This window comes from Drosophila tropicalis, unplaced genomic scaffold (assembly GCF_018151085.1).
Source record: "Drosophila tropicalis isolate 14030-0801.00 unplaced genomic scaffold, ASM1815108v1 contig_1002, whole genome shotgun sequence".
NCBI lineage: Eukaryota > Metazoa > Arthropoda > Insecta > Diptera > Drosophilidae > Drosophila > Drosophila tropicalis.
Genome location: NW_027172360.1, coordinates 618 through 288,975, shown reverse-complemented (window position 1 = coordinate 288,975; position 288,358 = coordinate 618). Strand labels below are relative to the sequence as shown.

The 288,358-nt window shown below is 39.1% G+C and overlaps 1 protein-coding gene and 1 long non-coding RNA gene across 3 annotated transcripts; one reads left to right on the top strand and one right to left on the bottom strand.

Annotated features, from left to right (window-relative positions):
* Window positions 1-80,909: 80,909 nt before the first annotated feature.
* On the bottom strand, window positions 80,910-244,294 carry SamDC (S-adenosylmethionine decarboxylase). The gene is made up of 7 exons (XM_068284272.1): window positions 244,134-244,294; window positions 176,492-176,578; window positions 176,258-176,426; window positions 126,527-126,805; window positions 126,382-126,474; window positions 81,159-81,314; window positions 80,910-81,099 (listed from the first exon to the last, which is right to left on the bottom strand). Exons 1-7 carry the CDS (start codon window positions 244,226-244,228, stop codon window positions 80,953-80,955), a joined length of 1,026 nt encoding a protein of 341 aa, XP_068140373.1. The 5' UTR covers window positions 244,229-244,294; the 3' UTR covers window positions 80,910-80,952.
* On the top strand, window positions 243,215-244,627 carry LOC137572594 (uncharacterized). Of its 2 annotated transcripts, none has more exons than XR_011031725.1 (2): window positions 243,215-243,666; window positions 243,900-244,627. It is a non-coding gene; the product is annotated as an uncharacterized lncRNA (long non-coding RNA). The 2 variants fall into 2 exon arrangements; XR_011031721.1 differs by having other exon boundaries at window positions 243,215-243,756.
* The last annotated feature ends 43,731 nt before the right edge of the window (window positions 244,628-288,358 follow it).

Genomic DNA, 288,358 nt, shown 5'->3' with positions numbered 1-288,358 from the left:
TCGCAGCATTGAAAACCCAAATCCAAGGAAGACATTCGCAACAGCATCTGGGACAAACAGTACCTTGTGTGCTTTCTGCGAAAGAGCAAAGCACAAACTCTTCCAATGTGAAAAGTTTAAAATCAAATCCGCAGCAGAGCGGCTTAATTGGGTGCAGAGACACAAATTGTGTGTCAATTGCTTCAAGCCGGACCATATGGCAAAAAATTGCTCTTGGGGTTGCTTTAAATTCAATAAAAAACATATCACTATGTTGCATTTAGAAACAGGCAACCAAGTTGCTACCTCTGCTTCTGCAGCTTCTGCGTATGGAATTGGCAGAAAATACACCCTGTTGGCAACGGTCAAGGTGTTGGTAAAAGGGATCAATGAAATTAGAGGAGAATTTCGAGCACTCCTGGGTAGCGGCTCACAAGAAATTATCGTTAAAAATTAACGAGACTCATGTGCACATAAATGGAGTGGGTGGTCAACCACAGATAAGCAAGGCGCGAGAAAGCTTGGTTGTAAGGTCAAGATACAACAAGTTCGCAATGCTAGTTGAGGCATTTGTATTGCCACACATAATAGGTGACCAACCCACAGAACAATTAACGCAGAAAGTCACATTACCAGACAACATTCAATTAGCGGACCCAACATTTGATAAACCCGGAAAAATTGATATGCTATTGGGAGCTGATGATCACTATGCTATACTGCTACCAGAAAGGAGACGGGGCAATCGAAACCGTCCTACATTACAAAATTCAGGATTTGGATGGATTGTTGCTGGCAGAATTTATATGGCAACGTCCGCCGCAATCACATGTATGGTAGGCATAACAAATCCAGAGGTATCTCTAGAAAGATTCTGGCAGCTAGAGAAGGAGGAAGAGTATTGTGAAAAATTCTTCCTCGATAACCTACACACTGCGGCGGACAATCGACTAATTGTAAAGCTTCCATTTGCTGAAGAGGCTTCATCTCTTGGAGAATCTCGGGAAGTAGCCATAAGAAGATTCATGTCAATAGAGCGGCGAATGAGCCCTGACATAAAAAAGGAGTATGTAAAATTTATGTCAGAATATGAACAGCTTGGACATAAGAAGCAGGTAATGGTAGAACAAATTCCTAAGAACCATTACTTTATACCGCATCACTGTGTACTAAAGCCAGAAAGTACCACAACCAAGCTAAGAGTGGTGTTTGATCCATCATGCAAAACGTCCACAGGAAAATCACTGAATGACATTTTATATCCTGGACCAGTTGTACAAAGTCAACTTTTCTCAATTCTTCTGAGGACAGACAAATATGTGTTCACTGCGGATATTGAAAAAATGTATCGACAAGTTTGGATAAACCCAGCCGATCAATTTAATCAGATGATTGTGTGGAGAGAGGATCCAAATCAAGAACTAAAGTTTTATCGTTTAAAAACGGTGACTTATGGATCCACATCAGCCCCATATTTAGCGATGAAGTGTCTGGAAAATTTGTCACTAAAAAACATGGAAAAATTATCGGCTGAAGCATTAACATTAAAAAATTACTTTTATGTTGATGATTGTCTCACAGGAGCAGACAGTTTAGCAGAAGCCCTGCAAATAAGACAAGAGCTTCTAGAAAACCTGGGGCCTAAGGGTTTCAACTTACGAAAATGGTGTTCGAATAGCAGTCAAATTCTAAAGGAAATCCCAAAGGATGACACGATTGCTGACATCAATCTCGGTGACACACTGGAATAAACAAGTTTGAAAATATGGGAATAATATGGGCACACAAAGAAGATCAATTATGTGGAAAGGCTCAAAAGCATACAAAAGGAATAACCAGACGAGTGGTGCTATCTGAAGTCGGTGAAATCTTCGATCCTCTAGGGCTGTTCTCACCGGTAGTGGTAAGAGCGAAAATGTTTCTTCAACATGTGGCTACCGAACGAATTCAGATGGATGATGACCTGCCGCCGTATTTGGAGAAGCAATGGGAAGCGTACAGAGAGGATGTACATGCATTAAACCACATATTTTTGATGGTAAGGTCCCCACTACAAAGGAACTGCATACATTTGTTGATGCATCAGAAAAGGCGTATGAAGCGGAAGTTTATGTCCGATCAACGTATAAAAATGTCCAAATTTCGGTCAGATTGTTGTGCGCCAAGTCGGGAGTGGCTCCCCTTGAAAAGCAGACACTTCCCCGGCTGGAACTATGTGCAGCTGTGCTAAAAGCTGAACTCACAGATAGAGTTCGACAGAATCTCCAATTAGGATCAGAAAGTGTTGAATCATTTCTCTGGTCAGACTCAACAGTAGTACTGTCTTAGATTAACTCATGGGCATCACATTTCCACACGTTTGTGGCTAATCGGTTGACCAAAATTCAGGCAGTATCACATCCAAGGCAATGGCGTCATGTGTCATCAGCGCTCAACGCAGCTGATGTTCTGTCTCGAGGCATATCAGCAGCACAGCTTAGCACACATACATTATCGTTGTATGGACCTCTATTTTTGCATGGACCACAACGTGCCTGGCCAGCACCATTTAAGCCTACAGAGCACCCGATGGACACCGCTGAGAAGAAAACCAAGGTATTCAGAATGGTGACTACCAAGGCAAACAACAAGAGTGAATGGATATATACGGTAAATCACAGAAATTCGTTTTACCGTCTACAGCGAATAGTGGCGTATGTGCTACGGTTTTGTCACAAGCAGAACAGGAAACCAACGGCACAGTTAGAGTTGGAAGAGTTGGACCAAGCACGGAGAGTGATCATTAAGCAAATTCAAGAAACAGGATTTGCACATGAATTACGGCACTTAAAGAAACGACCTGATCAACCGCTAGATCGCAAAAACACGGTGGCAACATTGCCACTAATACTGGATGAACATTCAATCATACGAGCAGCAACTCGGCTACAACAAGCACCAGTATCATCCGGTGGTAAAATTATACTACGGAAACTTTATGAAGAGAATCTTCATTGTGGACATGAGACACTACGAGGGATAGCTCGACAACAGTACCACATCATTAAGGTGAAACCGATGGTCCGGAATGTGATCCAGGGCTGCGTAGTATGCACCAAGTACCGGCCTCAGTTCTTTAAACAAGTCATGGGCGACTTACCTGAGCATCGGGTATCTCAGAATAGACCCTTTCTTAATGCCGGAGTAGACTATTGTGGACCATTCTGGATCCACCATAAGGTTCGAGGAAAACGTCCCGACAAAGCGTACATTGCAGTATTTGTATGCTTTGCAACCAAGGCAGTACACTTGGAAATGGTCGGAGACCTGTCCACCTCCTCATTTGTCAGAGGAAGGTGCCAGACATTATACTGCGATAATGCAACAAACTTTGTTGGAGCAAACAATCAACTAAAGAAACTGACCTATACAATACACTCAGAAAAGGCAGCAGGTACTATCAAGGAATTTTGCAACCAAAAAGGAGTGCAATTTAAGTTCATACCACCACGGTTTCCACATTTCGGAGGATTAAGGGAAGCTGCGGTAAAGTTCGCTAAGCATTTACTGTTGAAAAACGTATCGACAGCAAACTTAACGTTTGAACAACTGTCTACCATCATTGTCAATGTTGAAGCAGTGCTGAACTCTCGTCCGTTAACGCCAAACTCAGACGATCCCAACGACTTGACAGCTCTAACCCCAGGCCATCTATTGATCGGAGAACCATTAGTAGCCCGACCAGATGCAGAGCCAGTAACACAGCGATCGATTCCAGAACAGTGGGAATAAGTGCAACGACTTAAGCACACATTCTAGACACAATGGTCTCAAGACTACCTACAAGAATTGCAGGGTACATCCAAGTGGAAAAAACCATATAACAATGTCAAAGAAGGCATGATGGTAATTCTAAAGGAGGATAATGTGCCAATTTTGCAATGGCCAATTGGACGAATTGTTAAATTATATCCAGGCCTGGATGGATACGTCCGTGTGGTGGACGTTAAAACAGCCAGAGCCACCTACAAGCGGCCTATCCATAAATTGGCTCCCTTGCTTAGAGAGACGGCGACAAAACGTAAAATCGAGGCAGATGACACAGAATCGAATTCCCAAGAAGACCCTGGTATCGAGGACACCGCAGAACCAGAGACAAAAAGACGTTTGTCGATCGGTCTGCCACCGTTGGCAATGACGATCTGCCTAATGCTGTTGAGGCTTCCTAAAGCATTGGCTCAAAGAACTAATATAACTCGATTCAACCCCAAACCCCATACTGTGAAAGTATTGGCACAGGAAGGATGGCAACGTCTGACTGGACTATTGTGGCATTTTACGATCTCGAACCATATTGGGCCGACCTGAAGACATTTTCAGACGGAGTAGTAAAGGTTGGAGAAATATGCGTGCTAATGAAGGGTCCAGAGGCTTGCACCGCAATGCAGAGACATTTCGAGCATGTCAACTCAGAGCTACGGACAGGAAATGATCTCCTTCACATAGAACGCCAACGACGATCGCCTTTAGATATAATTGGGAACATTGCGAACGGCTTATTTGGTATGCTGGACTCAAAGTATGCAATTGAGATGTCAGGCACCATACGAAAAGTTAAATCAAATGAAGATTACTTATTGAACTTGCTGCAAAATCAGACATCTGTAATTGATTCAACGATAAATATCATTAAGCGAGACGAAGCCACGATTGAAAATCAGATGAAACTAATGAAACAACAAATGAACGACATGACCAAGGTCCAGGACAATGCGGTAAAGGCATTGCAATGGTATATCACGCTAACTACTCAGATGACAGTTATTGCAGGGAATTTGCAACGAATTCAAACCGAAATTTCCCGAGTATTTACAGATGCCCATCATAGCAAAATAAGCCCGTTACTACTATCACCAGGCCAGCTTCGGGAACATCTGAACTAACTGAAGAGACATCTTCCGTTTGGTTTGGATTTGCCAGTTCCAGATAATGACGTCTTGCAATTATATGGCTTAATGAAGGCACAAGGCACAATCGCAAACAATCATGTAATATTTAAGGTCACATTTCCATTAGTGGCAACGCAGGCAGTGCAACTGTATAACCTGGTACCCATACCAGCAATTGGAACTCATGGAATTGTAATCATGAACATTAAAATTCCTATCATTGCTGTCAACAAGGAACAGAATCAATATATTGGGCTCTCAAGAGCCGATTTGGATCAATGCCATCAGCTCAACAACGAGCAATATATTTGTTTTGATAAACAAACGACGTTTACGGCTAATAGCAACTGTGAGTTCCAGCTATTCAAAAATACAAAATCATCAACTTGTCAAATACAACACACAAACAGGTCATTCGTATGGTACGACATGGTACACAAAAATCAGTGGATTTTTGCCACCACTAGACCAATTGAACTCGCAGTGACCTGTGACGATAATATACAAAGTGTCACTATTAAGAAGACTGGATTGTTAACTCTAGACCCGACGTGCACAGCAAGGAGTTCTGCTATACGATCACCGTATAACTACGACAGACACAATAAAATTGTCATATGTCCGATTTGGCAACTTCAGCATTGGCCCAACAAAAGTAGCGCCAACACCAAAGTTCACAAAGACGCAGCTAAGCTACGACGAACTAAGCAACATTCAAGGAAATCTGGAAACAAAGCAAAACTGGAAATTACCAGAAGACCCCATCCAGCCGGCTCATCATGTTATCGTCTCCTACGTAGCGCTAACAATACCATTGGTTCTTGTGATGGTATATGGAATAAGAAGATGCTCACAACCTCCAAGACACAATGGTCCAGAGCAGACAACCGTGAGGATCGTCTATCCCATACCGACTCCTGCTGCGGTAAGCCCAGCCCCCATCAATTTTGCGGTCAACGTTTGATAACGTTGAACAGGTGTTCAACGGCCGGGAGTATGTTGGTGTTTAGATTATATAAAATAAGCTAACATTAAGACTATTATAATATAGAACAAATGGAAATGTATGTCAATTAAGTATGTAACCCGCTTATAGATATCGATGGCTCATCAGTCATAAGTAGAGCTGATATGGTCAGCAGTAAACAATTAAGACCTAGTTAATTAAGCTGCTATGGTTAGCTATTATCAATAAAGACGTATTTTGCTGACCTAACACTATGTCGAACTATGCACTGGTGAGCTCTCTATTTTGTACTATAAAAGAAATGCATTATTCTTAGTAAGATCAGATACCAATTGTAGCTACATCGGGTGTGCATCGCTGTGTCTTTGGCCCCCATCTCTACCTTTATAATCACACTCCGAGGTCCACCCAATTTATGTGTTGGTTGCAACAACCTTTAGTCACTGGTTTATGTGCTAGTGCATATATATATATATATAAATAAATAAACATTTAATAACTTCAAGAAATACTAACGTCTTTCATTGAACAGTTACAATTGTGTACTCAGGTTCGTCCCGTTCTGAGTTGGATTAATAGTTACAATTGTGTGCTCATGGAATTGGCAATTGTGGTTTCGTGCAGTTCTGGAAAAATCGTTAGTGGAGAAGAGGTGTAAGGAGAACAAAAAGTGGACAAAGTTGAACCCGTAGGAAACAGACAAACTACCCAATGACAGAACGCACACCACCTTACAAGTCGAAGTCTCAGAAAACGCAAAGAAAAACGCGAAACGCAGTGGCTGTGGCGCCAGCGTCAGCAGAGAAAGCACCGTTATTGCCGCCAAAAAATCAGCGTCAGAAGCCGAAAGAAGAAAGAGAGAAACAGATAGATACAGTGCCCGAAACAGTGATCGAAACAGTGACCGATACAGTGATCGAAACAGCCAGCGAAGAATTCACAGAAGCAGAAACCGAAACAGCGCTTGACCTAATGAACAAAATTGAAACAGTGGAAACGGAACAATGGCTAACGCCGTGGAAATGCTAAGTCAATTGCAACAGATGATGCAATTACTGACGCTTAAAATTCAAGCCGACGAGCAGCGAGAAAGACAAGTTCATATGGCACCGAATTGCCTTGAAAACATTGTTGGAGAACTGGCAACTGGCCCAAGGAAATGGTTTGAAGTTTTCGAGTACAATGCGGATGCATTTGAGCTTAACGAAAAGCAAATGTACGCACAGGCGAGAGGCAAGATGAAAGGTGCTGCCAAACTGTTTCTGGAATCAGTAAGTGTTAACAATTATGCCAATTTGAAAGCTGTCTAATCGAAGAATTTGAGTGCGAATTAAATAGTGCGGAAGTCCACCAACTGTTGAGAGAACGGAAAAAGCATAAACAGGAGTCGTCTCCGATGGGGATGTAGAAGAGTCAGCTGTTTTGCGATACATCGTCGACAATCTGTTTCTTAAGAACGAATTCAAAGTTGGTCTATATGCATGTAAAACCTTTAAGGAGCTAAAGGAAGCCTATGAAATCGTGGATATACTCTCAAAGAACGATCCAAGGAGTATTTTTAAAACCACAACAGATGTAGGAAAGACACAGCTTCCCAAAAGGCAGTTTTGTTTTAAATGCGGATCAGCTGAACAGAAAAAAAAGATTGCTTGGGCGAAACAAAATGTTTTAAGTGCAATGAGAATGGACATTTTGCTAGTAATTGCCTTCTTAATGGTGGAAACGATAAAAAGGATACTCGTGGAGATTTTAAAGTCCGCAGTATAGTTAATCGTCGATGAGTTAAAAAAATGTCCGTAAATGGGGTTTTGCTTGACTTGCTTGTAGACACAGGATCGGATGTGTCAATCTTCTCGGAAAGTTCTGCGAAACAGTTGTCAAACATTCAAGTGCATAGGAACGAATCTACGTTGACTGGTCTAGGCAAAAAAGAAACAAAACCGATAGGCGCAGTTGTGGCCGATGTTGTTGTTGACGATCTGCATACAACTCAGAAATTTATCATTGTGCCTGATGAGGCAGTTGAGTGCGATGCCTTAATTGGATTCGACTTCGTTGAAAAGTTCACCGTCATATACGCCGATGAGGAATACACATTTTCGAAGGGTGACGCCGTTGGAGACTCAAATAAGGAAAGCATTGCAGGCTCATACAACGTATTTGAGGTTGCCAGTGTATACGAAGCACCAACAATCTATCAAAAAGCAGTTCACGAATTAATAGAAAGCATAGAAGAGCAGCCGAAACAAACACAGATGGAATGTCCAGTTAAACTTCAAATTATTCCGGATGCAACAACAATGAAGTCGTTTCACCAGTCGCCATCACGATTGTCTGCCTGCGAGGCAGAAGCAGTCAAAAATCAAGTAGACGAATGGCTGACCCAAGGGATAGTACGAAAATCAACATCGAGTGTGGCTAGTCGGGTAATTGTTGTTCAAAAGAAAGATAGTACACCAAGGATTTGCGTCGATTATCGAAAACTCAACAGTATGACCCTGTCTGATCGTTTTCCAGTCCCATTGATAAAAGAAGTTCTGCAAAAGCTTCAAGCGACCACATTCTTTTCAGTGCTGGATTTGGAAAATGGTTTTTTCCACGTGCCCGTGGAGGAATCCAGTAAGTACCTAACAGCATTTGTAACAAAAGAGGGTCTTTTCGAATTCAATAAGACGCCGTTTGGATTTAAAAATTCACCTGCCGCATTTATAACATTTGTCAATTATGTCTTTCAAAATTTAATCAACGATAATATAATGCAGTTGTACATGGATGATATAATCGTGTATGACCATTCCGCTGATGACTGCTTAGAGAAGACACAGAAGGTTCTGCAATTGGCTGCACAGTATAAGTTGAAAATCAAATGGAAAAAATGCAGTTTCTTACAGTCACGAATTAACTTTCTTGGACACATCGTTAGCGGTGGAAAGATTTGGCCAGGCAAAGAAAAAACGGATGCCGTCAATCGATTTGGAACGCCCAAAAATGTTAGAGCAGTTCAGTCTTTTCTTGGACCTACCGGATTTTTCCGAAAATTCATTTAAGACTACTCTTAAATCGCAAGACCATTAACAAATTCACTTCGAAAGGATGTAAAATTTCATATAGGTACAGCTGAACTACAATCTATGAAGAAGCTAAAGGAGTTGCTAACAAGCGAACCACACATCGAGAGATGTTCCCACCGAGTTGCACACAGACGCTTCAAAGCATGGTTTTGGAGCGATGCTACTCCAAAGTTTTAACGATAAACTTTACCCGATGTATTTTTGGAGTAAAAAAACTACCAAAGCCGAAGCTCAACGTCACAGCTACATATTAGAAGCCAAAGCTATGTATCTGGCTCTACGAAAGTTCCGGCACTACCTGATTGGGATTCACTTTAAATTAGTGACGGACTGTTCAGCGTTCAAGCAGACGACAAAGAAGGAAGACGTACCAAGAGAGGTGACATCGTCTGTGCTGTATTTGCAAGATTTCACCTGCGATATTATTCACAAAGGAAAAAGTATGCTGCACGTGGATCATCTGAGCCGCTATCCACAATCAATTTATAATATATCAACGGAGGTATCGGCACGCATCAAAAAGGCACAAAGTATTGATAACCACATTAAGGCTGTGATAACTATTCTCAATAAACAGTCGTACGAGAATTACAAGATCAAAGGAGGTGTACTGTACAAAGCAATAGATGGAAATGATTTAATCGTGGTGTCAAAACAGATGGAGAATAAAATAATGCGAGAAGCGCACGAAATTGGCCATTTTGCTACCTGCAAGACAATGCATGCGATTCGTAAGCAGTATTATTGTCTGGACGTTGACGCGTACAATGCGAAGTACGTTCAAGTGGCCCATACGACACCAGGACATAGCCTGTTTCGCGCGAGCCCAAGCAGAGCGCTGTCCACCTCCCGCCCGACCGACCGTGGGGCGCAGCCGCATATCGGACGGCACGATCGCGTGGACAAATACAAATAAAACGGACAAACAATTAAAAATATGATTAACTACAGCTAATTACGAGCTAAATGTGCTAAAATAGAAGTTTTCACAAGGGAAAGAGAGGCTTCTGATCTAATTACGGGATACAGAAGATTGTAATCAGAACATAGGACTCGAAAAGGTTCATGCAAAGAATAGTTAGAGCTACAGTGTTTTAAGGATAGAGGAATAAAATTTCTAGTAGGTCTACGGGGTACAGATAGGTTTAACTGGTTCAATAGCTCAGGAGAGTCTATTTCACCTATTAAAAGTTTATGAATAAAGATAGCACCAAGCATTACTCTACGATTAATTAAAGAAGGAAGATTGATTAAAAGAAGCCTACTGGAGTATGATGGCAAATTGACATTGCGATCCCAATTTAGACCGCGAAGAGCAAAAAGCAGAAATTGCTTTTGAACTGATTCAATTTTACTTTGGTGCATCTCATATTGAGGTGACCATATGCAAGATCCGTACTCTAAGATAGGACGGTATCTAGGACTAGAAGTATACAGAATTTTGGTATATTTTTGGAAATTTGGTATCTTTTGACCATCGTTTCACAAACCCAAGAACATTCATAGCTTTACTAACTGTAGCAGAAATATGAGGATTAAAAGTTAATTTATGGTCCATAAGAACACCAAAGTCATTGATAATATCTAACCGCTCTAAGGCAGTGTCGTTAAAATAATAAGTTGCTAAGTATGGAGTGCATCTATAAAAAGACATAACTCTTCATTTAGAGCCGTTAAGGTTTAATAGGTTTGCTTCACACCAACTCTGAAGATCATTAAGATCCGATTGAAGTAGGCTAGAAGATGATATGTCTTTAAAACTGAGGTAAAGCTTGACATCATCCGCGTACATAAGCACCCGAGAATGTGACACTACCAATGGAAGATCATTTATAAAAAGAGTGAATAGCAATGGACCCAAATGACTACCCTGAGGTACTCCAGAGGTCACTTGGATGGTCTTAGAAAATGAAGACTTAAAGAGGACCCTTTGTGTACGCTTAGAAAGATATTGAAGAATCCAATCTAGCAAAAGGCTGGGGATGCCAAGTGCGTTTAATTTATATAGAAGCAGAGTATGATTAACGGAGTCAAAGGCCTTGCTGAAGTCAGTATAAATGACGTCAGTTTGCACGGCAGTCTTGAACCCTTTGATTGAGTGAGATGTAAATTCTAATAGGTTAGTAGTTGTCGATCTACGTTTTTTAAACCCATGTTGGGATGACGAAATGATTGAACTACAAAAATGCTGCAATTGAGATGTTATTATTTTCTCAAATGCTTTGGGTATGGCAGACAATTTAGAAATACCCCTATAATTGGAGGCTTCGGACTTCTTTCCCTTTTTATGAAGAGGAATAATATATGATTCCTTCCAGATAGGCGGGAAGGCGGAAGATGTGACGGACAGTGTAAACAACTTAAGTATTGGCTTACATAGGGCCTCCGCGCAAAACCTTAATACGCAGCCTGGTATTCCATCAGGGCCAGGTGCATATATTGGTTTGACGGAACTGAGCACGCTAAGAACCGAACTTTCATCAAACACAGGGTCTAAAATGCAATTAGACGATTGCAAGTGATGAGGACCTACCTTGCCATGGTAGACGGATTTGCGAAATTTGTGTGGCTCTTTACCACGAAGTCAACAGGCCACGATGAAGTCATAAAAAAGCCGACAGAATGGTCTCACATATGTGGTTTCCCGAAACGTATTATAAGTGACCGAGGTTCTGCCTTTTTGTCGAACGCATTTGCAGAATTTGTCGCCGAGAATAAAGTCGAACACATCCTTACAACCATTGGAGTTGCTCGAGGCAACGGGCAAATAGAACGCGTGAATCGATCCATACTGGCCGTCATATCGAAGCTGTCTGCAGAAGAGTCGAGCAAATAGTACAAATATGTCCCACAGGTTCAAAAGGCTCTTAACCCACAGATCCACGCATCTACAAAAGTTTCACCATTCGAGCTGATGTTTGGAACGAAAACGTGTGCACAAGCAGGAGATCGAGTATTATATCTAATCAACGAAGAATTCATCAATAACTTTAATGCTGAGCGAGAGAGTTTGCGTGACGAAGCCAAGAAGAATATCTTAGAAGCACAGATGACTTACAAACGCAACTTTGTCAAAGGACGCAAAAAGGATCATGGGTACTTGTTGGGTGATCTCGTCGCAATCAAGCGAAACCAATTTGTCGCAGGACGGAAGTTGGCCAGTTGTTTTCTTGGCCCTTATGAGGTAACGAAGATAAAGAGAAACGGCCGCTATGATGTACGCAAAGCAGCCCAAATGGAAGGACATAATCAGACGAGCACAAGTTCCGACAATATGAAGCTGTGGAGGTATGTTGTTGACAATGACGATCCGGAATCATCTCGGACAGATGATGATGATGATCAGGAGGGCCGAATGTGAAGAGGTGTTGTGCAGATCAGAATGGTTATGCCCGTCCCTAGTAATTGAGAGAGCGTCTACAAGAACATTGAGAGAGCGAATTGGAGCGAGAGCCGTCAGTAGTCAGTTGCAGTTGAGAGTTGAAAGTCGTCAGTTGTCAGTCGAAAGTTGTCGCGAAGCTCAATTAAGTTGTTCTCAGTTGTGATTCACAAAACCAATGTATTGTAACCTAAACACTCAAAATCGTCTATACTACTTTAGTTAATAAACATAATCAATATAATAAACTTTACATACATACATACCTTTTTTTTATCCTTCATAGTATTGGTGCGTAGAATTCTCTCTGCTGTCCACTTCGTTCTAGACGCAGTTTCACTTGTTGCAGCGAAATAAAATTGTAGAGATGCCCCACAAAGCGAAACTGATCAGCTGTGCGACCAGTGTTGGATAACGCAAAAGGCTTTGGGCTGCGCCCCCGTCTGATAGCCACACGAGTGCGACGCCGGTACTAATCCCGCAGCTTGTCGATTTGGGGAATCTCCTACGCCAACTAGAGAACACGTTCAAGAAAAAGGATGACGGCAAACCGCAGGTTCGGATCGTAAACCAGAACTCGATGCAGGATATAAGTCGCATGATAGAGCTACAAACAGCGAACTGTCATTTCGTTTTGGGAACTCTGTAGCACACTCCGACAGCCCAAAGCGCCTGAGAGAGGAATCACTCATGCAGAGGAATACTCCGCCCAAAAGAGAGATGCAACAACTGCAAGAGCACAGTTGACTGAACCAGCTGGTGCTTAAGATGTGGCCAGCCTGGACATAAAGCTGCGGCTTGCGATAACGACCCAAACTGTTACAGCTGCGCAAACCGCGTCGACAGGAAGCATTTCGCCGGCAGCAAAGACTGCCCGTTGACAAGATCTGAGGCCAACCAACAAACAAATCGGGATGAAGTTTATTCAACTAAATCTCAGCCACTGTGCAGTTGCACAGGACCTGTTCGCGCAAACAGCGCGGGAAGTCGACGAGTCGATATAAAACAGGCGATGGCACCCTGTGGGCGGTGGACAGTTTACCAAAGGTGCCATTTAAATATGCGGATAGAACGTGCCGGCTATGCAATCGATTTATTCGACTCCCGGCTGCGTTCGCGAAAAAATCGGCGATATGTGTATTATAGTTGCTACCTAATCCCTAGACTGAGACTCACGGAATTCGAGAGAACTATTGACCCTGGCTCCAAGCATACGTTTTTTTTTTACACTGGTAGCGATCAACTGGCCATTATATGCTACACCAGTAGCAGCTCCCCCAAAGGCCCACCCACCCGCGAACAGATTAATGAGACCAATTTTTCCGCGTGGATACTTTTAATCCATCAAATTTTGCGTCGGCTTTTAGCATTCCGCAATTAGACGGCGATACATCAAGCCAGGCGGACACCATTTTGCATATGAAGGCCCGTCTACTGGTGGGACGAGAACATTGCGGAGGCAAGAAAAAAGTGTCTTCGTGCTAGAAGGCTCTATCAAAGATCGCGTGGCAAACCGGAGTTCCTGTTGCTGCAAGCTGAATTTGCAGCCAGAAAAAGGGATCTTAAAGAGCGTATTTAGTCAGACAACAAAAATTTTCCTCGAGTTTTGCGATTCAGTGGAAAATCACCCCTGCGGCTTGGTCTATAAAGTAGTCATGAAAAAGCTTAGCTATGTCCACTGTTGATGCCATTAAATCTGTGGTCGACACTTCTGCCAAGGCTATAGAGGGGCAACGATGGAAAGGAGGGCAAAAGCAGTATTGCCTCATCACCACGCCGGACGTTAAAAATGCTTTCAACACACCAAGTTGGAGCAACATTCTTGCATCCTTGCGCAACTTTGGAGTTCTATACTGCAGATTACACGGTGGGAAGCATGCTTATAATGTTAAAGGAGGCGTACCTCAAGGATCCGTTCTTGGCCCTCTACTATGGAATGCTATGTATGACGGCATCCTGCGCATCCAACTCCCAAGCGGAGCGCAACTGGTAGGGTTCGTTGATGATGTTGCCATAGTAGTGGTGGCTAAATATTTTTCACAAGCTGAGGAAAAAACGGCGCAATCCATCGGAATGGCTAAAGGACTGGCTCGCTTCTTCAGGTCTCGAGCTAGCAGTATAAAAAACGGAAGCGGTGCTAACAAGCAGTCGAAAAACGGTTGAGGTTGCTACAATCAACGTGGACGCCACCACGATCCTCTACACGGGTCATCAGGTATTTCGGTATACATCTGGACTCGCGCCTATAGTTCAAGAAGCATTCGGAGCTTGTTGGAGCCAGCATAGCTGGGACGGTCACTTAGTCGCATCATGCTCAACAGCTGAGGACCTAAACAGGGTCGGCGCATGCTAGCGATGAACCTCATGAAGTCCACTCTGCTATATGGGGCACCAGCCTGGGCTAATGCTATGATGGTCAAAACATAGAGGAGCACATATCGTCTTGCTCTGCTAAGACGTATGACGCCCACCGACCTGCTAGCACATTAAGCACAACGCATCTATGTCACTGCTTAAGAATAAACATCGTGTTCATCTGAAGCGGCTTCACCAGATTAGATGCACTAATATAACGGTTCTTTTGTCAGAAACAACTAATGTAGCATGTGACTAGAATCACAATCAGCCACACACATTGTAGAAAAACACTTGTAATTTTAAACTAACCCAAAAGATCACAACGGCAGGATGTCTAGTAACCGAAGCCGTGCCCAAAATAATAATAGTTTTCAATCCCCAAAAACGTGGGTGTGAGTCTAATTAGAATAAGATATTTTAAGAACAATTGTTACCTCCTAAAGCCTAAGATTCCTATATAACTCCATACTTTTGTTAATAAAAAAAGTTTATATTTTGAATTCAACGAATGAAGATTGGGTTATTTTCCTTCTTCCTGGAATCCCTATTCATTTTGGTCCTTAGAGAAAAAGGAACTCTAAAGTTTTTCCCCACCAGCGACAAGAGTCTCAGAAATTGAACCAGCTCCTTGAAGTCTGAATTCTTATGCAAGTATAAATGCTAAGATCAGCTAGGGTAGCAAAATAAAATAACTCTTGTTTTCCCCCACCAGTGGTAAGAGACAGAGTATAATATTAAAGCAAAATATTGCTTAAGAAATAAAAAAGTGCGTGCGACCGAGTTAAATAAAGGCAGTTTGGCTTGTCGAGCAATTGCAATAATTTCGGCGGCGGCAAAAAAAGATCAATATGAAAGGAGTTGGCTTGTGGCGTATTCGAAACACAGATATCGAAAGTGAAACAGTATAAAAATATATATATTTTTTTTTTTTGTGATTTAGTGTTCTTTATTTAAGATCTATCCGGAGGACAATTATTAAATTTGTTCAAACATTAACATATGGGAAAAAATACTAAATGTGATGATACATACAATTTACAGAAACAATTAATAAATTTGATTAGACGTTGACATTTGGAATACAATTAGTACGGACTGATTAGGACAATGTCGGTGTGGGTCTTGGGGCTGCTCAGCTCGGTCGGAAAGGTGGTCCAGTGGATGGTGACGTATAAGCCTTCTGGTGTGCAAGCTGTTGTCCAGCAGGTTGATCGCTAGGTTGTTTTCATGGTTGCTCAGCCTCTCTATGTGGTTCCTCGCTCTGCTCTGAATGGTCTCGAGTACCGTCTCCACCTCCAGTTCACGGTGTAGGATTCTGTTGGTCATAGTATAAAAATATAAAAATATATATACACACAAAAATAGTAGGCAACACAAAACATCAGCAAGCAACGACACCGGACGACCAACGCGACCAGAGGCGAGACGGAGTTAAGAGGAAGTCGAATCATCACCAAGCTATCGGCAGACTCTACCCATTGACGGACAAGCAGCAGCGAACAGGATCATCAGATAAGATTTAAATTAAAATAGTCATAAGTACATACATCAACCTACATATTTTATTATTATCATTATATAGTTATTTCGATATCTAAACATACACCATATAAATTGTTCCCTACCAAAACTGAAAGTAATGGACCTACAGAAGCAATGGATTAGTTACAATAGCGAAATGCTACAGAGTGGAGTAACCGAACACCTCTATTTTACAGAGGGATAATATGAAGACGGTTTAGATAAGATGGCCAATAGCCAAAGGAGAGGCAATCAGGCAGGGCACTGTTGATTCGGAAAACATTGAAGCAGATGCAACGATGTAAGGTTCGTCAGCTGCAGGAATATTTGGACATGGTGAGCAAAGATTTACGTACAATAGACAATAGAACAGGCGAAATGTATGTTAAAAAAATTCTTGTTCAGGAAGGTACAGATATGCCAAGCTTATCACTTGAGTTTATAGGTAATGATACGTTTAAAGAGCTCACAGAAGAATTAGAGTTCGACCTTCAGAATAGCTTAGTAGCGTTAGAAGAAAAAATAAACGATCAGTAAAATTTGAAAGTTGAGAATGTAACCGCGAGAGGCGAACTACCGGTGTTGCCAAAAATTCAGGTACCCACATTTTCTGGAGAACCTAGAGAATGGGACCTGTTTGTAAAATTATTTACAAGAGGAGAAGATTTAAGCCTTGCTCTTAAGTTTAATTATTTAACATCCGCGTTAGAAGGCGAAGCAAGGAGCATGGTAGCTCATCTATTGTCAGGTTCAGCTGACAATTATAGTGCCGCTTGGGAACTGTTTACCAAACGGTATGAAAATAGGTTCGTTGATTTACCGATGATCAACTATTAATCCGCAAAAAGTATAAAGGAAGTGATTGACATAGTTAATGAGTTAGTGCACTTAATCAAAATTAAAACAAATTTGTCCGATGAAGTTGACATAATATTGGCTCAACATATACTTCGGAAATTTGACAGAGAGGCTCTGCAATTATTCAAGAGTCACATTAGAAAAACAAGGCAGATACAATCGCTATCTGATGTCATGGAATACTTGGAGCAAAGATATTGCTCGCTAAGTGCCATGAGCAAAGAGGAAAAAAAAACCTATAGAAAAAACGTCGGCTGCGAGGTTTAAAGATAGTTGTTCGATCTGCAAAGGCCCCTGGCATAACGCACTTCTGTGCTATAAGTTTAAAGCGCTAACACCTCAAGAAATGCTGGAAATAGACAAAAAAGTACAATTGTGTACACGATGCTTGAAGCATTTGTCAAGATAGAAATAATACCAATTATATATATGTATATTGTGTTCTTCCAAAGACGTCCGATCGTCACCGCTTCTCCAACAAGACTCCTGTACTCTCCCTTTACGTTCTCTCTCTATACTCTCTCTCTGTCTCTGTGTGCTCTCTATCATTCTTGACACATTCAAGCAACAAGAGATGCAATAATGAAATAATCTGGTCATTTTGCAGCAGGAGAGCGTTAATACCTGTGTAACGGCACAACAAAAATTGTTGGCCACAGCCCGAATACAAATTAAGAAAATAAATGGAGGGTTTGAAACTTTAAGAGCTTTGGTTGATAGTGGTTCTCAGAGTACTAGATTATCTGAAGAAGCCGCTCAAATATTAAAATTACGTAAAATTAAACAATATACAGAAATAAGTGGCGTGTCCTTTATTAAAGCCAAAAAATCAAAATAAAAGGTAAAAATAGATGTGAAGACAATTGTGGCAATTGTGTTGCCAAAGTTAATGAAAGCACTTCCGTTAAATATAGCAAACTTGGATATGTCAAAATGGCAATCCCACGTACTTGCTGACCCCACCTTTAATAAACCTGGTAGGGTTGACATGATAATAGGGGTAGACGTATATACCCAAATCTTAAAAGGGGGAGTTAGAATGATAAATGGCCTAAAATATCCCAGAGACAGTACAAAATGAGAATACTTAGATGGCAATGGTTAAATTAAATAATGATCATATAAAAAAGAGTGTCATTACAAAAAAAAAAAAAAAAAAAAATAGTGTATCTTTACTAAGGTACAACATTTAAACCGAATAACCACTCAAAATTCAGATACCAGCAAAAGCCACATTGGCTTAAGACGAGAGGTAGAAGTAGTAGTCAAAGTCTCCACCATATAAAAAGGCTAGAAGTCAACACAGTAACACACATCAGGAGTGGGTAGATATTCCGAAACAAAAATGGTTAAGTATTGGGCGATATTAAACTAATTTGGTAAACTATACGACAGAACAGGAAGTCAGTTATAAGAAGGATAACATTGATTTGTAAGGGTTAACTTCTCTCATGTAGCTCGTCATGCTTCTTTAACAACAGTTATCTTACTAATTTTAATATTAATAATAATTTGTATAAGACATCTAACTATTAAAATCAAAAATCTTCGCGCCGTGTTGCCATCATTGGAATTTCCAGAACCGTTCGGACTTGGTTTGTTCACATTTTGTCCCATATCTGTATAGAGCTTCTCCTCTATATGCTTTTTCCGTATGAGCATTGCGTTTTTGTCTAAAGTATTGCAGACTCGCCATTTCTGAACACCAATTCTGTATGAAATGTTCAATACGAACTCTAATAAGCGAATCCATGCGTGTAGAGGACTAACTCCGAACTGCAAAATATTTGGTTTCGGCTTAAAAAACTTCGCTGTTAATATCGGTAACATTCAAGAAATCTTTCGGACTAGCACCGCAAATAGGACACGATTTGATTTGGTTGATTTTGTTCCGGTTAATATATTCAAAACTTTGCCATCTATAAGAGTCATGTGTAAGTCGTAAGCAATTTCTACCTTAATTTGTCCTTCCTCGTATAAAAATGACTTCAAGTTTTTTATTTGCAAATTTATAAGACTTTTCGAAATAAAATATGCTCCCGACTTTCCTTAATGAATTCGATCTTTAATGGCCTGCAATACTTAATGGATTGTGGCTTAGGGTGTTTCCAGACAATTCGTCCAATTTGATCAATCATTTGAAGAGGAATTATTGTCGTGACAAACAAAGACTGGTCGAGGTTTTTAGGTTCCTGTTCATTAAATCGTTGCTTATATACACTTTGTCCGGTTGAAACATCAAAGCCATAGCTTACGAATAGCCTTATTTTAGATACATTAGTAAATTGCTCAAAGACTGGCTTCTGATGTAAAATTATTCTTGAAGCAGTATGATCTAATAAGTTCTGCAGCGGCACTTCAGCAACAGTTTCCGATACATTTACTTCAAGAGGCCTGCTCTTTTTTTGAGCTTCTTTTACCTTTTCATAGCTTGAATAAATGTTGCAATTCTTTTTCATTCCCATTGATCTAATGTTAATATTTATATTGTTGCTTAAAGAAGGAATTCTCAATAATAAAAGATAATGCCTCATCTGCTGAGAGCAATACTGGTGAAAGATCTTCAGATGTAAAACCTTTTGGTTTTAATTTTCCTCTTAACATTTTTGATGTTTCCTTATCTCCCGAGTTCTCCGCTGACATAGCGGCAGCATGCATCAGGCTTTCTTTTGAATTTTTTCTAGAAAGCTTTGAAGCTAATTTTCTTTTTAATCTAGATCCTCCTTCTTCATAAGCTGCAATAGGACGTCAAGTCTTTTTTGTGCAATTATTCTCTTTTGTGAAAAATGATATTTCAGTTGCCAGCCAGCTTGCATTTTCATTTTTAAAGCGTTCAACATGTCTGTTACTTTTGGCTAGCAGCTTTTTGACATGGGAAGCGAAATTTTGTATTTTCTTTTTAATTTCAACTTCCGAGCTTTTAGACAAACTTTGTTTATTTATTTTTCAGCACAGCCAATCAAAAGTGGCGCTAGCACTTCGTCTTTTTCCCAGCCACACTTCCAGCAAGTCGCCTCGACGGATATCGAGTTGTTTTAGATCTATTGAAATATTATGAATTTGCGCAAGTATGCGCTCAAGTTGTTAACTTAATTGAAATTAAAATACAATAGCACATACTACCACATTAACACTTTACGCAATCCGCCCTAATCTTATTAGTTCTGCTCTGCGAAACACAATTATTTTCAGGTTAGCTTCGATTATAAACATGATTTATTAAATCTGCTAAATACAACACAATACAACAACAAACACAGTTTTGGCACTTAAATCTACATTCTACATACCTTGATTAGTATTTTGCATAGTTAAAACCACAGTTATTCCAAATAATTCGTGAACGAAAATATATCAAACTTTGCACACGTGTTAAGCAATCTTTTGGCGCACACAACTTAGCAAAGCATCAGCTGACTTTACAGAGCCGCCAGAAAGCCAGGGATGAACAAAAAATATTGTCAAAAATGATTTTATAATGGTTGGACATTTCTCTAATGGAACTAACAAAAAAAAGAAGAAAATATAACAAAATAATTTTAGACTTTATGCCGGTAAATCGGCATTTGCGCCCAATGTGCAGCGAAGCAAGAATATTCTGGGATTGTTTTATCACTGTTTTTGGCGGAGATTATTATATATTTTGGGTTAGCAATGTTGTTAGATGGCAGTTCGGGAAAGTCATTTAAAGTTTTTGAAGGTGGTTTACGTTTTTTTGTTGGGGGACTGTCGGCCAGAGTGCTGAACCGAAGTTGTCCCAGGTTTGGGGGCCCCGGGCCACCCTTGTTTTTTTTTTATCTGCCATCAAGCGCTTGAAACTAATATTTTGTACAAGTAACGGTTGATAGAAAGAGTGTGAGGAGAGAAGAGGACTGATAACAGCACGATTGGTTAGCAACGGACGTCTGCTCGCGATAAGTGTAAGTCGGCGACTGTCCGTCATATATATGTATATTCGAACCCATTGTATACATCAACCCGAAATATTTCGTGTTTCGGGCTATCTGTGAATAAATATGTACATACGCATTTACATATATAAAGACATTCGTCAATATGCACTGATGTGTTTGTAACGCACAGAAGGAGGCGTTTCCGACCCCATAAAGTATATATATTCTTGATCAGCATGAGAAGCTGAGTCGATATAGCCATGTCCGTCTGTCCGTCCGTCCGTCAGTGCTTATGCGTTTTACTCAGCCATCTTAAGAGCTATCGCGATGAAATTTTTTGGGGGCTTTTTATTACCCGGGTGAGATAAAGTATGAAAATTGTCAGGATCGGACGACTATATCATGTAGCTCCAGAACAAACATTTTCATAAAATTGGAGTATCCCCATGAAATTCACAACGATGATAGTATTGGATATAATAACTCAGATTCCAATTTCAATCCGATCGGATAAATAGAACACAAGTTACAGTCAATATTAATCGGTTCAATCGCTGCCGGCAGCGCTGCTTGCTGCCTACTACGTCCTCATCAAATCAACAGAGCACATGCATACACACACAGACGCAACGCTACATGAACTGTATGTGTATGCGTGCGTTGCTATACTTAGGGTATGAGGGAAGAAGAAAAACAAATTGTAGTATGAATAGTAAAATTGTTTTGTTTGTATATTGATGAATTTTTTTTTTAACATGTAATATTATTATTGTCAAGAACTGCAAGGGTATATAAACTTCGGCATAGCCGAATTTAACTTCTTTGATATTTTTTTCTTTTGGTCACACATTCGGTTTGCTCTTTCTTTCGCGCACAACACTCGCGGTGTATGAAAAGCGTCCGTTTTTATTTTTTTGGCTTTACGCACAACCACAAAAAAGTATTCAAAAACAATTAATCAACAAAAAAAAAATATATAAACATTGGCCGGCAGCTGTTTCGGAGTAGTGGTGACACGTGAGTCGAGTCGTGATGTCGATAGGCGGCTCGAGTTCGCCAATGTCAAATTACATGTTAATATCCTTCTATATTTAAAAAAAATATACACATATATTTTTTTCCAACCATTATTGAGCCCATATATACATATATATAGACATTTCTATCAATATTTATATAAAACTTTATATTCTTCTCCCATATATATATATATATATATATATTTCCAGCAATATTTTTTTAAAAATGTATATTCTTCTCCCTTTATATCTTTATTTTTACATTTTATGCCTACTCCCATCGATACTTATAAACTCATCTAAATTTTTTGTTATTAATCCGCTTTGTCTTTGTCGTACATTATATCCTCATATACCTTCAGTAAACGGGCTCCGATTCCGAGCCACGCGCGAGAAAATCCTCCCTTTCATCGTACGGTCCACAGTGAGAAAATTCTCTCGTATTCATACAGTCCACTGCTCTTTTTTGTTGTTTTTCCGAAACAAAGGGCGCGCAGACTCGGAAGTCGTTGATAAAGTCGTGCCCTGAGTATGTCCACGGAGCCGTCTAGTACTGCGCCGAAGTCTAACAGTCTCTCGTCTCCCTCTGGGACTCCGGAGAAAGTTCAGTCCCCGAAGACTTCGGTGACCGCGAAGCGTACGAACATTCCGCGCAAGTTCCCGTCTGCTCGCAGCCTCAGGGAATCTCCAATGTTTCGTCCGTCCTCGTCCAGCCTACCTAAGGTTGGCAGACTCTCGGTTAAAGGCTCGAGTGAACACAAGGCCGTTCCAAGCTTTCAATCCAAACTCAGGTCACTCACGTTATTGTGACGGACTGTTCCAACGTTCCCGGTGTATGTGCGATGCGGAACTTTGTTCGGACAACGCATCGAACAACTCTCGGCGCAGACGGCGAGTCTTATGCGTCAGCCATCCGCTCCGTCGAGGCCTCCGGGCCATCGAATTCCTCCGTGTGAGGTGGAAACGTTTGATACAGCCTACCATGGCCCACGTTCCTCAATTTGTTCGCTGCCATTTATATCACCAATCCGTTCTTGTCACAAGTGGAGAAGCTCTACCACTTGAACGCCAAGACGCGAGGGGAAGCGAGAACCATCGTGTCTAAGTCCCCCCTGACGAATTAGGGTTTCCAAGCCGCGTGGGGGAACCTCACCGCACGGTACGAAGATAGCCGTCTGCTTGTCATCACTCAAGCCAGACAACTACTCAGATTCCCGCGGTGGCACAAGAGTCGGGCCTTGAGAGAGCTGCAGACTACGTTTCAAGTGTGTCTGACCGCTCTCGAGCGTTCGGGTGTTAGCACTGAGAATTGGGATGTCTCACTTATCGCCATATACACTAGCAAATTGCCGAAGGCCACAACCTCCTGTGGGAACAATCAGTGCCAAATAAGACTGTCGTCTCCACTTGGTACGATTTGAACCAATTCCTCACCGATCGGTATCGTGTCCTGGATGCCACCGTAGAACATACCGTAGGCCCCAAGTGTCCAAGCCATCACTATTGGCCCCCGCAAAATTCTCTCCACGATGAAGGTCCAAGCGTTTCCCGCGAAAGCTCAGCTGAAACCTGCGTCTTGCAAGCTTTGCCATAGGGAGAATCTTAATGCCCTAGTTTTTTTGACCTGCCTGTTCAGAGGCGTTTGGAAACCATTAGACAGCAGGGACTCTGTTTGAATTGTTTTGCTCGCCGTCATCAAGTGAAGGGCTGCTCCAGTGCGCATAATTGCCATACATGCAAGGAACGTCATCAACCCTGTTGCATCCTAGTGATGTGACCGTGTCCTCGCCATCCGCTGATGGGCCGATTCCACCTTCCTATCCGAACGTGTCTTCAATATGGTCCAGCGCCCCCCTTTTATCCAGTTGACGCCACCGTTACTGGCATGGACCAGAGTGATGGAGGATGTGCCGACAAGGTGTGTCTGCTAATGCTGTCTCCTTCGTGTGACAGACTGAACAAGATTGAGGTCTCAGCTCTGGTCGTGTCCAAATTGTCGGGAACCATTCCAGCGTCTTCATTTCTTAACACGGTTTCGACACAGTGTCTCGATCGCCCCCTGGCTGACCCGTACTACAACAAGCCCGCTCCTTATGATATGATTATCGGTGTAGACCTCTTTCCCCACATCCTCGGAGAGCGGATCATTAAGGATATTGGTGATTTCGTCGGTTTAGAAACTATCTTTGGATGGGTTTTGTGTGGAGCTATTATGCCTGATCCTGCGGTGTCTCGATTAGGTTTCGCTACGCATTCGCGAGTCAGTCCGGAAGCAAAACTTGATGTACTCCTCAACAAAGTTTTGGGAGGTAGAAGACCTTCCCGCAAAGCCGGAAAAGGAGGATGACGTATTCTGCGAGCGGAATTTCCAATAGACCACCCGAAGAAGGACGGCCGATATGTTGAGACGCCGCCTCCAAATGGTAAAAATTTCTATCTCCCCCATCACGCGGTGTTTAAGCTCGACAGCACCACCACCAAGGTACGCGTGGTATTTAATGCGTCGAGCCCATCCACACGAGGGGTGAGCCTTAACGATCCCTTGCACACCGGGCCTACTCTCCAGGCCGATCTCTCACTTCAAGTACTAAAATGACGGTTTTTTCAGTTTGTTTTTAATGGCGACATCACGCAGATGTATCTACAAATCCGAGTCCACTGTCACGTTTGGAGCTAACTGCGCGCTGTTCCTGGCGATCCGAGTCCTGTTACAATTGGCACGAGATGTGCAATCGATGTATCCTCAGGCGAGCGAAATCCTTCAGAACCACATGCATGTTGATGATGTCCTAGCCGGCGCTCATACTGAAGACGGCGCCCGTCTCGCCATACAAGAGCTTCAGACAGCCCTTCAATCTGCGGGCCTCCCGCTTCGCCAACAAGAAGGAAGTACTTCAGGCTATCCCAAGAGAGCACCTACTGCGAGAGGTTTATTTCGAGTAGGAAGAAGCAGAACTGCGAAAACTTTGGGAATTCGCTGGCAAGCCGCCGAGGACGTCTTCTTCTTCGCCGTAGCGGGCCCACCATTGAAGGAGTCGATCTCCAAGAGGCAGGTTCTGCATTATGGGTTTGCTTTAACTCTTCGACCCCACTGGCTGGCAAGCCCCTTTTGGTATTCGAGCGAAGATATTCATGCAACGAATCTGGTTAACCGAACTTGGCTGGGATGACGCTCTGCCACCTCTCCCGCTGCAGCAATCGCACGAATTCCTGCAGGATTACCCAGGCCTCAGTTAACTCCGCATCTCAGTTGGCTAAACACCAGCGAGACTCTCTCGTGGGAGCTTCATGGCTTCTGTGCCGCGTCCCAGAAAGCGTACGGAGCAGCCCTTTATGTGCGAGTTACTTATCACGATCAAGTAAGCGTCTATTTACTAACGGCTAAGACCCGTGTAGCCCGAGTCAAAACAGTCTCGCTGCCTCGGCTGGAGTTGTGCGGAGCTGTTTTGATAGCCGATCTCTGGGCGTCGATCGCTCCTGAACTTCCAATTGTCACCAGACAGTTTATGAATATAATGATTCAGCCCTGGGCGAGCGACGTTATGCTCTACCCCTGGTGTTATCGAAAAATGAAGAAGAAGTAGTTGGCGAAGAAATGTTGAGAAATGTTGGAAAGGTGCGAACGAATAAGCTCCTACGGTCGGTGGTAACGACCGGCCATCACGAACGAGTCCAACGGCATCGCTTTACAAACGTCTCTATATTGTTAAGTCTTAATTAGTTAATAAATTTATATTAGTTATCTACCTAAACGTACGAGTCTCGCAATTCTATTGGTTCTGAAAGTCGCACTCCCCCGCCTAAACCGTCCTGACAGCTTCTCTATCTACAATCTACTGAGTACTGAGATTAAGAATCGAAATTCTCAGAAGTGGGTTTTAGGTGTGACAATTTTCAGACGTGGGATGGTATCCAATTTTCATAATTTGGATAGTGTGAAAAAATTAACTGATATATTTCATAAGTAGAAGTGTGTATTTCAGTGTGTGAAGAAAAAGGTAACGTGCAATTTACGCGGTAGAATAGCGTGGCATGAGAAACTCGAAAAGTGTAATAGTGTGTGTTCTGTGCATGAACGAACTCGTGGAAACGAGAACGAAAGACGAATAAGCGAAACGAAAAATCAACGAACATACAAGCGTGAAAAAGACAACAATAATGCCGCATAAAAACTACGTGTCAAAGAAAGCTTTGCAGCAAAAATGTAGACAAGCTGGATTGTCAACGTCAGGAAATCGAGAACAATTACACAGAAAATTAACGACGATCTGTAGTGACGACGAATACGCCAGTGCGGAAAATCATTCGATGGTTAAAAAGATAAACGGATTAGAAAAAACGATTAGAGTATTGCAGGAGCGTTCATTTCAACCTGCAATGTTTTCGTCACCAATCGAGGTCAGTGACGTGAATGTACAAGAAGTTTGTGGAGAAAGAAACGTGCTTTTGAGAAACGAACGAACAAACGTAACGTATGTGCCAAACGAAAACACTGCTACGTCTCAGCAGTACGACAATGTTCCTACATTTCGGCAACTCGGTAACACTGCTATGTCTCAGTAGTGCGACAATGTTGCTACGTTTCGGCAACTCGGTAACACTGCTACGTCTCAGCACCACGACAATGTTGCTACGTTTCAGCAACTCGGTAACAAAGCTACGTCTCAGCACCACGACAATGTTGCTACGTTTCAGCAACTTGGTAACACTGCTACGTCTCAGCAGTGCGACAATGTTGCTACGTTTCAGCAACTCGGTAACAAAGCTACGTCTCAGCAGTGCAACAATGTTGCTACGTTTCAGCAACTCGGTAACAAAGCTACGTCTCAGCAGTACGATCATGTAGATACTTCGCAACAACTCGGTTGTGCAGCTACGTCTCAGCAGCACGCTTACTTTGCTACTACTCAGTAACCCAATTACATTGTTACATCGCAACACGGCTATATAGTTACGCCTCACCAACACGTACCCTTCGCTTCGACTCATCAAAATGGTAACATTGCTACGATCCAGCAGTGCAATAACGTTACATCAAGCAAGATAATTATGTTCCAACGTCACGGAATTACGTAAGCAAAAGTGGGTCAAACACAAGTGTAGGTCAGTATTTGGAAAATTCTCCGAATTTCGCGACCCAACGACAACAACAACACAACGTCAACTGCGAGGAAAAATATAATAATTTTGGGCATTCATTTGGAAGCATGAACGAAATTGTAGCTCTTGTTCCGGAATTTAATCCATCGTCCGTAAAATCATTGAATTCGCATCAGTTTGTTAAACGTGTGGAAACTCTGAAAAACGCATATAGCTGGGACGACAGAAAGGTAATTTTTGCATTTCAACAAAAGATGCAAGGTGCAGCTCGTTACTGGGTGGATGCAACGGATGAAATATTTCAAACATGGCCAGAATTTGTTTCGAAATTAATGTAATATGTATTTCCCATGTATCAGCAACGCAGCTGATGTTCATTTAAAAATGCTGAAAACCAAACGGGAAACAACGGAATCTCCACAAGATTATTTTTATATAATGATAGCCATTGGTAAAAAGGGTGAGTTATCTGATTCAGCAATTGTAACACATATTATAAACGGCATCAACGATTACGATCTTAAGCGCAAGATATCAAACCACTACACCTCATGTAACGAACTTTTACGAGATATACATGCCTATACGGCTCATAACGAAATCAAATATAATCCACATTGTTTTCAAAATAAACGCGAGTTTAACGGTAATACGCAGAAGTCAAGTCAATCCGTAATAAAACGAACACTTAAAGAAAAGATAGAGCCGTGTCCTGATCCACAGCGTAAGCCTCGATGTACTCATTGTAATCGTACTAATCACGACTCTACCAACTGTCCTGAAAAATTTAAAAACGTTTCGAAAGTAAATAAAATTGACTCAAACATCAACTCAGATATCTGTAAATTTATTTCAGTTAACGGAAACGAGACAAACGCATTCGTCGATCCAGGTAGTACACATACTCTGATTCGAAAATCATTTGCAGAAAACGTAGTCGTTTTGCAACGATGGGCAATAACACTGAATGGATTTGGAGGAGGAAAATTCTTCTGTAACCAAAAACTAAATGCAAAGATCGTTGTTGACAAGATAGGTCACGAAGTCGAAATCCGTTTGGAACCAGGTTAGGTACTCGCATATTTAAATTACGTAATAATAAAAAATCAAAATTGAATTTGGTATGCAACGAATTAAAAAGTTTTTATCGATCTTACAATACAGTGGCTTAACCCTACGGTACGACAAATGTAAGTTTCTGCAATCCCAAATTACCTTCTTGGGTCACATAGTCAATAAAGATGGAATAAAACCTGCCGAATGTAAAGTAAGCGCAATTAAAAACTTTAAAATACCTACAAACGTAAGAAGATTCCTTGGTCTCACAGGTTTCTTCAGAAAATGTATTGAAAATTATTCATTAATATCACGTCCTTTAACAGAACTTCTACGTAAAACGGAGGCAAATACATTTATTTGGGGAGAAGCCCAACAACATGCATTTATCGAACTAAAATTATGTAGCGAACCTGTTCTTACTCTTTACGATTTTTCGGCTAAACACGAAGTACACACGGATGCTTTGCTTTAGGCCTAGCAGGAGTTTTACTGCAGTTACATAATGACAATGATTGGCGTCCCGTTTGTTATTTTAGTCGACACTGTACTAACGCTGAGAGTAAATACCACAGTTACGCATTGGAAACGCTTGCAGTAGTAGAAACACTCCAAAGGTTCAGAGTGTACCTTTTGGGAAAATCATTTCGTCTGATGACCGATTGCTCCGCTATTGCTTAGGTTAAAACGAACAAGGAACTCATTCCACAGGTGGCGCGCTGGTGGATGAAAATAATGGATTACGACTGTGAATTTGTTCATCGAGATGGAAGCAAAATGACTCATGTAGATGCGTTAAGTCGTGCTCCAAATTTACCCCCGGAAGGATCGCTAGATGAATTTGTTCGGATCATAATTTCGGAAATCGACGACTGGTTGTTAACAATGCAACTACAGGATAAAATACTTGCCGAGATAATCGCAGTACTGAAGGGAAATCGTCACAATGATCAACTGAAGCAGCTACGTACTGATTATGTCATCGAAAATCATCGCCTTTATCGAAAAACGGAAAACACTATGGCGTTTGTTGTACCAAAGGCAGTTAGATGGCGCGTTGTTAAAGAGAATTCAAAAACGATTTTGGTTTCCAAAAATGAGGAAGTACGTGAAGGACTATATCTCTACATGCATCCAATGCTGCTACCACAAGTCTAAAGGAGGAAAGCCTGAAGGTTGCATGCATTACAACGATGTTGAACCGGTCCCTTTTCGTCGACTTTACGCGGATCATTTGGGCCCTTTTGTTCGAAGCAAAATCGGAAATACTCATATACTGGCTATATCTGATTCATTCAGTAAATTCCTAATTGTAAAAGACGTTAAAAGTAGAAAAACATTACCCGTTCTATCAACGCAAAACGAAATTTCTAGTTACTACGGCTTGCCAAATTTTATTATAACAGACCGTGGAACAGCGTTACGTCAAAAATATTTGAGGATTACTGTAAGTGGAACGCGCTAATTAAATAATTCTGAATTATATACGAACGATGAACGAAAATCCAAAGGATTGGGATCTGACTCTTCATAACCTTCAATGGACTGTCAACTCGAAGAAAAACAGCACCACTGGATTCAGTCCAATTGATCTTGTATTTAATTTCAAGGCTGCAAAACAACCTTACTACAGCGATACACGCAGACCAGGATGAACCGTATTCCAACGAAACCGTCACCGAAAATCGAAGTCAAGCCGCAGCCAATATCGCATCAGAAAGAACTAAATGAAAGAAACGTCTCGCAATTCTATTGGTTCCGAAAGTCGCACTTCCCCGCCTAAGCCTTCCTGACAGCTTCCAATCTTCGACTGGGTAATGAGATTTACAATCGACCTTCTCAGAAGTGGGTTTTAGATGTGACAATTTTCAGAAGTGGGATGGTATCCAATTTTCATAATTTGGATAGTGTGAAAAAAGGAACTGATATTTTTCACATGTAGAAGTGTGTGAAGAAAAAGGGTTACCGCGCAATTGTGTGTTCTGTGCATAAACGAACTCGTGGAAACGAAAACGAAAGACGAATAAGCGAAACAAAAAATCAACGAACATACAAGCATGAAAGAGTGTCAAAGAAGGCTTTGCAGCAAAAATGTAGACAAGCTGTCTACATTCAACCTCAGGAAATCGAGAACAATTACAAAGAAACTAACGACGATCTGTAGTGACGACGAACACGCCAGTTCGGAAAATCATTCGATGGTTAAAAAGATAAACGGATTAGAAAAAACGATTAGAGTATTGCAGGAGCGTTCATTTCAACCTGCGATGATTTCGTCACCAATCGAGGTCAGTGACGTGAATGTACAAGAAGTTTGTGGAGAAAGAAACGTGCTTTTGAGAAACGAACGAACAAACGTAACGTATGTGCCAAACGAAAACACTGCTACGTCTCAGCAGTACGACAATGTTGCTACATTTCGGCAACTCGGTAACACTACTATGTCTCAGTAGTGCGACAATGTTGCTACGTTTCGGCAACTCGGTAACACTGCTACGTCTCAGCACCACGACAATGTTGCTACGTTTCAGCAACTCGGAAACACTGCTACGTCTCAGCAGTGCGACAATGTTGCTACGTTTCGGCAACTCGGTAACACTGCTACGTCTCAGCACCACGACAATGTTGCTACGTTTCAGCAACTCGGTAACAAAGCTACGTCTCAGCACCACGACAATGTTGCTACGTTTCAGCAACTTGGAAACACTGCTACGTCTCAGCAGTGCGACAATGTTGCTACGTTTCAGCAACTCGGTAACAAAGCTACGTCTCAGCAGTGCGACAATGTTGCTACGTTTCAGCAACTCGGTAACACTGCTACGTTTCAGCAGTACGACAATGTTGCTACGTTTCGGCAACTCGGTAACACTGCTACGTCTCAGCACCACGACAATGTTGCAACGTTTCAGCAACTCGGTAACAAAGCTGCGTCTCAGCACCACGACAATGTTGCTACGTTTCAGCAACTTGGAAACACTGCTACGTCTCAGCAGTGCGACAATGTTGCTACGTTTCAGCAACTCGGTAACAAAGCTACGTCTCAGCAGTGCGACAATGTTGCTACGTTTCAGCAACTCGGTAACAAAGCTACGTCTCAGCAGCACGACAATGTTGCTACGTTTCGGCAACTCGGTAACACTGCTACGTCTCAGCAGTACGATCATGTAGATACTTCGCAACAACTCGGTTGTGCAGCTACGTCTCAGCAGCACGCTTACTTTGCTACTACTCAGTAACCCAATTACATTGTTACATCGCAACACGGCTATATAGTTACGCCTTACCAACACGTACCCTTCGCTTCGACTCATCAAAATGGTAACATTGCTACGATCCAGCAGTGCAATAACGTTACATCAAGCAAGATAATTATGTTCCAACGTCACGGAATAACGTAAGCAAAAGTGGGTCAAACACAAGTGTAGGTCAGTATTTGGAAAATTCTGCGAATTTCGCGACCCAACGACAACAACAACACAACGTCAACTGCGAGGAAAAATATAATAATTTTGGGCATTCATTTGGAAGCATGAACGAAATTATAGCTCTTGTTCCGGAATTTAATCCATCGTCCGTAAAATCATTGAATTCGCATCAGTTTGTTAAACGTGTGGAAACTCTGAAAACCGCATATAGCTGGGACGACAGAAAGGTAATTTTTGCATTTCAACAAAAGATGCAAGGTGCAGCTCGTTACTGGGTGGATGCAACGGATGAAATATTTCAAACATGGCCAGAATTTGTTTCGAAATTAATGTAATATGTATTTCTCATGTATCAGCAACGCAGCTGATGTTCATTTAAAAATGCTGAAAACCAAACGGGAAACAACGGAATCTCCACAAGATTATTTTTATAAAATGATAGCCATTGGTAAAAAGGGTGAGTTATCTGATTCAGCAATTGTAACACATATTATAAACGGCATCAACGATTACGATCTTAAGCGCAAGATATCAAACCACTACACCTCATGTAACGAACTTTTACGAGATATACATGCCTATACGGCTCATAACGAAATCAAATATACTCCACATTGTTTTCAAAATAAACGCGAGTTTAACGGTAATTCGCAGAAGTCAAGTCAATCCGTAATAAAACGAACACTCAAAGAAAAGATAGAGCCGTGTCCTGATCCACAGCGTAAGCCTCGATGTACTCATTGTAATCGTACTAATCACGACTCTACCAACTGTCCTGAAAAATTTAAAAACGTTTCGAAAGTAAATAAAATTGACTCAAACATCAACTCAGATATCTGTAAATTTATTTCAGTTAACGGAAACGAGACAAACGCATTCGTCGATCCAGGTAGTACACATACTCTGATTCGAAAATCATTTGCAGAAAACGTAGTCGTTTTGCAACGATGTGCAATAACACTGAATGGATTTGGAGGAGGAAAATTCTTCTGTAACAAAAAACTAAATGCAAAGATCGTTGTTGACAAGATAGGTCACGAAGTCGAAATCCGTTTGGAACCAGATGAGGTACTCGCATATTTAAATTACGTAATAATAAAAAATCAAAATTGAATCTGGTATGCAACGAATTAAAAAGTTTTTATCGATCTTACAAGACAGTGGCTTAACCCTACGGTACGACAAATGTAAGTTTCTGCAATCCCAAATTACCTTCTTGGGTCACATAGTCAATAAAGATGGAATAAAACCTGGCGAATGTAAAGTAAGCGCAATTAAAAACTTTAAAATACCTACAAACGTAAGAAAATTCCTTGGTCTCACAGGTTTCTTCAGAAAATGTATTGAAAATTATTCATTAATATCACGTCCTTTAACAGAACTTCTACGTAAAACGGAGGCAAATACATTTATTTGGGGAGAAGCCCAACAACATGCATTTATCGAACTAAAATTATGTAGCGAACCTGTTCTTACTCTTTACGATTTTTCGGCTAAACACGAAGTACACACGGATGCTTGTGCTTTAGGCCTAGCAGGAGTTTTACTGCAGTTACATAATGACAATGATTGGCGTCCCGTTTGTTATTTTAGTCGACACTGTACTAACGCTGAGAGTAAATACCACAGTTACGCATTGGAAACGCTTGCAGTAGTAGAAACACTCCAAAGGTTCAGAGTGTACCTTTTGGGAAAATCATTTCGTCTGATGACCGATTGCTCCGCTATTGCTTAGGTTAAAACGAACCAGGAACTCATTCCACAGGTGGCGCGCTGGTGGATGAAAATAATGGATTACGACTGTGAATTTGTTCATCGAGATGGAAGCAAAATGACTCATGTAGATTCGTTAAGTCGTGCTCCAAATTTACCCCCGGAAAGATCGCTAGATGAATTTGTTCGGATCATAATTTCGGAAATCGACGACTGGTTGTTAACAATGCAACTACAGGATAAAATACTTGCCGAGATAATCGCAGTACTGAAGGGAAATCGTCACAATGATCAACTGAAGCAGCTACGTACTGATTATGTCATCGAAAATCATCGCCTATATCGAAAAACGGAAAACACTATTGCGTTTGTTGTACCAAAGGCAGTTAGATGGCGCGTTGTTAAAAGTTGCCATGATGATGTCGGACACTTTGGTCTTGATAAAACCATGGAGAGAATTCAAAAACGATTTTGGTTTCCAAAAATGAGGAAGTACGTGAAGGACTATATCTCTACATGCATCCAATGCTGCTACCACAAGTCTAAAGGAGGAAAGCCTGAAGGTTGCATGCATTACAACGATGTTGAACCGGTCCCTTTTCGTCGACTTTACGCGGATCATTTGGGCCCTTTTGTTCGAAGCAAAATCGGAAATACTCATATACTGGCTATATCTGATTCATTCAGTAAATTCCTAATTGTAAAAGACGTTAAAAGTAGAAAAACATTACCCGTTCTATCAACGCAAAACGAAATTTCTAGTTACTACGGCTTGCCAAATTTTATTATAACAGACCGTGGAACAGCGTTTCGTCAAAAATATTTGAGGATTACTGTAAGTGGAACGCGCTAATTAAATAATTCTGAATTATATACGAACGATGAACGAAAATCCAAAGGATTGGGATCTGACTCTTCATAACCTTCAATGGACTGTCAACTCGAAGAAAAACAGCACCACTGGATTCAGTCCAATTGATCTTGTATTTAATTTCAACGCTGCAAAACAACCTTACTACAGCGATACACGCAGACCAGGATGAACCGTATTCCAACGAAACCGTCACCGAAAATCGAAGTCAAGCCGCAGCCAATATCCCATCAGAAAGAACTAAATGAAAGAAACGTCTCGCAATTCTATTGGTTCCGAAAGTCGCACTTCCCCGCCTAAGCCTTCCTGACAGCTTCCAATCTTCGACTGGGTAATGAGATTTACAATCGACCTTCTCAGAAGTGGGTTTTAGATGTGACAATTTTCAGAAGTGGAATGGTATCCAATTTTCATAATTTGGATAGTGTGAAAAAAGGAACTGATATTTTTCACATGTAGAAGTGTGTGAAGAAAAAGGGTTACCGCGCAATTGTGTGTTCTGTGCATAAACGAACTCGTGGAAACGAAAACGAAAGACGAATAAGCGAAACGAAAAATCAACGAACATACAAGCATGAAAGAGTGTCAAAGAAGGCTTTGCAGCAAAAATGTAGACAAGCTGTCTACATTCAACCTCAGGAAATCGAGAACAATTACAAAGAAACTAACGACGATCTGTAGTGACGACGAATACGCCAGTTCGGAAAATCATTCGATGGTTAAAAAGATAAACGGATTAGAAAAAACGATTAGAGTATTGCAGGAGCGTTCATTTCAACCTGCGATGATTTCGTCACCAATCGAGGTCAGTGACGTGAATGTACAAGAAGTTTCTGGAGAAAGAAACGTGCTTTTGAGAAACGAACGAACAAACGTAACGTATGTGCCAAACGAAAACACTGCTACGTCTCAGCAGTACGACAATGTTGCTACATTTCGGCAACTCGGTAACACTGCTATGTCTCAGTAGTGCGACAATGTTGCTACGTTTCGGCAACTCGGTAACACTGCTACGTCTCAGCACCACGACAATATTGCTACGTTTCAGCAACTCGGAAACACTGCTACGTCTCAGCAGTGCGACAATGTTGCTACGTTTCAGCAACTCGGTAACAAAGCTACGTCTCAGCACAACGACAATGTTGCTACGTTTCAGCAACTCGGAAACACTGCTACGTTTCAGCAGTACGACAATGTTGCTACGTTTCGGCAACTCGGTAACACTGCTACGTCTCAGCAGTACGATCATGTAGATACTTCACAACAACTCGGTTGTGCAGCTATGCAGCTATTTCGCTACCCAACGACAACAACAACACAACATCAACTGCGATGAAAAATATAATAATTTTGGTCATTCATTTGGAAGCATGAACGAAATTATAGCTCTTGTTCCGGAATTTAATCCATCGTCCGTAAAATCATTGAATTCGCATCAGTTTGTTAAACGTGTGTAAACTCTGAAAAACGCATATAACTGGGACGACAGAAAGGTAATTTTTGCAGTTCAACAAAAGATGCAAGGTGCAGCTCGTTACTGGGTGGATGCAACGGATGAAATATTTCAAACATGGCCAGAATTTGCTTCGAAATTAATGTACGACTTCCCATGTATCAGCAACGCAGCTGATGTTCATTTAAAAATGCTGAAAACCAAACGGGAAACAACGGAATCACCACAAGACTATTTTTATAAAATGCTAGCCATTGGTAAAAAGGGTGAGTTATCTGATTCAGCAATTGTAACACATATTATAAACGGCATCAACGATTACGATCTTAAGCGCAAGATATCAAACCACTACACCTCATGTAACGAACTTTTACGAGATATACATGCCTATACGGCTCATAACGAAATCAAATATAATCCACATTGTTTTCAAAATAAACGCGAGTTTAACGGTAATACGCAGAAGTCAAGTCAATCCGTAATAAAACGAACACTTAAAGAAAAGATAGAGCCGTGTCCTGATCCACAGCGTAAGCCTCGATGTACTCATTGTAATCGTATTAGTCACGACTCTACCAACTGTCCTGAAAAATTTAAAAACGTTTCGAAAGTAAATAAAATTGACTCAAACATCAACTCAGATATCTGTAAATTTATTTCAGTTAACGGAAACGAGACAAACGCATTCGTCGATCCAGGTGGTACACATACTCTGATTCGAAAATCATTTGCAGAAAACGTAGTCGTTTTGCAACGATGTGCAATAACACTGAATGGATTTGGAGGAGGAAAATTCTTCTGTAACCAAAAACTAAATGCGAAGATCGTTGTTGACAAGATAGGTCACGAAGTCGAAATCCGTTTGAAACCAGGTGAGGTACTCGCATATTTAAATTACGTAACAATAAAAAATCAAAATTGAATCTGGTATGCAACGAATTAAAAAGTTTTTATCGATCTTACAAGACAGTGGCTTAACCCTACGGTACGACAAATGTAAGTTTCTGCAATCCCAAATTAGGTTCTTGGGTCACATAGTCAATAAAGATGGAATAAAACCTGCCGAATGTAAAGTAAGCGCAATTAAAAACTTTAAAATACCTACAAACGTAAGAAGATTCCTTGGTCTCACAGGTTTCTTCAGAAAATGTATTGAAAATTATTCATTAATATTACGTCCTTTAACAGAACTTCTACGTAAAACGGAGGCGAATACATTTATTTGGGGAGAAGCCCAACAACATGCATTTATCGAACTAAAATTATGTAGCGAACCTGTTCTTACTCTTTACGATTTTTCGGCTAAACACGAAGTACACACGGATGCTTGTGCTTTAGGCCTAGCAGGAGTTTTACTGCAGTTACATAATGACAATGATTGGCGTCCCGTTTGTTATTTTAGTCGACACTGTACTAACGCTGAGAGTAATTACCACAGTTACGCATTGGAAACGCTTGCAGTAGTAGAAACACTCCAAAGGTTCAGAGTGTACCTTTTGGGAAAATCATTTCGTCTGATGACCGATTGCTCCGCTATTGCTTAGGTTAAAACGAACAAGGAACTCATTCCACAGGTGGCGCGCTGGTGGATGAAAATAATGGATTACGACTGTGAATTTGTTCATCGAGATGGAAGCAAAATGACTCATATAGATGCGTTAAGTCGTGCTCCAAATTTACCCCCGGAAGGATCGCTAGATGAATTTGTTCGGATCATAATTTCGGAAATCGACGACTGGTTGTTAACAATGCAACTACAGGATAAAATACTTGCCGAGATAATCGCAGTACTGAAGGGAAATCGTCACAATGATCAACTGAAGCAGCTACGTACTGATTATGTCATCGAAAATCATCGCCTTTATCGAAAAACGGAAAACACTATTGCGTTTGTTGTACCAAAGGCAGTTAGATGGCGCGTTGTTAAAAGTTGCCATGATGATGTCGGACACTTTGGTCTTGATAAAACCATGGAGAGAATTCAAAAACGATTTTGGTTTCCAAAAATGAGGAAGTACGTGAAGGACTATATCTCTACATGCATCCAATGCTGCTACCACAAGTCTAAAGGAGGAAAGCCTGAAGGTTGCATGCATTACAACGATGTCCCTTTTCGTCGACTTTACGCGGATCATTTGGGCCCTTTTGTTCGAAGCAAACTCGGAAATACTCATATACTGGCTATATCTGATTCATTCAGTAAATTCCTAATTGTAAAAGACGTTAAAAGTAGAAAAACATTACCCGTTCTATCAACGCAAAACGAAATTTCTAGTTACTTCGGCTTGCCAAATTTTATTATAACAGACCGTGGAACAGCGTTTCGTCAAAAATACTTGAGGATTACTGTAAACAAACCCATATTCAACACATAAAGAACGCTGTACGAACACCCCGTGCAAATGGTCAAGTGGAACGCGCTAATCAAATAATTCTGAATTATATACGAACGATGAACGAAAATCCAAAGGATTGGGATCTGACTCTTCATAACCTTCAATGGACTGTCAACTCGAAGAAAAACAGCACCACTGGATTCAGTCCAATTGATCTTGTATTTAATTTCAACGCTGCAAAACAACCTTACTACAGCGATACACGCAGACCAGGATGAACCGTATTCCAACGAAGCCGTCACCGAAAATCGAAGTCAAGCCGCAGCCAATATCGCATCAGAAAGAGCTAAATGAAGCAAACGTTTTGATGCCAAGCACGCTAACCCTTGGCCCTGGGCGAGCGACGTTATGCTCTACCCCTGGCGTTATCGATTAATGAAGAAGAAGTAGTTGGCGATTAAACGTTGAGAAGGAAAGTTGCGAACGAATAAACTGCTACGATCGGTAGTAACGAACGCCCATCACGAACGAATACAACGGCATCGCTTTACTAACGTCTCTATATTGTTAAGTCTCAATTTATTAATAAATCTCTCTGGTGGCATGGCCGGACTGGCTTCGGCGGGATCGCGAGTACTGGCCAACGCTCAGTAGTGAACTTCCAGACAACCATCTGGAGCATCGAACGGTTCTGGGACTTGTTAGGTCATTGCGAGTCACCGCCTACATCCTACGCCGCCAAAAAGAGTTCGACGTTTTCCACGGTCCACCTCACCAATGAAGAATTGCTCTCCGCTGAGCGCGCCTTGATTCGGATTTCCCAGCGGCGATAATACGTCGCGGAGATACGGGCCCTTGGCGAAGGGTAACCCCTTCCATCATCCAGCACTCTACTCAATTTGAACCCATTTCTCGACCAACATGGGACACTCCGCTGCCGTGGACGACTCCGATCAGCTAAATCCCTCCGGTATGACGAACGTCGCCCTATTCTCCACCCCTACAGAACCCATTTTACGTGCCTGCTCGTCAGATTCGTCCATCACATCACGTTGCATGGCGGCAATCAACTAATGGTGCGGTATCTGCGAACCAAATGCTGGATTCCACGGATTAAAAATCTGGTGAAGTCCCACATCAAGGGGTGTAAAGTCTGCATCGTTCATCGTCGACGACTACAGACTCAAATGATGAGTGTTCTCCCTCGAGAGCGCATCCATTGCCTATGTCGCTAATCAACCGATGGCAGCGACTGACGGCAATACTTTCTGCTGCCGTTGGAAGAGCGAATATCCTAAGGAGCTCCACAAACGGAATAAGTGGAAATCATCGGATCGCAGTTTCCAGATAGGCTACCTCGTGATCGTGTCTGAAGACATCCTCCCCTCCAACGAGTGATGCTTAGGACGAGTTGAGCGCACTCTTCCCGGGGCTGATGGTCTCGTCCGAGTGGCTGATGTCAAAACAGCGCGTTGGTCTATCCGGAGACCCGTTGCAAAGCTCATCTTGTTGCAAGACAATAGCTGTACTGAGCCTCGAAAGCCATAATGGCCCTCCGTTCCTGTCTGTTCCTTCCAAATATCCTCGTCTCCGTGCACGTTGTTCGTTCCCTTGAATCGACTAATCCGCTTTCCCATCCGTAATTTCTTTCGTTACAGTCCTTCAGATCGTCTCTGCACAGTGACATAGGCCCCACGCGTTTGCCGCACCGCAGCAGCAATCGGTCTGCTCAGCATGGGATGAACTCCTACCGATGCCGTGTCTGTCGGGGAGTTCTGACACTGACTTCGGCAGCGTTTGTTGAACCTCCGGGGTGAAACGCGGCTCCGGGCGGTGCTTATTAAAAAGTACTGTCCCAATTGCTTGGCACACGAGCACTCGTCCGACGCGTGCCGGAGTCGTCGTGGATGCCGACGGTGAGGGCAAAAACACCACACACTGCTCCATATGTCCGACCAAATACCAAGACGACGCTCCCTATGATGTACCACCTCCACAACCCCGGTCCCGATCACCTTCCGACCGCTCCGCTTCGCCAGAAGGCGCCCCCATGATCACCTTGTCCTCATTGCGACGACGATCATACCAATGGTAGTCATCCGGTTAGGGAACGGCTCGAAATCCTTCGAGACCCGCGTCCTCCTGGATCGAAGAGGACCTGCTCATCCGCACTCCCATTCGGGAAGTGTCGGCGTCGGTCTATGGAAAATTATCCACTCTGATCCTGGCCGACTCTCTAATGAGTTCATCCAACCAGCAGCAGCAAAGCACCGTGTTCGGATGGGTCGTCTTTGGCTCCTGTGGTATCTAAGCGCTCTAGGACGCTGCCGTCCCCCGTCCTCTATATGTCCAGGGTGACAATTGCAACATGTTGCAAGGGGGGTGGTATGTTCACGCCACTGGGCAAACAGCAGTGAGCCGCGAAGAGCAGTGAGGAGTGAGGAGGGTTTTTTGATCCTCGGCGGATACGGTCACACTAGGGGGGGTGACATGAATTCTGATGGAAATCGCCGTCTTCACTCTGGTACGAGACTTTCATTTAAACACCCGTTTTTTTCTCTTTGAATATATTTAAAACATATTGTGACGAGTCACATTTTCATTGAAGTTTAAACTACGCCCATGTGGGGCCCCTCTTTATTGTTACTTCTATTTTTCATACGCCCATGGAGGGCACATTAAATACCTCAACATGAAAACTAACTGTAGTTCTTTTTTCTAATAGTCAATATCTACGATCGACGCCTCACTCTCTTTCTAGCTACCGTCTTAATGCGGCTGCAGCGTCGACGCGTTGCGGAGAGAACAACCTCCCGACAGCGGGCGCTGCGCTGCATGCCGACTCCAAAGAGCCCATGAGAAAATTGAAAGTGAGAGAGAGAGACGGCGATCGTGACGCGTGCCAAAGCACAAGACGCATCGAATGTTTTCACCGTTAGGACATAAGTAGGCAGAGCAAGGGTGGGTTTGAACAGAAAGCTAGAATTAGGAGAAAATCACTTCGCCAGTAACCACGAGAGTGAAAACTCGACAAGTGCAAGCAATAGCAGCGAAAAGTAATAGACGCAGTGCCCTAAGGAAATCATCCAGGACTAGCAGATGAGCTCATGTCCTTAGATCCCCCTTATTTCTACTTGAGTGCGGTATTGACCCAACTTACTAAAAATGTGTAGTATCAGTTAATCAACAATAAAATATACATTAACATTTAATACACCCGGCATTATTACTTTATATGTGACCAAATTGTGTATACCCTTTCCCTTCCCTTTTCCTTGACCACTTAACTACTTGAGTCGAGCCAAAGGCTCAGCGGACTTCGGCAGGATGAGTCATTCTCCTGCAGTCGAAGTCAGTCGCTGGTCTCTAGGCTCACTCAAGGTGAGTGTCATTTCTACTCCTCTTGGACTCTGCTCCAACTCCTTCCCCTTCCCTTTTCCCCCCCCTTCATGTGGTTCCAGTCCCCAATCCTAATACTCGTCAAGGTCTCCAGATCAAATAAATGTTCTGTAGACTGGACTCTGGGACTGAGAATTGTACCCCAGCCAGGGCTTCCTTACAATATATTAAAAATCGAACCATTTCATGTGTGTCGGGTTCTCTGTGAGTAAACTTAATATATTAAACAAAGTCCCGCGCGTTTTAATTATTCCATCAGCTCACCATACCACGAAGTAATTGGCACCCGCCAACTATTGTACTCTCATTGGATCCCTCCGCCCCTCCACGAACAGTTATTTATACTCGCTTAGTAAATGAGCAGATTGTGGATGTAAAAAATTTTTGTAACGCCCCTTTCCGACCCGGATCGGGGTTTTTCCAAATAATTTTCCCATCTATTTGCGTAACAAGCTGCAGAGGAACGTACGATGTTACAAACAAGCTGCTGTCGTCCAACGTTTGAAAACTTTTGCTTGTATTCGCTGTGCCCGGTACTTCCATCAAATCCCCATTTGCCGATTAAAAGTAAATATTTAATGGGGTCTTCAGTTGCAACGACATCAGCTTGAAGCTCTAATATGCTCGAGACTGTGTTATCCGATAAACTTTGAAGATCGACTTTTGCGGAGAATTCGTCCACAGATAGGATATCTAGCTTTATTGGAGCTTAAAATGCATTGATAGCTCGGAAAAAAATCCAATAACACTTTGCTCTTCACAAAATTCCGTATCAGCAGATATTGATGCTTTGTCATCCCGGTCTCCATTAAAAAAGAAATTAATTAATATTAATTAAATAATATTAAAAGGTACTGATACATATTGGACACCACAAGAAACGACAAAAACAAACACACGAAACAAATACAGAGGCTCCGGTGGTCAAGTTGGACCTTGAAAAAATAAGAAAATGTGTTAGATTGTTGAATATTTCACACACATCTGCAAGTTTCTGGAGCTGACTTAAACCCTTTTCTTAAGTAGAAATTTGGATTAAAACAATGAATATAGACTTAACCGGGGAATCGCGGGGGAACACAGCTAAAACTTTAAGTAAACATATAAGTCATGCACAAAAAAGAAACAAAAACTAAGGTTTCATAAAACATATATTTTAAAAAGGACAAAAACACAAAATAGTTTTTAGTTATTTACAAAAATAAAATAAACACCTTTAACTTCGAAATCCATTGATAAATTTTTAAATATTGACCACAACAGGAATATGCGAACCACTTCAAATTGACTTTCGCATTGAATGTTTTTGCGTTTCCTTAGCTTTATTCTAAAAATGAACACGTGTTCATGGGTTTCGTTCTATTTTTAGAAAGTCCCGTTATGTTTCCAGAAAAATCCGGGTTGCCATTGTGAAGTATGAACATTTTGAAGACAATTTGCATCAATTTTTTTTTTTTCTACGTTGTTGTGACTTTTTTCCCGGACGTTTATTGGATTGGAGCCATTAATGTGGCTGATGGTCAAATACACGGGTAAAGACAAAGGAATAAGATTACAAAGATGGCTCATTAACATAAGGGCATATAACTTCAATATAGAAAACATAAAAGGGAAGAATAATAACATTACTGATTTTTTAAGTAGAATCAGAGATGACAAAATAAACCCCATGAATACCAAATCGACTGACAAAGACGACAACAAGTCCTTAGTTGTTCAAACGGTCCACTTGAGAGAAGAGGATCAAGGCTTCGACACTCCATATCTAGAGACCGTAATGAACAGATTTAAAGTACTGTAATGTTGTTCCATATGCATTTGAATTTCTCCACAATGTTTTATCAATTAATAATTCAAAACGCAGGTCTGTTCTTTTTGAGTACAGTTTATTTATATTTGTCTTGTACAGCTAAAACCACGTAGCTACGCTTCCAGTGACGCCGGACGAAGAGTAGCCGCAGGAGAGAGACGACGTATCATGTTCACTTGGTGGCAGAGCCGTAACGCGTATTAGATATGCCAACTCAGCACTGTCCAGTCCCATACATTTATGTGTGGTCATGTGCATGGTACTTTTAATGTTTAGATAATGTATGTTTGTATATAAATATTGTAACTAAGTGCTAAAATATGTTTCACTGAGTACAGGAAGTTTTCACTGAGTACAGTAAGTTTTCAATATGTGAACATACTACATCTGCCTCCTTTAGAAAAATAACGTAAATATATGAAATTATTTTAAGTAATTTAATTGTGTAAAATAAAAAATCCTTTATTTTTGTTTTGATGATGTATATAATATATTTTAAAAGTTGTTTTAAAAATTTTTTTTTATTGATACAGTAAATTCTGATATATTGATATATATTGATATATGTATATATATATATGTATATATAGTAATATATCCGCCACTCCATCCACTCACACCACTCAATTTCCCACTCCAATCACCCACATAACTTGATCCCCCTTTAGTCTAGAAAACAGCGGATGTTTACTGCAACCGAGACTAAACAAAAATCCTATAAACAAATGTCCCCAAAAAATCTTCCAAGCGTGAGAACGCTTAGTTAGCAAAAATCAATAAGCCAATCCAAACCCAGATCCCTTGTCACCAGATAAAAAGGTCCCAATACTAATATCAAAAGCTTTTTAACCGAACTTTAATCATATCATAAGACGCTTTGTTTCAATAAAGATCGTTTTTGAGTCTCACCCATCCAAATTTTTTTTAATCAATAAAAGAATTGGATTTATAACTGGCGAAGTCGGTAGGATAAAACGAAATAATTTAGTGCGTGCAAAACTTTGTGTATAAGCGACCGTTACGGATATCGAATCTAAGGTTGCGTAATAAGCAAAACTTTTTTTGTATCATTAAATAAATTGTGCGAAACTTGTGTCAAGCCACCGCTACAGATATCAAATCTAAGGTTGGCCCGTGATCAAGACTTTTTGTGCTAAAAACAAGTAAAGGAGCTGTAAGCAACTAAAGCCCAAAGCCCTGGAAAATTTTTTTTTTCGTTTTATCCGCAAAAGAACCTTTCGTGCAGTCAAAAGCGCGACATCGAATCTTGAAGTTCTAAATATTTTCTAATTAAAGATGACACTGGAACTATCAGAAACACATCTGAACCAGGCACTTACCATGCTTAGACAGTTGCCCAATTTCGATGGTAACGCTTTGACCCTGAGCACATTCATACGGAGAGTTGACTACATTCTACAACTCTACCCGACGAGGGACATCCGTCAACATAGCTTAAAGTACGGAACTATAGAGATGCAGCTCACTGGAGATGCACAGCGGACATCACAACTAGCGCACTCCAACAATTGGAACGAGTTACGGGCCGCCTCATCAGCGAATATAAGGTGCAAACGCCTTATGAAGAGTTACTACGACGGCTATACTATACTTCCTTTGGAGGAAACCTTCGTAAGTTGATTGAAGATTTAGAACATAAGTCTTTCATTATAATTAATAAGTTAGAATTAGAAGACGATGCCGCCAATACCATTTTATACACAAATGCCAGGAATAACACAGTCAAAGAAGTCATTATTAAAAGATTACCAGACAAGCTTTATATGACATTAGCGAAGTTTGATATTTCAACAGTGTCTAATTTGAAACAAGTAGCCCAGAGAGAGGGTCAATATGAAAACAGCTCCACAGAGAAACTTAAAACTAACAATCAAAGTAATTCAGGAAATTCGAATTACAAAACAAACCAAAACCATTCAGGGCAGAACTATTATAAGCAAAACCACCAATACAATAATTCAAATCATACCAATTCCCAAAATAACCAACAGCTTGGAAAAGAATTTCAACAAAATCTTAATCAGGGCAGAAAAGAAAATCCCCTTAAATATCAGATTCAGAATCAAACTCAGAATCAAAATCCAGTGGTAAATCAACCCACTAAAAGGCAAAGAGAGAGTACCAGTGGTCAGAGTAAAATGGAATGGTCCGAAAATTTTCATCAATCAGCCTCGGATCAGATAGCAGATTAGCAGACAGAACAGTTGGATCAAATATATCCACCGAATACCTCCAATCAAGTCCCTATGTCCAACTAAAAATCAATAACATTCCTTTAAAGTGCGTTCTATGAAGATACAGGCTCTTCAATAAATATTATCAACGAAAATTATCTCAATTTTCCAGAAACATCAGAAAATTTAAATGTTCAAACAATAAAAGCAATAATTGAGCTTAACAAAAGCGTTTTGCACCAAGCAAACTTTGCCCCAACCATCAAAAATTTTATTGCCATAAATTTTCATCAACATACTATTAGGTAGAAAATATCTCAAAGCATGTCAGCCCGTTATTAATTACGAAGAAAATAGAGTAACATTATCAAATCACAAATTCTATTTCAAATACACCAATAAAGAAGAAAAAGAAGAATCAATACCTTATCCTCCCCCAGAGTTCGAATATGAAGCATTCGCACATGAAATAAATAACGGTATCGAGGAAAGAAACGAATTTAGACTTGATCATTTAAATTCAGAAGAAATAGAAATGTTAAAGAAAATATTGCATGAATTTAGCGATTTAGCGAATCCAGTATAGGAAAGGTGAAAATTTGACCTTTACCAGTACAATAAAACACAACATCAGAACTAAACACGAAGACCCAATTTACAAACACCCATACAAATACCCACAAATCTTTGACGAAGAAGTCGATAAACAATTTAATGAAATGATAGAACAGGGAATCATTCGGAAATCGAAATCGCCCTATTGTTTACCAATCTGGATCGTACCTAAAAAAGAGGACGCATCCAAGGAACAAAAGTTCCGCCTAGTAATCGACTATCGTAGTCTAAATGAGATTACTGTCGATGACAAGTTCCCAATACCAGTAATGGATGAAATATTAGACAAACTTGGAAAATGTCAATATTTTACAACCATTGACCTCGCCAAGGGATTCCATCAAATCCAAATGGACCCTAAATCAATCGAAAAAACCGCATTTTTAACTAAACATGGTCATTACGAGTACACACGAATGCCATTTGGGCTAAAAAATGCACCAGCAACATTCCAAAGATGTATGAACAATTTATTAGAAGATTTAATCGTTGATTTTTTGCGACCTTTTATTGTTTAATGTATGTTTTGCCGGCTCGAGGTCAAATTTTTTTTTTTGTGAATAAAACAAAATAATAATATTTTGTGTTGTTCTTTTCCGATATATTTCGACCACTCATCGGTGGTCGTCTTCAGGGCAACTATAAAAACATTTAATTGTGATTAACTTTAACATAACATAATATAACAACAAGAAACACCTACTTATTTTTACACGTCCGCACACTGTGACGTGGAGCTACACACTGACTTGTCCCTAATAAATGCCTGTATAAATGCGCGCAGTTGTCTGTATCTACCTTATAATTAAGTCTTATATTTGTCGGTGTATTTATTATGTGCAGCATCTCCAAAGTATAACGTTTGTTGTAATGTTGTTCTTGGTCTATTATGTTTACTTCGTCAAAATTTGGGGAATGTCCACTGGCAGCACAGTGGGCCATAAGTGCTGTTTTTTGTATATTGGAGTGTTGCCGAAGTTTATAGTCAGATCTATGTTGTGATAGTCTAGTTTTTAGCCTCGATTTGGTTGTCCCTATATACATTTTATCACAGCTTTCTTCGTTTGTCCCGTTGCACGGTATTTTATATACTACGTTACTCTTGTCCATTGTATCAATCTTGCTTTTTGTCCTGTTGAAAATACTCCGTAGCGTGTTGTTGGGTTTATGTGCTATCTGTATTTGTTCTGTGTCATAGCAATCCGAGTTTGCCAATCTTTCCGACAGTTGTGGGACATATGTGACAGACATAAAGCGTTTTGTCGAAACCTCTTTATTGGTTTTCTTATTGTTGGATTTTAGTAAAGTCCTTATGCTGTAGTTTGGAAAGTCATTAGCCTTTAAAATTCGTCGTATTTCTTTCTTCGTGTCTTGAAGAAAAATTGGGTCCGATATGTTGAGCATCAGTTGTATACAACCTCTTGCTGTATTCATTATCATCGACTTCGGATGTTTGGAGTTGAAGTTGATGATTCGTCCTGATGATGTTGGCTTTTTGTACCATTTTAATTTTAGCTCGTTTCCTCGTCTGTGTATTGATGCGTCTAGATATGTCAATTTGTTGTCATTTTCTAACTCTATTGTAAACTTTATGTTTCTGTCAAATGAATTTAGGTTGTCAAGTGTGTTTTGGATCTCGTCTTCTTTAATTATGGCAAAAAGGTCATCTACATATTTCGTCATAACTCTAGGTGGTCGCTGCAGTGTTCTCATCATTAAACATAAACCCAACAACACGCTACGGAGTATTTTCAACAGGACAAAAAGCAAGATTGATACAATGGACAAGAGTAACGTAGTATATAAAATACCGTGCAACGGGACAAACGAAGAAAGCTGTGATAAAATGTATATAGGGACAACCAAATCGAGGCTAAAAACTAGACTATCACAACATAGATCTGACTATAAACTTCGGCAACACTCCAATATACAAAAAACAGCACTTATGGCCCACTGTGCTGCCAGTGGACATTCCCCAAATTTTGACGAAGTAAACATAATAGACCAAGAACAACATTACAACAAACGTTATACTTTGGAGATGCTGCACATAATAAATACACCGACAAATATAAGACTTAATTATAAGGTAGATACAGACAACTGCGCGCATTTATACAGGCATTTATTAGGGACAAGTCAGTGTGTAGCTCCACGTCACAGTGTGCGGACGTGTAAAAATAAGTAGGTGTTTCTTGTTGTTATATTATGTTATGTTAAAGTTAATCACAATTAAATGTTTTTATAGTTGCCCTGAAGACGACCACCGATGAGTGGTCGAAATATATCGGAAAAGAACAACACAAAATATTATTATTTTGTTTTATTCACAAAAGAAAAAATTAGACCTCGAGCCGGCAAAACATACATTAGAAGATTTAATCTATAAAGATTGTTTAGTCTACTTAGACAATATTATTGTTTATTCCACCTCACTAGAAGAACATTTGGCATCACTAAAAAATGTCTTTGCTAAATTACGCAATGCTAATCTAAAACTACAATTAGATAAATGCGAGTTCTTGAAAAAGGAAACAGCATTTTTAGGTCACGTCATAACTACAGAAGCAATCAAACCAAACCCAGACAAAGTCAAAGCTATTCTAAAATTTCCAATCCCGAAAACCCCGAAAGAAATAAAATCATTCTTAGGCTTATGCGGATTCTTCCGTAAATTCATTCCAAATTTTGCACATATTGCAAAGCCTTTAACCCTTGGATTAAAGAAAGGAGCTAAGATTAACCTAAACGACCCACATTATATTTCATCCTTTGAAAAATTATAATGCCTCCTTATGAACGATCCCATACTTGCTGTTTAAGAATAAACATCGTGTTCCTACCTTCACGAGGTTGGAAAGTTGTAATCACAATGGAACGAAAAATTCACACACAAACATAATCACATTGAAACGTTACAGCTGTGCACTTATTTTTATAAACTTCTCTTTATTATACAATGCATGAATTTAATGTTTTTTCAAAGAAATAACGAATCGAAAATGCATTTATAAAACAATTATCACCAAATGTGTGAATAAAATTTTTATTTCTTAAAAAAAAGAAGTACCAGTGCATTATTTTTCAAAGTAATTGAAATCATTGACAAAGGCGAAAAATATTCAGGCCTGATCTCATTTATAAATTTATTTTAAGCATACATCGGACTAATATGCAGAACGTTTGAAAATGTAAAATTAAAGTTGTAATATGTGTTGGACGAAAAACGGTAAATAAGCAAATGATTTGACGAACCAATCGTGTTCATCTGAAGCGGCTTCACCAAATCAGATGCACTAAAAAAATTATAATACAACTGTACTTTTGTCACAAACAACAAATCCAGCATATGACTAAAATTACAATCAGCCACACACGTTGTAGAAAAAACATTTGTAATTCTAAACTAACCCAAAAGATCACAACGGCAGGAAGTCAAGTGGCCGACGCCGTGCCCAAAACAATACTAATTTTCAACCCCCGAAATCTTGGGTTTGAGTCTCATTAGAATAAGATATTTTAAGAACAATTGTTACCTCCTAGAGCCCAAGATTCCCTTTATAAACTCGATACTTTGGTTCATCATATTTTGAATTCAACGAATGAAGATTGGGTTATTTTCCTTCTCCGGGAATCCCTATTCACTTGCATATCCCGATTTTAAAAAACCATTTTTTCTAACTGCTGATGCTAGCAATATAGCTTTAGGTGCTTTCCTCTCACAAGACCATAGACCTATTTCTTATGGTTGTAGAACACTAAACCAACATGAACTTAATTATTCAGCCATAGAAAAGGCTGAAACAATATCAAAGAACCTAACATGAAATTACAGAGATGGAAAATAAAATTGAACGAATTTGATTACAAAATAAAATACTTACCAGGAAAAGAAAATTATGTGGCAGACGCCCTTTCCAGAGTAAAAATAGATGAAAATCTTTTAGGTGAAGAAATAAGTAGTTCTAGAGCTACAGTACATAGTGCTCAAGAAGATAACGAAAACCTAATAGCCATTTCAGAAAAGCTCCTGAATTTCTACAATCGTCAAATAGAATTCAATAAATGCAACGAAAATAAAGTCAACGCTACTCACTATTTTCACAAAACGAAGATAGAAATATCATAAGTAGAAATGACCAATCAGTTTGCTAAAGAAATTATTAAGGAATATTTATGCTCAAAAAAAAAAACGCACTTTATATTCAAAACGACACAGATTTTCAAATACTTCAAGAAGCTTATCTTGAAATAATTAGCCCAGACAGCCAAACAAAAATATTGAGAACCACTTACAAATTAAAAGACATTCCCACTTATGCAGAATTCAAAGAAATTATTCTTAAAAACCATAAAACATTACTTCATCCAGATATCACTAAAACTCAAAACTGGTTTAAAGAAAAATACTATTATCCAGACTATCAGAAATTAATTCAAAATTTTATTAATGAATGCCATATTTGCAAATTATCAAAATCAGAAAACCGAAATACCAAATTATCTTTTGAAACCACCCCAGAGATATTTAACGCTAGAGAAAAATACGTGATGGATTTCTATTTAATCGACAATCAACAATTTTTATCTTGTATAGATATTTATTCAAAGTACGCGACTTTAGTCGAAGTCAAAAGTCGAGATTGGCTTGAAACAAAAAGGGCAATCACAAAAATCTTTAACGATATGGGTAAACCCTTAGAAATCAAAGCAGATAAGGACTCAGCTTTCATTTGCATAGCACTTCAAAATTGGCTACAATCGGAAAACGTTAATATAAGTATAACATCGAGCAAAAATGGTGTTTCAGACGTGGAAAGATTCCACAGGACTGTAAACGAAAAGCTAAGAGTTATTAATGCAGAATCTAGTATAGAAGACAAACAAACTAAATTTGAAACTATCCTTTACACATATAACCATAAAACTAAACATCTACCGACAAACAGAACACCAGCAGATATCTTTATTTACGCAGGCACACCTTTTTATAATACACAAGCTAACAAAGCGAAACAAATTTATAAATTAAACGAAAATAGGAACGATTTTGAAATAAATACAAGCCCCTTTAGTTAGACCGAAAACGACAACACCCTTTAAGAAAACAGGTGAAATTACCCAAGTTGACGACAAACATTATATTGAAACAAACCGAGGTAGACAAACAACACACTACAAATCGAAATTCAAAAAGAAAAAGAAAACTCATCAAAGTAAATATTCTAATTTCTACTCTTATCAATGGTACACTCAACGCATAATCAAAGCATTGAAATTAATCCCATAAAGGCACCTAATAAATATCTTGTATTCAAAACAGGAACCATGGATTTACCCTCAGTTTTCGAATATCATTATTTAACTGTAAACTTAACCAACATACAAACCATTTACAACAACTTGGTTGAGCAGTCAGAACCATATAAAAACATAGTCCACATTCAGTATTTAGTCGAAAAATTAAATCGCGAAATGAACGGCATAAAAATAATAAAAAGAAATAAGCGAGGACTTATTAACATAATAGGCACAGAACATAAATATCTTTTCGGCACCTTAGACCAATACGATAAAGAAGAACTTGAAGAAAAAATTGATAATCTATCAGCAAATAGCGCCCAAAACAATGAAATTAATCATATCATTGAAGGAGTCAACAAAAATACAGAACTCCTAAATAATCTTACTATTCAACAGGATGCAGACAAAAAATTAAATATACTAATGTTCAACTTAGAGCATTTTACAGAATACATAGAAGACATGGAGTTAGGAATGCAGTTGACAAGACTAGGAATATTTAATGCAAAACTTTTAAACCATCAAGAAATATTTAACATAAATACAGAAAAACTTTTAAACATAAAAACATCTACTTGGTTAAAATCAAACACAAATGAAATATTAATCATTTCTCATATACCTAGACAAATATCTAAAACATCGCTATTCAAAATTATATCCTATCCAGATGAAAATAATAACACCTTTACAGAAAGCATTCAAGAAACTTACTATATTCAAAATAATAAAATTTATGCAAAATCAACCAAAAAACAAGAAGTAAATGAGTGTATAGTTGGCATTATTACACAAAAACCAGCAGAATGCAAATACACAAAGATGTTCAAAAACAATTCAATTAGTTATGTAGAACCCAATATTATCGTAACTTGGAACTTGCCCAAAACAAATTTAAAACAAAATTGTAACCAAAATAAAATATTCATAGAAGGAAATAATATAATAAAAATATACGACTGTGCTATGCAGTTAAATGAAATATCAATAGTAAATACATTACAAGATTATACCCAAAATATTTATGTAACCAACAATGTAACAAAACTAGAACCAATCTCTTATATCCAAGCTAAACCAATCATTTCCGAAAAAACTGCGTATAACAAAATATTTAATATCATAACTACCACAACATTTATAATTACACTAATAAGTTTAACCCTATATCTTATCTTTAAATTTAAGTCAATATCAAAAAAAATAATTATTATTTTCTACGTGTTGGGGGAGTAATATATCCGCCACTCCATCCACTCACACCACTCAATTTCCCACTCCAATCACCCACATAACTTGATTCCCCTTTAGTCTAGAAAACAGCGGATGTTTACTGCAACCGAGACTAAACAAAAATCCTATAAACAAATGTCCCCAAAAAATCTTCCAAGTGTGAGAACGCTTAGTTAGCAAAAATCAATAAGCCAATCCAAATCCAGATCCCTTGTCACCAGATAAAAAGCTCCCAATACTAATATCAAAAGCTTTTTAACCGAACTTTAATCATATCTGTATGAATAATCATAAGTTAGTTCTTAAGAACTTTGTTTCAATAAAGATCGTTTTTGAGTCTCACCAATACAAATTTTTTTTTTAATCAATGAAAGAATTGGATTTATAACTATATATATATATATATTGTAAACTCTCTATTATTTAATTAATTAATCCCTTAGGATTGTCTTATTATTTTCGGATTTTGTTATCTGTTTTTATTAATTGCACATGTGATCTTATTGCCTATATTTTTGAGAGAGTGTGCCCGTACCCCGCCTTAGTGTATTATACCCTTTTAGTGTGACCAAATTCGGCTATCGGCGAAATTCACTGAGCCTCATGTCCACAATGAAGATTATCTTCATGAAGTTTCCGTAGCATCATTTTTACCACCGGATCATTATACGGCAAGAGATATGGATTCCTTGTTTCCGTTGATACTGGTGCTTGTTGTAGCCTAGTTGCTACTTGTATCATTGAATCTTCATCCAGTATTAGTGGCAATGTTGCCACCGTGCTTTTGCGATCTAGCGGTTGATCAGGTCGTTTCTTTAAGTGCCGTAATTCATATGCAAATCCTGTTTCTTTAATTTGCTTAATGATCACTCTCCGTGCTTGGTCGAACTCTTCCAACTCTAACTGAGCCGTTGGTTTCCTGTTCTGCTTGTGACAAAACCGTAGCACATACGCCACTATTTGCTGTAGCCGGTAAAACGAATTTCTGTGATTTACCGTATATTCACTCTTGTTGTTTGCCGTGGCAGTCACCATGCTGAATACCTTGGTTTTCTTCTCAGCGGTATCCATCGTGTGCTCTGTAGGCTTAAATGGTGCTGGCCAGCCACGTTGTGGTCCATGCAGAAATAATGGTCCTTACAACCATAATGTATGTGTGCTAAGCTGAACTGCTGATATGCCTCGAGACAGAACATCAGCTGCGTTGAGCGCTGATGACACATGCCGCCATTGCCTTGGATGTGATACTGCGTGTATTTTTGTCAACCGATTAGCCACAAACGTGTGGAAATGTGATGCCCGTGAATTAATCCACGAGAGTACTACTGTTGAGTCTGACCAGAGGAATGATTCCACACTTTCTGATCCGAATTGGAGATCCTGTCGAACTCTATCCGTGAGTTCAGCTCCAAGTACAGCTGCACATGGTTCCAGCCGGGGCAGTGTCTGTTTTTCCAGGGGAGCCACTCTCGACTTGGCGCACAACAATCTGACCGAAATTTGTCCATTTTTATAGGTTGATCGGACATAAACTGCCGCACCATACGCCTTTTCTGATGCATCAACAAATGTATGCAATTCCTTTGTAGTGGGGACCTTGCCATCAAAAATATGCCTTGGAATTTTCATGTGGTTTAGTGCCTGTACATCCTCTCGGTAAGCTTCCCATTATTTTAAATATTCTTAATGTTTACATTCGGCCAATCCTGACATTTGATCGACCTCGATCATACAATATAACATACAACATACAATATACATATACTAATACTGCTTATCAAATACATATTACAAACAGAACGTCGCAGTTTTATCACACGCATGCATCCACGGCATGAGTCGGGCTGATTCTAAGATACCTTTGTAGGGCAATTGAGTAAGTTGACAATCGTCAATATCAGTGACTTTGTAACGGTCATTTGGAAGAACTCGATTTATCTTATAAGGACCACGGTACTTAGGAGCGGGAGTGATATCAACATTGCGAATGGCAACAAAATCGTTGATTCTATAGAATAAAGGTGCCTTATGCCTTAAGGCGTACCGCTTTTCATTGCGCTCCTGCGATAATTGAATTTTCGCACTTGCCTCTTGCGGTTTTCTGAACTAAATTTCTCGTCAAGATACTCGGTTAATTCGTCTACTAAGGGGCCTCGCTGATCGCAACCATACAACAACATTGACGGAGTTTTACCGGTACTACACTGCACTTAGCGAACTCCACACGATTAACTAATTTATACCAATCGGGTTGGGCGAAAGGTTCTGACAGCTTTCCAAACATTGGGGTCAACACACGGTTCACACGCTCGACCTCCCCATTGGCTTGGGGGGCAGCAGTCGCTACTTTAATGTGGTCAATATTTCGGTTTTCTACAAATTCAGCAAATTCAAACGATGTAAAACACGTACCTCTGTCGGATATAACTCTTCTTGGTCGGCTATAATAATCAAAATATTTTTCTAACGCGGCGGTAACTTCTTTGGTACTAGTGGAATTTACGGGATACAATTTTACTACCAAAAGGTGCTTTCATTTTAATGTAACACTCGGTAAAGGACCTAAGTGGTCAACATGAATAGTATCAAATGGAATCGGATTCTTCGGAATACTATGCAAGGTTCTATTATGTATAGTTTTTGGAACACTATCTAGAATACACGGCAGACAATCTTTTATAAATCCGGATCTCTTATTTGTTCTGACTGCAATAATAAATCAACATTTTGCGGAGACGCACCCACTACACCAACCAGGTTTGCCGACTCATTTCGATCGAGCTGGTCACTTCTTTCACTTTGGTTACTCAATCTCGGATCAACAGAACTTTCATTTAAAGAAACGCAAGGTTTATTCTTAACCAGTTTTAACCGACTTCTTTCTAGACATAGCTTACACGGCAAGAAACAACTCTTCGCTAAATGAACACACGGGCTTTTCTCAAACGATCCTAAATAATTCTTCCCTAAAGGAGCACATGATTTTATTTTACAAGGGTTTCTCTCACACGATTTTATCTCACACGGGTCTATCTCACACGGTTTTATCTCACACGGGTCTATCTCACACGGTTTTGTCTCAAACGGTTTTTTCTCACACGGGTTTATCTCACACGGTTTTATTGATTTTTTACTCAAGGCTTGGACCAATGAATTACAATCGGTAACGATCAAAAATGGTCTGTGTTCTAAATAAACGCGAAATCGGCGCACGGCATATATTATGGCCAAAGTTTCAAGTTCAAAACTGTGATAAGGGGACTCAGCGGCTGTCGCCTTTCGGGAATAATAAGAGACTGGATGCATTTTGCCATCAGTCTGTCTTTGCATCAAAGAGGCACCAAAGCCATTTGAACTGGCGTCAGTATGCAACTCAGTTTTGTAGTTAGGGTTAAAGATAGCTAATACGGGCGGACTGGATAACGCGGATCTTAACGTAAGAAATACGTTTTTTGCGGTTTTGTTCATCGGAAATGGACCACCTTGTTTAAGCAACTCAGTTAACGGTTTGGCTATGCGGGAGAAATTCGGAACAAATTTGCGAAAATAAGAGAATAAAGCTAAGCACGAGTGTAATGCTTTGCTGGTTCTGGGTATTCTTGAATAGCCATGCCTACATGGTAAAAACCACTTTTCAAATCTATGACGGAGAAAACGGTCTTGCCCACTAGGTATTCTAGGCAATCTTCTATCAAAGGCAACGGAAAATGATCCCTCACAGTCTTCTTATTTAAACCTCGATAATCAACGCACACTTGTATATTGCCATCCTCGGTCAATGTAATGCTCATGCACAATGTCTCGGCACTCACGCATCGCGCCTTAAGACCAATTTTATTCAAGGCGTCTCTACCAAGAAGTAGTTGGCATAATATTATCGGGAATAACTAAAAATTTAATTTAATAATATCTTTTGCAAAACAAAACTAAACATTTGACTGTTCCAAAAGTCACAATAGAGCCACCGCTCAGCCCATGAAAAGAATTTTTAAGTAATTTAACTTACTGGGCTTCCAGAATCTAATAGGGCAAAAATATTATTAACATCAGTGCATCCCCCTTTACAAGATATTCTTAAACTTACTAATTGAATAAATGACTTATCATCAATGGTGTCCGGGTCTTCACTAGCGCTCATGGCGGCGGTCTGGGTTCGCATTGGACAATTCCGGTACTGATGGCCCACTTTGAAGCACCGATAGCAGCTTCCTTTTGGTGTCTCCGGGCTAGGACAGTCAAGCATTAAGTGACCAATCTGGCGGCAATTGAAATATCTCTTCTCCATTGCAGCAGGTGTAATGTACTGCGCACGGTCTGAAGTCTGACGAGCCTGAGGAACGTAGTTTTTGGCTGGTGGCTGAACTGTCTGAAAACGCATCATCTTCTCTCGCAATTCGTTCAGAGAGGTACAATAATACAACGGAGAGGACAATCCGGTTCGATCTTGTAGTCCGTCAACAATGTATTTGACCACATCAGTGTCTGTAAAATTGGCCTGCAATATTTCGCATAATGATAAAATACTGCAAGAGTGACTCTCCTTTGCCAATCGGACGCTTCCTCATCTGGTTAGCAATCTCGTAGTTTGTCATTTGTAGCCAAATACCTTCACAAAGGCATCCTTCAGCTCGTTCCAGGTTGTAGTCTTTTCATATGTCATGTATGCTTTAGCAGATCCCTCCAGCAGTCGGATGCCCAACGACCAACATTGGGCATCAGTCAGTACATAGACTCTAGCCGCTTTCTCCAGCTCACGAATCCTCACGTGAATGGACAGATCACCATCACAAGAGAATTTAGGTACGGTAGATTCGACATCCTTCAAGTTAATGCGGCAATTATATTCAGGTCTGCTTAAGTTCTCCTCCACGTGTTTTTAGCTCCATTAGGTTTTCACGTGCTGTATACAATTTGATGCTACTAAGAACCGAAGCCAATTCGTCGGTTTCGCTCGCTTGTGCGCTTTCACGAACATGCACGATCGCGTCTGGCCCTACAGAGGTCTCACGAGACATCGTCGGCAACTAGTTAGCACCCACTTGATCCGGTGTACTTGGCTGCTCAATGTATCCCAAGCCGCGCTGCTCAATAAGATGCTCCGGACCAACATCCACAAGTTGTCCGGCAAGCACATTCGCAGACAATGCTGGTCTGACTGCCTGCTCTTCGGGTACATCACTCTCTCCTGACTGATTCTGTGACATGACTGCTTTTACCAATGGTCGCAATTGGTAAGTTGATGCTTCTCTGTCGCAAGGTACTTCCTTGGCCGCTAGCAACTCAAACAATGCGGTTTTGTTTAATTTAATGATCTCGGTGTATTTCATAAAAATACTTTCTTTAGGGCAAACCCCACACCTGATTTGTAAACTCCCTATTATTTCATTAATTAATCCCTTAGGATTGTCTTATTATTTTCGGATTTTGTTATCTGTTTTTATTAATTGCACATGTGATCTTATTGCCCATATTTTTGAGAGAGTGTGCCCGTACCCCGCCTTAGTGTATTATACCCTTTTAGTGTGACCAAATTCGGTTATCGGGGAAATTCACTGAGGCGAAGAGCGGGCTTATTTTAAATATTCTTAATGTTTACAATATATATATATATTTTTTTTTATATTTTATTGTATTTAATTTTATGTATGTATGTATTAAGGTAATTATTATATATGTAGTTTTATGAGGCCCTATATATTTAAAGTCTAGCTTAATACCTGTTTATTTTTTTAATAATACCTGATCTCCTATTTGAAAGTTAAAATTTAAAATATTCTTATCATAATGGGTTTTTGTTTTATTTTGTGTTCTTCTAACAATTATCTAGCTCTCTTATATGCCTATTCTAGTCAACATTTTGATTCCTCAGCATTATCTTCTACATTATAAAGTGGTTTAATGCTATCTCTGCTATAAAATTGTTTTGGCAAAAATAAAGTTCTACCAAATACTACCACCTATGGGCAACAGTTATGTGCCATAGAGGGTGTTGTTTTGAAGCAATATACGAAGTATTGTAGCCATGCATCCCAGTCTGTTTTATCGACTGATATGTATGAACGTATGAACTCATTAAGTGTTCGGTAGCTTCGCTCCACGGCACCTACAGTCTGGTGATGATGTGCGGTTGATGTTATATTATTTATATGCAGATTTTTACATAATTCTTCAATTATGGAATTTGTATATTCTATACCCATATCTGTAATGAACGTCATTGGACGTTCATTGGACCGTATTTGGCTATTGTTTTCGCAGCCGTCAAAGTTTTACATTTGCGTTAAAATTACCGAAGTTATTGACAAGTCACTGTTTTTGACCGATCGTGCCCATGGGAACTATATGATATAGTCACCCAATCTTTATGAAATGGCACAGTTATAGGTGTAATTAACTCACCAATATTAAATTTCATGACAATAGTTTAGAAGATAAAGAAGTTATTTAAAAAAGTCGCTGTTCGTGACATTGCCGTTTGTATAGGTGCTATATGATATAGTGGTCCGCTCCGGCTGAATCCGAGATATACAGCCTACATAAATATTACTCAGTAGCTCTGACCGTCTAGGAGGAGTTTTCGTTGATCCAGAGGGACGGAGAGACGGCAACTATGCGTTGCACACTTCTGACCAAAATTAATATACCCTTTTTGCAAGGGTATAAATGTGAAAAAACGTCGCACAGTTGGGCCTCTGCTCGGATAGCGTTGCAAAAATACGTTTTTTCATGATCGCGTTTGGCAAAAATGATATATGCAATCGATAGAAAATACTTCAGAGATTATGAATCCGAAAAATTTTTGAAATCGGTTGTGATTCATGGGTGCTAGAGGCGCCCAAAGTTGAGACATTTTTAGTGAAAAGGAAAAAATTATAATTTAAAAAAAAAATCGCAACTTTAAAACTGAATATTGGGCGATTTCAACAATCGATCTTGGATGTTCTTTAATAATAGCATGTTTCATAAATTTTAATAATTACTTAAATAGTTATTGAACTAGAAGCGTTTAAAAAATGTACTAAATATTGGCATTTTTTGAACTTTGATGGAATAAAACTAGCAAGACTCAACGAGTATCAATACCGGACTACATACACTAGTTAGGTGAAATATTTACCTATCAGATGTATATAGTCCCAATATGCGGAGACCTGCGACAGCGATGCGTAAGCCATAAAACTAAGGCAACCTCGCCTAAAAAATGCGCTGCTGGTTTAAGGAAGAAGAAGAGCGCATGCGTATTGGCCTGTAGCTTCTTTGTATTTAAATGATAACATTGCGTAATGCTGTTTTGCAAATACTACCTGTTTACATATATGCCTTTCTACAATGATAAATTGTTAATTACCTGCTTTGGAAAAAATGACAAGACAGGTAAATGTTATTTAAGTTGATGAAAAGTTTGTCCTATTTGTGGGTTGGTCGTTTTTATTTCCGTTTACCTAATTGGATGTAAATATTAAGTTGTTTACCTAATTAATGCAAAAAGGGTAATACCGATTTTTCGTTCTACCTAGATAATTAAAAAAATATAACATAAAGAGCTACTTATTCCTCTCGTTTGCGACAGTTTATTTTTAACTTCATAAGTGGAAACACCTTAAATCAGGACTGAATAGTATTTGTCAATATAATTCAAGACAGTTTTATTTAATTGTGCAAAAATGTTGTTAAAGAATGAAAGGATTTTGAAAGTTTTCAAAGAGTGTGAAAACTTAAACGATTTTGAAATGGGATTGCTAAAGGAGATGAGCATGATGATAAAACATCTCGTGAGGATATTCAGAGCAGGAAGGAGATTATACAAGCTGAATTCTCTCGCAAGCTGGGACTGAAAGTTGACTGCCCAAAGTACGGATACGGAAATACGAATGATGGAAATACTTCAAGGAGATTTTTTGAAAATGATGAAGTGACATCTTTTATAACAGGTGTTAGTCAAGAGATTATTAAAAGGTTGGCTGTTATCTTGAATATTATAAATTGCAAGGAAACGGTAAATGGTGACAAATTTGCCGAATATACTTCAAAGACTGCTCATCTTTTGAGTGAATTGTATCCGCAAAAAAAACTTACCCCAACGGTACATAGGATTTTGGCTCAAGGAAAGGAGTTAATAGAATATCAGTGTTTACCACTTGGAGAGCTATCCGAAGAAGCACAGGAATGTAAAAACAAGGACTACAAAAGGTTCAGATACACTAATACATTAAAAACTTCTCGTGTTAGACAAAATGAAGACCTTTTTAACATGCTAGCAGCCTCTTCGGACCCACTTATTGCATCACTGAGACACGTGCGATCACGATAGGATTTGGAAAATAGCAACTATAGTCCCGAAATGTTGAGTTTATTAGATACTGATGTAAATATTGAAAAATATTTTGAAGAAAATCAGCCATCAATAGCAAATTTTCAAAGTTAACCTAAAAAAAAATTAAAAAAAAATTTTTTTCTTTTTTTGTAATTATGTTAAAAAATCAAATTAAAACATTAAAAAATGTTACCTAGTCATCTAAAACAATGAAAAATTCCATTTGTGATTAAAAAAAACCTGGTTTCCATCCATTTTTAAAGGAAAAACATGCTTGGAATATTTGAATATTTCAGCACCACGAACACCCAGCACTTTTGACAAACATTCATTTTGAAGCTTAAGGTATTCTTTATCATATGCTTTTTAAATTTTTGAAATCGCTTTATTGGTTTAGACGCTATGATTTTTGCAATGCTAAATGCCAGAAGGCCCCACTGTGCGTCGTTGAGATCAGTAGGATTGGGATTGCCGATAACTTTTCAATGAAGAAAAACAATAACAGCTGGCTAATTTAAACATTTTTTGAGCACAATAGGAAAATCACGATGGAAAAATGGAATGACGTGAGTCACGACTTGGCTCAAGTGTCAGCACTGATGACTTCAGTGTCAGCACAGATCGGAATTCACCTCTTCTGCCGGTAATTATGTTTTACGAATTCAATTATTTTTAAATTGTTAATGGGTTACGCCACCCCTGAAAAAAAAAAATCGATTTTGGCTCTAAAAATCCTCTATAGTTTCAAGTTTCTACATTTTTACGCGTTACATCATATCGGTATTCGAATTAGTTCCGAAGTTACAGCGCTTAGAAGTGAGCATAAACGCGTTGCAATTTGTCGACCGCGTCGATTAGAAACGCCGTACAATTGCCAATCAGAGAGCCCAGCAGGAGACAAAAGAGGCCAGAAAACTACGAAGAGTAGCTCAAAAGGAGGCAGATGACAGAAACTTACTTTTGGACGACTTAATTTATTTTATTTATTTATATAATTGTAAAAAAGAATTAATTCTAGATTACAAATAAATGTGAGAAAACCAGAGCAACAAAGGCCTTCAGGCTTATGGTTTGTTCATTCTCTTATATTGATCTTATTTGTTAATTTTATAAAGTTTACTATATTACAGTGGTTAACATCTGATATTAGGGTGTTAGGAGTAGGATAATTGAGGGAACTGCAAAGATTTATTATGTGCTGACATTGACTTGTGAAGTGCTGAACTGTTAGCCTATTTCCGGTGCAGTATGGGCAATTGGGCGGAGGTGTTTTGTGTAAAATATGTTCGTGTGTGAGTTTTGTATGCCCAAGCCGGAATCGTGTATATGTTATTGCGTGTTTTCTTTCTATTTTAATTGTTAAGTGCGTTGGTTCTCTTTTTGGGTTTATGTTTTTGTAGAAATGTGTGTACTCGCCCCAAATTGTTTTCAGCGCTGCTTTGGAGTTTAATTTAACTAATTTGTTAATGTCCTTTTTGTTATTGGTGTTATGCAGATGTAACGGGGATATTGTGGCTAATTTTGCTGCTGTGTCCGCTTGTACGTTTCCTTTTATGCCCACATGTCCAGGTGTCCATAGGAGCTTTAACTTTTTAGGCTTTGAGCTGAGCTTATCCCTGATTTTAGTTATTGTCGGTTCTATGTTGTTTGGACTACTGACGGCCAAGAGGGTAGAGAGTGAGTCAGTGCATATTACGAATTTTGCTTTCTTCGTGTTAACTGCAACTTCCGTTGCACTGAGAATTGCTTCTGCTTCTGCAGTAAAAATTGATGTGTGTTCGGGTGTAACTGCCGTTTTTAGTATTTTGTTATCCTCGGTTACAACGCAGAATGCTGTAGTGTTATTTAACGTTGATGCATCAGTGAAGAGAAAGTTCCAAAGAGTGTGTTTAAGAATAAACATCGTGTTCATCTGAAATGGCTTCACCAAATCAGATGCACTAAAGAAAACATAATACAACTGTACTTTTGTCACAAACAAGTAATCTAGCATATGACTAGAATTACAATCAGCCACACACATTGTAGAAAAACACTTGTAATTCTAAACTAACCCAAAATATCACAACGGCAGGATGTCAAGTGGCCGAAGCCGTGCCCAAAATAATAATAATTTTCAACCCCCGAAATCTTGGGTTTGAGTCTCATTAGAATAAGATATTTTAAGAACAATTGTTACCTCCTAGAGCCTAAGATTCCCTATATAAACTCCATACTTTTGTTAATAAAATCAGTTCATATTTTAAATTCAACGAATGAAGATTGGGTTATTTTCCTTCTCTCCGGAATTCCCTATTCAGAGTGTGTTCGTCTCTGATTTTGTCGTAGCTTTTATTGTATATTTCATTTGGTGTGTTGTCCTTTTTGTGTTTCGCTAGGTCTAACAAAATAGAGTTGCTTTTTATTGTCCACGGTGGGAGTTTTTCTTTGTATTTTTTATTTGGTGAGCAGATTATATTTAGTTCTGCAGCTTTGTTGGTTATCATTTCCAGGCTTGAAGGGTTCTTGGTTGGCTTCTTTCTTTTAAGTTGTTTGTTGAGTGTGTCATTTAGTGAAGATCCTTTAGTATTTATAATGTTTTTTATGAGTCTAATAATGCTCAACTGAAACCTAGACATAAGGTCAGGGAGCCCACTTTCTGCAAGCATATTGTTAATGGGAGTAGTGCGAGTCGTATAGAGGAGTGATATGGAGTGGCTAACTTTTTTAAATTCGTTTTGGTGGTTTTGCCATAAATGGAGAAGCCATAGTCAATCTTAGCAAGGATAATGGATTTTAAAATATTTATAAGGGATGAGGTATTACTTCTAAGCTTATAATTACTTAAGCATTTAATTATGTTTAGTCTATTATTTAAGGCATTAATAAAAGTTTTTACATGTTCATTCCAACTATACTTATTGTCAAATGTCAGACCTAGAATTTTGAGATGGTTGGTTTTTGGTATGTTAACATTATTAATTGTAATTTTTATGTTTGTGCATTTATGTTTTTTGCATATGTGTAGGTGGGTGGATTTTTCAGCTGATATTTTGGTGCCAGTAACATCGCACCATTTTTTTATTTTAGAAAAACTGTTGTTTATTTCAGTATTGTAACCGGCTTTGGGCTTAAAAAAGTGGCAAAGATCATCCGCGTACATAGTATGAGTGAAAAATTTGTTTTCGTTTATAAGCTGGTTTAATTTATTAAAAGCAATTAGAAAAAGTGTGACTGACAGCGGAGAACCTTGTGGGATCCCATTTTCTAGATTCATTATTTTTGAGAGACTATTATTAACTTTGACTCGTATTTTTCGGTTTTTGAGATAGCTGCGTACAAAGTTAATTATTTTTGGGCCGAGTTTCCATTCATGTAATTGTTTTAAGATGCAGTGTGCACCCACTCTGTCAAAAGCTTTTTCCATATCGATCGAAAGAACAGATATGTGATTTCTTGTGGAAAGATTATTACAAATGTAATTGTCTATTACTAGTAGAGGATCTATGGTAGATGTGTTTTGTTTGTAAGCGTATTGGTTGGGAGATAAAAGGTTTTCTTGGTTAAGCATCCACATGATGCGTTTTGAAATTATTTTTTTCATGATTTTGGAGAAACAGGACAGCAAAGATATAGGACGATAACCATTTATTAGGTGTTTGGGTTTATTGGGTTTGTTGATTGGTATTATTGTTGCTATTTTCCATTGCTGGGGGATGATGCTAGTGTCTAGTATTTTGTTAAATAGTTGTAGTAGTTTGATAGTTGCAGATGACGGAAATTTTTGTATTATTTGATAGTTAATATTATCAAACCCAGGAGTGGATCCTTTTAATGTGTTCAGACAAGATTGGAGTTCTGTATTTGTTATGGGACTTTCGATGATTTTAGCTCTATTTTTGGGATTGTACAGGATTGGTGTTTGGGCTATGTAGTTATTTTTATTTTGCTTGAATGAATTAGAGAAGTTGGAGTCTTGTGAGAAGTCGGACCAGGATTTGCAAAATGCATTGGCTATTGTTTCTGAGTCGCATGTGTTACCCATCTCTGTTTCAATGGTATGTATATAAGTGTTTCTCCTGATGCCCGTAATGAAATGAACTTTGTCCCATAGTGATTTTGTTGTTGAGCTAGGGTTAATATCCTGTGTAAATTTAACAAATGAGTTTCTTTGTGCATTTTTTGCTACATATTTAAACTTAGCGTTTGCTTTTTTATATCTTAACATATTTTCGGTGCTCAAATGTTTCCTAAGCATGTTAAGACTTTTAACCTTTTCTCTTTTTAGTTCCTTTAGTTCTGGGGTCCACCAATAAATGCTATTGTTTTTGTTTCTATTGGGATTGGAGGTGGGGATGGATTTGTTAGCAGATGATTTGACAATTTTAAGCAGCTTCGCCGCTGAATGATTTGTGTTATTTGTTATAGTCAATGCCTGGGCACCTTGATTTAAATCTTTCTGAAATAATTCCCAGTTTGCTGAGTGAAGTTTATATCTGTGCGTTTTGTATACTTTGTGCATGTTTGTTGTCGGAAAAAGTTGAATGCGTATGGGGTAGTGGTCGCTGCAATAGAGATCATCGCATGTAGACCAAGATGAGTTAAGGTTTAAGGGTGGAGAGCATAAGGCTAAGTCGACATGTGTAAAGGTGTTATGTGTAGAGTAATGAGTGTGGTCTCCATTATTAAGGAGAATAAGATTGCTGTTTTGAATGAAACGTGCAACAACGTTTCCTCTTTGGTTACTTGAGGGTGATCCCCATGTTGGATGCCAGGCGTTAAAGTCACCTACTAACATCACTGGTTTATTAAAGTTGCTTACTAGGTCATGAAGATCCTGCTCAGTAAATTTGTCGGTGGTGAGAGATATATATTTATTATGATAAAGGGGATTTTTGCTTTATTTCTGCAGCTATGGCTAAAATGTTTGAATGGCAATTAACTATTTTGTGTTCAATAGCTTTAGATATTAAAAGCGCTACTCCTCTGTTTGCTTTTGGGGCTAGAATATCAATGTCGTTTTTGTGGTATATCGAATATTGTTTGGGAGTTTGAATATTAGAATCAGAATTGGTTAGATGGGTTTCCTGTAGAGCTATTATGTGTGGTTTGAAGTTTTTTATTAAGAGAGAAAGGTTATGGAATTTGTCTTTATAGCCATTAATATTCCATTGAATAGTTTTGAGAATCATATTGATGAAAAATAAGGAACTTTTAACTTATATTGGTTTTGGCTTGGCTTTAAAATCAAATATTTCTTCCCTTTTCTGCAGTCCCTACCCTCGCTTATGCGATTTGATCTTCAATGCATTTAATCATTGACGATTATCGCCGGGAGCGGTGAGAGACGCTAAGTGGAGGTTTGTGTTTATTTTAACTCAACATCTTCTCTGATGCTGTCCGTATCAGAGAGCGTTGAATTGTTTTGTTGGCGTGGGTTGTCTATTTTTCTAATGTGTTTTACATCGGTCTCTAGTTCAGAGTCGCTTGTCGTATTCATGTCTTCGGGTGTGGTATGTTTTGATATTTTCGGTGATTGATATGTCGTTTTGCTTGTGCCATTATTAAGCTTTGGTTTTGCGTAGTCAATGTTAGTGACGGGTGGTTGGGTCGATGTATTATAGATTCTTGTTTTTTCTTTAGAGTTGTTTTCTTTTAATGAGATGTGTGGTGCTGCTTGTGTAGCGGTTGCTTCTGCATATGTTTGTTTGTTAGTGGTTGGTGTTTGCGAGAGCTGTTTGTAGAATTTAGTTTTGGCTTCGTACATTGTGCATCTATCAATTGTTTTTATTTTTATTATTGCTTGTGCTTCTTTATATTTTGGGCAGTCGCGGTTGCTAGCAGCGTGCTCTCTGGTGCAATTTACACAGTAAGTACGAGTGCAGTTTGTGGGTTGGTGTATAGGAAGACCACATGGATCGCAAATTGTTTTTCCGTTGCACCTTTTGGCTGTGTGTCCAATAACTTGGCATTTTTTTGCATCGCATGGGATTTGGAATATATTCCTTTACCCGTGCAGTGTTCCATGATATTTGTATTTTTTGTGGTAGGGTGTATAAATTGAAAGTCAGCTGAATAACGCCTGTTGGGGTTAGTTTGCCATCTATTTGTTTAGAATATTTATATACATCTACAACTCCTTGAGCCTTAAGTTCCTGTACTATTTCTTCATTAGTGACGTTGTTGAGGTAGGGTGCGTATACTGTGCCTTTGCAGAAATTGAGGTTCTTGTGATATTCAGTGCGTATTTTACAAAGACCATGGAGCTCTCTGGCAGCCAAGAATTTTTCTGCAATTGCAACGCTTTCGACAAAGATCAGAAGGTTTCCATCTCGCATTTGGTTAATTTTTAATATTTTGTTGCTGATGATTTTAATAGCTCGCTCGACTGCAAAACATGAGTACGATGAGAGTGGTTTTTCAGTGTCCGAGCTTTAGTCGACTACTGGACGACTTAATATACGGCCCATTAATCGCAGGTTGGTTATTAAAAAAAAAAAAATTTTTTTCTCAAAATATTCTTGAAAGTATCCTCAATCTGTGTATAATAAAAGTTTTTTTCTACATTGTATACTGGCCGCACAGGAAAAATTCTTGTTTTCACCTGTTTTTTGGACCTCAGGGGTGGCGTAACCCCTTAAAAGAATATTACGATTGGTATGCATTCGTAAAGTGATCAAATTTCTAAACGCCCCTCTCCGCCCCCCGCAATTTAAAAAAAGTGTTATTATCAAAGACTATTATAGCTAGAGATACCATATTTGGTATGTATACTCGCTTAGTAAATGCGCAGATTGTGTATGTAAACAATTTTTGCCACGCCCTTTTCCGCCCCTCAATTAAAAAAAAAAGGTTTATCTTAAAGACTATTCTGTCTAGAGACTCCTTATTTGGTTTGAATATTTGTTTAGTAAATGCGCACATTTTGTATGTGTAAAGATTTTTCCCACGCCCCTGAAATTTTAAAAAACTCGACTATTTCCGGTAATTTTCTACCTCGTGCACTCAAATTCGGCACACCTGAATTTGATACTAGATGCATTTTTTATTATAAATTTGAAATATTAGTTTTACTGGTGTATGGCATACCTAAGTCGGCGAGACGACTTACTTACTTCAATATTTTGTTTTAGGTTTTCAAGTAAAAATAACCATTTAAATAAAATGTTATGTACAGTTTATTGATAACTTTCTGTTGACATATAATACAACATCATAATACAACATGCATTTTACAATTTAAGAAACTATATTTAAGTATAAAGTGTTTGTTTCATTTCCATGGCATTAAGTGTACCTATTGATTCATCCACGTGTTTTATACTTTCATTCTTATCATCTGTAAATGGTTTTGTTACATTCCAGGGTTGTATTTCTGCTGTAGCAAATATTTGATATACTACGTAGGTAAAAATAGAAATAATTGCAGCTAACTCAAACACGTTACGCCACTGTTCAATAGAATCCTAAAATGAAATAAATTAAAGAAAAAATGTAATTTTATAAGTTCTTACAATTTGGTAAATTTTAGATTAATAAGGTTATTTACAACTCCAAACTAACAATGCACAGTGCAGCCGATGGTCATATATGTATATATGTATACATATATGCTTATTTAAGCTAAAATGCCCCTTGATTGTGTCACCTCTATTCTTAATGACTCTGACATTTCAACCTGTTTGCCAAGTTTAGAGTAAGTATGTATTTTAAACCTGTTTACTTTTCTTCAACGAATATGTACTTTTTTTTCGCAAATGAATTTTGTGTTTTTCTTCCATTGCGCTCTTAAAATTTGTCCCATTTCCCTGTCTGAATGTTTTTCCATGCATCTTTCAGTAATATATATTCTTGCTTTAGTTTTTCCAATGCGTCTGTATAAGTGTGCGCAATTATTACTGTCGGTTTTATATATGCAGCACTTTTTATCGTAAATCGTTTACTATTGTACCGCTCTTCTCTTATGATAATCGTGTGCTCATTATCAGAAGAAATTCCACTATTGGCACAGTGTATAGTAAATATACCCTATAAATATATAGAGCATTAACTCGCATTGTGACACTTTGTCATAATTAATATACAATTCAACCAGTCACACCTCAGCCTCCAGATAAGACGTGTCACAGTTGCGGATCTTTGTGCTGCTAAGTATGTTTTGCAAAATAGCATCACAGTGGTCATTGCAGTCATCTACATTTCACCAAATCGAAATATTTTAGATTTTCAACTATTGATTAACATAGTACTAGTAGAATATACCAAATATACTCCTCTAATTTTAGCAGGTGATTTGTATATCAAATTTGGGATAAAAAATCGGAGCCAATGAAACAGTTTCTTTTTGTAGAATTTAATTTAAAAATGAATCAATATCAACAAAATTCAATTCACTATTAATGCAGATTTTCTGAGATTCTTGGACAAAATTGAATCTGAGACATTTGTATCTTACTTTAGTTACCATAAGCCTTTTGGTCCCATTATTAAAAAAAATGATTAGATTTATATACCCACAACAAATAAAGAGCAATTTTCTTTATTTCACCACCTTCTCATTACTGACCTCTGTCTGAAATAAGCAGTACACCTGCATAAGGTGTTAACTCTTAACTCTTTGCATACACAAATTCGGCACACACACTTCGCTTAAGGCGCAACACCACCGACGCAACACTCTCCAGACTGGACCCCACAGACTGACTGACTCTTTTCTACTCATGCTTCGTATATAGCTTCGTTTCATAGCGATACTTTATCGATACCGATTCTTACGTAAAGTCACCACTACTACTGCCCATACTGCAGTCCTACATTCGGCCATACGACCTCCACATTGTCCCCGAATGATAGACACCATTTTTTTACATTACATTTGTATTTAGTACATTTTGGACCTTCTCCGTCTCTTATTTTCTCAATCGTATAGCGATTATGCATAATTTTCCGAACAACCCCAAAAGGACCTAAATAATTCCCTTAAGCTGAAGGCCAGAAGCAAACTTCGTTCGCTTGACAGCCAACAGCGGTTTTTTTCTTGCATCTTGTTAACCTTCTGATTCGCTGCCTTCCGTATCTCAGATTTATTATTTTCCAACTCGACCAGTAATTCTTCTTGCAACATATCTTTCGAGATATGAGGACTTACACGACCTTACTACTACCTGTACTTTGCTTTCACATCAGAACTCAAGGGAACTGGATATTTCCGTTTGTATGCACTTTCACTTATAGTCGAGACATCACTACCTGTATCGGAAAACGTTGATATAATATTTTTGAAAACACGATTTCCCAATTTCTGGATGAGTTGCTGGACATTTTGATTGTTATTCTTAAACTGATTTCCCTTATGACTTTTAATTACGCTCTCCTCGCAGTTTATCAATATGTGATTTTCTTCTCCGCAATTGCAAAATCTAGACTCATTTATAGCAATATCCTGCTGCGTCTTCTCCGATCTTTTAAATTTTAGACCATTTTGACTATTTCTGAGTAGTGATTTTCTCGTATTGATATTACATGTAAATGTGTGATATAACTCACTCTTGTTCTGCGTCGAATCTGGTATACCCTCTTTTATATACTCTTTAACACTTTCTTTATCTAATATGCTCTTTTTCGTCAAACTCTTCATTTTAGAAAAATATTCGATCAAAGTCTCATTCTTTTTTTTTTTTTTGTATTTTCGGGTAGCTTATGTACTTGTTTTGCAGCCAACTTCTCTGAAAATTTCTGTAAATCGTTTCATTTGACTGTCTCTGCTTAGTTCTCAAGGTCTGCAAGCCAATTGCTGACATCTTGGTTCTGGCTGCCATCCAATACAGTTAACGAATCTTGGATATCTCTTAGTGTGAACGCTATTTTATTTGTACCTCTTGTTGATCGATTACCTTCTATTCGTAGAAGGAGGCTTCTTTAACTCCTGACTCGAAATAAAGATTTAAGCCTTCTATGTATGTAACTCTGCTTTGTTTCCCTTAACACTCAAATTATTCTCTATCCACTTTGCTATAAACTCTGCTACCGTGAGTTGCAAGATTTCGTTCTGTGGCATAATTTAAATACAAACAAATCATAAAACAAGTTTTGAATATGTTCTTAAGCTACTGTTAGTGGGTTAATTTAATTAATATCAATAACTATATTGTTATATAAATGTATTCGGTTATTCCTTTTTTGTCTCATCAAATACTAAAAAAACTTTCACTCGTTGCAGAGGACGGACGTGTTTTTTTTTTTGCGCTTATCAACTTTTTTTTCTCGCGATTAAATACTTTTCCATAACTCTTAAATTCATTATCGGTTTAATTAATAATAATTTCAGCATCCGAATTTTATTTTTATTTCGCGAATTCTTGCTGTCGCTTTTGTGTTTTTATTTAAATTTAAATAAAATCAAAACTTACAACAATACTTGCATTAGCGGTGTTGTTGTTTTGCTTATCTCTTTTGCTTATCTCTTTTGCTTTTGCGTTTTTACCGTTTTAACTAACTCTCGCGCTCTTGAGTACAAATTGTTGTTGCATGTGTTCAATTTAACGCGCTATCCCGCTCTTTTCTATTCTTTTTTGATTTGCGGTCTCGTTTTTTGCCCACCCGCGACTCTGTGATACGTGTTTTTTGTTTTTGTGCATTCTTGCTATTTTAATTCTTTAGTTGTGCAGGCTTACTCTGCACATTAACCCTTGTGTCAGAACTGGTCAGTATATTCTTATACACAGATTTTATACCCTTACAATTTTTATTTTTTATTTTTTTATTCCTTTTTATACCCTTGCAGAGGGTATTATAAAATTGATCAGATGTTTGTAACGCACAGAAGGAGACGTTTCCGACCCCATAAAGTATATATATTCTTGATCAGCGTGAGAAGCTGAGTCGATATAGCCATATCCGTCTGTCCGTCCGTCTGTGCGTACGCGTTTTACTCAGCCGTTTTAAGAGCTATCGGGCTGAAATTTTTTTTCGTGGGTTTTTATTACCCGGGAAAAATAAAGTATGAAAACCATAAGGATCGGACCACTATATCATTTAGCTCTAGAAGAACTAGAAGAAACATTTTTATAAAAATCGAGTATGCTATGAAATTTACATATGTGATAATATGAGAGTAAAATTGTTTTGTTTGTATATTAATGAATTGAGTTGCAGAAAACAAATTTTGAACATGTAAAATTATTATTACCAAGGACTGCAAGAGTATACAAACTTCGGCATAGCCGATGTTAGCTACTTTGATTTTTTAAAATAAATTTAACTTTTTAATAAAATAGTGGTCTGCTCAAAAAATAATTGCATAGTTGCCACTAATGCGGTTGACTCCCATGATTATATTCTTTGTTGGTTGTGTGACAATGCGGTTCACCTTAAGTGTGCAGGTTACACAGGCAGAATCAAGGAGTCTTTTGCTAAAGGTGGTGGCTTAAAATATGGATGTGATGCTTGCCGGCAGGTCGAGAATGAGATGCGCTCTTTCATGAGGCGGACTAGAGATAGTTTTGACACTTTAAGGGCAGGTTTTAATAAACTCCAAACGGAGTTTACTGCTTGGAGACTCAGTTCAGAAGTTTATCGCTTATGAATGAGTCTCCGAAACGAATCTGCATCTGTAGATCCGCCAGCGTCTCTTATCATCCCCGACCGGTCTCATGCACCGTCCACTTCTAATGTACAGCAATTGATATCGTTTCAGAGCCCGGTTGTGAATGCTATTAGTAAGGAATTACCGGTATCACCTGGGAATTATCTCTTAAAAACGATGCCTATTGTAGTGTCCGATGTGTCCGGGCAATTACCCATTCCAATTTATATTGCCGATAGTTCTAACAATATCGAGGGCCCCGTAAACAAGTTGACGGCTGCAGTGGGTGACTTGTCCAACGTTACTGCTGCGGCTGACGCTTCGGGACCGCGGCCTCTCGTTGGCATACCACCAAAGAAACATATATTTGTTTCTAGGCTAGACCCTGTTGTCACATCTGATGATGTAATAGCCTATATTCGAAAGAAAGTTAACGTCTCGAATATTGCGGTGGAGAAGTTTAAATTTTCTTATTCTCGGGACATCTCGTCCTTTAAAATTAGTGTTTCTGCCAATATCTTCGATACTATATGTCGAGAAGATTTTTGGCCAAAACATATAATAGTTAAGGAAAATACTGTAAAAAAGAAAAATCGGCAACCGATTCGCTTGCCAACAACAACAATTAATACTATTCTTGCCACCTCAGCATCTGCTGGTGTGTAGAAAAACTAGCTTCGTCACTTAACCTGGGTTACCAGAACGTTAGAGGACTGAAATCTAAACTTAATAATCTCTATGTAGATAGTCTTTCTTTTGAGCATAACATTCTAGCTTTTACAGAGACGTGGCTAAAACCTGATATTGCTGATGCATCGGTTTTTTCCACAAACTTTTCTATATTCAGACGTGACCGGATTTCTCGTATAGGTGGTGGCGTTCTGATAGCTGTTGATGCTGCTTTATCATCTGAAATGATTCAATTTTCTAGTACCCAGGAGATTGAGTTTGTCGGTGTTAAAGTAAATTTTAAATCTTTTAATGCTTTCATTACTTGTTCCTATATTCCACCATTATCAGACATGGTGGTATATTTAAATCATTTAGAGGCAATTCAGTTTGTCTCCTCTTTAGTTTCCAGTCAAGACTTGCTCATAGTTGTAGGTGATTTTAATTTACCCGCTTTAGCATGGTCACTAACAGATGAATCTACCACGTTGCTGCCCTCTTTGTCACATGACTTTATTGATGGCCTCCTAGGCTTACCTTTATCCCAAGTCAATCCTGTCTTAAATTCTAATAGAAAATCGTTAGATCTTATTTTTGTATTGCATTCTTCTTATTGTGACGTTTTTAGGATCGAACCATTTGTTCTTCCAGAAGACAAATTTCATCCTACAATAAATTTAAAAATTGATTTGCCTTTGCTTTCACCATTACTTGGCTCAAATGAGTTACCTCTAACTAGGTGCTTTCGTAAGACTGACTTTGCCAGCCTTAATGAAAACATTACTACTACCGATTGGTCTTATCTGTACAATTGTAGAGATATGAACTCAGCTGTTAATTTTTTCTATGATACTCTGAATTCACTCTTTGATGTTTGTGTGCCTCTTGGTAGGCTGGAGCGGCTTAACAAACCTCCCTGGTTCTCTCGTGAGCTATCCAATTGGAAAAATGTGAAGACACGATATTATAAGAAGTTTCAAAAACACGTCGTTCATCAGATTATGCTCTGTATACAGTCGCTCGTTCAAAATTCATGATGCTTAATACACAATGCTATAAGAATTATCTTCAGCGGTGTAAGCGTCAGTTTTCTTCTGACCCTAGACAATTTTATAATTTTGTTAATTCTAAACGTAAGACCTCTGTGCACCCATCTTTTTTGTCTTTTCAAAATAAAAAAGCGAGCACTGATCCGGCAATTGCCGATATGTTTCCGAATTTTTTCAAAACAACCTATTCCTCAACGGAATATCGAGCAAGTCCGTATCCTTATCATTTAGAAAAGGCTAATTGCATTTTCAATCCGGTGATTGATGAAAGTTCTCTTCTTAGCGAACTTAAACTAGTTAAACCTAATTATTCTCCGGGGACAGATGGTCTACCTGGATGTGTACTCAGGTTCTGGGCAAACGCATTATGTAAACCCATTTTAAAATTGTTTCTATTGTCTGTCGAATCTTCCTCTTTTCCATCTATTTGGAAAGAGTCGTATATCATTCCTCTGCATAAAAATGGCAAAAAGTCCGAAGCCTCTAACTACAGGGGTATCTCGCCCGCTATTCCGAAAGCTTTTGAGAAAATTATAACATTTTTGCAGCTCTATTATTTCGCCATCCCAACATGGGTTTGTGAAACGTAGGTCTACAACCACTAACCTTTTAGAATTTACCTCTATAATTATCAGGGGGTTCAAAAATGCTGAACAAACTGATGTCATATACACTGACTTCAGCAAAGCCTTTGATTCCGTTAATCATACCCTATTACTTTCTAAGCTGAGCGACATTGGGTTTCCACCCCTTTTCCTTTCTTGGGTTAGAGAATATTTAACAAATAGAAAACAGAGGGTACTTTTTAAGTCTTCTTTTTCCGATTCCATTCCTGTGACTTCTGGTGTACCTCAAGGTAGTCATCTTGGCCCTCTGCTTTTCACTTTATTCATTAACGATCTTCCATCAGTCATTGTTCTTTCGCGTGTGCTTATGTATGCTGACGATGTCAAGCTTTGTCTTACTTATAATGATACAAATTCATTTAGTCGGATACAAGCTGATATTAAAAACTTTCAATCCTGGTGCCAGTTTAATCTACCAAATCTGAACACTTCCAAATGCAAGGTAATGATTTTTTTCGTAACTCTCCTCAACTGGTCACTTATTTTCTGAACAATAGCCCTTCAGAACGTCTAAATAATATGAATGATTTGGGCGTACTTATGGACCATAGGTTAAATTTTAACACCCATATTTCCACCACGGTCCTAAAGGCCATGAGTGCCCTGCGTTTCATTAAAAGATGGTCAAAAGAATTTGATGACCCCTATACAACTAAAGTTATTTTTACTTCGCTTGTCCGTCCTATTTTAGAGTATGGATCTTGCATTTGGTCACCTCAATATGAGTCGCACCAGATTAGACATGAATCCGTTCAAAAGCAGTTCTTGCTAATTGCTCTTCGTGGCTTGAGCTGTCAATTTGCCTTCGTATTCTATTAGACTTCTCTTGATTAACCTTCCGTCCCTAACTAACCGTAGAATTATTCTTGGTGTCATTTTTATGCACAAGCTCCTAATTGGTGATATCGACTCGCCTGAGTTATTAGCTCAGGTTAATCTGTCGGTACCATGTAGACGGAGTAGACATCCTTTGATACCTTTATCCCTTAGTCGTTGTTCTTCTAACTATGCCTTGCATGAACCTTTTATGGTCCTCTGCTCTGATTACACCTTCTATTCCCTGTAATCGGCTCAGAGTTTTCTATTAATATGCTTAAAACATCTATCCTATCTCATTTAGTTAATAGATAGCTATAGTATTATTTGTTTGTCTGTTTTTTCTATTGTGTATATGTCCACGCGATTCGTGCCGTGCGTTATACGGCTGCACCCCTCGGTCGGTCGGGTGGGAAATGGGCAGTTATCTGCTTGGGCTCGCGCGTAACAGGCTTTGTCCTGGTGTCGTAGGCGCCACTGGAACGTACTGCGCATAGTATCATCAACGTCCGCTAAATACTTGCTCTTATGTACTGGTTACTATCCCTCGGTAAGCCAAAATTGTTGGGTTGATGCCGCCGTCGGTGGGAATGTTGCCTTCTGGATACTCTTTGTGTCTTGCTGCCTCGTCACTGCTCTGCTCTCTACGTCACGTTAGACAGACTTTTGGGTTTAATGCCGCCGTCGGTGTGAGTGTTGCTCTCTGAAAATTCTTTGTGGTCTTGTCTTGTCGGCCTCAATACCGCACTCTGGATTCCCTCTACGTTTTACTTCACCCACTTGCGATGGTTGCTGCCGTCGTCTGTGTGAATGTTGCTCTCTTCGTGTAACGTCTGTCTGATTGCCGTTCTCGGGATACTCTGTACGTCTTGCCAATCACACTCACGCAATGGTTTTTTTTCCTTTTTTTTTCATTAATTCATTAAATATAGAAGCAAAATAGGAAATAGCTCTCTTTGGCTCTCGAAGTTTTCTTAGCGTTGCTGCAGCATATGTCTTTGTCTTTGCACACTCAGTGCCTCGTAGCCTACTTTTTAGGTCTTCGTCTTTATGCTGCCCCGCTCAGCTTCGCACGATCAAGTTGATGTCTCTCTGGTTCGTTACCATTTTGCTGTCTCTGTCGCTCTTGTGGATTTAGTTTTTTTCTAAGGACTGGCGCCAAAAATTTTCTATTCTTGCATTGGTTCTGCTTTATTTTTTGTATTGTACTGTGGTAGACTTAATAACCTTTTAACAATGGGGGTTAATTATTACCTAATTTCATAACGTTAATTTTGGTCAGAAGTCTCCGGCCATATAAAGAAAATATGTTCTTGATTAGCACGACGAGACAAGTTCAAATAGCCATGTCCGTCCGTCCGTCGATCCGTTCGTCTGCATCCACGCAAACTCCTCCTAGACCGTAAGAGCTACAGAGGTGAAATTTAGGCACGTAGGCTTGTATATACTGCAGGGGTTGTATATATATATATAAATATATATATATTTCTTGTATTATTAAACTGCCTAAATATTTAATATAAATGCAAAAAAAAGAATGAAAAACCAAAACTACCTAGTCCATCCAAATCGGTGATTCGCATATCTGAAATTCCCCTTGTGAGTAGTGATTTTCTCGTATTGAGGTAAATGTTTACTATTACTACTCGGGCCCAAAACGCGCTTAAACTACATAATTTTGGTATCAAACGAAAGAGAAAAATTGCACGAGCACGACCTCAGGTGCGCCTTGGCGATTTATTTCGTAGTTTTTAAGTAATTAACAAAAGAAAATTAATATTTTTAGCGGGACTATGGCTAAAAGTAGCTTTTTCCGGCTAAAAAAAGCTGTTCAATTTTGAGATGGTGTTGCCAAATGCCGAATTTTGGATCCTGGAATACGCGGGCTTTTTGAATCTTTTGTTCGCACTATTCTCAACAAACGAAAATATTGTTGAATTTACAATATTTCTTGATTTTATAGAACAAATATAGTTTAGAATACAATATTCGGCTGCCAGAGCAGCCGAATATTCCTCGACTTTTGAGATTAGATAAAAGTATTTGGCTACCAGGGCAGTCAAACAGCGCGCCAAATAAAAAATAGCGTTTGACAACACTGAAATCTAGCTTTACCCGATTTTTCCACTTTTCAACACTGAAATCTCGAGTAGTAATAGTAAACATTTACCAAATATTCGATCAAAGTCTCATTCTCTATTTTTTTGTATTTTCGGGTAGCTTAAGTGCTTGTTTTGCGGCCAACTTTTCTGAAAATTTCTGTATATCGTTTCATTTGACTGTCTCTGCACAGTTCTCAAGGTCTACAAGCCAATTGCTAACATCTTGGTGCCGGCTGCCATCGAATACAGTTAACGAATCTTGGATACCTTGGATTAGTGTGAACGCTAATTTATTTGTACCTCTTGTTAGTGCCAAATATTTTCTATTCACGCATTGGTTCTGCTTTATTTTTTTTATTGTACTATTGTAGACTTAATAACCTATTAACAATGGGGGTTAATTGTTACCTAATTTCATAAATTTTGGTCAGAAGTATGCAACGCATAGGAGGAGGCATCTCCGGCCATATAAAGAAAATATGTTCTTGATTAGCACGACGAGACGAGTTCAAATCCCAGACAGTGAATTTTCTCAATTATTTTGTTATTTTCTGAGCTATTATCGTGAAATATTGGTGAGTTTATTATACCTATAAACGATTCTGCCAAATTTGATGAAGATCGGGTGACTATATCATTTAGCTCCCATAGAAGCGATCGGTCGAAAAACGTGACAGCGACTCTGATTAATAACTTAATAATAACTTTTTTCCTATGTAAGCCGTTCTATTGCAAACATAAGACTTTAAAGAAACCCTTTAAAACGTTTTTCCACTTTAAAGACCATAGGTAAGGAAGAGTAACCAAAAACTTGCAAGAGTACTCAAACTTTGACGCGGTCGAAGATAGCCTGGCCCCTCTGGTTTTACTGTTCTGTGATAGCCAAACCTTTTCGGCTGACATATTAGCTTTTTCTGAAACTCTGTTTTGGATTTTTGGAATTTTTTCTAATAACTTTTTTTTATATAGGCTTGAGCGTGATGGTCGACGTGGCGATGGAGTATTATTGCTGTTCAAGTGTTGTGCCGATTGATCTGCCCTTAGGTGTTGAGTTTATTTTCGTCGAAGTTACATTTTCCAACTTTAGCTTCTGATATCATGACCTTCATGCACCATGCTGATGCTTTACAAACTATCTTTAGTCGCCTTAAAGATAGTGATAACCTCATAGTCTCAGGTGATTTTATCTTGCCTAATATTTCTTAGCTGGTTGATGATAATCTCTCTTTCTTAATTCCTTAGTCTTAACACGTTTTTCTTGATAGCCTACCTGAAAGTCCGCTATATCAGCTGATTTCTATACTTAACTCTTCCAAAAGAATCCTTGATCTTGTTTTTGCCTCGGATCCCACTGTTAGTTCTATATATCAAACAAAGCTTCTTGGGAACCCTGAAGATCCTTATCACCATACCATTGAAGTTATTATTTCTTACAATTCCGTTACTAATTCAATTAAAAACATCTCAAAATCTCGTCGTAGATGTTTTCGTAAAACAAATTTTAATCTTCTTAACAACCTCATTTTCTCTTTTGATTGGTCATTTCTATTTAAGTGCTGTGATATAGATTGTGCAGGGAATTTTTTCTACTCTGCTCTTAATTCTCTAATTGAATTCTAATGCGTTCCTTTTGTGAATGTCTCTACCGTCTCCAGTGCGCCAGTCTGGTTCACACGTAGGCTGTCTAATGTCTGTAACATTAAATAATATATTATAGGGTTTCACAAAACTGGTTCGGGACTTGACTATGCTATTTATTGTGTAGCGAAATCTCAATTTTGTCTCTTAAATACTCAATGCTACAATAATTATATTGTGCGCTGTAAGGTTGAATTTTATAAGAACCGCAAAAGATTTTACAACTTTGTTAATTGAAAACGACGCTCTAATTTACTACCTTCCACCTTCAGACTTAATTGCCAGACAGCTAATAATGATTCAGATATTGCTAAATTCTTTCAGCCGACTTATTCTACTACTTCTGCTTCCAATCCCACATTCTATCCCTTCTCAATCCCACATTTAAAATTGTATGGTTTTTCCTAGTATTACTGAAGACAGTGTTATCTCTTGCTAATCAAATATTATTATATTATTATTTTATTATTCCGCTTTTTGAAAAGGTCAACAAATCGGATATTTCTAACTACCATGGCATTGTCAAACTTCCCGCAGTACCTAAGCTACAACTTAATGCCTCAAAGTGCTATTTTATGACATTCAGTCATTTGTCTCCGTTCCTAGATCATTACTCTATTGAGTCTGTTCTGTTATATTGTGTACCATAATTCAAAGGCTTAGGCGAAACCGTTTCGCTTTTAAAACATTGACGTGAATTCTTGTTATACCATGTATAAATAGCATATTAAAGTCCCCAGAATGTTTGTAACAGGCAGCAGAAAGCATTTCCGACCCCATAAAGTACATACATATATTCTTGGTTAGGATCAACAGCAGAGTCGATCTAGTAATGTCCGTCTGTATGTATGAACGCCTAGATCTCGGAGACTATAGGAGCTAGAGTCACCAAATTTGGTACTTAAAGATGCTGTAATACTTTCTGTGTTCAAGTTTATTTAGTTTATTAATAAAATTTTTGACACCGCCCCTTACGGCGCCTCAAATTGGATAAAACCGAAATTCTCAAGAACTATACTAGCTATAGACATCAAATTTGGAAGTTGTATTGGCTTAATACGCGCGCAGATTAAGCTTTTTCAAAATTTTGCCATCTGCGCCACCGAAAATTATATAAAACTGTTTATTTCAAAAACTAACAAAACAAAAACACCAAATTTGGAATGAAGATTCGTTTAGAATGCGTGCAGATAAATAATTTGCAACTTTTGGACTATCGAACCCAAATTCAGCACACTAATTGGCCCAAATAATATACGTATAAACGAGTTTTAATATGCGGTCCATAACGGCTGAGTTGACCGTAGGCTAGTGGCGGCGCTAGTGAGCGAGAGCATATGCTATGAGGCATGTAAAACGATTTTAATAGACATACATTTGGTGTTCGAAATTTAAAAAATATGTTCCCCTGGTGCATTTTATTCTTCATTTTTATTTAGAGAAGCAATTCTTTCCTTCGAATTTGATTAACTTCTTTTTTGTCCGTTATGCTCCAACGTTCTGCTAAGGCACTGCATTCCTGTTACAAGGCTGTACACAAAACTGCGGACAGGAACGCTCGAGATATCAAATCACCTGGTCGATCAAGGTATTGAATAATTATAAAGTTGAATTAATATTATATTGCGTAATGAAAAACTAGACTGTACAGGGTATAAGTGTATATTTGTACAAATTAATCATATTATATTACGTGTTTTTATTACGATACAAATATTGTGCAAATAAAAGGTTATAAGACGGAAAGTTACAACACTGCATGTCTGTTTGTTTCCAATGTGACTGCGTCGAGTATTCGATTTCCAATCCCTTCATGGTTTCGTATGCCAAAGAAGACTAAAATAATAATGTAAAGCTTATCTTGCAGTAATTAATCTTGTTAGTGCACAACATACCTTATTTGCAAATATGGTTACTATGAACTTCCCCGGCTTAAATGTTTGTACAACTTGATTTATTAGCATCCGATAATTATTTAGTGCCACATTACTTTCGAAGCTGACATAGGAAAAGTTCTCTTCTGGTGTTATATGTATCGTCATGTATTCGCCCTTGAATTGATGTTAGAAAACAAGAATTTGCTATTAGCGTCAAATAATTTTTTTAGTATAGGCAATGAAGTTTGGCGGTATTAAACAACAACAAGGCGGTGGTCGTCTTCAAGGCAACTATCAATAACACTTACATACATCGCATCGGTGGTCGTCTTCAGGGTTTAGGCTGCCAAAGTCCTAACACAAAAATATCAAAAGCATGAGGGTTGATTTAGTTTCCCTCAGCATTTCGACGCAAGCAGATCTCTTTGTTGAGAGAACACACATGAAAATATTGATCGCTGCTTTGTTTTTTCTAATTTTGCCAATTTTCATTTTGCTTAGTGTAAAGCAACATACGCACAGAAATCTAGTACACGCATACAACTACATTTTTCTAGCGCTCTCTTTGTGCCGGGCCCTAAATTAGACAACAAAAAATAACGACCTAATTTTACACGAACGCTTTCTGGACTTGGAGATTCACACTGATTAGTCCCTAATAGATGCCTATATAAATGAGCGAGTTACCAACCCAACACCCTGGTTACTAAATTTGGGAACGAGACCCAGGAAAGAAGACGTGGCATCGACTCTTTCCTATTCCCAGAAATCATCATACATACATACATAAAACATACATACACACATGCATTAATTCGATTGTAACAGACACACAAAGACAGACAAAATGTAGAGACCCAAAAACATTATTAATAAACTTCACTTCTGTTTTAACATTTGAATCGAACAGACGTTTGAGTTACTCTGGCAAAAATAAAATATACACACATCTCACACACCCCCATTTAAACCATCTAGCTCCCGATGGTAATTACCGCAATTGTCGGTATCTATCTTATAATTAGGGTAATAATAATAATAGTTAGATAGCAAAATAGTCGGTTGAAAAAAAATTTTTTTCTTACTACCGAGGATGCCACATTGTCGCACCGCATCCAGGGCTGCCATCTCTCAACACATATGTATCCATATGACACTACATTCGAGTTTATAGTACGTTGTATCTGTGCGGTGTACCTGTACCACTTCTGAGGCTCTGCAGCTGACATCTTGGCTAAGACAGAAAGTATGACTCTTTTGACCGAAAATTCCTTAAAATATTTAGACGTAAATGCTGCACCTCTACCGGTGATGATACGACCCGGATTTCCAAAAATTGTGACCCAATCAGTTAAGTGTTTAACAACTTCCGAGGCATCTGTCGATTTTGCAGGATATAGCCATGTATATTTACAGAACCCATCTACGACTGCGAATATGTACTTGTAATTCTTCGAAGTTGGATCCAATGATCCTAAATGATCAACGTGTAGCCTCTCCAATGAAACTTCTCCTTTATCAATGCAATGTGAAAAATCCTCCTGCTTGCCCAACTTTCTGTTGTGTGTAATGCACTGAACACAGTTTGCGATAAACTGACCAACTTTTTTGTCCGAATTGCGAAATATAATAATCTTGTTGATTAGCATGCTTTGTTTTTTAAACAATTATGTGCCCAAAGTAGTGTGTATTCTTTATTATCTCCTTTTCCATGCTTTTCAGAACTGCTTACAAATCCAACCCATCGACCTGCTTATATAAAAGTTTATTTTTAATTTTAAAATCGGCATACGGCTTGTGTTGTAAAATTTCGAATACTGCTGCGAACTTTTCATCATTACTTTGTGCTCTTAGCATCTGCGCGTGCACTTCTGTTGTGACAATCATTACTGGAAAGCGACTTAAGCTATCGACATGCTTCTTCATATCGCCGGCACGATGTTCTATTTTACAGGAAAAATCTTCCAAGTGCATCAACCATTGTACGACTTGTCGGGTCATATCCTTCTTCGCTGCTGTCATTTTGAAAGCTGCACAATCTGTGACCAGAACAAACTCGATTCCCATCAAATAATGGCGCAACTTCTTTGTAGCTAGATATGCTGCCTTGACCTCTAGAAAATAATTGAGTAACTTTTCCTCCTGATAAAAGCGTATCACCAAATCCGTCTTGTGATGCATCTATGTGTAATTGCGTTTCAGCTGTGTTTGAAAATTTTCAAAACTAGTTCATTCATCAGACTTTCTCTTAACTTTTCGATTGCTTTTATTTAAGTACTTTCCACTCTAATCTCTGCATCTTTTTTAAGCAACTTTGTTATTAATGCATAATTACGACTGCATTTTCTATAGTAGCCTGTTAGTCCTAAAAATGCCTAAACACCTTTGATATTTTTCGGCAATTGGAAATTTTTGACTCCCTTAACTATCTCTTTACCCGGACATACTTCTCCATATTCTATTTCGTGGCCCAGAAAATTGATTCTTCCTTTTAAAAACTGGCATTTCGACCATTTAAAAAGCTTACTGCTCTCTGACGTGACTGTCGTGTTTTTGCATAGCTCCTGAGTTTTTATTAATATTTATTGTTTTCTCTCAATTTTTAATTGTGCTTAGTTTGTTTACGCTTTCGCTGGTGTTGTTTGCTTGACTCCCTTGTGTTTTATTTCCATAATTCGCCAAATTAATCAGTTTAAACAGTTTTTTCTTTTTTCGTGATTAGTGTTTGGTGCATTTATATATTTTTTTTTATTTTTCTTTCGTCATTGCTTCTGCAGTTGCTCCCCTCACCACCCCCATCATACCATCAGTGCTAGTGGCTTTGTTGTTATCTCTGCTTTGTGCTTGTGCTCAGCTTCCCTCCCGCGTAATCACTTTTCTAAGGCCGCCTCTCAAGCTCGGCTTGTAACTGTTCTTGCACTCTCTGTTGTGCTGTGCACTCTAGCTGTCTCTTTGTTTTATTTGTAATTATTGATTTTTTATCAATAATTATCTTTGTGCTGTGTACTTAAATTTTTCTATATATCCTTATATATATATGTTTTTTTTTGCCTTGTGTTCCTTTCGGCTTTTCAATGGCTTGTTGTCTACCTAATTGCAAACATTCTGATCGTTTTGATGATCAGTATAGAGCAATATCTTGTTGGCTCTGCGATAATCATATTCACTTAAAATGTGCTGGCCTCAATGGCCGCGACTACGACAAATTTTCTGGTTTGTCTGTGTCTAAGCCTGAGCTTGGCTTAATGCGCTGGACTTGCCCATCTTGTGCCAGCCAGCAGTTTGATTTTAGCCGTATGTATAGGGATCTTCGTTTAAAGTTTCTTTCTTTAAACAAACTGGTCAAACAGCTGTCTAACGAGTGTGACTCTAGCGTTCAATTATTGTCGCAATTTAAGTTTGTTCCACCTTCTGAGAAATTGCACAAGAAATGTACCCTTGAGTTGCCACGTAAGCAGTCGCCAGCTCTCTCTATTACTTCGTCTCCCATTTTACTTTCGTCTACACCATCTTCCTGTCCCGCTTTATGCTCTTTTTTCAGATACTTCAACCCTTTACAAGCCCTGGTGTACCTCAATCTATCCCTCACGGGAACTCTGATCAATCACAGGATCATGCTGTCTCTCAATCACTTGCGGATCCCAATGCTCCTCCGCCTTCACTAACTGTAGTGCCTCATCGCAAACAATTATTTATTTCTAGCCTTGCTCCAGATACTTCTGAGTCGTCTGTGGCAGCTTACATTGGTAATATTTGCCCTGCTAATGTTTTAATATAAAAGCTTAAGTTTTCTAGGCCTCGCGAAATCTCCCCTATTAAAATTACAGTACCAAATGAGTACTTCTCAGCTATGGTTGACCCTAATTTTTGGCCAGAGGGCCTAGTTGTACACGAGTTTGCCCCCAATAAGCGCTCTCGTCCGTTGCCTGTCCACCTTCCTAATTTATCTTTTGCTTCAAAAAACTAATAACGTCTAGTCTTTGCATTCATTATCAAAATGTAAGAGGACTTCTTACCAAGCTCTCGAACCTGTTTTGTGATAGCCAAACCTTTTCGGCTGACATATTAGCTTTCTCTGAAACTTGGCTTAACTCCTCTGTTTTGGATAATGAAATTCTTTCTAATAACTTTATTATAGTACTCATTGCTGTCAACTCGAATCTGTCTTCAAGTGTGGCGCCGATGCTTTACGAACTATTTTTGGTCGTCTTAAAGATCGTGATTTTCTTATAGTTTTAGGTGATTTTAACTTGCTTAATATTTCTTGGCTTGTTGATGATAATCTATCTTTCTTAATTCCTTCATCTCAACATGTTTTTCTTGATAGCCTACTTAAATGTCCACTATATCAGTTGAATTCTTTCCTGAACTCTTCTAAAAGAATCCTTGATCTTGTTTTTGTCTCTGATCCCACTATTAGTGCTCTATCACAAACACAGCCACTAGTGAAACCTGAAGATCCTTATCACCCTACTATTGAAGTTACTATTTCTTACAATTCCATTACTAATTCATTTAATAACATCTCAAATTCTCGTCATAGATGTTTTCGTAAAACAAATTTCAATCTTCTTAACAGCCTTATTTTCTCTTTTGATTGGTCATTTCTATTTGAGTGCTGCGATATAGATTGTGCAGTGAAGTTTTTCTACTCTGCTCTTAATATTCTAATTGAATTCTAATGCGTACCTTATGTGAATGTCTTTACCGTCTCCAGTGCGCCGGTCTGGTTCACACGTAGGCTCTCTAATCTTCAAAACATTAAATCGAGATATTTTAAAAGATTTAAAAAAACTGGTTCGCGACTTGAGCATGCAAATTATTGTATAGCCAAATCTCAATTTTGTCTTTTTAATACTCAATGCTACAACAATTATCTCTTTCGCTGTAAGGTTGAATTTTATAAGAACCCCAAAAGATTTTACAACTTTGTCAATTCCAAAAGACGCTCTAATGTACTACCTTCCACCTTCAGACTTAACGACCAGACTGCTAATAATGATTCATATATTGCAGATCTGTTTGCTAAATTCTTTCAGTCGACTTTTTCTACTACTGTTTCGGATCCCACACCCTATCCCTTTTCAATCCCACATTTGAATTGTATGTTTTTTCCCAGTATTACTGAAGACTGTATTATTTCCAGCTTGTCATCTATGACGTCTTCCTTCGTTATATACCCGATTTCCCTATCTAAGCCTTTAGCTCGGTTATTCTTTATATCGAGTGAGACTTGTAGATTTCCTGATATTTGGAAGGAGTCATTTATTATTCCGCTTTTTAAAAAGGGTAGCAAATCGGATGTTTCTAACTACCGTGGCATTGCCAAACTTTCGGCAATACCTAAACTGTTTGAGAAAATTATTACGTCTTCCCTTCAACATCTATCCAGATCCACTATTTCTTCTTGTCAGCATGGCTTCATGAAAGGTCGTTCGTCGCTTACCAACCTTTTGGAATTGACTACTCTTGTACACCATGGCTTCCGTAAAAAGTGTCAAACTGATGTTATTTATACTGACTTTAGTAAGGCTTACGACACGGTTGATCATTCTATGCTTCTCGCGAAACTTAACATCGTGGGTTTTTCCCCAAAACTATTGGCTTGGTTAAAGTCGTATCTTATTGGCAGAACCCAAAAGGTGTCTTTTCGTTCCTCGATATCTAAAACTGTTCGAGTTACGTCAGGTGTACCCCAAGGCAGTCATCTGGGCCCACTATTATTTACATTGTTTATAAATGATTTGCCTTTGGCCTTGGCTAATTCACGCGTGCTCATGTTTGCGGATGACGTCAAGATTTGTTATTCCTATAATGATCCTTCTTTCCAACAGTATTTGCAATCAGATCTCGATGCGTTTTGTGATTGGTGCCACGTTAATAAATTACACCTTAATGCCTCTAAGTGTTCTTTTATGACTTTCAGTCGTTTGTCTCCGCTCCTAGCTCATTACTCTATTAAGTCTGTTCTGTTAGATTGTGTACCATCATTCAAAGACTTAGGCGTTATGTTTGACCCTAAACTTTCATTTAATGTTCATATTTCTTCAATTGTCAATAGAGCATGCAGACTTTTTGGCTTCATTAAACGTTGGGCCAAAGAATTTGATGATCCCTATGAAACAAAGGTTTTATACACTTCGTTAGTTCGCCCTACCCTAGAATATTGCTCGCCAGTGTGGAACCCGCAATATGATGAACCGGGTCTTCGCCTACCTTCTTATTCTGACAGACTTCTTCTGTTTTTGGCATTCTCTTTCTCCATAAACTAGTCAGCGGCGAAGTCACTTCTACCAATTTACTAGATACGCTAGTAGACCAGAAACTTTTTTCCTATTCAGCTTAGTAGATGTCTGACTAACTACTCTCTTCACGAACCTTTTCTTGTTCTTTGCCAATCTTTTAACCACCTTTCTCACCTTATCTCTCCTCATCTTTCTGTCACTTCTCTTCGCGCTATACTTTCTAATCATCTACAGCGAAACCAATGAAAATATTCTGGACTTGGATTGGCTGCAACTCATCCCTGACCACATTGGCTGTGAATCGGGGCATAGCTGGCAAATAAAACACCTCCACCGGGTCGGGGATGTTTAGTTGTGTATAAAGCTAAGCTAGCTTCTTCATTTAATTACTATCTGTCTTTAGCTTAAGCTTTTTCGTCGACTGCTGTGTTAGTTGACGTGAATAAATAAATAAATAAATAAATAAATCTGTAAACTATATTGTCGTGCTTCTTCTAAAACAGTCCTAACATTATCCAAACATTTTTCTGCCGTAGATTCGAATACCACTATATCGCAAGAATGAATTTCCATAATTCCTCCTGTAATAAATGAATCTTACAAAAACTATGTTAAATTCAAAAAGCTCTTGCTTTGTCATGAATGCTGTATATTTACGACTTTCTTCTTTTATGTCACTTGAAGCATTTAGTACCCACATTGCAATCAGCTTTTTTATGATCTGTGACTCCACAGTTGAACCAATGCAACTGTTTACCTTTATAGTTTGAATCAGCTTGAACAATCTGGCGACGTTTGTTTTGGGCGTTTCTGGTAGTCGTTTCTACTAGATCGTATCACTTTCTTAGCTGCTTAAAAGAAGTTGAATTGTATAATGGGTAATTCAAATCCTCCCGTACCTCTAACCCGTCAACGATATATGTAATAATCGATTCGTCCTCGATTTCACCAAGAGCAGCAACTTTACACATCTGTAATACATAATTATGAACATTTTCTGACTGCAACTTTTTGCGACTCCTCAACTGTTTATCTCTGCGCTAATTAATTTTTGGTCAAACTCGTCCACCAGGGCTAAACACAATTCTTCATAATTGACAACTATAATCGTTTCCAAAAATAGCTTTGCAGTCCCCATCATTTTACTATGTGCAATAACATACTCTTCTTTCTCGCTCAGCTGATATGCCTCCGCATTTTCTTCAAAATTCTTTAGCCACTGTCCAATTGGAATTGATGTCCCATCGAAATCAGGCACCACCTTTGCAAACCTATCGACTGTTACGTTTGAAAATTTATCGTTACGTTGCGAACCACTGTCTTCAAATTTAACTGCCTACATTCTGATCAGCGTCTCCAACTCGCTGCTGCGCACACTCGTGTGCATGTTTTCACCGTTTCCATAGTCACTCTTCGTTTCTTCGGCGCCAGTCTGCCGCGTTTCGTCTGCGTCGTTTCTGGAAGCACATGGGTATATATCTGTCTCTCTTGCGCTTACCACTTTTAAGTCGGTTCGTCCGTTATTTCACTATTCGACGATAATGTGCTGTTGAGGGCATCGAGAACAAGTTTTGCGGCAGTGACTTGCGGCTTGCGGCTTGGTTTGTTCCCGGGACATTTCGTCCTTTAAATTAAAATATAACAAAATCATCCGCTTCTAACTACGCTAGTAGTTCCAAAAATAAATCAATGTAGTCGTCTATGCATAAATTATGATTTTTCACCATGATTTAAAAATCTGCAATTTTTATTTAATTGATTAATATTTTAATCATTGATTTTGAGAAAAATATATCCTTTGGCATATTTTTTTCATGAAAGCAACGAGCCGTCGAAGAGATCTCCAGGTTCTTTAGTTTTAGGCTCTGAGACATTGTGTTGACTTTGACCAAGATAATAATACGAAATATATTTCGGATAATCTACAATATGCAGCATTCTTCTTTTAACTTTATAAGGCGTCTTGCTAGTTTTTATACCCTTGCAGAGGGTTTTATAAAATTGGTCAGATGTTTGTAACGCACAGAAGGAAACGTTTCCGACCCCATAAAGTATATATGTCCTTGATCAGCATTAGAAGCTGAGTCGATATAGTCATGTCCGTCTTTCCGTGCGTATGCGCTTTACTAAGCCATCTTAAGAGCTATTGGGATAAAACTTGGTATCGGATGGTATTAGGATCGGACCACTTTATCATATATTTCTAAAAGGAACATAGGTGAAGCAGTTGAAGTATCGCTATTAAATTTACATTTGTGATAATAATGGATATAAACTGTATGTGTATGCGCGCGTTGCTTTGCTTAGGGAATGAGGGAAGGAGAAGAACAAATTGTAGTATAAAGAGTAAAATTGTTTTGTTTGTATATTGAATTGAGTTGCAGAAAACAAATTTAGAACATGTATAAATATTATTGCCAAGGACTGCAAAGCTATATAAACTTCGGCATAGCCGATGTTAGCTTCTTTGATATTTTATAACTAGAAGTGTGTGCAAAAAGAGACGCGCAATTTTCCAGCGGTAGAATAGCTTGGCATAAGAAATTGACATGACGAATAAGAGAAACGAAAAACCAGCGAATATTCATATATTTACTGCAAAAATGAAGACACGCTGGATTGTAAATGTCGGGAAGTCGAGAACAATTAGAATATTTAGAAAATTTGCACAATTTTGTGACCCCACAGCAACAACAACACGAAGTCAACTGCAAAAAACAAATATAATGACTTCAAACAATATTTAGGGAAAATTCATGACATTATAACCTGGTTGCAACACATATTATCAACGGCATCAACTTTATCGCATCAACGTAATCTTAAGAGAAACAGATCAAACAACACCCTTATGCACATTGGCAACGCAGCAGCAGTCGTGAGGTTTCGTGTGAAGTCACCAGTCGAAACCAGTAGTCTGTGTTCAGCAGTAAAAAGAGAAGCCGATAAATCAGCAGTACATAGAACACGATATTTAAATTGCATATAGTAATCATTATTCGCCCGACCAAGACTTATAATACTAAAATCAAAATGTCAAAATAAAATCTTACATACGGTTCATAACAAAATCATATATGTATAATAAACATAGCTTTCAGATTAAAAGTGAGTGCAATAGTCAAGTGAATCTGCAATTAAGCGGCCATTAAAAAAAACAATAGAACCGTCAATTAAACGCTTTAATTGTTAACGAATGGGACTTTATTTCTTTGATTAGTTTTACACCTCGATGTACTCAGTGTTTTATTTATTTATTTATTTATTTACGTCAACTAACACAGCAGTCGACGAAAAAGCTTAAGCTAAAGACAGATAGTAATTAAATGAAATAGGTAGCTTAGCTTTATACACAACTAAACATCCCCGACCCGGTGGAGGTGTTTTATTTGCCAGCTATGCCCCGATTCACAGCCAATGTGGTCAGGGATGAGTTGCAGCCAATCCAAGTTCAGAATATTTTCATTGGTTTCGCTGTAGATGATTAAAAAGTAAAGCGACAAAAAGATGAGGAGAGATAAGGTGAAAAAGGTTGTTAAAAGATTGGCAAAGAACACGAAAAGGTTCGTGAAGAGATTAGTTAGTCACACATCTACTAAGGTGAATAGGAAAAAAGTTTCTGGTCTACTAGCGTATCTAGTAAATTGGTAGAAATGACTTCGCCGTTGACTAGTTTATGGAGAAAGAGAATGCCAAAAACAGAAGAAGTCTGTCAGAATAAGAAGTTAGGCGAAGACCCGGTTCCCAATTTAGACCGCGTAGCGCAAACTTAAGGAATTGCTTCTATACCGATTCAATACTACGCTGGTGAACATCATATTGCGGGTTCCACACTGGCGAGCAATATTCTAGGGTAGGGCGAACTAACGAAGTGTATAAAACCTTTGTTTCATAGGGATCATCAAATTCTTTGGCCCAACGTTTAATGAAGCCAAAAAGTCTGCATGCTCTATTGACAATTGAAGAAATATGAACATTAAATGAAAGTTTAGGGTCAAACATAACGCCTAAGTCTTTGAATGATGGTACACAATCTAACAGAACAGACTTAATAGAGTAATGAGCTAGGAGCGGAGACAAACGACTGAAAGTCATAAAAGAACACTTAGAGGCATTAAGGTGTAATTTATTAACGTGGCACCAATCACAAAACGCATCGAGATCTGATTGCAAGTACTGTTGGAAAGAAGGATCATTATAGGAATAACAAATCTTGACGTCATCCGCAAACATGAGCTCGCGTGAATTAGCCAAGGCCAAAGGCAAATCATTAACGAACAATGTAAGCAATAGTGGGCCCAGATGACTGCCTTGGGGTACACCTGACGTAACTCGAACAGTTTTAGATATCGAGGAACGAAAAGATTCCTTTTGGGTTCTGCCAATAAGACACAACTTTAACAAAGCCAATAGTTTTGGGGAAAAACCCATGATGTTAAGTTTCGCGAGAAGCATAGAATGATCAACCGTATCGAAAGCCTTACTAAAGTCAGTATAAATTTTTTTTTTTTTTTATAACGTTTAATATATATTTGTTGAATCTACTCTTAAATTAGAGCCTAACAACAAGTTTGAGATATTTTTCTTAGTCTAGTACTTAAGATAAATCCTGGGGATATTGCAGGCGGCCCGAATCACTTGTTATTGGGTTGGTCTGTCATTTCTTTTAAGACGAGTTCTATTATTAGTTCGCGTAAGGGAATTGGCAAGAACATTTGGGTGTGCATCCAGTTTCGCAGAATACTTTAGTTGTTGACTACCTATTTCAGATTTTACGCTAGGTATATTTAGATCGTTTTGAATGTTGTCGTTCCGTATATACCACGGGGCCCCCGTGATTGATCTTAAAATCTTCGACTGCGCTCTTTGTATAATATCGACACTGCTGGTACTTGCATTTCCCCATAGTACGGCTCCGTAAGTCCAGATGGGTTTCAGTACGGAGTTGTATAGGAGGACTTTATATTCCAGACGTAGAGGGGACCGAGCATTGATGATCCAATGTAGGCTACTTGCTTTCAGTTTAAGCTGTGACTTTTTTGCTTCGATGTGCTTGCGCCAAGTTAGTCTTCTGTCTAGGTGGATGCCAAGGTAAGTGACATCCTCGGCTTGAGGAACTGGTACGTTGTTTAGCATTAAAGCTGGACAGTTTCTTCTGTTAAGCGTAAATGTAACATGTTTGCATTTCTGCTCGTTGACCCGGATACCCCAGGTTGCTAGCCATTCCTCTACCACCTTGAGGTGTTCCTCTAATTTTGCAGAGGCTTGTATTGGGCATTTGGATCTGCTGAGGATTGCCGTGTCATCGGCAAAAGTGGACGTTGTAAGTCCTAAACTCGTTGGTAAGTCTGCAGTGTACAGTAGGTAGAGCAATGGGCCGAGTACACTGCCTTGCGGTACACCAGCTTTGATTTCAAAATCAGCAGAGACGGAGCCATTACATCTTACAGCGAATTGCCTATTGTAAAGGTAAGATTCCATGAGTTTGTGGGTGTACTGTGGCAGTTTTTGCCGGATTTTGAACATCAGACCCTCCAGCCAAACTCTATCGAAAGCCTGGGCAACGTCGAGAATGACAGCCGCACAGTATTCTTTTAGTTCGAATGCTGTTCGTATTTCGGATGTTATGCGATTGACTTGTTCAATTGTACCATGTTTTTCGCGGAAGCCGAACTGGCCTGAAGGGATTGTGTTCTCCGATGCCAGAAATGAGTTTAGCCGGATCTGCAGGGCCTTTTCAAAAAGCTTCAAAAGACATGGCAGCAAACTAATTGGCCTATAGGATGATGGCTGGGTTTTGTCCTTTCCCACTTTAGGAATCATGATGATAGTGGATCTTTTCCATGTTCCACATTATAGCATTGAACAGTTTGCAGATGTATTGTATGGCAATGATAGGGAGTTCCAGGATCATTTTCGGTGTGATTAGGTCATGGCCAGGGGCTTTTTTTGGCTTTATGTGGTTTTTAATAACTGCAGTGATCTCGTCCGATTGGAGCTCCGAGTACTCACTATCCGTTAGTGTGCTCGAAGGGGGAAGTACAGATGAGTTTGATGTTGGATTTGGCTGGAAAACCATTTTAAGATGTGTGGCAAATACGGATGCCCTCTCTTCGTCACTGCGGGCCCATCCACCGGTTGGACTCCTTATCGGTGAAATTGTCTCTGTAGGAGCGCTTAAAGTGGGGTGGACTTTCCATAGAGGATGTTTAGTGCTGGTTGGACTCAGCTTTTCTATGTATTTCCTTTGAGCCCAGCTTTCCTCTTGTCTTAACGCCTTGGAGAGGTTGCGATTAGCATGCCTTAGGCGAAGTTTTGCTGCTGGTGATCGAGTAATCTGACATTCTCTTCTTAGACGTCGTTTTTCCGTTACTAATTGTTCTATCCGCCGGTGCGTAGGCCTGTAAGAAGAGGCAGGTGGAGTAGATACTCTTGCTGCAGCTCCCATCATAGACTCAAGTGCAGAGACGCACATATCAAAGTCCTCTGCAGCTTCCAGTTTCGGCGAACAGTCAATGTGGGCACTCATGTACATTTTAAATTTAAGCCAATTTGTTTTGTTGTTTCTAAGCCTATATGGGCGATCTTGAGGTCTTGTTAATAGTGTGAATAGCACTGGAGAGTGATCGGAAGTTAAATCTAGCAGTGTATCCGCGGTGATCCGATTTCGTGGAATCCTCTTGGTTACTGCGAAATCAATCACGTCAGGCACTTTCTGTGGATCTGTGGGCCAATAAGTAGGCCTACCCGGTGAGACGCAATCCATCTTATTGAGAGGGTTGACAATTGTGCTTATGTTTGGCGTTATAGTCCCCTGCTGCAATGAAGCGATCTCCGAGTGTGTTAAAGAAATCGGTAATTCCTTTTCAGAGATTGAGAAGCGTGGTGGGCAGTACAGGGCAACCAATGTAGTGTTGCCGCAGCTGGTTTGGACGGTTATAGCAGTTGCTTGTAGGTGCTGTGTTTCAAATCTGTTGAGGAACGAGTGTTTTATACGGTTTTTGATTAGGATACCAGTCCCGCCATGAGCTTTTCCGTCTGGATGGTTTGTTGCATAGAAGGTATATTTTGGTATTTGAAAATTATTTTTTGATGTTAAATGTGTTTCCGAAATCAGCAAGACGTCGATTTCACTTGAGTCTAGGAATAGTTGCAGTTCATTTTTGTGCTTGGAGATGCCGTTAGCATTCCAAAGACTTAGACGTAGGGAAGCCATTATTTATTCTCGACAAGCTTCTGGATAAGCAGATTTTGATTCCGCATCAGTTCGTCCATACAGTTTTGCATGAACGTCATAAAAGTGGTCATGTTTTGATTGAGTGAGATCAATAGGGCTTCTAAGCCACTTGGAGTTTGCTGGCCAAGCTCTGGTGCGCTAGGTTGCGGATTCTGTAGATGGTGGAGTGACGGGGTCTCTTTTGCGGGCTCCGTCTGTCCAGTTCGGAGCACACTAGCGAAGGATACACTAGGACTGTATGTAGCAGGCATGATAGATGATCTAACAGCCTTGGCGAAGAATACCTCGGGTGTAGTTTTAGAGGCGTTGACGGTGATTTTTTACATCCTCTGTAGTTGGCCGTGTGGTTCCCTCCACAGTTACGGCATAATCTTAGTGCGACATTGTTTCTGTCCTTGGTGCAAATGCCATCTTTATGATGTTCGCCACAGCCAACACACACTGACCTGAGATTGCAGTTGTTAGAGGTGTGGTTGTATTCCTGGCGGTTTTTACACTGCGGTGGTTGGTGTCTCTTATGGGGCTCCTCTACGGTGATTCTTCTGTGCAATAGTAGCTGTAGGTTGTAGATTGGGTGCACTTCATTTGGCTTCGACCGCTTTGCATCTGGTTGGAGCTCGATTTTAAAGAGCGGCTGTGCGACTTTGTTCTTGTTGATGATGTTGACAACGGATTTGACCGCAAACCCTTTTTCGACCAACGCGTCTGCTATTTCTTGAGTAGGGACCGATGGCTCAATCCCCTTCAACACAACCTGGAGCCCTTTACTGCTTTTTAGTTGGTAGGTATAGAAGTTGATGTTAGCATTACGGAGGTACTTTTCGATGATGCGGAAATTGTCCTCAGTTTGGGTTTGACATTTAATTTCTTTAATGTTACCCCTATTGAGAGGGGTGACAACAAAGTTATTTGCCCCTACTGTTTCTACTGGCTTCGAAATCAGGGCGCTGCAGTTGGCTCCACGGATGTATAAGGGGGGTGGTCTAGCCGATTTAACTTTATCTACAGCGCCGGCTTGATCATCTTGCTGATCGGCAAGAATTTTAAAACGATTCCCGCTAAGGGGTGCTACTCGTTCATTTGGTTTGGTTATTTTCGGCGTGTTGCCACTTTTTTTCTCTTGCGGGCTTAGCTTCCGCTTAGTTATTTTAATATATCTATCCATTCCAGTTTGGACAGAAGTCGTTGGGTTTACTATTGTGGCTGACTCAGGGCGACTTGTCGTTGACGGCTTGAGGCAGGTCAATACTTCGGCAGACGCTGCAGTAGTTGCCGTCAACGAGCTGACGGTGCTGGTCGGTGCAATCGGTGACCCAGTTATCGTTATTGATGGAGAAGCACACTGCTCTCTCCACGGTAAGTTGCTTTTGATTGCTGAGTGGCTGGCACTTTCGGTGTTATTGCTTACGTTAGCATTCAGTGGGGTCGGCGACACCAACGAAAAGTACGCGTTGTTGCGTTGGACCGAGAGTCGACGCTCACGTTGTTGTTGTACAATTAGTTCTTGTAGCTGTTGCTGTTGGGGATCGAGAGAGCTTGGGCCCGAATTGGTGGACATGGCTTTTGTAAAAATTACGCACATTGTTGTTGCAACTTAGTATTTATTGCTATTAGAGCAATCTAATAGCAATATGATTGTAAATAGGCGTCTCTGGGGCGACTGAGAGCCCTACACAAATTTTTGCAAACGCGGTCTTTTTTTACACTCAATTTTTGCGGCGTGCATTAAAAAACACGTCTGTACACGGCGGCAGTTAAATTATTATGTCAGTATAAATAACATCAGTTTGACACTTTTTACGGAAGCCATGGTGTACAAGAGTAGTCAATTCTAAAAGGTTGGTAATCGACGAACGACCTTTCATGAAGCCATGCTGACAAGGAGAAATAGTGGATCTGGATAGATGTTGAAGGGAAGACGTAATAATTTTCTCAAACAGTTTAGGTATTGCCGAAAGTTTGGCAATGCCACGGTAGTTAGAAACATCCGATTTGCTACCCATTTTAAAAAGCGGAATAATAAAAGACTCCTTCCAAATATCAGGAAATCTACAAGTCTCACTCGATATAAAGAATAACCGAGCTAAAGGCTTAGATAGGGAAATCGAACACATTTTAAGGATGCAACTAGGTATATTATAAGGCCCGGGAACGAAGGAAGACGTCATAGAGGACAAGCTAGAGATAATACAGTCTTCAGTAATACTGGGAAAAAACATACAATTTAAATGTGGAATTGAAAAGGGATAGGGTATGGGATCCGAAACAGTAGTAGAATAAGTCGACTGAAAGAATTTAGCAAACAGATCTGCAATATCTGAATCATTATTAGCAGTCTGGTCGTTAAGTCTGAAGGTGGAAGGTAGTACATTAGAGCGTCTTTTGGAATTGACAAAGTTGTAAAACCTTACAACCTTACAGCGAACGAGATAATTGTTGTAGCATTGAGTATTTAAATGACAAAATTGAGATTTGGCTATACAATAATTTGCATGCTCAAGTCGCGAACCAGTTTTATTAAATCTTTTAAAATATCTCGATTTAATGTTACGGAGATAAGAGAGTCTACGTGTGAACCAGACTGGCGAACTGGAGACGGTAGAGGCATTTACATAAGGAACGCATTTATCAATTAGAGAATTAAAAGCAGAGTAGAAAAACTTCACTGGACAATCTATATCGCAGAACTCAAATAGAAATGACCAATCAAAAGAGAAAATAAGGCTGTTAAGAAGATTGAAATCAACATCTTCAAGAACCGATTCTGCAACAACGCGTACTTTTCGTTGGTGTCGCCGACCTCATGCTACCGTATACACTAATATCGAAAATGCCAGCCACTCATTAACCAACAGCAATTTACCATGGAGAGAGCAGTGTGTTTCTTCACCAATTGCACCGACCAGCACCGTCAGCTCGCTTGCATCCGCAACAACGAAGACAGCAACGTCTAAAGAAGTATTGACTCCAGATAAGCCGACAACGCCAAGAAACCCTAAGTCAGCCACATTAATAATTTCAACGCCTCCTGTCCAAACTTGAAACGAATAGAAACATTAAAAAACCTAAGCGGTAGCTAAGGAGCAAAAGAAAAAAATTGGCACCACGGCCAAAGTAACAAAACTAAATGAACGCGTAGCATCCCTATCCGGGAATCGGTTTAAAATTCTTGCCGATCAGCAAAACATTCAATCTGGCGCTGTAGAAAAAGTTCAATCGGATAGACCACCCCTAAAATACATCCGTGGAGCCAACTGCAGCGTCCTGATTTCGAAGTAGTCGATATACTAGGGGCAAATAACTTTGTTGTACCCTCTCAATTGAGGAAACATAAAAATTAAACTCCGCATCATCGAAAAGTACCTCCGCAATGCTAATATCAACTTTTATACCTACCAATTAAAAAGCAGTAAAGGGCTTCAGGTTGTGGTAATAGGGATTGAGTCTTCGGTTCCAGCAGAAGAAATATCAGACGTGTTGGCCGAGAAAGAGTTTGCGGTTAAGTCCGCTGTCAGTATCATCAATAGAAACAAAGTCAAAGCCACATGCAGTGCACTCCATCTACAACCTTCAGCTCCTATTGCACAGAAGAATCACCGTAGAGTTGCCCCATTAAAGATACCAACCACCGAACATGTGGCGAACATCATAAAGATGGCATTTAAACCAAGGGCAGAAATAACGCCGCACTAAGACTATGCAATAACCTACAACTATGTCTATGGAACGCAAACGACATCTTCAAGCACAAGAATGAACTGCTACTACTCTGCAATCAGTGATAAATTTTACGGTGCACTTAATCCTTTGTATTGAGTGATTGGGCTGCATCGGCTTGAATCTAACGGTCACGAACGCTAACAAAAGTGTTGCTTGTACTTTATTCTGTATGACCGCATATTTTCATTCAGCCTGATTGAGCGGATCAAATCTTTTGCTTCGGAAAATGGGATTGACCGATGATTTTTGTTTGGTCCGAAGGAGTTGTCGTCTCTTCGCTCACAATCAGACTTTTTGATTGTATGTGATTGAGTGGTTATATTTATCGAATTTTTTTCATCACCAAAACAAAAAATATAATTTTTCTAAGTTCTTGTGAGAAATGGATGAAAATAATTCAAAATTTATAACAGAGCAAATTGAAAATGGCACCTTTACCTTGTCTAGCACACGTAAAGGACGCAATGCGATTTGGTAATCATATTGCCAAATTTCGTATTTCCGCACTTGCTGCAGTGTTTTCAAATTATTTCTCTTTTTCTAATTGAACTATATTCATAAATAAATGTTTAGTAAAAAAGATTTCTTTCTTTATATACATATAAATGTTGGTGATTAAGGGGTTATATACCTTCTTTGTCGAAGAAAAAATAGAAAAGTTTGGATATTTTTAGGGATGCATCAATTTTTTCATTACCCGAATGTTTTTATTTTTTGATAGTCCACTTTATTAACAAAGTTTGTGCAAAATTTCGTGGAAAAATATTGAATAGCTTTTAAGGCGTGGCTTGATCCCTAAGAGGCCTTTTTTTGGAGGAGCCTTGCGGTGATAATTTCCCAGGTCCAACAGGTCAATTGAAACCATAAAAATAAACAAATTTCATTAGTTATGTGTATTTCCTTGTGCTTGAACGATCGATTTTATAATTTTTTTTTTTGTGCATACGGTAACGTTTTATGCTCAAAAAAAATCAAAGATGCTAACATCGGCTATGCCGAAGTTTATATACCCTTGCAGTCCTTGGTAATAATAATTTTACATGTTCAAAATTTGTTTTCTGCAACACAATTCATCAATATACAAACAAAACAATTTTACTCTCTATTTTACAATTTTTTCTTCTTCTTCCCTCATTCCCAAAGCAAAGCAACGCACGCATACACATACAGTTTATGTAGCGTTGCGTATGTGTGTGTATGCATGTACTCTGTTGATGACGAAAGACGTAGTAGACAGCAAGCAGCACTAACGGCAGAGCTGGGAGCAGAGCCGATTATTATATTGACTATAACTTGTGTTATATTTATCCGATCACATTCAAATTTTGGGATCTGGGGTTTTATATCCAATATTATCACATATGTAAATTTAATAGCATACTCGATTTTTATGAAAGTGTTTCTTCTAGTTCTTTTAGAACTATATGATATAGTGGTCCGATCCTGATGGTTTTCATACTTTATTTTTCCCGTGAATAAAAACCCCCGAAAAAAATTTCAGCCCGATAGCTCTTAAGTCAGCTGAGTAAAACGCGTACGCGCAGACGGACAGACAGACGGTCAGACGGACAGACGGACATGGCTATATCAACTCAGCTTCTCATTCTGATCAAGAATATATATACTTTATGGGGTCGGAAACGTCTCCTTCTGTGCGTTACAAACATCTGATCAATTTTATAATACCCTCTGCAAGGGTATAAAAATTGAAAATTCTGACAGATGGAAATTAATTCAGAAAATGAAGAAAGATTTCTGAGTGAAATGAAAAGACAAAAATTTATATACTCTCCAGCACAGGAATAAGTGGCTATGAACCACAGAAAATTTAGACTCCTTGATATAAACCAACAACTAGGTATTTTTTTGTGTGTTTTTCGTAGCCGAGGTACAGTTCTCAGTCTACCCAGGGCTTCCCTGCAAAATAATTTATAAAGATGCGGAGATACGCGAATGGAAATTAATATGACTATTGGATAATTGCAGTCTGGTTTTTTTTTTTTAATTTCAGATATTCAATTAGTACACATGGGGAAATGATTGCTTAAATTCAAAGGATACCTTAGGTAGACTACGAAAATCAAATTAAACTAAAGTAAGTAACTAGGGACTTTGCCGCAGTTTGTTTATCCTGGCAAGGTACACCTTAATTATAAGAATGGGTATAGCTTATAAGGCATTTTACCAGCAGACTGGCCACACCATCACAATAATATTAGGTATGGTAATTACGCCGTCTGCGTCGCTGGCCGTAGAAGGTTATGATGACTCTCCCGTTTTGCAACGCCGCCTCTCAAAGGTACCACTATAACTGTTTTTGCACTCTTGATTGAGCTGTGAGCTCTGAGATATTTCTTTCATTATTTTTTAATACTGGTTTTGTCTCGGCATTTATTATTTAGAAGGGCGGCAGATCTTCCTTCTTAAATTAGGGGGCAGCTTAATGATTTTCTTTATTCTAAATTTCCCACAAAAAATGATGGTCACACAATATCAAATTGCTTTTTGCTTCTAGATTCCTAGACTAGATTTCGCAGTTTTGGAATCCAGTGTCTTTGACGGATGAGACAGACTACAAGCTGACTTCCTCCATGCAGAGAGATCTGATGAGAGAAAAGCAGTAGCAGACGGGTCTTGCGACTGGCCGCAGAATGGGGTTACGCTAGGTGTAACTGAGTGACGCTGCTTGTTGCACTCGCCCACATGGTCGGATCACACCTGTTGCGTCAGAGAATGGATTCAAATTGAGCAATGCACTAGACACGGGTAGAGATTTCTTCTGCTGTAGACACTGATATTCACCACGGAAATATATACTCTGAGTGACTTGGATTAACACATGGAGTACTTACTGATCTCACTAGAGGTCACCTCTCCGCAGGTAATGTCTAGTGGGAGTGCCTTAGCCAGGGTGGACCATGCCTCCACAAACCCTTGTATACCACTTTTTGCGAACTAAGGTCTCGACTAGGGAGGTCTATCTATATATGTATGTATATGTAGATATAGGGAAACCATGTATTTAGGCTAAGTGCCTTGAACAATAAATCGATGGATTCATTCCAAATTCTGACTCCAATAAACTAAGTCTTATTCGTTGATAAACAAAGATAACTTTGTATAAGAATAAACTAAAAGAATATTAAATTACAGAAGTGTGGGGAGTTATTTTTGTGAGGAGAGCGGTTGTCATGGTGAGAGAGAGCGGTGCAAGTTAAAGCTCCCATCCCTCCCCTTACCTTACCCCAGGTGTTGCCTGTTGGGCATAAACATCCTTCCGCCTTGCAGGAGTTTAAGAGCAGGAGTGGTAATAGCACGCTCCGGACATTGTCCTACTAAACTCGTCTCCAGCATCACCGACATCATCATCTCTGGTCCAATTTTGACGGCTGTCAACTTAAATCCAGTGGTCAGAGTCGCCGTCAACGCCGAGACTGCCGAGCACGTTTTAATGAGGACCTTCACGTTGAAAGTTCTCCACCCTGACTCGATGGGTACCATTGCCGTTGGCATTTTGTTGGGATTGCAGTGCTTCAGCAGTGCTGCTCCCTGTGAATACTGGTGTGCCAGGCAATTGGCGCAGTACTTATTATCTAGAGGTGTCCTCAGAGGTGAAGTATGCACGGAAAATACTGTGAGAGCTGGGCTCCGCTGGGACCGGGGGTTGGACTATTCTCCGTTCGGGCATCCTATTATGACGACTCTTGCATGTGAAGCAGTTATGCTTGGGCAATCTGTTAACTAATGCTCTCTTGCAAAACAGTTTGGACACGGGGACTTTTATTATATATGCCGACCTCTCAGCCACCGGCATCTGAAGCAGTCGGAAACATCGACGCACCGATTCTTCTTCAATCAGAGATCGCAGGACTTGGGTTTGGTGATCTTGGCTTCAAAGGTATATGCCTTTCGGGTGACTGGAAGGGGGTTTCGCGGAGGTTGTATTTTCAACCGCCACAATGAAATTGTGATTTCTTGCAATTCAGAAGAATTTGAATATGACACCCCACGTGGTGACTGGCAGGCCACAGTGCTCAAAAGTACGAATGGATGCCTGCAGGTCATTCTGGTGATCCTGCCTTTCCGGACTTTTGGGATATTTGAGACAAGTCAAAAAGTGCTCTGAATTGGCTCTTCATAGTAATGCGCTTGTTTTTGAAACTCTGTTTGAGGGCGTTCCATGATGTTTTAAACCCATCATTTATAAGCGGGAACTTTGCCACAATGATGTTGACTTTGCTAATAGATGGTACAGTTTTTCAACGGGGAAAATTCGGGATCCGCTGATGTAGATGGCCGTAAACGAATCACGCAATGTAGGCCATTAAAGGTAATCTCCCGTAAAGACCTCAATGGCTGGAAGTCGACAGCCTCGTTCTGCTAGCGCAGAGGTGGACCCATGACGGATTGGAGGAGTGGGCGTAGAAGCTTCAAGGATAAGCTCGCTTAATCGACCCGTGCACCGCTCTAAACTTGGTAGCACTTGTCATATTTAGTAGGGATGTCTAGATTTTCAGAGCTTACAAGCAACCAACACGCGACACCGACAGAATATAATTTTTTCGCCTTCTCCTCAACCTAACTCTTCAGCGTATATACCCCACAAAGTGCCTACCAACTCAGGGTATACAGCACATCTACTTTTGATCATTTGCTTTGTGCCGGTCTTTTGGTACATGAGCTTACAGCTGTGCCTGTATGCAGCGGTTAAGGTGAACTTATGTATGCACGTATGTATACAGGCTGCAAGGATGGTGGTTTGCGATTATGGAAAAAATAGGTTTTTTTATTGTATATAGAGATATGTATATGAAATTTGAAATTTGATGGAATAATTGTATAATATTCATTGTATATATGTGTAGCAGAAAATACCATTTTATTTGTATTTAAGCTATATTACCGAAAAACACAATTTCTAGTACATACATATATACAGTAGCGAGCACATGTGGATACATGTTTTTAAAGTGTGACTTTGAGTGGCTGTAAAACTCAGCTGTAAATTTCCCTGTAAACGATTCAATCTAGTCAAGCTGCAAAATGAAGAAAATTAGTAAATGTATAGAAAACCAGGTGGTTAAAATGACCAGAAATAATTTGTCAGCTCGTGAAATTGGAAAGCAATTGCGAATTTGCCATCGATCCGTGCTTCAGGTGAGGTGATTGTGTCGATTGCAACATAGGTGGTGATTGTTTCACTCCATTTTCTGCTGGTGCCACACAGAATTTCAGCATTGTTTTATCTGTCAACTTGTTCACGGGGCCCTCGATACTTTTAGAACTATCGGCAATATCCATTGGAATGGGTAATTGCCCGGACACTTCGGACACTACAATATTTAATAGATCATTCGCAGGTGATCCCGGTAATTCCTTAATAATCGCATTCACAACCGGGCTCTTAAACGATGTCAATTGCTGTGCATTGGGAGTGGAAGAAGGAGAAACGCCACAAGGACTGGTTTTTTTACTTTTTCGAGATTTATTCATAAGCGATAAGCTCCTAAACTGAGTCTCTTTGTTAAAACCTGCCCTTAAAGTGTCAAAACTATGTCTAGTCCGCCTCATGAATGAGCGCATCTCATTCTCGACCTGCCGGCAAGCATCACATGCATATTTTAACGACCAAATTTAGCAATACACTCCTTGATTCTGTCTGTGTAACCTGCACACTTAACGTAAACCGCATTGTCACACAACCAACATAGAATATAATCATGGGAGTCAACCGCATTAGTGGCAACTATGTAATTATTTTTTGAGCAGACAACCATTTTATCAAAAAGTTTAATTTAATTACAAAAGGAAATAAAAAAAATAAATAATAAAAAACCTAAAGGTAATAAATGTGTGTATAAGAATATACTGACCAGTACTGACACAAGGGTTAATGTGCAGAGTAAGCCTTCACAACTAGCGAATTAAAAAGCAAGAATACACAAAAACAAAAACACGTATCACGGAGTCTCGGGTAGGCAAAAGACGAGAGCGCAAATCAAACAAGAATGGGAAAGAGCGGGAGAGCGCGTCAAATTGAACACATGCAATAACAATTTGTACGCAAGAGCACGAGGGTTAGTTACAACGGTAAAGACAAAAGCAAAAGAGATAAACAAAACAACAAAACCGCTAATGCAAGTTTTGTTGTTCGTTTTAATTTATGTTAAAATTGTACATGATTTTGTTTTCCAAATGCACAAAAATAAGTGTAATCAATCGCGAAACGAAAAGAAAATTCGAATGAAAAAAATAATAAACTAAACCGTTGATGGGTTTATTAATGTTGAGTGGGGAGGGGACACACAACCCGAATAACGCAGGCAGAACAAAAAGAATAGTAACACGTCCGTACAACTCAGAAGTTTATTAGAGACTAACGTAATGCGCGTGCCAGTAATTCAATTGGGCAAGCGCAGTATTCAAATACAAAAGAGATATATAAATGTATGTATTCAAATACATACGCAGATAGAATACATGTGTGCATGCTCTGGAAAGTTCTTGTACGGTACTATTTTAATACCCTTCCTCAATGCAACCATCTCTTACAAAGTTAATTCAAATTTAACATATTCACAAAGTCATTATTCTTTTGCTTTGGCAAATTAGTTATTATTAGTCGAAACATACTTCAACTCAACAAAACCTTCAGATACAGTTTGTCGTACAAAATGTTATCGTATATCTATATGTTTTGTCCTAGAATGATGAGCTGGATTCTTCGCCAACTGTTGGGCACTCAAGTTATCTCCATATACAACTGTTGGGGTCTCGGCATTTCCACATCCAAGTTCAATGATTAAGCGTCGCAAAACGATAGCTTCTTTGCATGCGGTCGACAAAGCTATATACTCAGCTTCAGTACTACTTAGCGCCACATTGCGCTGTTTCTCAGATTTCCAAGATATTGGACCTTCGGCCAAAAAGAAAGCATAGCCGGTATAGGACTTCCGGTCAGTTTTGTCACCACCCCAGTCGGCATCTACATATCCAGAAAAAGCTTGGTCCTTTTATAGCGTAGCATTTTATTCATCGTTGACGCCAAATACCGCAGGGTGTGCGTCACACCTGCTTCATTCTCTGAATGCGGATTGTCGCAGAAAATACCATTTTATTTGTATTTAAGCTATATTATCGAAAAATACCATTTCTGTTCTTGAATCTAGTATATAAGGCAATTATCATTTTGTTGTGAGAAAGGAGATGTTCACACTCTATATAAAAACGATGACGAAGAAAAACGTGCCTAAAAGAACAAAACAATAAAGCTCTCTAAAAAATTAATAATAATAAAAAACCACGGCCAATTTCACCACATAAAATTGGTCCTTTGAGCCGGATCTTTAACGCGGATAATACAGTCCAAAATAGTTAATAAAAATGTGGAGTTGGCCTAAAGTGGTAGAAAAGAAATTGGAGGCGTTGAAGTCGCAAGAATTGCGCGACGTTCATTTCGCCATATATACAAAATTTGTTAGAGATAATTTCGTGAAGCGCAATCTATGAAAATTCAAGGGTTTACCTTACGATTCCAAAAAGAAGCTGGGACACATCGACTGCATCTCGAAAGGGCTGGGCGCAAACGCTTTGCCACGAGTATGCGAATTCCTAGAAATTTCGCCGCAAGGAGGGATAGACTGTACCGACATGGCATCAAAAATTTATGAAGTCATTTCGTGCGAAACTTCTGGCAAATCAAGCGGGAACGCCATACAAGCATCAAACGCGAACCAGTCCGACAACTAGTTCGAAAACATGAACCAGTTGGAAGTACTAAGTGGAATAGAAACCATTGATGTAGAAAACGTGGAACTTTAGCACGAAATCTTAAAAAAGGAAAGACAAAATCTGTAAAAAGACAGCTAAGCAAAGCCCAAATGGGGTGCGATTCTGCTGACGTCATCGAAGAGCATGAATATGAAATACAACAGCTGTCATTAGAGATGAAAGTTCTGAATGCTCGCGTGGAAGCTTGGGTGAGCAAAAAACATACTTTCAAGACTACTGTAGCACTAATTCGTTCGTCTTCCTCCTCACAACAATCTGTAATGTCTGATGGAGACCACCCGATAAATGAATCTCTATCAATCTCCAACAGGGACAAGAAATCAGGGAGCGAGTGTCAGTATTCTGGAAAAGAGAATGTATATCGTCTCGATAAGTCACTGAAAAGGGCAGTGCGTAAGAAGATTGACATTTTGTTGATGTCGGCCAAGGAGCCATCGAAAGCAAGAAATAAAATATGTAAAGGAAATTGGAGATTTTCAAGAGCTCAACTGCTCATCGATACACAAAAGTTGCTTGCAACCCTAATCCTCAGCCTCATCTCCTCATTGGACAACGATATGCAACCCTCCTTACAACATGAACCATACTTAATGTAGATCCAAAGGGTCCGATTATGGCAAAAACCAAACTCGGATGGGTCATACACGGTCCGATAAAAGCAAAAGTAAAAGAAGCAGATTTCGTATGCTGCCACATCGAAGATGAACAACTGGGCTATATGCTTAAAATCCAATTTAGCATAGGAGGATTTGGTGTCTATAAAACAGCAACGGACAAGACTAAATCGACAGAAGAAAAATTGGCTATTAGCAAGAATAAAGACTAAAATGTTTAGAAAGAAAGCTGAACAGAAACCGTGAACTAGCGCGAGCAAACCAAAAGGAAGTGGAGAAGCTACTGAAGAACGGTTAAGCTAAAATAGTCACTAATGTCAACATGATATTCGGAGCTACCTCCGCAACATTTATAGCATGATTTGAAAAAAAAAAACAATTCGGCGATACATAAAAGTGACGCACCAGAAGCAACTCAAGCCATCATTGAAAACCATTACGTCGACGACTATCTGGCTTCAAAGCTGCTGAGATAATTCATGCAGTAATTAAAATATACGCAGCGGGACATTTTCAAATTCGAAATTGTATTTGTAATAATCATGATGTCTTACAGGGAATACCCGAAGATCTACGTGGTTCGTTCACAAGGATTCGATTAGGCGAAAAAGGAGACATATCTCAAAAGGTTCTCGGCATGATTCGGTGACGCACAATGAGACATATTTATTTTCTCAACAAATACAATGCACAGCATAAGCGAGGACATATTGAATGGAACAAGGATGCCTACAAATAGAAAAGTGCTTGCAGCAGTCAACTCTATGATCCCTTGGGAATGGTGACTCCAGTAACAATAAAAGGTTGGATCTTGATGCGTAGTATTTGGCAACTTGGTATTGGATGGGATGATGTCATTAAAGGCGTATACCAAGATGTTAGTCCCAACATATATCGATTGCTACGAAAGTCAAACTACTTAATTTTTGCGACGCTAGGGCAAAGCATACGCTGCAGCAGCATAAGTTACAAGGGTGCAAAGCCGCAATAAAATATGCAATAGCATCTTGGGCTCGAGTCTCACCTTTAAAACATGCTGCGATTCCAAAACTTGAAACATTGGCAGCTGTGACGGGATGTAGACTGGCGGAAACTATTGAAAACTTAATGCATCTAAAATTTGATGAAAGGTTTTTCTGGACAGACTCCCAAACAGTGATTTCATGGATAAACAGTAACGATAGGCTGCAAGTTTTCGTAGCCAACAGAATAAGTGAAATATGCGAAAAGTCCAAGAGGGCAGAATGGAATTGGGTTCCAACCTTGAAAAACATTGTTGATATCATAACAAGAGATTATCCAATAAAAGTTGCCACAGACAGATGGCAACAAGGTCCAGCCTTTCTTGGATTGGACAAAAAGATGTGGCCACAGCCAAAATTAAAGGCACCAACCGAACAAGGGCTTATGATGCTGGTTCACCAATAAGACCACCCATTTAAAATTCTGGAAAATGGAATCTCGAAGTTCACAAAACGTTATAAGATGGAACTCCGTCGGGGCGATATCGTCGTTCAGGAGTATAATTGGTCTCTACTAAAATGGTATCTTCATGTCCAAGCGGAACGTTTTTACAATGACATAATCTATGCTAAAACTGGCAAGATAACAGGGGGTTTACGATCATTAAATATTGTCTTTCTATGAGTGAATGGTACAACATTTTCACAACGAAGTTCAGCATACCGGAATACAAGTAGTCGTACATAAATTTACGTCGCAGTACTGGATGCCGCAGATGAATACCAAATCAGAAGAATTATCAACGAATGTATATGGTGTAGACGAGGCAAAGCCAAACCGGTTAATGTGCAAATGGGTCTATTACCCAAGGAGAGGTTCTCTACATTTCAAAAACCCTTCACATCCGTTGGCATGGATTATTTCGGCCCGTTCTATACGAAAGATGGTCGGGGCTCCAGCGGCAGATACAATAAATGCCTGCAAAAGCGATATGGCGTTCTCTTTACATGCTTAATATCTAAACCAATACATGTGGATATCGCACACTCTCTAGTCAGAGTCTGTAGTCATAGACTCGTGCATTTTGGCAATCCATCGAATTATGGCAATGCGAGGCGAAATTAAAACACTATGGTCTGATAATGGTACTAATCTTAGAGGCGCTTCAAGACAACAAAAAGATATGCAAGCAGCGCGCGGAGAACTAACAAAAAGGGAATCGAATCGAAATTTATACCAGCGAACTCACCAAATTTTGGAGGCTGCTGGGAAAGGCTAATTGCATGCTTTAAAAGAACAATAGAGCCCGTACGATCAGCCGAAAGTAATCCCACTGACGAAGTGCTGCAAACTCTTTTTTGTGAAGCGGAGCATTTGGTAAATAGTCGACCGTATATTCTCGAATCGGATGATCCAGATGACGGCTTAGGATTATGCCCCAATGATATAATCATACAACAAAGTGGATCTATTGAAGCACCATGCAAATTTAACGAACCCAGTGAGAAGAAGGCATGGAGGATCACGCAAATGTTAGTGAAAGCCTTCTGGAGACGATTCATTAAGGAATATATCCCAAGTTTAGTTAACAGATCGGAATGGGAAAAGACTTGCGACAACCTGAAAGAGGCTGAACTCGTCGTAGTGAAATGCATGTCACCAAGAGGTGAATGGCCAATTGGAATAGTACTCAAAACACACCCAGAAGATGGAATAGAGAGAGTAGCAGACATAGAAACAACGAAAAATAGTTATCGTTGACCAGTAAGAAACCTATGCAGATTAGGACTGGAATCCCGCGACATAAAGGATCGTGCTGAAGACTTGGTTCAACATTAGGGAGCGGAAATATGTCGCAGAAAATAGCATTTGATTTGTATTTAAGCTATATTATCGAAAATATTTCGGAAATGTGTGGATATATGTATGTAAATGTGTCTCCTCTTGTTCGGAAACTGAGAATGATTAAATATATTTGTCTTAACTTTATTATGCAGAGGTGTGAATTTGTATAAAATTTATAATTTTTTTTTTTTAAACCTTACAATTTAGACGGCTTGAGGTTAATCTTTCAAAAGAAGATTTTTTTAAAGGCAACACACAAAAAGGTGAGATGGTTGTCTGTATAGCTATTTCGAGAATCAACAAGTTCTATCAAAGGACTCCAGAATCGCAATAGCCATACCATGTCTTCAACGCTAAAACTAGTTGGGAATTGCAATTAAACGAAGCGAAAAAAGTTGTCAAAGCCTACAATACCGAAGACCACCTTTTGTGCATACACTTAGGGGCTATGACAAATTAGTGTAAGAGCCTCGCCCTTCACAAACTAAATTCACGACCTATTATTTTATTCACGGTATACTGTACCATATTGAAAAATTTCGAAAGTGACGGCGTGCCTTCTGTTAGTGTATATTAAAATTTAGCCGGCTCGAGGTCAATCTTCTAGAATAAGATTATTTCAAAGGCAACACAAATATACGGACAACCTGCTCACCTTTTTGTGTGTTGTCTTTTGGAAGATTGGATTGGTCGTTATCTAACGAGAACCTCCTTCTTGAATTCAGGATCAGCTAAAAGAATTTCGTCCTTTTTAATTTCCCACGAACTATGAAGAGCACGCACAATATCAAATTGCTTTTCGCTTCTTTATTTCACTTTAGTGGCGAACTAACTAGCTTAAATCTAAGATCGAAAACTAAGACACGCTTGGAAAGTAAAGTGGTAAGTTGTTTCTGTGATGAAAGCAGTTGGCATGTTCGAAAGAGCATTGTGAGGTGAAAGCTCGCCTCCCTCAGCACCAGCATTGAATTTCTAGGTTTAAACTTCCATCATGTAACCGGTGTAACGATCCAATCTCGTCCCTTGGGATATTTCCAAAATCTCTTGGGCTAGGTTCGGCACAACAAAATTTATTTTGTGCCCTGGTGAAATTAGAACTCGTTTGTTGGGTTAATGGTCCTGGTGAAATTAGAACTCGTTTGTTGGGTTAATGGTTTTAAATCCCACTTTTATTTACAATATTTTGGACTCGGTTGGGTATGACAAATTTCTCTTAGCAAGTCCCGACTTGGGCAATATTGATTGTGGTTTGGGTCCTTCGCTGCTCGCTCCAGTCCTTCTCTTGTTCCTTGGTCTCCGCTGGTTGTTATTTCAGACTCGTGATATCGATACGTTGGCTTGTATTTCCCTCTTCAGAATGTGTCTGGAAACGTTGATTCCCCTTAGGATAGATCCTATAGCCTTTATTTCACGTTTCCTGACGTATCCTGATCTTCTAGGGATATTATTCCCACCTCGATTCAGCTGTGTTTTTAAGAATGGTCTTTGTGTGCTCGTTGCTTCTAGGACAAATCCCGTGGCCGCTTACTATGAAATAGGATCTTTTCCAGCGATTGGTATTCGTCAGAATGTATAGATCCTGGTATTTCGGCAGTAGGATATATCCTCGTGCCTTCCAATGCGCTGTGAATGGTCCTTGAGCCGTTTGACTTATCTTCTTGTATTGCTTGGGCACGGTGTTTTAGTCCTATTTTGAGGACTTGCTGATTGTTTGATAACTTGAGAGGTTACTCGTAAGGCCTTCTCAGTTATTGTATTTCATTCATACAGCACTTGTTTCACTTGCTTGAGCTTTTAAGGTTATTCGTAAGGCCTTAGAACTCCTTTGTTGATCACGACTTGTTGACTTCATGCCCTCCTTGATGGGTGTTGCCTTTATATAGGCCGCTCCCATGGCCTCAGGAATTGACTGGTGTAGTACCGCTGTACAGCTGGTACTTTTCCATCGGCCCTCTGCTTTCACCCACACATTTCTTGTTGCTACGCGTGGTGAAAGTCCCGCAACTCCTTGGCGCATATGTGTCCACTTTCTATGTGGCTGCGCGCTCACCCGTTTCCTTGTCCTTGTCTTTCTCCCTTGCCTGCATAACATTTCGGTTGCTATGCTGCCTTCAATCACTTTCTCGTATTGGCGTCGCTTTCCTATTGGCCGCCCATCTCATCCCGTTGACTTTCGCTGCTTTCCTTTCTCTGGAGGCGCTGCCGCCGGCCGTCGCTTCCCTCGATACACTTATCATACCCAACTTCGCCCAAATTCCCCCCACACTAGAACTAAATATCTCATGCTTATTAGCCTGTTTATTTTAATACCTATTGGTGGCTAATATTAATTGTATCGCAATCTAATGCGCGTATCTTATCCATTGGATAGAGGACTTCCCCATTGCTCATCCCTCCCCCTTCGGCTTGCATAATCCCCTCACAAATCCACAAGCCATTATAGTTTCTCGCATCTATGCTTTCCCCCTACTCCCCGATTCACAAGCATAGCCCTCACTTGGTCTCGTTTCGGTACCATGCGTCCCCCGCACCCGTCTCTCGGGCTTGCTTGGCCCTCACTTTTGCTCTCTTTTGTTCGCATGATTTCGGCTGCTCGCGATCTAAATGCTTTCAGTTCTGCATGCGTGACGTAGGCAGAGAGTGCCTGCATTGGGCACCGGTACCCTCTCTCGCGGTCGTACACGCATAGTATACGTGTAATGCAGGGCCCGGCACAAAGAGAGCGCTAGAAAAATGTAGTTGTATGTGTGCACTTGCTTGTGTGTGTGTGTTGCTTTACACTTCGCAAAATGAAAGTTGACAAAATTTTCCTCAAATCAAGAAAACGAGTACAGCAGATAATCTGTTGCAAGAGAAAGATAGAAAAAACAAAGCAGCGATCAATTTTTTCATGTGTGTTCTCTCAACAAAGCGCCATAGGTCTGCTTGCGTCGTAATGCTGAGGAAAACTAAATCCACCCTCATGCACTTGATATTTTTCTGTTAGGACTTCGGCAGCCGTTCGGTTACACGCATACGACGAGCCGAACGTGTTCGTCCCCCGGGGGATATGAGTGCCTGGCTCTGAATTATGCCCTCAAGCCTGGTTTTATTTGCTCTTATACAGCCGAAACTTACGCATCTTCCCGCTTGTACGAAATCCCCAGCGGTTGCGCGTGGTTTGATCGGCCATGTTTGATTTACTCTTATACAGCCGAACTTATTGTGCTATGTTTCCCACGCATCTTCCCGCTTGTATGAAATCGTCAGCGGTTGCGTGTGGCTCGATCGGCCATGTTTGATCGGCCTCGTTTCATTGGCTCTTATACGGCCGAACTTATTGTGCTATGTTTCCCACGCATCTTTCCGCTTGTACGAAATCGCCAGCGGTTGCGTGTGGCTCGATCGGTCATGTTCGACCGGCCTTGTTTCATTTGTTCGTATACAGCCGATTTTATTCCTATACAGCCAATGCTATGCTTGGTGGTATCGTATCTTTGGTTTGTGTCTCGGCTGGGTTTTGTATCTGGCCGATCGATGCAGCGTTGGATTGTATTGCAGCTTGTTTGTTGTGTGGGACATTATTCTTGTCTATAATGTTCCTCACACCGGTCATGCTTCCTTAATATTAATTATCTTAGTAATTTTAATATTAAAAATCAAAGAAGCTAACATCGGCTATGCCGAAGTTTGTATACCCTTGCAGTCCTTGGTAATAATAATTTTACATGTTCAAAATTTGTTTTTTGCAACTCAATTCATCAATATACAAACAAAACAATTTTACTCTCATATATGTAAATTTCATAGCATACTCGATTTTTATGAAAATGTTTCTTCTAGTTCTTCTAGAGCTATATTATATAGTGGTCCGATCCTTATGGTTTTCATACTTTATTTTTGCCGGGTAATAAAAACCCACGAAAAAAATTTCAGCCCGATAGCTCTTAAGACGGCTGAGTATAACGCGTACGCACAGACGGACGGACAGACGGACAGACGGACATGGCTATATCGACTCAGCTTCTCACGCTGATCAAGAATATATATACTTTATGGGGTCGGAAACGTCTCCTTCTGTGCGTTACAAACATCTGATCAATTTTATAATACCCTCTGCAAGGGTATAAAAATAATTTGTATAAGACAACTTAAATTAGAGGAAATTCACAAAGGCACGCAATGCAAATGGCAAAGATCGGAGGATTGCGAATATTGGTGCAGTGTATAATTCGAAGCGGAGACTGCAAACATTGGTGAAGTACAAAATCCAAAACGCATAAAGGAAGTGGACATAAAAGTTTGCAACATTAACGCTTTGGTTGACACAGGAGCGGATGTGTCTTTGGTGTCCAGAAGCGCTGCTGCCATTGAGCAAAATAAATTCTCATATAATGATCAAGCTTCAAATGGAAAAATATCAATTTTAGCAAAATGCGAGAAAGAAAACATAAAAAAAATAATGTCACGGTTCTATTTTTTTTACATTTTGTCCCAAATCTCGGGAACGGACGGTTTTAGAGGCTAGATGTTTCCAGGATTTGTAGCCCTTTCAATTCTAAAAAACTTTGCTGAAGAAAGTTTTTTTAAAAAATGAATATTTTAGAAGTTAGAAGCAAATAAAAAAAAGATGCTTTTCGAAAAAATGGCAACTGATAAAAAAAACTTTAGGAAAAAATTTTGTATAAAACCATCCTGATAACTTAAAACTAATGATGCAGTTCGATTTGCAGGACCCGAAATAAGGTGAAACCATTGAATTTTGCCATGTCTTCTTTCTCGACTATCACAGTGTAATCAGTTAAGTATTTTTAATGTAACAGAAATCGATTCTGATATAGATGTACCCTCAGATTTTGAAAATGATGTGCGAGCAATGATCGGTAACTACAAATCTGTTGAACCGCTGAAGCGAGAACCCAGAGTGCTGCAGCGCTAGTAACAGAATCAACTGATTCAGCATTTAATCTACAGATTGTCCCAGAAAAAGAAAGATGGCTGCTATCGAATCTGCGCAGATTTTCGAAAGCTAAACAGTATAGTGTTGAAAGATGGGTTTCCGGTTCCGATAATTGACGATGTCCTAGAGAAGCTGCAGACCGCAAAGTTTTTTACGATTGAAGAAACAAGTAAAAAATACACGGCATTTGTGACCAAGGAGGGATTATTCGAATTCAACAGAGCTCCGTTTGGATTCTGTAATTCACCTGCAGTATTTATCCGATATCTGACAAATGTTTTTCAACCATTGTTAAATGCTGACGTGCTGGATCTGTATATGGATGATATTATAACAAATGCAACAAGAGCAGAATAAGATGAAGAAAGTTTTTGAAACAGCAGCAGCGTTTGGACTTAAAATTAAATGAAGGAAGTGTCACTTTCTGAAGAACTCTGTCGATTTTTTGGGCCATACGATCTACGATGGACAAATTAGGCCAGGCCAAGAGAAGACCAAAGCTGTCAGCAAGTTCAAAGTACCAGAAAATATAAAGGCAGTTCAAGCATTTCTGGGCTTGACTGGATTTTTCCGCAAGTTTATTAAGGGGTATTCAATTATTGCCTGACCATTGACTGATCTGTTCGTAAAGACATTGCTTTTAGGATGGATGCAGTTGCACTCAAGGCTTTTGAAGAATTAAAAAGAGCTCTCACCGTCGAACCAGTACTGAAACTGTATGATCGCAATGCCAACACAAAAATTCACACAGACGCGTCAAAAATGGGATTTTAAGCAGCAGTGTTGCAATGGAAAGATGGCCAGTTGCATCCAGTATGTTTTTGGAGAAAGTCCTCGGAAAATGAGACCCGACAGCATAGCTACATTTTGGAAGCGAAAGCAGTATATATATATGTATATATCCCTGCCAAAAGTTTAGACAATGCGGGATTTTATCTTCGATGTGGAGCATAAAGCTAGAGAGAGACTAAAAAATGAGGATTGCCTCAGTCGCTATCCACCAGGAATTATGATTATACGATCGGAAACGTCGGCACAATTTAGAAAAGCACAGCAGGAGGATACAATGTCAAAGGCTCTGATTAAATTGTTGCGAAATCAATTCTATGAAGATTTTTAATAAAAAGGCGGTCTGTTATACAAAATGGTTGGCGGTAATGAACTTTCGATTAAGATTTAAGATTTCGAGGAATATGTCAAGTCGAACGGACCAAAGTGGCTCAGTGAGGCAAAAGACAAATGGCCGAAACAAAAAACAGATGATGACAAGGTTATGGTAAATTCCGTAATATTAAATACAGACAGTAGTATTATGCAGAAGCTAATTGAGAAGTATTCTTTTATGGATAATCCTGTATGAATAACGATGGAATATTGAAGATGCTCATAAAGAAACTTTACACGGAGGAATTATTCTTAAGAGAAACTAAACTCAAAGGAAATTTTGGATTTTCGGTTTAACAAACGCTCTTAAAAATACCTAAGGGAATGCGTCACTTGTGCCAGATACCACCAAGTAACCATATTATATAAGATGCTCAAAAAACCGGGCACAAAAAACATTCAAAGGGTACATAGAAGTATTTGTTTGTTTGTCAACTAAGGAAACTTATTTATAAGTTGTTATTGACTTAACTGATGCAACAAGATTTGTTGCAGACGGGGTAAATTCGCTAACATATATTCTGATAATGGTACAAATTTTGTGGGGACAGCTAGGAGGCTTGATGAAGAAATCAAAAAAGCAGTTCAAGATAACGTTCAGGTTGCCCCTGTTCTAGATCAAGGACAGATTAGCTGGCATTTTATCCCCCTGGCAGACCTCACTTCGGAGGAAGCTGGGAAGCTGCGGTCAAGTCGGTTAAGTATCATCTGAAAAGAGTCATAGGAGACAGTAACCTCACATATGAGGAACTTGCAGCATTACTGTGCCAAATAGAAGCCCAACATAAGAAGCAGCCGAGTCTATATCAGAGGAAAATATCAAAGAAACTAACATCGGCTATGCCGAAGCTTATATACCCTTGCAGTCCTTGGCAATAATATTTTTACCTTTTGAAATTTCTTTCTCTGCAACTCAATTCATTAAAATACAAACAAAACAATTTTACTCTTATTTGTTCTTCTTCTTCCCTCATTCCCTAAGCAAAGCAACGCACGCATACACATAGGTACAGTTCATGTAGCGTTGCGCGTGTGTGTGTATGCATGTGCTCTGTTGATGACGTATGACGTAGTAGACAGCAAGCAGCGCTGCCGGCAGAGCTGGGAGCAGAGCACAGATTATTATATTAACTGTCACTTGTGTTATATTTATCCGATCCGATTAAAATTTTGGGATCTGGGGTTTTATATAATATTATCACATATGTAAATTTCATAGCGATACTCCAATTTTTATGAAAATGTTTGTTCTGGAGCTATATGATATAGTAGTCCGATCCTGATAATTCTCATACTCCGTCAGACCAGAACTGATCAAAGATGCAAATTGTCACCCAGCTAGGTGGCCTTGGCTAGGCAAGGTTGAGAAAATTCACAAAGGCAGGGACGATAATAGTGGTCAAAGTCAAATTGCAAGAAGGGTCAATTACAAGACCTATAAATTAAATCTGTCCACTTGTTGGCGTGAAATCATCCGAAGAAGTTGAGGAGAATCGATATCGGAAAAGTACCAGATTCGGTCATCTGTCCAAAGCAGGAACCGTAATGATGTTAGCAATGTTGATGCTGCTTTGTCAACTTTCAAATGCAGCAAGCATTACAGATAATCGACCAAAAATTACATTAAAAGATAGTTCATAATTTAGTAATGCAACAGGCGCATTGTACTTAGATCCAATGGGTGAAGTTGAAGTAATAGCTTCCTCATGTGATCTAGTAGTGTGCTATGACATGTCGGCATATTTTGAAATGCTTAATAAAGGCGACAGGTTGATTCCTAAAATGAGGTTCAATTATTAATTTTGGAGACCAGTGTCATTTCGTACTAGACAACACGATAAAACGAATTAATAAATAGAAGAAAATAATAGATTGTTTATGAGTCAAAATAAGCCAAGAAGCAAGCGAGCACCGTTTAAATTCATGGGTTCACTGTACCATATATTATTCGGCATCATGGATGCAGATGATAGAGTACAGATGGAAGAGAACATGAGAAGTTTACTGACAAATCAGCAAAATTTGAAACACCTAGAAGAAAAGCAGACATCAATAGTAGACTCCACGACAAACATTCTTGAGACAACTATAGACGAAATAAATGTTAACTTCCGCAGCATGAACAACCGGATTGAAATATGACGAAACATTTTAAAACCAAGATGAAGTTGGAAATAACAAAAATAAAGGACAAGTTGTTCGAAAAATTAGTATTACCAGGTTTTTGAACAGCCACTGAGTTAAGGGGTTACATCCCTTTTTTATTTTCTAAAAAATCGAAAATTTGTTTATTGCTTTATCCTAAAGAACACAACTTCTTAAGAATATTTTTCAAGCACAAGGAAATACACATAACTAATGAAATTTGTTTACTTTTATGGTTTCAATTGACCTGTTCGACCTGGGAAATTATCACCGCAAGGCTCCTCCAAAAAAAGGCCTCTTAGGGATCAAGCCACGCCTTAAAAGCTATTCAATATTTTTCCACGAAATTTTGCACAAACTTTGTTAATAAAGTGGAAAAAAACAAAAACATTCGGGTAATGAAAAAATTGATGCATCCCTAAAAATATCCAAACTTTTCTTTTTTTTCTTCGACAAAGAAGGTATATAACCCCTTAATCACCAACATTTATATGCAGATTTCTTTACTAAACATTTATTTATGAATATAGTTCAATTAGAAAAAGAGAAATAATTTAAAAATACAGCAGCAAGTGCGGAAATCAAAATTTGGCAATATGATTATCGACCAAATCGCATTGCGTCCTTTACGTGTGCTAGACAAGGTAAAGATTTTTTTTTTTTTTTTTTTTTTTTTTTTTTTTTTTTTTTTTAGCGGACGTTGACGGTACCATGCGCAGTACGTTCAAGTGGCCCCTACGACACCAGGCTGTTACGCGCGAGCCCAAGCAGATAACTGTCCACCTCCCACCCGTCCGACCGAGGGGTGCAGCCGTATATCGCACGGCACGAATCGCGTGGACAAATACACAATAGATAAAACAGAAACAAATAATACTATAGCTGGCTATTAACTAAATGGGATAGGAAAGATGTTTTAAGTGTATTAATAGAAAACTCTGAGCCGATTACAGGGAATAGATGGTGGTAATTAGAGCAGAGGACCCTAAAAGGTTCATGCATGGCATAGTTAGAAGAACAACGACTAAGGGATAAAGGTATCAAAGGATGTCTACTCCGTCTACATGGTACCGACAGATTCACCTGAGCTAATAACTCAGGCGAGTCGAAATCACCAATTAGGAGCTTGTGCATAAAAATGACACCAAGCATAATTCTACGGTTAGTTAGGGACGGAAGGTTAATCAAGAGAAGTCTACTAGAATACGAAGACAAATTGACATTGCGATCCCAGCTTAAGCCACGAAGAGCAAATAGCAAGAACTGCTTTTGAACGGATTAAAGTCTAATCTGGTGCGACTCATATTGAGGTGACTAAATGCAAGATCCATACTCTAAAATAGGACGGACAAGCGAAGTAAAAAGAACTTAAGTTGTAAAGGGGTCATCAAATTCTTTTGACCATCTTTTAATGAAACCCAGGACACTCATGGCCTTTGCGACCATGGTGGAAATATGGGTGTTAAAATTTAACTTATGGTCCATAAGTACGCCCAAATCATTCATATTATTTAGACGTTCTAGAGGGCTATTGTTTAGAAAATAAGTGACCAGTTGAGGAGAGTTACGGAAAAAAGTCATTACCTCGCATTTGGTAGTGTTAACATTTAGTAGATTAAACTGGTTGAAAGTTTTTAAGATCAGCTTGTAGCCCACTGAATGAATATGTATCTTTATAAGTAAGACAAAGCTTGACATCGTCAGCATACATAAGCACACGCGAATGAACAATGACTGATGGAAGATCGTGAACAAATAGTGTGAAGAGCAGAGGGCCAAGATGACTACCTTGAGGTACACCAGAAGTCACAGGAATGGAATCGGAAAAAGAAGACTTAAAAAGTACCCTCTGTTTTCTATTTGTTAAATATTCTCTAACCCAAGAAAGGAAAAGGGGTGGAAACCCAATGTCGCTCAGCTTAGAAAGTAATAGGGTATGATTAACGGAATCAAAGGCTTTGCTGAAGTCGGTGTATATGACATCAGTTTGTTCAGCATTTTTGAACCCCCTGATAATTATAGAGGTAAATTCTAAAAGGTTAGTGGTTGAAGACCTACGTTTCACAAACCCATGTTGGGATGGCGAAATAATAGAGCTGCAAAAATGTTATAATTTTCTCAAAAAGCTTTCGGAATAGCGGACGATTTTGAGATACTCCTGTAGTTAGAGGCTTCGGACTTTTTGCCATTTTTATGCAGAGGAATGATATACGACTCTTTCCAAATAGATGGAAAAGAGAAAGATTCGACAGACAATAGAAACAATTTTAAAATGGGTTTACATAATGCGATTGCCCAGAACCTGAGTACACATCCAGGTAGACCATCTGTCCCCGGAGAATAATTAGGTTTAACTAGTTTAAGTTCGCTAAGAAGAGAACTTTCATCAATCACCGGATTGAAAATGCAATTAGCCTTTTCTAAATGATAAGGATACGGACTTGCTCGATATTCCGTTGAGGAATAGGTTGTTTTGAAAAAATTCGCAAACATATCGTCGATTGCCGGATCAGTGCTCGCTTTTTTATTTTGAAAAGACAACAGAGGTCTTAGAATTAACAAAATTATAAAATTGTCTAGGGTCAGAAGAAAACTGACGCTTACACCGCTGAAGATAATTCTTATAGCATTGTGTATTAAGCATCATGAATTTTGAACGAGCGACTGTATACAGAGCATAATCTGATGATGAACGACGTGTTTTTGAAACTTCTTATAATATCGTGTCTTCACATTTTTCCAATGGGATAGCTCACGAGAGAACCAGGGAGGTTTGTTAAGCCGCTCCAGCCTACCAAGAGGCACACAAACATCAAAGAGTGAATTCAGAGTATCACAGAAAAAATTAACAGCTGAGTTCATATCTCTACAATTGTACAGATAAGACCAATCGGTAGTAGTAATGTTTTCATTAAGGCTGGCAAAGTCAGTCTTACGAAAGCACCTAGTTAGAGGTAACTCATTTAAACCAAGTAATGGTGAAAGCAAGGGCAGATCAATTTTTAAATTTAATGTAGGATGAAATTTGTCTTCTGGAAGAACAAATGGTTCGATCCTAGAAACCTCACAATAAGAAGAATCCAATTCAAAAATAAGATCTAACGATTTTCCCTTAGAATTTAAGACAGGATTGACTTGGGATAAAGATAAGCCTAAAGGCCATCAATAAATTCATGTGACAAAGAGGGCAGCAACATGGTACATTCATCTGTTGGTGACCATGCTAAAGCGGGTAAATTAAAATCACCTACAACTATGAGCATGTCTTGACTAGAAACTAAAGAGGAGACAAACTGAATTGCCTCTAAATGATTTAAATATACCACCATGTCTGACAATGGTTGAATATAGGAAAAAGTAATGAAAGCATTCAAAGATTTAAATTTTACTTTAACACCGACAAACTCAATCTCCTGGGTACTAGAAAATTGAATCATTTCAGATGATAAAGCAGCATCAACAGCTATCAGAACGCCACCGCCTATGCGGGAAATCTGGTCACGTCTGAATATAGAAAAGTTTGTGGAAAAAACCGATGCATCAGCAATATCAGGTTTTAGCCACGTCTCTGTAAAACCTAGAATGTTATGCTCAAAAGAAAGACTATCTACATAGAGATTAGGAAGTTTAGATTTCAGTCCTCTAACGTTCTGGTAACCCAGGTTAACACACCAGCAGATGCTGATGTAGCAGGAATATTATTAGTTGTTGTTGTTGGCAAGTGAATCGGTTTCCGATTTTTCTTTCTTACAGTATATTCCTTAACTATTATATGTTTTGGCCAAAAATCTTCTCGACATATAGTGTCGAAGATATTGGCAGAAACACTAATTTTAAAGGACGAAAAGTCCCGAGAATAAGAAAATTTAAACTTCTCCACCGCAATATTCGAGACGTTAACTTTCTTCCGAATATAGGCTATTACATCAGATGTGACAACAGGGTCTAGCCCAGAAACAAATATATGTTTCTTTGGTGGTATGCCAACGAGAGGCCGGGGTCCCGAAGCGTCAGCCGCAGCAGTAACGTTGGACAAGTCACCCACTGTAGCAGTTAACTTGTTTACGGGGCCCTCGATACTTTTAATTTTTTTAATTCAATTTCTGTACATTGGGAGTGGAGGGTGCATGAGACCGGTCGGGGACGATAAGAGACGCTGGCGGATCTACAGATACAGAAACACCCCAGAGACTGGTCCTTTTACGTTTCGGAGACTCATTCATAAACGATAAACTTCTGAACTGAGTCTCCACCGCAGTAAACTCCGTTTTGAGTTTATTAAAACCTGCCCTTAAAGTTTCAAAACTATCTCTAGTCCGCCTCATGAAAGAGCGCATCTCATTCTCGACCTCCCGACAAGCATCACATCCATATTTTAAGACACCACCTTTAGCAATAGACTCCGCGATTCTGCCTGTGTAACGTGCACACTTAACGTGAATAACTATTTTTGGATAGAATTATATCATGATTAATTTAAAACAACAAATATATTTTTTAATATGGAAAATTAGAAACGAGTTATTTTTGGTTGTGGTTCATTTCCTTCATCAAATAGAGGCATCATTGCTTAGGGTCAAAACTCTAGGATATATCCTAAAGGAAACCAAATGCTAAGGAAGATAACAGGAAGCATCCTTGTGACCTGTGGGAGCGAATAATAGCCTCGAAAGGTGCATTAAAGATACTGATGGTAGCAAACACAGTTAAACGAATCAGAATTTTTATTTGAATGCAAACGAAAGGTTACGGGAGGTATCTTAGAAACAATCAACGTTCAGGAGTAATCCTCCAACAGATTCAGAAGAAATTGCAGGAGTATTCCTCGCGATTGAGAGCCACCAAATGCGCAAGGGAGGATACATCCTTCATAAATAAAGCAGAAACACACTAAGGGCAAGAGAGCAGGTGAAGCGTTTATCGAGAGACCAGCAACAGACGCACAGCGTAGCCGAAGGCCTAAACTCCTAACGAAAAGCTAATTACACGCAGCCAAGTCCAACTAACAACATATGAAATGATTTGGGTATACCATACACCAGGTAAAACAAATATTTCAAATTTCGAAAACCAAATTTATGCCTATTAAATTGTTTTTACATGCTTCATACTATGTGCTCACTCTACAAGCGCACGAGCACTCTAGCGGCGCCACAAGCCAACGGCCAATTCTGGCCTTGTGGACCGCTTAGTAAAATACGTTTATATGCATATTTTGCATGTTTCTGGTCCGATTTTAATAAAATTTGGTAGTTTGGTAGAAATTGTTTAATTAAATTAGTCTGCCAAATTTGATTGCGATGGTCAAAAAAACTACAGAAGGAAATCGTTTTTTTCTAAATTATGGAGGCGGAAGTGGGCGTGACAAAATATGAAAAGATGTCTACTCCGCGCGCATACTAAGCCAGTGTACATACATACGGGCTGGACAAAAAGTTTGAACAATTAGTTTCTGCGCGCTAACTAACCGATTACACAAAGCAAATTTGATGTCTCTAGCTGTTATAGTTTTTAAGAAAAACAGTTTTATGTAAATTCTGGAGGCGTAAGAGGGCGTGGCCAAAATTCAAAAAATCAAAATTCAAATTGGTCTGATCTTTGTTCACGTAAGACTTGATTGCAGCCAACGCCGAACTATTTCCCCGTTTGATTGGGTTCGTGGGGGCATACGCTGCGGTAACGGAATACTGAACTTTATACTTCTCTAACAGTGCATTAAACTGATGAGATAAAAACTGAGGTCCGTTTTCTGATTTAACTACTTCCGGTATGCCAAAGCATTAAAACAATTCTGAAAATTTAGTAAAGTGATTGAGCACTACATTTGGAAATTTGCTCCTATTTTTGATTTGGCCATTGGAGGATGCAAGTATGTATTCGCATGCTTAGTACTCTTACAAATGGAACAGTTAGTAATAAATTCCTTTACAACCCATATTACGTTGGGCCAATAAAAATAGCGTCGGATCCGCTCCAGTGTTTTAATTATTGCACTGTGCGCCGCTAAGGGACCTTTGTGATTTTTTTGTATCACATCTCGAACTAATGATTCGGTAATCCAAAGCTTCCTGGCCACGTGATCGGCCAGACGATCACCTGATGCGTGTTCTGTTCGCCGATAAATGTATTCGCCTATAACATGGACATCTAGTAACTGTAACTGTCAAATCTGTATACTCGACAGAGTCGAAAACTTATGAGGACAGATCGAAACCCTTTGAAAAATCGTTGTGTTTTAATATATTCCATTGACCGGGTTCCCATCTATCACATATGTATGTAAGGTTTAGATTAATTTAATGTTTATTATAATGGTTATTTAATAGGTTCATGTAAATACAGTGTCAATATATATGATGCATGTAATAGTTTTAAATCGACTTTTTACACAACTTCGAGACAACTTCGTACTTCGGCTGACGACCAACTGGTATCTCTATCTCTTACATGTATATGTACAGTGCCGCTGGCTTTGATGTCAATGATTCATTTTATTCTTTAAAGTTTTGGTTACGCTAGCCTATGGTTACAAATACATAATACATGCAAATACATACATAAATACAAATACATGCTAATAGGCAGCCACAAACGAAAGTGAGAGCTCTTGTACATACATATGTATATTTGGGAGCTTGTACTTTGGGCGCCCAAAGCGGTCTCACGCTGGCTTATTGTAAGTTGAAAGATTCTCTACTTCGAATTGAATGTTCTCTTCTTAGCGAACTTAAACTAGTTAACCCTAATTATTCTCCGGGGCCAGATGGTCTTCCTGGATGTGTACTCAGGTTCTGTGCAAACGCATTATGTAAACCCATTTTAAAATTGTTTCTATTGTCTGTCGAATCTTCCTCTTTTCCACATATTTGGAAGGAGTCGTATATCATTCATCTGCATAAAAATGGCAAAAAGTCCGAAGCCTCTAACTATAGGGGTATCTCAAAATTGTCCGCTATTCCGAAAGCTTTTGAGAAAATTATAACTTCTTAAATGCAACATTTTTGCAGCTCTATTATTTCGCCATCCCAACATGGGTTTGTGAAACGTAGATCTACAACCACTAACCTTTTAGAATTTACATCAATAATTATCAAGGGGTTCAAAAATGGTAAGCAAACTGATGTAATATATACTGACTTTAGCAAAGCCTTTGATTCCGTTAATCATACCCTATTACTTTCTAAGCTGAGCGACATTGGGTTTCCACCGCTTTTCCTTTCTTGGGTTCGAGAATATTTAACAAATAGAAAACAGAAGGTACTTTTTAAGTCTTCTTTTTCCGCTTCCATTCCTGTGACTTCTGGTGTACCTCAAGGTAGTCATCTTGGCCCTCTGCTCTTTACACTATTTATTAACGATCTTCCATCAGTCATTGTTCATTTGCGCGTGCTTATGTATGCTGACGATGTCAAACTTTGTCTTACTCATAAAGATACAGATTCATTTAGTCGGCTACAAGCTGATCTTAAAAACTTTCAATCCTGGTGCCAGTTTAATCTACTAAATCTTAACACTACCAAATGTAAGGTAATGACTTTTTTCCGTAACTCTCCTCAACTGGTCACTTATTTTCTAAACAATAGCCCTCTAGAACGTCTAAATAATATGAATGATTTGGGCGTACTTATGGACCATAAGTTAAATTTTAACACCCATATTTCCACCACGGTCGCAAAGGCCATGAGTGTCCTGGGTTTCATTAAAAGATGGTCAAAAGAATTTGATGACCCCTTTACAAGTAAAATTCTTTTTACTTCGCTTGTCCGTCCTATTTAAGAGTATGGATCTTTCATTTGGTCACCTTAATATGAGTCGCACCAGATTAGACTTGAATCCGTTCAAAAGCAGTTCTTGTTATTTGCTCTTCGTGGCTTAAGCTGGGATCGCAATGTCAGTTTGCCTTCGTATTCTAGTAGACTTCTCTTGATTAACCTTCCATCCCTAACTAACCGTAGAATTATGCTTGGTGTCATTTTTATGCACAAGCTCCTAATTGGTGATATCGACTCGCCTGAGTTATTAGCTCAGGTGAATCTGTCGGTACCATGTAGACGGAGTAGACATCCTTTGATACCTTTATCCCTTAGTCGTTGTTCTTCTAACTATGCTATGCATGAACCTTTTAGGGTCCTCTGCTCTGATTACAACCTTCTATTCCCTGTAATCGGCTCAGAGTTTTCTATTAATATGCTTAAAACATCTATCCTATCCCATTTAGTTAACAGATAGCTGTAGTATTATTTGTTTGTCTGTTTTTTCTATTATGTATTTGTCTACGCGATTCGTGCCGTGCGTTATACGGCTGCACCCCTCGGTCGGTCGGGTTATCTGCTTGGGCTCGCGCGTAACAGGCTATGTCCTGGTGTCGTAGGGGCCACTTGAACTTACTGCGCATAGTATCGTCAACGTCCGCTAAGAATTTCGTTCACTGTTGCCATGTATCCAAGCTATGAGCACTTAACGACTCAAGTAATCCTCAATATTAAAGCACCTAGATAGATAAAACGGTGCCCAGACTCTTAAAGCGTAGCATCGGTGCCACTGGGACATACGTAGTATTTATAGAGAATTTTCTTACCTTGCAATTTATTCCGTTCATGGAATAACCGCATGGGTCAAATAGGAAATCATCAACAAGCATATCCGGTAAAATTTTATCGATTCCAGAATTCTGGAAATATATATATTATAACAGTTTTTAAACAAGTTAAATGTATAGTTACCAAAGTTGCATCACACGCTTTTGAAAATTTATGTTTGCAAAATAGTGACATCACTTTCGGATCAAGATTTTGCATAAGTATTTCAATCGTTTGGTCCGGATTTAAATTATCGTCGTTTTTGTCTGATTTAATTTTAAATTGATTTTTTATGTCTGATTTACTAAATGTGTACAGATACCAGCATTCCAAGTTAATTGAACCCAAGCAATATGATCGTCCATTAGGGAAAAATGTGTCTAAAAAGCAAACCTCTTCGCAGAATCCTTTATGTGGCGCGATCTTTAAAGATATACGGTAAAAAAAGATTAAACAGACATAGAACCGTAATATAAGCTAGGGGGAGAAACGTCATTTCTTTCTGGGGACACTAATGCTAAACTCCAAAGTTGTCCTAACTGATTTGTGAGAGGGAAAATACTTTTCAATATATTTTTATTCCTGGTATATACAGCGAGAAAGGATCACCATGTGTACATATACTTTATATTGCAATGTGTTATTTATATTGTAGCATAACTACCCTCACATTATCATATTTTAAAGGGTACAACATTAACTCAATATCTTGTGACATATTGTCATAATAAATACAAATAGATAAATACCCAAAGTATGGTAAAAGACCACATAGAAATATATATAAGTTATCATAAAAAGCTTTAAACCTTTAGAGCTCGCGCAGTCATAGGTGATGTCAAGCTTGAAAGTTTTTACTCGAGGCTTTGGTCCCACAAAGCTAGAATTTCGCAGCTGATAGCAGCTTAAGCTTGATAGGTTTGAAGCCCGCATACACGTGGCCCGATCAGTGTCAAAAAGAACTCAAAAGGCACAACACGCAAAGAAAGCGGTTGATGCGAAAACCAAACGAATGTAAAAATAACCTAACCAATGAATAAATGAAAACGAAACCAAACGAGACGGAATCATTAACTTATACATTCCGGCGCAAAAGTAATCCGAGTACCGCTTATATACAAGCCGATTGCAACGCGTGGGAAACGCTGAGCATACACTATTTAGCTCTACTGTTAAGCCCATACATATCATATGCATGGCAATTAAAAAAAATTTGCGAGGGTAAAGTTTTTAAACACACAAAATCTTTTAAGAGATCGGTTTGATTTAATTTGTTTGTTTGTTTGTTTTTCAAGGTTTTAAATTCACTAAGTTTTTCTCAGCATAGCATTGCGTTACTCTTTTAATTTCCATGAAAATTTTAGCGGTATTTGTCGCAAACAGTAGTAGAACATAATTTTCTAATAAATTAAGCTTAATACTGGCAGATATAAACCAAAAATACCATATAAATACCAAAAAACTAGTCAAATAAACGGAACTTTTTCGTTTTTCCCGAGGTGTATATTCTATTTTACATAAACAAAGCCAAAAATCTGAACGTATAATAAAGGAATATGCGAAAATTATTAGAATCTCTTATTTTTTTGAACACAGCTGTACATATACATTAGAGTGTCCCAAAAAAAAATTAAAATGTTTTTTTTTAACGCATACCCTGTTATTTTGTTTGAATGGTCTAAAAACATCTAAAAATAAAGTTTCGACTATATAGAATAACGGCCACCCCGTGCCAAGTTGATCGCAAACATGTATGTATTGTATGTATAGTATGGCGCAGGCACCCTGTCGCTTTAATTGTGTGTAATTACTTGTTTGTTTTATTAGTCGTCGCGTTGTTTTCGTGTAGTGAACATGTCAATGGAGTTACGAAGTTCTAAAACGGAAATATTTTTAGTAGGGGACGTAAAACATCAAATCACGGGTTCTAAACTTCCCTCTAACAGGCAGGTACTGGCAGTTTTGTTTTATAATATTCGTGAAGTGAACTTAAATGTCAGTGAAAGTGCAAATCTCACAATTTGTGAGTGTATTATTTATTGGGAAAAGGCACGTATACCGACAAGATCAACACCCAACTGTGTTAAAAAACTAGTTAACTTATACCAAGTTTGGAGAGAATTACAAAAAAAAAAAACGAAAAAACTCAAGAAGTGTTTAAAAAGCGTCGAAATGAATTTGTTTCAAACTTAAGCAATTTGTTTGACATCGCACTCTTCAATCGATTAAAATAAATGAAGATAAGATCTTCTTGCAGCGCCAAAGAGAACCAGGTCGGCCCGGTCAATTAGCCGGAGTGGACAAAAAAGTACCAGACAAAGAGGAAAGGACGCGGCTTAGAATCATCGAAGAGGAAAAGCGAAGTGCTAAATATTTTTCATCCTTCGATCAATCAACATCATCTTGGGAAGCACCTCTAGAAAAGTCATCATCTGATTCTGAAATAATAGAATTAAAAGAAAATATGTCCAGCGCAACAGAAGCCCCCTCTCAGCCCGATCAAATTTGTATCCGGAAAAATATATTAACTGCCAAGTTGGTTGCTGTGTTATGGCAGTTCCTAAGTTGGATAGCTCGACAGGAAGGGAACAGGCAGATGCAGTTTGGAATGCTATTACGAACTGGAACCTTGAAGACTAAGTGGAGATTCTCTGTTGTGATACTACTACTTCTAACACAGGCCCCATAAATGGAGCATGTGTGCTTCTCGAACAAAAACTGGGTAAAGAAGTGCTTGTTTTTCCTTGCCGCCATCATGTTTATGAATTAGTACTCAAAGGCGTGTTTGAAGCGAAAATCAGTCAAGTAACTACAAGCCCAGACATCCCATTATTCAAGAAATTTAGAGAAAACTGGAAAAACATCGATCCCGAGAAAATCCAAAGCTGTACAGAAAAGCTATCTTGTTTAAGTGTTTCCGAAATTGACAAACTGCTAGCATTATACAGAACTGAATTAACCAAAGATATCGTTAGAGATGTCTATCGCGAATTAATTGAGCTTTCAATTATATTTCTTGGGGGAGATTCAGAGAAGAAATTTAAGATTCGGCCTCCAGGTGCTATGCACCAGGCTCGATGAATGGCGAAAGCCACTTGTTCATTGAAAATATCGTTACTTAGCTCTCAATTCAGAATTTCAAACAAGAATAAGGCATCTCTGTTGGACGTATGTCTGTTCATCGTGACATCCTACGTTAAACACTGGCTCCAATGTATTTTAGCAGTAAAGGCGCCGTATCAGGATTTGTGTTTTTTAAAGGCTATGAAAAATTACGAAACAATAGACAAAATCATTTCAAAAGCAGCATTGCAGAAGTTTTGCCAGCATTTGTGGTATTTGACAGATGAAGTATCTATTCTGGCTTTATTTGATGATGATGTCAATCTAGAAACTAAAGTAAGAATGATTTCTAACTTAACTAGAGAAAACCCAACTGCCCACAATACATTACATCCAACAAAGAACTCTGTAGCCCACTTTTTGGTACGTTAATTAATCTTTGAATTTGTTCTTTTCCAAAGTTTGCTAATAGGTATAATAATAACTGATCAATTTTTTTTTAATTTTAGAGAAAAAACATTGATGACTTCGTCTCTGTCAAAAGCAAGTTTTTGTTTTATCGACTCCATATTGAGGACAGTTTTTTGAACAAGTGTCCTTCGTCGTGGTCAAATGATGATTCGTTTCTACAGGCTAAAAAGAAGCTGCTAGAACTGAAAGCAGTCAATGACACGGCGGAAAGAGCGGTTAACTTAATGCAAGATTTCCATGGTTTGATCACTGTTCAAAAGGAGCAAAAACAGGTGTATCCCGAGAAAATTGGATGATTGATGTCTCTTTTATAATAAAAAGAAAATAAATGAGAACTATGCATATTGAGATTTCAAAAAAAAAAAAATTCCCCTTGTAGCCTGGGACAGCCTAATATACATACATACATAGCTTATTTACATTTGAAGTAACATTGGGTAAAACTTGTTCTCCAAATATGTATGTGTGTATATATATTTCGATCCGTGGCAGGCAATGTGCTTTCGTTTTCGGACAAATTTTTGACTAAATTTTAATTTTTAAACAAAAAAAAATATATATAAAAAAAAAAACGCTTATTCACATATTGAGTTTTTGTGAAAAATTTAGAAATTATCGGTCAAGTGCTAGAATGCTCACCGATTTGGAAAATGCTGTTTGTCAGAAAATCGACTTAAAGGTTTTTATACTCGAACAACTTAACTGAAGGCAGTCAGTTGACGCGCTATATCTTTGTCTGTTTATTTCAAATACTAACGAATAAAAAAATTTTTTTAAGGTAATCAAAACAGGGCTTAAGCCGGCTTGAAGTCAATAAATCTTACTAATTTCTTAGATTTTAAATCATAGTCAGCACAAAAGGTGAGCAGGTTGTCAGCTTGCAACTGCAGATTCTATACTACTACTATTTCTTAGATTTTAAATCATAGTCAGCACAAAAGGTGAGCAGGTTGTCAGCTTGCAACTGCAGATTCTATATTTATGTGTATACACTTGGGCGCCATCAGAATTAGTAAAGGCCTTTCGCCTTAAACCATACAAATTGGGTTGCAACGCGTAAATGTCAAAATCGTTTGGGGCCAAGAAATAAAAAAAAAAATGTATGTAGACCTAAAAATTAAAAAGGGAGGAAGCGTCACAAGGAGCAACAGACCAGGCTTAAGTTCTAATACATAGGCAATACTACTATGTTCCCAAAAATTTTACAACACTGTAACGACTAAAATCAGACCGGGCTGGAGTAGTTCTCCACCATCTCTGAATGAAGTGTAGTATACTTTCAGGGATAGAGTTAGGCCACATACTTTTAGGGATAGATAATAAGCAACTAGTACTTACACTTAATGTTTAGCTTTATGTACCGCTTAGGACCCTAGCCATAAGACACAGGTATTCTTCTCCCTATAACTACCGAGCTTGCGGCCCCAATAAATAACTTCAAGTCAAACCTTGTCTTCGCCTATTTCATGGATGGACCAAGGACTCTCACAATAAAGGAATACCAGGCCAACCTGCTGTAAGGGCAGAGCTGGCAAGACGTCACCACAACCACTAGCCGCCCTGCTGGCTCAGGTGAACTGCGACCCACCACCACCAAGGAAACAGGCGTGCAGCAGCCAAAACAGCAACAGCTGCAGAATATGTATATGTATATGTATATGTATATGTATATGTATATGTATATGTATATGTATATGTATATGTATATGTATATGTATATGTATATGTATATGTATATGTATATGTATATGTATATGTATATGTATATGTATATGTATATGTATATGTATATGTATATGTATATGTATATGTATATGTATATGTATATGTATATGTATATGTATATGTATATGTATATGTATATGTATATGTATATGTATATGTATATGTATATGTATATGTATATGTATATGTATATGTATATGTATATGTATATGTATATGTATATGTATATGTATATGTATATGTATATGTATATGTATATGTATATGTATATGTATATGTATATGTATATGTATATGTATATGTATATGTATATGTATATGTATATGTATATGTATATGTATATGTATATGTATATGTATATGTATATGTATATGTATATGTATATGTATATGTATATGTATATGTATATGTATATGTATATGTATATGTATATGTATATGTATATGTATATGTATATGTATATGTATATGTATATGTATATGTATATGTATATGTATATGTATATGTATATGTATATGTATATGTATATGTATATGTATATGTATATGTATATGTATATGTATATGTATATGTATATGTATATGTATATGTATATGTATATGTATATGTATATGTATATGTATATGTATATGTATATGTATATGTATATGTATATGTATATGTATATGTATATGTATATGTATATGTATATGTATATGTATATGTATATGTATATGTATATGTATATGTATATGTATATGTATATGTATATGTATATGTATATGTATATGTATATGTATATATATATGTATATGTATATGTATATGTATATGTATATGTATATGTATATGTATATGTATATGTATATGTATATGTATATGTATATGTATATGTATATGTATATGTATATGTATATATATATATATATTTATATATATATATATATATAACGGTAGGGAAAGTCCATGGAGGAGTTATTGTTCTGTTTGGGAGCGGGAGGTAGGGGATGTGGTTCTTTGCATGACAGTGTGATTTTTTCTAATATCGATGATATTTCGTATATTTTACTTTTGTTACTTTGCTTAATATGTCTGTAGAGTGGTGAATTTGAACTTTTAAGTAGTGTTTTGTATGTTTTGGACGTAATGAGGTCTCTCTGTTGTTCTATTGTGGGTATATTTGATTCGAAAAGTAAGTTTGACATATGTAGGTGTTGATCGTAGGGCGCCAAGTGATGTGCGTATTACTGCGTTAAACAAAAGATTTCAGATTGTTGAGCGTTGATTTTGGTGCGTGCCCGTAAATAAATATTGCGTAGTCTATTTTAGATATCAATACAGATTTTGTTATGTTGATCAGTATGTGTATGTTGCAGTTGAATTATGGACTTGCTAGGCATTTTATGATATTGAGTTTATTATGTAGTGTTGGTAGGATATGCTTTATGTGTGAGTCCCATCTGTATTTGTTGTTAATTGTTAATCCTAAGATTTTAAGTTCGAAGACTAGAGGGATTCGGATGCGGTTGCATGATATGCTGCAGACACAGTTTTCTTTACGCCAAATATGAAGGTGCTGGCATTTTTCTAGTAATAATACTGCTCCTGAGTATAAGCACCATTCCTGAATATTTAAGAAGAGGTTGTCCAGGTTGAGAGTTAAGTTTTTTTGTTTATTGAGGGGAATAATTAGGAAATCATCTGCATAGGCACTGAATTATATTTCTTGCTGCAAACTGATGGTGTTTGCTAGTTTTTTGTAAGCATTAAGGATAAGGATGACCGAAATTGGTGATCCTTGGGGAACGCAGTTAAAGAGTGGGTAAGGACAACTAATTACGTTTCTAATTTTGATTAGAATTTTCCTCTTGGACATGAAGTTACGGACGAAGTTTATGATTTTTGGGCCTACTTTCCAGTTAATTAGCTGGTCGACAATAGTGTGCACTCCTACTCTATCGAAAGCCTTTGAAAAATGATGATGATAGAGGTGTGCTTTTTGGTTCTCAAGGATTTGGTTATCAAATGATCTGCAAGAAGCAGAACGTCTGAAACCGATTTGCCCTGTTTAAACCCTGGTTGGTTGGGGTGAATGAGATTGTTTTTTGATACAAACCACCAAAGACGTTTGGCTATGATTTCTTCCAATGTTTTTGATAAACAGAAGTTCAGTGAGATTGGTATATAACTGGCTATTACTGTTTTGTTTGAGTTAGGTTTACGAATAGGGATGACTAGGCTAGTTTTCTAAGATTGAGGAATAAAGTTGTTGAAAATATTGTTGAAAAGGTCTGTGATTCTGGTTTTTACTGAGGAAGAGGTGTTTTTATTCATAGGGTAAGATATACGGTTTAGGCCTGGCGTTGTTCCTTTGAGGGAGTGTAGTGCAGATAGAAGTTCTATCTGTGTAATTTCTGATTCAATTGTTTATGCTGAAGGGATGGGTGTGTAGTTTATTGGTTTTTCTGAATATTTATTTCGAGTAAAGTTTACGTTAAAGCTTTCGTCCTTCGATTCGTTGGACCAATATTCAGCGAAGACGTGGGCAATAGAGGTTGTATCTGTCGTTAAGATGTTTGTGTCTGCGATGCTGTAAAGACTTTACATTTAAGTGAAAAGGTCTTATTAGGAGGGATATATATTGATGAAATGTTAATCTTTTTATACCCTTGCAAAAAGGGTATATTATTTTGGTCAGAAGTGTGCAACGCATAGAACGAAGCATCTCCGACCATACAAAGTGTTTATATTCTTGATCAGCACGACGAGACGAGTTCAACTAGCCATGTCCGTCCGTCCGTCCGTCCGTCTGGATCAACGCAAACTCCTCCTAGACCGTAAGAGCTACAGAGCTGAAATTTTGCACGTAGGCTTGTATATACTGCAGGCGTCGTATATCTCGGATTCAGCCGGATCGGACCACTATATCATATACCTCCCATACAAACCCCAAAGTCACGAACAGTGACTTTTCCCAATAACTTCTTTATTTTCTGTGCTATTATCGTGAAACTTAATATTAGAGAGATTATTACTATAAACTACTGTGCCAAATTTGATCAAGATCGGGTGACTATATCATATAGCTCCCATAGGAACGATCGGTCGAAAACAGTGACTTTTGTAAATAACTTCGTTACTTTTAACGCGATTGCTTTTAAATTAAACATTTCTTAATTTAATGATATATCTAACAGATATGTTAATGGATGTGCCGAATTTGATAAAGATCGGGTGACTATATCATATAGCTCCCATAGGAACGATCGGTGGAAAACAGTGACTATGATCAATATCTTCGTTATTTCCTATGATTGTAGGCCATTCTTTTGCAAACATAAGCCTTTTTAGATAAACCGTTCTTCCACATTGATGGCTAATAGGTAAGGAAAGAGTTACCAAAAAAAGTTGCAAGGGTATACAAAATTTGACGCGGTCGAAGTTAGCCCCGGCCCTCTCTTTTTTTTTTTTTTTTTTTGATGTGATTTCTACCGCAAGTGTTTCAAAATGGGCGGCTTGGTTTAATGTGTTAGATGGATTTGTGAATCAGTATGGCTACACCCCCAAATCGGTTATGAACTAAATTGGTATAAATTTGGTAATTTATTGGGACGGGAATTGGGATGTATGTTGATTATTATAATGTGTTTCTTGGAGGCATATGATTTGTGGGGAATGTTTTTTAATTATAATAAAAAGTTACAATTATTTTGGCTGCTTCATCTCCAACTGAGTTTTGTTAAAGAAATCGTTCGCATTTGGCTAACGATATTTTGCACAGAGTACGCCAAGAAAATTCCGACATGACCATGGAATTGACAGAAGACATTTACAATGAAACGTTAATAGACATTGAAGACAAGTAAGCTAAGCAGCTATGACAAATAAAGTGCTAAGTCAATTGGGAATGCCAACACCCACCCGTATTCCGGCTGATTCGGTTGCTGCGGATTTGCGCCGTGAGCAGACTTACAACAGCGATGATTTTCAGTTAAATGTCCAAACAAACATTACCAAATTAAACCGTTAACAGAAGGGCGCTTATGATCATGTTGTGCAAAAGATAAATAGTGGAGGTGGGGCATCTTCATAGATGCTCCAGGGGGATCTAGGAAAATATGGCCACGGTTCAAGCAAAAAAGGACAAAGCTTTAGCTCTTGCTTCATCTGGAATAGCTGCGACATTATCACCTGGTTGAAGGACTGCTAATTCAGCGCTGAAGTTGCCATTGAACATGCAAATCATCGAGACTCCTATGTGCAAAATTTCCAGAGGATCAGGTATGGGAAAAGTATGGCAGAAATGTAAACGCATTGTTTGGGATAAATGCACGATGGCACAAAAAAAAAATCGCTGGAGGAAATATTGCAAAATAAAAAATTTCAAGAAGATATTGAAAGGACTCGTAGCAGCGCCAAAGTGGGTCAGAAGCTTCAAATTTTGAGTCCCTTTGTACGCGAGTACACTGATTGTGTTGCTCATTTTCCTTGTTGAGAGTTGGGGGATTGGATTGTAAACGTTCCTATTGCATACAATGCGAAATTTCCGCTCATTTTATCAAAACGCTTGAAATTCGTTCGAAGCTATGTCCGTCATCTCTATTCATCGAATTGTTATGGCCCAAGAGCTTTGGAAGGCACACTGCGTGAACAGCCGTGGGTTGTTAACGCTTTAGAAGTCTGCCGTCAGACAGTGTGGTCTTGTGTACTCTGTTTTAAATACAAACCACGTCATACAAGCTGCAGACAGAGTTACAGACCTCCGCCCATTCAGTATTTGCGGCGTGGATTTTGTACGCCAGTACATTTAACATTGAGAATTCGAGGAAGTCCTCCATACAGAGCTTATTATCGCACTTTTCGTTTTCTTCTCTTCTAAAGCGGTTTATTTGGAACTAACACCTGATTTAAGTACTAAGACCTTTCTTATGGCTTTCATAAGGTTCATCGGGCGGAAAGAGCAGGGGGCTGCTGGATCCTCTACGCAAGATCGAAGGCGAGGTGGACGCATTTCGAGAATTCGCATCAAGATGCGGATGCGAATTTGCGTTCATACCGTTAAGAGAGCCGCACTTTGGGGGGTCTATGGGAGGCAGGTGTAAAATCTACAAAGCACCTAAAGAACGACGGCGAGGCCATAGACCCGGGTATCTATTTGTCGGAGGAAAACATCGAAAGGGTCTACCTATAAGCGAGCGTTCCACAAATTGGCATCCTTGCCCTTATCCTGGTGCTAGCGCAGATGAGCGCTATGTGTATTGTTTGTGTCGTCGCTTAAAGTTTGATGTTGGAGTTGGGTGCGAGTCGAGAGCGTGCGAGTCGCATTCGCCCGCTCCGTTTCTTTAGTTATATGCTTGAAAAAATAAATATAGTCGAAAATTACCTATTAAAGGGCATTCTATTATGTCATTTTCGAAATCACGTCAATAAACGGTACAGTTATACGCGATACTCCTGGGTGACCCCAGATGCGACCATCGTGATATCTACGCATTATTGGAAGCTGTTCTTAGTAAACTTAATAATGGTTTGCAATCTGGGAGTGAATGCTATACTTGAATTTTTTATTTTGGATTCTTTAATTTTGAAGTCTATAATGCTGCAGCTGTTAAATAAATTGTCGTCTAGCGACAATTGGTACCTTCCCAAATTTAACTACTTTTACAAGCTGTGAAAAATTGATCTTAATCGATTCTTTTATTAATTAGCATGGAAAAACGAGTTAATTATTTTTTTTCTCACAAAAATTTTTAATTATTGAATTTTGAAAAATTTCTTGACTTCTTTTGACTGAGACGTCTCAGTGATAACTAACTCTTTACTATGTGACGGATTTTTATTTTTGCACGTTGAAACTGGTTGCTTGATTTGTTCTTTACTTTGTAATCATGTGGTTTACTCGTAGCATATTTTGAGCCTGATGGTGGATTGATTTTATATCCTTGAAATGTGCACGAGACAATGCATCGGCTGCGTGGTTTTCTTTTCCCGTCAGATACTCTACAGTGAAGTCATATTCCTCTAAATCTAGCCGCATTCTCGTTATACCATACACCCATAGGGTGAAATGGTATATTAAAGTCGCCAAAATGTATGTAACAGGCAGAAGGAAGCTTTTTCGACCCTGTAAAGTATATATATTCTTGATCAGGATCAACAGCCGAGTCGATCTAGCCATGTCCGTCTGTCCGTCCGTCTGTATGAACAAGCAGATCTCGGAGGCTATAAGAGCTAGAGGCACCAAATTTGGTATGTATACTCGTGTAATCTATACAGTTACGCCTCCAGAATTCACAGAAAACTGTTTTTCATAAAAAGTATAACAGCTAGAGACATCAAATTTGGTTAATATACTCGTTTAGTTAGCGCGCAGAAACTAATTGTTCAAACTTTTTGCCACGCCCCCTGTCACCACCGGAATTCACATAAAACTGATTTTCTCAAAAACTCTGACAGCTACCGACATCAAATTTGGTATGTAGACTAGCTTAATAGACGCACAGATATTGGCTACTTACAAATTTTGCCACGCCCTTTTCCGCCCCCGCAAATTGAACAAGACTGATTTTATCAAAAACTAACAAAGCTAAAGTCATCAAATTTAGTATGTACACTGGCTTAGTATCCGCGCAGACTATATATATTTTCATATTTAGCAACGCCCACTTCCGCCTCCATAATATAGAAAAACCGATTTCCTCCTGTAGTTTTTTGACTATCGCAATCAAATTCGGCAGACTCATTAATCTTATCTATTTCTACCAAACTACCAACTGAAATCGAACTAAAAACATGCAAAATATGCGTATGAACGTATTTTACTACGCGATCCATAAGGCCTAAGCATGACTAAGCATTAGTGCTGTTTTTAGATGTTGGAATGCAATAGCACATTCATACATCCAATTCGATATTCTTGTACCTTTGCAAAGGGTATTATAAATATGATCAGATGTTTGTGACGCACAGAAGGAGACGTTTCCGACCCTATAAAGTATATATATTCTTGATCAACATGAGAAGATGCGTTTTGCTCAGCCTTCTTAAGAGCTATTGGGATGAAACTTGGTATTTGAGCTACTTATAACCTGAGTGAGATAAAGTATGAAAATTACCAATATCGGAACACTATTTTATATAGTTCTAGAAAAAATATAGGTGACAAAATTTGAGTATCCCTATGAAATTAACTAATATAATAATAAATTTGCAGGAAAATTACTTAAATTTACTTAAATTCAAAAAAAAGTTTCTTATCTACCTTCAAAGAGAACGGTCGTGTCGCGCTTCATTAAAGTTATTTTGTAAACTCCGCTTTACGCGTGTACTCGCTTTTGTGCTAAACAACATAGCACGCACCGGTACTTTCGGGCGCTGCTTAGTGCAGTGTCGGCAACTTGTACAAAAACAAAAGCACTGATAGTAGTACTGTTTGTAATCATCAACTGCCCGTTGGGCAAGACATTCTGTGCGTCGGTACACAAGAAGGGCAATAAAACCCTTTTTGCTCTGTATGTTTCTTTTTTCTTTTTTCTCGTTATATATTTTTTTTACCGTACAGTGTAAAATATATATAATTATACTATGTCAGAGAACTATGAATATGACCCTCCGCTTAGAAATAAGCTGATTGATCATAACAGAATGTTTTCAATATCAGGAAAAACTCCATCTGATATTCGGGCTGAGTGCCGCTCACAATTGCAAGAAGCTAGCCAAATCAACACGACAACCATCTGTACAAAAACAACAACTAGCACTGATCGACAAGATTGTTTACCCAATGGTAATAAAGCTGAAACTCTTAGCGAAGCTGCGGGAAAATTGCTCGATGCCCAAAAACAGAGAGGGGCTAAGAGAAAAAATGACAAAACTCTTTCACCCATTTCCGAATCGAAGAGGGCGAGTGGACGCCTTATGGTCTCCACCGCTACTACAAGTCAAGAAGCAATCTCCGCTAACAGATATGCCATTCTTGACACAGATATTGACAGCGCTGAGGAAGACAGCCCGATGAATACAGAAGACGACGATGAAAACAACCCCATCGACGAAGGAACTATTAGTGGCCAGAAGTCGCAAAATGAGAGCTTTTGAGGTTCTCCACATACATTGCCCAAGTTCTAGAACCAATAAAGATGAAAAACTTAATTTATTTTTTATCAACATAAAGCCGAGTGCCAAAATAAATGACGTCTATCAAGTTAAATACCTTTGCGGTCAAAAAGTTAGGATTGAAAGGATGCGGAAAGCCACTGAAATCGCCCAATGCCGGCGATGCCAAGACTACTGTCACACAGCTAAGTACTGCCACCGACATCCCAATTGTGCAAGATGTGGTGAAGATCATTTCACCTCACAGTGTATGCTGCCCCCTGATGCACAACCAACCTGCTACCACTGCTCTGGAGCCCACATGGCAAGCTACAAAGGTTGCCAGAGGTATGAGGAATTTCTTCGCAGATCAACCGGATCCACAAAAAATAAGAAGAATAACCCAAACAGGCTGGGTCAAGCTTCGTTAGGTACCCAGATGATTTCTGCCCCTCCATTCAGGCTTAATAACATGGAACAACAACAGTTTCCCACGTTACGATCGAACAGCAGAACTACAAGATCAACCATACAGCAACAGCAGCAACTACATCAAACCCAGCGTAACAACACAGGTGTGTCTTATGCTGATATAACAAAACGCAATTTAAATGCAAGTACAAGCAAAGATGGGCCTGCACAGCAACGTGTGGACTACCTGGGACACAACAAACATCAGCAACATGACCAGCGTAACCAACATCAGAGCTTTTCCCAAGTTCAGGCTCTACTTCAACAACAGCAGAATCAGTTTATGCAATGGCAACAACAGCTCTAACAACAGCAGCAACAGCAGTTTCTTTCATGGCTACAGCAGCAACAGCAACAACAACAGCAGCTCTACAGTCAAAACAACCAACGCATTCAAAAGCTGGAAAATATGGTACTGGAATTAGCTAACATAATTAAGCAACGGACGGAGGACGGACCTAATCCTCAGTTCCAAAACAACGCTTCAGCCCTACAATGATCCCGCTGAAGGTTCTTATCTGGAATGCTAATGGCATTTCAGGGAAGGCAAAAGAAGTAGAACTCTTCGTACACAACAACAGCGTTGACATTCTTCTTTTGTCGGAGATTAGGATGTAAAGGAGTGATATAGTAAAAATATTTGGCTACGCCTTCTACCCTGCTTACAAACCATCGCGGAACAATAACAGCGTTGGAGGGGCAGCAGTACTTGTGAAGAATTCTCTTCGCCATTTCCCACAAAAAGTTATTGAGACACGTAGCATACAAGTGTCCACCAGTTAAAGTGGCCACAGAGATGGGTGATATAGAATTCAGTGCTATCTACTGCCCCACAAACATTAGGATTCTGGAACAGCACTTTCTTAACATACTAAGAGCCGGTGGCCAAAGATATTTCGTGGGTGGTGACTGGAACGCCCGACATTGGTTGTGGGGAGACACATACAACTCACCCAGGGGTCGTGAACTAGCAGAGGCCATATCTGCAACTAGTGCCAAGATCCTTGCTACTGGGTCACCAACCAGGTACCCATATGTGCCTCATCATACGCCCTCCTGTATTGACTTTGCAGTCTACCACGGAATACCGAACTGTCAAGTAAACATAACCCAGAGTTGGGATCTGGAATCGGACCATCTGGCTCTAATCGCCAGTAAACACACAGACTGCTATAATGCCAATGTAAGCCCTCGCCTTATTACCAAAAACACCGACTTGCGAGCCTTCGGACAGCATTTGGAAAACTCAATCCAGCTAAACACTACATTTAATTCTGGGGAAGATATCTAAATGGCTGTAGATCACATAACAGAGTGTATACACAGGTCTGCTGCCGCTTCAACGCCTATTGACACTAATGTTAGAGGCAATAAATATGGTGTTGCACTAACCATAGAAAAGGAGGCTCAGAAGGCGCGCAATTAGAACCCAAGACCCTTGGGACCGTATCCTGTGGAATCGAGCTGCAAAACAATTGCGAATCGTAATAAGGGATCTGCGTAGCAAATTCTTTGAGCAGAAACTGGCTTCCATGGATTATACAGTGGATGCTAATTATTCACTATGGAAGTGCACAAAATCACTCAAGAGGCAACCATTTAGACAAGTTCCTATCCGATGTCCCAGCGGTGAGCTTGTTAAAAGCGAAGATGAGCAGGCCAATTCGTTTGCGCAACATTTAGAAGCTCGGTTCACGCACTACCAATATACCACAGACGACCAGTTTAGCGAGACTAGTGAAAGCCTGCAGACACCACTGCAAATGTCTTTACCCATCAAGCCTGCAAGAACGGAAGAGATTGCTGAAGTCATCAAGGACCTTCCGAGAATCAAAGCTCCTGGCATAGACCGGATGTGCAATGCCACTCTAAAAGCCCTGCCAACACGGGCTCTTATCTACATAGCACTAATATTTAACGCTATTTTAAGAGTGCAGCACTTTCCTAAGCAGTGGAAAATGGCAGCAATCATAATGATCCATAAGCCTGGTAAACCAGAAAACGATCCTGAATCGTATTGGCCAATAAGTCTCCTGCCCTCACTCTCTAAAGTATGGGAAAGGGTTATTGCGAACCGACTGAAAGACATCAATAATGAACGCCATATCTTGCCGGATCACCAGTTTGGCTTTCGCGAGGGACACGGCACTGTGGAACAAGTTCATAGATTGGCGAAACACATACTACAAGCACATACTACATGACAAGGAATATTGCAACGCAGTCTTCATTGATATGCAGCAAGCTTTTGATAGAGTTTGGCATATGGGTTTGCTGAGCAAAATAAAGAAATTATTCCCAGCACCACACTATAGTGTTCTTTGATCCTACTTAGAAGGCCGGCAGTATATGATTAAGGTCAGGAACACATTCTCCAATGCTTACTTTATGAAAGCTGGAGTCCCACAGGGCAGCGTACTGGGCCCACTACTCTACTCAGTGTATACTGCAGACATACCGAGTCCTAACGAAAATCAAATGGTTTCCCCTAGCAAAGCTCTCCTTGCCACTTATGCGGACGAAATCGCCCTTCTATACAGCTCAAAATGTCGCTCCGAGGCAGCATCTGGTATGCAGGAGTATCTCAACACGTTCTCAGCTTGGTGTAAGCGATGGAACTTAAAAATCAACGCACAGAAGACTATAAATCCCTGCTACACACTAAAAACGCTCAGAAACAACACACCGGCCATACAACTAGAAGGCGTAACTCTCGAACAGCCCTCGCAAGCTAGGTATCTTGGTATCACGCTCGATAAACGCCTTACCGATGCCGAGGACCATTCCCCAAATAAAGCGTCAAGGTGGCCATCTCGTTCGATTAAGGAAGCAGCGAGCGGCCCTGCTGGCCAAGCAGAGGCGTGCCAAATTTGGATTGGAATCTGCCGACTATAAGAACAGCAGAAACACCAAAACAAAAGCAAAGCAGCAGAGCCAATAGCAGCAGAACCGACACCAGCAGATGCAAATAAACATAATAAAAAAAAAATGCTAATAAAGGCACTAGGGGTGTTCTTATATTCAAAAATATCAAAGAAGCTAACATCGGCTATGCCGAAGTTTATATACCCTTGCAGTCCTTGGTAATAATAATTTTACATGTTCAAAATTTGTTTTCTGCAACTCAATATACATCATCAATATACAAACAAAACAATTTTACTCTCTATTTTACAATTTGTTCTTCTTCTTTCCTCATTACCAAAGCAAAGCAACGTACACATACATATACACTTTATGTAGCGTACACGCATACAAAGTGTTAAAGTGGTGCGGTCCTATACTCGCGGGCGCTCCCTTTCAAGATCGTTTTTCTGCGCATCCAGAGGGCCTGAAATTTAAACTTCGACGTCAAGAAGGGTCTCCTTAGGACTGTCTACGTACCTCGTTGCGAGGACTCCTCTGCCGCCTGTGTGCTGGCCCCGAAACTTGTTAGCTAAACCTCCACTTGGCTGGACCATTGGAGCCGGCGAGGGGGAGGCTGCAGATCGCCTCTCTTTGCTTTTTTCCCGCCTCTCTCATCGCTTGCTCCTGTCTTTGCTGGTGTGGGTGAGAAGTATCTTTTTTATCCACCTTTCTCCAAACTTTCCTTGTTGTTGCACGACGTGTTCTTAGCCGTCACACCGCCACGTACCAGCTGATTGTACCAGTGTTAGAAAACGAGGAAAGACATAGGGGAGCCCCTAGCCATAAATCGGCAGGTGGCGCCTCTGGCCAACCGTTTTGAAGCTTCTTCTTCCTCCGGATTTAAATTCAAATTTAAATTCACAAACTGCAACCGATACTCTCCAGCCAGCCATATGAACAAATCTGTGGTATCCATCGACCACCAAGCCCGATGCGGAATGGCAGACGTGCAGAATACCCAATGGGAAGAGTCTGCTTTCGGCAGTCGTCCACGGCTCTTGCGGTCACCGCCCCTGAGCACAGACACGCCCTTAAATGTAAATGTTGCAAAGAACCCAGATGTACGAGCTATATAGGTGCAATCATTAAATAACATTGATGCTCCATTAGTAACTTCACAAATAGAAGAGCTAAACGAACTGCGAAATCTGATCTGGCAGCTGGACAGTATGTTCAACACAGCTAACGATGGGAGGAAGCCAGTTCGCCACGTAAATCTGAGTACTAAGAACTCAATAGTGCGTAGGATGGAGCTGCATGAAACACTGTGCCGAAAAATGACCGATAGCCACCCCGCAAGAATGGTCCAAAAGGGCGTCATCGCCACGCAAACAACACCGGTGATGAATAACCATCTGGGTCTTCCCATAAGTCTGGGCCAGCCAGCTAAAACAGCTACGCCCAAACGCCAGAGAGAGGATGCCGCCATTCAGCGGAAAACTCCACCGTGGAAAAACGACGCAGTGTTCTCGATCAGAACAACTGGAAACCAACTTGGCGAATACAAACACATCGTGGGCCAATTCAGTCAATGCAGCCGAAGCGGGTGCGGAATGGCAAACGGTGTCTCGAAAGCGGCCTAACAAGCAACCAGCTCGAAGGGACAAGCCTGCGGCCATCGTGAACCAGGCCCAAGAGGGTTTCTCTTACGCCCAAATTCTTGGTATGGTTACAAGGCGGTTCGCCTTGGCAAACTCGATGGAGTCAAAAACAACGTAAAGCGCACAAAAAAGACCGCCAAGGGCGAGCTGCTTCTAGAACTCAAGCGAGACGGCGATCCGGACTGCCAAAAACTGAGGAACGAGCTTAGCCAAGTTCTAGGCCAGCAAGCGTTAGTAAGGGCAGTAGGAACCGAAGCTTGGATCGAGATACGCAAACTCGAAACCCTGGTATCTGCAGACCATATTATAGAAGCATTAACGAAAATTATTGGCGATGCCATACTTTTGGTGATACACAGTTGGCTGTCTTATCAATGCCGCGCTCAACTGCTGATTCCTTGCTTAAGACGGGATCAATTGCAATAGGATGAACGCTCTGCCCGATTCGGGAACGGCAATCAAAGCAAAGATGCTACAAATGTTTAAACTTCGGCCACACGGCGGCAAAGTGCAGTAGCTCAATCGATCGCACAAATTGGTGTCTCAAATGTGGGACGACAGACCACAAGGCATCCTCATGCAACAACTTTCCTGTCTGCTTCAACTGCATAGACGCCAAACGACATCAGGTGGGGCATTACACTGGCAGCCGACGTTGCCCAATGGCGAGTGCAAAAGCGAACCAGCAGCAAAATCTATGAAACTACTACAACTAAATTTGAATCATTGTGCGGCGGCGCATGATTTACTAGCGCAATCAGTAAGGGAACTGAATATAGACGTGGCGATTCTGAGCGAGCCAAATAAAACCCGGCCTGGCAGCTCATGAGCAACAGACTCTTCGGGAAAAGCTGCAATCTGGTTGTGCGGAAATCGTACTCCGCCTATGCAGCACATCTACGCACATAGAGGTTTTGTCAGAGCATACATAGGTGACATATGGGTGTACAGCTGCTACTTGGCACCAAGTCTTACTCCCCAAGAATTCGAGTCGGTAATGGACCAACTTGCTCTGGATGCCAGAGGAAAGGGCAAAACAATAGTAGCAGGCGATTTTAACTCGTGGTTTAAAGAATGGGGCAGCGTCCGAACAAACTCCAGGGGCCGCACAATTATTGAGAGCCTCGCCTCACTCGAACTTGTCGTGCTAAACACGGGCAACAGGCACACGTTCTGCAGAGCTGGCTACGGATCAGTCATAGACGTCACATTTGCAAGCCGGCAACAAGCAGCACAGACCAACTGGCAATTGTATAGCCATTGCACGGCTAGCGACCATTTAGCCATTTTGTGCACAAACGCCTCGCTGAAAACGCAACCACTGACCAAAACGTTAAAATGTTTAGAGTGGATACTTTAAATATCGCAACATTCGAGGAATCCCTCAGAATCCCACCCCTCACTGGCCACGCAAACAAGTTTGCTAAAACGCTTGTAGATGCCGTACTAGCAGCTTGTGATGCCAGCATGGTAGCCCGTAGATGCCACAACAAACAAAAGGCCCCTGTCTATTGGTGGAATGCATCTATAAATGAGGAGAGGAGGAGGTGCCTCCAATGCAGACGTCAATACCAGAGGACGCGTGGAATGCCAGAGTTCTTTAGCCTTCAGGCCCAATGCAAGCTTAGGCGATGAGAACAAAAACTGGCCATTAAGGAGAGTAAACGCAAATGCTTCTTAGAAATGTGCAATGCCGCCGAGAACGATATTTGGGGGGCTGCTTACAAATTGGCCATGAAGAAGCTCAACGCAAACAAGCCCGCGACTCCTAACGAATCGCAAATGAAACTCATTGTAGAGACTCTGTTCCCGATCACCTCAGTCATATCGCCAAGACCCACTTGGATCGCTAATACACCAGACGTCCACGATATTAGCCCCGAAGAAATTCTTGCAGTCGCCGCAAGGTTGCACGACCAAAAGGCCCCAGGCCCAGATGCAATACCAAACAAGGCGCTAAAACTGGCGGCACGCCTCCAGCCTGAAAAATTTGCAGAAGTCTTCAATAAATGCATGCACGATGGCATTTTCCCAGACAGTTGGAAATTGCAAAATCGAGTGCTTCTGCCCAAGCCGAACAAGCCAGCCGAGGACCCATCGGCATACAGGCCAATCTGCCTTCTAGATTCGGTCTCGAAACTGTTCGAAAAACTACTGGCGCAAAGAGTTGAGTCCGCCATCAAGAACTCTGGCGACCTCTCACCGATGCAGTTTGGATTTAGACGCGCAAAGTCCACAATCGACGCGCTACAAACGGTAGTTGACAAAGCTAGTAATGCCATCGAGGGCCAGCGATGGAAGGGTGGCAAGAAAGAATACTGCTTGGTCACCACTCTAGATGTGAGAAACGCCTTCAACACCGCAAACTGGAGTCGGATCCTAAGCTCTCTTCGGGAGTTTCGGGTACCAGAGTACCTAGTCCTCATGGTGGAAGACTATTTCCGAAATCGCATCCTGCGCTACAACACCCAAAGTGGCTGGCGCACACATGTCGTCAAAGGAGGTGTCCCGCAAGGCTCCGTGATGTATGATGGCGTGCTTAGGCTTTCTCTCCCACCTGGAACCCAGATTGTCGGCTTTGCAGATGACGTGGCGATAGTGGTGGTAGCGAAGCATCTACATGAGACGGAGAGCAAAACGGCCGTGGCAGTCGACATAGTCAAAGGATGGCTAAACAATGTAGGCTTGCGGCTTGCAGTCCAAAAAACTGAAGCTGTCTTGATCAGCAGTCGCAAAGTCGTGGAGGTGGCTGAAATTTCTCTAGATACATGCAAAATAACGTCATCCAGGGCAATATTTAGGCATTTTATTAGACACCCGCCTTAGCTTCAAGGAACACCTGGAGCACGCAAACACAAAAGCTGCAGAATTAGGCCGCTGCATTACACGGTTTTTGCTCAACTCCAGAGGCCCAAGCCAACGGCAACGGGTACTATTGGTAAATGTCATGAGATCGATAATGCTCTACGGAGCTCCTATTCGGGCAACGGCTATGCGGCAGAAATCATATCGCCAAGGGCTCGAATATCCGACGAGGCTGCGCTAGTCATAGCTGGACTGACGCCTATCGATCTCCTGGCGAAGGAGTCCCAGTACATCTACAATAGAAGGCAAACTATCGAATGGACGCCACCGGCAAAACAAGAGGCCAAAAGAGCAGCCAGAAGAGCAAGCTTAGAAGACTGGCAAGCAAGATGGACATCCTCAACCAAAGGCAGATGGACGTTTAGGTTGATCCAGAACCTGGAGCCCTGGCTCTCGAGAAGTCACGGCGAAGTAACGTTCGAGTTAACCCAATTGTTAAGTGGCCATGGGTGTTTCAACGCATACCTGCACCGATTTGGGCAGGAAAGCAGTCCAGAATGCATGCTATCCCAAAACGGCGTAGTGGAGGATGCCGAGCATGTGCTTTTCTGCTGCCCAAGATTCCAGAGTGAACGCCATGAGCTCGAGGAAGCGTTTGGGGAACTACCTACGGTCGAGAACAATGCCAACATAATGTGTGCTAGCCAGGGAAAATGGTCCGCCGCCTGCACATTTGCAAAAAAATTTATGGACGCTCTTCGCCGCCTGGAGAGCGAAACGCCTGAGGGGCATGAGGCCCGCCTTTCTAGCCTGCGAAGCAATACCCCCCGGCAGTCCCGCAGGTTAAATTGGCACCCAAAACATCTATTTCTTCAATGTATTTTCGCATTTCTACCTTTTCTATACTCTTCCATCTTTCTCTAACTTGTTACATTTTTTTTTGTGAAATAAATGAATTAAAAAAAAAAAAAACACTTTATGTGGCGTTGCGTCTGTGTGTGTATGCATGTACTCTGTTGATGACGAAAGACGTAGTAGACAGCAAGCAGCGCTGCCAGCAGAGCTGGGAGCAGAGCCGATTATTATATTGACTGTAACTTGTGTTATATTTATTCGATCACATTCAAATTTTGGGATCTGGGGTCTTATATCCAATATTATCACATATGTAAATTTCATAGCATACTCGATTTTTATGAAAATGTTTCTTCTAGTTCTTCTAGAGCTATATGATATAGTGGTCCGATCCTGATGGTTTTCATACTTTATTTTTCCCGGGTAATGAAAACCCCCGAAAAAAAATTTCAGCCCGATAGCTCTTAAGACGGCTGTGTAAAACGCATACGCACAGACGGACGGACAGACGGACAGACGGACATGGCTATATCAACTCAGCTTCACCTAAAGTTAACAGTGTGATGCTCCCATATAAGCATACTGTAGTATATTCATACAAATATGTAATACATTTGGATTGGATTTGGATATGCACATTTGGATTTGGATATGCACATAGCACATAAGCACTGTATGCACAAGCGTAACAATAGCTAGAGCCAGGCCAGCGTATGACCGCTGACCAAGCACGTTGATGCAAGCGTTCCAACAGTATGTATGTATGTATGTACTGCCACTCTCCCTCTCTTTTGTAAGCAAAAGAACATTTTCTGAATAAAAATCAATTGGAATATTAGCACAAAGCGACACTGACGTGTTCGACTACTCAATTTATTAACCAAGTGGAACCTGGTGAGTGAGAGAGTGAGCGAGATGGCATGCTACAAAATAAAATGTCAGTACATTGTGAACACTATTGATGTTATATTACAAAAAAAAAAAAGAATAGAATCAAATGTTTCTTAATTAATGGTTTTAACTTAAATTTTTATTATTATCACTGACTAGATCACTTTTTTTTACAGAGGGGTATTTCTTTTTATAAGCTTCAACAACTTGAAGCAATGATTGTTTTTCCTCCTCGTTGTTTGTGAGATCTCTGTTGTACTCCTGCATAAATTTGACTCCTCTTTAGGCCATATCATTTACCACAAAAAGATCACGGCAGTATGTTAAACCTTAATCAAATTCAACTGTTTGCTTCCAGTTAAACAAATGTTAGTGGTAGGCTTAGCTTTCTCAAAAAAATTCTTTGTTTTTGATGACACAAAGTCAGACAAGGGGTATTTTTGGAAGTCTACCAAATTAGAGTAATCTCTATTTTTTATCAGTTGAACATTTGGTTCCTTTGAGTTAAGATTGCTAACAATACAAACTTTTTCTTCGGAGGAGACATTCGAATCAAAAAACGCCAGAGCTATTAAGTTTTCGGCATGGTACCATAAATGATTGCTAATTTTTTTCAAAACTATAAACAATGTTTCAGCGTCACTACTTGCATATTTAAAAAAAAAATTTACATGGTTAAGGTCATGGAAAGGAAAAAATATCTTAAAGGAATACATACATATATGGCTTTTGACATCCAGCGGGCATGGCTAGTTGGTCCAGGAGTACGAAAAGTGTATTGCTTTACATCAAGAAAGATTGAAGCTAGCTGAAGCAATTCTTTATAATCTTCTCGGCTTTGACATTTCTATAGTTCACCAAGACAAAATTTCGTGAAGTCCTTGCGTTTGTTCCACAAATTTGGACACGAATTTTTTTATTTGCAGCGCCACTTTCAAATTTCTCTTTCTTCAAATTTGGCCATGATTTTGAAAACCTTTTAAATATCGGAACTTCTACTGCAGATGTGGAGCATAGCTTTAGTTCGAATACGCTTCGCAATATGATTTCGTACATATGGTGGCGGCACGGTAGTTTTATTGGACTGCGTCCAAACTTTTTTTCTAATAGAACTGCTGCTCCTGAGAAAATGCCTGTATTTGCTGCCTTGGTGTCATAGGATAAACCATGGTCAACTACATTCCATTTAACTAACCTGTCAAAGCAACATTTTTGCCAGTTGAAGACTTCACTTTTGGTGCACCTAGGAACTTTGAAGTACCATTGTAGCTAACTAGAACTGCTATGTGTTCAATCTTACTAAAACCGACTAAATCTGTCATAAACTTTCCGTCAAAATGTACTACCAGGGCACCAGTTTTATCCATCTGTAAGTTATGATAGGATTATTGATTTAAAATGACCGAAAAAATTTGTAAACCACTCTATTAAAAATTTAGTAAAAAAGATCACTTGCAGCACTAATTGTAAATGGCGCGAAACACATGCCATCTCGCTCACTCTTATGATATTTGTATAGTGCTAAGTATGCTTACATGGGAGCATCACACTGAAAACTTTAGGTGATTTCGAGATATTTTTTAGACTAAAAGGAAAAAAAATGCCCGGCACGTAAAAAAATATTAATATTTTATATTTTTTTATTATATATTTTCCCCCATACAACTAAGAACACCTTTGTGACAAGAGGCGAACTTTAAACTAATGTATATACAAACAAAAAATGTTTAAACTGAACAAATAATATGTAAAAAAAAATTGTATGTAACAAAAATAGCACTATCCAGTCACAATGGCGTAAACAACAAATTAACTTAAAAATGTAAAACAAAAATATATGTAATTTAAAACTATGATATTTAACTAGTGTGTTAATATTTCGTTGAGTATCTTTTATTCGCTATTACGGGCGCACAGCGCCTTGGCATGATATCCACTAAGTCCTGGCATCTAGAAATAGGAATTCTTTCCCAACTTTCTTTAATAACCCTCCAAAGTGCTTCGTTTGATGTTGGGTTGCAGGTGTGAACTGCCTTTTTGACATCAGTCCAGAAATTTTCAATTGGATTGAGATCCAGGGACTGTGGAGGCCATTCCATGACGTCGATGGTATTGTCTGCAAACCACTTTTTCGCTTTCTTGCTCGTGTATTTGAGGTCATTGTCCTGCTGGATGACCCAAACTAATGGCATTTCATCCTCTACATATGGTAGCATTACATTTTGCTGGATATCAACGTAGACGTGCTGATCCATGATCGTCTTAATCCAATGAATCGGACCCACTCCATAATACAAAAAGCACGCCCAAATCATTATATTGGAACCCCGTTTTTTTTGTGTACATTGTCTGTACTCCTTATTTGGTGGTCTCCAAACGATAGTACGAGATCCTGTCCCTCCATATAACACGATTTAGCTCTCGTCTGTCCACAATATATTCGTCCACTTCTCCACTGGCCATATGGAGTGCTGCTTGGCAAACTTCATGCGTTTACTGGTCAACAGTGGCACTTTTCTCGGACCACGAGCATTTAAATTATTTTCCCGTAGCCTAGTACGTATAGTTTCAACAGATGCGGAAATTTGTAAGTCGTTTTTAAGCTCTGTTGCTGGCTTAAACGACTCTTTCTTGCCACAGCAGACACACTTACCAGACGCTTGACGAGTAATGGCGATATTACGCATTTTCGCCCACGAGACTCCACTTTTGGGACATATTTCTTGTCGTTACTGATCGTTTTGTTGCAACACCCCAGAATACGACCTATTTCGGCGAATGTTTTGCCTTCTTTTATCATTTTTTGGATAACTTTCCTTTTTTCATCACTACAATGCTTTCCGCGACCATATTAAAAAATATAGCTAATAATTTTCTTTTTAAACTATGTTTTCTTTTAAAAAATAACCTTTTCTAGTAAACACGAGGGTTTGGCCATGAGAATTTTCGCGCAAATGCTTTTTTTCTATGACAACATGGGCTTAGTGCTATTTTTTTCACCGCGCTATTTTGCATTATCCTTTTGATTTTGCTTTTCTGAGAAAAACCGTTCTAATTTTTGTTCTTTTTCTTGCTCTCCCAAATCAGAGAGACTGTCAGTAAGGCATGAGAATAGAAACTGCAAGCCAAAATTCTTTTAGTCAAGTTTTACTGTAAAACAAAGTGACCTGGTTCTTTTGGTGCTATTATTTTCACCGGCACTGTATATTGTCTATAAATTTGTAATAAGTCTATCGTAGCAGGAAAACCATAAAAAAAAAGCAAAAACACAAAATTCATATTTTATATAGCCCGATGTACTAAAATTAAAAATACACACAAAAAAATATGTATATGTATATGTATATGTATATATAATTAAATAATAAATTCCACCCGGCCCAATATACCACAACATCCCCTCACGAAGAGCACATGTCAAACATGTGCACTCAAAAGTGCACAAACAACATAATCACACTTGTAAAGCTTGCAGCAATCAAAGCAAGCTTTTGAAAAGAAATTGAAAAAGCTCACAAAGCATACATAAAGCTTTCCGATCGTAACAAGCTTCACAAGATGAAAGTTGCCCAATAACAAAAAAAATTTTTTTGAAAACTATTAACTATAAAAAAATTGAACAAAATAAATCTGAAACATATAGAAAAAAAAATTATTATTGTATAATCATTAACGTTTAAAAAGAAAAAAAAACAATGAAAAACTTAAAGAACGAAATTTTTTTTTTTTTACGATATTATTTAGTAATATTAGGTATGGCATCGAAAGTAACAGATATCATAAGAATTTCAAATGGATCAGGCCATTAATAAGCACCTAGAAATCTTTGAGAGTTACAATAAAATAAAGAATATCAATATATGTAGACACAAACAATAAATCAAATAATATAACTTTCACTGACCTAATATACACTTTATATAAACAACTAATAAGTATAGCTAAAAAAAATAATACACAAAACCGGTAGATTCGAATCTAGAAGCAACTTTTGAACCTCTAGTAGCAAAAGACGCCGAAGAGCCAGGTGTAGAAAATAACCCAGAAGACATTCAAGATACATATACTGTTTAAGAATAAACATCGTGTTCATCTAAAATGGCTTCACCAAACCAGATGGACCAACGAAATGTACAAAGCATAAGACAAAAACAAGGTATAAAGATTCATATGACAATTATTGCTTAACTCCAAACAAAACATGCGTCCACACTCTGTGGAAAAGCACTTAAGATTATAACAACGGCGCAATATCAAGTCGCCAACGCTGTGCATGAAATATTAACATTAGAATAAACATTTTGAAGAACAAATGTCGCCTCTTAGAGTCTAAGAATTCATTTATATACACAAGACGTTTGTTAATAAAATCAGTTCATATTTTGAATTCAAGAGATGAAGATCGTGTTTTAGTTTGCGGTGCTAAAATCCTCTTCATATACAAAACCAAAGATGGTCCAAACAAAGATTAAATTTCTTTATACAGCTTCTAAGCTGATTCAAGAGTATGATGGTGGAGTAGAAACACTTCAAAGTTTCATAGATTCATTGAAACAAAACTAAAAGGGGACGTTAGACTGCCATTAACAAATGAAAACACAATAACAGGTATAATCCAAACATTAAAAAAGCAAATTAAGGGTAAAACAGTACAGGTAGCAGAGGCGAAATTAATGAATTCAAAACAAAATGGCAAGAACGCAAGTTTACTTGAGTCAGAAATCGAAAATCTCACTAAATCATTAAAAAGCGCGTTCATAACAGAGTTGTCTGTTGTCCCTGAAAAAAAACTATGCAACCCAGATAGCAGTAAATTCAATTATAAAGAGCTGCGAAAATAAACAGGTCAGAACAATAATAGAAGCAGGCAATTTCACTGAAATTAATGATGTTGTAGCTAAATTTGTAAATACATCTACAAATATGGAACAGGATTAAAGTAACTTCTATACCAAAAAAAAAAAAAAACAACTACACGAATAGAAACTCATGTAATAATAATAGAAATTATAATAATAATTATCAAAATAGAAACCCAAATCGTAATACTAACCATAACAATACTAGGAACTACAATAACTATAGTAATAATTATAATCGAAGAAATTATAGCAATAATAATACAAGAACTAATTACCCTACTAAAACACAACAAAATAATAATGTTAGACTTACAAACATAGAAGAAAGTTCGAAAAACTATGAAAGTCCTCTGATGTAAATAATCGAAGAAATAAAATATATGGTTTATATGGAACCTTAATAGCTACATAGCTCTAAACTTTGACAATTTATGGACAATAAAATTACTATTAGACACAGGAGTTGATTTATCAGTTGACATACACAAACGGACAAAACTTACTGAAATAAGCAAAGACGTTCTATTTACAATAGGTGAAACCAAACTCAAGGTCAGCAACCTCTCAGCGAAACACACCTTCCAAGTAATAGAAAATGATTTTCCCATCCCATGTGACGGAGTTCTGAGGCTTAACATTATAAAACAATTCAATTGCACACTCAATTATTCCACCAACAAATTGATGATAGATCCGTATAAATCACAATATACAATTATTATAAACATAGGGATCAGTCAAAACATATATGTGTTCCATATTCCATCTGAAACAGCCAATAATAACACCTTTATCCCTAATTAAGAATTGCACCCAGAGGAATTCGTCGCGAGCACAATTGCTTCTGAGACTAACCCATATGTCCGCATATTAAATACTAATAACACAGACGGCCAAATTGCAAACACAAGCCTATTAAATAAAAATTTGTTCGATTATTAAATCCTAAAAATAGACAAACCATGATTCAAAACATAAAACCACCATAATTAACAAACTAGCGCCCCATTTTCCCGACTTCGTGAAGGAACCTCTACATTAATTATGCTCAGAATTTGATGATGTATTCGCAATAGAATCTGAACAAATCTCCTCTAATAATTTTTATAAACAAAAATTAAGACTCAAAGACACAACACCAGTCTACACTAACTACAGAATAGCGTACAGCCAAAAAAAAAAAAACGAAATCAATAAACAAGTAGACAAATTGATCAATGATGATATTATTGAACCATCAATGTCTGAGTTCAATAGTCCAATTTTATTGGTTCCTAAAAAGTCGCTAACTGGCAGCAATGAAAAAAGATGAAGATTGGAGTTGATTATAGAAAAATTAGTAAACAACTAGTAGCGGATACATTCCCACTAACTAGGATTATCCTCGACCAACTAGGTCGCGCCAAATACTTTTCTTATTTAGACTGAATGTCAGGATTTCATCAAGTAGAATGTCCCTTGCAATCACGGGTCTAACACCATCCCAAACATTCCTATATATGGATGAAAGTCACATGATTAGAAACTTAAAATTGCAAATGCTCTTCCTTCAGACATGAAGTTACGTTTTTAGAGTAACCAGAGGGCGGGGGCTAACTTCGACCGCGTCAAAGTTTGTATACCCTTGCAACTTTTTTGATACCTCTTTCCTTACCTATTAGCCATCAATGTGGAAGAACGTTTTATCTAAAAAGGCTTATGTTTGCAAAAGAATGGCCTACAATCATAGAAAATAACGAAGATATTGATCATAGTCACTGTTTTCCACCGATCGTTCCTATGGGAGCTATATGATATAGTCACCCGATCTTTATCAAATTCGGCATATCCATTAACATATCTGTTAGATATATCATTAAATTAAGAAATGTTTAATTTGAAAGCAATCGCGTTAAAAGTAACGAAGTTATTTACAAAAGTCACTGTTCGTGACTTTGGGGTTAGTATGGGAGATATATGATATAGTGGTCCGATCCGGCTGAATCCGAGATATACAACCCCTGCAGTATATACAAGCCTATGTGCAATTTCAGCTCTATAGCTCTTACGGTCTAGGAGGAGTTTGCGTTGATCCAGACGGACGGACATGGCTTTTTGAACTCGTCTCGTCGTGCTGATCAAGAATATATATACTTTGTATGGTCGGAGATGCTTCTTTCTATGCGTTGCACACTTCTGACCAAAATTAATATACCCTTTTTGCAAGGGCATAAAGGGAATTTTACCAGACGGAAGTTCAAAACGATCCAAGATTACCCGACTCCCAAGAGTGGCGACGAAGCCAAAAGATTCGTAGCATTTTGTAATTACTACCGCAGATTCATTCCAAACTTTGCATATCAGACACAATTTATCAATAAAGGAAAAATTTAGAATTTAACTGGGACGCAACTGTCAATCAGCTTTCGAATACTTAAAAAACCAATTATTAAGTCCGCAAATACTCCAATACCCAGACTTCAACAAACAATTTTGTATTTCAACTGATGCAGGTAAGATCGCATGTGGAGCCGTTCTCAGCCAAAAATATGATAGACTCCTATTACCCGTATCATACTCATATAAAGCATTTAAAAAGGACGAAAGCAATAAGTCAACAATTGAGAAAGAATTAACAACAATACATACAAAAAATGCTTCTGCTCTCTGACGTGACGGTCGTTAATTTTTTGTTATCTCTCAATTTTTAATTGTGCTTATTTTTTTTACGCTTTCGCTGGTGTTGTTCGCTTGACTCCCTTGTGTTTTATTTCCATAATTCGCCAAATTAATCAGTTTAAACAGAATTTTATTTTTCGTGATTAGTGCTTGGTGCATTTACTTATTTTTTATTTTTTTCTCTCGTTGCTCCCCTCATCGCCCCATCATACCATCAGTGCTAGTGGCTTTGTTGTTCTCTTTGCTTTGTGCTTGTGCTCAGCTTCTATCCCGCGGAAGGCCGCCTCTCTAAGCTCGGCTTATAACTGTTCTTGTACTCTCTGTTGTGCTGTGCACTCTAGCTGTCTCTTTGTTTTTTGTTTATTTGTAATTATTGATTTTTTATCAATAATTATCTTTCTGCTGTGTATTTAAATTTTTCTATATATTCCTATATATATATATTTTTTTTTTGCCTTGTGTTTCTTTTGGCTTTTTAATGGATTGTTGTCTACCTACTTGCAAGCATTCTGATCGTTTTGATGATATCTTGTTGGCTCTGCGATAATCTTATTCACTTAAAATGTGCTGGCCTCAATGGCCACGACTACGACATGTTTTTTGGTTTGTCTAAGCCTGAGCTTGGCTTAACGCGCTGGACTTGCCCATATTGTGCCAGCCAGCAGTTTGATTTTAGCCGTATGTATAGGGATCTTCGTTTAAAGTTTCTTTCTTTAAACAAACTGGCCAAACAGCTGTCTAACGAATGTGACTCTAGCGTACGTTTATGGTCGCAATTCAAGTTTGTTCCACCTTCTTGCCCAAAATATGTACCCTTGAGTTGCTTTAAGCAGTCGCCAGCTATCTCTATTACTTCGTCTCCCATTTTACTTTCGCCTACACCATCTTCTTGTCCCTCTTTATGCTCTTCTTTTCAGATTGAAGTACCCATTACAAGCCCTGGTGTACCTCAATCTCTCCCTTATGGGAACTCTGATCAATCACAGGATCATGCTGGCTCTCAATCACTTGCGGATCCCAATGCTCCTTCGCCTCCACTAACTGTAGTGTCTCATCGTAAACAATTATTTATTATTCTATAGGCTTGCTTCAGATACTTCTGAGTCGTATGTGGCAGCTTACATTGGTAACATATGCCCTGCTAAAGTTTTAATATAAAAGTTTAAGTTTTCTAGGCCTCGGAAAATCTCCTCTTTTAAAATTACAGTACCAAATGAGTACTTCTCAGCTATGGTTGACCCTAAGTTTTGGCCAGAGGTCCTAGTTGTACACGAGTTTGCCCCCAATAAGCGCTCTCGTCCGTTGCCTGTCCACCTTCCTAATTTATCTTCTGATTCAAAATACTAGTAACGTATGGTTTTTGCATTCATTATCAAAATGTAAGAGGACTTCTTACCAAGCTCTCGAACCTGTTCTGTGATAGCCAAACCTTTTCGGCTGACATATTAGCTTTCTCTGAAACTTGGCTTAACTCCTCTGTTTTGGATAATGAAATTCTTTCTAATAACTTTATTTCTACTAGGCTTGATCGTGTTGGTCGTCATGGCGGTGGAGTACTCATTGCTGTCAACTCGAATCTGTGTTCAAGTAATGCGCCGATTGATTTCCCCTTAGGTGTTGAGTTTATTTGCGTCGAAGTTACATGTTCTAACTATAGCTTATATATCTCTTGTTCCTTTATTCCTCCAGCTTCTGATATCATGCTCTACATGCACCATGCTGATGCTTTGCGAACTATTTGAAGTCGTCTTAAAGATCGTGATTTTCTTATAGTTTTAGGTGATTTTAACTTGGCCAATATTTCTTGGCCTGTTTATGATAATCTAACTTTCTTAATTCCTTCATCTCAACATGTTTTTCTTGATAGCATACTTGAATGTCCTTACTTACAATTCCGTTACTAATTCATTTAATAACATGTCCACTTCTCGTCGTAGATGTTTTCGTAAAACAAATTTCAATCTTCTTAACAGACTTATTTTCTCTTTTGATTGGTCGTTTTTATTTGAGTGCTGCGATATAGATTGTGCAGTGAAGTTTTTCTACTCTGCTCTTAATTCTCTAATTGATAAATGCGTTCCTTATGCGAATGTCTCTACCGTTTCCAGTCTGCTTCACACATAGGCTCTCTAATCTCCGTAACATTAAATCGAGATATTTTAAAAGATTTAAAAAAAACTGGTTCGCGACTTGACTATGCAAATTATTGTATAGCCAAATCTCAAATTTGTCTTTTAAAGACTCAATGCTACAACAACTATATCGTTCGCTATAAGGTTGAATTTTATAAGAACCCCTAAAGATTTTACATCTTTGTCAAATCCAAAAGACGCTCTAATGTACTACCTTCCACCTTCAGACTTAAGGACCAGACTGCTAATAATGATTCAGATATTGCTAAATTCTTGCAGTCGACTTATTCAACTACTAATGCTTCGCATCCCACTTTCTATCCCTTTTCAATCCCACATTTAAATTGTATGTTTTTTCCTAGTATTACTGAGGACTGTGTTTTCTCTTGCTTATCAAATATGACTTCTTCCTTCGTACACGGGCTTAATAATAATCCTAGTTGCATCCTTAAAATATGTTCGATTACCCTATCCATGCCTTTATCTCGGTTATTCTTTGTAGCTTTCCTGATATTTGGAAGGAGTCTTTTATTATTCCGCTTTTTGAAAAGGTCAACAAATCGGATATTTCTAACTACCGTGGCATTGCCAAACTTTCGGCAATACCTAAGCTGTTTGAGAAAATTATTACGTCTTCCCTTCAACACCTAAAAGTGTCAAACTGATGTTATTTATACTGATTTTAGTAAGGCTTTCGATACGGTTGATGCTTCTCACGAAACTTAAAATCACGAAACTTTCCCCGAAACTATTGGCTTGGTCGTATCTTATTGGCAGAACCCAAAAGGTGTCTTTTCGTTCCTCGATATCTAAAACTGTTCGAGTTACGTCAGGTGTACCCCAAGGCAGTCATCTGGGCCCACTGTTATTTACCTTGTTTATAAATGATTTGCCTTTGGCCTTGGCTTATTCACGCGTGCTCATGTTTGCGGATGACGTCAAGATTTGTTATTCCTATAATGATCCTTCTTTCCAACAGTACTTGCAATCAGATCTCGATGCGTTTTGTGATTGGTGCCACGTTAATAAATTACACCTTAATGCCTCTATCAGATCTCGATGCAGTCTGTGATTGGTGTCACGTTAATAATGCCTCTAAGTGCTCTTTTATGATTTTCAGTCGTTTGTCTCCGTTCCTAGCTCATTACTCTATTAAGTCTGTTCTATTAGATTGTGTACCATCATTCAAGGACTTAGGCGTTATGTTTGAGCCAAAATTGGGTCAAAGAATTTGATGATCCCTATGAAACAAAGGTTTTATACACTTCGTTAGTTCGCCCTAATCTAGAATATTGCTCGCCAATGTGGAACCCTCAATATGAAGTATACCTGCGTATTGGGAATTGTGACCCGAGACTTCGCCTACCTTTTCTGTTGTGACAGACTTCTTCTTATTAATCTTCCTTCACTTTACAAGGAAGGATGGCTTCTCTTTCTCCAAAAATCAGTCAAAAGTGAAGTCAATTCTACTAAGTTACTAGATACTCTATATTTTTGTTTGCTTGAACAATTGTATATCTACTCGATGAGTCCAGCTGCTAGCAAGTACGTCTTTTCTGAGACGAAAGGTCAGGTCAGGTCAGTTCAAGGCGGAGGTGCAGATCGATGGGATTCGCATAAGACACACACGTTCCTGCTAGTAGATCATTGCAAAATCGGAATTGAATTACTCTTGGGATATGAATTTATCTCGAAGTTTTAAGCTATTTGAGGAAGATGCTGTCATCCAAAAGCAGGTAAGTGTTTACAATGTAGCCGAAACAAACAATGACTCTGTCGTACCTTCACAGCATACTCGTGAAGCGAGAAGGCAGCTGATTGCTCGATCACGTTGAGGATAGTGCCTGAAGACAACATTAAGCCTGAGTACGGGCTAAAAATAAAATGGTGGAACCATCAAAGCTGTTCATATTTTTCTTGCATTAACTGGCTTTTTCGAAAAGATGTCGAACTTAAAATATATCTGAAAGAATAACACGCTGTTGCAGTCTTGGAAAAGGCCTTAGTGGAATGTTTTTAAATTATATCGAAGGGATTCCAGAACAGGAATACACACTGTCATATCTAAACACGGTGCTGCATTGTTACGGTGGCAAAAGGGTCAACTTTATCCCGTTCTGTTTTGGTGCAAAAAACCTCAGAGTCTGAAAGAAGCTAAGGCTATATTTCTAGCGTGCAAAAAATATCGGCAGTATATTTTTAAGCCTTTGCAAAAAGGGTATATTAATTTTGGTCAGAAGTGTTTAACGCTAGAACGAAGCATCTCCGACTATACAAAGTATTTATATTCTTGATCAGCACGACGAGACGAGTTCAAATAGCCATGTCCGTCCATCCGTCCGTCTGGATCAACGCACACTCATCCTAGACCGTAAGAGCTACAGATCTGAAATGTTGCATGTAGGCTTGTATATACTGCAGGGGTTGTATATCTCGGATCCAGCCGGATCGGACCACTTTATCATATAGCTCCCATACAAACGCCAAAGTTACCAACAGTGACTTTTCTCAATAACTTCCTTATTTTCTGAGCTATTGTCGAAAACTTAATATTAGAGTTTATTATGCCTATAAACGACTGTGCCAAGTTCGATCAAGATCGGGTGACTATATCATATAGCTCCCATAGGAACGATCTGTCGAAAACAGTGATTTTTGTAAATAACTTCGTTACATTTAAATTTAACAAATTAAACATTTGTTAGTTTAATATATCTGTTAATGACTATGCCGAATTTGATAAAGATCGCGTGACTATATCATATAACTCCCATAGGAACGATCGGTGGAAAACAGTGACTTTGATCAATATCTTAGTTATTTCCTATGCTAAGATTGTAGGCCGTTCTTTCGCAAGTTTAGCCTTTTAGAAAAAACGTTTCTTCACTATGATAGCTATAGGTAAGAAATCAGTTACAAAAAAAATGCAGTGGTATACAAACTTTGACGCGATCGCAGTTAGCCCCAGGCCTCTGGTTGAAATTAGTTTTAAGCTTGTAACCGATTGCGGCCCCGGGAGGTTGCCCAATGGGTTCTGTTGGAGTAGAAGTCCTGAATTTAAACTCATTCATTTAATTATTCTGAAATATTAACCATTATGTTAAATAGGTAAACTATCGATATATCGCAAGCTTAAAGAGAAATCCATCTTGCATCACTAATTGCTCTCTTCTTGCCCTTCACTTTTCATTATATTTTGAATATCTATCTCTCGTAGCACATTACTTTAAGATTAACTGTACCAAGAGAACACGAATGCGACGGACGCAAATAAATGTACAAACTCTATAACGTCACTTAATCTTTTCGGAAACATTGTGAAGCAACATAGGCAAAGGAAGTTATGAGGCATCGAATCTCCTAACGAACAAGCAATTTGTTAACTGGCTTAGAAATTTTACAACATTTACAACATAAGAAAAAAAGATGACATCTTAAATTCATGGGACCGTTTCAACTCTCCACATACTTCAGTAAAGTCATTGGAATAAAACATTACATATATGTACAAGAACAAAAGATTGAGTGCCTGCGCCAACTGTACATTAAGTACAGTTAAATTTGCGAACATACATATAAATTTACTCAATATTCGCGTTGGTTCTGCTACTTTGATGTGTTCCTGGAGTTTATTGAGGCATTATGGGCAAAGACTGTTCAAATTTTCCAGTAAGCTCAAAGGGAACAGACAAACTAACAAATATTATATCTCAGCGAAATCGCTTTAAAAATCATATTCAAAATTTACATGAAAAGATCATCGCTACTGGCGACCAGGAAGACGCCGATACCCTAGACTGCAGACTTTAAATACTTGAATCTCATTATCGGCAAATTACTCATATTCATACAGAAATTGAATATTTGCAGTAATTTGAATGAAACGTACATAAAAGTCAAGGTACATTTATTGTCTCTTCTACAGAGAAAATGTTCAACGGAACCAGTAATCGCATCGGATATGAGTTTCATAATTTCTGCAATGTGTCCTACAGTGGTTCACAGTCAACGATTGCCTACACTAAAATTTCCCAGTTTCGATGGCAAATATTCATCGTTTAAGAGATTCAAATCGTCTTTCCTGAATCTAATTCACAACGATCACCACATGCCAACAATTGACAAGTTCAATTATCTTCTCGAATGTTTATCAGGACCTGCACTTGAACTCGTGCAGTCGTTCCAAGTCACCGAACAAAACTACAGTCAAGTCTGGCCGCCGTGTACAGACGTGTTTCTTAATGCACTCCGCAAAAATTGAGTGTAAAAAAAGACCGCGTTTGCAAAAATTTGTGTAGGGCTCTCAGTCGCCCCAGAGACGCCTATTTACAATCATATTGCTATTAGATTGCTAAAATAGCAATTGCTAATAGCAATAAATACTAAGTTGCAACAACAAAGTGCGTAATCTTTACAAAAGACATGTCCACCAATTCGGGCCCAAGCTCTCTCGATCCCCAACAGCAACAGCTACAAGAACTAATTCTACAACAACAACGTGAGCGTCGACTCTCGGTCCAACGCAACAACGCGTACTTTTCGGTGGTGTCGCCGACCCCACTGAATGCTAGCGTAAGCAATAACACCGAAAGTGCCAGCCACTCAGCAATCAAAAGCAACTTACCGTGGAGAGAGCAGTGTGCTTCTCCATCAATAACGATAACTGGGTCACCGATTGCACCGACCAGCACCGTCAGCTCGTTGACAGCAACTACTGCAGCGTCTGCCGAAGTATTGACCTGCCTCAAGCCGTCAACGACAAGTCGCCCTGAGTCAGCCACAATAGTAAACCCAACGACTTCTGTCCAAACTGGAATGGATAGATATATTAAAATAACTAAGCGGAAGCTAAGCCCGCAAAAGAAAAAAAGTGGCAACACGCCGAAAATAACCAAACCAAATGAACGAGTAGCACCCCTTAGCGGGAATCGTTTTAAAATTCTTGACGATCAGCAAGATGATCAAGCCGGCGCTGTAGATAAAGTTAAATCGGCTAGACCACCCCCCTTATACATCCGTGGAGCCAACTGCAGCGCCCTGATTTCGAAGCTAGTAGAAATAGTAGGGGCAAATAACTTTGTTGTAACCCCTCTCAATAGGGGTAACATTAAAGAAATTAAATGCCAAACCCAAACTGAGGACAATTTCCGCATCATCGAAAAGTACCTCCGTAATGCTAACATCAACTTCTATACCTACCAACTAAAAAGCAGTAAAGGGCTCCAGGTTGTGTTGAAGGGGATTGAGCCATCGGTCCCTACTCAAGAAATAGCAGACGCGTTGGTCGAAAAAGGGTTTGCGGTCAAATCCGTTGTCAACATCATCAACAGGAACAAAGTCGCACAGCCGCTCTTTAAAATCGAGCTCCAACCAGATGCAAAGCGGTCGAAGCCAAATGAAGTGCACCCAATCTACAACCTACAGCTCCTATTGCACAGAAGAATCACCGTAGAGGAGCCCCATAAGAGACACCAACCACCGCAGTGTAAAAACTGCCAGGAATACAACCACACCTCTAACAACTGCAATCTCAGGTCAGTGTGTGTTGGCTGTGGCGAACATCATAAAGATGGCATTTGCACCAAGGACAGAAACAATGTCGCACTAAGATTATGCAGTAACTGTGGAGGGAACCACACGGCCAACTACAGAGGATGTCCTGTCTTCAAGGATCTTAAATCTCACCTAAACGGGCGCAAACCCCCAGCTGGACCAAAAATCACCGTCAACGCCTCTAAAACTACACCGGAGGTATTCTTTGCCAAGGCTGTTAGATCATCTAACTTGCCTGCTACATACAGTCCTAGTGTATCCTTCGCTAGTGTGCTCCGAACTGGACAGACGGAGCCCGCAAAAGAGACCCCGTCACTCCACCATCTACAGAATCCGCAACCTAGCGCACCAGAGCTTGGCCAGCAAATTCCAAGTGGCTTAGAAGCCCTATTGATCTCACTCAATCAAAACATGACCACTTTTATGACGTTCATGCAAAACTGTATGCAAGAACTGATGCGGAATCAAAACCTGCTTATCCAGAAGCTTATCGAGAATAAATAATGGCTTCCCTACGTCTATGTCTTTGGAATGCTAACGGCATCTCCAAGCACAAAAATGAACTGCAACTATTCCTAGACTCAAGTGAAATCGACGTCTTGCTGATTTCGGAAACACATTTAACATCAAAAAATAATTTTCAAATACCAAAATATACCTTCTATGCAACAAACCATCCAGACGGAAAAGCTCATGGCGGGGCTGGTATCCTAATCAAAAACCGTATAAAACACTCGTTCCTCAACAGATTTGAAACACAGCACCTACAAGCAACTGCTATAACCGTCCAAACCAGCTGCGGCAACACTACATTGGTTGCCCTGTACTGCCCACCACGCTTCTCAATCTCTGAAAAGGAATTTACCGATTTCTTTAACACACTCGGAGATCGCTTCATTGCAGCAGGGGACTATAACGCCAAACATACGCACTGGGGATCTCGCCTGGTAAATCCTAAAGGCAAGCAGTTGTACAACACAATAGTCAACCCTCTCAATAAGATGGATTGCGTCTCACCGGGTAGGCCTACTTATTGGCCCACAGATCCACAGAAAGTGCCTGACTTGATTGATTTCGCAGTAACCAAGAGGATTCCACGTAATCGGATCACTGCGGATACACTGCTAGATCTAACTTCCGATCACTCTCCAGTACTATTCACACTATTAACAAGACCTCAAGTACTTGATCGCCCATATAGGCTTACAAACAACAAAACAAATTGGCTTAAATTTAAAATGTACATGAGTGCCCACATTGACTGTTCGCCGAAACTGAATGCTGCAGAGGACATTGATATGTGCGTCTCTGCACTTGAGTCTATGATGGCAGCTGCAGCAAAAGTATCTACTCCACCTGCCTCTTCTTACACTAAACCTGTTGACAGGCCTACGAACCGGCGGATAGAACAATTAGTAACGGAAAAACGACGTCTAAGAAGAGAATGGCAGATTACTCGCTCACCAGCAGCAAAACTTCGCCTAAGGCATGCTAATCGCAACCTCTCCAAGGCGTTAAGACAAGAGGAAAGCTGGGCTCAAAGAAAATATATAGAAAAGCTCAGCCCAACCAGCACTAAACATCCTCTGTGGAAAGCCCACCCCACTTTAAGCGCTCCTGCAGAGACAATTTCACCGATAAGGAGTCCAACCGGTGGATGGGCCCGCAGCGACGAAGAGAGGGCATCCGTATTTGCCACACATCTTAAAATGGTTTTCCAGCCAAATCCAACATCAAACTCATCTGTACTTCCCCCTTCGAGCACACTAACGGATAGTGAGTACTCGGAACTCCAATCGGACGAGATCACTGCAGTTATTAAAAACCACATAAAGCCAAAAAAAGCCCCTGGCCATGACCTAATCACACCGAAAATGATCCTGGAACTCCCTATCATTGCCATACAATACATCTGCAAACTGTTCAACGCTATAATAAGAATTGGCTACTTCCCAAGAACATGGAAAAGGTCCACTATCATCATGATTCCTAAAGTGGGAAAGGACAAAACCCAGCCATCATCCTATAGGCCAATTAGTTTGCTGCCATGTCTTTCGAAGCTTTTTGAAAAGGTCCTGCAGATCCGACTAAACTCATTTCTGGCATCGGAGAACACAATCCCTTCACACCAGTTCGGCTTCCGCGAAAAACATGGTACAATTGAACAAGTCAATCGCATAACATCCGAAATACGAACAGCATTCGAACTAAAAGAATACTGTGCGGCTGTCTTTCTCGACGTTGCCCAGGCTTTCGATAGAGTTTGGCTGGAGGGTCTGATGTTCAAAATCCGGCAAAAACTGCCACAGTACACCCACAAACTCATGGAATCTTACCTTTACAATAGGCAATTCGCTGTAAGATGTAATGGCTCCGTCTCGGCTGATTTTGAAATCAAAGCTGGTGTACCGCAAGGCAGTGTACTCGGCCCATTGCTCTACCTACTGTACACTGCAGACTTACCAACGAGTTTAGGACTTACAACGTCCACTTTTGCCGATGACACGGCAATCCTCAGCAGATCCAAATGCCCAATACAAGCCTCTGCAAAATTAGAGGAACACCTCAAGGTGGTAGAGGAATGGCTAGCAACCTGGCGTATCCGGGTCAACGAGCAGAAATGCAAACATGTTACATTTACGCTTAACAAAAGAATCTGTCCAGCTCTAATGCTAAACAACGTACCAGTTCCTCAAGCCGAGGATGTCACTTACCTTGGCATCCACCTAGACAGAAGACTAACTTGGCGCAAGCACATCGAAGCAAAAAAGTCACAGCTTAAACTGAAAGCAAGTAGCCTACATTGGATCATCAATGCTCGGTCCCCTCTACGTCTGGAATATAAAGTCCTCCTATACAACACCGTACTGAAACCCATCTGGACTTACGGAGCCGTACTATGGGGGAAGGCAAGTACCAGCAATGTCGATATTATACAAAGAGCGCAGTCGAAAATTTTAAGATCAATCACGGGGGCCCCGTGGTACATACGGAACGACAACATTCAAAATGATCTAAATATACCTAGCGTAAAATCTGAAATAGGTAGTCAACAACTAAAGTATTCTGCGAAACTGGATGCACACCCAAATGTTCTTGCCAATTCCCTTACGCGAACTAATAATAGAACTCGTCTTAAAAGAAATGACAGACCAACCCAATAACAAGTGATTCGGGCCGCCTGCAATATCCCCAGGATTTATCTTAAGTACTAGATTAAGAAAAATATCTCAAACTTGTTGTTAGGCTCTAATTTAAGAGTAGATTCAACAAATATATATTAATCGTTAAAAAAAAAAAAAAAAAAAAGTCTGGTCAAGATTAGACGCTACGGCAACGACGTTCTAATTTTCATAATTGTATATCGTTTACCATTAGTCAAGCAAACAGAGGCAAGACTTCTGCAGAAGCTTATCGATAATGCTTCCGCTATACGCGGATCACTTCTTACACTAGGATCAACTGAGGAAATAATGAATAACATCATGATTCACTTACTTCCTACAAAGGTGGATGCTGAGACCAAAGGCGTTTACGACAAAAAGCAATGTTTCGTTATGCTTTCAACGTGGTAGGAATTCTGCACAATTTTCCATCGCCGCTGCCAGTTCATCCAGCATTACTTCCAATTTAGACCGCGAAGACCAAAAGGCAGAAATTACACTTGAACTGATTTAATTTTGCTTTATGCAAGATCCGTACTCGAAGATAGGACGGACTAATGAAGTAAACAGAATTTTGGTTGTGTACGGATCGTCACATTCTTTTGAGCATCCTCTCACAAACCCAAGAACACTCATAGCTTTTCTAACAGTAGTGGAAATATGAGGATTAAAAGTTAATTTATGGTCCATAAATACGCCTAAGTAGCTGAAAAACAGAAACTAACTTTTAGAGCCAGTTAGGTACAATAAGTTGATTTCACTCTGGAGGTTAATAAGATCGGATTGAAGCAGGCAAGAAGACGATAGGTCTTTATAACTGAGACATATCTTAAGATCATCAGTATACATAAGCGCTCGTAAAAGTGAAGCCAAGTTTCAGCGAAAGGAAGAGTATAAAAGTCAAAAGCTAAACTACCAACATCGAGTTTATAAAATTTAAACTTTTCACTCGTTGCAGAGGACGGACGTTTTTTTTGCGCTTATCAAATTTTATTTTTTTCTCGCCATTAAATACTTTTCTATAACTTTTAATCTCGTTATAGGTTTAATAATAATTTCAGCATCCGAATTTTATTTTCATTTCGCGAATTCTTGCAATCGACTTTGTGTTTTTGTTTAAATTTACATAAATTAAAACATACAACAATACTTGCATTAGCGGTGTTGTTGTTTTGCTTATCTCTTTTGCCTTTTTGTCTTTACCGTTTTAACTAACTCTCGCGCTCTTGAGTACAAATTGTTGCTGCATGTGTTCAATTTAACGCGCTCTCCCGCTCTTTCCTATTCTCTTGCTCTCGTCTTTTGCCCACCCGCGACTCTGTGATACGTGTTTTTTGTTTTTGCGCATTCTTGCTCTTTTAATTCTTTAGTTGTGAAGGCTTACTCTGCACATTAACCCTTTTGTCAGAACTGGTCAGTATATTCTTATACACAGATTTTTTACCTTTAGAATTTGTATTTTTTTTTTTTTTTTATTCCTTTTTTAATTAAATTAATCTTTTTGATAAAATGGTGGTCTGCTCAAAAAATAATTGCATAGTTGCCACTAATGCGGTTGACTCCCATGATTATATTCTTTGTTGTTTGTGTGACAATGCGGTTAACGTTAAGTATGCAGGTTATACAGCCAGAATCAAGGAGTCTATTGCTAAAGGTGGTGGCTTAAAATATGGATGTGATGATTGCCGGGAGGTTAAGAATGAGATGCGTTCTTTCATGAGGCGGACTAGAGATAGTTTTGACTCTTTAGGGCAGGTTTTAATAAACTCCAAGCGGAGTTTACTGCGGTGCAGACTCAGTTCAGAAGCTTATCGCTTATGAATGAGTCTCCGAAACGTAAAAGAACCAGTCCTTGGGGTGTTTCTTTATCTGTTGACCGGCCTCATGCACCGTCCACTCCTAATGTACAGCAATTGATATCGTTTAAGAGCTCGGTTGTGAATGCTATTAGTAAGGAATAACCTATACCACCTGGGAATGATCTCTTAAATACGATGCCTATTGTGTGTCCGATGTGTCCGGGCAATTACCCATTTCAATGGAAATTGCCGATAGTTCTAAAAGTATCGAGGGCCCCGTAACAAGTTGACTGCTGCAATGGGTGACTTGTCTAACGTTGCTGCTGCGGCTGAAGCTTCGGGACCGCGGCCTATCGTTGGCACACACGAAAGAAACGTATATTTGTTTCTAGGCTAGACCCTGTTGTCACTTCTGATGATGTAATAGCCTATATTCGGAAGAAAGTTAACGTCTCGAATATTTATTTTATTTATTTATTTATTTATTTACGTCAACTAACACAGCAGTCGACGAAAAAGCTTAAGCTTAAGACAGATAGTAATTAAATGAAGAAGGTAGCTTAGCTTTATACACAACTAAGCATCCCCGACCCGGTGGAGGTGTTTTATTTGCACAAGGTGCCAGCTATGCCCCGATTCACAGCCAATGTGATCAGGAATGAGTTGTAGTCAATCCAAGTCCAGAATATTTTTATTGGTTTCGCTGTAGATGATTAAAAAGTATAGCGCGAAGAGAAGTGACAAAAAGATGAGGAGAGATAAAGTAAGAAAGGTTGTTAAAAGATTGGCAAAGAACACGAAAATGTTCGTGAAGAGAGTAGTTAGTCAGACATCTACTAAGGTGAATGGGAAAAAAGTTTCTGGTCCGAGGTGAGGGAACACAAAAATATAGCGTATATAGTAAATTGGTAGAAATGACTTCGCCGTTGACTAGTTTATGGAGAAAGAGAATGCCAAAAACAAGCCTACGGTTATAAAGTGAAGGAAGATTAATAAGAAGAAGTCTGTCAGAATAAGAAGGTAGGCGAAGACGAAGCGCAAACTTAAGGAATTGCTTCTGTACCGATTCAATACTACGCTGGTGAACATCATATTGCGGGTTCCACACTGGCGAGCAATATTCTAGAGTAGGGCGAACTAACGAAGTGTATAAAACCTTTGTTACATAGGGATCATCAAATTTTTTGGCCCAACGTTTAATGAAGCCAAGAAGGCTGCATGCTCTATTCACAATAGAAGAAATATGAACATCAAATAAAAGTTTTCGGTCAAACATAATGCCTAAGTCTTTGAATGATGGTACACAATCTAACAGAACAGACTTAATAGAGTAATGAGCTAGGAGCGGAGACAAACGACTGAAAGTCATAAAAGAACACTTAGAGGCATTAAGGTGTAATTTATTAACGTGGCACCAATCACAGAACGCATCAAGATCTGATTGCAAGTACTGTTGAAAAGAAGGATCATTATAGGAATAACAAATCTTGACGTCATCCGCTTTATGAGCACGCGTGAATGAGCCAAGGCCAAAGGCAAATCATTTATAAACAATGTAAATAACAGTGGGCCCAGATGACTGCCTTGGGGTACACCTGACGTAACTCGAACAGTTTTAGATATCGAGGAACGAAAAGACACCTTTTGGGTTCTGCCAATAAGATGCGACCAAGCCAATAGTTTCGGGGGAAAACCCATGATTTTAAGTTTCGCGAGAAGTATAGAATGATCAATCATATCGAAAGCCTTACTAAAGTCAATAACATCAGTTTGACACTTTTTACGGAAGCCATGGTGTACAAGGGTAGTCAATTCTAAAAGGTCGGTAAGCGACGAACCACAGGGAAGACGTATCAATTTTCTCAAACAGCTTAGGTATTGCCGAAAGTTTGGCAATGCCACGGTAGTTAGAAACATCCGATTTGCCACCCTTTTTACAAAGTGGAATAATAAAAGACTCCTTCCAAATATCAGGAAAGCTACAAGTCTCACTCGATATAAAGAATAACCGAGCTAAAGGCTTAGATAGGGAAATCGAACACATTTTAAGGATGCAACTAGGTATATTATCAGGCCCGGAAACGAAGGAAGACGTCATAGATGACAAGCTAGAGATAATACAGTCTTCAGTAATACTGGGAAAAAACATACAATTTAAATGTGGGATTGAAAAGGGATAGGGTGTGGGAACCGAAACAGTAGTAGAATAAGTCGACTGAAAGAATTTAGCAAACAGATCTGCAATATCTGAATCATTATCTGGTCGTTAAGTCTGAAGGTGGAAGGTAGTACATTAGATCGTCTTTTGTATTTAACAAAGTTGTAAAATCTTTTGGGGTTCTTATAAAATTCAACCTTACAGCGAACGATATAGTTGTGGTATCATTGAGTCTTCAAAAGACAAATTTGATATTTGGCTATACAATAATTTGCATAGTCAAGTCGCGAACCAGTTTTTTTTAAATCTTTTAAAATATCTCGATTTAATGTTAAGGAGATTAGAGAGCCTATGTGTGAACCAGACTGAAAACGGTAGAGACATTCGCATAAGGAACGCATTTATCAATTAGAGAATTAAGAGCAGAATAGAAAAACTTCACTGTACAATCTATATCGCAGCACTCAAATAGAAATGACCAATCAAAAGAGAAAATAAGTCTGTTAAGAAGATTGAAATTTGTTTTACGAAAACATCAACGACGAGAAGTGGACATGTTATTAAATGAATTAGTAGTGGAATTGTAAGAAATAGTAACTTCAATGGTAGGGTGATAAGGATCTTCAGGTTTCACTAGGGCCTGTGTTTGTGATACAGCACTAACAGTGGGATCCGTGTCAAAAACAAGATAAAGGATTTTTTTAGAAGAGCTAAGAAAAGAATTCAACTGATATAGCGGACATTCAAGTATGCTATCATAAAAACATGTTGAGATGTAGGAATTAAGGAAGATAGATTATCATGAACTGTCCAAGAAATATTAGGCAAGTTAAAATCACCTAAAACTATAAGAAAATCACGATCTTTAAGACGACTTAAAATAGTTCGTAAAACATCAGCATAGTGCACGTAGATCATGATATCAGAGGCTGGAGGAATATATGAACAAGAGATATATAGGCTATAGTTAGAACATGTAACTTCGACGCAAATAAACTCAACACCTAAGGGTAGATCAATCGGCACCACACTTGAACACAGATTCGAGTTGACACCACCGCCACGACGACCAACACGATTAAGCCTATAAGAAATTAAGTTAATAGAAAGAATTTCATTATCCAAAACAGAGAATTTAAGCAAAGTTTCAAAGAAATGTCAGCCGAGAAGGTTTGGCTATCACAGAACAGGTTCGAGAGCTTGGTAAGAAGTCCTCTTACATTTTGATAATGAATGCAAAGACTAGACGTTATTAGATTTTTGAAGCAGAAGATAAATTAGGACGAGAGCGCTTATTGGGCGCAAACTCGTGTACAACTAGGCCCTCTGGCCAAAAATTAGGGTCAACCATAGCTGAGAAGTACTCATTTGGTACTGTAATTTTAAAAGGGGAGATTTCGCGAGGCCTAGAAAACTTAAGCTTTTATATTAAAACATTAGCAGGGCAAATATTACCAATGTAAGCTGCCACAGACGACCCAGAAGTATCTGGAGCAAGCCTATAGATAAATAATTTTTTGCGATGAGGCACAACAGTTAGTGGAGGCGGAGGAGCATTGGGATCCACAAGTGATTGAGAGCCAGCATGATCCTGTGATTGATCAGAGTTCCCGTGAGGGATAGATTCAGGTACACCAGGGCTTGTAATGGGTACTTCAATCTGAAAAGAAGAGCATAAAGAGGGACAAGAAGATGGTGTAGGCGAAAAAAAATGGGAGACGAAGTAGAGAGCTAGCGACTGCTTACGAGGCAACTCAAGGGTACATTTCTTGTGCAATTTCTCAGAAGGTGGAACAAACTTGATATGCGACAATAAATGAACGCTAGAGTCACACTCGTTAGACAGCTGTTTGGCCAGTTTGTTTAAAGAAAGAAACTTTAAACGAAGATCCCTATACATACGGCTATAATCAAGCTGCTCAGGCTTAGACACAGACAAACCAGAAAATTTGTCGTAGTCGTGGCCATTGGGGCCAGCACATTTTAAGTGAATAAGATTATCGCAGAGCCAACAAGATATTGCTCTATACTGATCATCAAAACGATCAGAATGCTTGCAATTAGGTAGACAACAAGCCATTGAAAAGCCGAAAGAAACACAAGGCAAAAAAAATATATATATATAAGAATATATAGAAAAATTTAAATACACAGCACAAAGATAATTATTGTTAAAAAATCAATAATTACAAATAAAACAAAGAGACAGCTAGAGTGCACAGCACAACAGAGAGTGCAAGAACAGTTACAAGCCGAGCTTTGAGAGGCGGCCTTACAAAAGTGATTACGCGGGAGAGAAGCTAAGCACAAGCACAAAGCAGAGAGAACAACAAAGCCACTAACACTGATGGTATAATGGGGTCGATGAGGGGAGCAACTGCAGAAGCAGTGACGAAAGAAAAAAAATAAGTAAATGCACCAAAAACTAATCACGAAATAGAAAAAACTGTTTAAACTGATTAATTTGGCGAATTATGGAAATAAAACACAAGGGAGTCAAGCGAACAACACCAGCGAAAGCGTAAACAAACTAAGCACAATTAAAAATTGGGAGAAAACAATAAATATTAATAAAAACTCAGGAGCTATGCAAAAACACGACCGTCACGTCATCCTATCCCATTTAGTTAATAGATAGCTATAGTATTATTTGTTTGTCTGTTTTTTCTATTGTGCATTTGTCCACGAGATTCGTGCCGTGCGGTATACGGCTGCACCCCTCGCTCGGTCGGGTGGGAGGTGGGCAGTTATCTGCTTGGGCTCGCGCGTAACAGGCTTTGTCCTGGTGTCGTAGGGGCCACTTGAACGTACTGCTCATAGTATCGTCAACGTCCGCTAATAAACCGTTAGTTCTGATATTCCAGATTTAGGGACGAAATTTGTTCTTTGACTTGCCAGCAGATGTTGACTAGCCAAAAGGAACGTTTTTAGAAGATGATGAAGCGAAAGCAGTCTAATCCTGGGCTAATTTTTCTTTTTTGATAAAATTTTTTTTATATAATAAATTGTTTAAGAGCTTTACATCGATCGAGTTGCCGACGGACTAAAAGAAATAGTTCATAAATTTTCGCATATCAAAGCCACAACACGAATTACAGCCCCATTTAAGACCACAATCTTATGCAATACAATCCCGGACTTTGACTGCACAACCGGCTCATTTAAAGTGCAGTAAAGAAAGTCTTCACTGGTCTGAATGGATTATTGAATGGATTATATTTGCAGCGGACAGACATATATAAAAAATTTTAAATCAAAATGTAAATAAGGAAAAATATATATAAAACCCAAAGAAAAGGCTAACTGCAATATCAAATGTCAAAGAAGCTAACTTCGGTTGGGCAAAAGATTGCAGTCATTGGCAATAATATTTTTACATGTTTGAAATTTCTATTCTTCTTTCCCCAGGCCCTCTGCAAACCAATTGTATGTGTGCATGCCACGTGAAATAGACCATGACAAAAACATAAATTTTCTATATTAAGGCAACAAATAGCCAAGTATTGGTTCGAGAAATAATCAGCAGATAGATAGTTCATCAATGCAACTCTCATATTTACAGACAGTTGAAGTTTCTTTATATATCGCCACAGATTTGATGCTTTGAGGCAAGCGTTTATTTCGTCGGCAGCAGAAGATCTTGGAATGACTGGTAGGGTTTGAGGTATATCGTTAGATAATAAAATCATTGCACCACCAAAACAACTCGAATTATTACGCAGATCTTTCAATGGTCGGTCTAGTGCTTTTAATGCGCGTTTGTGCGCCATTGTTCACTCATTGTTCATTGTTCATTAGATGATTTTTGATGCTTCTAAAACGTTGGTCATTGCAAAGTGTTTCGAAATGTTGCATGTCGGTTGTTAAGTAGTTTGGCCGAAATTAACGATATAAGGAATATCTTCCCAGTTCCACCGGCTCCAAAAAAAAAAAAAAAAGCCACAATTTCCATCATCAATTGTATGTATCATAGACTTACCTCAGCTTAGGATTCAGCAATGTCACATTCGATTGAACTGAATGGATTAATTCATGTGGATCATATTCACGTTCACGTTCCAATATATATTTATATATAAAAAAAAATCGGTTTTGAATAACACGATATTACAACTTGTACTATGTCACTGCACAAAACACAATATTCGAATTTTTAGTATGTCACTGTAAAAAATGCGATAGTTTTCACAAAATATATGGTATATTACAGAGCACTATAATGACATTAAAACAACAGTGACCTTTTTTCAAATTAGAAAACGTTTGTTTTAAAGCGTTTTCCGGGAATTATTTATTGTTTTTATACACTTGCAAAAAGGGTATACTTATTTTGGTCATAGAAGGAAGCATTTCCGACCATATAAAGTATATAAAAGTTCGTGTGTTTAAAAATACGTGACGTGCCGAAAATTTGTAAGAAACTTGATTACCGCCCATAACACACAAGTCTATATGAGTTCAAGCCTCAAGAATATATATACATGGTTTATGGGGTCGGCAAAGGGCCGTTCTTACACTTTTTATAAAATCACTCGCAAAAATTAACATTTCCTCTGCCCTGCCAAGGGAGACAAAAGATGCACTACGTGATCCATATACCCTTGTTTGCAAAAGTAAGTGGCGAACCGTTACAATATGGCGACACGTCCATTGCAAAGCGCATTCTTTGCATACACAGGTACTCTTACCTGTGACTCCGGTTTAATGAAGTTTTTTCTTGAATAAAATAAGTCAGTTATAACTTTGTACCCATGAAGACTAGCAATTTCAAGAAACGGACTCAAACACTTTAATGGAGTCGTTGTGCCACAAGTTTTTAAAATCCATCTTCGCTTTGAAACAAACATGCTGCTTTCGCTGGATAAATAGAAAAATATCTTTATATTCACTTTATATGTATATATTATAATCTATTACTGTACCTAAGAACAAAAGCATCAATATGCTGGTTCCTAGAAAAACTAATTATTTCGCATTTTACAAAGATGAGTAAGTTTTCCCATTGGGTTCTGAAAAAATTTAATATAAATTATAAATTAGAATCGAATTAAAATGTTATCAAAATAAATGCTCAGGCATTTAGTTTTGTCCTATAGACAAAAAAAAATAGTTTCTTATAGCGATATTCTCTGGATTAAATTTACCTATGGTAGCATGGACGCTTTTGGTGAATCTTTTGTAAAAATGTAATTTTGTATAAATTTATAAATCTATCAATTGCATTTGATTGTTTCCAAAATTAAACAACTTGCACTTTCCGGAGATAATTGTGAGACTGCTTTTAACATTGATTTGGACTCATCTATACAATTACCCATACAGGGACAAGCTTTTATAGTTTATAGGAAAAAAAGCTTCTGGTCGGACATGAGGCTTACTCGAACAGTTTTTGATAAAGACATAAGTTAAGATATGATACGATTTTACTCAAGCGAGTAGTTTCCTGGAAAAGACAATAATTTTAAGTTTCGAGAAGGGAATGATTTGCCGTATCGAAAGTCTTACTAAAGTCAGTTTTAATACTATCAGTTTAATCACCTGAGTCTTGGAACAGTGACAGTTTGTTTGGAGATGCCGTTAGCATTCCAAATACATAGACGTACGAAAGCTTTTTTTATTATCACCAAGCTCCTGGAGCAGTTTTATAGATGTGGTCATTTTAAAATAATTCGACTATATATTTCGGAGGTTCGATGTTCTATGTGTAATCCAGACTACCTCAAAAGAATATCTAGAGACAATTATGAATATGAAGAACGCATCATGTGTGGTTCTCGCTTCCGATTCTGAATGTTTATGAACAATTTGGGCGTACTTTTGGACCTTAAGTTAAATTTTAACACCCGTATTTCCACCACGGTCGCAAATGCCATGAGTGTTCTGGGTTTCATTAAAAGATGGTCAAAAGAATTTGACGTTCCCTATACAACTAAAGTTCTTTTTACTTCCTATTTTCCAATTTTAGAGTATGGATCTTGGATTTGGTCACCTCAATATGAGTCGCACCAGATTAGACTTGAATCCGTTCAAAAGCAGTTCATGTTATATGCTTTTCGTGGCTTAAGCTGGGATCGCAATGTCAATTTGCCTTCGTATTCTAGTAGACTTCTCTTGATTAACCTTCCGTCCCTAACTAACCGTAGAATTATGCTTGGTGTTTATGCACAAGCTCCTAATTGGCGATATCGACTCGCCCGAGTTATTAGCTGAGGTAAATCTGTCAGTACCATGTAGACGGAGTAGACGGAGACATCCTTTGATACCTTTATCCCCTAATCGTTTTTCTTCTAACTATGCCTTGCATGAACCTTTTAGGGTCCTCTGCTCTGATTACAACCTTCTATTCCCTGTAATCGGCTCAGAGTTTTCTATTAATATGCTTAAAACATCTATCCTATCCCATTTAGTTAATAGATAGCTATAGTATTATTTGTTTGTCTGTTTTTTCTATTGTGTATTTGTCCACGCGATTCGTGTCGTGCGTTATACGGCTGCATCCATCGGTCGGTCGGGTGGGAGGTGGACAGTTATCTGCTTGGGCTCGCGCGTAACAGGCTTTGTCCTGGTGTCGTAGGGGCCACTTGAACATACTGCGCAGAGTATCGTCAACGTACGCTAAACAATCGCTTAAAATGTTAATTCGTATGTTAAATTGTTTAACGAAATCGGCGTTGAAAATAAAGGGTGTTTTTTTAAGCGTTTGGTTTTTAAAATTGAAATGAAACACACAAAATTTGAATATTACTGTTAAATTTTTATTTGAGATGATAAAACAATCTCTGCCAATTACTTTTTAAAAATGACTTCATGTAAATGTTGGCCGCGACTGCGTTTCAAGTGATCAACACGGAAGGTCCAATTTTGCACCACTTTTTCCAGCATGTCTAAGGGAATTTCGCCAATAACACGACTGATATTGTCTTCCAATGCACCAATTGACGCTGGTTTGTCCTGGTAAACCAATGACTTTACATATCCCCACAAAAAATAATCCAGTGGTGTAATGTCACATGACCGCGGTGGACAACTGACGGGTCCAAAACGAGAGATTAATTGTTCACCGAACTCATCTTTCAATAGGTCCATTGTCTCACGTGCTGTGTGGCATGTGGCACCGTCTTGTTGAAACCACATATCAACCAGATCATTATCTCTCATTTTGGGCAAAAAAAGTCTGTTATCATCGAACGATAACGCTGTCCATTGACGGTGACGTGGCGACCGTTCATTTTTCACTTTCACAGCTGTCATGAACATCATGCGGTATGTCAGTGTTGCCAACGTGAAAAACCAAACGCTTAAAAAAACACCCTTTATAAAGCAGCGTTCGTTTTTGCTCAAAGCGACTCTACCAATAGTAGGGCACGTGTAAATTTTTGAGTTCCGTCCGTCTAGGGTCCTGCTTTGGCGGTTTTTAAACCATGCACCCATTGAGCTACTGCTACTATCTCAGAGACTGTAAGAGCTGCTGTCACCAAAATTGGTACGTAGACTCGTACGCCTCGTAGACTCGTTTATTAAAGACTATAATAGTAGAGGCACAAAATGATTTGAATAATCCTTTAGCAAGCGCGCAAGCATTTGTTGTTACAAAATTTTGCCACGCCCTCCGCCACGCAATTGAAACAAAACCGATATTCTTAAAGACTAATAGCTGGAGACATCGAATTTGGTATGATTAATCCTTTAGTAATCGCGCAAATATTTGTTGCTCAAAAATTTTGCCACGCAACTTTAATAGCTAGAGACACCAAATTTTGTATAAATAACCCTCTAGTAAACGTGCAGACATTTCCGCCCCGCAATTAAAAAAAAACGTTTAACTATTCTAGCTAGAGACTCCATATTTGGTATGAATATTTGTTTAGTAAATGCGCACATTTTGTATGTGTAGAGATTTTGCCACGCCGCTTTCCGCCCCCTTAATTTGAAAAAACTAGATTTTTCCGGTAATTTTATTCCTCGTGCAATCAAACTTGGCACACATAAATTTTAATATCCACCAACATAGTAAACTTTATCCAAATTGGACTTAAAATAGCCAAGTTTTGCAGACAAACATTTTTCCAAAGGGACCCGATTCGCTTGTGACTTTACTGCAGATTATGTATAACTTTAGAATGAAAGCAATTAGCGTGAGCAGTGACATCGCCGAAAGAAGACGCTAAAGCACAATGATTCGTTTGGCAAAATCAGACAACAGGAGTCGTTGAAACTTTCCGATTAAATGTGTTAAGTGTTTGCACGCCTGAAGCGCAACATAATAGCGACAAAAGTCGCATTAACCATAAGAGAAATTTTACAAGTTTTAATGTCAGTTTTTCACCCCATGGGCTTTGTATTCTGTATAATTATGTATCTCAAAATACTGCTCCAACAAATTTGGCGATCAAAGATTGATTGGGATGAGGAAATACCACCCAATCTGTAGGATATGTGGCAATCATGTCTGTCCTTCCTATCCTTGATGAAGAACTTAAAAGTTCTGGAGAAGAAGCCTACTGTGTCGTTGCGTACTTCCGTATCGAACAAAATAACAAAATGCTTTTGAGTCTCGTTTCAGCCAAATCCAAGGTAGATTCGTTGCAGCCGCTCTCGATACCTCGCTTGGAGCTACAGGCAGCAGTAACTATATGTGATGTTTAGGATAGCCGAGATATGTGAGCTCACAGAGGCCAAAGACTGGAGATGGGTACCAAGCAAACTAAATGTTGCGGACATCGCCACCAAACGACGACATAGGCCTGAAACATACACACAATGGTTCGAAGGACACAATTTTATAAAACTACCGCCAGCAGATTGGCCGCCGGGAACTGCCAATGAGAAGACAGTCACTGACTAATTGCGTCCTTGTTATCTTCACATGCGAAGGGAATCAGCAAGAATCACTTACGAATACTTCTCAAAATGGAATCGATTGACAAGGGCAATTGCATGTTGGCTCGCCTATAAGAGGAAATTAATTTAGAAAAACGTAAATCCAATGAGAATACTCGATGCTTTTCTTAGAGACAAACTTCAACTGAATGATGCAAAGATGCATCAAGAATTGTCGCAGCAGGAAATTTCATGGTACTTCAACCCAACGTCAGCTCTTCACATGGGAGGAGCCTGGGAGCGCTTAGTGCGTTCCATCAAATCCGTGTTATACCGTATAACACCAAATCAAAAATTCTCAGATGAAAGTCTTCTTACTGCCATGTCAGAAGTGGAAATGACGGTCAACTTCAGGCCTCTGACTTACGTGTTCCAGGATGACGAAGATCAAGAAGCTCTTACGCCAAATCACCTACTGCTTGGCTCATCAAATGGAGAAAAACCGATTTGTTATCCTGAACAAATTGACTATAAATCTACGCTCCGCCAAAGTGAGATGTTCGCCAACCTATTTTGGAAACGCTGGGTCAAAGAGATGCTACCAAACATAACACGAAGGTCCAAGTGGCATGAAAAAGAGATATCGTACTTATAGTTGACGAAAATCAGCGTCGAAATACCAGGACAATGGGTCGAGTGGTCGAAGTGACCACCGCAGCGGATGGTCAAGTCCGCCAGGCGAAGGTACAGACACAACTAGATGTCCTCTCCAGACCAGCAGTAAAGTTAGCAGTACTTGATGTTGGAAAAGATGAAGCAAGGCCGCTTGCTGGGAAAAAAATACGCAGCTGCATTGATCTAAGTACATACATAAGAACCGCGTGTTCAGTTGTTTTTTCGTAGCTAAGAGGCTAAGACTAGAGTAAGTAAATTGAGGCTTTACAATTATTAATTATAAGAAATCTGTAATAAATGAAATTACTTGCAGAACTAAAAAGCTTACCGCAACTTACCGAAACTTACTGCAACGTACCATAAAGGTTACCGTACGATTAAATGGATTATAATTTATTTTAAAGGCACTGGCGGAGCTAGATCAACTAGTCAAACGAACAACACCCGTTTTAAAAATGTTTAATTTCACCATCAGACTGAGCTCCACACCGATACTTCGATTGACACGTTTGGTTCTTTTACAAGTTTTACCCGAAAATGCACAACTACATCCAGTAATACTATACGAGCACAAGTACTAAGTACTTAGCTACGAACTGGATATACTAGACGTCATTGAAGCTCTCAAGAAATTTCGAGCATCTAGAAGATACTCGTATTCGACATGCCGACACCTTCGTCGAAATTTTGTAATGTTAATCACCGATGAAAGAGCAATCAGCAAACTAAAGTATCTTCAAGGACAAGACGACGAGATAAAAGCTATAATTGATAGTCTCTTTGAAAAATTATCACATAATGATTACATCATGAAGGTCGCTCTTTTATGTAAGCTGGTGGACGACGTCGAACTAACAGTTGTAGCTTTACCTGTTTAGTGTGATCTTTTCAAAGAAGCTCATGAGGGAGGCCATTTTTTTTAAGGAAGGCAAAAGAATAGTATTTACCGAAACTCGATGCCGAGGTTGAACGACAATTAGATGCTGCATTCCGTGTATTTGTCAAAGGAAGGACTGTTGCATTCATTGCCTAAGGAAGAAGAACCACTAGATGCCTTTACCAAATATTGCTGGTTATATAAGACTAAAAGGACATCCGCCCAAGAAGTTATATCAAGATTGCAAACACAAAGTCTCACATTTGCAAACCCGGATTATTACAGATAAAGGTACTGCATTTATCATTCATCACGCTGTCACACTTATTTTTATGTTTCTTTTCTATCCGAGAGCCTACTTGTGTCTAGTTCTATCATCAGCATACTTCGGTAAAGTTGTAATGGCCATACCATATCTTAAAAGCTGAAAATAGTTGGGAATTCAAACTACAAGAAGCGAAAATAAAACGGCAAAGCTTGCAACTGCAGATTCCACCCTTTTATGCATAACCTTGGGTAAAGAGCTTCGCCTTCACCAACTAACCGTCGCGCCGAAATATTTATTGCATATTGTACTATATTTAAAAAAGAGGGTTTACAGCATGTGTAAAAGGAACATGTTTAATACGGCGGGCCTTCCGTATTTGGTGTTTGTCTAGATTTCAACCAGCTTAAGCCGGCTTAAGTTCAATGATTGAAGAGGAATTCAGCACCGAAACTAAAAGCACGCCAATTGACATTCTGCAGTTGTGTTCATTTTTGTTAGTTTAGAATTACAAGTGTTTTCCACAACGTGTGTGGCTGATTGTAATTTTAGTCAGATGCTAAATTAATTGTTTGTGACAAAAGTACAGTTGTATTATATTTTTTTAGTGCATCTGATTTGGTGAAGCCGCTTCAGATAAACACGATGTTTATTCTTAAACAATAATTCTTACTAATTTATAAGATTTTAAAACATAGGCAGCACAAAAAAAAAGGATAAGTTAATACAGTGATAAGCACACACACTTACATGTATACTCGACAGCGCCATTTTTCACGACTCTAATTATAAAAACCGCGACCATAGTTTTAAATAAAGAGGAGATGTTCAAAATTTTAACCGACTTTACTCAGATATACTCATAAGCCGTCGGCCACTCCGCCAGCAAAGACGCCGACCCACACGCTCAAGCTGGCTCAACGGGTCTCAACTCAAATTTGGCGATCAAAGATTGATTGGGATGAGGAAATACCACCCAATCTGTAGGATATGTGGCAATCATGTCTGTCCTTCCTATCCTTGATGAAGAACTTAAAAGTTCTGGAGAAGAAGCCTACTGTGTCGTTGCGTACTTCCGTATCGAACAAAATAACAAAATGCTTTTGAGTCTCGTTTCAGCCAAATCCAAGGTAGATTCGTTGCAGCCGCTCTCGATACCTCGCTTGGAGCTACAGGCAGCAGTAACTATATGTGATGTTTAGGATAGCCGAGATATGTGAGCTCACAGAGGCCAAAGACTGGAGATGGGTACCAAGCAAACTAAATGTTGCGGACATCGCCACCAAACGACGACATAGGCCTGAAACATACACACAATGGTTCGAAGGACACAATTTTATAAAACTACCGCCAGCAGATTGGCCGCCGGGAACTGCCAATGAGAAGACAGTCACTGACTAATTGCGTCCTTGTTATCTTCACATGCGAAGGGAATCAGCAAGAATCACTTACGAATACTTCTCAAAATGGAATCGATTGACAAGGGCAATTGCATGTTGGCTCGCCTATAAGAGGAAATTAATTTAGAAAAACGTAAATCCAATGAGAATACTCGATGCTTTTCTTAGAGACAAACTTCAACTGAATGATGCAAAGATGCATCAAGAATTGTCGCAGCAGGAAATTTCATGGTACTTCAACCCAACGTCAGCTCTTCACATGGGAGGAGCCTGGGAGCGCTTAGTGCGTTCCATCAAATCCGTGTTATACCGTATAACACCAAATCAAAAATTCTCAGATGAAAGTCTTCTTACTGCCATGTCAGAAGTGGAAATGACGGTCAACTTCAGGCCTCTGACTTACGTGTTCCAGGATGACGAAGATCAAGAAGCTCTTACGCCAAATCACCTACTGCTTGGCTCATCAAATGGAGAAAAACCGATTTGTTATCCTGAACAAATTGACTATAAATCTACGCTCCGCCAAAGTGAGATGTTCGCCAACCTATTTTGGAAACGCTGGGTCAAAGAGATGCTACCAAACATAACACGAAGGTCCAAGTGGCATGAAAAAGAGATATCGTACTTATAGTTGACGAAAATCAGCGTCGAAATACCAGGACAATGGGTCGAGTGGTCGAAGTGACCACCGCAGCGGATGGTCAAGTCCGCCAGGCGAAGGTACAGACACAACTAGATGTCCTCTCCAGACCAGCAGTAAAGTTAGCAGTACTTGATGTTGGAAAAGATGAAGCAAGGCCGCTTGCTGGGAAAAAAATACGCAGCTGCATTGATCTAAGTACATACATAAGAACCGCGTGTTCAGTTGTTTTTTCGTAGCTAAGAGGCTAAGACTAGAGTAAGTAAATTGAGGCTTTACAATTATTAATTATAAGAAATCTGTAATAAATGAAATTACTTGCAGAACTAAAAAGCTTACCGCAACTTACCGAAACTTACTGCAACGTACCATAAAGGTTACCGTACGATTAAATGGATTATAATTTATTTTAAAGGCACTGGCGGAGCTAGATCAACTAGTCAAACGAACAACACCCGTTTTAAAAATGTTTAATTTCACCATCAGACTGAGCTCCACACCGATACTTCGATTGACACGTTTGGTTCTTTTACAAGTTTTACCCGAAAATGCACAACTACATCCAGTAATACTATACGAGCACAAGTACTAAGTACTTAGCTACGAACTGGATATACTAGACGTCATTGAAGCTCTCAAGAAATTTCGAGCATCTAGAAGATACTCGTATTCGACATGCCGACACCTTCGTCGAAATTTTGTAATGTTAATCACCGATGAAAGAGCAATCAGCAAACTAAAGTATCTTCAAGGACAAGACGACGAGATAAAAGCTATAATTGATAGTCTCTTTGAAAAATTATCACATAATGATTACATCATGAAGGTCGCTCTTTTATGTAAGCTGGTGGACGACGTCGAACTAACAGTTGTAGCTTTACCTGTTTAGTGTGATCTTTTCAAAGAAGCTCATGAGGGAGGCCATTTTTTTTAAGGAAGGCAAAAGAATAGTATTTACCGAAACTCGATGCCGAGGTTGAACGACAATTAGATGCTGCATTCCGTGTATTTGTCAAAGGAAGGACTGTTGCATTCATTGCCTAAGGAAGAAGAACCACTAGATGCCTTTACCAAATATTGCTGGTTATATAAGACTAAAAGGACATCCGCCCAAGAAGTTATATCAAGATTGCAAACACAAAGTCTCACATTTGCAAACCCGGATTATTACAGATAAAGGTACTGCATTTATCATTCATCACGCTGTCACACTTATTTTTATGTTTCTTTTCTATCCGAGAGCCTACTTGTGTCTAGTTCTATCATCAGCATACTTCGGTAAAGTTGTAATGGCCATACCATATCTTAAAAGCTGAAAATAGTTGGGAATTCAAACTACAAGAAGCGAAAATAAAACGGCAAAGCTTGCAACTGCAGATTCCACCCTTTTATGCATAACCTTGGGTAAAGAGCTTCGCCTTCACCAACTAACCGTCGCGCCGAAATATTTATTGCATATTGTACTATATTTAAAAAAGAGGGTTTACAGCATGTGTAAAAGGAACATGTTTAATACGGCGGGCCTTCCGTATTTGGTGTTTGTCTAGATTTCAACCAGCTTAAGCCGGCTTAAGTTCAATGATTGAAGAGGAATTCAGCACCGAAACTAAAAGCACGCCAATTGACATTCTGCAGTTGTGTTCATTTTTGTTAGTTTAGAATTACAAGTGTTTTCCACAACGTGTGTGGCTGATTGTAATTTTAGTCAGATGCTAAATTAATTGTTTGTGACAAAAGTACAGTTGTATTATATTTTTTTAGTGCATCTGATTTGGTGAAGCCGCTTCAGATAAACACGATGTTTATTCTTAAACAATAATTCTTACTAATTTATAAGATTTTAAAACATAGGCAGCACAAAAAAAAAAGGATAAGTTAATACAGTGATAAGCACACACACTTACATGTATACTCGACAGCGCCATTTTTCACGACTCTAATTATAAAAACCGCGACCATAGTTTTAAATAAAGAGGAGATGTTCAAAATTTTAACCGACTTTACTCAGATATACTCATAAGCCGTCGGCCACTCCGCCAGCAAAGACGCCGACCCACACGCTCAAGCTGGCTCAACGGGTCTCAACTCAAATAATCAAAGTAATCAGCCTATTTACAATCATATTGCTATTGGTTTGTTCTAATAGTAATATATAGTAAGTTGCAACAACAAACTACGTAATCTTGGAAAAGCCATGACCACCAATTTGGGCCCAAGCTCTCTCGATTCCCACCAGCAACAGCTATAAGATCAATTTGTACAACAACAAAGTGAGCGTCGACTTTCGGTCCAACGCAACAATGCGTACTTTTCGGTGGTGTCGCTGACCCACTGCATGCTACCCTAAGCAATAACATCGAAATTGCAAGCCCCTCAACAACCAACAGCAATTTACCGTGGAGAGAGCAATGTGCTGCACCATCAATGTTGATAACTGGTTCACCGATTGCACCGACCAGCACCGTCAGCTAGTTGACAGCAACTACTGCAACGTCTGCAGAAGTACTGGCCTGCTACAAGCCGTCAACGCCAAGTCGCCCAGAGTCAGCCACAACAATAAACTCAACGCCCACTGTCCAAACTGGAATGGAAAGATATATTAAAATATCTAAGCGGAAGCCAAGCTCGCAAAAGAAAAAAATTGGCAATACGCCGTAGAAAAAAGTTAAATCGACTAGACCACCCCCTTTATACATCCGTGGAGCCAACTGCAGCGCCCTTATTTCGAAGCTAGTAGAAACAGTAGGGGCTAATAACTTTTTTGTAACCCCTCTCAATAGGGAAAACATAAAAAATCAAATGTCAAACCCAAACTGAGGACAATTTTCGCATCATCAAAATTACCTCCGTAATGCTAATATCAACTTATATACCTACCAAATATATACCTACTATTGCACAGAAGAATCACCGGAGAGGAGCCCCACAAGAGATATCAACCACCGCAGTGCAAAACTGCCAGGAATATAAACACACGTCTAACAATTACAACTTTTGGTCAGTTGTGTCGACTGTGGTGAACAACATAAAGATGGCATTTGCACCAAGGACAAAAATATAAAAAATAAGACTGTGCAGTAACTGTGGAGGGAACCACACGGCCAATTACAGTGGATGTCCTGTTTTCAAGGATCTTAAAGCACACCTAAACGGGCGCAAACCCCCAGCTGGACCAAAGGTCACCTAAAACGCTTCCAAAACTATACCGGGGATATTCTTCGCCAAGTCTGTTAGATCATCTAACATAACTGTTACAACCAGCCCCAGAGTATCCTTCGCTAGCGTCCTCTGAACTGGACAGACGGAGCCCGCGAAAGAGACCCCGTCGCTTCACCATCTACAGAATCCGCTACCTAGCGCACCAGAACTTGGCCAGCAAACTCCAAGTGGTTAAGAGGCCCTATTGATCTCACTTAATCAAAACATGACCATTTTTATGACGTTCATGCAAAAGATTTGAAACACAGTACCTACAAACAACTGCTATAAAATGTCCAAACCAGCTGCGGCAACACTACTTTGGTTGCCCTGTACTGCCCACCACGCTTCTCAATCTCTGAAAAGGAATTTACCGATTTCTTTACCCTAAGCGGAGATACTTCATTGCAGCATGGGACTATAACGCCAAACATACGCACTGTGGATCGCGCCGGGTAAATCCTAAAGGCAAGCAGTTGTACAACGCAATAGTCAACCCACTCAATAAGATGGATTGCGTCTCACCTACTTACTGGCCCACAGACCCATAGAATCTGCCTGATTTAATTAATTTTGCAGTAACCAAGAGGATTCCGCGTAATTGGATCACTGCGAATAAACTGCGGATAAACTGCTAGATTTAACTTCCGATCACTCTCCAGTGCTATTCACACTATTAACAAGACCTCAAGTACTTAATCGCCCATATAGGCTTACAAACAACCAAACAAATTGGCTTAAATTTAAAATGTACATGAGTGCCCACATTCGCTGCAGAGGACATTGACATGTGCGTCTCTGCATTTGAGTCAATGCTGGGAGCTGCTCCACCTGCCTTTACTTACACTAAACCTGTTGACAGGCCTACGAACCGGCGATTAGAACAACTAGTAACGAAAAAACGACGTCTAAGAAGAGAATGACAGACTACTCGCTCACCAGCAGTACTTTGCCTAAGGCATGCTAATCGCAACCTCTCCAAGGCGTTAAGACAAGAGAAAAGCTGGGCTCAAAGGAAATACATAGAAAAACTTAGTCTAACCAGGTCAAAACATTCTCTGTGGAAAGCCCACCCAACTTTAAGAACTCCTACACAGACAGTTTCACCGATTAGAAGTCCAACCGGTTTATGGGTCCGTAGTGACCAAGACAGGGTATACGTATTTGCCACACATCTTAAAATGGTTTTTAACGAATAGTGAGTACTCGGAACTCTATTCGGTTGAGATCTCTGCAGTTATTAAAAACTAATTAAAGCAGAAAAAAGCCACTGGACTTGTCCTAATTACACCGAAAATTATCCTAGAACTACCTGCAAACTGTTCAACGCTATAATAAGAATTGGCTACTTCCTAAGAGCATGGAAAAGGTCCTCTATCATCATGATTCCTAAAGTGGGAAAGGACAAAACCCAGCCATCATCCTATGGGCCAATTAGTTTGCTGCCATGTCTTTCGAAGCTTTTTGAAAAGGTTCTGGCATCGGAGAACACAACACCTTCACACCAGTTTGGCTTCCGCTAAAAACATGGGACAATTGAACAAGTTAATCGCATAACATCGGAAATTCGAACTAAAAGAATACTGTGCGGTTGTCCTTTTTGGGGTAATGCAAGTACCAGCAATGTCGACATCATACAGAGGGGGCAGTCGAAGATTTTAAAATCAATCACGGCGGTTCCGTGGTACATTCGGAACGACAACATTCAATATGATTTAAAATATAAAATATAAAATAGTTAGTCAACAACAAAAACTGGTCCTAATGCTCTTGAAAATTCCCTTAAGCGAACTAAGAATGGAACTTGTCTTAAAAGAAACGACAGACCCAGACTCGATTTCGATTGTATTCGGTGCTGTCCTCCTGCAGAAATAGAAGGATAATAAATTTCACCCAGTATTCCAATCGAGCTCCCCACAAAAAAAATAACGCTACCTTGCACAGTTTTCCAAAACGGCATGCTCACAACTAGTGCTAACGAAGTTTGTCACGAGTTAGAAACGCAGCACTTTCCATAATAATGTCGACCCCGCGGAATAACTGTCGACCATGGTAGGTGTTTCCCTTTTGCGGAATTTGCCGAATTGCTTCAGCTTCGTAATATCGTCAGGCTTAGAATGCCATAGCGAATAGTGGGCGAAACGGTTATTTTATCAGCGATTGATTAAAATTTGAAGTAAATCTTGTCGCCGTTTTTGCAGTCTATTTTAAATATATTCTAAAAGCTAAAAATATAATTCGCTTCGATTTCCTTTCAATATTCGCACAGCTGTGAAACTGTTGCTATAAGCTTTCCCGCCAATCCTGATTGCATCTAAATAAAATAACATTTATATTATATAGCGGACGTTGACGATACTATGCGCAGTACGTTCAAGTGGCCCCTACGACACCAGGACATAGCCTGTTACGCGCGAGCCCAAGCAGATAACTGCCCACCTCCCACCCGAACGACCGAGGAGTGCAGCCGTATAACGCACGGCACGAATCGCGTGGACAAATACACAATAGAAAAAACAGACAAACAAATAATACTATAGCTATCTATTAACTAAATGGGATAGGATAGATGTTTTAAGCATATTAATAGAAAACTCTGAGCCGATTACAGGGAATAGAAGGTTGTAATCAGAGCAGAGGACCCTAAAAGGTTCATGCATAGCATAGTTAGAAGAACAACGACTAAGGGATAAAGGTATCAAAGGATGTCTACTCCGTCTACATGGTACCGACAGATTCACCTGAGCTAATAACTCATGCGAGTCGATATCACCAATTAGGAGCTTGTGCATAAAAATGACAACAAGCATAATTCTACGGTTAGTTAGGGACGGAAGGTTAATCAAGAGAAGTCTACTAGAATACGAAGGCAAATTGACATTGCGATCCCAGCTTAAGCCACGAAGAGCAAATAGCAAAAACTGCTTTTGAACGGATTCAAGTCTAATCTGGTGCGACTCATATTGAGGTGACCAAATGAAAGATCCATACTCTAAAATAGGACGGACAAGCGAAGTAAAAAGAACTTTAGTTGTATAGGGGTCATCAAATTCTTTTGACCATCTTTTAATGAAACCCAGGACACTCATGGCCTTTGCGACCGTGGTGGAAATGTGGGTGTTAAAATTTAACTTATGGTCCATAAGTACGCCCAAATCATTTATATTATTTAAACGTTCTAAAGGGCTATTGTTTAGAAAATAAGTGACCAGTTGGGGAGAGTTACGGAAAAAAGTCATTACCTTACATTTGGTAGTGTTAAGATTTAGTAGATTAAACTGGCACCAGGATTGAAAGTTTTTAAGATCAGCTTGTAGCCGACTAAATGAATCTGTATCTTTATGAGTAAGACAAAGCTTGACATCGTCAGCATACATAAGCACACGCGAATGAACAATGACTGATGGAAGATCGTTAATGAATAGTGTGAAGAGCAGAGGGCCAAGATGACTACCTTGAGGAACACCAGAAGTCACAGGAATGGAAGCGGAAAAAGAAGACTTAAAAAGTACCTTCTGTTTTCTATTTGTTAAATATTCACGAACCCAAGAAAGGAAAAGGGGTGGAAACCCAATGTCCCTCAGCTTAGAAAGTAATAGGGTATGATTAACGGAATCAAAGGCTTTGCTAAAGTCAGTATATATTACATCAGTTTGTTTACCATTTTTAAACCCTTGCAGAGGGTATTATAAAATTGGTCAGATGTTTGTAACGCACAGAAGGAGACGTTTCCGACCCCATAAAGTATATATATATTCTTGATCAATGCTATCAATTAAAATCAAATAAGCCACAGGCAAATATGCATGCGCTCTTCGATTTCCTTATACTTGTAGCGCATATTTTAGGCGAGGTTGCCTTAGTTTTCTGGCTTAAGCATCGGTGTCGCATATTGGGACTATATACATCTGATAGGCAAATATTTCACCAGCATTGATCCAAGTTGATCCGTGTTACTTGTATTCCACCAAAGTTAAAAAACGTTCTAGTTCAATAGCGATTTGAGTAATTATTAAAATTTATTAAATATGCCATTAATGAAGATCATACTTTTCAGATAAAACCAAAAAAATCGAAGATCGATTGTTGAAATCGCCCAATATTCAGTTTTTAAGTTGCGATTTTTTGTAAAAAATATAATTTATTCCCATTTACTAAAAAAGTGTCTACTTTGGGCGACTCTAGCACACATGAATTTCAACCGATTTCAAAAGTATTCCCTATCGATTGAATATATCATTTTTGCCTAACGCGATCATGAAAAAACAGATTTTTGCAACGCTATGCGAGCAGAGTCTCAACTGTGCGACGCTTTCACGTTCACGTCCCATTATTTTTTCTTTCACTTCTTACTTTCGCAAGCAATTAGAGTTGGAATAGGTGAATTTTTCCAAAGAAAAAAAAAACTATTAATAATTGAAATTGACTCAGTCATGACTTTTATTATTGAAAAAATAAATAAAAAATGATAAAATAATTTTTATAATTTTTGTTATATATATATGACAAATATACACCTACAGTTTATGTAGCGTTGCGTATGTGTGTGTATGCATGTACTTTGTTGATGACGAATGACGTAGTAGACAGCAAACAGCGCTGCCGGCAGAGCTGGCAGCAGAGCAGAGATTATTATATTGACTGTGACTTGTGTTATATTTATCCAATCCGATTCAAATTTTGGGATCTGGGGTTTTATATCTAATATTATCACATATGTAAATTTCAAATTTTTATGAAAATGCTTCTTTTTGTTGCTACCCTCATCGCCCCCATCATACCATCAGTGCTAGTGGCTTTGTTGTTCTCTCTGCTTTGTGCTTGTGCTTAGCTTCTCTCCCGCGTAATCACTTTTGTAAGGCCGCCTCTCAAAGCTCGGCTTATAACTGTTCTTGCACTGTCTGTTGTGCTGTGCACTCTAGCTGTCTCTTTGTTTTATTTGTAATTATTGATTATTTATCAATTATTATCTTTGTGCTGTGAATTTAATTTTTCTATATATTCTTATATATGTATCTATAATTTTTTTTTGCCTTTCTTTCGGCTTTTCAATGGCTTGTTGTCTACCTAATTGCAAACATTCTGATCGTTTTGATGATCAGTATAGAGCAATATCTTGTTGGCTCTGCGATAATCTTATTCACTTAAAATGTGCTGGCCTCAATGGCCGCGACTACGACAAATTTTCTGGTTTGTCTGTGTCTAAGCCTGAGCTTGGCTTAATGCGCTGGACTTGCCCATCTTGTGCCAGCCAGCAGCTTGATTTTAGCCGTATGTATAGGGATCTTCGTTTAAGGTTTCTTTCTTTAAACAAACTGGCCAAACAGCTGTCAAACGAGTGTGACTCTAGCGTTCAATTATTGTCGCAATTCAAATTTGTTCCACCTTCTGAGAAATTGCACAAGAAATGTACCCTTGAGTTGCCTCGTAAGCAGTCGCCAGCTCTCTCTATTACTTCCTCTCCGATTTTACTTTCGCCTACACCATCTTCTTGTCCCTCTTTATGCTCTTCTTTTCAGATTGAAGTACCCATTACAAGCCCTGGTGTACCTCAATCTATCCCTCACGGGAAATCTGATCAATCACAGGATCTTGCCGGCTCTCAATCACTTGCGGATCCCAATGCTCCTCCGCCTCCACTAACTGTAGTGCCTCATCGCAAACAATTATTTATTTCTAGGCTTGCTCCAGATACTTCTGAGTCGTCTGTGGCAGCTTACATTGGTAATATTTGCCCTGCTAAGGTTTTAATTCAAAAGTTTAAGTTTTCTAGGCCTCGCGAAATCTCCTCTTTTAAAATTACAGTACCAAATGAGTACTTCTCAGCTATGGTTGACCCTAATTTTTGGCCAGAGGGCCTAGTTGTACACGAGTTTGCGCCCAATAAGCGCTCTCGTCCGTTGCCTGTCCACCTTCCTACTTTATTTTCTGCTTCAAAAAACTAATAACGTCTAGTCTTTGCATTCATTATCAAAATTTAAGAGGACTTCTTACCAAGCTGTCGAACCTTTTCTGTGATAGCCAAACCTTTTCGACTGACATATTAGCTTTCTCTGAAACTTGGCTTAACTCCTCTGTTTTAGATAATGAAATTCTTTCTAATAATTTTATTTCTTATAGGCTTGATCGTGTTGGTCGTCGTGGCGGTGGAGTACTCATTGCTGTAAACTCGAATCTGTCTTCAAGTGTGGTGCCGATTGATCTCCCCTTAGGTGTTGAGTTTATTTGCGTCGAAGTTACATGTTCTAACTTTAGCCTATATATCTCTTGTTCATATATTCCTCCAGCTTCTGATATCATGATCTACGTGCACCATGCTGATGCTTTACGAACTATTTTTGGTCGTCTTTAAGATCGTGATGTTCTTATAGTTTTAGGTGATTTTAACTTGCCTAATATTTCTTGGCTTGTTGATGATAATCTATCTTTCTTAATTCCTTCATCTCAACATGTTTTTCTTGATAGCCTACTTGAATGTCCACTATATCAGTTGAATTCTTTCCTTAACTGTTCTAAAAGAATCCTTGATCTTGTTTTTGTCTCTGATCCCACTGTTAGTGCTGTATCGCAAACACAGCCACTAGTGAAACCTTATTTACAAGGCAAATTGACATTGCGATCCCAGCTTAAGCCACGAAGAGCAAATAGCAAAAACTGCTTTTGAACGGATTCAAGTCTAATCTGGTGCGACTCATATTGAGGTGACCAAATGAAAGATCCATACTCTAAAATAGGACGGACAAGCGAAGTAAAAAGAACTTTAGTTGTATAGGGGTCATCAAATTCTTTTGACCATCTTTTAATGAAACCCAGGACACTCATGGCCTTTGCGACCGTGGTGGAAATGTGGGTGTTAAAATTTAACTTATGGTCCATAAGTACGCCCAAATCATTTATATTATTTAAACGTTCTAAAGGGCTATTGTTTAGAAAATAAGTGACCAGTTGGGGAGAGTTACGGAAAAAAGTCATTACCTTACATTTGGTAGTGTTAAGATTTAGTAGATTAAACTGGCACCAGGATTGAAAGTTTTTAAGATCAGGTTGTAGCCGACTAAATTTTTTTTTTTTTTTTAAACGTTTAATATATATTTGTTGAATCTACTCTTAAATTAGAGCCTAACAACAAGTTTGAGATATTTTTCTTAATCTAGTACTTAATATAAATCCTGGGGATATTGCAGGCGGCCCGAATCACTTGTTATTGGGTTGGTCTGTCATTTCTTTTAAGACGAGTTCTATTATTAGTTCGCGTAAGGGAATTGGCAAGAACATTTGGGTGTGCATCCAGTTTCGCAGAATACTTTAGTTGTTGACTACCTATTTCAGATTTTACGCTAGGTATATTTAAATCATTTTGAATGTTGTCGTTCCGTATGTACCACGGGGCCCCCGTGATTGATCTTAAAATTTTTGACTGCGCTCTTTGTATAATATCGACATTGCTGGTACTTGCCTTCCCCCATAGTACGGCTCCGTAAGTCCAGATGGGTTTCAGTACGGAGTTGTATAGGAGGACTTTATATTCCAGACGTAGAGGGGACCGAGCATTGATGATCCAATGTAGGCTACTTGCTTTCAGTTTAAGCTGTGACTTTTTTGCCTCGATGTGCTTGCGCCAAGTTAGTCTTCTGTCTAGGTGGATGCCAAGGTAAGTGACATCCTCGGCTTGAGGAACTGGTACGTTGTTTAGCATTAGAGCTGGACAGTTTCTTCTGTTAAGCGTAAATGTAACATGTTTGCATTTCTGCTCGTTGACCCGGATACGCCAGGTTGCTAGCCATTCCTCTACCACCTTGAGGTGTTCCTCTAATTTTGCAGAGGCTTGTATTGGGCATTTGGATCTGCTGAGGATTGCCGTGTCATCGGCAAAAGTGGACGTTGTAAGTCCTAAACTCGTTGGTAAGTCTGCAGTGTACAGTAGGTAGAGCAATGGGCCGAGTACACTGCCTTGCGGTACACCAGCTTTGATTTCAAAATCAGCCGAGACGGAGCCATTACATCTTACAGCGAATTGCCTATTGTAAAGGTAAGATTCCATGAGTTTGTGGGTGTACTGTGGCAGTTTTTGCCGGATTTTGAACATCAGACCCTCCAGCCAAACTCTATCGAAAGCCTGGGCAACGTCGAGAAAGACAGCCGCACAGTATTCTTTTAGTTCGAATGCTGTTCGTATTTCGGATGTTATGCGATTGACTTGTTCAATTGTACCATGTTTTTCGCGGAAGCCGAACTGGTGTGAAGGGATTGTGTTCTCCGATGCCAGAAATGAGTTTAGTCGGATCTGCAGGACCTTTTCAAAAAGCTTCGAAAGACATGGCAGCAAACTAATTGGCCTATAGGATGATGGCTGGGTTTTGTCCTTTCCCACTTTAGGAATCATGATGATAGTGGACCTTTTCCATGTTCTTGGGAAGTAGCCAATTCTTATTATAGCGTTGAACAGTTTGCAGATGTATTCTATGGCAATGATAGGGAGTTCCAGGATCATTTTCGGTGTGATTAGGTCATGGCCAGGGGCTTTTTTTGGCTTTATGTGGTTTTTAATAACTGCAGTGATCTCGTCCGATTGGAGTTCCGAGTACTCACTATCCGTTAGTGTGCTCGAAGGGGGAAGTACAGATGAGTTTGATGTTGGATTTGGCTGGAAAACCATTTTAAGATGTGTGGCAAATACGGATGCCCTCTCTTCGTCACTGCGGGCCCATCCACCGGTTGGACTCCTTATCGGTGAAATTGTCTCTGCAGGAGCGCTTAAAGTTGGGTGGGCTTTCCACAGAGGATGTTTAGTGCTGGTTGGGCTGAGCTTTTCTATGTATTTTCTTTGAGCCCAGCTTTCCTCTTGTCTTAACGCCTTGGAGAGGTTGCGATTAGCATGCCTTAGGCGAAGTTTCGCTGCTGGTGAGCGAGTAATCTGCCATTCTCTTCTTAGACGTCGTTTTTCCGTTACTAATTGTTCTATCCGCCGGTTCGTAGGCCTGTCAACAGGTTTAGTGTAAGAAGAGGCAGGTGGAGTAGATACTTTTGCTGCAGCTGCCATCATAGACTCAAGTGCAGAGACGCACATATCAATGTCCTCTGCAGCATCCAGTTTCGGCGAACAGTCAATGTGGGCACTCATGTACATTTTAAATTTAAGCCAATTTGTTTTGTTGTTTGTAAGCCTATATGGGCGATCAAGTACTTGAGGTCTTGTTAATAGTGTGAATAGTACTGGAGAGTGATCGGAATTTAAATCTAGCAGTGTATCCGCAGTGATCCGATTACGTGGAATCCTCTTGGTTACTGCGAAATCAATCAAGTCAGGCACTTTCTGTGGATCTGTGGGCCAATAAGTAGGCCTACCCGGTGAGACGCAATCCATCTTATTGAGAGGGTTGACTATTGTGTTGTACAACTGCTTGCCTTTAGGATTTACCAGGCGAGATCCCCAGTGCGTATGTTTGGCGTTATAGTCCCCTGCTGCAATGAAGCGATCTCCGAGTGTGTTAAAGAAATCGGTAAATTCCTTTTCAGAGATTGAGAAGCGTGGTGGGCAGTACAGGGCAACCAATGTAGTGTTGCCGCAGCTGGTTTGAACGGTTATAGCAGTTGCTTGTAGGTGCTGTGTTTCAAATCTGTTGAGGAACGAGTGTTTTATACGGTTTTTGATTAGGATACCAGTCCCGCCATGAGCTTTTCCGTCTGGTTGGTTTGTTGCATAGAAGGTATATTTTGGTATTTGAAAATTATTTTTTGATGTTAAATGTGTTTCCGAAATCAGCAAAACGTCGATTTCACTTGAGTCTAGGAATAGTTGCAGTTCATTTTTGTGCTTGGAGATGCCGTTAGCATTCCAAAGACATAGACGTAGGGAAGCCATTATTTATTCTCGATAAGCTTCTGGATAAGCAGGTTTTGATTCCGCATCAGTTCTTGCATACAGTTTTGCATAAACGTCATAAAAGTGGTCATGTTTTGATTGAGTGAGATCAATAGGGCTTCTAAGCCACTTGGAGTTTGCTGGCCAAGCTCTGGTGCGCTAGGTTGCGGATTCTGTAGATAGTGAAGTGACGGGGTCTCTTTTGCGGGCTCCGTCTGTCCAGTTCGGAGCACACTAGCGAAGGATACACTAGGACTGTATGTAGCAGGCATGTTAGATGATCTAACAGCCTTGGCGAAGAATATCTCGGGTGTAGTTTTAGAGGCGTTGACGGCGATTTTTGGTCCAGCTGGGGGTTTGCGCCCGTTTAGGTGAGATTTAAGATCCTTGAACACAGGACATCCTCTGTAGTTGGCCGTGTGGTTCCCTCCACAGTTACTGCATAATCTTAAAGCGACATTGTTTCTGTCCTTGGTGCAAATGCCATCTTTATGATGTTCGCCACAGCCAACACACACTGACCTGAGATTGCAGTTGTTAGAGGTGTGGTTGTATTCCTGGCAGTTTTTACACTGCGGTGGTTGGTGTCTCTTATGGGGCTCCTCTACGGTGATTCTTCTGTGCAATAGGAGCTGTAGGTTGTAGATTGGGTGCACTTCATTTGGCTTCGACCGCTTTGCATCTGGTTGGAGCTCGATTTTAAAGAGCGGCTGTGCGACTTTGTTCCTGTTGATGATGTTGACAACGGATTTGACCGCAAACCCTTTTTCGACCAACGCGTCTGCTATTTCTTGAGTAGGGACCGATGGCTCAATCCCCTTCAACACAACCTGGAGCCCTTTACTGCTTTTTAGTTGGTAGGTATAGAAGTTGATGTTAGCATTACGGAGGTACTTTTCAATGATGCGGAAATTGTCCTCAGTTTGGGTTTGACATTTAATTTCTTTAATGTTACCCCTATTGAGAGGGGTTACAACAAAGTTATTTGCCCCTACTGTTTCTACTAGCTTCGAAATCAGGGCGCTGCAGTTGGCTCCACGGATGTATAAGGGGGGTGGTCTAGCCGATTTAACTTTATCTACAGCGCCGGCTTGATCATCTTGCTGATCGGCAAGAATTTTAAAACGATTCCCGCTAAGGGGTGCTACCCGTTCATTTGGTTTGGTTATTTTCGGCGTGTTGCCACTTTTTTTCTTTTGCGGGCTTAGCTTCCGCTTAGTTATTTTAATATATCTATCCATTCCAGTTTGGACAGAAGTCGTTGGGTTTACTATTGTGGCTGACTCAGGGCGACTTGTCGTTGACGGCTTGAGGCAGGTCAATAATTCGGCAGACGCTGCAGTAGTTGCTGTCAACGAGCTGACGGTGCTGGTCGGTGCAATCGGTGACCCAGTTATCGTTATTGATGGAGAAGCACACTGCTCTCTCCACGGTAAGTTGCTTTTGATTGCTGAGTGGCTGGCACTTTCGGTGTTATTGCTTACGTTAGCATTCAGTGGGGTCGGCGACACCACCGAAAAGTACGCGTTGTTGCGTTGGACCGAGAGTCGACGCTCACGTTGTTGTTGTACAATTAGTTCTTGTAGCTGTTGCTGTTGGGGATCGAGAGAGCTTGGGCCCGAATTGGTGGACATGGCTTTTGTAAAAATTACGCACTTTGTTGTTGCAACTTAGTATTTATTGCTATTAGAGCAATCTAATAGCAATATGATTGTAAATAGGCGTCTCTGGGGCGACTGAGAGCCCTACACAAATTTTTGCAAACGCGGTCTTTTTTTTACACTCAATTTTTGCGGAGTGCATTAAAAAACACGTCTGTACACGGCGGCAGTTCTTACTTGAAAATGAATCTGTATCTTTATGAGTAAGACAAAGCTTGACATCGTCAGCATACATAAGCACACGCGAATGAACAATGACTGATGGAAGATCGTTAATGAATAGTGTGAAGAGCAGAGGGCCAAGATGACTACCTTGAGGTACACCAGAAGTCACAGGAATGGAAGCGGAAAAAGAAGACTTAAAAAGTACCTTCTGTTTCTATTTGTTAAATATTCACGAACCCAAGAAAGGAAAAGGGGTGGAAACCCAATGTCGCTCAGCTTAGAAAGTAATAGGGTATGATTAACGGAATCAAAGGCTTTGCTAAAGTCAGTATATATTACATCAGTTTGTTTACCATTTTTAAACTCCTTGATAATTACTGATGTAAATTCTAAAAGGTTAGTGGTTGTAGATCTACGTTTCACAAACCCATGTTGGGATGGCGAAATAATAGAGCTGCAAAAATGTTGCAATTGAGAAGTTATAATTTTCTCAAAAGCTTTCGGAATAGCGGACAATTTTGAGATGCCCCTATAGTTAGAGGCTTCGGACTTTTTGCCATTTTTATGCAGAGGAATGATATACGACTCCTTCCAAATATGTGGAAAAGAGGAAGATTCGACAGACAATAGAAACAATTTTAAAATGGGTTTACATAATGCGTTTGCACAGAACCTGAGTACGCATCCAGGAAGACCATCTGGCCCCGGAGAATAAACAGGTTTAACTAATTTAAGTTCGCTAAGAATAGAACTTTCATCAATCACTGGATTGAAAATGCAATTAGCCTTTTTTAAATGATAAGGATACGGACTTGCTCGATATTCCGTTGAGGAATAAGTTGTTTTGAAAAAACTCGCAAACATATCGGCAATTGCCTGATCAGTGCTTGCTTTTTTATATTGGTGTTATTGATTTTGATTGAAATTTTTGTTGTTAATTTAGAAGAATGGTATGTAGTTACTAACAAAATAAATGCTTGTGATCTATGATTCTGTTTCGTCTCAAAATTTTATTTTCATTTTAGTACTTTTGTGTCTCTTAACATTTACTAATAAACTGAACTTTAGTAGAGTGAGTGACCTTTAAGGTTCGATTGGGTTCGGCATCAATGTTTTTTTATAATTAGTCTGTGTATTGCGAATGGAAATGGGTATGTTGGTTGATATGCCCAAGCCTGGCGGCTCAGGCAATACTAACAACGGCAACACAGCGGGAAAGTTTAGCTGTGAGAGTAATCGCAAAGTACCTTGCTGGTTAAAGAATGTAGCTGCTGTAGTTATTACGAGACGAGTTCAAATAGCCATGTCCGTCCGTTCGTCTGTCCGTCCGTCCAGATCAACGCAAATTCCTCCTAGACCTACAGAGCTGAAGTTTTGAATGTAGGCTTGTAGATACTGCAGTTGTTGTACATTTAGGATTCAGCCGGATCGGACCACTTTATCATATAGCTCCCATACAAACGCCAAAGTCACAAACAGTGACTTAATAATTTTTTTTATTTTTAGAGCTATTGTCTTGAAATTTAATATAAGTGAGTCTATTATAGTTTTAAACGACAGTTCCAAATTTGATCAAGATCGGGTGACTATATCATATAGCTCCCATACGAACCACCGGTCGAAAAGATGTAAATAACTTCGTTATTTTTAACGCGATTGCTTTCTTGAATTATATTGACAAATACTATTCAGTCCGGATTTAAGGTGTTTCCAATTATAAAGTTAAAAATACACTGTCGCAAACGAGAGGAATAATTGGCACCTTTATATTATATTTTTATACCCTTGCAGAGGGTATTATAAAATTGGTCAGATGTTTGTAACGCACAGAAGGAGACGTTTCCGACCCCATAAAGTATATATATATTCTTGATCAATGCTATCAATTAAAATCAAATAAGCCACAGGCAAATATGCATGCGCTCTTCGATTTCCTTATACTTGTAGCGCATATTTTAGGCGAGGTTGCCTTAGTTTTCTGGCTTAAGCATCGGTGTCGCATATTGGGACTATATACATCTGATAGGCAAATATTTCACCAGCATTGATCCAAGTTGATCCGTGTTACTTGTATTCCACCAAAGTTAAAAAACGTTCTAGTTCAATAGCGATTTGAGTAATTATTAAAATTTATTAAACATGCTATTAATGAAGATCATACTTTTCAGATAAAACCAAAAAAATCGAAGATCGATTGTTGAAATCGCCCAATATTCAGTTTTTAAGTTGCGATTTTTTGTAAAAAATATAATTTATTCCCATTTACTAAAAAAGTCTCTACTTTGGGCGACTCTAGCACACATGAATTTCAACCGATTTCGATTGAATATATCATTTTTGCCTAACGCGATCATGAAAAAACAGATTTTTGCAACGCTATGCGAGCAGAGTCCCAACTGTGCGACGCTTTCACGTTCACGTCCCATTATTTTTTCTTTCACTTCTTACTTTCGCAAGCAATTAGAGTTGGAATAGGTGAATTTTTCCAAAGAAAAAAAAACTATTAATAATTGAAATTGACTCAGTCATGACTTTTATTATTGAAAAAATAAATAAAAAATGATAAAATAATTTTTATAATTTTTGTTATATATGTATATATGACAAATATACACCTACAGTTTATGTAGCGTTGCGTATGTGTGTGTATGCATGTACTTTGTTGATGACGAATGACGTAGTAGACAGCAAACAGCGCTGCCGGCAGAGCTGGCAGCAGAGCAGAGATTATTATATTGACTGTGACTTGTGTTATATTTATCCGATCCGATTCAAATTTTGGGATCTGGGGTTTTATATCTAATATTATCACATATGTAAATTTCAAATTTTTATGAAAATGCTTCTTTTTGTTGCTACCCTCATCGCCCCCATCATACCATCAGTGCTAGTGGCTTTGTTGTTCTCTCTGCTTTGTGCTTGTGCTTAGCTTCTCTCCCGCGTAATCACTTTTGTAAGGCCGCCTCTCAAAGCTCGGCTTATAACTGTTCTTGCACTGTCTGTTGTGCTGTGCACTCTAGCTGTCTCTTTGTTTTATTTGTAATTATTGATTATTTATCAATTATTATCTTTGTGCTGTGAATTTAATTTTTCTATATATTCTTATATATCTATAATTTTTTTTTGCCTTTCTTTCGGCTTTTCAATGGCTTGTTGTCTACCTAATTGCAAACATTCTGATCGTTTTGATGATCAGTATAGAGCAATATCTTGTTGGCTCTGCGATAATCTTATTCACTTAAAATGTGCTGGCCTCAATGGCCGCGACTACGACAAATTTTCTGGTTTGTCTGTGTCTAAGCCTGAGCTTGGCTTAATGCGCTGGACTTGTCCATCTTGTGCCAGCCAAAAGCTTGATTTTAGCCGTATGTATAGGGATCTTCGTTTAAGGTTTATTTCTTTAAACAAACTGGCCAAACAGCTGTCAAACGAGTGTGACTCTAGCGTTCAATTATTGTCGCAATTCGAATTTCTTCCACCTTCTGAGAAATTGCACAAGAAATATACCCTTGAGTTGCCTCGTAAGCAGTCGCCAGCTCTCTCTATTACTTCCTCTCCGATTTTACTTCCGCCTACACCATCTTCTTGTCCCTCTTTATGCTCTTCTTTTCAGATTGAAGTACCCATTACAAGCCTCCACTAACTGTAGTGCCTCATCGCAAACAATTATTTATTTCTAGGCTTGCTCCAGATACTTCTGAGTCGTCTGTGGCAGCTTACATTGGTAATATTTGCCCTGCTAAGGTTTTAATTCAAAAGTTTAAGTTTTCTAGGCCTCATGCGAAATCTCCTCTTTTAAAATTACAGTACCAAATGAGTACTTCTCAGCTATGGTTGACCCTAATTTTTGGCCAGAGGGCCTAGTTGTACACGAGTTTGCGCCCAATAAGCGCTCTCGTCCGTTGCCTGTCCACCTTCCTACTTTATTTTCTGCTTCAAAAAACTAATAACGTCTAGTCTTTGCATTCATTATCAAAATTTAAGAGGACTTCTTACCAAGCTGTCGAACCTTTTCTGTGATAGCCAAACCTTTTCGACTGACATATTAGCTTTCTCTGAAACTTGGCTTAACTCCTCTGTTTTAGATAATGAAATTCTTTCTAATAATTTTATTTCTTATAGGCTTGATCGTGTTGGTCGTCGTGGCGGTGGAGTACTCATTGCTGTAAACTCGAATCTGTCTTCAAGTGTGGTGCCGATTGATCTCCCCTTAGGTGTTGAGTTTATTTGCGTCGAAGTTACATGTTCTAACTTTAGCCTATATATCTCTTGTTCATATATTCCTCCAGCTTCTGATATCATGATCTACGTGCACCATGCTGATGCTTTACGAACTATTTTTGGTCGTCTTTAAGATCGTGATGTTCTTATAGTTTTAGGTGATTTTAACTTGCCTAATATTTCTTGGCTTGTTGATGATAATCTATCTTTCTTAATTCCTTCATCTCAACATGTTTTTCTTGATAGCCTACTTGAATGTCCACTATATCAGTTGAATTCTTTCCTTAACTGTTCTAAAAGATTGATCTGTTCCTTGATCTTGTTTTTGTCTCTGATCCCACTGTTAGTGCTGTATCGCAAACACAGCCACTAGTGAAACCTGAAGATCCTTATCATCCTACCATTGAAGTTACTATTTCTTACAATTCCGTTACTAATTTATTTAAAAACATCTCAAATTCTCGTCGTAGATGTTTTCGTAAAACAAATTTCAATCTTCTTAACAGCCTTATTTTCTCTTTTGATTGGTCGTTTCTATTTGAGTGCTGCGATATAGATTGTGCAGTGAAGTTTTTCTATTCTGCTCTTAATTCTCTAATTGATAAATGCGTTCCTTATGTGAATGTCTCTACCGTCTCCAGCTCGCCAGTCTGGTTCACACGTAGGCTCTCTAATCTTCGTAACATTAAATCGAGATATTTTAAAAGATTTAAAAAAAACTGGTTCGCGACTTGACTATGCAAATTATTGTATAGCCAAATCTCAATTTTGTCTTTTAAATACTCAATGCTACAACAATTATCTCGTTCGCTGTAAGGCTGAATTTCATAAGAACCCCAAAAGATTTTACAACTTTGTCAATTCCAAAAGACGCTCTAATGTACTACCTTCCACCTTCAGACTTAACGACCAGTCTGCTAATAATGATTCATATATTGCAGATCTGTTTGCTAAATTCTTTCAGTCGACTTTTTCTACTACTGTTTCGGATCCCACACCCTATCCCTTTTCAATCCCACATTTGAATTGTATGTTTTTTCCCAGTATTACTGAAGACTGTATTATTTCCAGCTTGTCATCTATGACGTCTTCCTTCGTTATATACCCGATTTCCCTATCTAAGCCTTTAGCTCGGTTATTCTTTATATCGAGTGAGACTTGTAGATTTCCTGATATTTGGAAGGAGTCATTTATTATTCCGCTTTTTAAAAAGGGTAGCAAATCGGATGTTTCCAACTACCGTGGCATTGCCAAACTTTCGGCAATACCTAAACTGTTTGAGAAAATTATTACGTCTTCCCTTCAACATCTATCCAGATCCACTATTTCTCCTTGCCAGCATGGTTTCATGAAAGGTCGTTCGTCGCTTACCAACCTTTTAGAATTGACTACCCTAGTACACCATGGCTTCCGTAAAAAGTGTCAAACTGATGTTATTTATACTGACTTCAGTAAGGCTTTTGATACGGTTGATCATTCTTTGCTTCTCGCGAAACTTAACATCATGGGTTTTTCACCAAAATTATTGGGTTGGTTAAAGTCGTATCTTATTGGCAGAACCCAAAAGGTGTCTTTTCGTTCCTCGATATCTAAAACTGTTCGAGTTACGTCAGGTGTACCCCAAGGCAGTCATCTGGGCCCACTATTATTTACATTGTTTATAAATGATTTGCCTTTGGCCTTGGCTCATTCACGCGTGCTCATGTTTGCGGATGACGTCAAGATTTGTTATTCCTATAATGATCCTTCTTTCCAACAGTACTTGCAATCAGATCTCGATGCGTTCTGTGATTGGTGCCACGTTAATAAATTACACCTTAATGCCTCTAAGTGTTCTTTTATGACTTTCAGTCGTTTGTCTCCGCTCCTAGCTCATTACTCTATTAAGTCTGTTCTGTTAGATTGTGTTCCATCATTCAAAGACTTAGGCGTTATGTTTGACCCTAAACTTTCATTTAATGTTCATATTTCTTCAATTGTCAACAGAGCAAGCAGCCTTCTCGGCGTCATTAAACGTTGGGCCAAAGAATTTGATGATCCCTATGTAACAAAGGTTTTATACACTTCGTTAGTTCGCCCTACTCTAGAATATTGCTCGCCAGTGTAGAACCCGCAATATGATGTTCACCAGCGTAGTATTGAATCGGTACAGAAGCAATTCCTTAAGTTTGCGCTACGCGGTCTAAATTGGGAACAGGGACTTCGCCTACCTTCTTATTCTGACAGACTTCTTCTTATTAATCTTCCTTCACTTAATAACCGTAGGCTTGTTTTTGGCATTCTCTTTCTCCATAAACTAGTCAACGGCGAAGTCATTTCTACCAATTTACTAGATACGCTGTATTTTTGTGTTCCCTCACGTCGGACCAGAAACTTTTTTTCCTATTCACCTTAGTAGATGTCTGACTACCTACTCTCTTCACGAACCTCTTCGTGTTCTTTGCCAATCTTTTAACAACCTTTCTCACCTTATCTCTCCTCATCTTTCTGTCACTTCTCTTCGCGCTATACTTTTTAATCATCTACAGCGAAACCAATGAAAATATTCTGGACTTGGATTGGCTGCAACTCATCCCTGGCCACATTGGCTGTGAATCGGGGCATAGCTGGCACCTTGTGCAAATAAAACACCTCCACCGGGCCGGGGATGTTTAGTTGTGTATAAAGCTAAGCTACCTTCTTCATTTAATTACTATCTGTCTTTAGCTTAAGCTTTTTCTTCGACTGCTGTGTTAGTTGACGTAAAATAAATAAATAAATAAATAGTGCTATGTGATATAGTGGTCCGATTCTTATAATTCTCATACTTGATCTGCTCCAGATAATAAAAAGCACATACACACGGACGGACAGACGGACATGGCTATATCGACTTAGTTTCTCATGCTGATCAAAAACATATATACATTATGAGGTCGGAAACGTCTCCATCTGTGTGTTACAAACATCTGTCCAATATTAATACCCTCTGTAGGGGTATATAAATTGGAAAGTTCGAAGTACAGATAAAGCAGCTGTTGTTATCAGAAAACTGGAGACACAAGAGAATTTGCGAAAGGACATGAAGTTCTTAGTTGTGACATATTAATTGATTTAATAAATGTATATTGTTGGTCGATTGAAGAGAGAGAAGATTAAATTTCAGATTAATTTTTTTATGAAATAGTTGTCCAATTCATTAAAATTTTTTTGAATATGCTTATATATATTTTCTAAATAATAAAAAAAAAAATTTTTTCAATGTCTAATGAAATGGTTAAGATGGAGCAAAACCGACCAGACATCGAATCGGACAGGTTTACACTATCATAACAGAAATAAAAATAACGAATATTTGCGCTAAACGAAACATTTTTTTTAGATTAATTCTGATGTATATTTATCTACAAAAAACAATTATCCCTACAAAAGTACCAGCATTTTTACAGAAGTTATTAATTAATCGCATCTAAATCAGCCGTTTCGCCCACTGTGAAGCGTCTCCACATGCTAACGGTCAAGTAGAGGGTGTCAACCGTCTTTTAGGCCCAATGCTTAGTAAATTGAGTGAACCACTAAATTGGGTCAAACAATGTGGAGTTCTGTCCACTATACTGGTACTTGCATTTTCCCAGAGTAAGGCTGTTTAAACTCCAGATGGGGTTCAGTCCGTAGTTGTATAAGAGGACTTTATAGTCCAGACTTAGAAATGATTGAAGCCCCAATGTAAGCCACTTGTTTTGGACGGTTTCTTCTGTTAAGAGTAAATGTAATATGTTTGTATTTCTGCTCGTTGACCCCAATACGCCAGATTGCTAGCCGTTCCTCTACCACTTTGATAGTTTTTCTACTTTTGCAGAGGCTTGTATTGAGCATCTGGAACTGCTGAGGATTGCCGTGTCATCGGCAAAAGTGGACGTTGTATGTTCTAAGCTCTTGTTTTGTTCGATTTCTGTTCGTATTTATTTGTTCAATTGTCCCTTGTTTATTGCGGAAGCCGAACTTGTGTGAAGGGATTGTGTTTTCTAATGCCGGAAATGAGTTTAGTCGGATCTTCAGGACCTTTTTAAAAAGCTTCGAAAGACATGGCAGCAAACTAATGGGCCTATGGGATAATGGGTGGGTTTTGTCCTTTCTCACTGTAGGTATCAAAATGATAGTGGATTCTTTTTATAACAGTTTGCAGATGTATTGTCCGCCCAAAGTGTGGATATAGACGACTTTGCAGCCATTATTGACTGTATAGCCGCCGACGCCAGATGATCACCGCCAGTGATCATTGCCGGCGACTTCAACGCATGGGCGATGGAGTGGGGAAGCGTCAAAACCACGGCAAGAGGAAGAATCCTGCTGGACTCCTTCGCCTCGCTGAACGTGAGTCTACTGAATATCGGCAACACACAAACATTCAGCAGAGCAGGACGTTTCTCAATAATCGATGTTACTTTTGCAAGCACGAGCCTGGCCCGGAATTCTACATGGATAGTCTCCGACGTATATACGCACAGTGAACACAGTGCAATAATATTCGAGTGTGGTGGCCAAACAACGCGCTTGGCAACTTAGTGTTCTCGTAATGGTCACAAGAAACCCTAAGCGAGGAGGCATTTTTGTTCATGATGAACAACGCACAGCAGGGGATGCAGAAACCCAGGTAAAAAGGCTATGTTCTGCCATCAGCAAAGCCTGTGATGCGTCAATGATCCGCAAGAGACAAGGTGAAGGCACACGAAAACCAGTGTATTGGTGGAGCCATGAAATTGCAGAAGCGCGAAAAGAATGCCTTAAAGCCAGACGCAAGCAGCAGCGGGCCAGTCCCTCGTTCGAAAGGCTACTGGACGCTTATAAGAAGCGGCGTGCATTGTTAAACAGGGCTATAAAGCAAAGCAAGGCTGACTGTTGGAAGAAGCTCTGCGCGGATGCCGATGACCAACCCTTCGGAGCGGCGTACAAGTTGGTAATGGGCAAACTTGCCAAACGCCCATCCCCCACAGATGGTGAGCTGCTCGCGAACATCGTAAAAACGCTATTCCCAGAGCGGCCGATATTGCAGCATCCAGTTGCAGGAGCCCAACAAGAGACTAATCCCTAATTAGTGATGAAGAAATCGTGCTGGCTGCCAAGCGGATCAGAAGTACCAAATCGCCTGGCCCTGATGGATTTCCTGCTGGTGTCATCAAGCTCATCGCAATGAATCAGTCTGTGCCAAGGAGTCTTTCCAGCAAGATGGAAAAGGCAGAGGCTGGTACTACTCCCAAAAGGAGGGAAAACGGACGAACCTTCAGCGTACAGGCGAACATCGTAAAAACGCTATTCCCAGAGCGGCCGATATTGCAGCATCCAGTTGCAGGAGCCCAACAAGAGACTAATCCCTAATTAGTGATGAAGAAATCGTGCTGGCTGCCAAGCGGATCAGAAGTACCAAATCGCCTGGCCCTGATGGATTTCCTGCTGGTGTCATCAAGCTCATCGCAATGAATCAGTCTGTGCCAAGGAGTCTTTCCAGCAAGATGGAAAAGGCAGAGGCTGGTACTACTCCCAAAAGGAGGGAAAACGGACGAACCTTCAGCGTACAGGCCGCTGTGCATGATAGATGTGCTGGGGTGTTCGAATCGATCATTCGCAACAGACTAGAAGCCCACATCAGTTTGGCTTCCGAAAGAAGCGTAGTACGGTCGACGCAATACATACCGTCACCGAAATAGCCAAAAAAAGCCATAGAGGGCCAGCGATGGAAAGGAGGAGGCAAAGAGTACTGCCTTATCACCACGCTGGATGTCCGAAACGCATTCAACTCAGCGAGCTGGATGTGCATATTTGAGTCACCACAGCACTTACCTGCACCAGAATACCTGATTGCAATGATTCGCAGTTATTTCGAAGACCGGATCCTGATATACGAAACGGACAGAGGGCAACAGGAATATAAAATAACAGGCGGAGTCCCACAAGGTTCGGTGCTTGGCCCAACACTGTGGAACGTCATATATGACGCAGTGCTTCGTCTGGACATGTCACCAAGGACGCAGATCATTGGATTCGCAGACGATAAGCAGTGGTCACAGTGACAAAGGAGCTGGGAGAAGCAGAGGCCAGGACCAACGACGCCGTGCGATCAATTGTATCCTGGATGCAAAGGAATTCTCTGTCTCTGGCTGCACACAAGACAGAGGCCGTATTAATCAGCAGCAGGAAACGAGTGGAGACTGCAATCATTCATGTAGCAGGATGCGTCATCCGCTCCAAGCCGGCAATAAGATATCTCGGGGTGATGGTCGACCATAGGCTAACATATAAGCACCTTCTGCAATATGTAGCCGACAAAGCAGCAAGGGCAACATCAGCCTTAGCAAGGATAATGTCCAATCACGGTGGCCCCCGACAGACAAGCAGATGGCTCATCACCACGGTGGTACGATCCGTACTCCTATATGCAGCAAAGCATACGAACTGTATTCGAAGATGCTGCTGATCATATCAGGTATGTTGCCACTTAAAATTGTTGCTTAAGAGGCCAGAAGCAACAGTACAGCATCTCAAAAAAGCAAGGTGTCCATTCGCACATGGCAGGACCGCTGGCGCCATTCTTCCCACGGACGCTGGACCAACCGCCTTATACCTAATGTGCGGGAATGGGTGAGTCGGCCACACGGCCAAACAGATTTTTATCTGATGCAACTCCTAACGGGACATGGGTGTTTTAAATCATATTTGCATAGATTTAAGCACGAATCTGACCCCTACTGCACATATTGTACGGGGCCGATTGAGGACGCAGAGCATGTCTTTTTTGTCTGTCCGCGATTCACTGCTGAACGGGAAGAGCTAAGCCAAGGCATTGGGAGGCCATTCATAGTCAATGACTTGATGGATATCTTACTTAGCTCGCAAAATAATTGGCTCGCAGTTAGCCACCTAGCTGCGGTGATCATACAGCCCCTAGTCGCGGTGAACGCCAGCGCAACCAGAATTCAAACTCTAGATGAATATCTAGATGAGGCTTTCGTGCCATCTCCCCCCCTCGTGAAGTAATAACTTCAGCGTTGGTTCCGCGAGAGGTATACGGAAGTAGGGTAGGTTTTAGTGCGGTGAGGTGACCCCTAGCCAAGGTCGATACCAAGTCCCACACTTTTCGGCTTTCAATGTTTTCCCCCCTATACAAAAAAAAAAAAAAAAAAAAAAAAGATGTATTGTCCGGCGATGGTTGGAAGTTCTAGTACCATTTTCGGTATAATTAAGTCATGGAGAGGAGCTTTTTTCGGCTTTATTTTGTTTTCAATAACTACAGAGATCTCATCCAATTGGAGATCCGAGTACTCACTATCCGTAAATGTGCTTGAAGAGGGAAGTACAAACTAGTTTATTGTTGGGTTTGGATGCGGGCCCATCCACCGGTTAGACTGTCTCTGTAGCGCCCAAAGTTGGGTGAGCTTTTCACAGAGAATGTTTAATGCTGGTTGGACTGAGCTTCTCTATGTATTTCCTTTGAGCGATGTTTTCTTTTTGTCTTAGCACCTTGCTGAGGTTGTCATCAGGTTCGGTGTAAGTAGAGGTAGGTGGGATAGATACTCTTGCTGCAGCTAATAGCTTTGACTCAAGTGCAGAGACATACATGTCAATGTCCTATGCAACATCAAGTTTCGGCGTACAGTCAATGGGGGCACTCATTGACATGACATTTTGAATTTGAGTTAATTGGTTTTGATGTTTGTAAGCCAATTTGGGTGATCGAGTACTTGAGTTCTTGTTAATAAAGTGATAAATATAGCAGTGTCTCCGCAGTGATCCGATTACGAGGAATCCACTTGGTCACTGTCAATTGATTAATCAATTAATTATTGTGTTAGAACTTACCAGGCGAAATCCCCAGTTCGTATGTTTACCGTTATAGTCACGTGTTGCAACGAAGCCATCTCCGAGTATGTGATGAAAATCGATAAAAACTACAGCTGGTTTGGACACTTCTAACAGTTGCTTGTAGGTCCCGCCATGAGCTTTTTCGTCTGGATGGTTTGTTGCGTAGATTGTATATTTTAGTATTTGAAAATTATTTTTTGGTTGTAAATGTGTTTGGAATATCAGGATGACGACGATTTCACTTGAGTCTAGAAACAATTCGGTTTTGTGTTTGGAGATGCCGAAGACATAGACGTAAGGAAGCCATTATTCATTATCAATAAGCTTCTCGATATGCAGGTTTTGATTTCGCATAAGTTCCTGTATGCAGTATCGCATGAACGTCATAAAAGTGGTCATGTTTTGATTAAGTGAGATCAGCTGTGCTTCTAAACCAGCCAAGTTCGGTGCGCTAAGTGGATTCAGTAAATAGTGAAGGGACGCATGGTCTTCGCATGTCTAGTTCGAATTACATTACCGAAGGATACCCTAGGGCTGGTGTTAGCAGGTATGGTAGATGATCTAACAGCTTTGGTGTAGTTTTGGAGGCGTTGGAGGTAGCCGTTGGTCCAGCTGGAGGTTACAGTAGATTAGGTGTAATTTCAAGTACTTAAAGATAGGACATCCTCTGTAGTTGGCCGTATGGTTACTGGTTTACTGCGACAGTTTTCTGTCCTTGCAGCGAATGCCAACTTGATGATCAATATAGCCAACATAAACAGATCTAAGAGTGCGATTGTCAGACGTGTGGTTGTATTTACACTGAGGTGGTTAGGATCTTTTATGGAGCTCACCCATGGTGATTCTTCTGTAGAATAGAAGCTTTCTACCTATGGGACCGTTGACTCAATCCCTTTTAACACAACCTGAAGACCTTTACTGCTTTTCAGTTGTACTTTAATGCTTTAGTGTAGTATAAGTTGATGTTAGCAGAACGGGGTAGTTTTCGGAGTTTGGCATTTCATCTCTTTTATTGAGACGGTTTACAACAAAATAATTTGCCCCTACTAGTTCGAATAGTTTCGAAACCAGGATTCACTCCTCTCCTCTCTCTTTATTCAAAATTCTATATACAATTACAACACTGCTTGGTCAATATTGCAGGAACGATTTAATACCAAACAAGTGCTAGTAACAGCCATAGGAACAAAGCTGTTTGATCACCCAAATGTGGGAAATGACGCAGCTTTTATATAGAATTAGCATGATAACATTTTTGAATCATTGAATCATCAAGTCTTAAAAAATGTAGGCGTTATTATGTAATCATCAGATGCTGTCATAATGTTTCATATGACAAGAAAATTGGATAGATTCAACCACGCACTATATGAGCAATCTCTATCCAATACAAGGGAGCTGCAAGAAGTAAAGGATTTCCTATCATTCTTGGAACAGCGCTTCCTAACATTGGAGGCGATCGGGAAACCAAGAAACGAAAATCGCAGCATTGAAAAACTAAACCCAAAGAAGACATGCGCGACAGCATCTGGGACAAACAGTACATTGTGTGCTTTCTGCGAAAAAGCAAAGCACAAACTCTTCCAATGTGAAAAGTTTAAAATCAAATCCGCAGCACAGCGGCTTAATTGGGTGCAGAGACACAAATTGTGTGTCAATTGCTTCAAGCCGGAGCATATGGCAAAAAATTGCTCTTGGAGGGGATGCTTTAAGTACGATAAAAAACATAACACAATGTTGCATTTAAAAACAGGCAACCAAGTTGCTACCTCTGCTTCTGCACCTTCTGCGTATGGAATTGTCAGAAAATACACCCTGTTGGCAACGGCCAAGGTGGTAAAAGGGATCAAAAAAAAGGAATGGAGAATTTCGAGCACTCCTGGATAGCGGCTCACAAGTCAATCTCGTCTCAGAGAGACTGGTAAAGAATTTATCGTTTAAAATAAACGAGACTCATGTGCACATAAGTGGAGTGGGTGGTCAACCACAGATAAGCAAGGCACGAGTAAGCTTGGTTGTAAAGTCAATATACAACAAGTTCGCAATGCTAGTTAAGGCATTTGTATTGCCACACATAATAGGTGACCAACCCACAGAACAATTAACGCAGAAAGTCACATTACCAGACATTACCACATTAGCAGACCCAACATTTGATAAAACAGGAAAAGTTTATTTGCTGTTGGGAACTGATGATCACTATGCTATAATGCTACCAGAAAGGAGACGGGGCAATCGAAACCGTCCAGCGTTACAAAATTCAGAGTTTGGATGGATTGTTGCTGGCAAAATTAATATGTCGACGTCTGCTGCAATCACATGTATTGTAGGCATGACGAATCCACAGGAATCTCTAGAAAGATTCTGGCAGCTAGACACACTAGAGCCAATGAAAAAGTACAGGAGTCCGGAGGAAGAGTATTATGAAAAATTTTTTCTCGATAACCTACACACGGCGGCGGACAATCGACTAATTGTAAAGCTTCCATTTGCTGAAGAGGCTTCATCTCTTGGAGAATCTCGGGAAGTAGCCATAAGAAGATTCATGTCGCTAGAGCGGCGAATGAGCCCTGACATAAAAAAGGAATATGTGAACAGAATATGAACAGCTTGGACATATGAAGCAGGTAATGGTAGGGCGAATTCCTAAGAACCATTACTTTATACCGCATCACGGTGTACTAAAGCCAGAAAGTACCACCAGCAAGCTGGATGCATAATGCAAAACGCCATCAGGAAAATCACCGAACGACATTTTATATCCTGGACCAGTTATACAGTCAACTCTTCTCAATTCTTCTGCGGTTCAGGACACACAAATATGTGTTCACTGCGGATATTGAAAAAATGTATCGACAAGTTTGGATAAACCCTGCTGATCAATTCAACCAGATGATTGTGTGGAGAGAGGATCCAAGTCAAGAACTAAAGTTTTATCGTATAAAAACGGTGACATATGGAACCACATCAGACCCCTTATTTAGCGACAAAGTGTCTGGAATATTTGGCACTAAAAAACATGGAAAAACTGTCGTCTGGAGCATTAGCATTAAAAAATGACTTTTATGTTGGTGATTGTCTCACAGGAGCAGACAGTTTAGCAGAAGAACCTGAGGCCTAAGGTTTTCAACTTACGAAAATGGTGTTCGAATAGCAGTCGACTTCAAAAAGAAATTCCAAAGGAAGATACGATTGCTGACATCCATCTCGGTGACACACTGGAACAAACGAGTGTAAAAACATTGGAAATCATATGGACACCCAAAAAAGATCAGTTATGTGGAAAGGCTCAAAGGCATACAAAAGGAATAACCAGACGAGTGGTGCTATCTGAAGTCGGTCAAATCTTGTTCGCACCGGTAGTGGTAAAAGCAAAAATATTAAAACACATGAAAATTCCAAGGCATATTTTTGATGGCAAGGACCCCACTACAAAGGAACTGCATACATTTGTTGATGCAGAGTGGCAGCTTATGTCCGATCAACCTATAAAAATGGACAAATTTCGATCAGATTGTTGTGCTTCAAGTCGAGAGTGGCTCCCCTTCAAAAGCAGACACCACCCCGGCTGGAACTATGTGGAGCTGTGCTTGGAGCTGAACTCACAGATAGAGTTCGACAGGATCTAAAATTAGAATCAGAAAGTGTTGAATCATTTCTCTGGTCAGGCTCAACAGTAGTACTGTCTTGAATTAACTCATGGGCATCACATTTCCACACGTTTGTGGCTATTCGGTTGACCAAAGATCATCCAGTATCACATCCAAGGCAATGGCGTCAAGTGTCATTGGCGCTCAACGCAGCTGATATTCTGTCTCGAGGAATATCAGCAGCCCAGCTTAGCACACATACATTATGGTTGTATGGACCTCTATTTTTGCATGGACCACAAAGTGCCTGGCCAGCACCATTTAAGCCTACAGAACACACGATGGATACCGCTGAGAAGAAAACCAAGGCATTCAGCATGGTGGCTGCTACTGCAAACAACACGAGTAAATGGATATATACGGTAAATCACAGAAATTCATTTTACCGGCTACAGCGAATCGTGGCGTATGTGCGACGCTTTTGTCACAAAAAGAATAGAAAACCAACAACTCAGTTAGAGTTGGAAGAGTTGGATCAAGCACGAAGAATAATCATCAAGCAAGCTCAAGAAACAGGATTTGCATATGAATTACGACACTGGATTGCAAAAGCACGGTGGCAACATTGCCACTAATTCTGGATGAACATTCAATCATACGAGTGGCAACTCGGCTACAACAAGCACCAGTATCAACGAAAACAAGGAATCCATAGCTCTTGCCGTATAATCATCCGGTGGTAAAAATGATACTGCAGAAACTTCATGAAGAGAATCTTCATTGTGGACATGAGGCACTACGCGGGATTGCTCGGCAGCAGTACCACATCATCAACGCCGGAGTAGACTATTGTGGACCATTCTGGATCCATCATAAAGTTCGTGGAAAACGTCCCGACAAAGCTTACATTGCAGCATTTGTATGCTTTACAACCAAGGCAGAGGAAGATGCCAGACATTATACTGCGATAATGCAAAAAACTTTGTTGGAGCAAACAATCAACTAAATTAACTGACCAATACAATACACTCAGAAAAAGCAGCAGGTTCTATCAAGGAATTTTGCAACCAAAAAGGAGTGCAAAGCTTACATTGCAGTATTTGTATGCTTTGCAACCAAGGCAGTACACTTGGAAATGGTCGGAGACCTGTCCATCTCCTCATTTGTGGGTGCGCTTCAGCGCTTCATTGGGCGCAGAGGAAGGTGCCAGACATTATACTGCGATAATGCAACAAACTTTGTTGGAGCAAACAATTAACTAAAGAAACTGACCTATACTATACACTCAGAAAAGGCAGCAGGTACTATCAAGGAATTTTGCAACCAAAAAGGAGTGCAATTTAAGTTCATACCACCACGGTCTCCACATTTCGGAGGATTAAGGGAAGCTGCGGTAAAGTTCGCTAAGCATTTACTGTTGAAAAACGTATCGACAGCAAACTTAACGTTTACACAACTGTCTACCATCATTGTCAATGTTAAAGCAGTGCTGAACTCTTGTCCATTAACCCCAAACTCAGACGATCTCAACGACTTGACAGATTTAACCCCAGGCCATCTATTGATCGGAGAACCATTAGTAGCCCAACCCGATGCAGAGCCAGTAACACAACGATCGATTCCTGAGCAATGGGAATAAGTGCAACGACTTAAGCACACATTCTAGACACAATGGTCTCAGGAGTACCTACAGGAATTGCAGGGTACATCCAAATGGAAGAAACCATTCTAAAGGAGGATAATGTGTCAATCTTGCAGTGGCCGATTGGAGGAATTGTTAAATTATATTCAGGCTTGGATGGATACGTGCGTGTGGTGGACGTTAAAACAGCCAGAGGCAATTACAAGCGTGCTATCCATAAATTGGCCCCTTGCTTAGAAAGACGGCGATAAAACGTAAAATCGAGACAAATGACATAGAATCGAATTCCCAAGAAAACCCTGGTATCGAGGACACTGCAGAACCAGAGACGAAAAGGCGTTAATCGGTCGGTCTGCCACTGTTGGCAATGACAATCTAATGCTGTTGTTACTTCCTATAGCATTTGCTCAAAAAACTAACATAACTCGATTCAACCCCAAACTAGGCATATACTATGAAAGTATTGACACAGGAAGGATGGCAACGTCTGACTAGACTATTGTGACATATCATGATCTAGAACCATATTGGGCTGACCTGAAGACATATTCACACGGAGTAGTAAAGGTTGGAGAAGTATGCTTGTTAATGAAGGTTCCAGAGGGTTGCACCGCAATGCAGAGACATTTCGAGCATGTCAACTCAGAGCTACGGACAGGAAACGATCTCCTTCACATAAAACGCCAGCGACGATCACCATTAGATATAAGTGGGAACATTGCAAACGGCTTATTTGGTGTGCTGGACTTAAAGTATGCAACAGAGATGTCAGGCACCATACGAAAAGTTAAATCAAATGAAGATTACTTATTGAACTTGCTGCAAAACCAGACATCTGTCATTGACTCAACGATAAATATCATTAGGCGAGACGAAGCCACAAAGGCATTGCAATGGTATATCACGCTAACTACTCAGATGACAGTGACTGCAGGGAATTTGCAACGAATTCAACCCGAAATTTCCCCAGTATTTACAGATGCCCGTTATAGCAAAATAAGCGCGTTACTACTATCACCAGGCCAGCTTCGGGAACATCTGAACCAACATAAGAGACATCTTCCGTTTGGTTTGGATTTGCCAGTTCCAGATAACGACGTCTTGCAATTATATGGCTTAATGAAGGCACAAGGCACAATCGGTAACAATCATGTGATATTTAAAGTCACGTTTCCATTGGTGGCAACGCATGCAGTGCAAATGTATAACCTGTTACCCATTCCAGTAATTGGAACTCATGGGATTTTAATCATGAACATGAAACATTAAAATTCCCATTATTGCTGTCAACAACAAAACATTGGGCTCTCAAGAGCAGATTTGGAACAATGCCATCAGCTCAACAACGAGCAATATATTTGTTTTGATAAACAAACGACGTTGACGGCTAATAGCAACTGTGAGTTCCAGCTATTCAAAAACAAAAAATCATCAGCTTGTCAAATACAACACACAAACAGGTCATTCGTGTGTTACGACATGTATCACAAAAATCAGTGGATTTTTGCCACCACCAGACCAGTTGAACTCGCAGTGACCTGTGACAACATTATACAAGGTCCCACTATCAAGAAGACTGGATTGTTAACTTGAGGTCCGACGTGTACGGCAAGGAGTTCTGCCATCCGAGTAACAGGTCACCGTATAATTCACCGTACTTCTGACACAATGAAATTCTCATTTTTGCGTTTTGGCATTTTCAGCATTGTCCCAACACAAGCAGCGCCAACAACAACACAATTCACGAAGATGCAGCTAAGCTACGACGAACTAAGCAACATTCAAGGAAACTGGAAACTAAGCAAAATTCAAGTAAAACTGGAAACTACGAAAAACTGGAAGTTACCAAAAGACCCCAGCCAGCTGGCACCCTATGTGATCGGTTCCTACGTAGCGCTAACAATACCATTGGTTCTTGTGATGGTATATGGAACCCCAAAGCACAATCGTCCAGAGCAGACAACCTTGAAGATCGTCAACCGTATGGCGACTCCTGCTGCAGCAGTTGGTGTTTTGATTATATAAAATAAGATATCATTAAGACAATTATAATATAGAACAAATGGAAATGTATGTCAAAATAAGTATATAACCCGATTATACTGTAGCATGTTCACATATCGAATGATCACTGTACCTAGTTACATACATACATAATTCATAAATAATATCGAAAATATATTGTAGCACTTTGTCACAATATTTATGTATACACATTCAAGTAGCATGCGTTTTCCGTAACAAGACCATCCATGAGTGCATGGTACTGGACAGTGCTGAGTCGGCATATCTAACACGCGCAACGACTTAGCCACCAAGTGAACATGATACGTCCTCACTCTCCCGCAGCGAACCATACATAATTATGTAAACATATATACATAAGCTTACCGCTCCTCTGCTAGCTTCACTGGCAGCGCAGTCACGCGGACTTTAGCTATACTGAACAATTGTTAAGATTTAAGAATTCATTCAATAAACAGAAGACTAAGTGAAAACACCAGCAACTAAGCGAAAATATAATTGTTGCATTTTTGGTGAATTGTGGGACTTAGTACATGGCGACCGTGACAAAGGTCAAGGAATAAGGCCTGGACAAGGAAATCTACAATCGCTGGAGGGAAATGTGGAGTTCAACAAATGCAAAAACTGAGTGAGTAGAGAGTGAGTTATGTCAAGAGGGGGAGTGCAAAACAAAATAAAGAAAAGAATAGCACACATAAAGTGGCTATTATATGCGAACAAAAATCCACCCCCCCTGGGCAACAGCCAAAAAGCTTCAACAAGAACTTGACTTTTTAAAGTCAACGTTACTTAAAACAAAAAAGAACATAACTCACGCTCACTCAGTGCATTTTGAAATAACAACAATAAAAACTAAAAAAAACTCCTCCTCCAACAAAAGAGATACCAAAAAGGGAAAAAGAGTGCCCTGACGATTGTCCAGGACCATTGGACAGTGTACATTACGAGTACACATGTATGCTGAGAACTGATGTGATGACCGGCACCGGTACCGCCTGAGCCCATAGGCCCTAGAGAACAGCAGCGGTGACAACGAGCGTGAAAGGCAGGCCGCCTTTTACGCCTTCGAGGGAGCATCAGCGGGCTAACCAGCGACGACCAGCTGATGCTGCTCATCTGACGTCTGACATGCTGACATCAATATAACTATAAAAACATATTAAATATTACATATTACATGTATTGCACATACAAATAAGAAAATTTCAAATGTAAAAAAAAAAAAACCCATTGTTAAATTGTGCGGAATCTTATCTGCTCAATAGAAGTATAGCCTGTAAAGAAATGCGAACTAATAGGTAGAATTTTGTTAATTATACTTCATTAGTAAATCAAAAAAAAAAGTCACTCTAATTTTTATGCTTCAAAATAGTATCAGCAAATTTGATGAGGAATATACTACACCCGTAATGGGGTTAATAGAAACTAAAACAGTGGATTCCACTGCTAACGTAATTAACAAGATTGAATCACAAAATATTGATTTGAAATTCACGAATATATTGTTATTGATAATTGTTGTAATATTATGTGCATATGTTTTATACAAAGCGTATTTATTACACAATAAATGCGTAACTAAAAGAGCCCTCAGCGTCGCAAACGATTTGGATAAAGTATAAAATTTTTTTTCGATATGCACACAAACAATTGATATAACAATACATTGCGCAAATAAAATATTTTTTATTGAGTATGGCAATTTAAAAAAAAAAAAAACTTATAATAACTCTGAAAGTCTCAAAAAAAAAAATGTCCACTATTGATAGATATGTCGAGAAAGTAAATGATAGTAACCCTACAATAGTAGAAGATTTGTTGAAAATTTTTAAAAGTGAGCAAATAACCTCACCTCACCTGGCACTAAAAAACATGGAAAAACTGTCGTCTGGAGCATTAGCATTAAAAAATGACTTTTATGTTGGTGATTGTCTCACAGGAGCAGACAGTTTAGCAGAAGAACCTGAGGCCTAAGGTTTTCAACTTACGAAAATGGTGTTCGAATAGCAGTCGACTTCAAAAAGAAATTCCAAAGGAAGATACGATTGCTGACATCCATCTCGGTGACACACTGGAACAAACGAGTGTAAAAACATTGGAAATCATATGGACACCCAAAAAGATCAGTTATGTGGAAAGGCTCAAAGGCATACAAAAGGAATAACCAGACGAGTGGTGCTATCTGAAGTCGGTCAAATCTTGTTCGCACCGGTAGTGGTAAAAGCAAAAATATTAAAACACATGAAAATTCCAAGGCATATTTTTGATGGCAAGGACCCCACTACAAAGGAACTGCATACATTTGTTGATGCAGAGTGGCAGCTTATGTCCGATCAACCTATAAAAATGGACAAATTTCGATCAGATTGTTGTGCTTCAAGTCGAGAGTGGCTCCCCTTCAAAAGCAGACACCACCCCGGCTGGAACTATGTGGAGCTGTGCTTGGAGCTGAACTCACAGATAGAGTTCGACAGGAAAAATTAGAATCAGAAAGTGTTGAATCATTTCTCTGGTCAGGCTCAACAGTAGTACTGTCTTGAATTAACTCATGGGCATCACATTTCCACACGTTTGTGGCTATTCGACGCAGCTGATATTCTGTCTCGAGGAATATCAGCAGCCCAGCTTAGCACACATACATTATGGTTGTATGGACCTCTATTTTTGCATGGACCACAAAGTGCCTGGCCAGCACCATTTAAGCCTACAGAACACACGATGGATACCGCTGAGAAGAAAACCAAGGCATTCAGCATGGTGGCTGCTACTGCAAACAACACGAGTAAATGGATATATACGGTAAATCACAGAAATTCATTTTACCGGCTACAGCGAATCGTGGCGTATGTGCGACGCTTTTGTCACAAAAAGAATAGAAAACCAACAACTCAGTTAGAGTTGGAAGAGTTGGACCAAGCACGAAGAATAATCATCAAGCAAGCTCAAGAAACAGGATTTGCATATGAATTACGACACTGGATTGCAAAAGCACGGTGGCAACATTGCCACTAATTCTGGATGAACATTCAATCATACGAGTGGCAACTCGGCTACAACCAGCACCAGTATCAACGAAAACAAGGAATCCATAGCTCTTGCCGTATAATCATCCGGTGGTAAAAATGATACTGCAGAAACTTCATGAAGAGAATCTTCATTGTGGACATGAGGCACTACGCGGGATTGCTCGGCAGCAGTACCACATCATCAACGCCGGAGTAGACTATTGTGGACCATTCTGGATCCATCATAAAGTTCGTGGAAAACGTCCCGACAAAGCTTACATTGCAGCATTTGTATGCTTTACAACCAAGGCAGAGGAAGATGCCAGACATTATACTGCGATAATGCAAAAAACTTTGTTGGAGCAAACAATCAACTAAATTAACTGACCAATACAATACACTCAGAAAAAGCAGCAGGTTCTATCAAGGAATTTTGCAACCAAAAAGGAGTGCAAAGCTTACATTGCAGTATTTGTATGCTTTGCAACCAAGGCAGTACACTTGGAAATGGTCGGAGACCTGTCCATCTCCTCATTTGTGGGTGCGCTTCAGCGCTTCATTGGGCGCAGAGGAAGGTGCCAGACATTATACTGCGATAATGCAACAAACTTTGTTGGAGCAAACAATTAACTAAAGAAACTGACCTATACTATACACTCAGAAAAGGCAGCAGGTACTATCAAGGAATTTTGCAACCAAAAAGGAGTGCAATTTAAGTTCATACCACCACGGTCTCCACATTTCGGAGGATTAAGGGAAGCTGCGGTAAAGTTCGCTAAGCATTTACTGTTGAAAAACGTATCGACAGCAAACTTAACGTTTACACAACTGTCTACCATCATTGTCAATGTTAAAGCAGTGCTGAACTCTTGTCCATTAACCCCAAACTCAGACGATCTCAACGACTTGACAGATTTAACCCCAGGCCATCTATTGATCGGAGAACCATTAGTAGCCCAACCCGATGCAGAGCCAGTAACACAACGATCGATTCCTGAGCAATGGGAATAAGTGCAACGACTTAAGCACACATTCTAGACACAATGGTCTCAGGAGTACCTACAGGAATTGCAGGGTACATCCAAATGGAAGAAACCATTCTAAAGGAGGATAATGTGTCAATCTTGCAGTGGCCGATTGGAGGAATTGTTAAATTATATTCAGGCTTGGATGGATACGTGCGTGTGGTGGACGTTAAAACAGCCAGAGGCAATTACAAGCGTGCTATCCATAAATTGGCCCCTTGCTTAGAAAGACGGCGATAAAACGTAAAATCGAGACAAATGACATAGAATCGAATTCCCAAGAAAACCCTGGTATCGAGGACACTGCAGAACCAGAGACGAAAAGGCGTTAATCGGTCGGTCTGCCACTGTTGGCAATGACAATCTAATGCTGTTGTTACTTCCTATAGCATTTGCTCAAAAAACTAACATAACTCGATTCAACCCCAAACCAGGCATATACTATGAAAGTATTGACACAGGAAGGATGGCAACGTCTGACTAGACTATTGTGACATATCATGATCTAGAACCATATTGGGCCGACCTGAAGACATATTCACACGGAGTAGTAAAGGTTGGAGAAGTATGCTTGTTAATGAAGGTTCCAGAGGGTTGCACCGCAATGCAGAGACATTTCGAGCATGTCAACTCAGAGCTACGGACAGGAAACGATCTCCTTCACATAAAACGCCAGCGACGATCACCATTAGATATAAGTGGGAACATTGCAAACGGCTTATTTGGTGTGCTGGACTTAAAGTATGCAACAGAGATGTCAGGCACCATACGAAAAGTTAAATCAAATGAAGATTACTTATTGAACTTGCTGCAAAACCAGACATCTGTCATTGACTCAACGATAAATATCATTAGGCGAGACGAAGCCACAAAGGCATTGCAATGGTATATCACGCTAACTACTCAGATGACAGTGACTGCAGGGAATTTGCAACGAATTCAACCCGAAATTTCCCCAGTATTTACAGATGCCCGTTATAGCAAAATAAGCGCGTTACTACTATCACCAGGCCAGCTTCGGGAACATCTGAACCAACATAAGAGACATCTTCCGTTTGGTTTGGATTTGCCAGTTCCAGATAACGACGTCTTGCAATTATATGGCTTAATGAAGGCACAAGGCACAATCAGTAACAATCATGTGATATTTAAAGTCACGTTTCCATTGGTGGCAACGCATGCAGTGCAAATGTATAACCTGTTACCCATTCCAGTAATTGGAACTCATGGGATTTTAATCATGAACATGAAACATTAAAATTCCCATTATTGCTGTCAACAACAAAACATTGGGCTCTCAAGAGCAGATTTGGAACAATGCCATCAGCTCAACAACGAGCAATATATTTGTTTTGATAAACAAACGACGTTGACGGCTAATAGCAACTGTGAGTTCCAGCTATTCAAAAACAAAAAATCATCAGCTTGTCAAATACAACACACAAACAGGTCATTCGTGTGTTACGACATGTATCACAAAAATCAGTGGATTTTTGCCACCACCAGACCAGTTGAACTCGCAGTGACCTGTGACAACATTATACAAGGTCCCACTATCAAGAAGACTGGATTGTTAACTTGAGGTCCGACGTGTACGGCAAGGAGTTCTGCCATCCGAGTAACAGGTCACCGTATAATTCACCGTACTTCTGACACAATGAAATTCTCATTTTTGCGTTTTGGCATTTTCAGCATTGTCCCAACACAAGCAGCGCCAACAACAACACAATTCACGAAGATGCAGCTAAGCTACGACGAACTAAGCAACATTCAAGGAAACTGGAAACTAAGCAAAATTCAAGTAAAACTGGAAACTACGAAAAACTGGAAGTTACCAAAAGACCCCAGCCAGCTGGCACCCTATGTGATCGGTTCCTACGTAGCGCTAACAATACCATTGGTTCTTGTGATGGTATATGGAACCCCAAAGCACAATCGTCCAGAGCAGACAACCTTGAAGATCGTCAACCGTATGGCGACTCCTGCTGCAGCAGTTGGTGTTTTGATTATATAAAATAAGATATCATTAAGACAATTATAATATAGAACAAATGGAAATGTATGTCAAAATAAGTATATAACCCGATTATACTGTAGCATGTTCACATATCGAATGATCACTGTACCTAGTTACATACATACATAATTCATAAATAATATCGAAAATATATTGTAGCACTTTGTCACAATATTTATGTATACACATTCAAGTAGCATGCGTTTTCCGTAACAAGACCATCCATGAGTGCATGGTACTGGACAGTGCTGAGTCGGCATATCTAACACGCGCAACGACTTAGCCACCAAGTGAACATGATACGTCCTCACTCTCCCGCAGCGAACCATACATAATTATGTAAACATATATACATAAGCTTACCGCTCCTCTGCTAGCTTCACTGGCAGCGCAGTCACGCGGACTTTAGCTATACTGAACAATTGTTAAGATTTAAGAATTCATTCAATAAACAGAAGACTAAGTGAAAACACCAGCAACTAAGCGAAAATATAATTGTTGCATTTTTGGTGAATTGTGGGACTTAGTACATGGCGACCGTGACAAAGGTCAAGGAATAAGGCCTGGACAAGGAAATCTACAATCGCTGGAGGGAAATGTGGAGTTCAACAAATGCAAAAACTGAGTGAGTAGAGAGTGAGTTATGTCAAGAGGGGGAGTGCAAAACAAAATAAAGAAAAGAATAGCACACATAAAGTGGCTATTATATGCGAACAAAAATCCACCCCCCTGGGCAACAGCCCAAAAGCTTCAACAAGAACTTGACTTTTTAAAGTCAACGTTACTTAAAACAAAAAAGAACATAACTCACGCTCACTCAGTGCATTTTGAAATAACAACAATAAAAACTAAAAAAAAACTCCTCCTCCAACAAAAGAGATACCAAAAAGGGAAAAAGAGTGCCCTGACGATTGTCCAGGACCATTGGACAGTGTACATTACGAGTACACATGTATGCTGAGAACTGATGTGATGACCGGCACCGGTACCGCCTGAGCCCATAGGCCCTAGAGAACAGCAGCGGTGACAACGAGCGTGAAAGGCAGGCCGCCTTTTACGCCTTCGAGGGAGCATCAGCGGGCTAACCAGCGACGACCAGCTGATGCTGCTCATCTGACGTCTGACATGCTGACATCAATATAACTATAAAAACATATTAAATATTACATATTACATGTATTGCACATACAAATAAGAAAATTTCAAATGTAAAAAAAAAAAAAACCCATTGTTAAATTGTGCGGAATCTTATCTGCTCAATAGAAGTATAGCCTGTAAAGAAATGCGAACTAATAGGTAGAATTTTGTTAATTATACTTCATTAGTAAATCAAAAAAAAAAGTCACTCTAATTTTTATGCTTCAAAATAGTATCAGCAAATTTGATGAGGAATATACTACACCCGTAATGGGGTTAATAGAAACTAAAACAGTGGATTCCACTGCTAACGTAATTAACAAGATTGAATCACAAAATATTGATTTGAAATTCACGAATATATTGTTATTGATAATTGTTGTAATATTATGTGCATATGTTTTATACAAAGCGTATTTATTACACAATAAATGCGTAACTAAAAGAGCCCTCAGCGTCGCAAACGATTTGGATAAAGTATAAAATTTTTTTTTCGATATGCACACAAACAATTGATATAACAATACATTGCGCAAATAAAATATTTTTTATTGAGTATGGCAATTTAAAAAAAAAAAAAAACTTATAATAACTCTGAAAGTCTCAAAAAAAAAAATGTCCACTATTGATAGATATGTCGAGAAAGTAAATGATAGTAACCCTACAATAGTAGAAGATTTGTTGAAAATTTTTAAAAGTGAGCAAATAACCTCACCTCAGCGCTCAATAAGCTTAGCGCAAATCAAATTAGCGTATTTAAACTTCACAGGAGAAACTTCCCTGTACAAGGAAATAGTAGAGTGCAAATGAGTTTCATTCTAACGTTACCATATGTATGCTGCTATCTAAACGCAGCGGGTACGTTATGTTTCTACTTGTTGGATGAAACACAGCACAGAAATTAGAAAAGCATAATGAATAAAGTAGAATTAGTACATTTACATGTATACATACCATTTCTTGATTACCTGATACACTCAGGCGAAAGAAATTACAAATACAAAGAAATTAGGTATTGGATATCCAATAATTTTAAATTTGAAAGAAAAATAGTAGAAATTATGGAGAAAGCCATAAAGATAGCATATAATAGATTACTTGTTAAGGTGCCAAGAAGAAAAGACGTGCCTGAATGGGTTCACAGACTTTTCATGGATACAGTCGAAACGGTAACTATAGATGATTCTGATGTGGAAATAATAGAATCAGAGGATTAAATTAAAATGATCAGAGGCAGAACACATGCCAATTTATTAATACAGAATCCCTAAGAATGGATTGGGAAGAACTTGTCCCATATATTCTTCAAATTAAGGAAACGTTTACAAAATCTTATAAATGTTTAAACCAAAACAGAAAAATCCAAAAAGAAACGTTAGACAAGCACGCGAAGATTCATGTGGACTCTTTTAACGAAGCAAGAGGCCTAGTGCATGCAAACAAAGAAAAGATAGACGGAACAAACTGGTCAAAAGTTTCAAAACTATTAACCAGGTTACGTTCTAACTCAGTTACCGTACAGAAAAAGTATAACCTTAATATATTTATACCGACGATCCTAAATACACCTTTAACAATAGACGTAGAATCAGAAAGCCAACAAGAAATAGACTCAGAAGAAGAGGAGAATTTGGAATCTGACGAAGGTGCGGAAGTAGAAGAAAAAGATCTAAACGATCTGACAATCCCTGCACGATTGACATTATCAGAACAGGATAAAGATTCAGAATCAGAAGTAAAAATAAAAGAAAACATCATGGCTGATTTAAGCGCCCGAAGGGCACTTCAAGCGCCATTCCAGAATTCAATGGACAAAAATTACATCTCCGAAGATTCATAACAGCTTTGGAGATGGTAAATATGAGGAAAGGTGATTTTGAAGATATAGCTGTTGTGGTAATAAAATCAAAAATTAGTGCCCCAACACTGTACACAGTCTAAAATGAGACATCAGTTGAAGCAATAATACAAAAATTACAAGACACTATAATTGGTAAAACACCCAAAGTGATTAAAGCCAAACTAAACAAAACTACTCAGAGTGGTAAAACAGCTGAAAAGTATACATCGGAGGTCGACAATTTACGCAAACTCCTAGAAACTGCGTATATTGACGACGGTATGTCGGCAGAAATGGCCCAGAGGTATAGCGTTGACGATGCTATAGAAGCAATGGTCCAAAATTGTGAGCAAGCAAGACTTAAAGCAAATCTTGACGCCGGCAATTTTAAAACCATGGATGAAGTAATACTAAAGTACTTACGAAAGAGTACTGAGATAAATGGAAAGCCAAACGCTGTTATGTTTGCCCAAAGAGGCCGTGGTAATTATAATAACAAATATAATTATCGTGGTAGAGGTAATAGTCGCGGTAATTATAATAATTATAACAATTATAATAATAATTACAACAATGGCCAAAATTATAACCAAAACCACAACCAGAGAGGAAACAACAGAGGTTACGGCAGAAATAATAACAGAGGGAATAGAGGAAATAACCAACAAAACAGAGGTTATAACTCTAATAATAGCAATGTTAGGGTAGCACAGAATAATTCGGGAAACTCTCAACAACAACTCCATAATTCTGCCAGCAAGATCACAAGTTGTCCGAAAAATTGAAATAACCTCAGCGGAAGACAGTATATTAATTCCGAACCAAGAAATTCAGCAGGGTATTTACATAGCAAATACCATAGCATCTTCTCAAAACGCATTCATAAGATTGCTAAATACAACAAACACAAATCAAATAATCAATATAAATAACTTGCAGTACGAATCACTTTCGAACTACGAAGTAGTTAAAACAAGTTTAGAAGATAGAGAGAAAACGGTATTAGCGACACTCTCGAAGAATTTTCCACCACATTTCAATACCCAACCCTATACATCACACAGTATAGTGATGTATTCGGTTTGGAAACCGAATCTATAACTACCAATAATTTTTATAACCAAAAACTGAGACTGAAAGATGATGAACCAATATATATAAAGAACTACAGAAATCCTCATAGTCAAAAAGACGAGATACAAAAACAAGTCCAAAAATTAATAGATGACAAAATAGTTGAACCATCGGTATCAGCTTATAACAGCCCACTGTTACTTGTACCAAAGAAATCACTGCCTAATTCCGAAAAGAAAAAATGGCGATTAGTAATTGACTATCGTCAGATTAATAAAAAATTGTTGTCCGATAAATTCCCACTCCCAAGGATTGATGATATTCCAGATCAACTGGGAAGGGCGAAGTACTTTTCGTGCCTGGATTTAATGTCAGGTTTTCATCAGATAGAACTCGAAAAAGAGTCACGAAATGTTACATCCTTTTCAACAAACAATGGTTCATATCGCTTCACGATTTGGCCTAAAGATAGCGCCAAATTCATCCAGAGAATGATGACTATAGCATTCACTGGACTTGAACCTTCTCAAGCATTCCTTTATATGGACGATTTAATAGTCATTGGTTGTTCTGAAAAACATATGCTCAATAATTTAACAGATGTGTTTGAGAAATGTAGGCAACACAACCTAAAATTACATCCCGAAAAATGTTCATTTTTTATGCACGAAGTCACCTTTTTGGGGCATAAATGCACAGACAAAGGAATCTTGCCTGATGACACAAAATACGACGTCATCCAAAATTATCCAGTTCCCCACGATGCGGACAGCGCTAGAAGATTCATTGCATTTTGCAATTATTACAGAAGATTCATAAAGAATTTTGCCGACTATTCTCGTCACATAACAAGATTATGTAAAAAAGATGTAAAATTTGAATGGACTAGCTGACTGTCAAAATGCTTTTGAACATCTAAAATCGGCATTAATGAACCCAACTCTATTGCAATACCCAGATTTCAGCAAAGAATTTTGCATAATCACTAATGCGAGTAAGCACGCATGTGGAGCAGCCCTAACACAGAACAGAGAAGGACTCCAGCGACCAGTTGCATACGCATCAAGATCCTTTACAAAAGGTGAAAGCAACAAGAGTACAACAGAACAAGAATTAGCAGCTATTCATTGGGCAATAACACATTTCAGACCATACATTTATGGTAGACATTTCACCGTCAAAACTGATCACAGATCACTTACTTATCTATTTTCAATGATAAATCCAAGTTCGAAACTAACGCGAATGAGACTTGAATTAGAGGAATATGACTTCACAGTAGAGTATCTAAAGGGTAAAGATAATTATGTAGCAGATGCCCTATCAAGAATAACAATCACAGACTTAAAAAACATACAAATAGATAATAAAATTCTGAAAGTCACTACCAGAAACCAAAATAAACAGTTAAATTCCTGCGCAGGGAACGAAAAAGAAGATTTGCAAAAGCAAACTCTAGATGCTTCTAAGCCCAACGTATACGAAGTCATGGTAAATGACGAGGTACGAAAAGTAGTGACCTTGCGAATAACAGATGCTCTATGCACACTAAAACATGGAAAGAAAATTATAGCAAGAATTGACGTTAGCGATATGTATACCAATGGAATTCTCGACTTAGGTCAATTTTTTCAAAGGCTCGAAAAGGAAGCCGGTATACTCAACATAAGTCAAGTCAAAGTGGCACCGAGCGAAAAGATCTTCGAGACCATCTCAATAGAGTCTTTTAAAATAATGTGCAAACAGATATTACAATCATTAAGAGTAGCGCTACCTACTACCTATTACCTACCCTATTAGCAAATAATGATAAAGAAAAAGAAGCAATACTGTTTACATTCCATGATGATCCTATACAAGGAGGTCATACAGGAATAGCTAGAACATTAGCAAGAATAAAAAGACATTACTACTGGAGAAATATGACACGAGATATCTCAAAATATATAAAAAAATGTAACAAGTGTCAAAAGTCAAAAACGACTAAACATACTAAAACTTCAATGATTATTACTGAAACGCCACAAAAGGCCTTCGACAGGGTAATAGTGGATACGATCGGTCCATTACCTGAATCAGAACAAGGAAATGAATATGCAGTAACTTTAATCTGCGATTTGACAAAATATCTGGTAGCAACACCAATTAAAGATAAAAGTGCGAAAACAGTAGCAAAAGCTATATTTGAAGATTTTATTCTGAAGTACGGTCCAATGAAGACGTTCATTACGGACATGGGAACAGAATATAAAAATTCTATTATTACTGACTTATCTGGTTAGAGATTGCGACCTATTGAAATTTAAATTGAATTTAAACCGGCTCGAGGTCAATCTTACAAAAGAAGATTATTTCAAAGGTAACACACAAAAAGGTGAGCAGGTTGTCTGTATAGCTATTTCAAGAACTACCAAGTTCTATCATCAGCAGACTTTGCTAAAGAACTCCAGAATTGCAATAGCCATACCATGTCTTCAACGCTAAAACTAGTTGGGAATTACATTGCCAACTAAATGAAGCGAAAAAAGCTGGCGAAGCCTACAATACCGAAGACCACCTTTTGTGCATTACCCTTAGGCGCTATGAAATATTAGTGTAAGAGCTTCGCCCTTAACAAACTAAATTCAAGACCTGTTTCTTTTTATACACGGTATATTGTACCATATAGAAAAAGGGTTTTTTTGGAATAAAATTCCAAAATAACGGCGTGCCTTCCGTTAGTGTTATCTGGTTAGAGATTGCGACCTATTGAAATTTAAATTGAATTTAAACCGGCTCGAGGTCAATCTTACAAAAGAAGATTATTTCAAAGGTAACACACAAAAAGGTCAGCAGGTTGTCTGTATAGCTATTTCAAGAACTACCAAGTTCTATCATCAGCAGACTTTGCTAAAGAACTCCAGAATTGCAATAGCCATACCATGTCTTCAACGCTAAAACTAGTTGGGAATTACATTGCCAACTAAATGAAGCGAAAAAAAGCTGGCGAAGCCTACAATACCGAAGACCACCTTTTGTGCATTACCCTTAGGCGCTATGAAATATTAGTGTAAGAGCTTCGCCCTTAACAAACTAAATTCAAGACCTGTTTCTTTTTATACACGGTATATTGTACCATATAGAAAAAGGGTTTTTTTGGAATAAAATTCCAAAATAACGGCGTGCCTTCCGTTAGTGTTATCTGGTTAGAGATTGCGACCTATTGAAATTTAAATTGAATTTAAACCGGCTCGAGGTCAATCTTACAAAAGAAGATTATTTCAAAGGTAACACACAAAAAGGTGAGCAGGTTGTCTGTATAGCTATTTCAAGAACTACCAAGTTCTATCATCAGCAGACTTTGCTAAAGAACTCCAGAATTGCAATAGCCATACCATGTCTTCAACGCTAAAACTAGTTGGGAATTACATTGCCAACTAAATGAAGCGAAAAAAGCTGGCGAAGCCTACAATACCGAAGACCACCTTTTGTGCATTACCCTTAGGCGCTATGAAATATTAGTGTAAGAGCTTCGCCCTTAACAAACTAAATTCAAGACCTGTTTCTTTTTATACACGGTATATTGTACCATATAGAAAAAGGGTTTTTTTGGAATAAAATTCCAAAATAACGGCGTGCCTTCCGTTAGTGTTATCTGGTTAGAGATTGCGACCTATTGAAATTTAAATTGAATTTAAACCGGCTCGAGGTCAATCTTACAAAAGAAGATTATTTCAAAGGTAACACACAAAAAGGTGAGCAGGTTGTCTGTATAGCTATTTCAAGAACTACCAAGTTCTATCATCAGCAGACTTTGCTAAAGAACTCCAGAATTGCAATAGCCATACCATGTCTTCAACGCTAAAACTAGTTGGGAATTACATTGCCAACTAAATGAAGCGAAAAAAAGCTGGCGAAGCCTACAATACCGAAGACCACCTTTTGTGCATTACCCTTAGGCGCTATGAAATATTAGTGTAAGAGCTTCGCCCTTAACAAACTAAATTCAAGACCTGTTTCTTTTTATACACGGTATATTGTACCATATAGAAAAAGGGTTTTTTTGGAATAAAATTCCAAAATAACGGCGTGCCTTCCGTTAGTGTTATCTGGTTAGAGATTGCGACCTATTGAAATTTAAATTGAATTTAAACCGGCTCGAGGTCAATCTTACAAAAGAAGATTATTTCAAAGGTAACACACAAAAAGGTGAGCAGGTTGTCTGTATAGCTATTTCAAGAACTACCAAGTTCTATCATCAGCAGACTTTGCTAAAGAACTCCAGAATTGCAATAGCCATACCATGTCTTCAACGCTAAAACTAGTTGGGAATTACATTGCCAACTAAATGAAGCGAAAAAAGCTGGCGAAGCCTACAATACCGAAGACCACCTTTTGTGCATTACCCTTAGGCGCTATGAAATATTAGTGTAAGAGCTTCGCCCTTAACAAACTAAATTCAAGACCTGTTTCTTTTTATACACGGTATATTGTACCATATAGAAAAAGGGTTTTTTTGGAATAAAATTCCAAAATAACGGCGTGCCTTCCGTTAGTGTTATCTGGTTAGAGATTGCGACCTATTGAAATTTAAATTGAATTTAAACCGGCTCGAGGTCAATCTTACAAAAGAAGATTATTTCAAAGGTAACACACAAAAAGGTGAGCAGGTTGTCTGTATAGCTATTTCAAGAACTACCAAGTTCTATCATCAGCAGACTTTGCTAAAGAACTCCAGAATTGCAATAGCCATACCATGTCTTCAACGCTAAAACTAGTTGGGAATTACATTGCCAACTAAATGAAGCGAAAAAAGCTGGCGAAGCCTACAATACCGAAGACCACCTTTTGTGCATTACCCTTAGGCGCTATGAAATATTAGTGTAAGAGCTTCGCCCTTAACAAACTAAATTCAAGACCTGTTTCTTTTTATACACGGTATATTGTACCATATAGAAAAAGGGGTTTTTTGGAATAAAATTCCAAAAATAACGGCGTGCCTTCCGTTAGTGTTATCTGGTTAGAGATTGCGACCTATTGAAATTTAAATTGAATTTAAACCGGCTCGAGGTCAATCTTACAAAAGAAGATTATTTCAAAAGGTAAATAATTGTAGGCTTCGCCAGCTTTTTTCCGCTTCATTTAGTTGGCAATGTAATTCCCAACTAGTTTTAGCGTTGAAGACATGGTATGGCTATTGCAATTCTGGAGTTCTTTAGCAAAGTCTGCTGATGATAGAACTTGGTAGTTCTTGAAATAGCTATACAGACAACCTGCTCACCTTTTTGTGTGTTACCTTTGAAATAATCTTCTTTTGTAAGATTGACCTCGAGCCGGTTTAAATTCAATTTAAATTTCAATAGGTCGCAATCTCTAACCAGATAACACTAACGGAAGGCACGCCGTTATTTTTGGAATTTTATTCCAAAAAAACCCTTTTTCTATATGGTACAATATACCGTGTATAAAAAGAAACTGGTCTTGAATTTAGTTTGTTAAGGGCGAAGCTCTTACACTAATATTTCATAGCGCCTAAGGGTAATGCACAAAAGGTGGTCTTCGGTATTGTAGGCTTCGCCAGCTTTTTTCGCTTCATTTAGTTGGCAATGTAATTCCCAACTAGTTTTAGCGTTGAAGACATGGTATGGCTATTGCAATTCTGGAGTTCTTTAGCAAAGTCTGCTGATGATAGAACTTGGTAGTTCTTGAAATAGCTATACAGACAACCTGCTCACCTTTTTGTGTGTTACCTTTGAAATAATCTTCTTTTGTAAGATTGACCTCGAGCCGGTTTAAATTCAATTTAAATTTCAATAGGTCGCAATCTCTAACCAGATAACACTAACGGAAGGCACGCCGTTATTTTGGAATTTTATTCCAAAAAAACCCTTTTTCTATATGGTACAATATACCGTGTATAAAAAGAAACAGGTCTTGAATTTAGTTTGTTAAGGGCGAAGCTCTTACACTAATATTTCATAGCGCCTAAGGGTAATGCACAAAAGGTGGTCTTCGGTATTGTAGGCTTCGCCAGCTTTTTTCGCTTCATTTAGTTGGCAATGTAATTCCCAACTAGTTTTAGCGTTGAAGACATGGTATGGCTATTGCAATTCTGGAGTTCTTTAGCAAAGTCTGCTGATGATAGAACTTGGTAGTTCTTGAAATAGCTATACAGACAACCTGCTCACCTTTTTGTGTGTTACCTTTGAAATAATCTTCTTTTGTAAGATTGACCTCGAGCCGGTTTAAATTCAATTTAAATTTCAATAGGTCGCAATCTCTAACCAGATAACACTAACGGAAGGCACGCCGTTATTTTGGAATTTTATTCCAAAAAAAACCCTTTTTCTATATGGTACAATATACCGTGTATAAAAAGAAACAGGTCTTGAATTTAGTTTGTTAAGGGCGAAGCTCTTACACTAATATTTCATAGCGCCTAAGGGTAATGCACAAAAGGTGGTCTTCGGTATTGTAGGCTTCGCCAGCTTTTTTCGCTTCATTTAGTTGGCAATGTAATTCCCAACTAGTTTTAGCGTTGAAGACATGGTATGGCTATTGCAATTCTGGAGTTCTTTAGCAAAGTCTGCTGATGATAGAACTTGGTAGTTCTTGAAATAGCTATACAGACAACCTGCTCACCTTTTTGTGTGTTACCTTTGAAATAATCTTCTTTTGTAAGATTGACCTCGAGCCGGTTTAAATTCAATTTAAATTTCAATAGGTCGCAATCTCTAACCAGATAACACTAACGGAAGGCACGCCGTTATTTTGGAATTTTATTCCAAAAAAAACCCTTTTTCTATATGGTACAATATACCGTGTATAAAAAGAAACAGGTCTTGAATTTAGTTTGTTAAGGGCGAAGCTCTTACACTAATATTTCATAGCGCCTAAGGGTAATGCACAAAAGGTGGTCTTCGGTATTGTAGGCTTCGCCAGCTTTTTTCGCTTCATTTAGTTGGCAATGTAATTCCCAACTAGTTTTAGCGTTGAAGACATGGTATGGCTATTGCAATTCTGGAGTTCTTTAGCAAAGTCTGCTGATGATAGAACTTGGTAGTTCTTGAAATAGCTATACAGACAACCTGCTCACCTTTTTGTGTGTTACCTTTGAAATAATCTTCTTTTGTAAGATTGACCTCGAGCCGGTTTAAATTCAATTTAAATTTCAATAGGTCGCAATCTCTAACCAGATAACACTAACGGACGGCACGCCGTTATTTTGGAATTTTATTCCAAAAAAAACCCTTTTTCTATATGGTACAATATACCGTGTATAAAAAGAAACAGGTCTTGAATTTAGTTTGTTAAGGGCGAAGCTCTTACACTAATATTTCATAGCGCCTAAGGGTAATGCACAAAAGGTGGTCTTCGGTATTGTAGGCTTCGCCAGCTTTTTTCGCTTCATTTAGTTGGCAATGTAATTCCCAACTAGTTTTAGCGTTGAAGACATGGTATGGCTATTGCAATTCTGGAGTTCTTTAGCAAAGTCTGCTGATGATAGAACTTGGTAGTTCTTGAAATAGCTATACAGACAACCTGCTCACCTTTTTGTGTGTTACCTTTGAAATAATCTTCTTTTGTAAGATTGACCTCGAGCCGGTTTAAATTCAATTTAAATTTCAATAGGTCGCAATCTCTAACCAGATAACACTAACGGAAGGCACGCCGTTATTTTGGAATTTTATTCCAAAAAAAACCCTTTTTCTATATGGTACAATATACCGTGTATAAAAAGAAACAGGTCTTGAATTTAGTTTGTTAAGGGCGAAGCTCTTACACTAATATTTCATAGCGCCTAAGGGTAATGCACAAAAGGTGGTCTTCGGTATTGTAGGCTTCGCCAGCTTTTTTCGCTTCATTTAGTTGGCAATGTAATTCCCAACTAGTTTTAGCGTTGAAGACATGGTATGGCTATTGCAATTCTGGAGTTCTTTAGCAAAGTCTGCTGATGATAGAACTTGGTAGTTCTTGAAATAGCTATACAGACAACCTGCTCACCTTTTTGTGTGTTACCTTTGAAATAATCTTCTTTTGTAAGATTGACCTCGAGCCGGTTTAAATTCAAATTACTGACTTATGCAAAAATTTGAAAATAAAAAATATTACTTCTACCGCACATCATCATCAGACTGTAGGTACCGTGGAGCGAAGCCACCGAACACTTAATGAGTTCATACGCTCATACATTTCAGTCGACAAAACAGATTGGGATGTATGGCTACAATACTTCGTATACTGCTTTAACACAACACCCTCTATGGCACATGATTATTGTCCATATGAGTTGGTATTTGATAAAACTTAGAATTTGCCAAAACATTTCAATAGCATAGACAGTATAAACTCACTTTATAATGTGGAAGATTATGCTAAGGAATCGAAGTTTAGACTAGAGCAAGCGTATAAGCGAGCTAGATTAATGTTAGAAAAACATAAGGAAAAACAGAAAGTTAATTACGATAGAAATATCTTTGATTTCGATTTAAAAGTAGGAGACCAGGTTTTAACGATAACGATAACGTTACAATACTAGGCAATAAAAATAAAAAACAAACAGTACATAAGGATAGGTTAAAAAGTTTTGTTTCATAATCATTTTATTTCTCTATATACATATATATAGTATGGCCATACATAGAATAAAAATAAAAAAAAAATACAATATTTTTACAATTTTTTGCCTTTTTACAATATTTTGAAGTAAATCAATATTTCATGACTCGATTAATAAAAATAACAATAAGTAGATAAAAAAAAAAAAAAAAAAAACAAAAATACAATTAAGAAAAAAAAATAACTTCATATAATTACGTTATTTTTCTAAAGGAGGGAGATGTAGCATGTTCACATATCGAATGATCACTGTACCTAGTTACATACAAACATAATTCATAAATAATATCGAAAATATATTGTAGCACTCGGTCACAATATTTATGTATACACATTCAAGTACCATGCGTTTTCCGTAACAAGACCATCCATGAGTGCATGGTACTGGACAGTGCTGAGTCGGCATATCTAACACGCGCAACGACTTAGTCACCAAGTGAACATGATACGTCCTCACTCTCCCGCAGCGGACCATACATAATTATGTAAACATATATACATAAGCTTACCGCTCCTCTGCTAGCTTCACTGGCAGCGCAGTCACGCGGACTTTAGCTATACTGAACAATTGTTAAGATTTAAGAATTCATTCAATAAACAGAAGACTAAGTGAAAACACCAGCAACTAAGCGAAAATATAATTGTTGTATTTTTGGTGAATTGTGGGAATTAGTACAATACATATCGAAGGCTCATCAGTCATAGGTAGAGAGAGAGAGACAGAGAGAGAGAGACAGAGAGAGAGAGAGAGAGAGAGAGCCAGAGAGAGAGCCAGAGAGAGAGAGAGAGAGAGAGACAGAGAGAGAGAGAGTGATATTATGCAGCATCGATTTTTGGTAAAAAAAAAAAAAAAAAGGATTTGTGGTGAGCACATTACTGTATTTCAGGATCATCCAAACAAAAAAAAAAATGAATTGCTTCTAAAAGGCAATAACGAATCGTTTTTTTCGACAAATATTGTTTTTTTTATTTTTGGCACGGTTTTAAAGGAATAATTTCGATTTTCGAACAAAATTTGATTCATAAAGTTTAATAATAAGCTCACGAAGCACCACAATTTAAATGTAAAATTCAATAGTAATACATCAAAACCTGAATGATACACAAAAAAATTGTAACGCCCAATCTTGATTTGTTGAACAATATTCTCCGGCGTACAGCAGTGTAATGCAAATTTTCTGGTTTGTCTGTTTCTAAGCCTGAGCTTGGCTTAATGCGCTGGACTTGCCCATCTTGTGCTAGCCAGCAGCTTGATTTTAGCCGTATGTATAGGGATCTTCGTTTAAGGTTTCTTTCTTTAAACAAACTGGCCAAACAGCTGTCAAACGAGTGTGACTCTAGCGTTCAATTATTGTCGCAATTCAAATTTGTTCCACCTTCTGAGAAATTTCACAAGAAATGTACCCTTGAGTTGCCTCGTAAGCAGTCGCCAGCTCTCTCTATTACTTCCTCTCCGATTTTACTTTCGCCTACACCATCTTCTTGTCCCTCTTTATGCTCTTCTTTTCAGATTGAAGTACCCATTACAAGCCCTGGTGTACCTCAATCTATCCCTCACGGGAACTCTGTAGTGCCTCATCGCAAACAATTATTTATTTCTAGGCTTGCTCCAGATACTTCTGAGTCGTCTGTGGCAGCTTACATTGGTAATATTTGCCCTGCTAAGGTTTTAATTCAAAAGTTTAAGTTTTCTAGGCCTCGCGAAATCTCCTCTTTTAAAATTACAGTACCAAATGAGTACTTCTCAGCAATGGTTGACCCTAATTTTTGGCCAGAGGGCCTAGTTGTACACGAGTTTGCGCCCAATAAGCGCTCTCGTCCGTTGCCTGTCCACCTTCCTACTTTATCTTCTGCTTCAAAAAACTAATAACGTCTAGTCTTTGCATTCATTATCAAAATGTAAGAGGACTTCTTACCAAGCTGTCGAACCTTTTCTGTGATAGCCAAACCTTTTCGGCTGACATATTAGCTTTCTCTGAAACTTGGCTTAACTCCTCTGTTTTAGATAATGAAATTCTTTCTAATAATTTTATTTCTTATAGGCTTGATCGTGTTGGTCGTCGTGGCGGTGGAGTACTCATTGCTGTAAACTCGAATCTGTCTTCAAGTGTGGTGCCGATTGATCTCCCCTTAGGTGTTGAGTTTATTTGCGTCGAAGTTACATGTTCTAACTTTAGCCTATATATCTCTTGTTCATATATTCCTCCAGCTTCTGATATCATGATCTACGTGCACCATGCTGATGCTTTACGAACTATTTTTGGTCGTCTTAAAGATCGTGATTTTCTTATAGTTTTAGGTGATTTTAACTTGCCTAATATTTCTTGGCCAGTTCATGATAATCTATCTTCCTTAATTCCTACATCTCAACATGTTTTTATGATAGCATACTTGAATGTCCGCTATATCAGTTGAATTCTTTTCTTAGCTCTTCTAAAAAAATCCTTTATCTTGTTTTTGACTCGGATCCCACTGTTAGTGCTGTATCACAAACACAGGCCCTAGTGAAACCTGAAGATCCTTATCACCCTACCATTGAAGTTACTATTTCTTACAATTCCATTACTAATTCATTTAATAACATGTCCACTTCTCGTCGTTGATGTTTTCGTAAAACAAATTTCAATCTTCTTAACAGACTTATTTTCTCTTTTGATTGGTCATTTCTATTTGAGTGCTGCGATATAGATTGTACAGTGAAGTTTTTCTATTCTGCTCTTAATTCTCTAATTGATAAATGCGTTCCTTATGCGAATGTCTCTACCGTTTTCAGTCTGGTTCACACATAGGCTCTCTAATCTCCTTAACATTAAATCGAGATATTTTAAAAGATTTAAAAAAAACTGGTTCGCGACTTGACTATGCAAATTATTGTATAGCCAAATATCAAATTTGTCTTTTGAAGACTCAATGATACCACAACTATATCGTTCGCTGTAAGGTTGAATTTTATAAGAACCCCAAAAGATTTTACAACTTTGTTAAATACAAAAGACGATCTAATGTACTACCTTCCACCTTCAGACTTAACGACCAGATAATGATTCAGATATTGCAGATCTGTTTGCTAAATTCTTTCAGTCGACTTATTCTACTACTGTTTCGGTTCCCACACCCTATCCCTTTTCAATCCCACATTTAAATTGTATGTTTTTTCCCAGTATTACTGAAGACTGTATTATCTCTAGCTTGTCATCTATGACATCTTCCTTCGTTTCCGGGCCTGATAATATACCTAGTTGCATCCTTAAAATGTGTTCGATTTCCCTATCTAAGCCTTTAGCTCGGTTATTCTTTATATCGAGTGAGACTTGTAGCTTTCCTGATATTTGGAAGGAGTCTTTTATTATTCCACTTTTTAAAAAGGGTGGCAAATCGGATGTTTCTAACTACCGTGGCATTGCCAAACTTTCGGCAATACCTAAGCTGTTTGAGAAAATTGATACGTCTTCCCTTCAACATCTATCCAGATCCACTATTTCTCCTTGCCAGCATGGTTTCATGAAAGGTCGTTCGTCGCTTACCAACCTTTTAGAATTGACTACCCTAGTACACCATGGCTTCCGTAAAAAGTGTCAAACTGATGTTATTTATACTGACTTCAGTAAGGCTTTTGATACGGTTGATCATTCTTTGCTTCTCGCGAAACTTAACATCATGGGTTTTTCACCAAAATTATTGGGTTGGTTAAAGTCGTATCTTATTGGCAGAACCCAAAAGGTGTCTTTTCGTTCCTCGATATCTAAAACTGTTCGAGTTACGTCAGGTGTACCCCAAGGCAGTCATCTGAGCCCACTATTATTTACATTGTTTATAAATGATTTGCCTTTGGCCTTGGCTCATTCACGCGTGCTCATGTTTGCGGATGACGTCAAGATTTGTTATTCCTATAATGATCCTTCTTTCCAACAGTACTTGCAATCAGATCTCGATGCGTTCTGTGATTGGTGCCACGTTAATAAATTACACCTTAATGCCTCTAAGTGTTCTTTTATGACTTTCAGTCGTTTGTCTCCGCTCCTAGCTCATTACTCTATTAAGTATGTTCTGTTAGATTGTGTTCCATCATTCAAAGACTTAGGCGTTATGTTTGACCCTAAACTTTCATTTAATGTTCATATTTCTTCAATTGTCAACAGAGCTAGCAGCCTTCTCGGCTTCATTAAACGTTGGGCCAAAGAATTTGATGATCCCTATGTAACAAAGGTTTTATACACTTCGTTAGTTCGCCCTACTCTAGAATATTGCTCGCCAGTGTGGAACCCGCAATATGATGTTCACCAGCGTAGTATTGAATCGGTACAGAAGCAATTCCTTAAGTTTGCGCTACGCGGTCTAAATTGGGACCCGGGTCTTCGCCTACCTTCTTATTCTGACAGACTTCTTCTTATTAATCTTCCTTCACTTTATAACCGTAGGCTTGTTTTTGGCATTCTCTTTCTCCATAAACTAGTCAACGGCGAAGTCATTTCTACGAATTTACTAGAAACGCTGTATTTTTGTGTTCCCTCACGTCGGACCAGAAACTTTTTTCCTATTCACCTTAGTAGATGTCTGACTAACTACTCTCTTCACGAACCTCTTCGTGTTCTTTGCCAATCTTTTAACAACCTTTCTCACCTTATCTCTCCTCATCTTTCTGTCACTTCTCTTCGCGCTATACTTTTTAATCATCTACAGCGAAACCAATGAAAATATTCTGGACTTGGATTGGCTGCAACTCATCCCTGGCCACATTGGCTGTGAATCGGGGCATAGCTGGCACCTTGTGCAAATAAAACACCTCCACCGGGCTGGGGATGTTTAGTTGTATATAAAGCTAAGCTACCTTCTTCATTTAATTACTATCTGTCTTTAGCTTAAGCTTTTTCGTCGACTGCTGTGTTAGTTGACGTAAATAAATAAATAAATAAATAAATAAATAAATACAAAAAAAAAAAAAAAAAAAAAAAAAAATGCAAAACAGTTTCACAGTGGTCATTGCAGTCCTCTACGTTTCATCGAATCAAAATATTTTTTGTCAAATTTTTTTTTTTTTAAGATTCAAAAATTAGGTTAATATTTGTTCGAAACACGAAATTATTCCTTTAAGACCGTGCCAAAAATAAAAAAAAACAATATTTTTCGAGAAAAAACGCTCGTTATTGCCAGCGTATATCTTTTAGAAGCAATTCAATTTTTGTTTGTTTGGATGTTCGTGAAATTCAGTATTGTGCTCACCGCAAATCTTTCTTTTTAAAGCCTCAGCATGTGCTACCACGGATCGAAATATATGCATAAATATGTACATATAGAATTCAAAATTTTATCAAATTTACTTTAACAAGATTTACATATATAAAACAAATAGTTCCAGATTATTCAAAAAATTGTTTGATTTCATAATTTAAGGGGGTTTCTTCCTTGTTGGCCCGAAAAAGCGCAGTTTAGTAAGGATTTTTTTTTTTTTTGGGAAAAGTATAATAGATCATAAATGAAATTTCACACAGTTGGAAAAACTTTACATTCGGCAATGCCAACTTCATTTCGTCCTTATGGAAATTCGCAAAAAGTCTGAATCCAAACTTCAACTTTTCTTAATCTAGACACTTTTTCGGATAGCTGGTAGTAGAATTTGGAAAAAAGGATAAAAATTTTAAAAAATTTCAACTTTGACACAGTATTCTTTAAATTAAAAATAATTAAAATAAACATAATTTTTGATGACACAAGGTAGAAACCCTCCTTAACACCTTACTTGATCGTTTTCAATATGCATGTTGAATAATAAGACACATCCTCAAAAAGTTTCTCTATGACTCTGTTTTTTTCAATAGTATTTTTTAATAAGACAAGACACATCATGCTCAGCGTAAAGTACAGACAGAAGCCAATAATAAATTTATGGGCTACAGGGGGAAAAATAGAGATTTGGTCAAATTAAAATAAAATCAAAAATTGTAAACGAGCGTAGGTGGATACGTGGCGTTTCACTTTTGATGGTTGCTACAGGACAAACATGTATGTATGTCTAGTGCAGTATGTGTTCATACACACTGACACTGAAGTTACATACATTACATATGTATGTATGTATGTACATCTATTGATATTTTCTATTGTTTCTTTGCCACCTCATTGGGCTGTTATCATTCATACCATCCAAACGTCGCCGGGGACAAAATCGCCACATATTCCGAACCACTGACGTCGACAGAAAAAAAATTTTGCCAGCGTATTTCATGCTGAGGTTAGCCGAAAGCACCCGAACGAGCTAATGTCGTCATTGTACTTACATATGTATGTATGTATATATGTATATACATACACTCATGATGAAAATAATAATTGGTGTTTTCGTTAATTAAATTAGAAAGTGATGGTACCAACTATAATATATTAAATATTAATAAAAAAACCCGGCCTGAATTTTAAATAATAAATTTTTTTTAATTAGGTTCCGTCTCTCTATTAAAAATTTAATGGATACCATACCTTCTCTCACCATGAACTTAAAATACTTTTATCCACGGCAGTACACATATGTATGTATATATGTATGTACATATGTATTGTTCATATACCAGAATACAAAATGTTTCATTCATTTATCTGGCATTTTACCCGGAATTGAGGTCAGCAAGTTCAAACTACTCAATAACAGGCCTAATTTTAATTTTTCATGAATTATTTAAGATTAATAATAGCGCATTTTAAAATTTCCTTTTAAGTTAATAATTTATATATTTTTTTTATTTTTGTCATCCGATTTTTTCAGCGGGAAAAAAAATAAATATTACACAATTAGGGCCAATAAATTTTTTAACACCTGTCAACGTATTGTGTATTGTTCTCAAATACACAACAAAATAAAATAATAAATGGGTGTACTTTATAATGCTACTTAAAGAATCATCAATTCTGGTTTCGGAAAAGTTGAAAATGTCAGTGTTCACACTATTGTTAACCACTTTATATTTGCGATACTATCTTTCTTTATGTGGAACCTTACCGCGATATACTGCGCAGATCATCATTTGGATTGGAACTTTCCTCAAACCATATTTCCAACAATTTTTCAACTCCTTCAAAAAAATTATTAGCCATTGTTTTATAATAGGTATTAAAATGCGTTGTATGCGGCTTAATGTTTAGTCTTAGCACTAACTTAATAAAAAAAAATCAACATTAACAATGTGCACAACACATTGAGTGACAAAATAGCGACGCTCAGATTAAAAGATTCGAAACGATGGAAAAGAAGGAAATTTATTAAGTTCTTATATAAATGTAATTTGCCTTGTATTAAAAAATATATGATTCTGATAAATCGCCATCCGCCATCACATTTTCACCATTTAATAGACCTAGTTATCCTCACATAGTTCGTTTAAGTTGGTATTGTCTACACTTCATTGAGAAAATTGTGGTATTCACAGCGAAAGAGTAAACAATGAATGCCAAACACCGTTAAAGGCAAAATGAAAATAAAATGTTAAATAGTAATTTATAGTGGCTTCTTTTTCAATTCTGAGAAAATAATTTATAAATTATACTTATTCCGAAAACTCCATACTGCTGTTACGGATGTTATACAGATATGTATAACTGTATGTTTATACAGATATCAAATATTCAAGACTGTTTTCATTTTAAACGTAAATCCACATTTTCGCATTATTTTCGGACTTGCTATTATTTATTTATTTTAATAATCGTTTATTGGTTACAATAAAATGACATACCCACTTCAATAATTTAAGTTCAGAAAGGATAACAAAGTACTGTCAAATATTTGTTTCTACTTACATATAGGAATAATTATTGTAAATAAATGAAAGTATCGAATTATTTCACTTTGGCTTATATTGTTCACAACATATTTAAAAATATTTTGTCACAGTCGCCGACTATCTCTCTTTGAGTGCGCACGTCAGTAACTAATAGGCCCGCATCGTTAATCGTCTTTTTTGCCCTCCTTTTTGGACCACTATTTTTTTATACCCTTGCAGAGGTATTTTAAAATTGGTCGGATGTTTGTAACGAACAGAAGGAGACGTTTCCTACCCCATAAAGTATATATTGTGAGAAATATTATATATAATAATAATGTCCCACACAACAAACACGCAACAACACACGCGAAACGAAGGAGGTGGCCGTGGCTGATGGAGCTGAGGCTGAAGGAATAGCCAGCCCACCTTCAAGCGAGACGGTGGGCTTGGGGCAGGTGGAGGAGAACGAGGGGTTGAATGGGCAGCAACAATGGATGGTTTGGTGGCAGCAAGAAGTCCGGCAGCAGGAGGAGGCAGAGCAAGAGCTGCTGTTGTGGCAAAAGTTGGCGTGGGCAACGCAACAACAACAACAACAACGAATGGAACAAGAACACCAGCAACAACAACGAATGGAACATGAACACCAACAACAAGAATAAATGGAACGGCAACACCCCGAATGCCCATGGATCTGCCCCGGCCAGCACTGGGGAGGCAAATGTCGTGTTCAGTGCCACATGGCACGAAAGATATGAGCCGGTGGAACACGATGAGTGGCCGGTGAATGTGGCCGAGATGGTAGAAGATCAATTGCGACGAGAGGGCCGAGGAGCGTTAGAATAGTGTGGGCAGGTCAAATTAGATATAGGATTAGAGTATCATAGGGGTCAGTTAGAGTATTCAGCAAAGAAGGGTGTAATAGGAAGAAGAGTACAATAAAGGGGAATATATTAAGAAATAGGTAATAAGAAAAAGACGCGGAACGGGCCAAAACAAATAATAAACAAAAAAAACAAAAAAAACAAAGAACAACAAAATGGAAAAGATGCCCCAATCCAACATAAACGAAAATATTCTCAGTAATCGCCAACAAGAAAATATGTCAAACGGCCAATAAAAGATGCGAGCTGAGTCCGAAAAGAAATGAACCACATTCAAACACATACATCATGAAAAAAACCAATGCCTAATAGAAAAAAACCATATTAAAGAAATAAAACACATACATGGAGATAGGAAATAAATATAAAACAAGCACCAGGTACAAGGGACAGGGGATGGCAAGTCCCTACCGAAGAAGGGGGGAGTGTGAGGAACATAATATACATATATTAATAATGTCCCACACAACAAACAAGCAACAACACACTCCAAACGCTACAATAGTCCAGATATAAGATACAGTCGACACACAAACCATCGGGGCTACGATCACAGCTTACGATATACGCGCACGCCCAATTGGGACCGGTCGAACTCAATCGAAGCAGGCGATATACGATCAATCACAAGTATGGTCGATCGAACCACAAGCAACCGCTGACAAACTGCGTCGGACGCGTAACACAGAAAATCGGCTACACCCAAACGAAAGCGCGAGTGAGACGCTTGCACTTGAGTGCATAGTTACGAATGCATTGGCCTCATAATGAGACCCAAAAGCGCAGAGTGGGCGAGACGATAAGAGAAATGTATGCACTCGTCTACCATGCGAGCGAGATGTGGGAGAGCAGACACACGTACACTATGCGTGCTCACAGCTCAAAGAGAGTAAAAGTGGGGGGCCAAGCAAGCCCACGAGACGGGAGTGGGGGTGCATCGCGCCCGACAGAATGAATACGATGCGAGAACGATAACGGGCGGCTTGTTGGTATGTGAGGGGAATATACAAGTCGAAGAGGGGGAAGTAAGCATTGGGGAAAGCCCTCTATCTGGTGGATAAATTATGCGTGGTAGATCGCGATACAATTAAATCAGATAGTAGTATTTGGTATAACAATCATACTAATTAATATAAAACAATAGACTAAGTTAATTATAGTAAAGATATATGTACATATGTACAAGAAAAGGTAGCAGAACTACTACTCAGTATGCATATGCACCAAAAAGAAATCGAAAAGTAGTAGATCCCGCTCAAATTGGGTGTATAATGTTGGCAAATATTACTGCCTTCTGCAGTCACTGTACTTTTTAACGATGATGTAATATGCACGTGTTTCACAAATATATATATATATATATATATATATATATATATATATATTAATATTCACGTCTTTTCGCAATCAAATCAAATTAAATGAAAAAGCCTGTACCTAAAATTCTGTTTCTAAGCAAACGCAATGCATGCGAACGAATTCTAACGGATCTTTTCCATGCTCTCTTCTCTGCTTTGCGTTCGCTGTGCGAAATGAGAGTAAGAACAGTACCAAGTGAAGACATGTGCGTAGTACTCAAGGGGGTTGTATATTTATTCTTCCAAACAAACAAAAGAAAATATTCTTTCCGAAATGCAATTAAAATTATTATTATTAAAGAGGGCTACTACAATTTCTAATGTATAATCCAATTCTAAATCGATCGAATGAAGTCGAATCAAAATATCTTCAGTCATTAAATCTTTATATTTATTCCACAATTCAAGTGGGTTCGATGGATTGCATTATACGTTAGAGGTTTACATTCTTTCTATTCATTCGTTTTAAAACAATTCAAGTTAATTGGTTAAACTGAAAATTAACTTTCTTTTGGAAAAAAACCCTTCTTTGTGCCACAACGAACATTTACAAAAAAAATGGGCAAAATTGGTTGATTCCTGAATGACTTTTTAAATTACAAAAAAACGGCTTACAATTTTATATATATAGATAAGTTCCTAAATGGGGAAAGCAACGGGCGACGGCAGCGTCGACAGAGAAGATAAGGCGTCATGAAATCGATGAGAAAAGTTGGGCAGCCAATGGGAAGGCGCCGCAAATGAGAAAAAGTGACGGAAGCCAGCATAGCGACAGAGACGCTTAAAGACTCATCAAGTGAGAAACAAATCCCGAGAAAAGGATCTAGCTAAGAGTCAAAAAAACTGATAAGGCCTTACAAGTAACCTTTATGTTTGGCAGACAACACTAGGTCCGTTGATAAGGGCCGCAAGAACACCGAACCCAATATTTGCGTATAGAGAAACGTCAAGCGGCTCCAGACTAATCCGAGGTCAGTGGGAGGCACGAGAATATATCCTACTGCCAAAATTCCAGGATCTATGTATCCTGAAAATCACCAATTGCTGAGGAAGAGCCTGCTACCAGCTAAGGGTTACGGGATATATCCAGGTGGCACAGAAGCCCGCAAAGATCATCTTTGAGAAACAGCAGAAGGGTGTTGAGATGAAAATAGCATCCCGAGAGAATCGTAATACGCCAGAGAACGCGAAATAAAGGTCGTAGGATCTATCCGAAGGCCAATCGACGTTTAGGAGACATTCTAAAGGGGGAGGTAGAAATCGGGTAAACACACTAAGAACCAGAAGTGGTAACCAGCAGAGACACAAGGAGCAAGGGAGAGACCGGAGCAAACAACGAGGGAATAAATGGTCAACACTACCAAAGTTCGAGACTTCTCCAGAGAAACCTGTCATATCTAGCCGAGCCCAAAAATAACACAAATAAATACCCATTTTGAAATCATTAACAACACAAACGAGTTCTAATTTCACCGGGGCACAAAATAAATTTGTTGTGCGGACCTAGCCCAAGAGATATTAGAAATATCGCCAGGGACGAAAAAGGATCGTTATAACTAGCGCCCAACGTGCTATACTGGTGAAATTTAGACAAAAACCATAGTCTGTAAATCGGAAAAGAAAAATCAAAATGCGAAAAGGATGGATTTTACCAAATGAAGAAGAAGGATCTGGTACAGACAGGATCGGGATCGAGATGACCAGCACGGTGGAGGAGGAAGCGGACCAAGACTGGAAAGATGAAATAAATAGATTGGAGTCAAAATACACGAAAAATCAAAAAACAGTAGCAAGCACATCAAAAACATGCGAAAATGGTTTAGACAAGAAGGCTGAGACATTCCAGAAAATAACTATCGCTACACTAGCAATTCCTCCATTTTTACCACTAAGATGGGGGAAGCGAAGGAGCCCTAGATAGAACCGAGACAAAAAGGGACATAAGGAGACGAATAATAGACCCCAAGAAAACGCTGCCAAATACAATAAACAGGACCACCGAATATGCTAAGGTGGCAAAACAAGTGAGGGAGTGAACTTTCAGATTCAATGGTAATTACAGTACTTCAAGGAGTATATGGTGGGTATGCAAACAATGATGAGACCTCTCAAAATACCAGTGTTCGAACAATTGGAAGTTATATTGAAAAAATTGCACTCCAGTTTTAAAAATATTCGTTCGGCCGCACAGGGCTAGAAACCTAGGCGAGCTGATGCAATTTGCAGAAGAACACGAGATGCTCGAACAGGAACGATTCGATTTCCACAACACACAACAACCAATCAAACCACAGAGGATGAAATAATCAAGTGCCACAAGTAGCACTAAGAAAATAAGAACGTCCAAGATGGAAGAGTCCTGAACCCAAACCAGGCATGTCGCAGGTGCTGGGGAGCCGGACACTGTGCCAGGGAATGCAACAATCAAAAACTCCATTTCTGCTGGCAGTGTGGAAAGATTGGAAAAGGACAAAGGAATGTTGTTGGAGTTCGGGAAACGAGAGGCGGTTCCAGCCGATTCGGGGAGAGCAGGGACCAAGCCAACAAGCTCCTCACCACTAATATTTCAACTAGTAGAGGAAGAGGATCAATTGTCAGCGATTATCGAGGTAACAGGAATACAAATGAAGACGACAATTGGCTCGGGAGCCACGAGTAGCTTCATAAGCAAGCAGGTGTTGGAAACAATGAGGAATAAAGGGAAATGGGAAAACATTCACAAGCAGGTGTAGATGGCAAATAGAAAGGGCGAGACATTGAAGAGCAATGGACAGGATACGTGAGATTCGGGAATAAGGAAATTCACATGCCATTCCTCGTCATGCCAGAGGGAATGGATGCACTGATCTTAGGGTGGAATTTCCTCAGGATCATGAACACAGAGATATCGTGTGTAGGCCACAAAGTGCGAATACCGACAGTAAGGCGAATACAGGGCAGGCTTGTAGAAAGAATATCCATCATGGTGACTCAGAATAGTAAACAGCAAGGCATGCAACATTTTCTGAGCCATGAGTTAAAGGAATTGGGAAAAATTAAGGGACTGTCAAAGGCGGGGATACATCGCATAACGATGAAGGATGATATCCCAATAAAACAAAGGTATTACCCAAAAAACCCTAAAATACAAGGAGAAATCAATTCAAAGGTCGATGAACTGCTGACATTGGGATGCATAGAACCATCACAAAGCCCATATAGCTCACCCATAGTGATGGTTAAAAGGAAACAGACAGGCAAATGGAGATTATGCGTAGATTTCAGACAGATCAACGCAAAATCGATAAAGGATGCATACCCAAAACCACGCATCTACTATATCTTAAATCAGCTACGCGAAGCGAAATTCATAAGCAGCTTAGATCAGAAGGATGGATACTGGCAGTGTAGAAATTAAAAAGATTTACTTGTTGTATTCGTTGTTGACGGATTCAAAATGAATTATTTAATAATGGATTTAGCCTAAAGTACATAATGAGGTTTGGAATTCTGTCGCCCAGAGTAGCGGCAGAACGGGAGTATATAGCATGCCATATGTATTTGTATATATGCATATATATGTACGGATGGTACATACTCGAGAAGTGCTTACGGTAGCGTTCTCACGCTGCGGCCAGACCGCATAAGTGGCGGACTGCACTTACGTATATTTGTTATTGTATAAACATAGCAACAAAGTGTCGTTATGTTATGAGGTGTTACTCTTACTTTATAGTTGAGCATATGACCAGTTGTTATGTTGTATACTCTACAATACAGTGGGCATATGATCATTTGGCATACAACAAACTGAAGTTATTTAATATAAAAATTATTATTATTATTATTTTTATATATTTTATCTATTACGTTGTGTAAGGAAAAAGAACTTATTATTATTTTTTTTTTCAAATTTAAAAGATATCTATATATATTTAAAAAAAAAAATTTTTTATTTCAATTTTGAAAGATATCTATATATATATATAGGTACATATGTATATATATTCTTATTAATTTTTTTTATTATATTTTTGTTTTATTTGTTAACTTTTTGTTCCCCATTTTTCCCATTCTTTATAATTACATTATTATTTTTCTCTATACTAATAACCTCAAATGGTCCCATATAAGAAGATTCTAATTTATGACCTGTTTCATTCTTAAAATAAACTTGGTGTCCTATTTCTATTTTAAAATCGAATACTTTTCTATCATTTATTTATTTTTTCTTAATTTTATTTTTTTCTAAAAGTATTCGAGCTCTCTTACATGCGTATTCTAATCTAAACTTAACTTCTTTAGAATAGTCTTCTATATTATATATTGGATCTATAGTATTAACGCTATTAAATTGTATTGGTAGGTTACTTTGTCTACCAAATACTAGTTCATATGGACAATAATTATGTGTTACTGATGGTGTTGTGTTAAAACAATACACGAAATACTGTAACCATATGTCCCAATCAGTTTTATCTACTGAAACATATGAACGAATGTACTCGTTGAAGGTCCTATGACTTCTTTCAACAGTACCTAATGTCTGGTGATGGTGTGCAGTAGACGTAATATTGTCTATTTTTAAATATTTGCACAAGTCATTTATTATTGAATTTTTGTATTCTGTTCCCATGTCCGTAATCAACGTCTTCATTGGACCGTACTTCAAATTAAGAGATCCGAATATGGCTTTTGCTACTGTTGTTGCACTTTTGTTTGCAACAGGAATCGCTACTAAATACTTTGTCAGCTCACATATTAATGTGATTGCGTATTCATTCCCATTTTCAGAACGTTGTAGTGGACCTATTGTGTCATCACTCTGTCAAAAGCATTGTGGAGTGTCGTTCATAATCATAGGTGATCTCGTATGTTTCGTCGTTTTCGACGTCAGGCATTTTAAACATTTATTAATGTACTTTTTTACATATTTAGTCATGTCCAATAATATCGTCTCTTTATTTTTGCAATTGTTTTATTTATGCCTCCTTGAATTGGATCGTCATGGAATGTAGACAATATCGCTTCTTTTTCTTCATCGTTTTGGATGAGGGTCACCGGCATGAGTAGCGCTACTTATAAAAATTTTAAAATTTTATTGCCCATATTTTTGACAGATTCTATTGAAATAGTTTCAAAGATCTTTTCGCTCGGTGCCACTTTGACTTTGCTGATACTTAGTAAACTGACCTAAGTAAGATTTTTCAAGACTTTGCCTTGGCAATAGTTCTTGTTTATTTTCTGCACAGAAATTGTTTTGTCTAGTGACTTTCAGGACTTTTTTGTTCATGTCAATTTGATCGCATATTGTTATCCTTGATAGGGCGGTTGCCACAAAGTTGTCTTTACCTCTCAGATACTCTACCCTAAAATCATACTCTTCTAATTCGAGTCGCATGCGTGTTAATTTAGAACTAGGATTAACCATAGAAAATAAATATGTTAAAGGTCTGTGATCAGTTTTAACTGTAAATTGTTTTCCATAAATATATGGTCGAAAATGTGTTATTGTTCAATGTAATGCTGCTAATTCTTTCTCTGTAGTATTCTTATTGCTTTCACCTTTAAGGAATTCTCGTGATGCATATGCAACTGGGAGTTGGAGTCCATATTGTAAAACTTCTCCACATGCGTGTTTGCTTGCATCCATGATTATGCAAAATTCTTTGCTAAAATCTGGGTACTGTAATAAATTTGGTTCAACAAGTTTCTTTTTTAGATATTGGAATACTTTTTCACACTCTGTTGTCCATTCAAATGGGACATTCTTTTTACATAATCTCGCTATGTGCCGTGAATATTCGGCGAAGTTTTTTATAAAACGTCTATAATAATTTCAAAATGCAACGAATCTTCTAGCGCTGTCTGCGTCCGTAGGGACTGGATAATTAATGATTGAAAAAATACGTAATATTTCTTGAGTTTTTCTAAAGTTCAATTTGATGGAAACCTGACATTAAGTCAAAGCATGAAAAATATTTAGTTTGACCGAATCGATCAAGAATATCATCAATTCTGGGGAGTGGGAATTTATCTGACAGCAATTTCTTATTTATTTGGCGATAGTCAATTACTAATCGCCATTTTTTCTCTTTAGAGCCCGGACTATTTTGTTCAACAATATTTTGTTCAATTAACTTTCCAACTTGACGCTGGATTTCCTCTATTTGGCTATGCGGACATCGATAATTTTTTACATATACTGGCTTATCATCATTAAGTCTCTAAATTTGCTTATAAAAATTATTTTTTGTGGTTGGTTCGGTTTCAAGTCCGAACACATCGCTATAATGGGTGCATATTCAATTTCTTCAAGTTGTTTTTTAAACAATGGTTGAAAATTTTTCTTTAATTTATTAATTATAGACTCTTTTATATTTTCTTTTGGGTTTTGAATCACCTCGTAGCTCGAAAGTGATTCGAATTTTAAGTTATCGATGCCTACCATATGGCATGTATCTGTTGTATTTAAGAATCGGACAATGGCATTTTGGGCTGTTGTTTGTTTCTACTTACATATATAATTTTATGATTGGTTTTTAGGAATAATTATTGTAAATAAATGAAAGTATCGAATTAATTCACTTTGGCTTATATTGTTCGCAACATATTTATAAATATTATGTCACAGTCGCCGACTATTTCTCTTTGAGTGCGCACGTCAGTAACTAATAGGCCCGCATCGTTAATCGTCTTTTTTGCCCTCCTTTTTGGACCACTATTTTTTTTTATACCCTTGCAGAGGTATTTTAAAATTGGTCGGATGTTTGTAACGAACAGAAGGAGACGTTTCCTACCCCATAAAGTATATATTGTGAGGAATGTTATATATAATAATAATGTCCCACACAACAAACAAGCAACAACACACTCGAAACGCGAAACGGAGGAGGTGGCCGTGGCTGATGGAGCTGAGGCTGAAGGAGTAGCCAGCCCACCTTCAAGCGAGACGGTGGGCTTGGGCCAGGGGGAGGAGAACGAGGGGTTGAATGGGCAGCAACAATGGATAGTTTGGTGGCAGCAACAAGTCCGGCAGCAGGAGGAGGCAGAGCAAGAGCTGCTGTTGTGGGATAGGGCCCAACAGGACGAGGAACGGCTGATGCAAGCCAGGCAAAAGTTGGCGTGGGCAACGCAACAACAACAACAACAACGAATGGAACAAGAACACCAGCAACAACAACGAATGGAACATGAACACCAACAACAAGAATAAATGGAACGGCAACACACCGAATGCCCATGGATCTGCCCCGGCCAGCACTGGGGAGGCAAATGACGTGTTCATTGCCACATGGCACGAAAGATATGAGCCGGTGGAACACGATGAGTGGCCGGTGAATGTGGCCGAGATGGTAGAAGATCAATTGCGACGAGAGGGCCGAGGAGCGTTAGAATAGTGTGGGCAGGTCAAATTAGATATAGGATTAGAGTATCATAGGGGTCAGTTAGAGTATTTAGGCAAAGAAGGGTGTAATAGGAAGAAGAGTACAATAAAGGGGAATATATTAAGAAATAGGTAATAAGAAAAAGACGCGGAACGGGCCAAAACAAATAATAAACAAAAAAAAACAAAAAAAACAAAGAACAACAAAATGGAAAAGATGCCCCAATCCAACATAAACGAAAATATTCTCAGTAATCGCCAACAAGAAAATATGTCAAACGGCCAATAAAAGATGCGAGCTGAGTCCGAAAAGAAATGAACCACATTCAAACAAATACATCATGAAAAAAACCAATGCCTAATAGAAAAAAACCATATTAAAGAAATAAAACACATACATGGAGATAGGAAATAAATATAAAACAAGCACCAGGTACAAGGGACAGGGGAGGGCAAGTCCCTCCCGAAGAAGGGGGGAGTGTGAGGAACATTATATACATATATTAATAATGTCCCACACAACAAACAAGCAACAACACACTCCAAACGCTACAATAGTCCAGATATAAGATACAGTCGACACACAAACCACGGACCAACAAACGCCCAATTGGGACCGGTCGAACTCAATCGAAGCAGGCGATATACGATCAAACACAAGTATGGTCGATCGAACCACAAGCAACCGCTGACAAATTGCGTGGGAGGCGTAACACAGAAAATCGGCTACACCCAAACGAAAGCGCGAGTGAGACGCTTGCGCTTGAGTGCATAGTTACGAATGCATTGGCCTCATAATGAGACCCAAAAGCGCAGAGAGTGCGAGACGATAAGAGAAATGTATGCACTCGTCTACCATGCGTGGCGCCCATGGAGCGAGATGAGGGAGAGCAGACACACGTACACTATGCGTGCTCAAAGCTCAAAGAGAGTAAAAGTGGGGGGCCAAGCAAGCCCACGAGACGGGAGTGGGGGTGCATCGCGCCCGACAGAATGAATACGATGCGAGAACGATAACGGGCGGCTTGTGGGTATGTGAGGGGAATAAATAGCCCCCTCTATCTGGTGGATGAATTATGCGTGGTAGATCGCGATACAATTAAATCAGATAGTAGTATTTGGTATAACAATCATACTAATTAATATAAAACAATAGACTAAGTTAATTATAGTAAAGATATATGTATGTACAAGAAAAGGTAGCAGAACTACTACTCAGTATGCATATGCACCAAAAAGAAATCGAAAAGTAGTAGATCCCGCTCAAATTGGGTGTATAATATTGGCATTAGCCGGGGAGTTGCGTCATTTCATCACCAGACTATTTTAGCCTGGCACATGGCGATGATTATTGATGAAATGGAAGGTTTGATAAAAAAATCAGTAAAGGCTCCGAGGCTCGCTGGTGTCTTGGTTATTGAACGATGTTCCAACAAAGAAAATATCAGCGATTGGGCTGGGGTGCAATCAACCAAATTGTCCCAAAGAAAATGAAAAATACAAGGCTGCTTGAAAGCCAAAAGTTGCTTAGTCGACTCCACGCGACCGAAATATAAATTATAACTGAAATATAACGGGGTTTAAATTCTAATATTTTCACTTAATTTAATTTTATATCACCTTATTCTTCGAATATTCACTAATATTTTCTGTTTCTAAGCAAACGCAATGCATGCGAACGAATTCTAACGGATCTTTTCCATGCTCTGTTCTTTGCTTACGCTTTGCGTTCGCTGTGCGAAATGAGAGTAAGAACCGTACCAAGTGAAGACATGTGCGTAGTACTCAAGGGGGTTGTTTATTTATTCTTGCAAACAAACAAAAGAAAATATTCTTTCCGAAATGCAATTAAAATTATTATTATAACTCTTTCCGAAATGCAATTAAAATTATTATTATTATTCTTTCCGAAATGCAATTAAAATTATTATTATTAAAGAGGGCTACTACAATTTCTAATGTATAATCCAATTCTAAATCGATCGAATGAAGTCGAATCAAAATATCTTCAGTCATGAAATCTTTATATTTATTCCACAATTCAAGTGGGTTCGATGGATTGCACTATACGTTAGAGGTTTACATTCTTTCTATTCATTCGTTTTAAAACAATTCAAGTTAATTGGTTAAACTGAAAATTAAGTTTCTTTTGGAAAAAAACCCTTCTTTGTGCCACAACGAACATTTACAAAAAAAATGGGCAAAATTGGTTGATTCCTGAATGACTTTTTAAATTACAAAAAAACGGCTTACAATTTTATATATATAGATAAGTTCCTAAATGGGGAAAGCAACGGGCGACGGCAGCGTCGACAGAGAAGATAAGGCGTCATGAAATCGATGAGAAAAGTTGGGCAGCCAATGGGAAGGCGCCGCAAATGAGAAAAAGTGACGGAAGCCAGCATAGCGACAGAGACGCTTAAAGACTCATCAAGTGAGAAACAAATCCCGAGAAAAGGATCTAGCTAAGAGTCAAAAAAACTGATAAGGCCTTACAAGTAACCTTTATGTTTGGCAGACAACACTAGGTCCGTTGATAAGGGCCGCAAGAACACCGAACCCAATATTTGCGTATAGAGAAACGTCAAGCGGCTCCAGACTAATCCGAGGTCAGTGGGAGGCACGAGAATATATCCTACTGCCAAAATTCCAGGATCTATGTATCCTGAAAATCACCAATTGCTGAGGAAGAGCCTGCTACCAGCTAAGGGTTACGGGATATATCCAGGTGGCACAGAAGCCCGCAAAGATCATCTTTGAGAAACAGCAGAAGGGTGTTGAGATGAAAATAGCATCCCGAGAGAATCGTAATACGCCAGAGAACGCGAAATAAAGGTCGTAGGATCTATCCGAAGGCCAATCGACGTTTAGGAGACATTCTAAAGGGGGAGGTAGAAATCGGGTAAACACACTAAGAACCAGAAGTGGTAACCAGCAGAGACACAAGGAGCAAGGGAGAGACCGGAGCAAACAACGAGGGAATAAATGGTCAACACTACCAAAGTTCGAGACTTCTCCAGAGAAACCTGTCATATCTAGCCGAGCCCAAAAATAACACAAATAAATACCCATTTTGAAATCATTAACAACACAAACGAGTTCTAATTTCACCGGGGCACAAAATAAATTTGTTGTGCGGACCTAGCCCAAGAGATATTAGAAATATCGCCAGGGACGAAAAAGGATCGTTATAACTAGCGCCCAACGTGCTATACTGGTGAAATTTAGACAAAAACCATAGTCTGTAAATCGGAAAAGAAAAATCAAAATGCGAAAAGGATGGATTTACCAAATTAAGAAGAAGGATCTGGTACAGACAGGATCGGGATCGAGATGACCAGCACGGTGGAGGAGGAAGCGGACCAAGACTGGAAAGATGAAATAAATAGATTGGAGTCAAAATACACGAAAAATCAAAAAACAGTAGCAAGCACATCAAAAACATGCGAAAATGGTTTAGACAAGGAGGCTGAGACATTCCAGAAAATAACTATCGCTACACTAGCAATTCCTCCATTTTTACCACTAAGATGGGGGAAGCGAAGGAGCCCTAGATAGAACCGAGACAAAAAGGGACATAAGGAGACGAATAATAGACCCCAAGAAAACGCTGCCAAATACAATAAACAGGACAACCGAATATGCTAAGGTGGCAAAACAAGTGAGGGAGTGAACTTTCAGATTCAATGGTAATTACAGTACTTCAAGGAGTATATGGTGGGTATGCAAACAATGATGAGACCTCTCAAAATACCAGTGTTCGAACAATTGGAAGTTATATTGAAAAAATTGCACTCCAGTTTTAAAAATATTCGTTCGGCCGCACAGGGCTAGAAACCTAGGCGAGCTGATGCAATTAGCAGAAGAACACGAGATGCTCGAACAGGAACGATTCGATTTCCACAACACACAACAACCAATCAAACCACAGAGGATGAAATAATCAAGTGCCACAAGTAGCACTAAGAAAATAAGAACGTCCAAGATGGAAGAGTCCTGAACCCAAACCAGGCATGTCGCAGGTGCTGGGGAGCCGGACACTGTGCCAGGGAATGCAACAATCAAAAACTCCATTTCTGCTGGCAGTGTGGAAAGATTGGAAAAGGACAAAGGAATGTTGTTGGAGTTCGGGAAACGAGAGGCGGTTCCAGCCGATTCGGGGAGAGCAGGGACCAAGCCAACAAGCTCCTCACCACTAATATTTCAACTAGTAGAGGAAGAGGATCAATTGTCAGCGATTATCGAGGTAACAGGAATACAAATGAAGACGACAATTGGCTCGGGAGCCACGAGTAGCTTCATAAGCAAGCAGGTGTTGGAAACAATGAGGAATAAAGGGAAATGGGAAAACATTCACAAGCAGGTGTAGATGGCAAATAGAAAGGGCGAGACATTGAAGAGCAATGGACAGGATACGTGAGATTCGGGAATACTGAAATTCACATGCCACTTCTCGTCATGCCAGAGGGAATGGATGCACTGATCTTAGGGTGGAATTTCCTCAGGATCATGAACACAGAGATATCGTGTGTAGGCCACAAAGTGCGAATACCGACAGTAAGGCGAATACAGGGCAGGCTTGTAGAAAGAATATCCATCATGGTGACTCAGAATAGTAAACAGCAAGGCATGCAACATTTCTGAGCCATGAGTTAAAGGAATTGGGAAAAATTAAGGGACTGTCAAAGGCGGGGATACATCGCATAACGATGAAGGATGATATCCCAATAAAACAAAGGTATTACCCAAAAAACCCTAAAATACAAGGAGAAATCAATTCAAAGGTCGATGAACTGCTGACATTGGGATGCATAGAACCATCACAAAGCCCATATAGCTCACCCATAGTGATGGTTAAAAGGAAACAGACAGGCAAATGGAGATTATGCGTAGATTTCAGACAGATCAACGCAAAATCGATAAAGGATGCATACCCAAAACCACGCATCTACTATATCTTAAATCAGCTACGCGAAGCGAAATTCATAAGCAGCTTAGATCTGAAAGATGGATACTGGCAGTGTAGAAATTAAAAAGATTTACTTGTTGTATTCGTTGTTGACGGATTCAGAATGAATTATTTAATAATGGACTTAGCCTAAAGTACATAATGAGGTTTGGAATTCTGTCGCCCAGAGTAGCGGCAGAACGGGAGTATATAGCATGCCATATGTATTTGTATATGTGCATATATATGTACGGATGGTACCTACTCGAGAAGTGCTTACGGTAGCGTTCTCACGCTGCGGCCAGTCCGCATAAGTGGCGGACTGCACTTACGTATATTTGTTATTGTATAAACATAGCAACAAAGTGTCGTTATGTTATGAGGTGTTACTCTTACTTTATAGTTAAGCATATGACCAGTTGTTATGTTGTATACTCTACAATACAGTGGGCATATGATCATTTGGCATACAACAAACTGAAGTTATTTAATATAAAAATTATTATTATTATTATTTTTATATATTTTATCTATTACGTTGTGTAAGGAAAAAGAACTTATTATTTTTTTTTTTTTTTCAAATTTAAAAGATATCTATATATATTTAAAAAAAAAAATTTTTTATTTCAATTTTGAAAGATATCTATATATATATATAGGTACATATGTATATATATTCTTATTAATTTTTTTTATTATTGTTTATTTTTTTTTTATTATATTTTTGTTTTATTTGTTAACTTTTTGTTCCCCATTTTTCCCATTCTTTATAATTACATTATTATTTTTCTCTATACTAATGACCTCAAATGGTCCCATATAAGAAGATTCTAATTTATGACCTGTTTCATTCTTAAAATAAACTTGGTGTCCTATTTCTATTTTAAAATCGAATACTTTCCTATCATTTATTTATTTTTTCTTAATTTTATTTTTTTCTAAAAGTATTCGAGCTCTCTTACATGCGTATTCTAATCTAAACTTAACTTCTTTAGAATAGTCTTCTATATTATATATTGGATCTATAGTATTAACGCTATTAAATTGTATTGGTAGGTTACTTTGTCTACCAAATACTAGTTCATATGGACAATAATTATGTGTTACTGATGGTGTTGTGTTAAAACAATACACGAAATACTGTAACCATATGTCCCAATCAGTTTTATCTACTGAAACATATGAACGAATGTACTCGTTGAAGGTCCTATGACTTCTTTCAACAGTACCTAATGTCTGGTGATGGTGTGCAGTAGACGTAATATTGTCTATTTTTAAATATTTGCACAAGTCATTTATTATTGAATTTTTGTATTCTGTTCCCATGTCCGTAATCAACGTCTTCATTGGACCGTACTTCAAATTAAGAGATCCGAATATGGCTTTTGCTACTGTTGTTGCACTTTTGTTTGCAACAGGAATCGCTACTAAATACTTTGTCAGCTCACATATTAATGTGATTGCGTATTCATTCCCATTTTCAGAACGTTGTAGTGGACCTATTGTGTCATCACTCTGTCAAAAGCATTGTGGAGTGTCGTTCATAATCATAGGTGATCTCGTATGTTTCGTCGTTTTCGACGTCAGGCATTGTAAACATTTATTAATGTACTTTTTTACATATTTAGTCATGTTTTTCCAATAATATCGTCTCTTTATTTTTGCAATTGTTTTATTTATGTCTCCTTGAATTGGATCGTCATGGAATGTAGACAATATCGCTTCTTTTTCTTCATCGTTTTGGATGAGGGTCACCGGCATGAGTAGCGCTACTTATAAAAATTTTAAAATTTTATTGCCCATATTTTTGACAGATTCTATTGAAATAGTTTCAAAGATCTTTTCGCTCGGTGCCACTTTGACTTTGCTGATACTTAGTAAACTGACCTAAGTAAGATTTTTCAAGACTTTGCCTTGGCAATAGTTCTTGTTTATTTTCTGCACAGAAATTGTTTTGTCTAGTGACTTTCAGGACTTTTTTGTTCATGTCAATTTGATCGGATATTTTATCCTTGATAGGGCGGTTGCCACAAAGTTGTCTTTACCTCTCAGATACTCTACCCTAAAATCATACTCTTCTAATTCGAGTCGCATGCGTGTTAATTTAGAACTAGGATTAACCATAGAAAATAAATATGTTAAAGGTCTGTGATCAGTTTTAACTGTAAAGTGTTTTCCATAAATATATGGTCGAAAATGTGTTATTGTTCAATGTAATGCTGCTAATTCTTTCTCTGTAGTATTCTTATTGCTTTCACCTTTAAGGAATTCTCGTGATGCATATGCAACTGGGAGTTGGAGTCCATATTGTAAAACTTCTCCACATGCGTGTTTGCTTGCATCCATGATTATGCAAAATTCTTTGCTAAAATCTGGGTACTGTAATAAATTTGGTTCAACAAGTTTCTTTTTTAGATATTGGAATACTTTTTCACACTCTGTTGTCCATTCAAATGGGACATTCTTTTTACATAATCTCGCTATGTGCCGTGAATATTCGGCGAAGTTTTTTATAAAACGTCTATAATAATTTCAAAATGCAACGAATCTTCTAGCGCTGTCTGCGTCCGTAGGGACTGGATAATTAATGATTGAAAAAATACGTAATATTTCTTGAGTTTTTCTAAAGTTCAATTTGATGGAAACCTGACATTAAGTCAAAGCATGAAAAATATTTAGTTTGACCCAATCGATCAAGAATATCATCAATTCTGGGGAGTGGGAATTTATCTGACAGCAATTTCTTATTTATTTGGCGATAGTCAATTACTAATCGCCATTTTTTCTCCTTTAGAGCCCGGACTATTTTAAAAGGTTCAACAATATTTTGTTCAATTAACTTTCCAACTTGACGCTGGATTTCCTCTATTTGGCTATGCGGACATCGATAATTTTTTACATATACTGGCTCATCATCATTAAGTCTCTAAATTTGCTTATAAAAATTATTTTTTGTGGTTGGTTCGGTTTCAAGTCCGAACACATCGCTATAATGGGTGCATATTTCTTCAAGTTGTTTTTTAAACAATGGTTGAAAATTTTTCTTTAATTTATTAATTATAGACTCTTTTATATTTTCTTTTGGGTTTTGAATCACCTCGTAGCTCGAAAGTGATTCGAATTTTAAGTTATCGATGCCTACCATATGGCATGTATCTGTTGTATTTAAGAATCGGACAATGGCATTTTGGGCTGTTGTTTGTTTCTACTTACATACATATATAATTTTATGATTGGTTTTTAGGAATAATTATTGTAAATAAATGAAAGTATCGAATTAATTCACTTTGGCTTATATTGTTCGCAACATATTTATAAATATTATGTCACAGTCGCCGACTATTTCTCTTTGAGTGCGCACGTCAGTAACTAATAGGCCCGCATCGTTAATCGTCTTATTTGCCCTCCTTTTTGGACCACTATTTTTTTTTATACCCTTGCAGAGGTATTTTAAAATTGGTCGGATGTTTGTAACGAACAGAAGGAGACGTTTCCTACCCCATAAAGTATATATTGTGAGGAATGTTATATATAATAATAATGTCCCACACAACAAACAAGCAACAACACACTCGAAACGCGAAACGGAGGAGGTGGCCGTGGCTGTTGGAGCTGAGGCTGAAGGAGTAGCCAGCCCACCTTCAAGCGAGACGGTGGGCTTGGGCCAGGGGGAGGAGAACGAGGGGTTGAATGGGCAGCAACAATGGATAGTTTGGTGGCAGCAACAAGTCCGGCAGGAGGAGGAGGCAGAGCAAGAGCTGCTGTTGTGGGATAGGGCCCAACAGGACGAGGAACGGCTGATGCAAGCCAGGCAAAAGTTGGCGTGGGCAACGCAACAACAACAACAACAACGAATGGAACAAGAACACCAGCAACAACAACGAATGGAACATGAACACCAACAACAAGAATAAATGGAACGGCAACACACCGAATGCCCATGGATCTGCCCCGGCCAGCACTGGGGAGGCAAATGTCATGTTCAGTGCCACATGGCACGAAAGATATGAGCCGGTGGAACACGATGAGTGGCCGGTGAATGTGGCCGAGATGGTAGAAGATCAATTGCGACGAGAGGGCCGAGGAGCGTTAGAATAGTGTGGGCAGGTCAAATTAGATATAGGATTAGAGTATCATAGGGGTCAGTTAGAGTATTTAGGCAAAGAAGGGTGTAATAGGAAGAAGAGTACAATAAAGGGGAATATATTAAGAAATAGTGTAACGATCCTTTTTCGTCCTTCGGGATATCTACAATATCTCTTGGGCTAGGTTCGGCACAACAAATTTATTTTGTGCCCCGGTGAAATTAAAACACACTCGATTTCAAGTGCCGATGATAATTGTACGTTTATTCAAATCGTTAATGGAGTTGGTTGGATATGACGGTTTCTCGATGGTAGTGCTGGGCTCGGATAGCGTTGGTGAGTTACTTTGAGTCCCTCGTTGTCCTGTCTGTGTCTTCCTCTTGTTTCTGTAGCCGTTGCTGGCTACTGCCTCGATCCGTACAATGTGCTTGATTTGCGATACACCTCTGCACCCCTTCCGCTAAATTTGTTGAGATTCCTTTGTTTCTCTCAACTTTACTTTGGCTTGGGTACGGTGCTTGGTATCCTTGTCTAAGGACTTGTTATACTTGAATGAAGCTGTACAGGTTACTCGTAAGGCCTGTATAGTTCTTAATTTTGCTGTTGTTTCTTGTGTTTCCTTGATAAGTTTCTTAAGGTTACTCGTAAGGCCTTAATTACTTATTACTTGATCACGACTTGTCGACTTGATGCCTTGATTGACAGCCGTTGCCTTTATATAGGCAGATCCCATGGCCTCAGGAACACATTGGTGTGGTACCGCTATACAGCTGGTACATTTCCATCGGCCCTCTGCTTTCACCCACGCATCCATTTGTTGCTATGCGTGGTGAAAGTCCCGTAAATCCTTGGCGCATATAACTACTTTCTTTGTGGCTGAGCGCCCATTTACGCCTTGTCCTTGTCTTTCTTGTTTGTACATCTTGACTTGCATCACTTTCTCGCATTGGCGTCGCCTTTCTATTGGCCGCCCTCCGTATCCCGTGGACTCTCTCTGCTCTCCCCCTACTCCCCGTTTCATAAGCATAGCCCTCACTTGGTTTCATTTCGGTACCAAGCATTCCCCGCACCCGTCTTTCGGGCTTGCTTTGCGAAATTCTTTTGGCGCTTGCAATTTACCGCTTTCGCTCTCATGAGCGTGACGTATGCATAGCGCGGCCCATTGGCCACCGGTATTCTCTCTCGCCGCCTCACGCATAGTGTACGTGTGACCCATATGTATGCTAATGCATGCATTTATTTGCCTCTCCATGCTCTTAATTTGTCAAATGAGGCCAATGCCCCCTTTTCACATGCAATTGTGTCTTCAAGCCCGGCTTCATTTACTCTTATACAGCCACTCATATTTGTTATGCTTCCCACGCATCTTCCCGCTTGTACGAAATCGCCAGCGGTTGCGTGGGGTTCGATCGGCCATGTTCGGCCGGCCTCGCTACGTTTGCTCATTCACACCCGATTTCACTCTTATATGACCAATTCTTATACTGTGTATTTGGTTTGTGTCTTGGCTGTGTTTGTATTTTTGTAGATTGTTTGTTGTAGCTTGTTTGTTGTGGGGGACATTATTCTTGTCTATATAATGTTCCTCACACTCCCCCCTTCTTCGGGAGGGATTTGCCCTCCCCTGTCCCTTGTACCTTGTGTTTGTTTTCTGTATGTATATTTTCCATTCTCGTATTTGTGCATTTAATATGTTTGCCTTTGTAGCTTTGGCATGTGTTTTTGCTTGTTTTGTGTTCTTCTTTGTTTTTGGCTTGTCTTTTGCTTGTTTTGTGCCTTTTTTCTTTGGGACTCAGCTCGCATCTTTTATTGGCCAATTGGCATCTTCTAATGTTGGCGATTACTGAGTATCTTTTCTTAACTGTTGTCGGATTAGGGCATCTTTTCATTGTTTTTTTTTTTTTGGCCCGTTCCGCATCTTTTTTTTTCCTACTTACATCTAATTATCCTACTTATTATACCCTCCTTTCCCTATCTACTGTTGCTGTTGCTGTTGTTGTTGCTGCTGTTGTTGGTGCATACTCAGCTGGGCTGCTTCGGCCGCTACTTGATTCATCCGCCAACTCGTTCTCCGCCATGGCTATCACCTCGCCCAGCTCTCTCCACATTTCGTCGTCTCCTTCCTCCTCCTGGTGGCCCGGGTCCATCGCCGACTCTGCCTCGCTCTCTCCTGACCCGTAGCCACTGTCCTCTACGTCCTCATCGTTCTCCTCGTCCGATGAGGCGGCGATTACCGGATCCATCATATCCGGCTCATCGTCGTCGGACTCCTCATCGGACCAGTGCCAGTCACCGCGTTCCATATTGGCCCGCGGTGCCGCACCTCGTCGAGCTACGCCTTCATCCTGGCCAAAATTTGCATTAAATGCGTTCATGTTTTCTTTGTGTTTTTTTTTCTTTACTCGCCGAGTGATAAACTTTGAGTGTTTCCTGATTCTGACACTTGCACGCATGAAACCTCGCCTTTCGGTCATTTCTTTGATATTTACCGATATTTAGGATTTCTCCTCCTTGCCCTTGTTCTCTTGGCATATTTTAAAACGCCGAGATGCTCCACCATTATATGCATAGTATCATGCGCATGTGTATGTGTATTGCGGTGACTCACCACTACATACGTCATATCGTGCGTATCTGTGGGTGCGTAACATCATGCGCCTGTGTGGGTGCGTTTTCCCCTCTCTTTTCGCGGTGTGTGCGCATATGTATTGGTGCTGTCCCCAATCGTTCTATTTCTGGTTTTTTTTCTATTATGCCTGCATATTGTTTGCATCGTTACGATATTCGGGTATCCGTTACCAGTTTCTAAATTCGTTTTCGCATGCTTGTATATGTGTCATTACGATATTCGCACATCTTCATTGTGATCTGCGATGCGGTTTGCAACTTTGCTATAATTTGTTTCTGATGCGATGCGTTTTTAGATTTTCAGCTCTAAGACATGTTTTGAGTTCTCTGTCCAGCCGGCCGGTCTGTGCAGATTTTCTCGCCGCCATGTCATTCGAGTCGTCCATCCTCATTGCTCATCACTTTTCGTGCCATCCGCTTCTTCGCATATTTGTTGCTTCAGTTGGCTGATGTGTGCTTGTCTGGTTTTTTTCGTTTCTTTGTGCCGTATTTTGCATATGACCGGAGATGCAAAGCCTATCACTTCATATGGGCCTCCAAACTTTGGTGCCAGCTTTGCTGCGAATCCTTCTGCAGCATTTGAAAGGTGATGTTCTTTTGCCCATACCGTTGCTCCGATCACTGGTCTCCATTCTCTTCGTCTCAGATTGTAATGGCGGGCCTGATCCTGTGCAGCCGTTTCCAGGTTTCGCCGTATTAGTTCGAACAGCTCTTGCATTTGTTTTACCTTCGCGTCTGGTGGTATCGTTTGCTTCCCTGTGCCTATCGTGACATTATCGTATAGTGCACCCGGCATTCTTGGTTCTCGCCCCTGTATTACATACGCTGGCGTGAATCCTGTTGCCTCTGATTGGCTTGTATTCACTGCTAGAGTTATTTCTGGCCAACTTTCATCCCAGTTGCGTTGATTTTCCCCCGTAAACTGAGCAATCATTGTTTTTACTGTTCTATTTGCTCTTTCGGTTGGATTTTCTTGTGGCGTGTACGGTGCTGTCAGTTGGTGTTGGCATCCCCATTCTTCTAACATTTTTTTTGAATATCCTGCTAGTGAATTGGACTCCATTGTCACCACCTTAGGAGCTCCAAATCTAGCTGGAATCCTCTCCCGAAAAGCCTTAACAAAACTCTCGCCAGTTGCCTTGCGCATAGGTATCAGTTCTGTCCATTTTAAAAATCTGTCAACGATTACTAATAGCATCGAATTTCCATGTTTCGGCCTTGGTAATGGCCCAACGAAGTCGGCACATATTGTGGCCCATGGTTCTTCTGGTATTTGTGTGAGCATTTTTCCTGCTGCCTGCTGTTGACTTGGTTTGAACTGTTGGCATATTGTACACTTCCCCACAAATGTTCTAATGTCACGTTACATTCCCGGCCAGTAATATCTCGCTGCAGTTCTGGCAATATTTCTCCTGTTGCATGTATGTCCTGCCGTTGTGGGAGTATGGTTTTCGTCCATTACTAGGTTTCGAAGCGCTTTTGGCACACATAATTTCCATGATATCACCTCTTCTTGGCCCGCTCTGTGTGGAATGTTCCTGTATACTTTGCCATTTTCCACTATGTAATGAGGCTATTTCTGTGGTTGTTGTTTTAATTTTTTCATTATGTCCTGGATCCAACCACACTCTTTGTTCGCTTGTAGTAATCTGACACCATTGTCTACTATTCTTTTGCAACCTTCCATGGGTTGCCTTGACAAAGCATCGGCGACGATGCCATTTCGTTATGCTATTTCGAAATCAAATTGCTGTAGTTCCAGTGCCCATCTAGCTATCCGGCCCGTGGGGTTTTCTATGCTGTTTAGCCATTTCAATGCCATGTGATCGGTCACCACTCTAAAATGGTATCCTTGCAAATATGGTCTTAATTTTCGCACCGTTTAGTTAGTTTTTTTTCCAGATTCAGCTCACTTGATAGGTATGACAGAACCCTCTCACCCTGCGTTTTGTACCAGTATGGCCCCTAAATCCATGTTACTTGCATCCGTCTGTAACACGAACATTTTTGTGAAATCTGGACACGCCAATACTGGGCCACTCGTCCGTCTTTCCTTTACTGCATCGAATGCGTTTAATGGGTGTGTTAATGTTTCAAAACCCAGTACGAATCGTCTGTACCAAGAGGCCACTCCTAGATACTGGCGTAATTCCTTTGTTGGCGGTTCTGGTTGAATTATTTCGGCCACCTTGTCTGGGTCAGATGCAATACCGTTTTCTGTCACCAAGTGGCCTAGAAATTTGAGCCCTTTTTTGAAGAATTGTCACTTCTCAGCATTAATTCTTAAATTTGCTTCTTTCAATCTCCTGAACACTTCTGTATATTGTGTTCTTTAATTGTCTTGCGCACTATCAGAATGTCATATTGGTATGCAAATGCGTTTGGTATCATTTCTGGGCCAAAGACTTGGTCTAGTGCACGCTGATACGTCGCTGATGCTGAACGTCATACTGGGCCACTCGTCAGCCTTTCCTTTACAGCATCGAATGCTGCCTGATGCTCCTCGCTCCAGTGCCACTTTGTTCTCTTCTTTAGTAGTTCGTTCAATGGGTGTGTAAGTGCTGCAAACCTGGTACGAACCGTCTGTACCAGGATGCCACTCCTAAGTACTGGCGTAATTCCTTTGTGCAAGTTGGTGGTTCTAATTGGGCTATTGCGGCCACCTTTTCGGGGTCCGTTGCAATACCGTTTTCTGTCACCAAGTGGCCTAGAAATTTTAGCTCCTTTCTAAAGAATTGGCACTTCTCGGCATTAATTCTCAAGTTTGCTTCCTTCAATCTCCTGAACACTTCTTGTAGATGATTCATGTGTTCTTCGATTGTTTTGCTCACTATCACAATGTCATCTTGGTATGCGAATGCGTTTGGTATCATTTCTGGGCCAATGACTTGGTCCAGTGCGCGTTGGAAAGTTGCTGATGCTGAGTGTAAACCGAATGGCATTACTTTCCATTGGAATAACCCCTTCCCTGGGACTGTGAATGCCGTCATTGGTCTGCTTTTTTTCTTGTAACGGAATCTGCCAGTATCCGTCCTTCAGGTCTAGGCTGCTTATAAATTTCGCTTCACGTAGTTGGTTTAAGATGTAGTCGATGCGTGGCATTGGGTATGCATCTTTTATAGATTTTGTGTTAATCTGTCTAAAATCTACGCATAATCTCCATTTTCCCGTCTGTTTCTTTCTCACCATCACTATGGGTGAGCTATAAGGGCTTTGTGGTGGTTCGATGCATCCCATTGTCAACAGTTCATCGACCTTTGTGTTGATTTCTCCCTGTATTTTTGGATTCTTTGGGTAGTATCTTTGTTTTATTGGGATATCATCCTTCATCGTTATGCGATGTATCCCCACTTTTGACAGTCCCTTCACTTTCCCTAATTCCTTCAACTCCTGATTTAGGAAACTTTGTATTTCTTGTTGGTCACTGTTCTGAGTGACCATGATGGATATTCTTTCTACCAGCCTGCCCTGTATTCGCTTGACTGTCGGTATTAGCACTTTGTGGCCTCCACACGATATCTCTGTGTTCATAATCCGGAGGAAATTCCAACCTAGTATCAACGCATCCATTCCTTCTGGCATGACCAGGAATGGCATGTGGATTTCCTTGTCCCCAAATCTCACGTATCCTGTCCATTGCTCTTCAATGTCTCGTACCTTTCCGTCTGCCATGTATACCTGTTTGTGTGTGTTCTCCCATTTTCCCTTATTCCTCACTGTTTCCAACATCTGCTTGCTGATGAAACTACTCGTGGCTCCGGAGTCAATTGTCGCTTTCATGTGGACTCCTGCTACTTCGATGATTGCCGACAATTGATCCTCTTCCTCTATTAGTTGGCCTATTAGTGCTGAGGAGCTTGTTGGCTGGGTTCCTGCTCGCCCCTGATAGGTTGGAACCGCCTTTCGTTTCCCGAAGTCCAACAACATTCTTTTGTTCGTTTTCCCATCCTTCCACACTGCCAACAGAAAATGAGTCTCTGATTGTTGCACTCCCTTGCCCAGTGTCCGGCTCCTCCGCATCTGCGGCATGCCTGGTTTGGGTTCAACACTTTCCCATCTTGGATGTTTTTGTTTTCTTGGCTTGGTCTTGAGTTGTTCTCCATGCCGTTGTCTTGGCATCTCCGGCACTGTGTGACTGCTGGCCCGTAATTATTTTCTCCTCTGTGGCTTGATTGGTTGTTGTGTGTTCTTTGAGCATTATTTGGGCGATGGAAATCTGCTCGTTCTTGTTCAAGCATCTCATGTTCATCTGCCAACTGCATCAGCTCCTCTAGGTTTCTGACTCTGTGCGGCCGAACGAATATCTTCAAATCTGGAGTGCAATTTTCTAATATAACCTCCAATTGTTCGTACTCTGGTATTTTGTGGGGTCTCATCATTGTTTGCATGTCGATCATATAATCCTTAAAATACTCGTTTCTGTTTTGTTTGCGATTTTTCACTTGGTCCGCCAATTTGTTGAAGAATCCTCTTGGCAGGAAGTATTTCTTGAAGCCCTCAACTAACTCCTTCCACGATCGCCACTGCTTGTTGTTTGCGACGTACCACTTGAGTGCTTTGTCTTTCAGTAGTTCTGGCATTGCTCTTGGGATCATGTCCAGCTCGATGCCATACATGTCTGCTGACCACTCGATCTGTTCTATGAACTCTAGTGGTCTGGAATTTCCGTCGAACCTGAATGTCCATTCCCTCACTTGTTTTGCCACCTTGGCGTATTCAGTGGTCCTGTTTGTTGCCTGTGGTACCGTTTTCTTGGGGTCTATCGTTTGTCTCCTTATGTCCCTCTTTGTTTCTGTGCTATCTAGGGCTCCTTCGCTTCCCCCATCTTGGTGGTAAATATGGTGGGATTGCTAGTGTGGCGATGTTTATTTTCTGGAATTCCTCAGCCTCACTTTCGCATGTTTTTGATGTGCTTGCTATTGTTTTCATTTTTATATTTTTCGCGTACTTTGTTTCCAATCTATTTATTTCCTCCTTCCAGTCTGGGTCCGTTTCATTCCTTTCTACCCATTCGCTAGCTGTTTCCTCATTTCCTCCACTGTACCGGTCATCTCGATCCCGATCCTTTGGCCTGTCTGTAACAGATCCTCCTTCTTCATGTGGTAAATCCATCCTTTCCCCATTTTGAATGTTTTCTTTACAATTTTACACTTTTGTTTTGTTAAAATTTCACCAGTATAGCACGTTGGGCGCCAGTTGTAACGATCCTTTTTCGTCCTTCGGGATATCTACAATATCTCTTGGGCTAGGTTCGGCACAACAAATTTATTTTGTGCCCCGGTGAAATTAAAACACACTCGATTTCAAGTGCCGATGTTAATTGTACGTTTATTTAAATCGTTAATGGAGTTGGTTGGATATGACGGTTTCTCGATGGTAGTGCTGGGCTCGGATAGCGTTGGTGAGTTACTTTGAGTCCCTCGTTGTCCTGTCTGTGTCTTCCTCTTGTTTCTGTAGCCGTTGCTGGCTACTGCCTCGATCCGTACAATGTGCTTGATTTGCGATACACCTCTGCACCCCTTCCGCTAAATTTGTTGAGATTCCTTTGTTTCTCTCAACTTTACTTTGGCTTGGGTACGGTGCTTGGTATCCTTGTCTAAGGACTTGTTATACTTGAATGAAGCTGTACAGGTTACTCGTAAGGCCTGTATAGTTCTTAATTTTGCTGTTGTTTCTTGTGTTTCCTTGATAAGTTTCTTAAGGTTACTCGTAAGGCCTTAATTACTTATTACTTGATCACGACTTGTCGACTTGATGCCTTGATTGACAGCCGTTGCCTTTATATAGGCAGATCCCATGGCCTCAGGAACACATTGGTGTGGTACCGCTATACAGCTGGTACATTTCCATCGGCCCTCTGCTTTCACCCACGCATCCATTTGTTGCTATGCGTGGTGAAAGTCCCGTAAATCCTTGGCGCATATAACTACTTTCTTTGTGGCTGAGCGCCCATTTACGCCTTGTCCTTGTCTTTCTTGTTTGTACATCTTGACTTGCATCACTTTCTCGCATTGGCGTCGCCTTTCTATTGGCCGCCCTCCGTATCCCGTGGACTCTCTCTGCTTTCTCTGCCAACGCTGCCGTCGCCCGTCGCTCCCTTTGATCCACTCGTCATACCCAAATTCACCCACATTTACTCAATATTATCATCTACATACATATATGCTAATTGTATTAACTAAATTAATGTTTAAACATAATTAGCTTGATTACTTTAATATATAACATTGTTTAATTCCCCACGCAAAACGCTTTCATGTGCATCTCGTATCTATTAGATAGAGGGCTTCCCCATGGCTTATCCCTCCCCCTTCGGCTTGCATATTCCCCTCACAAATCCACAACCCATTTTCGTTTTACAATTTCTTTGCTCTCCCCCTACTCCCCGTTTCATAAGCATAGCCCTCACTTGGTTTCATTTCGGTACCAAGCATTCCCCGCACCCGTCTTTCGGGCTTGCTTGGCCCTCACTTTTGTTTTCTCTCGCTCACGAAATTCTTTTGGCGCTTGCAATTTACCGCTTTCGCTCTCATGAGCGTGACGTATGCATAGCGCGGCCCATTGGCCACCGGTATTCTCTCTCGCCGCCTCACGCATAGTGTACGTGTGACCCATATGTATGCTAATGCATGCATTTATTTGCCTCTCCATGCTCTTAATTTGTCAAATGAGGCCAATGCCCCCTTTTCACATGCAATTGTGTCTTCAAGCCCGGCTTCATTTACTCTTATACAGCCACTCATATTTGTTATGCTTCCCACGCATCTTCCCGCTTGTACGAAATCGCCAGCGGTTGCGTGGGGTTCGATCGGCCATGTTCGGCCGGCCTCGCTACGTTTGCTCATTCACACCCGATTTCACTCTTATATGACCAATTCTTATACTGTGTATTTGGTTTGTGTCTTGGCTGTGTTTGTATTTTTGTAGATTGTTTGTTGTAGCTTGTTTGTTGTGGGGGACATTATTCTTGTCTATATAATGTTCCTCACAATAGGTAATAAGAAAAAGACGCGGAACGGGCCAAAACAAATAATAAACAAAAAAAAAAAAAAAAAAAAACAAAGAACAAACAAAATGGTAAAGATGCCCCAATTCGCCAACATAAACGAAAATATTCTCAGTAATCGCCAACAAGAAAATATGTCAAAAGGCCAATAAAAGATGAAAGCTGAGTCCGAAAAGAAATGAACCACATTCAAACACATACATCATGAAAAAAACCAATGCCTAATAGAAAAAAACCATATTAAAGAAATAAAACACATACATGGAGATAGGAAATAAATATAAAACAAGCACCAGGTACAAGGGACAGGGGATGGCAAGTCCCTCCCGAAGAAGGGGGGAGTGTGAGGAACATAATATACATATATTAATAATGTCCCACACAACAAACAAGCAACAACACACTCCAAACGCTACAATAGTCCAGATATAAGATACAGTCGACACACAAACCATCGGCGCTACGATCACAGCTTACGATATACGCGCACGCCCAATTGGGACCGGTCGAACTCAATCGAAGCAGGCGATATACGATCAAACACAAGTATGGTCGATCGAACCACAAGCAACCGCTGACAAATTGCGTGGGAGGCGTAATACAGAAAATCGGCTACACCCAAACGAAAGCGCGAGTGAGACGCTTGCGCTTGAGTGCATAGTTACGAATGCATTGGCCTCATAATGAGACCCAAAAGCGCAGAGTGGGCGAGATGATAAGAGAAATGTATGCACTCGTCTACCATGCGTGGGGCCCATGGAGCGAGATGTGGGAGAGCAGACACACGTACACTATGCGTGCTCAAAGCTCAAAGAGAGTAAAAGTGGGGGGCCAAGCAAGCCCACGAGACGGGAGTGGGGGTGCATCGCGCCCGACAGAATGAATACGATGCGAGAACGATAACGGGCGGCTTGTGGGTATGTAAGGGGAATAGCCCTCTATCTGGTGGATGAATTATGCGTGGTAGATCGCGATACAATTAAATCAGATAGTAGTATTTGGTATAACAATCATACTAATTAATATAAAACAATAGACTAAGTTAATTATAGTAAAGATATATGTATGTACAAGAAAAGGTAGCAGAACTACTACTCAGTATGCATATGCACCAAAAAGAAATCGAAAAGTAGTAGATCCCGCTCAAATTGGATGTATAATATTGGCATTAGCCGGGGAGTTGCGTCATTTCATCACCAGACTATTTTAGCCTGGCACATGGCGATGATTATTGATGAAATGGAAGGGTTGATAAAGTAAATCCGAGGCTCGCTGGTGTCTTGGTTATTGAACGATGTTCCAACAAAGAAAATATCAGCTGGGGCTGGGGTGCAATCAACCAAATTGTCCCAAAGAAAATGAAAAATACAAGGCTGTTTGAAAGCCAAAAGTTGCTTGGTCGACTCCACGCGACCGAAATATAAATTATAACTGAAATATAACGGGGTTTATTTATTTATTTATAATAAAGTTAATAATAATTAAAATTATTACTAGCTTATTAACTAAAGCGCTGGCGGCTAAGGCCTTCGGCTTGGTATTTACATACATTTATATTTACAAAATTGCATATTTACCTACACATTTACGTATTTACATATTTAGATATTTACATATTAACATACTTATAATTACAATAAATGGTATATTTGTGAAAGGTTAAGGAATTGTATTATTAGGGATGTATTTTCTGGCGTGGGATTTGAAAGGATGGAAAGGGGGCAGGTATTTTTGAAAATTTGGTTTCTAAGGTGCTGGGTTGCTGGGCATTCTTTAAGGATGTGGGTAATGGTGAGGTTACTTGTACATGAACAGTTTGGGCATGGGGTGATGTTGTTGGGGTCGATATATACTTGTTGGGTGAGCCGTGTGTGTCCTAGTCTAAGCCTTACTATTTTTATTTGGTCTCTACGTGTTATTATGTTCTGGCTAAATGATTTTAGATAGTGTCTTGAGTTTGTTAGGCTAGTGTTGACTTGTTGGTACCATCTATTGCAGTGTTCAATGTTATTCCTAAGTTGTCGAATATTTTTGTTTCTGAGAAATTTGTCGATGTCTTTAGTGTTGAAGTTGGGGGTGCAATGCAACGGACTATAGATTGTGGACTTAGCTACTGAATCGGCAAGTTCGTTCCCTTCAATGCCACAATGGCTGGGGATCCAAAGTAGTTTTATTTTGGGTGCAGATTTGGTAAGCAGATTCCTAATTAATGTTGGGTAAAAGTTGTTGTTGTCAATGTTCCCGATAGATTTTATAGATGATAGAGAATCCGAACAAATTACAAAGTTACCTTTTCTACTTTGAATTAGTTTAATTGCGTCAAGAATGGCTATGGTTTCGGCTGATAGTATTGATGTGAAGTGTGGTAGTAAACCTCTTTGTAAGGTTTCCTTTTCGGTGGTGATGGCAAAAGTAGCAGTGTTGTGTTGCAACGAGCCGTCTGTATATATAAATGTGTGATTCTTGTAATTAGCCTTGAGATCAAGGAAGTGCCGCCTATAAATACTCGTCGCTGTGTTGGGTTTGCTGTATTTTTGTAGTGTAGTGTTTATAACAGTAGGGAAAGTCCAAGGGGGGGTTATTGCTCTGTTTGGGAGCGGGAGGTAGGGGATATGGTTTTCTTTGCATAATAGTATAATTTTTTCTAGTGTCGATGATATTTTATGTATTTTACTTTTGTTACTTTGCTTAATATGTTTGTAGAGTGGTGAATTTGAACTGTTAAGTAGTGTTTTGTATGTTTTGGCTGTAATGAGGTCTCTCTGTTGTTCTATTGGGGGTATATTCGATTCGAAAAGTAAGTTTGATATAGGTGTTGATCGTAGGGCGCCAAGTGATGTGCGTATTGCTGCGTTAAACAAAGACTTAAGCTTGTTGAGCGTTGATTTTGGTGCGTGCCCGTAAATAAATATTGCATAGTCTATTTTAGAAATCAATATAGATTTTGTTATGTTGATCAGTGTGTGTGTGTTGCAGTTGAATTTGGGACTTGCTAGGCATTTGATAACATTCAGTTTGTTGTTTAACGCTGGTTGCATATTTTTAATATGTGAGTGCCATCTGTATTTGCTGTTTATTGTTAGTCCTAAGAGTTTTAGGCTTGGAACTGTGGGAATTTGGGTGTTGTTGCATGATATGGTGCAAGAACAGTTCTGCTTTCGGCATATGTGGAGGTGTTGGCACTTTTGCGGGGATAGTAGGGCTCCTGAGTATAGGCACCACTTGTGGATGTTCGAGAAAAGTGTGTCAAGGTTGTGGTTAGGATTTTTTTCTTTTTTGTGGGAGATTATCAGGAAGAAATCATCGGCGTATGCGCTAAATTGAATATCTTTCTGAAGGTGGATGATATTTGAAAGTTTGTTATAGGCGATGAGGAAGAGAATTACCGATATTGGGGATCCCTGGGGAATGCCGTTGCATAGAGAATATGGGGAGCTTATCGTGTTTTTGATTTTAATTTTAATTTTTCTGTTTGACATGAAGTTTTGGACAAAGGATACTATTTTTGGGCCTACTTTCCAGCTGATTAATTGGTCTACTATAGTGTGCACGCCAACTCTGTCGAAGGCCTTTGAGAAGTCAAGGGCAATGATAGAGGTGTGCTTTTTGCTTCTTAACGACTTGGTTATCAGGTGGTCTGCAAGGAGCAGACCGTCTGAAACTGATTTGCCGTATTTGAAGCCTGATTGGTTAGGATGTATTAGGTTGTGTTTGGTGACAAACCACCATAGACGTTTGGCTATTATTTTTTCCAGTGTTTTGGCTAGGCAACAGTTAAGTGAGATTGGGCGGTAGCTGGAAATTAGTGTTTTGTCAGATTTGGGTTTTAGTATGGGGATAACTAGGCTTGTTTTGTATGTTTGTGGAATGGTGTTGTTATTAAAGATGTTGTTGAAGAGTTTAACAATTCGTTGTTTCACTGGGATTGAGGTGTTTTTAATCATAGGGTAAGCTATTCTATTAAGACCAGGGGTTGTTCCTTTGAGGGAGTGTAATGCTGAGAGTAGTTCTATCTGAGTGATATCTGATTCTATTGTTTGTGCTGATGGGTGGGTTATGTAGTTTGTTAGTTTGTTCGCGTACTTGTTAGCAATGAATTCTTGGCTGAAGTTTTTATCTTTAGATTGATCGGACCAGTATAGTGCAAATAGTTGTGATATAGTTTTTGTATCAGTTGTAAAAGAGTTGTTAGCTGTGTCTGTGATGCAGTGTATGGTTTTAGTTGGATTGAGTCCGCAAAGTCGTCGAATATTTGCCCAAATTTTGTCGGGGGGAGTGTTAGGGTTAATTGTGGTAGTAAAGTCTGTTGTGGCTTTAATTTTTGATATTTTTAGTTCTCTCCTGAAAAGTGCATTAGCTCTTTTGTATTTAAGTAGATTGTCTATGTTATTATTTTGTTTGAAATTATTCAAGGTTTTGAATTTGTTTGCTCTTAGTTCAGTCAGGACTTTGTTCCACCAAGGAGTGTTTTTCCTGCGCGGGTGGGTGGATGTTAGTGGGATACTGTTGTGGGCGGCTTGTAGTATTATTTTATTGATAGCTGCGGCTTCTTTATTAATATTTGTGCTGGTAGGTGTTTGATCGTTTGCCTGTTCAGTTTGTTTGGTAAATAATGCCCAGTTGGCTTCTTTGATTTTGAAGCGGCGGGTTAGTTGGCTGTTAGTTGATTGTTGTTGAGGATACATGGAGATTAAGATTGGGAAGTGGTCACTTCCATGGAGATCTTCGATGGTTTTCCAGGTGGTGTAAGGGGTAAGTTGTGCGGAGCATAGAGATAGATCAATGTGGGTAAATGTGTTGTGGGTTGAGAGGTGGGTTGGGGAGCCGTTGTTGAGTATCGTGAGATTTGAGTTTAGGATAAATTTGGCTAGAAGTCTTCCTTTTTTGTTGTCTTTAGGTGATCCCCAGCTATGGTGCCAGCTGTTGAAATCGCCTAAGACAAGTTGATTGTTGGAGAGGGTTCCAAAGTTGTTATTTAGGGAGTTTAGTGAGAAGGTTTTATTTGGAGGTATGTATGTTGACAGAATGTTAATTTTTGTTTGAGATATAATTTCTACTGCGATGTTTTCAAAGATATTAGTTAGGTTTTTTAGACTGTGTTGTATAGACTTATGAATTAGTATTGCTACTCCTCCAAATCGGTTGTTGGCTTTGTTGGTGTACATTTGGTAATTTATTGGGATAGGTATAGGAAATGGTATATTGTAAATGTGAGTTTCTTGGAGGCAAATAACTTGTGGTGAGTGTTTGTTGATTAGAATTAGAAGTTCATTGTAGTTGTTTGTGTATCCATTCATGTTCCATTGTATAATATATAGCATTGTTATTTTAATTTGTTTTGACTTTGAGTTAAGGTTAATTAGTAAAGTTAAGTTTGGTTCTTTTTTGTTTTAGATAGATTCGATGTCGCTGTTGCTTGCGGTTTGGTTTCTGTTTGCTTGGTTGGGTAGCTTGGTTTTTGATTTTATTTTCGTGGGCTTAAAGTTAGTAGAAAGTTGATTACCTTTGTCTTTGGTAAAGATTCTAATTTTTAGATCGCCAGTGTGATTTGATGTATAAGGGGTGTTATCTGTGATTGGGTCAATATCCATGTTTGCTGATGCTGGTGTGTGATCTTGATGTTGGTGTGGAAGTGATTCGTTTGGTTGTGGTGTGCTTGGTGAATTGTTTCTTGAGGGGCTGGGCGTAGAGAGGGCTTCTTGTTGTTGTAGTGCAGTGGATTCTGAGTGTGGGTGTTGAATTTGTGTGAGTGGTGTTGGTTGTGCGAGTGTACGAGCGTAGGTGTTTCTCAATTGTTGACCTTGTCTGTTGTAGTATATGCCGAGTGCAGTTTTATGATCGACTTTTTCTATGGTTTTTATGGCGGTTAGTTCTTGTTGTTTGCAGAAGGTGGGACATTTGCGATCGAGAGGGGAATGTTGGCTATCGACTTCTGGGTTGTTTTTACAGTTTAAACAATTTTTTGGGTTGTTGCATAGTTCCTGATCCGTTGTGTGTTTTTCTTGTGAGCAGTTTTTGCATGTTGTACTGCTTTTGCAGATGGAAGTAGGGTGTCCAAAACGTAGGCACTTTTTGCAGTGGAGTGGAAGTGGTATATAGGGTCGGATGCGGACTGTTTCATAGCCAATTTTTATCGTTTCAGGTAGTTTGTGTGTTTCGAAGGTTAATGTGGTAAGTCCGGTTTCTATTAGTGTGTTGGAGGCGTCACCTCCTTGGTAAGTAGTATTATGTTGTCTTTTCAATATTTTCCTTACTTCGATTACATTTTGTGATTTTAATTCCTGAAGAATTTCAGTTTCGGGTATGTTGCGCAATTCATTACAATATATCACACCTTTGGTTGAGTTGAGTGTTTTGTGTTCTGTTGCCATAATTTCCGTGTTCAAAATTTTGGTAAGCTTGAGAAGTTTCAATGCTTGCAGTTTGTTGATTGTTTTGACGAGAAGGGAGCCGTCTCTTGTAATTTTACATGAGTTAACTTCTCCTCCGCAAGTATAATCAATTGTTTTTTTAATAGCAAACGGTGAAATCTCTTTGAGAGAACCGTTGTCTTTTCGTTTCAAAACAATGTATTTGGGTTCGCCTAGTCTGCTGTTGTTGTAATTGCCAATTGGTCTGCTTATGTCCGGTGGTTCGTGCATGGTTGTTATTGTGGGCTTGAGCCCGGCTATGCTGTTTGTAGCGTGTGTTTGTTTTTGGTTTTTTTGCTAGTTTGTTTTGCGGTTGAAATTTGTTTGTTAAGATTTGCTGGTGAGCTTATTGTTTTGTTTGTGTAAACTGGGTTTTGGTGATCGGGTAATAGCACGTCTTATCTCCGCGAGGGTTGAAGTGGTACTGATAACGGGGTTTAAATTCTAATATTTTCACTTAATTTAATTTTATATCACCTTATTCTTCGAATATTCACTAATATTTTCTGTTTCTAAGCAAACGCAATGCATGCGAACGAATTCTAACGGATCTTTTCCATGCTCTGTTCTTTGCTTACGCTTTGCGTTCGCTGTGCGAAATGAGAGTAAGAACCGTACCAAGTGAAGACATGTGCGTAGTACTCAAGGGGGTTGTTTATTTATTCTTGCAAACAAACAAAAGAAAATATTCTTTCCGAAATGCAATTAAAATTATTATTATAATTCTTTCCGAAATGCAATTAAAATTATTATTATTATTCTTTCCGAAATGCAATTAAAATTATTATTATTAAAGAGGGCTACTACAATTTCTAATGTATAATCCAATTCTAAATCGATCGAATGAAGTCGAATCAAAATATCTTCAGTCATGAAATCTTTATATTTATTCCACAATTCAAGTGGGTTCGATGGATTGCACTATACGTTAGAGGTTTACATTCTTTCTATTCATTCGTTTTAAAACAATTCAAGTTAATTGGTTAAACTGAAAATTAACTTTCTTTTGGAAAAAAACCCTTCTTTGTGCCACAACGAACATTTACAAAAAAAATGGGCAAAATTGGTTGATTCCTGAATGACTTTTTAAATTACAAAAAAACGGCTTACAATTTTATATATATAGATAAGTTCCTAAATGGGATATGTGGATCAGGGAAAGCAACGGGCGACGGCAGCGTCGACAGAGAAGATAAGGCGTCATGAAATCGATGAGAAAAGTTGGGCAGCCAATGGGAAGGCGCCGCAAATGAGAAAAAGTGACGGAAGCCAGCATAGCGACAGAGACGCTTAAAGACTCATCAAGTGAGAAACAAATCCCGAGAAAAGGATCTAGCTAAGAGTCAAAAAAACTGATAAGGCCTTACAAGTAACCTTTATGTTTGGCAGACAACACTAGGTCCGTTGATAAGGGCCGCAAGAACACCGAACCCAATATTTGCGTATAGAGAAACGTCAAGGGGCTCCAGACTAATCCGAGGTCAGTGGGAGGCACGAGAATATATCCTACAGCCAAAAATTCCAGGATCTATGTATCCTGAAAATCACCAATTGCTGAGGAAGAGCCTGCTACCAGCTAAGGGTTACGGGATATATCCAGGTGGCACAGAAACCCGCAAAGACCATCTTTGAGAAACAGCAGAAGGGTGTTGAGATGAAAATAGCATCCCGAGAGAATCGTAATACGCCAAAGAACGCGAAATAAAGGTCGTAGGATCTATCCGAAGGCCAATCGACGTTTAGGAGACATTCTAAAGGGGGAGGTAGAAATCGGGTAAACACACTAAAAACCAGAAGTGGTAACCAGCAGAGACACAAGGAGCAAGGGAGAGACCGGAGCAAACAACGAGGGAATAAATGGTCAACACTACCAAAGTTCGAGACTTCTCCAGAGAAACCTGTCATATCTAGCCGAGCCCAAAAATAACACAAATAAATACCCATTATGAAATCATTAACAACACAAACGAGTTCTAATTTCACCGGGGCACAAAATAAATTTGTTGTGCCGAACCTAGCCCAAGAGATATTAGAAATATCGCCAGGGACGAAAAAGGATCGTTATAACTAGCGCCCAACGTGCTATACTGGTGAAATTTAGACAAAAACTATAGTCTGTAAATCGGAAAAGAAAAATCAAAATGCGAAAAGGATGGATTTACCAAATGAAGAAGAAGGATCTGGTACAGACAGGCCAAAGGATCGGGATCGAGATGACCAGCACGGTGGAGGAGGAAGCGGACCAAGACTGGAAAGATGAAATAAATAGATTGGAGTCAAAATACACGAAAAATCAAGCACATCAAAAACATGCGAAAATGGTTTAGACAAGGAGGCTGAGACATTCCAGAAAATAACTATCGCTACACTAGCAATTCCTCCATTTTTACCACTAAGATGGGGGAAGCGAAGGAGCCCTAGATAGAACCGAGACAAAAAGGGACATAAGGAGACGAATAATAGACCCCAAGAAAACGCTGCCAAATACAATAAACAGGACCACCGAATATGCTAAGGTGGCAAAACAAGTGAGGGAGTGAACTTTCAGATTCAATGGTAATTACAGTACTTCAAGGAGTATATGGTGGGTATGCAAACAATGATGAGACCTCTCAAAATACCAGTGTTCGAACAATTGGAAGTTATATTGAAAAAATTGCACTCCAGTTTTAAAAATATTCGTTCAGCCGCACAGGGCTAGAAACCTAGGCGAGCTGATGCAATTAGCAGAAGAACACGAGATGCTCGAACAGGAACGATTCGATTTCCACAACACACAACAACCAATCAAACCACAGAGGATGAAATAATCAAGTGCCACAAGTAGCACTAAGAAAATAAGAACGTCCAAGATGGAAGAGTCCTGAACCCAAACCAGGCATGTCGCAGGTGCTGGGGAGCCGGACACTGTGCCAGGGAATGCAACAATCAAAAACTCCATTTCTGCTGGCAGTGTGGAAAGATTGGAAAAGGACAAAGGAATGTTGTTGGAGTTCGGGAAACGAGAGGCGGTTCCAGCCGATTCGGGGAGAGCAGGGACCAAGCCAACAAGCTCCTCACCACTAATATTTCAACTAGTAGAGGAAGAGGATCAATTGTCAGCGATTATCGAGGTAACAGGAATACAAATGAAGACGACAATTGGCTCGGGAGCCACGAGTAGCTTCATAAGCAAGCAGGTGTTGGAAACAATGAGAAATAAAGGGAAATGGGAAAACATTCACAAGCAGGTGTAGATGGCAAATAGAAAGGGCGAGACATTGAAGAGCAATGGACAGGATACGTGAGATTCGGGGATAAGGAAATTCACATGCCATTCCTCGTCATGCCAGAGGGAATGGATGCACTGATCTTAGGGTGGAATTTCCTCAGGATCATGAACACAGAGATATCGTGTGTAGGCCACAAAGTGCGAATACCGACAGTAAGGCGAATACAGGGCAGGCTTGTAGAAAGAATATCCATCATGGTGACTCAGAATAGTAAACAGCAAGGCATGCAACATTTTCTGAGCCATGAGTTAAAGGAATTGGGAAAAATTAAGGGACTGTCAAAGGCGGGGATACATCGCATAACGATGAAGGATGATATCCCAATAAAACAAAGGTATTACCCAAAAAACCCTAAAATACAAGGAGAAATCAATTCAAAGGTCGATGAACTGCTGACATTGGGATGCATAGAACCATCACAAAGCCCATATAGCTCACCCATTAAAAGGAAACAGACAGGCAAATGGAGATTATGCGTAGATTTCAGACAGATCAACGCAAAATCGATAAAGGATGCATACCCAAAACCACGCATCTACTATATCTTAAATCAGCTACGCGAAGCGAAATTCATAAGCAGCTTAGATCTGAAAGATGGATACTGGCAGTGTAGAAATTAAAAAGATTTACTTGTTGTATTCGTTGTTGACGGATTCAGAATGAATTATTTAATAATGGACTTAGCCTAAAGTACATAATGAGGTTTGGAATTCTGTCGCCCAGAGTAGCGGCAGAACGGGAGTATATAGCATGCCATATGTATTTGTATATATGCATATATATGTACGGATGGTACATACTCGAGAAGTGCTTACGGTAGCGTTCTCACGCTGCGGCCAGTCCGCATAAGTGGCGGACTGCACTTACGTATATTTGTTATTGTATAATCATAGCAACAAAGTGTCGTTATGTTATGAGGTGTTACTCTTACTTTATAGTTAAGCATATGACCAGTTGTTATGTTGTATACTCTACAATACAGTGGGCATATGATCATTTGGCATACAACAAACTGAAGTTATTTAATATAAAAATTATTATTATTATTATTTTTATATATTTTATCTATTACGTTGTGTAAGGAAAAAGAACTTATTATTATTTTTTTTTTTTTCAAATTTAAAAGATATCTATATATATTTAAAAAAAAAAATTTTTTATTTCAATTTTGAAAGATATCTATATATATATATAGGTACATATGTATATATATTCTTATTAATTTTTTTATTATTGTTTATTTTTTTTTTTATTATATTTTTGTTTTATTTGTTAACTTTTTGTTCCCCATTTTTCCCATTCTTTATAATTACATTATTATTTTTCTCTATACTAATGACCTCAAATGGTCCCATATAAGAAGATTCTAATTTATGACCTGTTTCATTCTTAAAATAAACTTGGTGTCCTATTATACCCTTGCAGAGGGTATTATAAAATTGGTCAGATGTTTGTAACGCACAGAAGGAGACGTTTCCGACCCCATAAAGTATATATATTCTTGATCAGCATGAGAAGCTAAGTCGATATAGCCATGTCCGTCTGTCCGTCTGTCCGTCTGACCGTCTGTCCGTCGGTGCGTACGCGTTTTACTCAGCCATCTTAAGAGCTATCGGGATGAAATTTTTTTTGGGAGCTTTTTTTTACCCGGGTGAGATAAAGTATGAAAATCTTTGGGATCGGACTACTCTATCATATAACTCTGGAACAAAAATTTTTGCAAAAATTGGAGTATCCCCATGAAATTTACCAATATAATAGAATTTGATATAAAATCTCAGATCCCAAAATTTGACCCTGATCGGATAAATAGAACACAAGTTACAGTCTATATAAATCGGTTCAATCGCTGCCGGCAGCTCTGCTTGCTGCCTACTACGTCATCATCAAATCAACAGAGCACATGCATACACACACAGACGCAACGCTACATAAACTGTATGTGTATGCGTGCGTTGCTTTGCTTAGGGAATGAGGGAAGAAGAAGAACAAATTGTACATAGTATGAAGAGTAAAATTGTTTTGTTTGTATATTAATGAATTGAGTTGCAGAAAACAAATTTTGAAAATGTGAAATTATTATTGTCAAGGACTGCAAGGGTATATAAACTTCGGCATAGCCGAATTTAACTTCTTTGATATTTTCTATTTTAAAATCGAATACTTTCCTATCATTTATTTATTTTTTTCTTAATTTTATTTTTTTCTAAAAGTATTCGAGCTCTCTTACATGCGTATTCTAATCTAAACTTAACTTCTTTAGAATAGTCTTCTATATTAAATATTGGATCTATAGTATTAACGCTATTAAATTGTATTGGTAGGTTACTTTGTCTACCAAATACTAGTTCATATGGACAATAATTATGTGTTACTGATGGTGTTGTGTTAAAACAATACACGAAATACTGTAACCATATGTCCCAATCAGTTTTATCTACTGAAACATATGAACGAATGTACTCGTTGAAGGTCCTATGACTTCTTTCAACAGTACCTAATGTCTGGTGATGGTGTGCAGTAGACGTAATATTGTCTATTTTTAAATATTTGCACAAGTCATTTATTATTGAATTTTTGTATTCTGTTCCCATGTCCGTAATGAACGTCTTCATTAGACCGTACTTCAAATTAAGAGATCCGAATATGGCTTTTGCTACTGTTGTTGCACTTTTGTTTGCAACAGGAATCGCTACTAAATACTTTGTCAGCTCACATATTAATGTGATTGCGTATTCATTCCCATTTTCAGAACGTTGTAGTGGACCTATTGTGTCATCACTCTGTCAAAAGCATTGTGGATGTCGTTCATAATCATAGGTGATCTCGTATGTTTCGTCGTTTTCGACGTCAGGCATTGTAAACATTTATTAATGTACTTTTTTACATATTTAGTCATGTTTTTCCAATAATATCGTCTCTTTATTTTTGCAATTGTTTTATTTATGCCTCCTTGAATTGGATCGTCATGGAATGTAGACAATATCGCTTCTTTTTCTTCATCGTTTTGGATGAGGGTCACCGGCATGAGTAGCGCTACTTATAAAAATTTTTAAATTTTATTGCCCATATTTTTGACAGATTCTATTGAAATAGTTTCAAAGATCTTTTCGTTCGGTGCCACTTTGACTTTGCTGATACTTAGTAAACTGACCTAAGTAAGATTTTTCAAGACTTTGCCTTGGCAATAGTTCTTGTTTATTTTCTGCACAGAAATTGTTTTGTCTAGTGACTTTCAGGACTTTTTTGTTCATGTCAATTTGATCGGATATTGTTATCCTTGATAGGGCGGTTGCCACAAAGTTGTCTTTACCTCTCAGATACTCTACCCTAAAATCATACTCTTCTAATTCGAGTCGCATGCGTGTTAATTTAGAACTAGGATTAACCATAGAAAATAAATATGTTAAAGGTCTGTGATCAGTTTTAACTGTAAAGTGTTTTCCATAAATATATGGTCGAAAATGTGTTATTGTTCAATGTAATGCTGCTAATTCTTTCTCTGTAGTATTCTTATTGCTTTCACCTTTAAGGAATTCTCGTGATGCATATGCAACTGGGAGTTGGAGTCCATATTGTAAAACTTCTCCACATGCGTGTTTGCTTGCATCCATGATTATGCAAAATTCTTTGCTAAAATCTGGGTACTGTAATAAATTTGGTTCAACAAGTTTCTTTTTTAGATATTGGAATACTTTTTCACACTCTGTTGTCCATTCAAATGGGACATTCTTTTTACATAATCTCGCTATGTGCCGTGAATATTCGGCGAAATTTTTTATAAAACGTATAATAATTTCAAAATGCAACGAATCTTCTAGCGCTGTCTGCGTCCGTAGGGACTGGATAATTAATGATTGAAAAAATACGTAATATTTCTTGAGTTTTTCTAAAGTTCAATTTGATGGAAACCTGACATTAAGTCAAAGCATGAAAAATATTTAGTTTGACCCAATCGATCAAGAATATCATCAATTCTGGGGAGTGGGAATTTATCTGACAGCAATTTCTTATTTATTTGGCGATAGTCAATTACTAATCGCCATTTTTTCTCTTTAGAGCCCGGACTATTTTGTTCAACAATATTTTGTTCAATTAACTTTCCAACTTGACGCTGGATTTCCTCTATTTGGCTATGCGGACATCGATAATTTTTTACATATACTGGCTCATCATCATTAAGTCTCTAAATTTGCTTATAAAAATTATTTTTTGTGTTTGGTTCGGTTTCAAGTCCGAACACATCGCTATAATGGGTGCATATTTCTTCAAGTTGTTTTTTAAACAATGGTTGAAAATTTTTCTTTAATTTATTAATTATAGACTCTTTTATATTTTCTTTTGGGTTTTGAATCACCTCGTAGCTCGAAAGTGATTCGAATTTTAAGTTATCGATGCCTACCATATGGCATGTATCTGTTGTATTTAAGAATCGGACAATGGCATTTTGAGCTGTTGTTTGTTTCTACTTACATATATAATTTTATGATTGGTTTTTAGGAATAATTATTGTAAATAAATGAAAGTATCGAATTAATTCACTTTGGCTTATATTGTTCGCAACATATTTATAAATATTATGTCACAGTCGCCGACTATTTCTCTTTGAGTGCGCACGTCAGTAACTAATAGGCCCGCATCGTTAATCGTCTTTTTTGCCCTCCTTTTTGGACCACTATTTTTTTTTATACCCTTGCAGAGGTATTTTAAAATTGGTCGGATGTTTGTAACGAACAGAAGGAGACGTTTCCTACCCCATAAAGTATATATTGTGAGGAATGTTATATATAATAATAATGTCCCACACAACAAACAAGCAACAACACACTCGAAACGCGAAACGGAGGAGGTGGCCGTGGCTGATGGAGCTGAGGCTGAAGGAGTAGCCAGCCCACCTTCAAGCGAGACGGTGGGCTTGGGCCAGGGGGAGGAGAACGAGGGGTTGAATGGGCAGCAACAATGGATAGTTTGGTGGCAGCAACAAGTCCGGCAGCAGGAGGAGGCAGAGCAAGAGCTGCTGTTGTGGGATAGGGCCCAACAGGACGAGGAACGGCTGATGCAAGCCAGGCAAAAGTTGGCGTGGGCAACGCAACAACAACAACAACAACGAATGGAACAAGAACACCAGCAACAACAACGAATGGAACATGAACACCAACAACAAGAATAAATGGAACGGCAACACACCGAATGCCCATGGAATTGCCCCGGCCAGCACTGGGGAGGCAAATGTCGTGTTCAGTGCCACATGGCACGAAAGATATGAGCCGGTGGAACACGATGAGTGGCCGGTGAATGTGGCCGAGATGGTAGAAGATCAATTGCGACGAGAGGGCCGAGGAGCGTTAGAATAGTGTGGGCAGGTCAAATTAGATATAGGATTAGAGTATCTTAGGGGTCAGTTAGAGTATTCATGCAAAGAAGGGTGTAATAGGAAGAAGAGTACAATAAAGGGAAATATATTAAGAAATAGGTAATAAGAAAAAGACGCGGAACGGGCCAAAACAA

Bases quoted from the DNA above. Each gene is read 5' to 3' on its own strand.
- SamDC (XM_068284272.1), bottom strand. From the start codon at position 244,228: ATGGCTAATAATTTTTTTGAAGGAGTTGAAAAATTGTTGGAAATATGG. The intron at 176,427-176,491 runs GTACAGTAATAG...CTATTTATCCAG, and splicing joins ATTGATGCTTTTGTTCTTAG to CGAAAGCAGCATGTTTGTTT. The intron at 81,100-81,158 runs GTATGTTGTGCA...TTATTATTTTAG, and splicing joins TAACCATATTTGCAAATAAG to TCTTCTTTGGCATACGAAAC.